Raw genomic sequence first — 231,404 nt, forward strand, 5'->3', positions numbered from 1 at the left:
AGACAGAAACTGCTGCACAGCGACGGAGCAGAGGGGAAGACGGAGGTGGGAGAGTTAGGAACATTTTTTTTTATTTGTTGAAATCTTGTAAGTTCTGTGTCCAGATTTTGAAGCTCTGTCTGGCAAACATTTAGATAGTTAAAAAGAGTCAAAGGTTTTCTCTAGCAGCACACTAATTAATGCAAAAACAATTAATGCACATGTCTGTTCTACTGAAAACTTAACTTAATTAATTCTCAAGATGGAGAATTGTTTTGAATTTATTTGCATAAAACAAATCTGTTCTAGCACTTTATTAATATGTTCTAAAATATATATAACTTAAGTGTATGATTGTGTTTTATAAGCAGAGTTTCTGTATACGTGCTGTGTGATTTGGTTGTAAGCTGGGTTCAGTTGGCACCACTAACTTGGAAGCAAAGTGCTCAAACTAGACTGTCTTCCTCACAGAAGAAATGACAGCAGCTGATTAACTGAAGAGCCGTATTCAAATGAACCAATGATTAATTAGGTCTACATGTCATTACCGTGAGTGTGCTGCGGGGCTCTTGTGGATCTGTGCTTGTTTGCTGCAGTGGATGTGCTGCGGCTGACATGAAGCCTGAGGCTCTTCTGTCGCTCTCTGCCAGGTGTCTGAGCTGGAGCAGCCCATGGAGGAAGGAGACGGAGTGGCGCTGATGGATCCTGACTTCCCCGAGGACACGCTGCCAGAAAAACCCGCTAATGTGGCTCAGGTAGTGGGGCTGAGAGACTGGGACTTCCCAGACAGATATTTAGATCCTCATTAAGGCTGTGCAGGCAATTATCTGCCAGTTGAATATGTAGCAGGATGTGCGTAAGAAAATGTTTTCTTCTGTGTGATATTTTTGTGCCAGAGCAGAAATTAAACTAGCTAACTTTGCTCATGAGCTGAAACATTTGTGTCAACTTGTCACACACTCTAGCCGGTGTTCAACATGGCGGAGTACCACCAGCTGTTTGTGGGGACGGAGCGTCTGAGGTGTCCAGAGATCCTCTTCCAGCCCTCGCTGTCCGGAGAGGACCAGATGGGACTTATGGAGACGCTGCACTACGTCCTGGCCAGGTAATGATACAATCAAGCAAAGTGCACGCAATAAAGACAAAGGTGTACATGCACACATATACATGCACACAATCATGAAATCACACATACTCTCTCTTCTTGCCTTTTTGCTGTCATTACAGAATTATAGCATCTTTTTTAGCATCGTTTAAAGGACCAGTGTGTAAGATTTAGTGGCAGTGAGGTTGCAGATTGCAACAAAATGAATACACCTCCCCTCCAAAAGAGTAGGAGAACCTACAGTGGCCGTGAAACTTGCAACAAATGCAAAAAAGACCCTCTTTAGAGCCAGTGATTGGTTTGTTGGTGATTATGCACTAATTAAAACATACTTATGAATATTATATTCCAATTCTGCCAAGTCCGTTCTGCTAGATGCCACTGAATTCTACACACTGCACCTTTAAGATATTTTGTCTTCAATTAACTTGAGTTAATTCCTTTTTATGAAATGATATAAAGGGTTTCAACTCTTTCCTTTGCACCATGTACAGGTACACTCCAGAGCAGCAGGAGGCGCTGGTGAGCAATGTGTTTCTGACTGGAGGGAACATGCAGTACAGCGGGATGAAGGAGAGAGTGGAGCGAGAACTGCGGGCCATGAGGCCGTTCCAGTCACACTTTAAGGTGCAGCTCACATCCTTTGTAAACCCTCCAGACCAAAGTACCAAACCATGTCGTTCTGAATCACATCCCTCTTCACATGTTTCAGAATTTGTGTGTAAAATGTATATAACATTTTATAAAATGTTCATGTTTGATTATATATGGTTGAGATTTGAATTCTTTATGAGGCCACAAAACGTTTTCCATCTGCAGTTTTTCTAATTCATCACAAACATTTTACTAAACCTGAAAATGGGAAGATCGGATTACATTTTGTTTACATAGAGCATAAATTAAGTGATTCAAGTGACGTCATTTGAGGCACCTTATCAGACTTCAAGCAGCTCCCCCACGAAAGACTTAATTTTTTTCACACATGCAGTAGTTGTCCCCAAGACTTGTAAACACAGGTCTCCTATAAATCTAAATACATTGACACTCAGATAAAAACATGGTTTTAAAGATATAAAAACAATAAAGGAAGTGAGATAAAAATCTGTCTAAAGGTGACAAATATTTAGGAAGAGAAATATTTATGTAACTGTCCAAATACTTTTCAGCTGGGTTGTAAAGATAATCCGGAGGTAACACACTTGTAAATACACATGCCGTCTTGAACCCTGACTTTGAATCCTTCTCAGGTGACCATGGCGTCGAGGCCGGCCCTGGACGCCTGGTACGGGGCCAGAGACTGGGCCTTGGAGCATCTGCCTGCAGGTGGGGGAGGCGGGGCAGCAGAGGGATGGATCAGCAGGCAGGACTACGAGGAGAAAGGAGGCGAATACCTGAGCGAGCACTGTGCCTCTAACCTCTTCATTCCCATGAAGATTGCCAAACCGGTTCCTGCTCGCCCCGCCGAGCCTTCTGTTACCACGCAGACTTCAACAGGAGCCACCGCAGCCGTCACCACGGTTACATCTGCTCCGACTGTCTCCTGTTCTGCTGTTGCTGCTGATGTTGCTATGGTTACCTCCTAAACTGAGAGAATCAGTGAATTCAACATGTAAAGGAAAAATCCACCATCAGGCGTGTTTCTCATCAGACTCTGACGTTCAGTTAATTCCAAGAATTATTTTCTTTTGTTCTTTTGTCTTTTTACTCACTTTTGTTCAACTGCTTCTATTTCAGTAAGCGACTTCTCATGTTTCCCAGAATTCAGAAAGCCCTGGAGAGCAATGTGTCAAGTTATAGCAAAGGGACTGACACAAAAAGTCAGTGTTTACCATTTGATGTTTCAGGCGACTTGAACTGAAAATTTTTGATTGTAACTGGAAATGAAATATCGCAGTGTGACATTACATCGTCTACAATGAAGCAGTTCTCTGTGGAAATTAGAAAATACATCGTTAAACAACAATATAGGCCTGAAATATAAGGTACATTAGCAGTGGGTGTTATGTTGTGGATTTTTCCTTTAATCGTGTTCTTGTTCTGTGAATTTTGCAACTTCCTGTTGCAAATACAGTTTTGATTGTTCATATTGAATGGTCATCAAATGAATTGTCTGCAAAGGTCCAATGAGTTTATTTCATGTTTTATGATGTAAATAGAATTTGTTGTTTGTATGTTTTTTATATTTTCACTGAAGGAAACAGCTGTTTGCATTTGATTGAATGACTGCTTGAGAAGAAAATTTGATTCAGTCTCCAATATTTATCTTTTCTTCACTTATCTTTTTTTTTCTTCTTTCACTATATTTCTCTTTCAAATCAGTTCAAGGTTTGTTTCACACACAGAACAACAAACATATTCATACATAGTGTTATAAAGCTGTACAGATAGTTCTGTTGTCCAGATTTCTGCCACCGACATGTTGCAGGTGAAGGACATGACTTTACAGAAACAATGTCCCTGTTACTCTCCGGTCTATTTTCATTACAGATTAATTTTTTTTTGATTAATTGAGTAAATGTTCAGTTAAAACCTGAAGATTTTCAATTTACAATTTTATAAAACCGACAACATAACATAGGCAAAGATGGGATCAGAAAATGCTTTTGTATTTTTGTATTTTTTCTTCTTAATAAATGACTGAAACTATTAATCAGTTACCAAATTAGGTGATGGTAAGTTTTCTGTCAATCGATTTGTCATTTCAGCTCTACTCTGGATAATCCAAAGAAGAAGAAGCAGTCAAACACTTGTTTCTTCAGCAGGAAGCAGCTCAGAAATCTCAGAGAAAGACAAATGAAACCAAAAATATCTGCATGGACAGAGATCACAAGATCTTAGTGAGAAATGTTTTATGTTTGTTCAGGTGGCTTTAAACACAGAATATATAATAAAAGCTGCAGTACAGCGTTGCACCACTAGATGGCACAGATGAACACAAAATCTAACTCTTCAGTCAGTCGGTGCCAACTGAGCTACTACTTTTTGTTTTTTCTCAGTCAGAATATCTAATAATATTAGACTGGCCTCATTAATAGTCTGTTCCAGTAGATTTAAAGGGTTTTAAAGTTTCTCTGAGGAGCTTATGTGCAGCTTTAAGAAGAGACACATGTAGGTTTTGTTCTGTTCTTTCCTAATAATATTAAAAGCTGATTTTGTGGTTTACTGTAAATGCCAGTCAAACAAAATGTACTTTATCTTTACAAATCCACAAACCTGCGCCATAATAATAATAATAATAATAATAATAATAATAATAATAATAATAATAATTAATAATAATAATAATGTGGAGTCCAGTTCTTAATCTGGACTCTCATCTAACCTACAGGTTTTGCAACCGTCAGGTGTCTTGCAGGTGTGTTGGCTGCACTCTTCTGTTCCTTGTTGGTCCACATTATTAACCCAGACCTTTGCCGTCTAATAGTATTATGTGGTGTTAAACCGTGCCACAGATCAAGGTTCAGACCCTCAGCCAGCTTGTTCTGCTTCTCTTCAAGCACCAGTGGCAACAACACAACACACAGCAGCCTGGTTTCCACAGCGGGGCAGAGCGGCGCTAATCAGAGCCAAAACAGGCCTGTGACTGCAAGGTGGTTGGCTCAAATGCTACAAGAGGGATTAAAAGGGAAACACAAGGCATTCTTTTATGTGTAAAAAGAAAGTAAACGATTTATTTCTATGGTTACGCTACATTTCAACAAGGCTTTCCTAATAGTATTTAAGGGGGAAAAAAAGGATAAAGTGCAGGTGCAGCTCAAAAAAGACAGTGGATAATGGATGTTTTCTACCTTTTCATTTCCATAAATTACTGCTGTGGTGTTGCCCCTCCCCCCCGCCCAAAAAAAAGGAAGACTGATATTTGCGGTACTCTGTGGTTGGAAATGGCCTGGTTCTTCTAAACCCATCTGGTTATACAACACATGTGATGGGTCATCTCTACCATCATTTTTTCCCCGTTACGTGCTCTGCCACAGCACCTTTCCCCTTGCCAGATGTAAGTAATACACAAGTCAAATTCTCTGCTAGGACCCATAAATGTCATCATTAAGTGAGTTTCTAAATAAACTCTCTACCGAACAGCTCAAGGGATACTGTAGGTGCACCATGCAGATCCTGTGTATTTTTAAACAAGCCTCCCCTGTACTGGACACTGTTCGTGTTGTAGTGTTGGCAAGTGTCCAATTAGGAGGATTTCAGTGTGAGCTGCCGTCTTTCAGGTCAGCAGGAACACCAGGCAGGGCTGAGCTCATGTCACACGGTCCTGTGTCGGAGTCTGTGTCTGTGGCAGTGTGACACATGCACAATGACTTTTTAATGGTTTGGGCAACCTTATTTCACTTTATTTTTCCCGTAAGTGTGGAGCCTGTCAGAAATTCTACAGTAATGACAAAAAGTCTGGAGGCAATGACTTCCAACTCTTTTTTCCCTCCTACAGGGAGGCGATGATGGTTACAGGGTTTAAAATAGCCTGTTTGCTGAGTGTCCTGAACACTGCAGGTCTTACACTGAAATACAACAGGACCTTTGTTGCAGACAAACCTCACTATTTCCCTTCGTGCTTTCCTGTCTCTCTTCATTCTGCACAGAGGAAAACTAACTGCAGACGATCGTAAACACTGATGGCTTGTATTGGATGGTGGGAACTCTGTAAGGGATCATGTCCTTGTTGTTAGTGACTCTCAGTTGGCACCTGCACAGTTGGGAGTGGGAATGAAGTTATAGCAGGTGAAGCTCATCATATATGAAAATGTGTGAAAAAACAGTGTTTGGGGTCATTTGTTACTTTCATTCTTAGACAAGCCAGCAGTGTGGCTTTAGGATGGCAGCCCAGACTGAAATATCTCAATGACTACTGGATGGATTATCATGATGTTTGGTAAAAATATTCAAGGTTCCTGAATATCTCATCATCAACAAAGATGCATTGGGACTTAATTTTAGATTTCAATCTAAAAACCATATTGTTCACTTTGGATAACTTATAAATTATAATCAGTTCATCATTTAATGCCTTTACTAGATAGCTCTGAGAGAGAGAGATATAACAAAGGCCTCCACCCAGACGCGAACCAATAACATTGCAGTTCATGGTCGGCATCTTAACCCCTAAGATATGGGGTCACCCTTTGTCTGATAAGTTCGTTTAACGTGTCTATAATATAATAATTATTATATGAACTATAATCATCCAGTTTTATGATCATACATGTAAATGTTCGTCATTTTAAAACCCTGCATGCCCTTCAGTTTGACTTTCTTGACTCCCAAGCTGCAGTTTAGATTAACTGCCAAAGCGCCCGCTCTCACGTCTCACATCTCACGTCTCACGTTGTCCTCAACAGAAACGTTGGCTGCCGTCCAGCTAGAAGAACTTACTGTTGCATCAACATTATGAGCTGAATGACCCTAACAGGCCTGACATTTCCTGCCTCCACTGAGATATTGTGAAGAATTTGTGAGAAGCTGCTGTCTCTGTATCTCTAATGGTCAGTCTTACGTCTTTGGTACTTTTTTTTTTTTTTTTTTTTTGCAGGAGAGTCAAAGCAGCTTAATTGACTGTGTCATAGGAATTCCTGTTGAAGGCATACTCCACTCAAAACCTATCTTTTGAGTATGCAGCACTCTCCCCTGGGAAATCTTGGGAGGTGGTTTTAAGAAGGTTGTAGTTTCCTGCTAAACCATCTCTGCAGAATAATCGACCTCTCTGCTGTCCTCACATACTGTATATCTACCACTGTTTCAAAGGTTTGAGGAAGGAAATGGCTCGATACGGAAGCATCTTGCCATATCTTTTTAAAATTATTTATTTTAAAAATAAATAATATTGGTTTGACAGTGACAAAAGTGACTACATGTTGCAAGAGCAGTTTGAGAACTTTCTGTGAATGTTTTGATATTGAATGTTTCATACTGTATCACTGTATCAAGCTGTGAATCGCTTGTTGAGTGCGCTCTTATTATTGTTGTTATTTGGCCATTCAATAGTCCACCTTGCTACACACACACACACACACACACGCCTCTCCGTGTAAGTGAGACTTGGTAATTAGATTTGGGACTTTACAAGACAGTTCCAGGAGCTTATTTGCAAGATCTTACTGCTACTACTGCACACACGCACACACACACACACACACACACACACACACACACACACACACACACACACACACGCACACACACACACACGCACACACACACACACACACACACACACACACACACACACACACACACGCACACACACACACACACACACACACTGCTCTGACAGGTTGGAGGATCAGGTTAAACTGAAGGCTTATGCTGTCCGTAATATTTATAATTCATAGCTGTCCACGAAATCCATTTCTAACCTGCGGAGGAATTTTAAAAAATGAAAAGGTGTCACCCCGGCGAGAGAGTCACCAGAGAGCTGAGTTAGTGCTGCTTTATTATCTGGGGATGGGTATCTGGCAGGTAATAAAACGTCATACAACATGTTTATCTCTGTTGTCAGATGAACTATGAAACACAACCGTTTATCTTTTGCAACAAAGGAGCATTGTTGCACTGACCTCTGTTGGTTGAAAGTTTAATCTTTGGTTTATATTGTTACTTTTGGGGTTTGAGAGAGAGAGATTGTGCGATTTTGCTTTGGTTTTCAGGTTTGCCTTGGCTGGGTTAAGAGTTGGTAATTGTACAATTCGATCATCATTAAATACCAATATTTTCCAGATTAAATCATGTTTGAAGCATTTCCAGGGAAAGTAGAAAATGTTCCTTACAAAATTAATTGACCACATTATTTTACCGTCAGCTGTATAAAAAGAGCTGAATTGCTGTTTCGTCCACAAGCAGAGATTTCTCAAACCTCTCTCAACGCACCATCTGCTGGTCGACCTTTTGATGAGTCCTTAAAGGGAAGAAACATAGTGATTGTTGTACATAATTATGTTTTGGAGTGTCCTTGGACTTTGGTTGCCAAGGACATCAGCCAGAAGTATCCATCATTGACCAAAAGAAAAATGGACAATTTCCCTGATTGTTTGTGAAGTGGAGGCGACATGGATGCATCATGAAACAACAACATACTGTCAGTGTTAATATTTTCCTCTCGATCTTTTGTATTCCTCTTTCTTATCAGTGTCGTTTGCTGCAACATTCGGTTAACATCATTATTACTGTGATAAACAAAATACCTTAATGCGAGAATCATGCTCCAGTGTTTACAGTAATTCCCGTGTTGGTGTTTTTCTTCTCTTTTACTTGTTGTTGCAGCTTCCACTTGAACTGTGTTTCTTGAGAATTTGCATACACCGTCTTTTTGCATTATTTACTGATATGATATGAGTAGATGAAGAGGTCCATAGATGTTCCCCAGTGGCCATTAGAAGGACACAGTGTTTATATGCCTTTCCGTTTCCTCCAGTTAGCTCCCAAAGGGCCAAAAAGTCTTCAAATTCAATGAAGGAAATGAGGGAGAAAAGCCCCTCAGTTGTGTGAAGGAGCTTATGCAACATCTCCAGATTGAACATCCAGATATAAGCATTAAATGTCTCTGTCCTTGGTATATAATGTACATTTCAAAGGATGAAACCTTATCTTTAAAAAATAAACTAGTGTCCTGCACAGTTTAATCACCCAAACAAGGGAGCAGCAGAAGTGGCTGTAATCAGATGTAAATGACCTCTTTCTCCTCCTCCTCCTCCTCCTCCTCCTCTCTCCACTTGCAGAGAGCAACAGGTTTAAATCCTGTCTGTGCACGGCTGTGCAAGGCTTTTGGTTGCTGATGACAAGGGCCTGAAATATTTGACTCACTTATTTGAATCATTTGTCCCCACATTTTATTTTAAACTGGAACGATGATATTTCGGACAGCGGTAGAGCATGCTAAGAAGCACCCTGGCGTAAGTAATCTTAATTTCTTCCCTGTTTTCCTGCTTTTTAGCACTTTAGTGTCCTGTTTTCATAACCAAAAATGTTTAACCGTACAGCTAAAGTTTGAGTAAGAACTGAGTTTCACATAAACTCTCAACTTGTTTCACTTTCCTGAATTTTGCTTGTAAAATATTTATGTTAAATCACCGACCACCAAACTTAAAACATGAAAATTGCTCAAATGTGGTTGTGCTTTACTTGGTGGAATCAGCATTTGGACAGCTCCAGTGTCTGAACATAAGATTAAAAAGAAGAAAATTGTTAATTTTTAATTTCTGATATTTAATTTACAAGACCAGAGCACATTAGTCAGCATCAACACTACATAAATATCAATGTAAATACAGGCTAGGGACTCACACTGAGTGAGTGTATTGTATTCTGCTACTTTTTATTAATCTATTTGTTTATTTAACAGGGACAATACCGTTCATCATTGTTACATATAGGACAGTGTGGTATATAAGCTACAGGGTATCTAGTTGAAGCTAATTTGCAGCCCTTGCTCCTGGTTAAGCTTTTAAATTCAGGTTAAAATTCATGTTGTTTTTATAGACTCCATTGTAATGTATGTCTGTCATCTATGATGTCATAGATTGTATCAAATCCTCATAAAATGTATGTGTCAGTTTAATGTAGATCTTTCAGAAAACATTGCACTATGGATTCAGTCTAATATGACGTCTATTAAAAGGCTACATTATTGGCCTTCTATTATTCTACTTCTTAATCAATGATATATAGTAGCAGACAAACCTGATGATTGCCTGCACTGTTTTTATATTGTTGGTAAATGAATTGGTCACAGCAGGAGACATGATGGCATGTCTAATTTTGTCTCATCTAATCTTATCTTGACTCTAATTCAGTAAGTTAGTTTGCTCTGTGTAGTAGCTCACTTGAGATCAAGCCAAGCTGTGAGAGGCTTAAGACTTTAAAAACACAACCATGACCTTTACAAACCTCTCTAAATCTAAACTGACAATATCCAAGTGTTTAGAAAATAAATGGACTAACATACATTTAAAAAAAAAAAAAGTGAGTTGCCCCTGCAGGGGACAGGATTATTTCTGCGTTTTAACCAGCGCTGCTGTCAGAGACCAGAGTGACAGGGTTTTTCCTTCTCGTCATCAACCTCCCAGGAGATAGATAGAGAGAGAGAGAGAGAAGCTACAGGGAGGAAATACTTATGAGGCTCCACCAGAACTTCTTGATATGGTCTATCATCCTGACAGACAGACAGGCAGAGAGACAGACAGTGAGCAAGAAGGGGAAGCTGCAGGGAACAAATCCCTGTGAGACTCTATAAGCCCATTTGATCAAGTTACAGACAGATAGTGAGACAGAGACAGGCTGTTAGAGAGAGTTAGAAAGTTTATGAGGCAGATATTCAGCCAGACAAATGGACAGATAGAGAGTCAGACAGACAGATAGAGATGGACAGACACAAAATGGCGACAGAAAGACAGGAGGAGTCAGAATATCGTCCCACTGGTGTTGTCTGAGCTGAGAATGGACTCAAATTATCTCACAATGAAAGATGAAAGTAGTGTAAAATCATTTATGACTAACCAAGTGTTAACTACCTTCATTCATCATGAAGACAGAAAAAATGTGAGATAGACAGACAGACAGACAGATATGATGCGGTGAGACACGTTATCAGAGAAAGTCTGAATGGCCGACAGACAGATAGAGTTAAAGACGTGATGATCGTTCAGTCGTGTTACCGTAAATCTTCAGTCGACAGTAAGAAGCATTGAATTAAAGGATCATCGTCGATTACAAATCAATGGCTTGTTTTCTCTCACACACCGTAGTACTGAGTGTCAGCAGGTTCAATGGGATGACGGAGGATGACGGAGCAAAAGCAGGCCAGTAGTTAATCCTCAGAGCTGTTGTTGGTCAGCTGCTCAGATCAACACTCTTACAGTAACTCTAATCTGTGAGCAGGAAGTGTCACTTCATGTCTGAGACTCTACAGTAGACTGAAAAACATGCCTGAGATATTAGTTATTTCTAATATACCTTGGTCCAATAATACATCTTAATATGTCTCATGAAAGCCTTGTAGATTATAATTTAATATATGTGTACAGAAAAATGGATGCTCACTCATAGCTACAGGTTTATTCCCCAGCAGACAAGAGTTTGTTTTTATAACCAGCAAATCAGAGTTTTCTTAGTTTTTTAAAGTGTGCAGCTGGTGGACCATTACCAAACTTTCAATAAACTTATTCCAAGATACACTGTAGATATTCTCTAAATCAACATTGGGTATGACAGTCCCCAGTGTCTTCTTCTTTCCTCAAGCTGTGCTAAACGTCCAAGTTGATCGATTTCCTTGTCATTAATTAATACATTGTTTATATTGTGTAATACATCATTTTTGAAATATGTCCAACTTTTTTGAGTTTATTGCTTTTTCGAAACATTTTTTTTTAAACTTTCTTGTGTTGTTAAACCAAAAGTAACGCTCCTTGTGAGGCAGCAAAGTGTATTTACTTACTCACTGCAAGCCAAAAACACTATCTGGCCGTTTACATGAGTATTTCCATTTTTTGACACCTGATCATTTTGCTCTACTACATGTATCAATTGGTCTTTAGTAGTAACTTCAAAGGAATAATTTGACATTTTGATAAATAAACTTATTCACTTGAGCACTATCATGTCTTTAAACTATGAAGCTACAACCAGCAGATGGTGAATAACCTTGCATTAAAACTGAGAACATTCAGAAATAGCTGGCCTGAAGGTCCTCCTACTGGCACGTCTCAGCTGGCCTGACCAAGAAATAGTTTCAGTGTTGAACTACAGCAGCAGTCAACACTTTAGACACACTCTCTCATTCAAGGGAATGGGAAGGTATTTCCAAACTTTGAATTGGCAGTGTATGTGTCAATTAGTTAAACATGGAGGTGCTGGTAGATGTCTTTTTTAAAGCTGTTCTCCCTGCATCCAGTCAAAACTGAAATAATTGCCTGCTGGCTGTAGCTTAATGTGATATGAAGTAATTTAGACAACTTACGACATTAAAACATGTCTTAAAACATAATGAATCAATAATTAAATACAAATGCCTAAGTAAATACTGACAACACTTCTTCTTCTATACAACTTGTCAAATTTTGAGTGCTGAGCATATTAGAGGACTTGACTATTCTTCCACCTCTGGCTGTAAGTCACAGCTGTCTCTCCCTCTGATCATGTGGGCTCTAATCAGTTAGGCAAATGTCAATCACACAAAGTCAGAGATGACTGTTTTAGCTTCTTTAACTTTAAACTGAGCACCAAACACGCTTGTAATTTGCTTTGGATGAAAGTGTCTGCCAGATGATAAAATGTAAATGCAAACAGCATCTGTATATACCGCTGATTGTAAGATCACACTTTGTTGGCTCAGAGACTTATTGTAAAAGGTTCAGGTCATGTTGTCATTTAAGTTCATTCAACTAACATTATATTAAGTAAAATCTTATCATTTTCTTATCTCTCTCTATGTCCAGCTTATCCCCCAGTTCTTCTTCATCTGTTTGGGAATGGGCGGGGCATTTATGTATCTGGTCCGGCTGGCCAAAGGACCCCATGTCACGTAAGGATCTTCATATTTCATTGTGACTTCTGATAACAGAAATAACGTAAAATGTTAGTATGACTATTGACTTGGTTGTTATGAAACAATAGCAGCACATTAGATGATTTAAACAACTTTAGTTTCTAAATATTGAAGAGTGAGCATCATTGTCTGAGTCAAATGCCTCACAATTCACTAGAAATAAATAAAACAGCTTGATCCGAGGAGTGTTTTCCCTGGTTTAGACATCTTTTTATTTCTGTTTTCACTTAACTGATGCCCCCCTACAGAACAGGAGGGAGTACACCACAATACATGTGGATTTTAGACTAATTAAACTCAAACTTTCTTCTTCTTGTAAGTTATAATTCCCCCCTGCAGTGCAGATTTCTTAACATTAACAAGGCATATGGATGGAAAATGAATACTTTTCCCTCTTTAATTAAGCAGTGGGATTTGTTTCTAATGATTGTTACTGACAACGGGCGTCCCCACTCGCTTTCATCTCCCCCTCTAACTGCCTCTTGCTCGGGTTTCCTCTCCTCCTGCTGCTATCCAAACTGCTGATTTACACTTCCAATAACCACAGCCAAAGCTAAGTGCTTTCAACAAGAGCTCACAGGATGGCGCGCTGTCTTGTCTCGTCTCTGCACATCTTTCATCCATTGTTTGCTGCAGAGATTGTTTACATGCTTGATTAAAATATTAGGAAGGGTGTCCTGGTGGTGGCAGAGGGGGCTTTAAGTATGTACTAACTGATGAGTTTGAATCTCATCCTCAACTTTTGGTTGTCTTTTGCTACTTTTTATTCATTATCTGACAAAACAAGGATGACATAAAGGAGCTCTCAGGGGTATCAGGGTCACTTGTGAATGAATAATGGTGTGCTAATTCTGAAACAAGAGCTTGATTCATGTGTATCAGATTCCTATTGAGTCTAATGCGATGCCAACTTATTACAATTCTCTGTTTGTATCTGTGTGTGTGTTTAGCTGGAACAAGACCAATAACCCAGAGCCTTGGAATAAACTTGACCCCACATACCAGTACAAGGTAATGCAGCAGACACACACATGCAAGTATTCAGTGCTGGGAAACTGGGATAGCACAATAGCATCAAACCTCCGTTGAAATGAGTCTTCTTCTTCCCCAGTTTGTGGCCATCAGCACAGACTACAAAAACCTGAAGAAGGAAGGACCTGAGTTCTGACTTTCCCACTGGCCCCCTCTCACAAACCAGAGTGGAAAAATCCCAGAAAATCCTGATCTAGGGTCAGATTCACTCCCCCTCCCCTCCTGACGTCCTGATTGTAGGTGGAAGGTGAAATGGATCCTAGATCAGGATCCATAATGTTTTAGTGTCTCTGCGGTGTTTGCAAAGCAGCTGATATGACTAGGATTGTTGGTGAATGGATCCAGAGGGCACATATGAATATTGAACAAGATAAATATGTGGCATTTCTGCATACTTTTACACAATTTCACGGGGAAGATATGACACACATGTGCACATACATCCTTTATGTCTAAACTTTCCTGGCCTGTTTCTCTCATATATCATGAACTGAGGAGTAAGTAATAAGATTTGCTGACATTTTACTTGCTGTATTTATGTATATTTTTAGAAAATTTACAAACATCACAGCTAACCTGCAGTGTTTTAGAAATCTAAATGTTTTATTCTGAATGTTTCAGTCATCTGTTTTTTTCCATTCACTTCTGTGCGATATGAAAATTCAATAGAAGACTCCTGAAACCTGCGGTGATGGATTACATAAACAAGAGACTGCTAATTGAGTTTAATTCTGCACATAAATTAATGGAGATGATAGATGTCTGAAATAGCAGGAAAAATACATCCAGAACTCTAATCAGTGTGTGGCATGCATCCAAAATGGTCAGCATAAATGTAAAATATGCATGATTTGTAATTAGGGAGCTAAAACCTACAAACAAAGTGGTTTGCTTCTTTAAGATTTCATTTCAGTGTCTGAAAGTTAAAAATCCTCTGCAGCTGAAAAACGTTTCCTCATATATTCCGCAAGCGTGAAACTTTAATAATTATACCAACCTTTGAGGAAATCAGTCTGGCCTGCTGCATTGTGCTGATGTCACTGGACTGCAGATGTTTCTTCATAACTGGCACATGATTGTAGGTTTAGCAGCCACTAAATTCAGCAATGACTGTGTTAGTTATGAAAAAAGGCAAAAATGCATAAACTGGCATCAATTCTTTCAATAAATAAATGGTCTGATTCATGTTTGGATAGGAGTTTTTTTTCTTCTCAGACACACACAAACACATACATACACTAAAACACACACACACACACACACAAACACATACACACACTAAAACACACAAACACACACACACACACACACACACACACACACACACACAAACACACAAACACACACACACAAACACACACACACACACAGAGACAGGTGAGTTTATTCAAACACCTCCATGGAACTGAATCTGATATGAATCTTTTTCCACATCCCAAGATAAAAATACACAATCAGCGATAGAACAGATCCATCTGTTAGCAGTGCAGCTGTCACTCTGCAGCCTGATTGGTGCTTCTATGACCACATCTAGTGTGTGTGACAGCGGTACTGTGTCTTTGATCAGCAACAGGGGTGGCAGGATGCTCAACAGTCCCCCAGCATGGCGTTGATATATGACAGCAGAGCACACTGACTACAGCACACAGAGACACATGCACACACACACGTACGCACCCAGCCACCCACCCACACACACGCACACACACACACAAAGGTACCACTGTCTCTCCACACTGCAGACACATGCATATACACTGTGTGCACAGAGCAGGATGAAACTGCAACAAACTGATTAAGTGAATCCAGGTGAAATCTCTTTCTCCGATTTAAACATCTAAATCATTAAAAAGAAATGCAGATAAAGAGAAGGAAATGGTTTGACAGTTCAGTTTTTAAGCCTGGAGACTAAAATAACGTGAACACTTCATTAATTAAGATTTCACAGTAAAACACTGCTGCTGGTCTTTTACTAACAAAGACCACGCCAACAAAGATATGAGATTGAAATGATTTCTTAGATAGAATTGGAGGGGAGCTGGGAAGATGTAGGAGAGATGGATTGAGGGTCCAGCGGAAGGGATGAAGGGTTGAAGGGATGAAGGGATGAGGGTAGTGTCAAGGGATGGAGGGATGATGGTGAGAATCGTGGATGGAGCCCCCAAAAAATCTTCAAGTGGAAAGATGCATGTGGGTGTTTCTGATGTCATTCATATCATGGTGGATATAGGTGAGGTATGTGGGAGAAGACCAGCAGCCAAGAATTTTAATGGTGTGGTGGAGTGAGGAACAAATGTCCAGAGTATAGCTCAGGGGTATTCTGGATCTGGATAGTACTGAATGTGGTGCTGGAACCAAAGCATGTGGCCACTTTGCCTGTCTCTGTGATGAACAGAGGATCTTGGGGGAAGCTTGACTGGCTTGTCTTAAGTTTATGTGGTCGAGTATGAGTTCATAAGGACTTAAGTATGAATTTAATTGAATAGGTAGATGGGTTGGGGTAGACCAGATTGGTTGGTCTTGCTTTGTTTGAGGTGGTAGGTGAGAGTGTTGGATGAATGAATGGAAATGTCGGACATTGTTGCGTGTTGAGATAGATTATGGTTGGGGGAAGAAGTGGTGAACTCAGAGCAGTGCAAGGAGCTGATTAATGCCAGTAGGAATATGGATTCCAAGACTTTGTCGATGTAAGGGGACAGATAACCTGTGCGGAGAGTTCTGATGCAGCGAGCAATGAGGTCTGAAGTGAGAGGCAAACGTTTTGGCATGGGATGCAGTTTGGCCTTATGGAGATGTTTGATCAACATGTTGATGTGTGAGTGGGACAAGGCAGGACATGGTGCTCCTGAAGACAGTTTTACGAAGAAGTTGATCTGTATGGTGCAAGATTTAGTCTTAAGAATAGTCTTTAGTCTTTAGTCTTTTTCTGAGCTGAAACCGGGGTGAGCTTCCACATGAACTCCATTATGTTCAAACAATGCAACCAACCTTTATTAATAATGTCTACGACAGCGCTGTTGTTGGAGTAGATGGCAATGTTCTTCTTGGACCATTCATGCCCCCAAAGAATTACTGCTATGATTATTGGGTACATTTTGCAGTTGGTGGAGGAAGGGGTGAGAGATGAGGATTCGGGTGGCCATTTGAAAAGCCAACAGAAGGGGCTACGTCAATGGACAGCTTGATGTCCTCTGGCTTGGAAATGTAGTCGTCGTAAAAGAAGGAGATAACGTTCCATGATGAGAGGAACTGGTGCAACAGTTTTAGTTCCATCTTACATGCATCTTCCAACATGGAGAGATGGAGCAGAGGCAGCTATAGAGAGGAGACGTGACAAGAAGGATCAACCTTGAAGATTGATGTGGATGGTATAGTTGAGGTGGCCTAGCAGCGAAAGTAGTTGCCGTTTAGTGCATCTGTGAGCCAAAAGGAAATTAGAAATAAGTAATGAGATCTGGTGGATTTTCTCGATGGACTAGGATGCCTGGATTGAGACGAAGCCAAGGATGATGCTGAGAAACTCCAGGGATGTGCTGGGACCTTCCGTTTTCTCTGATTAGAGTGGAAATCCAAGTTTGCAGAATGTCAGTGTTGAGACCGTATGTTAGGGGTTAAGATGGTGACGTGATGGTGAGAAAGTCATCCAGGAGATGGATAATATTCGGGAGTTGAGTTTGTAGTTGTTTGTCAGGATCCAGCAAAGTGGTTCTGATAAAGAGTTGAATATTTTTGGGCTACTCTTGCACCCGAAGGTCAGACGCACTGTGAAATAGTATGCGCCCTTCCAGAGGATGCTGAAAAGATGCCAGTAGTCGAGGTGGATGGGAAGGACTTTGAAGGCACTGGTAACAACCAGGTACCGTGGCCCACCTTGGATGAGGAAGTTAACGAATTGGCGGTCTGGGTGGTTCTTTAAGACATAGAGCATGGATTTTGATTGGAGTATGAGATATTTACATAAACCATGCTTAATGGGATTATTAGGACAAGTTGGTCTGGAATGTGCTCTGCTGCAGAAGGGTTCCTGGATCTTGAGCGAGTTGGAGAGGGGCGCCGAAAACAGGTTCTTCCCCTGGAGCTGCTGGAAGGCAAAGGCCCGACAACGCTGACGTTATTAGAAGATGAAGGCTGAGAGCTCTGGAGAATATGAATAGCTGAGTGCAACCAAGGACTACGGGAGCTTGCTGATCCACATCGAACAGATTGTCATCTGAGGCATTGAGAGGGATCTCCTGATCCATATTTAAGGTAGGTTTAAGCAAATCGTTTAAGTGATGTGACTGTCACAGGTCATGTGAAAACTGAGACAAAGGGGAAAGAAACGGATAAGGTGTGCCTACTTACTCCTTGTGCGGAAATAGGGAAGGTATGAGCAGTCGTCTTTGTTCCCAAAGTTAGTTATAAAACTTAATTTTGAGGAAGATGTTGGCTTCATAGTCAGCTTTGCTTCATCCATTCTTGCTTTTTTCTTTTAAAGATGATGCTCTGAGCAGTAAACATTTCTGGGAACTCTGCGGGAGACCTCAGTCATTTGTCAATCCCTAACTTGTGTCTATTGATCTTCTTTGAATGGTATTTTTTGTCATGACTTTGTCATATTAAATATTGACATCTTAATTCCTCCCTTTCTTTTCTTCTTTATTAACTTCCTCAGTTACTCCCCTTGCTACTGCCGAAGGCTACATTAAAAACAGATTCTCACAGGAGCTTCGCTTTGTTCAGTGAAGGTGAGACTCTTGTTTCATCCTCTTAGGAAACTTCCGACCTCTCCCTTGGCTCTCTGTGCTCTGAGCTCATATTCGTCTGAGTGTTGGCAGTGTTTTCCTCCCTGTAATACAACAAAAAGAGGGAATGAAGAGAGAAGAAAGAGCAGCGAACATCAAAAAATGATCCAGCTTTTGAACACTACGGGGATCATGGGCAATAAAGAAAGGGCTAGTGACCTAGAACGATGGAACATGAGGGATCGAACAGTTTCCCTATAGGATTTGTAAAAGCCTTAAATTTCACACAGACACACAGACACACACACACACATACTGCGTCAAAGGAGCTGTCAGGTCATGAGAAACAGGCACAGAGATGAAGCGGATGAGACGTTATTTGTTTTGTGATGCTGCTCTTGTGTCTCTGTGGACGTGCGTCCTTATGTTTGTTTATGTGTGTGTTCTGACAACAGATCTGAAAGCTTCCCTGACCTTTGACCTGTGACTCAGCTGGCCAGTCTCTATGGAGGGGACACATTCCTCTGGCAGAAACTGTAGCAATAAACCTCAACAGAGAAACTGGAAACGCCGAGCAGGACACAAAGAAGTCTCACACAAAACAAAAGTCCATTCAGTTCTTCAGTGAAATAAATATTTAGCGCTCCAATTGGCAGCAGTAGCTCTTGTTGTTGCAAAGCTCGTTTATATAAAAGACTTTGTGTCTCAGAGGAAACTTTCCTTTTAGAATAAGAAATAAATACATTGAAATAAAATAACAACAAAGTCCAGAGTGAAATAAAGAGGAGGCCAGCTCTTGTTATCTATCTGGGAGTATAAAGATCTGACTGAAGCCATTTGAGAAACAGTGGGAGAAGTGTTTGAATAAATAGAAATGCAATATCTGAAGGTTTTGTGAGAACAGTGAAAGACTCTAGTGTTACATAATGCTCCCATCTTCTCATGTATATAATGAATTGTCTATATTTATTAGCATTATGTAATCTTGGATGGTAGGATGACATAAAGAGACAGTATCTGTTATGGTTCGGTCCCAGTCTGGCTCTTTGTCCCTCCACCAGTCCTCCAGGTGCCCTCAGACTTGTTCCATGTTTGTTAAGACTGAACTGTGGGGGAGTCGTACAGATAAAATGTTTCAAGTTATATTTAAGGAATACTTGAGATACTGTTGCTTGCTTTATTGACTCTTGTAGAAACTAAGTGCAAAAGTGAACTGAAATTCAGAGCAACAGTTATCTTTCTTTATGCTGTTACATGTGTTTACTCAGTATGACTTGTGCACTTTAAATTATGTTTATGTGATTCTGAGACAGTTTGATTTATGAGGGTTTATATATTAAGAGGATTGTGCATGATTATATTGTAGACTTATTTTACTCATGGATGAAGTTCTGTTTTTGATTTGTCCTCAGCACAGAGCAGCTGTTGCCTTTTGTCTTTTTTCTTGTTTTCTTCAGCCTGCTTTTCCCTCCACACCGCCCTGTATTCAGTCTCGTTAGCCCTGCCCTGCTCCCTGTGTCTTCCCCAGCCTATCAACTCCCAGCCTGCCCTTGTGGCTTGCCACCTGTTCCTTGTTGTTTCATTAGTTCAGTTTGTATTTAAGTCCTGGTTTTCAGTTCAGTCTGGTTGGATCCTTTGTTCTACTCTGTTTGTTCTGCGTTCTGTTTGTGTTTTGCTCTGATCTGCCAGCTTTGTTTTGGCCTGCACGAACCTTGAATAAAGAAGTTATTCTTTAGCGTCGCTGCAGCCTGCAGTCTCCTGCGTTTGGGTCCACCTGCTCCACTCTGCATAACAGTATCACAAAAATAAAAATGACATTGAAGGACACAGGAGCTGCTGCAAACGGCTGTGTGAAGATGGACTCATTTACCTCAACATCCTGCGTGTTTTTGTTTTTTTATAACATATAAACAACGTGATATAGATATCAGGTACAGGCTGGTTATTAGTGTTCATTCAAAGAACAATTTAATTTTAATTGAGGTTATGAAACAATTTATTCACATAGAAAACAATGCCAGCTGCCCAGTGGAGATAAAAAGTCTAAATTGGACAAATCAGGTGTCTAAAGCTCCTTAAAAATATATGAAATGTTTATTTTTACATCCAGTTTTTTTTCAGGATGTGAATCTCTGGCTCCAGCTATCTCCCTGTCAGATCTCGTCAATGTCTAGAGATCAGCTTTTATTTTCTTTTTCTGGACTGTTCCCTGAAGTTGATGGTGACAGGAAATGGCCAGAGGAAATGCCAGCAGCTTAACACAACTCAGTGTTTATAAACTCAGAAGAGTCTCCTCCCTCCTTCGGCTGTACGCATTAATCATCTGCCTCTCTATAAAGTGAATGCATTACATACAGTAGCTGCAGGGCTTCACAGCACAGCGAGACCAATGTGAAGTGAAAACAGGGAGCATCTGAAATATCACAAAATTCAACAAACTTCTAAATGTTCTGGATCAGTTTTTTTATTGCAATTAAGATCTACTGTATATACATTGTACATTCTTCACAAATCCTTTAAAATAACAAATCAAAGAGAATATATAGGAGAAAGCCTAAAGAGAATAGTTAGAAAATGTTTAAGTGCTTCTGCTTTTTATTGTGTGGTTCACACAAGTGTTCAAAACACAGCTGCTGTGAGTTTCCCAGGGCCTGCGACAAAGCCTGATGTTGATAAGAGCTCTACAAAGGGCTTAGTGACAAAAAGCCAAATACTTAAAAACACTTATGTTCCTTCTCGGCTGAGGACAACCAACAAAAGTTGTGTGTGTGTGTGACGCGCAAACTGTATTAGAGAAAGCAGCAGCAGCTGTTGATGCTGACAGATAACGTACATTACAATGAGAAACTAATAGGTCGCTCTGGAAATTGTCCGATCATAAACAAAGCATTTCATTAAATATGTCCAGTACGTTCAAACCTAATTTCCCAAAATGGCCAATAAGACTTTTGCACAGAAATATGTTGCCAAATGTCATAAGTTGTTCTAATGTGTTGGTGATACAATAAAACCTGCTGATGTGATCAAATGCTGTAAATCTGACAACTCATTACTGTGTTATCCAATTATTACCCATTTGTAACTCATAAGGTAATCATTTTAATGACTAATACTACTGTTGCCTCCTAAATTATTATTTTCAGGCATTAAAAAGTAATAAATGTGTGGCATCAGAGTTATTTTTTAATTTCTGAACCTGAACCTGACAGCATTTTGAAACAGCGCTTGTATACATTGCAAAATTATTGAAAACAATCTAAATTGGGAAGAATTCAAAAGGATATGTCCATGATGTGACGGGGAAACTACATTCTAACTGTGGTGGGGTTGACGTTGTTAGTGGTCAGTTAGTGGTCATTGAATCCCGGCATGGGGAAGGGCCTGGCGAATAGCTCCACCCGCTGGCGGAGCTCTGCGATGCGCGACACTGTCTCTGGATCCTCCAGAAGGAAGGACTTGAAGCTGGCCAGATTACCTGTTGGGAAAAAGTAGAAGCAGGTTTTTGTTTTTTTAAACATGTCTTGTACACTGATCTTACTAAAAAAAAACAAAGGTCAAACAGTATATGAAACCCCCGACTCTACCATCTTCACTGGATAAGAGTCAGTTGAATGCAACATCAGAACTTTACAGAAAACAGAGAAACTTCTTCTCTCACCAGTCTTCTTCTTCACATCCAGTGCAATCTGAATTCCTTCATCAATAAACTCCACAACCTTCTGAAAGTCTGCCTCCTTGAACTGTCGGGAGGTCAGAGCCGGAGCTCCTGTGAGAAATCAACCACAGATAAAAGGTTAGAATAAATAAAAAAAGAAGAGATACGTCAATATTAGGGTGAGCTCTGTCAAAGTTGATAAAGAAGTTAAGACTGGTGTGGTTGAGAGACAGGCGGTTGTGGTTGACAGGCTGACGGACACACAGACAAATATACGGACAGACAAAAGGAAACAGAGACACATCAGAGACAGACACACAGAAAGAAAACAAAGGGTCCAGTATCATACAGTCAGAGAGACTGACACCACCTGTATGATACTGGGCAGATTCTGCCCGAGCATCCTCCATCCCTGCAGCTCTTTACCAAGAATAATCAGTTAACCAACATGTTCTGCACAAACTTTACTCATTTAAGTACCGAGTCTGAGTCCTCCTGGGGTGAGGGCGCTCTTGTCTCCGGGACAGGTGTTCTTGTTAGCGGTGATGGACACCAGCTCCAGGACCCTCTCAGCTCGAGCCCCATCCATCCCGCGAGGTCGAAGGTCAACCAAAACCAGGTGGTTGTCTGTTCCACCTGTGAGGAGGAGGAGGAGGGATTTACAGTTTTTCTTTGCTTCATGGTAAAAATTTTATTCAGCTCAATTCAGCTCAGGGGCAAATGTGTCTGATGGCGACAAATTATTATTTCCCTTCACTCTCCACTCAAACCTTCGTGCAGACAGTGATAAAATTATCATCACTTCTTAAAAAATATTCCTTCTTATATTTTGGCTTTTCCCCATTGAACTGTGAAGCGAAGGTTAGTTGAATTTCTCCAAAGTCTTAAAATGAAACAGAATGCAAACAAGGTCTTTTTCCATCCACTAGGTTGACGTAAATAAAGAAGTCATCCAAAAGCAGTTGCGTCAGTTGCTTCAGGTGGTAGTAATGCACTATGGCTTTGTATGCTAAAACTAATTCCATAATCGGTGAGAAAACACAAAAACATAAACAAACTTTGTATGAATATGGTTTTTTTTTAAAGTAAAAAGTCTTATGAAGTGTATGTTTATCATAAAAAACACTCCTCAGTTCCTTCAGTACCTGACACCAGGGTGTAGCCTTTCTTCAGCAGAGCGTTAGCCATGGTCTTGGCGTTCAGCAGCACTTGAGCGATGTACTGTTTGAACATGGGAGTGGAAGCCTGCAGGGATTGAAATGATGCTGTGTGAGAGAGAGAGATCATATCAAGACGCTCCACATGACAAGCAGGACTTGCATGTTTTATACATAAGCTACTGGAATTAAGCTGGTGTTCAAAACGTTCTTTTACCAAAAGGATTTTCTCTCCTTTTTAGATTTTGCAGGCTACTGTTGAGTATTAATAAATAAAACTGATATCTGGACCTGTTTGAGGGCGACTGCCACCCCTGCGATAGCATGGTTGTGAGGTCCACCCTGAAGTGACGGGAACACAGCAAAGTTCACCCTGTCCTGGAGGTCATACATCACCTCCCGACCTTTCTTATCCACAGACCGGACACCTTTTCGGTAGAAGATCAGACCAGCCCTGCAGGGTGGAGAGAAAAAGTAAAATGCAAACTCAACCTGAAATGTCCCTTTAACGTTTGTCACTTGACAACACACAGTACAGAGGCACATAGAACATACTGGACAGTAAAACCCCACGCTATTTTAATAACCTGACCTGACTTCCACCAACACATTTATGTGATAAATGAAATGTCCAGACCCTTACCTTGCTCCACGCAGGGACTTATGGGTAGTGGAGGTGACCAGGTCGGCATGCTGAAAAGGAGAAGGAACAGCTCCTGCTGCCACCAGGCCGCTAATATGAGCCATATCCGCCAGCAGATAGGCATTCAGCTCCACACACAACTGAAAAACACACAGTCAGACACAGTAAGTGATAAAACCATCTCCCATGTTCAGTCTTCTCGACACTCGATCATCATCCCTTTAACTTGTTTTCTCTTGTTTGTGTTTCCTTTTTTGTTGCACTTAAAGTGTTAAAAGTATAAATGTGTTTTCTAAAGTACCACTACTACTTTAGAATATAACATGGTGGACATAATTCCTGTCATAAGAGGTACCTTCTTCATGCGAGAGTAGTCGATGAGGCGGGCGTAGGCGCTGGTTCCTGCTATGATCAGTCTGGGTCTGAAGAGGCGGGCCGTCTTCTCCAGCTGGTCATAATCTATCAGACCTGTTTTGGGCTAAGATGATGCAGGAGGACGAGGACGGAGAGATGATTCACACACAATTGAAAGTGAGAAAATTGTTACTTCAAGGTCATTTTGTTTTTATAGTCTGATACCTTTTCGGCTTCACAGAAGAAAAACGGTTGGACTTTGATTGATGAATTGATATATTTGGTTTGAACTTTTATTTCTATTAACAAAAAGTCACCAAAGTTACTCACATCCAGTTTGTAAGGCATAGATTCAAAGTAGATGGAGGTGGCTGAGATTCTCTTGGCATCTGTCATGTAGCCGTGGGTAAGGCTGAAATGTGGTGGAGTAGAGAGAAGTAGAGACATAACTTAGATTATAGTAGAGTGTGCATCGCAGAGTCTCAGCAGGACCTTTGCTGCATGTCGTTCCCCATCTCTCTCTCTCCTCTCATTCCCTTTCATCTCTCAACTGTGGCTATCTAATAAAGGAATAAAATGCTCTGCCTTCATCCTGCCTCTTTCCTCTCATCCACAGCTCCTCTTTAGTGGCTTGTACATGAATTAATTAAGACTAGGCCTTCATATATTATATTGATGGTCCTATCAGAAGAAAACTGCTGTCATGTATTGTTAAATTGTGCCACTGGGTGTATTGTTTCCCTATCTGTTGTTGTCAAATATTTGTCTAAAATGCATCTCTTTCTGTAAGTTGTCAAGATTTTGATGACTCATCCTCCACTTGTTGGCCTACATCGCAAATTGCAATAAAATGTTGAATAGTAGTATAGATTTTGGGAACCCTGCCAGCTCCCAGCCATCCATAATATAAGTTTTATATGATATAAAAGTTGCATGTCTGCATTCATCTTAAAGCTAACTAGCACGTGCAGCAGCGATATGACTCAGAAATGAGTATTTGGGTGTCAGTTTGGGAAAAATATTTACATTTCCCACAGTTCTGTGGTTGTAGTTCAAGTGTTAAAAATAAATTCATTTCAAAGAGGGTGGTATAATATGACAACTCCAGGCTGTGTGACTAACATTTTGTCATTTATATTAATTCCTTTTGACGTTAAGTCCCATAAAAACATCCAGTTTCATGAGGGAAAATGTCAAAACCACAGAGGACAAATCCAAACTGTTTCATGGCATATTTAAAAAAACCCATAATGTAACAACTGTCAGATAATGACGGACATGGAATAGAATTAGAAATATAAGATTTTGTAATTATTGATTGTTATGAGTTCCCAGTGATGGCATAATATCACATTATTATTTATTATATATTTAGCAAATATTATTTATTTTTATTTTAAGTTTTTATTTAATATCTTGCAAGAATGAAACATTATATCACTAGTCAGTGTTTGGCCAATCATAAAGTACCTGTTGATTTATTTACTGTAGAAAAAGGATTAAAACCAATAATAATAATAAAAAAAAATAATCACACTGAAATATCAACCTTTTGTAAAAAAAAAAAAAAAAAAAAAAAAAAAGTGTTTGTTCTGGCATGGATTTATTTTGTCTTGGTAACTTAGTAACACATTTTTATTTGCTTTATTTGAGCTGTTACATTATCAGTTGCTATAAAGATGAAAAAATAAACTATATATTTGTGCCTCTCGTGCTTAAACAGACAGTAAAACATGCACTCACTGTCCTCCGTCAGGCAGATCGAGGCCCATGATGCGGTCATGAGGCTGCAGTACAGATGTGTAGGCTGCAAAGTTAGCGGGAGATCCAGAGTACGGCTGGACATTGATGCCCCACAGATTTGGGTCCAGACCGAAGGTGGTGAGTGCCCGCTTCTGACACAGCAGCTCAATCTGATCTACGATCTCTGCACCTCCATAGTACCTTAGACAGACAAAAGACAGCGATTAAAATTTGATAGGAAAAATATTAATTTAATAAAAATTTTCTGAAAAATAAAAAATTTGTAAAAATATTTCCAGATGTGTTGTCAATATATACATCCAGCTTCAGACTCACACATGGAAGCTGACAGTGCCTTAACTGCCTCTCAAGTACTTTGCTAAAGGGAACCTTAACATCGATGGTCAAGCAAGTGTTATTCATTCACTTCCCTCTCACACCTCCTCATCATATTGTATTGTAACGTATTGTATCATACTGTAATGTATCATATCATAACGTGCTGTATCATATCGTATCGTACAGTGTCGTATCATATCATATGGTGTTGTACTGTAACATATAACATTGTATTGTAACATATCAGGTCAGAGTCTGGGAGTTAAACGTTCTGGTCTCTAACATTTTCATGATGAAATTTCACACAATTGTTTGCTTGGGTTTCTGAAAATCTTCTAATGTAAAGTTTTGTAATCGTTGTAACAATATATTTTGGGAAGTACATTAATAGTGTAGTTACCTTTGTCCCGGGTATCCTTCAGAATATTTGTTGTTCAGACAAGAGCCTTGGGCCTCAAGTGCTGCACGACTGCAGAAGTTCTGACAGGACAAGCAACCACAGTGTCAAGATCCAGAGCCATACACACACTACATTTATTATTATCCTTATATATTCAAAACACTGTCACCATCCAAATATAACCTTTATTTACCTGGAGAAGGCTGACTCAATACCACCCCTGCTCTTTTTCAGCGAGACCCATTTAGACAGTGCAACCACAGTCTAAATTTGAGTTATACAGAGGTATCCAGTATGCAGTTTAGTTCAACTATAGACATCTGTCTTGCAAATACCAATTATAAAAACAATAGAATATTATATATATTTAAAACTGTCGCATAAATCTTACAAAAGGCACGACACAGCCTTTTCTGGAAGCTGCCAAAATGAATTAAATTGGCTTATCTAAAAATATTAAAGTATTAGAGGTACTACAATCAAATTAAGGGATGAATATTGAGGACTCGTGCTAATACAGAAACCCTGTGGGGTTCAGCACAGTGTCAAGCCTCTGAAAGACACTTGAGAGTCAGAGGAAGAGATGGAACTGCAGAAAAGGAAATGAATGTAAATGAAATTTTCTCCCTGTCTCAGTCTTTTTTTCTCTCTCCCACTCTCACTTCTGCTCATCTCTCTCTTTCTCTCTCTCTCTCTGTCCTCCTCAGCCGCCCCCTCTGCCTTGTTATTATACTAAACCTGTCACTGTTCAGGGATCCCTCAATCATTCCAGGGGGATTTAAAACTAGTCCCTTATGTGACATAAAACTCTCTCTATGACATTTCAAAACACTATCTCAACACACACATACACCCCCCCCCCCCCAACCCCCACCCTTTGTCTTAACTAAAAATCTGAAGATCAATGGCAGAAATCAGTGAGGGAACCTAATGGGATCATTTGACTGTGTTCCTGAAGAAAAAAACTAGGGCTCTCCATTGGGAGTCAGCCTGCAGCGACGACTGACTGACAGCACATGCACAAGAAGATGAAAATTTTTCAGATGTCATTGTGACTGATAGTGCTGTGGATTTATAATTGCTGGAGAATAAAAGAATGAAAGCTCCTTTCTTTTCCCACAGCTTCCACTCAGATGAAATCAGTGATTTGCAAGAGGAAAAATGTGAAGGAAATGTCGGTGAAATCTCTGAAGAAAACAGTTAAATTCTAGAAACATCAACTCCAGTGACTTGTGGTTACACTGCTGAAGGAGGCTGCTCTACACTTTGAGTTGTTTTTCTTTCTATCTGTCTCACATACTGCATATTAAACACTTCTGTCCACAGTAAAGCATAAAGGATAATTAGCAACATCCCCTGTATTCACAGTATGAACAGCTGCTATCCTGCAGAAGACACAAAGCCACAATTTGAACTTAACATCCTTCACGCCAAACTCAGTGCAGGTAATGAACTCAACCTTGCAAGTTCACCATTTTATTAATTTGCACATACAATACTGTGATTATTGAAAATATTGGACAGATGATTTGCATATTTTAATATGTGAATTTATACTGAATTATCTGTGTTACATAGTGTGTGTTGCATTATTATAAATCTGCGTGGGTGTGAAAGTTTTCCATGAATTTTGCACACAGGAGCAACCTACACAAATTTACACCATGGCTGACAATTAATCAAATGTAATATACTGGTAGTGATATGATCATCTTACTGTCTGTTTTTTGGTTGAAATTATATTCTGGCATCATTTTACCAAAAAACTGAATGGAGTAAGTGTTGTATATCAGTCCTTCTTAGAGTTTATGTGTTAAAACACATCTGTTTTTCCAGAACAAATTTCACAAACTCTGTGTGATGTAAGATACTGAACAAACATTCAAGTCACTTTGGATCACTGTCACTGGGTAGTTATGGGTCATCACAGTTTACATCAGCCTAGGCCTGAATGTTGTGTTTACACACAAGATAGTACATGGAAGAAGCTTTTCACAAAGCTTACTAAGTAATGTTTTCAATAATGAATAATAAATATCATAAACAGTCAAGAAAAATTGTAAGGAAAAATGGATCAAACTGATAATAAAACACAAAACAGGATGGTTCTGTGTCCCTCCTCTTAATATTTGGGGCTCACCTCTGATGCGATGAGCTCCAGTCCCCGACATTGCCGGTCCTTCTCCTGCTGCAGGAGACTCCACATCTCTGGGTCATCCTGGGCCAAGCTCTCCTGTCCCGTCCACTCGCTGCCACTGCAGAGGCCTCGCCTGCACGGCTCCGCCATGACCTGCCCCTCTCGGCCCAAACATCCTGAAACCCTGAAGAAGAGGGGCTGCATGGAGTGGTGGATGAAGAAGAAGAATTTCAGACAAACTTAGTTAAGTTACCGCTGATGCAAACCCAACATTTCCTGCTTTACTGCTTTGTATGAAAAGCTTTTCAATTACCAAATAATGGGAGACTTTAATTGTGAAGAATTTACAGAAAATTAAACCTATTCCTCACTGAATTAGCAGAACTTCATTAGCGGTGCTAAAAAACGGCTGACACAACAACATATGGAGATATTTGGAGCACTTGGTGCAGTGGATCAGTTAGAACTAATGCAGAAAGGAACAGTATGAGCAGAAACAGCCATAGTGATGATGTTTGAAGAGCTGCAGATGACCAGCACACCTCCAACAGGTAAACTAATTATTTTAATTGACTACCTCCAAAATAATGGAAAAAACATAATGTTAGAGGAGCAGAGCAGTGAACTCGCCCGCTGTGCATGGAGCAGATGACCATATAAAGAAATCCATCATGAGCTGACATCAACTTGGGCTGAAAGTAGAAAAAAACATTGGAAACTGAGCGTTCAGAGCAGTCTGAAGCTGGTGCTTTTTACTCACAGTGATTACCTCTACATACCTTTGACTCATTATTTTGACACTTTGGCCACGTTTAATATGAACATCCGTCATTGTTACATTATATATAAAAAAATAAGGAAAAGCATAAAAGGTCCCCTATAATGAGGAGAGAAATACCAAGTCACGGGATCTGATGCAACTCTCCATTGTGCAATAAACTGTCTGTTCAGAGTAAAAAAGTTTCCGAGGGGTTCTTTTTTGTTGTTGTCCAAGATTGCTCCTTTGTTGTCTTTTGAAAACGTTATGAAGAGTGAGCCTGTGCAAAAACACTTTCATCACTCGAAATTATAATACTTTGCACCGGGGGTTTGGAAACAAGGGAGTTGGAATAATGTGTCTTTTGATGTTCTAAACAATCCATTAAATGAAAGGCAGTGAAAAACCAAACGTGTTATTCAGTGGAGCGGTTATGGAAAGCCTTGGACATGAAAAGTGTAATGTGGGCTGGGCAGACACGCAGTGACTTAGTTATCAGGGTCTTGTTTGTTGAAGCCAGCTTGTAGCTGCATGATAGTTGCGTAACTATGTGTTACTTTGGCCAAATAGACAGATTACTGTTCAAGCATAAACATATGTTGAAGCAAGCCTCCTTTCATCTTTTTGTGTTCATTATGTTTTCTAAGCCTTGAGTATATTAAGCCTTGCATAAAACGCAGACTGCACAGTCAACTCTCCTTCAACAACAAAAAATGTTCTGGGACAAACAGTAGCCGTCTTTTCTCTTTTGACTACCTGAGATAATCACAATTATCAGACAAACACTAGCACTTATGCAACTGGTCTGACAATCTGAAAATACAATAAAACACCCTGCACATCTTCAAACAAGACATTTCTGTCAGGGTTGAGATGACCTGGGGTGACAAGCTGACCTAGTTTGCAGTTATAAGTGATTTTAGGAGTGGGGGGGGGAGATCTTTTAAGACAGATATGAGGGGATCTGTGCCTATATTTCAAAAAGCTCTAAAATGAATACATCATCAAAGAAATGTACTCACCCGTAGTGTTTGCCGTAAAGACAAAGAAAGCATTTCTGTGACAGCTGACGGCTGAGAAAACAGAAAACTTTTCAAGGTACAAAGGTTGAAAGTAAAATCAGTACTGGAAAGGAGCCAAGGACATGCGTACTCACTGTGTCACTGATAATAGTGACTGCTAGAGTAAATCATCTGTTTTATCTCACTCCATACCACTTCTTTGAAGAGGAAATACCTAATAAATCATACATCAACAAGAGATTAATCAATCTTAGAGTCACTCTGTATTTCAAAAACTACAGATGATTCTGTCCGTAAAGATCTGTCTATTTTGTTTTATTAATGAGCTAAGAAATCACATTTTTCAAATAGTAAATATTTAATTCTGAATTAAAGGTCTTCACTTCTGTTAATGAATATTCAGATAACAAAATTCATCAAACACTACACACAAAGTTTCAGTATAGTTTCAGACAACACAAAGCTCACGTTTTAAAACTCATGATAAACGAATGCTGCTACTAACACATTAACACAAACTCGCCCAAACTGCATTCACTGACATGAAAATTAGTTTTTAACTGCGTATAAAAACAGTTACAAGTCAATCTCAGACCCATTTTGAAAACTGAACACATGATTTTGAAGGATGTATGACAGGTCAGTGTTTAATATTTCAGTTGCAGCATCTCAGAATCCGTCATCCAAAGTGCTGCTGGTTCTGCTCTGTCTGAAAGTTGTGGTCCGGACAAACTTTCTGCACCAGCCTGTAGTCGGTGCCAGTGAAGGCGATGAAGATGCATATAACCTTAAAGGGTTTGGCACAGATCCAGGCTGCCTGGGATTGGGTGTTTTCTGAGTAACAGGTCTGACCCGGGTCATACATGCAGGGCTTGGTCTTCTTGGACCGGTTGGTTCTCTGGTACTCGATCCGGCAGTTGAGTTCAGTCACCATCACCATGTCCTGCTGCTGCTTCTGCTGGTCTGGAGGAGTGGAGCTGGTGGACTGAGGGGGGCTCTGGAAATGGGACGTCAGATCTGGAATCAGGACTGAGTTTTTGCTGTGAGCGCTCTGAGCCCCGGGATCCAGAACCTCCCATCCGACAGCTTTGGAAGGGGGGACGATGCTGACAGATATGTTCCCCAGACGGGACGAGTTGTGACGGAAGTAGACGCTGAACGTCCCGTTGATGTGGTCAACAATTTTGCCTGTCACCAGGAGGCTGAACTTCACTGTTTTCACATTGAAATAAAAATCGCCCCAGCCCAGGATCTTCTTGGCCTTTGGGGAGGTTTTTGCGGGAGGTTTGGATTTGGGAGGAGCGCGGTACAGATACTGATCCAGGGCTTGGGAGAAGTTCTGAGGCCAACCGTAAGGGCCAAGTGAGCCGTAAGCAGGTGTTTTGTGTTTGGTGGAGATGATCTGTAAATACTTGGAGATATGTTTAATCTTCAACGGAGCTCCTACAGCATCTCCTCTTCCTCTTTCCTCTTCCCGCCATTGTGGGATCTGAAAGTCAAAGGGTTTGGCTGTCTCTTGGACCTGTAGAGAACAAAACATAAATGAAGGGCAGATAAATATTTGTAACCCTTTTCTTTCCATTTAAAGGGTCATTTACACAAATCACACACAAAAACACATCCAGGTCCAAAACGTCCAGGTTTTGAGTTATCAGTCTCTGAGATTTTGACTTCCACATTAATACACTGGAGGTGAATGAAATTGAGTTTGTGGTGCTCACAGCATTTAAAAATGACAATTAAAAAAAAAAAAAAAATTATATAAACTTTAATTTCCAGAAACATTCCCCCTGTCACACTCGATAATCCACAGACGTCAGTTTTCATTGGAACATCTTTTGACCAAAGAAATAGTCCATATGAAAACTGCTGACAGTGAGTTCTGTGGATTATCTAGGGTAACGGTGACACTATTTCTGGAAAGAAATTTAATTCACCTATATTGTATGTGTTATTTGGGTGAGCCAACTCTTCAAAGCACAGAATATCTGTGTGTACCAAATGTTTTGGCTAATGAGTCCATTTTTTTAATTAGATCTTTTCAAATTATCTTTTAAAAATGTGTCTTTTTGTTGTTGTTCCATTTCATTTCAACAGAGGGCAAAGTTGGTTATCAACATCACATAAGAAATAAATAAACTGATCTACAGTTTAAAGTTTTTCCATTTCATACTGGACATTTCAAGATCTCCAGTCCACAGCATTCCTTCTGTGCAAAAACACACTCTAAACTTTAGCAGAAGCCAGTCTTAGTTAGACACATCATGCAGGTATCTTCCAAAGTCACAGGCTTTCAGGTACAAAAGTCCCTTTTTGTTTTACTATCGTTCCGCTCCACAGCTCAGCACAGAACCGCTTTCTGCAGAAACACAAAGAGGAATTTTTGTACTACAAAGGCTGTAACTCTGGATTATACCCACTTCATTAGACTAACCCAGACTGCTGAAGCCTCATATTAGGTTAAACCTTGGAATACAGTTTGTCCCCCATCTTTTCCATTGGAAGCCTGTTAGGAAGAGATCTCTTAATGGCCAGTATGGACAGGAGGAGTGATAACATCAAGCAAAAACTGTTTCCATGTACAAATTGAACCCTTCTTTTAATGTCTGACAGACCTCATTAAAATCATCGTCACACATATTTTTTCTTCATCATTCGTCTTAAACAATGTACCAAGTTTGTGTTGGTTTGATGCATCTTGTTTCTCAAAGAGTGCTAGTTAAAGTTTCAAGGAGACTAAAGTAAACAACTTTCCAATATACTTCTCTTGCATATTTCTGACATGACTCTGAGAGTCCCTCTGAGAGCAACATTATACCTGTGTTTATATAATTCCATATTACATAGAGGCACTTGTAAACAACTCCTCAGCCAACAAACACAGTAAATACAGTATCACATGTTTGGGTTGGATGTACAGAAAGTGACAAGAAAGATAAGAGAAATGAAGGCCTCTGGACCACCAGGACAGAAGCAAATGAAGGACAGTTTGACTGTAGCAACGTTACAAGGTAGCAGATAATCGTTTAAAATAATTATGCTTTGATGTGTCAGATCCTTGGTATGAGAACAACTTGATATTGACTGTGATCAATAGGTCATCTCCTTCAGGCAAGGACTACAGTAATGATGAGCATGCCCACACACACACATACTGTAGTCACATTCATATTTCTATTAACACATTTTAATTTGGCTGTCCTCCCTCATCCGCTCTCTCTCACTGCCTGGTAATAACTCTCAGTCTTTTTTTTTCTGCAGGCTTTTCAACGCGACCTTGATGATGGGCTGAATCTATGAGCTTATTAATCAATATGCCTGGAAGAGAGAGGAACATGGGCAACATACAGGTCACTGTTGATACTGCAGGGACTAAAATAAAATAATATACATTTGTAGTATATATAATGTATGAACTGGGTAAAAATCTGCAAACTGTTAGCAGCATCCTTTTCATGCTGAGCTCCTACTGTGCCAAATATGTCTCAGCTGTCTCAAAAAGCCCAAAAAATCCCTCTTTAACCTTTCTCCTCTCCTTCATCCCCTTAAATACCCCAGTTTCCATTCTTGAATTGATTTGGATTACATACTTGAAATTAGTGAGGGATTGTGCTTTCATCTGGATTCACCTTGTCAGGTTATTATTTCAAATGAAGAGCAGTTCATGATTTATTCACTAACTGTATCGCTACGTTCTCCTTCCTATTACTGTCCTTCACATTCAAGTATCTCAAACATACTGTATAAATAAGCTCACTTTCCTTGGTCTTTCTGTAAAATCATAGATGAGATTGTGTACAATGCAGCTTATTTTGCAAAGAAATACTGAATGTAGAGAAACAAACTCCTAATAGGTTTGTAGAAAGTATGTCATTTATTGTAACTTAATGCTTAAACTGTTTTATTATGATAAAATATTTTGATTAGTGCAAGTAACAGATGTCACAGTGGTGTCAGCAGTGGTTGGTTCTTTGTAGCTCAAACAGAGAGGAATACATCACTGACATACAGATAGATGGCTAATACCAGACTGTCCCTCTCTGTAAAAAATAGCACTGTGCAAAAAAATAGAAAAAGAAGTGAGATTGTGAAAATATGCATGTTCAGATTGATGAAGCCGCTTATTATAAACCAGGCAGCCACCTGCTGTTGTGTCTATTAGAATACACAAATCCCAATAAATCCAGTCATTAGTGAGGATGTTTATGTGACTGATATTTCTGGGATTCACTGCACAGCTGATATGCAGGGCTGTGATATGTTTCAATATAACATAAAACACGATGTTAACAAAATGCACTGCGTTATGGATGCAAACTAATTGGGCCACCTTACTGATCGGGTGAGTCCAGGTGTCAGACTTTATTTTCTCTTGTTAAAAACACTTCAGTTTTTTAATGTAAGTGTGGATGCAGTGTGGGAGACGGGTCAAACTTTTTTTTATGCCTCTAGAGAATTGAGACAGAGTTGTGCAAAAAGTTCTGCGCACTTGTTGTTTATGACTTAATTTCTATTTTCATCATAATGTGTCAACGGCAGATGCAGGTTTAGGGTTATTCTCCTCCAGATTTCTGAATAAATAGCTCCCAGGGATATCATTATTTCTTACCGACATGTGGGATTCACATCACCCCTAACCACCCCAGCCATGTGTGCCAATCTCTGCCTTCTCCTGTAACCAAGTGAGCTCCAGCTGTGCCTATTGTTACAAGCCTAAATCTCCAGCTATGTGCTGTTCTCACCTACCCTAATTGGAGCCCACTGTGTGACAGCCATGTCATTGGCTCTGTGTCAAGATACCAGCACAGTGACTGCAACTGAGCAACAGCGGTGGAGTAGAAGCAAGCACAACACCTGTGCAAAAGCACCTGCAGAAACCAGACAAAAAGAAAAACCTGACAAATCTGAGAGCGGTATGCATTTTAAGGACAGAGAGAACATTCTTGCCATTGGCTAAAAAGATCCTTAAATGTGTCAGTTTTTCACTACTTCACAAAAAAATGAAGTGACAGTGTTTCTTAAGCCCTTGGGTCATAAAACTTTTTCAAACAGATAAAGGCTGTGCACTCATTTAGTTCAAGATATAAAACACAAAATTAGTTTGGCTTTGAGGTTTTCACCTGACAACTTCAAGTTAGAGATGTTGCAGCAGGCTGCTCATGCAGCAGGCAAAGTTAAGAAAGAAGATTAAATCACAATTATGCCTGAAAGAGAATTACAGACCACAAGAGTGGAACAAATTAAAAATTTGAGGATGGTATATATGATTTCCCTTTTGGGTGAGCTTCACCATCTAATAAAAGAGTCAACTTTGGTCAAGTCCCAAGACTTTCTCAAATTGTGAGATACAAGTCTTCAGTTAAGTTTGAATATAGAAAACCAAATAATATCAGAACATGATACTAGTACTAATTTAATTCCTTTAAATAAAATATATATCAAACTTTTCAATAGAATAACAATATTAAAATCCATGTGGCGTCTCAAGTCAGTAGAAACCAAGTCATCATACTTTATGACAAGTCTCGAGTCAATAAAATTCTCAGTGGAGTCTCACTCATGTCATTTCACTCGACTCCTCACCTGTCTAATAATTCTTAAATTAAATTTGGAGAATTCACTCTGTAACCATTAATACATCATCAATTTATTAATGCATCATCAAGGTCCCTGTTACACATTAAAACCACTGTAAAGCTAGTCCTGTTATGAGCTGTGAATAATGTCTAAGAGCATACAAAACATTTGTTCACTCTGCAGAAATCTCATTTTTGTAACAGAACAGTCACAAATATCTTAATAAATTATTGACACTGATTGATTCTCTTCACATAATCCTTCCACTAAGAAAAGAAGAAAAACCCAGTTGACACAGGAACAAAAAACACTGATTGATTGCAACAATGCAGCACTATGATGAACAGTGGCAAAACCAGAACAGGAGGCAATCTGAGATGAATGAAATCATAATGTATTTATTTCACTGTACTAGCAGTACATATGAAGTAAATCCTTTACAGGGAAACAACTACAACAACACTTTGTGTTAGTAATGAGTAACACACCCTCAGGAGCAGAGCAAAGAGCGGCTGTTTGCTGATTTTACTCACCGCTGAAGGGAGAAGCCACAGACAGGTGATGGCAAAGTTCAAACACAGCGCCCTCATTTTGCAGCAACAGCAGCAACGATTATCCATCCAGAGAGTCGAAGAGTCTAAGAAGCAATCTGCCCGACTGAACAAGTGATGATTTACTGAGTTAAAGCCTACACTCACTTGAGAGACTTAAAAACCCTCAAGATCTGGAGTGAATATATGACTGAGTGCTCCTTCTCCCTCCCTCTCTCCCCCTCCCTCCCTCTCTCTCTCTCTCTCCCTCCCTCTCTCTCTCTCTCTCTCCCTCTCTCTCTCTCTCTCTCTCTCTCTCTCTCTCCATCTTTGCAGGGGAATGTATTAAAAGGACAACTGTTCTCCAAACCAGTTTTCTGCTGTATTAGAGGGACGCCCCTTTCCACTTGTTCCACAAAGATGTGAAGATGTGATGAATATCAAAAAATCTATTATGAGCTATACTACACAAATCTTACTTCAAAAACTGATGACACAAAAAACAACAGAAAATGTAACAACCCGAGAATATGAAAGTAATTGTAAGGACAGTAAATAATTAGGTGCATAAGCCTCGCCTATGACAAAAATGGAAATTATAAGGACTAATTCAATTTATAAGGACAGCAGTTATACAACACACAAACATGTCACTGAAGTGACTTGAAGAGTCTAACATGACTTAATAGAATATGGCTTAACATAAACACTAAAATGAAGGCAATGTACATTAAAAGGACACACCTGATGTATGAGTACAAATAGTTTTACACAACAGGTATGCCTTTTCCTTTTACAGTAGTGATCTGTGAGGACCATTTTATAACAAAGGGCTCAGACTGGCATTGTAAACACATAATGCTACAGCCTTGTAATGATAAATGATAAGAACATTCAACCAGATGCAGAAGTCAGTGAACAAAGACTCAAGTTTAATTGTATTTTTTTGTCACAACATGACAATTCTATGTCTCAGATATAAACTTTTAGCTTGAACTATAAGGAGATCTTGAAGAATCTTAAAATCATCCTGCAACAACAAAAAAAAACTTCACCAATGAAAACAAAAATGGCGACTGTTCAGTTTCCACTTTCCTTCCTTATGCCATGATTTCTGACAAAGTCTCTTATGGTTTGAACTGAGCAATTGGCTAGAGCAGGATGCTCAGTAGTCTTGCACTGCAGACACTGAATCATTGTTGCTAGTTTCCCCTTGTTGATGAGATCTTTGAAATGTCTCATCACTGCTGCAACCTCAGCTGGAGGCCATTGCTGCTTTTGTTTCCTCCGAGGATCAAGCCCTTCATCTGCATTTTTGAGAAACGCTAGGAAAAAAAAACAGATTGTAAATGGAAACCCAAACTGTAGGTAAACTAATCATTTTCTTCACATTTATTATGTGATTTATTACATCTTCAACCCATGTTCAGTGTGGCTGCACTGATTTGATGGTTTCCTCTCCTGATACCGAATCTGGTGTCAATATGTAACTGTTATGCCACTTACAGCTTATAAATCTACAACTCCAAAGAAATGTAAATTAATTTTCAATGGCTTCAGAGAATTCTACAGCAAGTGGCCATAAGTCATCCTGAAAGGGACATCGGAAAAGTGGTGGCAATTTCAAGTTGAATGTGTGTGTAAAGGACAATTATTTGACCAAATATAAGTTTAAATCGAAAAAGTGGTTAAGATGAGATGAGAAAGCACAGACTGATGGGTTTAGTTTGGGGACAAGCACCAGCAGATCTTCTTTAATTCAATATCAGGGCTTACATTTGAAACAGTATTACTACTCTGGAGACTGATTTTAGTTTTAAACATTGGTGTTGCTATTGATTAGCATAGAATTACTTTTATAATGATATTCCTAATCATACGCCTAATAATCCCCTCATCTTTGGAGTCATCTGTGAATAGAATATTAAAAATGTTAAAAAGTTAAGAAAAACCCACAACATTCAGTAACATTGATTGGCCCAAAATGCTGTGAATCAAACAATGATTGAGCCACTGGTGGACTGGGATAAAGGGTCGTACCATCTGAGGCCCCTGGAGGTTCCTCAAAGGGTTGCCAGGCTCTCTCCATTCCTGTAGAATGAATTGCATAGCTCACTGTAGGTCATGTACTATATGCAGGTTAGTGTTTATTCAAATCTTTTATAAACTAAACAAAAAAAATCTCCATATGGGCGTAGAACTCTTTATATTTAGCAAGGACTTTTCAGCAGCAAAACAAAACTGCCTGTTTAAGTTATCAATACACAGTGGTGAAACCATTCTCTCACCTTCAAATTGCCTTTCAATCTCACTCTCATTTACTCTCATCTTACTCTTACTCTCAAACAAAGAGCAGATACTCTGCAGCTTGACTTGGCCTTATATCTATACTGTACTGGAACCACTGGCTTGATTAGCAGTATAATCTTCCATGACTAGCTCAGTTGTCCAATCACCATCACTGTTCCCTGTTAACTATTCACTAATTAGCAACCCCTCTGGTACGAGAAACTTTTCTTGAATTATGAATGACTTGTCTTGCTAAATAAAAGAACATGGTGTCTGTATGAATTTGTGCTGCTATTACTGGCTGCATCCTTCCCAACGCACCAGGCAACATCCAACTCACCACTAAAAATACTAATAGTAGGAGAGACAAAATTAATAAATATTAACTTTTTTCATGCTGCACAATCAATGTCTTAAGGACATTACTAATACACAATCTTATAATGCTTGAACTCGAAACTCTACGAATTTTCTGACGAGAAATTTAAAACTGTGGAGCACAGGGGCAAATAAAGGGAAAAAAGTTATGTTTTGCTAAACATCCTTAAGCAATGCTTGTAATCCTAACTTTGATACTAAGCTACAAAATGCATGAAATGACAATCTAACCTAAACTTTTAACAGCAATATATATACCTTCAATCTCTTCAAGTGTTTTTCCTTGAAGATTTTTAAGGGACCCTTTCTCCATAGCAAGAAGTAGTTTTGATATTTTGGCCAGCTGGGTTGTAGCCTCTGGAAGCCTGTAATATTCTCTGTGGACATGAATATCATGGCCAAAGAAGTCGGCAACTTGGTCTGTCACAGCCCGGCTCTAGACTGTGGCAAAAAAGGGAAGTCACACGGGTATCAATAATACAAAAGTAAATTTATTTAACACAAAGTACTCAAAACAAACAAAAGATAACAAGAGGTAGGGTTAGTCTGTAAAATCAGTCATGTAGGGAGTGGATGAGTGAATGTATGCTGTGTGGGTGTTGTGTGGTGAAACAAGAGAAACAGAACCAAAAGCAACACAGGAGTGTGTGGAGGAGAGAAGAGAGGATCTGAACTGGCCGCTTCTGACTTTAGATATGGGGCACCCTGGGCCCAGGTGTGTCCCATCCTGCTAATTGGCGTGCTCAGGAACCTGCCCCTGCAAACAAAGCACAGCAGCAACGAGCACAAAGCAGAGGGGCCGTCACAGGTCCAACTCATGGTTTTTGAGGTTCAGGACCTGGAATAAGGTTGCAACATGTTTGCGTAATGGTTTTGACCTGAGGTGATGTGGATTCTGAGCACCACACTCGTTTGCATATCTCCTTAAACAACAGCGGGGTCTTGTGAATAAAAATGTATTCTCCTCTGGAACCACACATTCTTTTCTTTTGCTTATGAGGTGTGTCAATGAGTCAACCATTTTTCGCCCTCTTTTACCCCTAATTTCCACATGGCTGAAATGTTTACAGAGTTTTTGTTCAAACTTTGTCTGGCCAACAGCAACATCTTTATGGAGGCCAGCTGTGTCCCCTTCGAGGAAGCCCTTTAGTTACATTTGCAACTTCTCCTTCACGTCGTCGGTTGAACAGTATTTTTGCCAAAATTGCTCTGTAAAGTTCACCATCGACTTGTGGTGACGTCATCTTTCCCAGGTTCTCAGACGCTAAACCTGCAGTCTTTTGAAGATGTTGGTGGACACGTTGCATGTCTTCTGTGAAAGGCAGGGTAGATGGTTTGTTAAAGCGCTCCTCACTCAAGGTGGTCAAAGCTGTGTGAGAGACAAGTTCAGACCACTTTGAGGTATACAGTGTTTTAAAAGTCTGGGTTGACTTTTACAGCTCACTGTCTGCCATTAGAGCTCTGCAGTGTATGATGTCACATATCTTTTGCACTGAGTGACCCAACTGCAGTGCGAGGCTTGGCGTTTTGCAGCAGTGCTTTTTTTCATCAAACCAAGACACCTTCTTGACAGCTTGGATCACCAAATGAAAATTTCCCAGTCTTACAGCATAGTGAGTATCTGCCTCTGTTGAAATCTGTTGAAAAAGGGAGAAAATACCATTAAATAACCAGTAAGGCACAACAAGACTGTACCTGTTGATATTTATTGAGTTAACAAAACAATTATCTTTAGAGGAGAATGGTAAAGCTAAACTATTGAAGTACAACATTTATTTTATATTTCAGTAACAAAAGCATGTAGAAGAAAAATATTTGCTTCGTACTGGCGAGTCATCTGACGTTTCTATGTTTTCATGTGACACACCACAAAGCAAAACTATACAATGAGTGTGTTTACATGGACATGAGTATTTGTTGTGATCAGGTTTTTGAAATATCCCGTTTTTCTGTTTGTGCGTGTAAACATCATATCCCGATTTCAGAGTTGAATGTGTTCATCTTATCCAGCCTCTTGAACGGATCAACTGTGCTACACAGCCGGTCGAAGGAAACCCTTCTCATGTGGAAATGTTCCCTCCACTCTGAATCATTGAACTCCATCATGACAACCCTCTCACACCAGTCACAGCTACATATCTTCGCCCACTGCTCCTCTTGTCCTAAGCGTTGGAAAATGTGACAGCCTGACACCGGTCAAAAGACATGTTGAATATTTCTTGTCGCTCTCGTCTCCCATTACTAGTGATAAGGTGGAGATCCATGATGCAATGCTGCTGTGTAATAGTGTTAAGGCTGCTCTAAGACAGAGTGGGCTTGTTTTCAACAGCCACAGAGAAATTAATTTAAGGTTAATGATTACAGGAATGTTGGATTAACGGTTTCAGAATTGCTGCTTTGTGTTTGTAAACATATTACAGGCGCATACGCAAACAGAACACAGTAATCAGTAACTGGATCATGTATACATCAGTGACCAGGATACTAGTATTTATCATGTGTACTGGGATATGCATAATCACATTTCCTTGTGTTCCATGTAAACATCATACACCGAATATGATCAAAACCAGGAAAAGCCTCATAATTGAGATACTTGTGTCCATGTAAACGCGCTCAGTGACTGAACAAAGCTGACTATTCAATATTACTTTACATGGCACACTTGTTGTTTTTGTGTGAGAATACTGTTAAAATTATGGTAAAATCACACAGCAATGTGTTAACTCTTTGTGAAAACCAAGTTTTAATGGTGTTTAATCTCAGTGGCCAGTCAAGAGTCTCCATAGTTGTAGGTTATCTCTTCCCTTGGTCTGATATCCTTGATAGTTAATAAACAGCGATGAGGCTGTCCATCCACAATGATCGTCCTCATTCTGCTGTTTGAGTTTACATGATCATCATTGACGAGTCTCCCTGTGGAGTCAACGTCTTTAGCTGCTTCAACACTGGAATGGCAAAAAATTATGATTACAAAATGTAAAAGTGTAACGACAGAAGCACACTATGCTGAATGAATGAATAAATCACGACAACTGTTAAGACTATTACTATTACTAGTACTACTACTGCTACCACTACTGCTACTGCTACAACTGCTACTAACATTGAGTTGGTGCAAAATAGCAGAGTTTGTTTTTCTAGGTGAAATTAAACTTGCAAACGATGCTGTGAATTAATTATGGCAATACACATACCATATTTTTTCCCATTGCAATGAATTTCCAACATGAAAACCTTCAGGGCATCACGTTACACTCTTAGCCAGTTTTCATATTCCTGTTTGCTTATGACTTCCCCTCAATATTCGATAAGGAAGTCTCCTTTCTGAAAGTGGCGGCAACTAAACACTCCACGACCTAATAAAGAACAGCGGATGTGTCAGAAAAAGTGATGAGATTAAAAAATAATTAAAAGTAGGCCTTTGCTAAAGAATCTTTAACAAATACCTTGGCAACTCACCTTTGAATGAATTAATATTATAATATTTTATATTGAATCCATCCTTGTCCTTATCCAAGGATGAAAAATATGCTGCCTTTTCTTTAGGTTTAATCTTGACTCTCTGTGGCCTCATGGCCGACATCTCATGCTAAAGATGATGATGACTGCAGTAAAGATATAGAAAAAAAAATATGATCAGTTTAACTGTCACAGTTATGTGACAATGTCAATGTCTCCATAAATCTCTCTCTCTCTCTCTCTCTCTCTCTCTCTCACACACACACACACACACACACACACACTCATTTTCACCACCTGGCTGGCCCTTATTATGACTCATCAACCCGGGGAAAGGAGCTCTCAGGCGGGCACAGTTTGACAGCCCTCTGTGCTGTCCCTGCATACTTTAGCCACAGGGAGGCTGACAAAATGACAAGAGCTCTCCAGGAAATATATAAAATTACAGACAAGTCTGCTGAGATTCTGCTGCACCGTCTCACACTATCAGTGGATTTTCAAGCCAACAAATCACTGCAAGTATCAACCAACCAGACAAGTTGTTTTAAAGTGAAACATAATAAGAGCCTGTGGACATACACAGCAAGTCGAGTTTAGTTCAGGTACCTCGAGAAAGCTACTTGGTTAGTTTATTATTTAATCATTTATGATTATTAAAGCACTAATATTGAATGTTTTCCAATTGTACCTCTGTTTTAAAGAGATTTCTGCTAAAATATGCCCCTTGGATAAAATTTTGTTTTTCAATGTGCAATTAAATTGACATTTAAGCGAACCTGTTCTACAGCAAATATGGTAACTGTTACAGCAGCCATTTTTGTTTTGGTCGATAAATGTTGAGGCGGTTAAGACGCAGTAATCATTCCTCCTGTTCATACTGGCTAGTAAGGCTCCAGAAGTTTGAGTTAGTCATATCAAGTGGATATCTGCCACATTTACAGTCCTTTTAGCATCAAATTCCCTTTTTGTGTTTGTGACTGAAGCTTCATATTAGCTTCAGATAAACTTTTAAATACATTTTTGCACAGAAGGAGAACTGTGGATCGTGTCCCCATCACTCACACTGTAAGTGCATTATGAAGGGATCTTCTAATGGTCAGTATGAACAGAAGGAATTATTACAAGAAAAACTTATTTTAATGTTCATTTGGGTTCCTGACTGTTGTTTTAAGACAGACTTGGAAAATTGTGAACCTTAAGTAACGTTCTCCAAGCCAAGGCTGCTGCCATCTTGATTATGGTTCTCAAAAGCAAAGGTTTATATTGCTCACATTTATAAGTATAAATATATGTTACTATTTCAATGCATTTACTTTGGGCAATCATAATTGTGGTGTTGGTAGATTTATATGGCATGATGTGGTTCATACGAAATATTAGAAGACCAACATTATTACGCTACCTGCAGGCCGCCGGCAGAGAAGACTATTTACATCTGATATACCATCGTAACAGAGGAGTCATATAACGAGAATCATTCTGGATGTTGACTGTTTTGGTTTTTTTGTTTTTTCCATCGTTCAGGGCAGGGTTTATATTTATTTGAATTGGCTTCATATGGCCATATGACAATTTATTAATGTCTCGACCATATAATATCATTTTCATCAAGTTTGATAGCAGGCCGTGTTTAGATTGTCGCTGTGCTTTAAAGTCATCGTGTCTTCGTTTCTTTGGTTAAAATGCTGATTTTGTTTAAGATAAACAGAGGGAACATGGACGAGGTACGCTTAGAAATTCTTGTGAAAATGTTAATTTGTTAGGACAGGTTGTCATACAGTGTATAGCCAGCTATAAATGGATAAGAGTACCTGAAAGTAGCCGATAATGAAGTAGAGTACTCGCTTGACTCACTGTGCTGTCGCTATTTTGTTTGCGCATGCGCACGAGTAAATGTCTGTAAACAGGATCGGTAACACTTTCCAACTTGTGTGAAAACACATCACTGTATCGCTGTTTCAGATTCACCTAGTCTTAATGGCGAAAGAAAAAAGTACGTTTCTTAAAATGTTGAAATGATTTTTTCAAAAAACATAGGCGTGGTTAAGGTCACCATATTACCCACAATGCATAGCGCGCGGATGGCAGTTTTAACTTAAACTGCTTTTACTCTTTACTTTATTCGTCACCGACAGCGTTTTGTTACGATTATTGGAGGTTTTTCTATGTGAAGTTTAATCCCACTGAACATTAACCATAGTATTTGTATATATAATGCAACGTAAGTGAGGACGTTAAGGCGGAGAACCGGGTGGGCTGTTTGATAATAGATTATTCAGTACACTCTTGTTTCTCTTCAGATCGTATAAATCTTTCGCCTTTTACTAAAGATTTCCGTGGAGAGGAACAATAAGAGTTTCATCCAATTTTTTGATGCCCTGCGTTTGTGGGGCTTTCTATCTTTGTGAAAAATAAATAAAAAGTGAGTCATTGATCTCCTCTCTTAGAGATACTATAGTGACCGTTTTAATGTCACTACGAAACACATGAGACTTTCCTTCACGATGAGGTGGCGTGTTTGGCTAGTTGTAAATATCGCGTAATTGTTGTATTTTATCAGATTACCAGATTTCATTTAAAAAAAACATCATTTAGACATTTGTGACTAGTCTATCTCGTCACTGCTTTTAAAACAAAACATCAAACAAATATTTTAAAACATAAATTAGTAATAAAAGAATCTACATTACAGAAAGTAAAAATGTAAACAGCCCTCGAAGTTTTCAAGCGCTAAATTAGTTGTATTAAGCATAATTGACCACTAGACGGCAAACTCAAACTACATCACCTCACATTGTACAACATAAAGAACCACATTTAATAAACATATGTCTTGGCTCCTTAAATCCAGTCATGGATGATTTATTTAACACCCTGCTATTATGTGCTGAACTGTCACAGGAGCATCTTTGCACAGCCTGCACCTGGGGTCCTGTCTGGTGTGGTAGATCCTCGCCTCCATTGATCTTTTACTAAGTGTCTGTTCTTGTGCTGCCATGATTAGTGCTTCTGTGCTGTCCTTCAGTCCAGCCTTTTCCAGCCACTAGCAGGATTTCTTGATATCAGCCACTTCTTCTATCTGTTGGTGATACATACCGTATAGGGGCTTGTCCCTCCATGGGGGGGCCTTCTTCCTGATGTGTGTATATATATATGAAGACTATTCTTTGTCTAACTTGTTAACTTTTATTATCTGCCTGTATTGTTTTACTTTTTTATTATTGATTTTGTCTTCACTGTGGGACAGCAGGCAACCTGCTGGAAAAACAGTTTGTAAACTGAGTCAGGCCAACAGCTGGTAATGGTTTTACATTGCCACATGTTATTGCTAAAAATAAAAGAAAAATGAGGGGGGAAAAAGAAAGAAAAATAAGTCATGAATTCTTGCAGACTTTAACTTCAAATTTGAGTACTGATTTTGAGTTTCAGTGATACAAAGGTTGATTCTTCTTTTGTTTAACCATGTTGAAATATCCTGCACAGAACAGTGAGTTTGACATTTTAAATGACAAATTTAAATGTGACATTTCAATTGACAATTTTATATCATATAAATGTTCACATCACCATACCAAGAAAGAATTAAAACATACAAACCCCCCACTATATCAACTTTTTAGTTTCTGCAGCAGCCTGACATACATGTATCTCACTGAGGTCCCTTTTTTCACTAGATGAACCATTTTAAGTTGTTGCCATGGGTTACATTATATTATTACATAGTATATCAATTTGATTGCATATCGATTACATATCGACATAAAAATATTGCTTAAAGGAACTTGAAACTAATTCAAAATGTAAAAAATGGCATGCATGACTATGACGTGTGGATGGGGTTGAAAGTGAGTAGCTGCATTTCACCAAATCGCCTATAGGGGGCAGAAAGACCCGGCGGTGTAAAGTCAGCAGGAAAGAGGAAGAATACTTTCGGGAAAAGAAGAAGCAAAACAGTATTAATTTAATTTTGTTCTCATTTGCTTCCTTTATAATTATGTAATCATGACTATCGTATTTATTGTTTTGATTATAATCCTTTGTTTGATAGAAGTTTTGGAGGGAGGCTTTAGTCCGCACTCCAGATCAGTGGGCGGCGGTAATGCGCCCGGAAGCTGTTTGCCAACCGCCAATAAAACCAAAAGAAGAAGAAGAAAGCAAAACAAAATGTCGAATTTCATCTGAAACAGGAGAGCGCTCGTCCTCTGGCACAATCAGGCTGTAGCAGGGTGTTTTTCTCATTCTTGGATTTACAGTAAACATCTCTGACAGTCAGAGTCGTTCGTCCTGAGAGAAGGAGCCCTCACAGAAACAATAAACTCTGAATTATCACACGTTTTGAGACCCGTGGACTCCTGGACCAGAAAGGAGAAGTCGACCAGATGAGATAGATCCACGTCTAAAATCTTATGATCGTGTAAGGTGCAGATCATTATTGTAGTTAGAAGAAGGCTACTAGTATCTGTCCTCAGTTGAGACCAGTCATGGATGCTGATGATGTCGTAAAGACTGAAGACTTAACAGAGTTTGACAGTAGTACTGCTGCTGCTGCTGCTACTGCTGCTGCCGATGAGGATGATGATCAACAACACATGGCTGGCACACCACCGACGAAAAAGCAAAGGAGGAATAAGAGTGTTATCTGGAAATATTTTACCATCTGTGATAATGATTTCACCAAGGTGGTGTGCAACTTATGCAAGAGAGTTGTGAGCAGAGGCAAGGATTTAGCACATCTCACCACCAGTGCCATGCACAATCATATGCACTACAAACATCGCAATGTGGTAGGCATCCGTACCATCCAGAGTGGCAAGAGATCACAGCCAAACCCTTCCTATCCCGCCTTACCAACAAATCACTCAATAAACCAGGAAATCACTGAAAGTGTGGGCGAGATGATCTGCATGGATCTTTTGCCATATTCATTTGTGGAGAACAAAGGTTTCTGTAAACTCATGACTGTGGTGGCTCCTCATTACACACTTCCTAAAGGCATTCACTTCAGCCACAAAGTTGTACCACAACTGCACCAAAGAATGAAAGCTAAAGTTAAAGACAGCCTTGAGAATATTGAGGGCAATGTTGTGCATTGCACAGCTGACATTTGGAGCAGAAAGTTCTCAACCAGCTCGTACCTGTCTCTTACAGGACATTGGATTGTACAGAATACATCAGGGTTTGTGGCTGTGACACACAAACGCGTCAGCGCATTGCTGAATATGAAAGTCATCGATACAGAGCACACTGCAGCACATATCTTGCAGCACCTCCAGGAGCTTGTTGAAGACTGGCAAACTATGGTACCACACAGATTTACTGTTGGCTTCTTTGTCACTAACAACACATGCAACATGGTGAAAGCCATGTCAGAAAGCGGCTTTGAGCACGTTAGATGCATGGCTCACTCCCTACACTTGATTGTAACAGCCGCTATTGAAGAGTGCCATGGTGTAGTTAGTGTAATTAACACAGCGAGACAAATCACCAACACTGTGCATATGTCAAATAAAGCCTTAGCTAAGCTGCATGAGATGCAGGAGCAACTTGGCCTCACTGTGGCTGCCTTAATTCATGACATGCCAACCAGGTGGAACACTGCGTTGTTCATGCTGCAGCGCCTGCTGGAGCAGAAGGAGGCACTGATTGCCATGGCCAAAGTGATGAACCTTGGTGGGTCTGTTTCAGAGCATCAGTGGACTTTGATGGAGGCCATAGTGACAGTGCTGGAGCCATTTGAAGAAGCAACACGCACAGTGTGCCAAGATGAGACATCTATCTCCTCTGTGATCCCCTGCATCCAGGCCCTCAGAGCCTCACTGACTGAACTTTTAGCAAATAAGGACGTGAGCGATCTATTAGAGACTCGCAAACTAGTTGTCTCACTGCAGACCCACCTTGAGGAACACTTTCAACATGTCTTTGATATGCCCATCAACACCTATTTCAAAGCCACTCTCTTAGACCCCAGATTTAAGATCATGCCCATGGCGCTGCTCAGCAAGCTGGATTATGACAGGCTGAAAGGTGCTGTGGCGCTGGAGGTTGAGGAGGTGTTAGACCAGGACGGCATGCTTTCAGCAGGTGAGGCGGGTCCTTCATCAGGTGGGCTGCTAGAATCAGACGGCACCAGCAGCAAGCCAGCGAGCCTTTTCTGGGGTGCAATGCAGAGTCTTACCGCAAATAACACAGCATCACTGTCAAAGACAGTGACAGCATCATGTTTAGTGGAGAACTACCTAGCAGAGGGCAGCACCCAGTCACTCTCCTCAGACCCAGTGATTTCCTACTGGTCAGCAAAGATGGCACAATGTCCCGCACTGGCTCGGGTGGCCATCAAATATTTGGCCTGCCCACCGACAAGCGTCTCCTCCGAGAGGCTCTTGAACACAGCGAGAGATGTTGTTGGTGCTGATTACAGACTTCTCCCTGTCCACGTGCCGCAGCTGGTTTTCACCAAGTACAATTTGGGGAAATTTGAATAACTGTGTTCTCATGTCTGAAATATGCTGTACTTTGTCTTATAGATGCTCCTCTGTTTGACATGTTATCGCTGAAACCTTGAATTAAGAGTGCATAAAGATAGAAACTCGTATGCGTAGAGAGAAAATATATGAATAAAGCTGGATTTACAGTCTTAAGTTCACTTTGGGATGCAAAAGAGCTGGTTCTGATACTAGAGTAAGCCGTTTTAAACTCTGGAGAGATGTATGCAACCTTTCCAAGCTAGACTTCTTGTGTTATTTATGTTTCATGCTTGTTGTCTCCATGAATGAGGTGAAAATAATCTTCTGCATGCTCCATAGAAACTTTTCACCAACCCTTTTTGGGCACCTTGTCATCAGACACTGGATCTTTCACAGAGAATTTTTTTATTTTATTTTTTGTATTTTTAATTTGTAAGCCTTGGTTGTATTTTATCACTTAGTGTTTTTTACTCATAACACTATGTGGCATATTATATTTTGTTAGATGTGTTGCAATAAAAAATAAAAAAAAACAACATGAGATTTTGTGTTTGTTTGAACTGTTCCCTGTATTTCTTTAAAGTCGTGGCCATCATAAGATTAGGGGAAAACTGAAGGAGGAAGGAGATATCAGTAAAAGTATGGAGAAAAAAATGTAAATAGATGCAAATTATATTTCATTAATAAGGATATTTGCAGCTGGGTAACATGATTTTGTCCAGAGTTAATAATCACACACTAAATCCAACCTGGATCTGATACAACTGGAGTTGAGCTTCTAGTCTAAACACAGTAAATGATGTGAGCTCAAACTCCAGTGCAGGTTAGGTTATATACTTCAGTGACCTGGATTACTTCAATGTCAAGTGGCACTATAAGCTACTGCACATATTGCATGACTGTGTAATGTTAGGCCCATCTCGACCAGCCCAGTTTAGCCAATTTGCAGATAAGAGTTAGAGAAAGTCAAAGGTCCAGATCTGAAAAAAAAAATAATTGTAAGGAAAGTGCAACCACTTCTGATAAGGAAACATTTGTTCCAGCAAATTGACAGCAAATTCCATCAAGAGAGGTTCCTCTGCATCTCACTCTTTTAAAATAAAATCTCCCCTTTTGGGGAACATTTTAAATAAAGTTTCATAGACAGCTTTTAAGTGCACTTCAGGTTTAATAGAAAGATTTATACTCTAAGCATGCAGCTAATTTTATCAGCAGCAATTAGTGCAAACATTTGAAACCATTTTGAGAAGTATTGCAGGGTTTCTTTGTCATACAGTTTTTCTTCAGTTCTTCAAGATCACATGTGGAATTATGTACAAACCAAATCTAGGAAATGTTCTCTGCACTTTGTCAATATAAAGTTGTGTACATGTTCAAACGGCTTGGCTTGGAAGCTTCTACAGTATTGATCAATTAATCAGTATTAATCTAACTGTAAAGGATAAAGGAGCCTTGCAAATGGTAACCAACACACCATTAAATATTTTATTAGACAACACATTATACTATACTTACATTTTTTCATACACTCATTAGTTTCCAATTTGCTGTCTTATTTATCAGAGTTTTCTTTTTGGTCAAGCTTTACTGCTTCAAGATATAACAGAAGCTCTCATTGTCCACTTCTTTTAAATGATGTATTGTCAAACTAATGCAGAAATTTACTGATGCATTTCTCAAATCTTGCAGTAAGCCTCTGTAAATTGTCACCTTCATATCCATTTACAAACTGCTTCACAACCTTTTACAAGACTCTCCAGGTTCTCTCTACCTCTTCTCAGTCCTAGCTATTATCAGCAAGTAGTAACTGATCCTTTGTATTACTATGCTAGTCACAACAAAGCCAATACATCTCCTGATTGTCTCTTATCAACTTACAAATGTACGTATTAATGAAAAGGTTTTCAAGCTATGAAATCATCTCTTTTCTAATGCTCCACTTTTTATCAAAGGCACAAATACAGCAAATCCACCTCTGCTGTGACGGACACCATAAGAGCAAATCTAGATACTTTTGAGGGTAACATATATAGAAAATTGTTGAAAGAGGATCTCTCAAACAGTGAGATCTCTGATATTTGTGCTGATATTTAAAGTGTTTTTTCTGGCCCTTTCACTGTGTATCATGGTTTTTATGTCACAGTGATCTCCTCTAGCAGGTCAGCAGGGAAGTAGCCCAGCTTGCGTCCAGTGCTGACCTTCAAGTAGCCGCCTTTTTCATCTCCTTTCTTCACCACAATCTGAAACACAGAGTGACACAGCACACCCCAACAGGTCAGTATCAGTATTATGTTGAAACACTCTCGCAAAGACCCCTGCAGATTGATAAATGCACCATTTGTGTGTGCTGAACTTGAGGGTACAACAGTTATTTTGTTAGTAAAACACTGAAGAGATTAGCAATGTTCTTGGACAGCAGGACGTTGTGCTAAGTATGTTACAACTCCATTAGTGAGCTCTAAAGACAAAAACATTGTACAGTGTTTGTGCAAAATCCGATGAGAGATTGTTGCCTGTTCAGTTATGCACACGCTAATAAATATAAACTACACACAAGTGCAATTACCTGATCTTTCTTCAGTGTGATTTGTCCCATCTCTCTGTTCCCTACAAAAGAGCGAGTCACCTTGAAAACTCTTTCCGATGCGCGCACTTTTATGAGGTAGTTGGTGGGGAAATAGCCCGTCTTCTCCCCCATCTTTCCCTGAAAATAGAGCGAGCAGACTCTGAGTTCATCCTCAGCAGAAACTTTAAAGAACTAGAACAAGGAAGGATTGGGTCGAACATGGTTTACTGAAGACTAAAAGAACAAAGTTAAATGTTCAGATGAAGGCTAAAAGTTTGACTCACCCTCCACCACTCTTCATTGGAGTCATCCAGCACTGTGATCCGATCACCAGGGCTAACACACAAACACAAATTAAATGTCTTTTACTGCTGCTTTTTGTTTAATGATTACAAAAATCAAAATGAAAAAAATGTAGTGGTGTGTTATGAAAGTAAATTTAATTGAATAAATATAATAATTAATACTTATACTGTATGTAATTACTGCATGTGGGGACGTGTTTGTGTCTTTCAAACGTACTGGAAGTCAAGGTCGTCTTTCTCTATGGCCTTGAAGCGGTAGAGAGCCAGGTAATAGTGGGACTGTGAGAATGTGCCTTTACTCTGTTGACGAAACAGCACAGATTCTGCTGTAAATGATGACTGATTTATAACAAAAATATGTGCACATCCAGTATTACAGCTGGTAGATCAGGGCCTTTGTCCTCTGGAGCTGCTTAAGAGTAAAACTGAACACTTTTTCTCACCTTGTCATCTGCTTTGTCTCCTCCTTTCTCCTTCTTATCATCAGGCTTCCCTGTATGAACATCAGACATCAGAGTCATCAATAAAGTCTGTGCCTTGTGATGAAGGATTTAAATCCAGTAACTTAGAAATGAATAACAAATCATTTCATGTTTTTTTCTCACTTTTTGGGTAGGTAATTTTCTCTTTTTCTCTGAACTTTAAAGCATTTTCACGACATAAAATATCTTCTGAAATTATTTTATTTAACCACATAGTAATATGTTCGAATTGTGTAATTATTATGAGCCCAACTAGCAGAGTAACCATCATATTTCTCTGTACCTTCTCCTCCCTCTTCATTCTCTTTGGGCTGATGGTTCTCCTCTTCCTCTTCCTCCATCATCACCATCATCTTGAGGATACACATTGTAAACATCAGCATCATACACAAGTATATTTTTTGACTATGTATTAACATAATACTTCAAACCCTTTTAAGAGATTGTATTTGCTTTAATAGTCAGGATTCATTCACTGGTGTCAGTGAATCAATTTTAGTTTACATGATGTCATTAAAAATATATTGTTCGCTCACATTTTTCTTGTCATTTTCATTCTTTTTGCGCTCCTTATTTGCCATGATGACTCCGACCCGCAGGGTGTCAAAGACTGGGTCGTGAAGGTTTGGGTTGTCTGGTGGAGGATAGAATAGTTAGACAGATCATTAAATAATAGTACAAATAATTAAAGTGTACACTTTCACACATAGACTTTACTCTTTCACGAACAATAAATGAACAGATTAAAAGGTTAAGAAACTTAGATATACAGGACACATTTTCATTCAGCATTCGGTGGACTCACTTGGATCTGGTTGGTCACTGCCATACAAGGGGGAGCTGTAGGCCCTTCTGAAGCCAGGCGGCTATAGGGAACAAATAGAGAACACAATGTTTCAATGTTTCAGGACATTTTTAGTCATGAATATCACCAGGGGTAAAATAATATGGACTCTTCATACATATAGTGGCTATTGCACTGCAAATAGGACTCACAATTTTGCCAAAGCATCTCTGGAACTCAACATAGGACTGACATGAATGGTGGATGTTGGTCTTGCAGTTTTTACACCTCAGAGCAAACTTGTTGTTCACTGAAAATTAGGCAAAGGAACAGCAACGGGGCCTATCAGAAACCAAGACTGAAGCGTATAAATAGCTCATTTATAAGAAAGAATCGTGTGATGTTGTTGATGTAATTTCCAATACATACAGACTATCATGCGAGCGCAGACGTCACAGAACTTGGGTTTCTTGCAGTAGTGGTCCTTGAACTTGTGGGGTTTGTCGTTGACACGGACAATGGGCTCTTCTGGTTCTGGTTCCTTCTCTTCCACCTCCACCTCCTCTTCATATATGAAATAGACCTGGAGACACAACAAGACATATCTCAGCCATTTCAAAAACACAATCCATGATCATCGTTTTGATGCTTTGCAGGAAGCTGCCTGCAGAGGGGAAGAAATTTTATAATGTGGATTAAGTCCATGTGAATAATATTGTATGTATGGAAAATTGCATTGTTTAAACAAAACAATGCAATCATCAGAAAGGGACAGTAATAAATCATTTTTTGACTATTTGTCTATTTTGATATCCCTGTCATGTAAAATCAGTGTGTAAATTCAACATTGTGAGTTTTGTTGTATAAAATTTGTTGTGCTAAAACATTGATACACCAGAAAAAATGACCATTCCAGAGTCTATAATTTATGTATAGTTTGCACATTTTCTTCTTGCAGAAAGACCATACAACCAAAATCATACATGAGCACTATCATTAAAGTGTTGTTTAACGTATTTTTAAGTATAACTGTGGTGTACTATTCTAAGGATGTGGCCATACAGGTTTTTTTATACCATATGATGTTTGAAAAGATTTGCATTGTTCAGCCTTATATTCCACTTTATAGCGTCTAAATAGTCACATGTAGTTCATCAGCCAGCAGTGTTATGTTAACCCACAGGGGGGAATAAAAGACAGAAACACTTAAGTCAGGGCTCGTGTTTTTCCGATCAATGCCGCACTGCGTTCCTGTGCCAGCTGGTGGCTATTTTAAACTGCCCGGGAATGGCACCTCTAACAGTGGGGGTTTGACATGGTCCTGTCACTCACAGTGTCTCCATCCTCCCTCACTACGTTGTCAGGAACTGGAGGGTTGTCATGGATATCCACAGAGTTTTTGTCATCCTCTCTAACACACGCACACACATATAAAGAAAAGAACACAAAGCCACAAGTGAGATCAGGTCACGCAGCTACACGTCATCACTTTCATGTGAAAAGTTGTAACTTGTTTTTTTTCATTTGAAATCTTATTTTCTGTAGGTGAACACTTAAAACTTTAACGATGTTAAAAACACAACATGTCAACATGAATATTATAAAAGCTGGAGTTACAAGGTTTCCATCGGACATGATGTGACTGACAGGCTTTGTGCCAGTGTCAAATTGCCATTCCACCTTAAAATAGTTGAGTGTTGATTATTTACTCTGGGAGACTCATGTGATACAGTTTGTCAAAAGAACATGGAGTTGCTTCATCATCATTGTATCTGACGATAGAAAAACTCAGAAAATTAAAGTGTTTTCTGAGGTTTTTGTGCTTTTCAGCCTCAGCTGATGCAAAATTTAGTTCACTTCAAGAGACTTGCGGAGATGTTGAGGAGGTGCATGCAGGCAAACTAGGACAAACAATATATGTTTTATTGCACATGTAATTTAACTAATTTAAGGAATTATACTCACTGGTCCATGATGTTGGGTGGACAATATCAGCACTGCCCCACCTACAAAGACAGATGTATTTAGTTTTCTCTCAAGCTAATTATTGTGAAAAGTTTTGCAACAATTAATAAAAATTAATGATATCATGGTTAAATTAAGGGTTAAAGGATTTTGTCTCATGTGTTTTTGAAGCAGCACAGTTGCCCAAAAAAACAAACAAAAAAAACAACAGTAAATTGTGTAGGTCATGCTCCTAGAAAAGACTGTGAATCAAGAACTAAACCTCTGTCTTCCTCAAATAACAAATACAATATAAAAATATTTTTCTTATACTGTGTCTTTTCTCATATAAACTGTCATGTGCCAGTACTGGTAAAAATCAACAAGCACCACAAGCCATTTGTGCATCTTTCATACAAACACAAATAGACAGCAAATTACAGTAGGTGATATTTAGCATTTGCTATTTATTTGTCATGTATAGAGGTTGGCCTTCACATGGCAGCCAGTCAAAATGTATTAAATTGATTTTGGCTCAGTATTTATCATCCTTTACATCTATAAGAGGATAATAATAATAAAAAAAAACTTACAGAAGAATTACATATGATATTTGTGATTTGGAAACTAGATTGGTTCAAACATTGCTGTTTCAGCGACACAAACGTGTTCTGTGAACGCACAACAGATGGATGTATTCTTGTGTCTGTATGAACACGACATAAAAAGTTACATGTAGCTATGCACTTGCAAACACACACACACACACACACACACACAGTGCACTTGTCCACTTGACCCAAACTATTCTAGGTTTGTGAAATTCAATCTCATCACAGCTAAATGTGGCTGCCTTTGCCAGTCAGGGAAAGAAGAGAAAAGTTTCAGAAAGTGTAACAGAAGTAAAAATCAATCTTCATGAATCGGTACAAACATTCTCAATATGGAAATTGTTCAACTAATATTCCAAAGCTGATGCAACTTACCGTAACCCACTAAAAGTAAATTGAATAAAGTGACTGACTTTAACACTTTTACGGCGCTGCAACATTTTGCAACAGAATAACATAAACTGAAAACTTAAAATGTGACATACCTGTTGTCAAAATCCACACAGATAGCAGAAGAAATCCAGTGGGTGGGTAAATCTCTGAATGAGTTCTTCACCCGCTGGCGATGACTGAAGCGCTGTATGGTCAGTGGATCTGAGTCTAACAAACCAGCTGTCCTCACTTTAGGCCCTCAGGATTCTGTGTCCAGCACAGTCTGGGCCCCTTTCTTTATTCCCTCTACAGTCCCTTTTAGGTGATTTTCCAAAGTGATTTCAGGCTCAGCGTGTGAGCATATGTCTGTAATTGTGTACTTATCTGTGATTTTGTATGTGTATTTGTATGTGTGTTTATGTGCGTGCCAAGCTGAGCACTCATGTGTCAAGATGACTGTTTTGGACAGCTGGCGGACGTCGGACTGAGCACCGATGACGAGGGGAAATCAGATACTTTCTCTCCCTGTCTTCTTCACACACATACAGTATACACACCTCTTTCCCCTTGTCCCACTTTTTCACAGACAACAGGGACACACACAGAGATACACACAGGCATTGCTGCTCATTGTCCTTTTATCCCTTGGATACCAAACAGAAACAATAACAATGCACAAACCTGTGTGTCACCTTATCATTAAACATCTCATCAGATAATTTTAGTTCAGGACTGCAGATACAATTCAAAACAATAAGGTCATGTCCTCAGCAATAAATCTGGTCATTTGGGGGCTTGAATGAGCTGCGGTTTATATTCTACAGTTACACACATACGTATGTTGTTTCCTTAAGGCTGCTTCTGATATTTTTTCAACTAAATATAAAAAAATGATTTACACCATCATGAATTGAGATAGAATTTATGGAAATCGAAAAGGTAAACAAGTAAATAAAATGCAAAATGCTTTTGAATTCTTTGGTGACTGGTCAAAGAATTCACAGAGTGACTTTTTATACTTGACTTCTTTTTTTTCTAAAATCATGGCTACTGCCCTGTTTATGGGATATGCTATATTGTGCTGTGCACTTAGACTTGACCAAGACCTGTTTCATTTTTCTGTCTACACCTAAAATACCTCATAAATGGAGTGTGAGTGTTGTATTAACTCATCTTCATCATATCTTTAAAACTCTTAAAGACTCTTAACTCTTAAAGCCTTACAACATGAGTCATGGGGTCACTAAAATCAAAAGGTTATTTTTTTTCATGTAAGGAGCATGAATTTGCAAATTCTAAATATGTTGTGTGTTCACAACTAATGGCTCACCTGAAAACTGAAGGTTTGTTCTTGCAGTGACATAAAAGGTAAGGCATCAGGTCACCAAATGAACTGTCAAGGGGTCCTGCAGGGGCAAAAATGATCTGTGGGCCCCTCCTGAACTCCCTGTCTCCCTCTGTTTGTGCATTGTTTATATATTAGTTAGTAATTAGTGATTACCTTATTGGTTTCTTAATATATACGGACCATGCAAGCAACATACAAACTGAATTAATAACAGCATTAAACAATATTTTATGTCATGGCCTCAAGATTATGTAGGCCTAATAATGCAGCTGTCACCTTAAGGCCCTTATCATTTCAGTTTATATTTTAGCTGCTTTAATTGTGCATACAGTATTACCACACAAATGTTCAATTTTACAAATTACCACAGACTAATTCCCACACAATAAACCTGGAGCCCTAGGGCCCTCTGAGGGTCTGGGGCCCCAGGGTAGTTGGTCTAATTCAGCAAAAATCATGGTATTTGCTCTCTGACATATCATAGACAACGTTAAACACACACAAGCCAGTCAATTACCTAACTTCCATAACAGACATTTCTTTATACAATGTAACATTAAGGTATGTATGGAAGGATTATTTGAGGCACACAGAGAATAAAAGAGTGCCCTGAGCAGCAGTATGAATGTAATATGCAATAATACATTTTACACTTTATTTTAAACATATATAAGTGGATATGTCTTACAATTCTTTTTGTTTTATCATTTAACAGTTTCTTCCCATCTGCCTCATCAGTAATGCCTGAGACCCCACTGACACGGACTCTGTTCCACCCATGGACACTACACTTCATACTAAGGTGAAATCCCATAATCTTATACTTGCACATTTGTGATCTTTGATCTGAATATGATATGTTACATTAACGCAACTTTTTATCATTACAACTGTACTATTATTGTTATTATTAATATTATTAATTGCACACTGCATGTACTGTTTACTCCTGGTCAATATTTTGTACATTTCATTTCATTCTGTTCAGTTTAAAATTTAAACCTTTAGCAGCTCTTCTTGCTTAGAATATCTTACATATTCTTACATGTATTTGATGGTAAATTTCTTTCTTTCTTTTTTATATGATCAGGATTACTTAATTTTGTGTATATCTTTTGACTGTTATGCATCACAACACCAAGGCAAATTCCTTGTATGTGCAAACCTACTTGACAATAAACCTGATTCTGATTTATCTCTGTATCTTGATAACAATGTGTTATTCAGCATAGGTGAAGGAGGACTGCAAACAGACTTGTTTGTTTCATCAACCTCTTCATTACACCAAACTAGACTTAACATTGTACATTGCATTCAACCTCCACTGTTACATAATTTAATTATTTATTGCACATGTCACATTTAATTTTTGCAACATTTCTTTGTCCACAGCACGGTCCATATTTCCTTTGTGCAGTCAATATTTCATTTCAAGTTTTAAATCCCATTTCAAAACTATTATTATTCCATTCTGTACATAGATTTTCATTTTAGTACTACTTTGTTTATTTTATTATTTCATTATTATTATTACCTTACTCTTGTTATATTTATCTATGTTGCGTTTGTGGGAGCAAACGCCAAGACTAGTTCTTTGTATGCTTGCATACTTGACCAATAAACGGATTCTGATTCTGATTTAAACAGCATTGTGCTGAATCGAAGCCCAACGTTTTCGACTTGCGCCGTCATCAGGGGCCAAACAGGAATACTGGGTTGAAAACCACTTTTTAAAATACATTTCCAGACATCACAAGGCATCCTATAAGATAATCACATCATTTGGTAATCAAGCCATCATCTGTTTGCTTTACACATAATGGCAATGGCTAACATTCAGCACACACAGATGCACGAGTCCATTATTCTGTCATTATCATGTCCTCTATCAAGCAGCTTTATTGAAACAAATATACTAGTTCACAACACCTTGTGTATACAACTTGAGTCCACAATCACAAAGACGCCAGGGGGACTAAAATATCTTGTAAAGCTCACAGTGGTTATATGTTTTAACAGCTTTTTTTGTTTCTACATTCAAATATTGAAGAAATATATTGTTTTATATGGACAGTCAGCTCTGAAAAGTTTGGCTTTTTGCTTTAGAAGAAGTTTGGTTTGTGAATATAGAATTTGGCCAAAATATTAAGCAAATTAGTCAAAGGGAACTGCGAACAGAGACTCCTGCCATATTCAGTAAACGTCTATCAAGATGCTCTGCTCCGTACTGATGTCTGTCTGGAACACTACAAAGGTCCCGTTGCATGTCGGGTACACTACTCCCTGGGAGCTGACTGCGCATGCCCGACAGAAAACTCCATTATTTTTTTTGCTCGGAATCTGTAAGAAAAAAAAACACAGTGGGCAACTGTGAATTCGGGATTACATGGGTCGTTATGGTTGTCGGGATATATTTGAATATAAACGGGTTTAACAGAGCACAGGCCAAAGCAGCGGCTGGATAAGTGCGCAGGCAGCGGGGCGTCCTGCAGCCTGGCCGGGACGCTGTTAGCTCTGATAGCCTAGCTGGTTGCTCCGACAGCCAGGGCGCAGTAAAATGAAGCGTTACTGCCCTTTGTTTTTAACTCGGACTGGCAGACGGTGTACAAACGCTGACCGCCGGTCGCGCTAATACGCTATTTGAAAGAGAGAGAGATTTATTTCATGGTTATTTATTAACGTATGAACCGTTTTCAAAACATTATTTGGCTAGTCCGTTAGCCAGCCAGCTAGCTAGCTAGCTAGCTCACTCTTGATTATCCCGCGAGCAGAGAAAAGCGAAGAGTCCAAAAACTTCGCCAACACGGAGAGAGAGAGAGAGAGAGAGCCTGACGCAGAGAAAGGTTTATAGGTCCTGCTGCTGACACTAACGTTAGCTCACGGCTGTCAATAAGTAAGTGCAAGCTTTGTTATCTGATGCATAGTATTGTGCATGGCTCGTTTTGTCGTAAGAGTTTTGCAGCGGAGTGTTTTGTGCGCCTGACAGCTGTCACGACAACATAGTACAAAGTAGGGTGAGCTTAGCTGCTAGCCTAGCTGTTAGCCTGCCGTCTATCAGTCGTGTAGTTTGAGAGATTTTCTTCCATGACAGACTTTTACCTCAACTACGAATTCTTTTAAGATCTTATTTCAAGCTCCTTTCATGTCGCTGCCTTGTTGGCTTGCAAGTTGGTTAGTGTTGTATAAGGCAGCTGCTTATATTGTAGCAGAACATCCAGTAAACCACGGGCCTATCCAAACACACCCTCCCACTTCAAAGTAGCCGCAGCTTCTTCTGAACTTGTGTTCTTTCTATGAGAGAGATGCATCTGTGATTTGGTTTCTGAAGTGCCTTTTGGATCACATCATTTGCAGGAAATGGTTTATTTGATGACTTGTTTAACCCCCGAGATCTCATTGTCATGTTACATAATCCACCTCCACTTTTCTTCGCAGGCTCTCCATCTTCATCTAAGTCCCTTACTCTGATGTGAACTTAGCAAATACATCTGCAGGAGTCATCCTCTGAGTTGAGGATCTGCCTCCTAGCTTGGGCAGTTCAGGTGTTTTGGGGCATCAAGTCAGGTTTTACTGGCAGTCTGTGTGCTTCTAACCCACCAGCATGTACATTGGACAGTGGATACCCTAGCCAAAACAGGTCCTGGCTTCCCAAAGATGACAAGGTATGCAACATTTTATTTTTTTAAATTATTACTTTACCTTGACAGTGAGTTTATTTTTTTGCCATGGCCACACCCAGTGATTTGTGTTCATAATGTTGAAGACAACTTTCTGTTGAGGCTTGAATTGTCAGGAGCACAGATGTAAGGGAAGTAAATGTTAGTAACTTTGTCAGACCTTTTTGGGCATGTGGAGGACACCTGGATAATATAGTCTCATTGAACTGGCATTGAAATAATCCAAAACATGTAATGAACAGCCTGTATTTCGTGTATCCTTAATGATTCTGGCAGATTTCAGCATTTTACCAAGGCTAGATTTAGTAATATTTGGTATTTGACGTTGACACTGGGTGTTATGTAATCAGATGAACATGGGCCTCACATTTGGCATGCAGGTTGCTTTAATTAGAACATTGATATCCTGAAGAGCTGCAGCTGCAGAGACATTAGTTCGTCCATTTATGCATGTATTTATTTACTTATTTAGTGCCTCACACTGAGCCGCAGCAAACTATACTGATACATGCAACAATCTATATTTGCATGTATGCACATTTTCAAAAGAAGTTGAGTTGTTGACATGGGGCAATAAAAATAAACTTGACTTGACTATTGCAAAGCTCTTTGTAACAGAGTTGCATGTTATAAGCACATGCAGAGTGTAATTCCAAAATGACGTTCAAATGTGATGCGTATTGAGCACTACTGAAGCTGTAAGACATCTTTAACTTATAACTTGAACATGAACAATTTGCAACAACAAATGAATAGATTTTAGACAATGACATTGACTCTCCAGATAGTGAACAATGTAATATTCCAGCAAAAGGAATATATCCTGTGGCTTCTTGGATAAATGAAACTTCATTTGAAGGGATTGAAGAATAGATATGTTAATACCTTGCTGCTTCTTATTACTTTTTAAGGTGCTGGCAGGCCGCAGTTACAAAATGATGGGAGGCAGTGACACTGTCAGTGGGGACAAGGATGGGGTCCACACCGCTGCAATACACATCCCCATCGGCTGGCAGAGGAGAGTGGAGGGTGGGCAGGTGATCTATGTCAGGTGCGTTGGTTCAGTTGAACAGAAAGCACGTGCAGATGTATTGTTGATGTATATAAATGTCTGAACAAATGATCTTGATTTTTAACATTTATGAATATATACATATATGAATGTGTACCTGTGTGAGCCACATATTTCATTGTGATGAAGAGAAAGTGCTTAGTGATATTTTTTCCAACATATTTGGTGGATATTACCAGGAAAGATAACTGTAGCCTCTGCGACTTAAGTTTTAGAAATTTGCTCAAAGTAGTTTTTGCTTTACCCCCAAAAATCAGACTTTTTCCTTGTTTCCTTCGGGCAACATCAGGGCAGAAGAGGTTACATACTTATTGTTTTCTAGTATGGACACGTATTTCCTTGAATAGTGACTTAGGTCTAGCAAAAAAATAATATTAGTAAAAGTATAAAGTATGTAAAATATGTAATTTTAATCATGCCATTGCTTAGGATCTATGCTCCACTCTGTCTCAGGAGAAAGATTTTTTTAAAAGAAGAATTTAAAAAAAATTATGCAGCAATGATATTGTTAATATAATGTAACTGCAGCTTATTTGTATGAAGACTGTAACCTTGATTTGCTATCATATAAGTCACTAATGTGAAATAAATAAATATAGACATTTTGGAAAATACACTCAATTGCTTTCTTGCCCAGAGATAGATAAGACGATAATAGTGGCAGATCTCGTGGGTGTTTGGGAACTCAGGCACCCACGAGTTAATTGCGATGACAATTGTCATCTCCCACAGGGAAATCATACTGTGAGGTGACCGTATCAGGAGAATAGAGCATAGCAGAGTTTCAACTGTGTGCTAAACCTGTGTCCATTCATATGTTAAACTGCCTTAGTATCCAATAACTTTCAAGCTGAGATTGTTGCAACCTGAAAAACACACCCATTCATTAACTACTAAACCTTAAAAAAAACAGATAAGTGTTTAATACAAGGAAGTTACCTATGTTGGATACCCCCTGGGCAATGATAAATCCAGTGCCTATAAAGAAGATTGATATCTCTCTAATGTCAGTACAGTAAATATGAAGCAACAGCCAGCAGCTGGTTAGCTTAGCATAAAGACTGGAAACAGGGAGAAACAGCTAGCCTGGCTCTGTCCAAAGGTGACAAAATCCACTACTGTCATCAGGGCAAATCCTCAAATCTCAATGACATTTAAGATATGTAAATTCTGAGGTGTGTTGGCAGCTCTGCAACTTAGAACTTCACTGTGCTTTGAATATATTTTTGTTCATATCATTTTCAATTTGCCTTGAGTGTGCTTTTACATTTTGTTACTGTCTTCTTCTTGTAGTCCTAGTGGCACTCCCCTTTCCTCTCTGGACGAGGTCAAGACGTATCTGTTGACTGATGGCACCTGCAAATGTGGTCTGGAGTGTCCACTCGTCATCCAAAAGGTACACTTGGTCTATAAGTTTAAAATCTGTTGTGTGTGTGGTAAGGGTGGTGACCTTTTTGAATGCACTTACACAGTTTTAATCTAAATGTGGTATATATTTGGTACTTTTTATTTTTTTTAAAATCAGTTTGAAACAGTGCAAGGAGAATTTAAATTGCGTGTTATCTCCACTCCTCTACTCAGTCTACACAACAGACTGTACGTCAAACTCAGTCTGTCAAAATCATAAAATTTGCTGACAACACTACTGATCTCAGGCACTGATGAGTCAGTATACAGAAGGGAGGTGGGAGCCCTTGTCAAATGGTGCTCTGAAAACAATCTTGAGCTAAATGTAAGTAAAACCAAAGAGATAGTTATAGACTTTTGGAAAAACAGCAACAAGCTCAATCCGATGGAGATAAACAGGGAAGTGGTTGAAAAGGTGGAGAACTTTAAATTCTTGGGCACAACAATCTCAAACACCCTGAAATGAGAAATTAATATGGACACTATAATTGTGAAATGTCACCAGAGATTGTACTCTTTGTGACAACTGAAGAAGTTCAGGGTTTCTCATGGGGCATTGGTATGTGAATACAACAGCACAGGACAGGGCACAGTTGGGGAGGACAGTGCGCACTGCGGCCAGGTTAGTTGTCTTTGATGTCCCCTCTGTGTCCTCTATCTTTTACTCCTGTATTCAAGGCAAGGCCCTCAGTGTCCTCTGAGCCCTCTCACCCAGCAAATTGTCTTTTTAACTCACTCCTATCAGAGAGAAGATGGCGGTACATTGGTACTAAAACCAGTAGATTTAAAAACGGTACATACCCACCTTGTGGCAATTTGTATACTGAACTCTTAACGATCTTGTGCCCCCCTCCGTTCAGGGTCGTCCATTTAAGTTGTGCACTTTGTATTTGCACAACACAACTGTCCTTTTTAATCTATGTCTGTGATTAGGTTGGTATGTAATGACTGAGATCAGGACGGGGAAAAGGAATATTCTACTCTTTTATTCTTTTTACCTTTTACTTGTGTACTTTTTATCATTATTGGGTATGGAAGAAATTATATGTGTGCATTGTATTGTATTTTGAGCTGCACTGCACCAAAATCCAATCAACTTGTTGAAAGGGCAGCAAAGTATTGATTTCAATTGAAATGAACTAAGCAAAAGAGAGAAAAGTTGTTCAAGGGGTCTTATATTTATATTTAAATAGGCATCTTATTAAAAACTGTAATCTAGGAATTGAACAAAACTCTGCCCATCTCTGCGTGGAATCATGGGTAACATGTCCTTATTAAAACCATGTGTGCTCACAGTCTGTAGTGATTAGCAGTGGTGCTTGAGTGACTGTGAATACATGAGTGTAAAATACCAAAACAGATGCCCTTAACTGTCTTAAATTTGATAAAATTTTATGCGAAGGGTTTACTCTGAATTCTGTCTAATCCTCTTTTATCTTGTATCCTGCAGGTTTTCAACTTCACTGTGGGAGTGAAGGTAGAACAGCACAGCCAGCCGTTAGGCAAAGCAGAGCAGGACATGACCAAACTGTGTAACCACCGCAGGAAAGTGGTAGCAATGGCTGCTCTGTGTCGGAGTATGCAGGCCTCACAGCTGCCCTTTGCCAACCTTCATCATCCAGGTAAATTCTGACACACTACAGATGAGACACGCCACTCTTGTACCCTGCTACTATCAAACATAATCTAACTACATAACAACAAATTAAAATAGCTGTTATATACTGATTCTACATGTTTGCTAAACAGATGCTGATCAGCATATGTATGAAATGTTTTTTTTACATCAGTGTCTCTGTAAGGTGTCTCCAGTTTATTTTTCTACCAAATCTGTTGCTCTTGAGGTTGAGTGTGCTGTGTGCATCGGAGTAATCTCTCACATGATCTCACAAATTTACTCTATGTGGGCGGGAAACGGGAAAGTCAGTATCATCATTGTGGTGGAATGAATTATAGATTAAATTTTAGTTTATGAAAGTATGGGAGGCTGTTATTACTGGGCTTAATCATCCAACCTTGCAGTAAACCATATGCCTCCAACTAGTCTTGCTCTCCCCTCTTTGCCCTCTCCCTATTAAACTTGTTTTGTAGTTTAATAAATGAATTTAATTTAAACGTAAATAACATCAAACAAATGGACGTCCCTAATCCAAATCTGTTCTGTAAACAAAACCATCACTGCTACTCTGAAGCCTGAAGTCATTTTGCTGTCTGGTATGTGTCTGTTGATAAGTCAACTTGAGCTATCAGAGAAATGGTGACATGATTCATAACGTTCAACTAAAGTCCATAAAAGAGCAAGATGGGGTGGGGGTGGGATCTGCTGGAGCAGGCAGATGGTCGGAAATCCTCCAGGAGCAGGTGGGTGTGTGATTGAAAAAACAAGTCCCGTGTAAACTTTTTTTTTTTTCTGATGTGTTGGTCTGTGCTGCAGCTGTCAGCAACACAGAATTGAAACCACTCTACTGCACTCTAAAATGTTCTGGCTCTGTTGATATTTGATATTTTTCATATTCAGCAAAACTTAAGATGTGTGGTTGCTACAATGCTACAGTGTGATGTCTCACAGCTGTTTGTATTTATCAATATATTTTAAATATGAGTCAAAAGTCTTTCAGTTTGCAGAATAGTTCCATCATCTCTTTTGTCTTAATATGTCTGTTTATATTTTGACAATATATGTCAAGACACGACTCCATTTAACTTATTTGGTTCTTTTGTGTGATTTATTTCCTGCTTTCTTGCTAATGGTCACTCAGATAATGCAGATCCACTGTAGTGCACAGACTGTATAGTGTCGGTATAATAACATTAAAATGAACATGATCACTTTGTATATGTGAGGTTAGAAGGAGTTATGAATAATTAAAGTGAAACTAAATTGACTTTTATCAAGTGTTGTTAGATCTCACTCTCCTACTGATTTACACATCACACAGAAATGCATTAAGTGCCCCATAACAGACCCAAAAAACAACCCTTATGACCATGTACAAGGTTTATATGAACACATAAGGTATGCAGGATATATTACCCAAAAAGTACACAGGCTTTTGCAGAGAGTGTTTTGTTTTTGTGTTGCATACTTTGACACCTACACTGCTTGCACATCAACATTTCTAAAACTAAGAGTGGAATGTTTTTCTGCTCATGTTTGGCAGTATCTCTAAGGAAGGGTTCTTAGGAAAAGACATTTTATGAATGTAGAGAAAATGACTTTGGCAGAGCCTGTATTTAAACACTGTCATATTGGAGTAAAAACTGATTAGTAAATGCTTGTTGCGTGTGTCCGTTTCCAGAGGCGAGCAGTGGAGTGGACAGCCGCAATCCAAAGAGGGCCGATGTGGAGCGGGAAGAAGACGACCGTGGCATCTACCATCCCAAACTCCATCCAGTTCCAGCTCGACCTCAAAACAGCCTCCACTCGAACCCCTGCGCCAGCCCTAAATCCTCCCACCAGTTTATTTACCCTTACAATGGTTCCTCCCCGGTCCTTCACACAGGCACAAACTCTCACCATCCCCTAGATGCTTTGAGAAGGCATCACCATCCTCCTCCTCTCCCTATGTCCTCCGCCGCTTCCTCCAGCTCCTCATTCCCAGCTTACAGTGCTGCCCAGAGGTCACCCCGCACTCCCACACCTCAGAATGTCAGTCAAGGTCAAAGAACTCCCAAAACCCCAGAGACTCCGGGTTCTCCTCGGTTAGGGCCCCTCTCTTCACCTCCTCCTTCTTCCCCTATGAACCTGGGTGGAGGAGGAAGAGGAGCACAGACTCACGCTCATCATCCTCATGGTGTCATTGTGGGAGGCTCCCCCCTCTCTCCATCTTCTTCCCTCTCTCCCTCTGTCCTTAACATGAACTGTGTGTCTCCTCACCAGCGGTCCCGCCACCCTTCGGCCTCTCCCTCCCCTCTCTATGAGCAGGGAGGAGGCTCAACAGCAGCAGAAGGAGGAGGACTGATGGGAAGTAACTTGCCTCAGAGGAGGAAATCCAGCTCTTCCTCTCCACACTCCCCTCTCCCCTGTGGCTCCCCAAACCCCAGTCCCCACTTCCCCAAGTACAAGCTGGAAGACATCTTGGAGCAGTTTAAGAACTCAGGCAACAGCAGCACTAATAACCATCACATCCTAATCCCTACTAACCCCTCTTTACTGACCAACCAAAGCAGTAGCAACCCTCATGCTCTCTCCATGAAACCCTCAAAGAGTGCCATGAGTCCGACTCCCAGCACAGGACCACCAGCTTTTGGGTTGAACTCCACAGGGCCCTCTAGTTTACCTCTGGGGCCATATCTGAACCATCACCACAGCCACCAGGGCAAGATGCCACACCCAGCTTCTTTCCCTGCAAGTAGCCTGCTCTCTGCAGCTGCTAAGGCTCAACTGGCTAACCAGATAACCCAGGGCCAGAGCTCAAATGTGGCCAGCAGCCAGGTGAGCTTGCCGTCTTCTCTGGAGGTCTTGAAAGAGGCGCAGCAGCAACAGTCATCAAAGGTAACAAACAGCACTTTACATAACAGCCACCCTCCCTCCTCCATCGCTTCTACTAGGCCGCCCCAGCTCTCCCTTGCAGCAGCCTCCTCCGTCCTCTTTCCTCCATCCCACCCTCTGGCCCAATCCCTGGCTTCCTCCTTGCCCCACACGCCTCCCACAGCAGAGCGCAATGCGTCGCACAGGAAGAGGCAACGGCGATCTCCCACAGTACTCAGCATGCTAAGAGACACGCAGCATTTGGCTAATGGGCCGCGGAAGACCCCACCAGGAGACGCCGCTTCCGCTACCGTTATCAACCTATCCTCCTCTTCCTTCCCTTCCTCCCCGCACTCTTCCTCTACCTCACCTGTGCAGAACCAGAACGCTGTCATGTTAGAAAACCATCATCATCTCCTCCCTGGGCAGACACCCAGGCTCCCTGCTCCTCGTCAGACAGCACACCTTTCCAGGCCTCCTCGACAAAGCGAGGCTCTGGATTTCACTACAGGCCTGACACCTGCACCTCTTGGCTTGGATCCTCCAAACCAGCCTCTGTCTGCTCTGTTACATCTGCTCAGTGTGCAGAGCGCACAGGCCTCAGCATCCAACTCCGCTTCAACTCAGCCAGGATCTGTGCCTGTTGAAGAAGGTGGACACACTAATAAAAGGAGCCCCAGACTCTCACCCTCTTCTCCTCATTCTAATGTCAGGCACCCACAGACTCTGTCACCGTGCCGAACCACTAACACTAATGCTCTACCCCTGGTGCCACAGCCGCTTTCTCCTCCCACCTCCTCTCAGTTCATATCAGTGCAGTCTCAATCACAGCCTCAGTCTGCTAAATCAAGTCCTCTACAGAGACATTCTCCTGCTTCAACAGTGCTGCCAAACTCAAATTTAGCTTTACACAACAGCAGCAGCCCTTTTCAGGGTATGTCCCCGACTCCATCAGACAAGCATCAACCAACTGAGAACCACATTCCTAAAATTGACTCTGTTTCTCAGGCACCTTTGCGGGAAGCATCACCACAGGGCATTGTAGCAACAGAGATTGGCATTAACAGCATGGCTACATCTGAGGACCTGAGTCATCCTCAAAGCAGTGTCTCTATGGCGATATCCACCTCCCCGAAGCCACTTGATCTTAGCAACCATGTCCTGGCCCTTCTTGCAGCATCCTCCACTGTGCCCCAGGGGGAGGGCAGCTCCTCCGACCGTACAGCTGATGTTGTGTTGTCTTCCCAAGGAAACCACAATGCAGGTGCGAATATTTTTCAGTTTTGAAGTGCTGTGATTTTAGTGAACTTTTGAATGCATATTAAAGTCATTTGGTTTGGAGAGATTGGCAATATACTCAAAATGCAGCCATATATACATCAAGATCAGGCTTTACAGATGGCTTTATTTTGTAGGATAGTTAAGGATAAGGGGTACACATTTTTCTCTCATGTTTGCACCTTCTATGTGTGTTGCTCTGGATCAAGTGAGTATATGTGTTTATTTTATTGATGTGTCATTGCTAGCTTGGGAATCTTATGCTGTTTTGTAGCTGACTGCCAGTGTTTAAAGTGTAACAGTCCTAGGTCTGAGCCTAACTCCACCCACTGCATAATTTTGAAAAATGCTAAAAAGTGGGTGAGGAGCTGAGAGGGCGGTGGGAGGGGCTGAGGAGAGGAGAGGGGAAGGGAGGGGAGGAGGGCAGCATGGCTGTGTGAGGCAGTAGGGCAGGAGTTGCTCAGTGACATAATAATAATGAGAGGAAGACAAACAGTGCAACGACATTTAAATGAGCCACAAGTCATTTCGCATTTCGTCCTGTAGCTCTTGAATTCTCCGGCTGTCTGTCCCTGCGGTTATCAGCTGGTAAAATCTTGTTTTAAAACGTTAAATCACAGTGTAACCAGAGCTGTTACTGAACCTGTCCAACCACAGCTCTGCAGCTGTGCTCCGCTGCTGCTCCAGCAGCAGACCTGTCAGCTGAACCTGACAGGACAGACAGTTTCAGCGGAGCTTCAGTTACACCACGATTTAACATTTTAAAACAAGATTTTACCAGCTGATAACCGAAGGAATAGACGATCAGAGAGTTGAAGAGCTGCAGGGCGAGATGTGAGGAGGATTTCTGTTGTGTTGTAGCTGCCAGCAGCTCTTCCTCCCGCAGAAAGTCACAGACGGAGAGACCCCCTCCAACAGGCCAGCCCCACTGTAGCTGCTGTAGCTGCTGTTAGCTCCTGAAGCTAAAACTGTCTCTCTCGATCAGTATATCTTTGAAAATGAGTGCGGGGCTGGGGGAGGTTGATGTTAACGTTCTACCATTTATATAATTTCATGACACAGAGAATTCCCAAACAGTCGACTCTGTCCGCATTGGCTCCGCCTTTTCAGGGCTGATTGTAAACAGCAGTTGAGCCATTTTCAACCTATGAAATGCTGATTCTTACAAATTTGGTGTTAATGTCGATATTAACACCAGTATTGATGTGTTTCATCACAGTAGTCATAATTTAGTTTACAGCTAAAAAGAAAAACAGTTTTAGTTTGCAGTACCTCTTAAATGCTGCCCCAGAGTCAAACACCAAAGAGCTGCAAACCACCCAACTCAAAATCCTTTTATAAAATTGATTAACAAGTCAGATTGAACAGAGGTGAAACATTCATATATCTCTCCCTCCACAGGGCCAGAGGAGCCTGGATGTGTGGACCAGAAGGTCTCCACAGTGACCAAACCTCCAGCAGCCACCAGCCCTGGACCTGCCATCTCCTCTCATCTTGGGGATAATCAGAGTCCTCCTACACCTTCATCTGTGGGCGACTCAACTGCTCCCTTACCTCTGGCAGAGGCCTTCCCCTTCATGAACCAAGAGCAGCTGCTTCAGCTGCTGTCATCCACAGGAGGTCTACCATCCCTCCTGGACCCTACAGTCCTGGCTTTGCACCTGGGGGGGCTGTGGTTGGGTGGGCAACATGCACAGATACCTCCTGCCAATGCTACACCACAACCACCACAGAATCTTGCAGAGCAGCAGCAATCGGAGCAGCAACAGTTACTGATACAACAGCAAGAGACACATCAGCAAAACCAGGATCAGCAACAGAAGCAACAACAAATAAACAACAATCCTCTCTTTCCTTTGTTGCCCTTGTTGAGTGGTGCCCAAGGGGAGTTGCCTCTGAACCTTTTGGGCCTGCTGAACCCACTTCCACCTCCAGCCTCAACCCCTACTCAAGGACAGGAAGCTGATTTGGGGTTAACAGAAAAACCTAGCCTTCAGGCTCTGCTTATGGCCTCCTTGTTGCTTGGGCAACAGCAGGCGCATTTGTTACCCCTATCTGGGCTGAGTCAGTTGAGTCAGGTCAGCTTGGAAGTTCCTCTCCAGCAGCCACAGCAGATCCCCACCACATTGGAGGGCCTCACCCTGGATAAGACCTCTGGCCTCCTGGATCCATCAACCCTACATGGCTCGGGGCTCTTGGAGGTCTCCCAGGGCCTTCTCCCCCTTCCTCCAGGAGCTGAGGGCTCTCTCCAAGCTCTGCAGTCTTTGCTCCTTCCTGCCGCTCTTCCTCCTCCCCATGCAGCCTTTCTGCCCCTCAGCCCCGCCCTACTCACTGCTGCCCTGAGCTCAGCTGAGCTCCACCCACCTCCCCACACCCAATTAGCTCCCACACAGCAAACCCAACATACCCAACCTCAGGTAGGCTCCCCTGTCTCCTTCAGCTCCTTCCTCTGAGCTTCTCCTAGTTTCCACAGAAAAACCTATGAGCTCATTTCCTTAACTGCTCCATTGTTTCCCTCTCTGTTAGTTGCAAACAAAAAACATTTTCCTTTACTACTAAAACTTGTTTTTCTCTAACCCATTTTAAAATGGAGCCCTCACTACATTTTGAAACAATTTTGCATGAAAAAATGTTAACAATTCTCACATCCAAGTCATCTGACTGTTGTCTCTACATTTCTTTTCTCTGATTCACCATAATTTATTCATGTGAAACTCTAATACTCTACTCAACATGTGTGCAGGTACCTACTGATGCTGGTGTTGACACCCTCATCCCCCTATCTCTACAAGGCAAGGACAACCCCATCCTCCAACAGTTACTACCCACTTTGCTTAACCCTGCTGTATTAGGTGAGTTAGTGCCCACCCTCCGTAACACTTAAGATTACATTCAGGCCATATAATAGTTTTCAGTACTATGTTAGGAATTAAAGACATGACATTAACGAAGACCAACTGTTCTCACTGTTAATGCTTGAAACATTGAGGACATACTGTAGCAATAACCAGTGCTTCTACGAACTTTGTCTTTTGTAGGAGATCTTTCTGGCATCGCAGGCCTCCATAACATGGTGGGACTTGGAGCAGGTTCCATCCTCCTACCCCCAGTCCAGACCTCTGCTTTGGGCATGCCTCTGCTGCAGGGTCCTGATGGAGCCATCAACTTGCTCAACAATATACAGGTTGGTAATTGACATGTAGCTTAGTGGATGTAGTACATCAAAAGTTAATAAATGGGGATAATTTGCTTTATGGTTGTTTTGCGTTGTTTGATCCAAACAATTCTTTTGGGATCTTTTGACTTTTACTGATTGCTTCAACTTTTTTCCTCCAGCTTAACCTTGCACCTCCCTCAGAAGGAGAGAAGCCAGTCCTGTTGCAGGAAACACAAAGCCCCGCCCCACAGGAAGACATTCCAGCCAGTCAGATCGCTCCCGAAGTGGTCCCCAGTCCTGTTCCACCTCCTGCCCCTGCCCAAGAACCTTCCCCACCCCCACAGCGAGGATCTGAGGGCAGGTCTGTTATCGATCCTTACACCTCTTTCATGGACACGATTTATACCTCCTTCCTTCAAGTCAATGCTAAAGAGCAGGAGGACGGGGCCCACTTGGGGCCATCTGACCCTACTTCACCCTTCTGTGCCTTACCGCCGGTTTCTTTCCCTGTGGAGCACCATACCCCGTCCACCTCTGTCCCAACTCTGCCCCAGGCAAGTGCCCCAGTCTCCCTCAGCCCACGTCGGGCTTGTTCCCTCCGCAACCCTGACTTATCCCGACTCAGCCTGGAAGCAGCTGCCCATTCGCCAGCCCAGGGGACGCCCAAACCCACTGAGGACGGGGCTACGTCACCCTTACAAAGGAAACCGGTCATGGTAGAGGGACATACCCATCCAGAGCCTCCTCTGCCACCCATATACTTGGAGGAGGCTAAGACAGACTGTACTGGGCCAGCTGCAGCTGTGTGCCCCTATGTGGAGGCAGGGGTGGATAGGCAGGGACATATTCCACAGGCGGGGTACCTTAGTCCCAGGGATGGTTGCAGTGGGAGGCCCAATGAGGAGACAGCTGGGACATTGCTGCACACCGAACAGGGAAGGGTGAGTGTCTGGATGTTCTGTTTCCTTCAAACTCAAAGGCAACATTTTATATCACAAAGTTGGGACTGTATTAGAGAAGTACACATTGATTGCATGGGAATAAACGGGGGTTAATAGACACCTAGCAGGTTAATCCGACCATTAGTAGAGGGACGTTGCATTGTGATCGACTTGAATGGCTGCATTTTTAAGCCACTGATAGATGACTTTATGTCTGATTGTACCTTCCTAGGATCAAGCAGGAGCAGTGGGGGGAGCCAGAAGAGGAAGGAAAAGGAAACAAACGTAAGTTGTCTTATCAGTGGTTCATTTCTCAGACATTATATGAGCAGTGAATCACCTGGATAAATCCATATCTGGTTGCACTGTAATCTATCAATGCATGATCATAATCTGTTATTTTGTGTGTCAGGCTACAGAATGTGTTAGAAGACTTCAGAGACATGGATGCTACAGCACTAGAGGAAACCAAGGCTACGGTAAGACCCTACCCCCCCCTCACAGATCTACAGTACTGGTTTAACTCTCAGCAGTACTGGTTGTTGATTACTCTCACTGGTGTCATTGACCTGTTTTGAGTCAGACTCCTTCCACCATAGTCTGTTTTCTGTCTTAAATGTTTCTGTCTCTTGTTCCAGACAGCACTGCTGAAGCCTGAGAGGTCAGTCCGTGGCAGGAGGAGACGAGGCGCAAGGTCTCAGAGGCAGTGATTGGTGGAGGGAGCTGTCAGTCAGAGCTGTTCACCAATCAAAGGCGGCCAGACGCCTCTCTTTTCCCCTCCATTTCTCCATCATCACCACTGTTATGACCTTTTCTTAAAAATTCAACTGCACTAATATTATGCCGTTGTCATGTCAACCATTGTTATGGCAACCACTATGGAAAAAAAAAAACATAGGAGAGATCTAGTCTGAAAAATTAATTTATAAAAAGTGAAAAAAATTTGAAGAGAAATGTGGATACTTTTTCACTTAGGTCTTCTCATAGGTCTAGTTCACAGAATAATGGTTGCTTGACGTGATCAGAGATCTGTTAATTATGGTTGATGTTAGAATTATATCAATGAGAAAACACAAAAAATAACAAGTACTGTTTTCTTCTCATCAGTGTGTTACTGTGAGTCAGGATAAAGCCCATCTACTTGAACGATGCTCTCTGTTGAAAGTGTGTGTGTATGTGTGTGTCTTTTAATGTGTCTGAGTGTGTGTTGGACAACAGTGCTATTACTGAGCCCCTCACTGTCCGACCGTGGTTTAGTTGAATTTATTATAATTTAATGAACGAGACCGTCTGTTAGTAAGGTAAAGGGCTCTTTGCAGAGACACACAGCGGTTGTATTTCAAAAAAACAAAAAAAATGTTCCTAATGTTTTCAGAAGGTGCTGAAAGAGAACATTAGACGATCAGACTTGAGTTTCTTTTTTTTCTTTCACAGTATGAAATAGTCAAGAAAATCAAGAAAATAATTCGGTTCACCCCAGCAGGTTTCTGAAATTCCTTAAGCCAGTTTACATCAACCACTGGTCACACTTAAAGAAAATAACTGTTATCATGACTCCACATGTCCTGCCAGATGCCCTTAATATTTTGTTCATCGCTAATAATTTTATGAACTGAGAAAACATTTAATGTTTGTACAACTTTTAATCATGTCGGTAGTCGCCATGGTAACCCAACAGCTCACAAGTAAATTTGACAACATCCAGTTTGTGACATTTGCAAAGTCCACCGTCTCAATACACATCATCTGTCACACCTCAGCAGCCCGCTGACATTTCACATGCTGTTATTCGTTGCTGTGAAGAACCGTGTGACAGAAGATTAATAAATATCTGTTGACTTAACTCCCGCCCCGACTTCACTCTCCGGCAAAATGTTGAATTTTTAAATGAAACATTTGCAGGAACCCCAAGTTTAAAGACAGTACAGTATGTCCTTTTGATTGGTTGAACGAATGGAGGGAAAACGTAAACGCAGAGAGCGATGATGTCTTAACGTGGATCTGTTGAGTCCGTGTGTTACTGTGGATGTGGAGTAATATCCTCCCTCTGTCTCCTCATATCACTGTTTGAGCTCTCCTCCACACACTGCCCTGCCCCAAGAGTACTGGCATCTCTAGCTGTATTTAAAAGAAAAAAAAAAAGAATAAAGAAAAGTGAAAAAGAAAGCAGATTATGCAATTTCTACACTTGGAAATTTGTACATATGTACAGTTAATGTGTTTTATTTTGATTTTATATTGTTAGAGAAAGAGACAAGAGAGAAAACAATGAATTGTGAATTTTTCTGGGAATTGTAATTAAGTATTTTTCTCATTCTACCCCTTGCTTTCAATACTTATGTTTAAAAAGACGATTAAATTGTGGACTGTAGCTTTCTTTTTTATATGGGAGTCTTTTTTATTTAATATTAAACTATTTACAGAAAATGCACCTTGTGTTGATTTGTGTTGTGAAAAGGATGTGAGAAACAAACAAGAGCAGACAAAACAAATATCAAGAACTGTAATATTTGGTACCTTTTTTAAAAGGAAAAGAAGTTTCATCTGCAAAAATGTCAAAAGTCCAGACCAGCCCACTTGAAAATAAGAGTTTTGGTTTGTTAGGTTGAGACTGTTACTCTACGAACAAAATCCAGGTGCAACAGTGTTAAAGCTTTCAGTCATTAGTGCAGAGTCATTGACCTGCAGGAACCCACAAATCCCAGTTTATCATGATGATTTTAATCATGGATCCAGTTTGGATTTTTTGGGTCTCTCTGCAATGCAGGATTGGGCATTTTTAAAAATCCATATGAACAAATTCCTTTAAAAAATTAAATTTACTTAAATTTATAAATCTGGCACAGTCAACTGCAGTTGTTTATATGTATGTTTGGATGCAGATAAACCAATAAGTCGGTCAGACTGTGAAGCCCTGGTAATATATGTGCTGCTCAGTGACTGTTTTTTAGATTGTATTTGTAATGTTCACCGTAAACAAGTATGACAAACATCTTTTTTTTAATGATAAGGTATTTCAGTCTTGACATTGTGCTGCATCATTGCTGCCTGCTCAGACACTAATGCTCCATCAAGGTGAGGCTCCTCTGTAAATCAATAACATCCACTGCCTTCCTATAATGGCTTCATAGGGCCTTCCAAGAAATATAGTCAGGCATCGGAAAAGAGCCAAAGTATGGCTGTGATGATTAGTCACTGCATCAATGGGCCTGGAGGCTGCTTCATGGACAGTAATGAAGTTATCGTCCGCTGCTGTGTTTGGATGTGGCTGCAGCATGTGAGGATGCTGAGCTGATGATGCTCGAGGTGGGTACCACTTTAAACGGGATGCAGACCACGCCCTTCCCAGACCCGCCGATAGAGGACGCTGTGGCGACCAAAGCAGGCCGATCAAGCAGCAGCTTTTACCTCACTGCCCTTCCAGCAGCATCTCACCTTCAACCGGCCAGACGCCCACCGCCGCACCCGAAAAACACAGAAAAGAAAACACCCGAGAGAGAAACGGGCAGCGTCAAATTCACCATCAAGAGGAGCCGAGCATCATCACAGTCGTTTGTTTTAATGATGTAGGGGATCGTCTTTACGATTTGACATCTAATTCAGCCAGCCCGCCTCACTGCGACACGGAAACACCGTCCAGCTGCGCATAAATAAATCGCAGTCTCTCTCAGCTTGTCAACATAAAGACGCCCAACCTCTTCACAATCCTCACAGTCCTCCGGACGGAGAAGGACGAAGCCTCACCGCATCCCTCCTCCTTTATTTTGACGGTCAGATCAGGCCCCGACCAGCATCTGATCGCCTCCAGCCTCAGCAGCATCCCTCCTCCCAGCAGAAACCAGCATCCTTCCTCCTCCTTCAGCCTGCAGCGATGGCCGATATCCCGTCGGAGTGCAACATTAAAGTGTTGTGTCGCTTTCGACCTCTCAACCAGGCCGAGATATTACGCGGGGACCTGTTTCTTCCCAAATTTACAGGAGATGACACTGTGGTCGTCGGGGTGAGTTAAAGGGAGGCGCTTTGTTGTGCATGCAGGCCCCTCATCCATAAATCATTAGCTGCTCGACCCATCTGTTTGGGTTGTAAATTGGCCGGAAACACCCCAGAAAATCTGTCTTTTCTATAACATGACAAAGCAGAAACACATGTAATGTTGCTAAAATGCGCCAGCTGGCCTCTTGCATCAGCTGACTGAGGTCTGCACTGCCAATGAATGATACATAGCCTGTCTTATTATATTTAAAACATTATTGACATTAATACATACAGCTCTTTCAACCGTGTTACAGTGAAACAGATCATCAACATCTAATATTTTAAATTTTAAGATTTTTTAAGATTTTTCTGCAGGCCTACAGGCATCAGTCAGTCATGGCCCTAAATGAGTAATCCTGATTCATAACACACAGCTAATACAGCCTTCAATGGTAAATGGAAATGAATGTAAATGATGGAGCCATTCATTCACTCTGGGTGTTTAAGTTAATTAGCCGCTCCCTAATTGGCTTGTGCTTAATGCTCCCATGAAACTAATTTCTAGAAAAGTCTTGAAAGAAGCTGACTTTCACTGGAAAAAAGATTTAAATAATCCAGCTGCACTGGCATTATTTTGTCACTTGTTTTGTTTTTGTTTTTGTTTTTGTAAAGTTATATAGTTTTAATATTTCAATTCTAAATGAAAAATGGTGATTTTGCTGCACTGATTTCACTGATAGAGACTCACAGATGAAATTGAACTGGTGGCCAAAAACCTTTCCAAATATCTTTACTTTAAATGAGACCAAATGTCTCATGTTATTATAGTAAAAACAACGAAAACAGCTGTTCAGATCAAATGTGGCTCCCCAGAATTTTCACTCCTATATGTTGAAAGAAATGACAAATAGAGTACACGAGTGAAGAAGAGAAATAGTTACACGTTGAAACAATAATGGAAACATCTCAGCCTGACCTTCCTCTCTCCTCTCAACGTGATGCTGGCCAGTTGAGTCAGAAACTGATCTCTCTAATTGCCTACAGAGAGGATCAATAATCATCCAGCGAGCTCATGCATCACTGACTGACCTGCTTTCTCTTCTCTCTGGCTCCATCTGTCTGCCTCTCTGTCTGTCTCTAATATTTCTCAGTTTCCTGCCTCATTCTGTTGTTTCTCTGTCTCTCTTTTCTCTTGTGTCTCTGCCTCTTTGACTCTTAACCTTGTCTCTCCCTCGCTCATCCATCTGCGTTTAGTCCCAGGACTAAATGTCTCCCTCTCCGGTAAATCACTCTGTCATGGGGGCGGCCTGCCGATGAGTCAATCTGTTAATGACATTTAATACGACTCATCTTCTGGCAGCTCTCCTCATTGTGTTGCATTGTGGCCTCGGTATCAGATGGGACGCTCTTATTCAGGGGTTTAATAGGCTGGTTTCTGCAGCGAGGCTTGTCGGGGCTGAGTCACTCATCAGCGTGTCACACAATGGCTGTTTGTATTTTTTATATGGAGCTGCTTTATTCTGGGGACACGTTTTGAAATAAACATTATATGTGTCTTTGTATATTCCAGCCTGCTATGAAATGTTTCTGTTCTGAAGAATAATTTGTTTTAAATAGTAAGTAAGCAAAGATAGAGCTTTCACAAACTTTACTACAGAGCTGCACATCTGCTGTATTGATTGCATTTTAGTTTGTTTCTATAATTGTTGATCTACTCACTTGTATTGTGTGCACAAGTAGGAATTTTATTTATATATTAAATGCTGAAATTCAAAGAAATTAGAGAAACACTGAGGTCCTGCCCACTCTCTTACTGTAGCTGTCTGTTCAACTAGCGTCTGTAAGTCAATGTATTTTCTTGTAGATGGTTTATTTCATCCATTTTTATAAAAAGCAGAAACGTGTCTTCTGTTCATAATCTAAACAGCGTAGCTTAGCATGAAGACTGGAAGCGGGGGGAAACAGCTAGCCTGCCTCTGTTCAAAGGTAAAAAATATTGTTGCCTGGCAACCAACGGAGCCTAGAAATAGTCTTTAAATATGTTTGTATATATAACTCCTGTAAACCACAACGTGACATTTTCACACTTTGTTTTTTGGACGGATTAAGCAAACAAGATACAACGTGTTAATTAGTGAGCTTTAGAAGTGCTGGTAGGAAGATGTTTGTCCCTGTTTCCAGTCTTAGAGCAAAAAGTCTATGAACTAAATGTCTCCAGGCTGTAGCTTCATATTTAACAGATATAAGAGTAGCATCAGTCTTCTTATCTAATCTTATCTCGGCAAGAAAACTAATAAGCATATTTTCCAAAACGTTGAGCTAAAACCAAATAATCGTTTAAATTTAAAATGGAGCCCTGCGGTAGATACTCATTTATCCTCACATATGCACAGAAAACGTGTTTTAGCCTGAGACCAGTGAAAGAAAACCTCTGTGAGTAAACACAAGAGTCACAGATGGTCCAGTAACAGAGGTTCGGCCCTGCAGAAAAGCAGTGGAAAGGAATAACACCTCGCTTGATACACAGCTGTTAATGAAAGGCCTGTATTGTCTTTCCTATGACTTTGGTACTGTGTTAGATTTAAAGCCAGCAATGGAGAAAGAGCTTTTTTTTTAACTGTCTTGGTAGGGTTATCTGAAGTTGTCAGGTCCTGGAGGAAATATGGCTCTGAGTAGCTGGGAGATGGAAACACTGCAGAGCACTGATATCATCTTTTGTTGTTTACTTACAGCAGGGGAGATAAAACATCCACAAAACAACATTGACTTTATAAAACCTCACAGCTTCTCACTGACATGTTTTCACCTCAGTTAATGAATTCTACTAAAAAGTGTCATTGAACCAAAATCTGGGCCGCTTGATTAATTTAAATCCGGCAACAAAACATAAATAACAGCAAACCTTTGTGTCAGTTTGTGATGTTAATCATCCCTGTCATGTGGAAACCATCTAGACTTAAAAAAATCTACACAGTAACTCAAAAACAGTCTTGTTTTTAGCTTCTTCATCCCCAGAAATTATAGCCTTAAAGAAAAGATTTTATTTTTTCGTGTGTGATTGCATATCATCAGAATTGTTGTTTTGAGGTTTTCTCATGATAACAGCAACACTTTGTGCTGCACAGTAACATAAATGTATGTTTTCCAAAGAGAGATGATATTTGAAAGTTGAAAAATGAAACACTTATTTTATGTGAGTGTGTATCTTATTCTTTCATGGTCTGGATCCCTTAGACCTTAGAACTGTTTACTGAGACATCCATCAGAGTGACATTTGAAGCTACATGCTCTACTGTGTATACATATATATATATATATATATAAATGTGTGTGTGTGTGTGTGTGTGCGTACACTTTTGGATGGTCTGGCACGGACAAACAGAGGATGAGTCAGACCACCTCATGGGGATGACATCATTTCCTATAACTTAAATTGATGACTAGCTGCTGGAAAAGAGGTTAAAGTCTTTTGTGGATGTTTTTAAACGGAGTGCGTGTCAGATAATACTTTTACTGTACAGCATCAGGACATTATTTGATGGATTGTCAATATTGTGTCCTGTCATGTAATAGCAAAACACGCTTTCTGTGGGAGAAATATAACGTCACGTCTCTTGTGTTCTGCACAGGGGAAGTCCTACGTGTTTGATCGAGTATTTCCGACCAACACCACCCAGGAGCAGGTGTACAACACCTGCGCCAAGCAGATTGTCAAAGGTACGAATGAAGAGCCGCACGCAGAATACTTGAAATTATTGAAATGCTCATGCTGTGTGTGGTCTCATTTGTTGTTCTGTCCTTCTCATAGATGTGTTGGGTGGATACAACGGCACTATCTTCGCATATGGACAAACCTCCTCCGGAAAGACTCACACCATGGAGGTACAGCTTTCAGAGAAATTAAAGAAAACCAGCTGTACAATAAAAAATGATTAAGTGTGCTATAACCAGTATAAACAATATCTGCAGCTTTTGTTTCAGAGGTCATGTTTTCCCTTGACTAATAAACTTTTTGATGTATTTTTGGCAATCTTGGTAATAATTTTTGTAGAAATCATACATTTGCACTTAATGAGTTTGACCTTTGCTCTGACTGCTGGTGGCAGGTCTATGTATATTATTATTATTATTATCATGGAATTGTTTTTATGACGCTCATCTAAGTTTTGGTGATTTTTTTGTTTTGCTATTTTCTAATATTTAAAAAAAGTGCTTATAATTCCCACAAGCCTGATTCCCTCTGTAGCTTTGATTTCATATACATTTTAAGGAAATTTAAAAGGAATTATTGAATTCAGTATTAATTAACCTTTGACCCTAGAAAAGTATCACAATCTCATACCTGGATGTACCTTCATCTGTCACTTCCTGTTTCAGGGCAAGCTGCATGACCCTCACCAGATGGGTATCATTCCTCGCATCGCTGAGGACATTTTCAACCACATCTTTGCCATGGACGAGAACCTCGAATTCCACATCAAGGTGTCTGCTGACTTACCTGAGTTTGTGACTCGGTGTTATGTTGGATGTTTTTTATGTAACACTGTGTTGCTGTATTTGACTTTTTCTGTTATCTTTATATTTTTTTCTGTTCTTTTGTCTGCAAACATGCAGTTATGCGTCAGACCAGTAAATAATAATAAATTTACTTGTTTGCTTCATGTTATGATACATTTAAATCTCAACTTATTTCCTTCTCCTCTAACAGGTTTCATACTTTGAAATCTACATGGACAAAATCCGTGACCTTCTGGATGGTTAGTGATGCCTGCTGATTGTATTTTGATTCATAACATATGCATATTTTAAGTACTTCATTCTAAAATGTATTTCTATATTTTCAGTGACAAAGACCAACCTGTCTGTCCACGAGGATAAGAACAGGGTCCCATATGTAAAGGTTGGTGGAAACTGTGCTTTGTACTTCATCTTTTTAGGTAAAAATCTATTACTGAGCTGCATCAGAGCCATGATGTTAAATCTCTCTCCTCTCCTCTCCTCTCCTCAGGGATGCACCGAGCGTTTCGTCTCCAGCCCTGATGAGGTTATGGATGTGATCGACGAGGGCAAATCTAACCGCCATGTTGCTGTGACCAGTGAGTCTTTATCTTACAAATGCTAATAGAGAAATATTTTTAGCTCTCCATCTCAAGAACAAAGTCAGCTCTTTTGTCTCTGTACTTCCTGTCAGAGCACCAGATCCAGTGTTGGTTTGTCTTTTGTTCGAGCACTCGTGACTCGTTACTGACGCGTGAAGTGACAGCTGAGTGCATGCAGCCTGTTATTGTGTCTTGTTATGTAATCTCCGTGTTAAAGCCCACTATAATTTTCAAGCTTCATTCATTCTCATGAAAAGAAATAAGATCCTGTCACATGGACTTAACTGGACATTAGTGATTGTGGATTTGGAGAAAGTAACAAAGCAGAGTGCTGTCTCTGCCCGCAGCCATTATCACAATAAAGTCACTGCTAGTAACAAACAGAAACAGCTCTTGCTCTTTTAAGTTACAAAACTAGAAATAAAATCCCCCTGATCTGTATTTCCTGCAACTTGTTTTGGCCTCTGTGCTGCTGACTCACTCCTCTGTCGTCCAGTAATAATACTAATGGCTCCAATACTGCAGGTTTGCAGGTCAGAGTGATGCTTTACCTCCGTTCTACAACATTCATCACAGTGTAAGAAAGCAGCTCAAAATAACATGTGGCCTAATTACTGGTAAACCCAAAGATTACTTAATAAAATCATTAAAAATAGTGCATTAGTGTAAACCTTTGTCTTATATTGTCAGAGGGATGCAAAACTAAATCAAAATAGGAACAGAAAGAACAACAAGTTTCTTCTCTTTTTCAATATTCTAAAGAGATTCGTCAGAGATCGTATCATGATTAGAAACAGGCAAAATAATCAAACTCCACTGACAGATTTCTTTCCACTTTGTTTTAAGCAAATAGGATTTTCTTTCACTAAATAAGTTTCAGTCACCACTGTTGAGACAGATTTTGTGTTGCACTGGAGGTATTTCAAAAGGCAAAAAAAAATAGAAGCTCCTCTGAGAGCTACATCAGCAACAAGCCAGCACAGTGTATTAATTCATTTTATTAGTCTTGTGCTGACTCACAGCTCTGAAGTCGACTGCAGGCTGAAGTAAAATGAGCAAATCAGATGAGCTTTGGGATTCAGCGTTCAGCAAAAACACCAGGACTGCTTCACTGTTATAAATCTCATTTCCACAGTTAATGCATTTTGTGCCTCAGCACTGAGCGCGTTGGCTCGTCTTCACATTAGACTGTGACATTTTCAAGAAATCAGTCATTTCAGTTCAGCCTTTTTCTGCCTTTGTTGTCGACCATCGTCTGTGCTGCAGGACTAGAAATGAGTGCGTACTTATCCAAAAAGATCAATTTGATCTATAATGCCAAGTGCCAAGTAGATTTAATGGCCTACAATGTGTTATAATGAAAGTGGGCTGCAACTAACAATTATTTTCATTATTGGTTAATCTACTGATAATTTTCTTGATTAATCGATTAATCTTTTGGTCTATAAAATGTCCATCACAATTTCCCAAGGTGACATCTTCAGATGTCTTGTTTGTCCAACCAAGTGTCCAAAATACAATAATAGTTTGATTCAAATTGTTGCAGCTCTATAGTGATATAAACCGTAATTAATTTAATATTTAAACAGTTATTTAAGTTGATTACCTTCAAAAGCTCTCTTTAAATGAAATGTATTATTATTTTTACATGAAATTAAACACTCTGTTAATGCAAATAGATAACTAATAGATAATTGCTGTAAAAGTGACATGAACAAAAAAAGGCAGATATTAAACAAGTAAATTTCCCCCAAAAAACAAGCATAACCAACATAAACTTACATAACATTAATGAATCCCCACAAACACATAAATCAACACAGACAATCATGAGTAACTAAACCTGTAAAGTAATCAAATACTGTTTATATCCATTTATCTGCTGCAGTTCATTTGTCATATATAATATATTGGAAATTTTGTAAATTATTTTATGTATGTTAATACCTTAACATTCAAGATGTAACATCAAAGCAAGTCTTTAATCACCGTAAACTGAATCACTGCGGTCTGGCGTCCTGACAGTGATAATCTGATGCTCTCAGCATGCTGGTAATGAACCAGTGAGATGAATCACAGGTCAGAGTGCAGCTCACATTCAAAATAAAGCAAATGAAATACACCATCTGTTGTCTAAATGGCAAAAATATTAACCCCACCATCACAATTAAAAACACTATCACTTATATTGATTAACATTGATGATTAACAGATCAGATCAGATTATAGACCAACAACAAAGTCTAAGTTATTGTTTTCAGTGCTGTTCAAATTCTAACAGTAACATTTGTAAACATATAACAGGCATATATATTCAGTTATGATGAGCTGAAAAGCACAAAAATACATAATCTTCATCTAGAAATCAAATTCTTCATGAAGTCCTCTCAAAAGCTTTTTGTGTCTTATGTAAAGAAGATAAAACTGAAATGTTTATAACTAACAATCACGGATATTTTTGTCAAGCAGAGTTTGAATGAAATATTTTACTGTGACAGACACAGACACTGACGTAGCCTCAGACTTTTTTTTATTGGCTGTGAGAATTCTGCATCGTGTTGCAGCTTGTCTGTAAAGATAAAAGCTTAGATTTCTCATCTGGTACAGACCTCTTATTAAAGAAGCATGTGCGTTATGAATCATCCGTCCACTGAGCTGATCTCTGAGCAGTCTCCAACCAGACAGGTCAGTAAAAATACTGTCTGACCCAGCTTATACTCTCCATTTTAGTAAGCTGCAGCTTTTGCTTGCTGGCAGGAAAAAGTCCCCTGGTGCATGCTAAATATTCATGTCTGCCCGTGTGTGATGCAACTTTTAGTAAATAGTGTCATCATAATGAAGCTGCACAACAACCATGTGTAGATACTATGAACTAGAGGACTGTGTGGGCTTTGCATTTTATAGATTTTATGTGCTTGTGGAGGAGATGGTAGATATGTTTATGTTGATTGGATGTCAACACAAATGTCTCCATGGGGACAAATGAAATAGATCTTATATCCATTTTAAAAAGGAATTTAGAAATCACCCATAGTGACATCAATCCGACACCTTTCCAGTCTTAAAAACCATTTAGCAGCAGTGGATCAGATCTGCTGAAAGCTGCTTTCCCAGGCAGCACTCTGCTCCGTTTCCTGTTGTGGTTGATACCTGCTGACTCACGGTGCTGCAGAACGGTGTGCTGATAGCAGAATAATGGGGCGACACTCTGCAGACATTGAGCTGATGCCCACAGATATCATCTGCATGGAAACCTGAACTTTCTGTTTGTGAGGAGGTCTGATGGAGAGAGGCGTTTAGATGAGTGTGTTCTGTTATCTGCATGACATCACTCTGCTGCAGTTCTGGTTGACAAAAAAGACTCGGAAGATTTCAAAAGCACCCATAAATGACTTATTTTCAGTACATTAAGGTAAAATTATCGGCTGATCCTACAGACTGGTGGTGCTAGATTGTGTGAAATGAGGTTTACATATATAACAGCAGTCATGTATGATTATAGATAGGTTAGTTTCTTTCTTTTATTCTGATTTCTGTCGTAAAGATGATGAAAGAAATGTAGATTAAAACATTTAGCTGACATTTTTTCACTCTTATTGTTGTTCCTTAAAGGCTTTGTGTGTATGTATTCATCATCCCTGTGAGACACTTTTTCCCCAGATGTGTTGTTTTTAAACTAGTTTAAAATGACACTTTCAGTCAACCTTTGCTCATTCTTTTTTATAAACTTAATAACTGTATTAAGCAGAGTAACCTCTTTGCCTTTTGCCCTCTCCTGACTGCTGCGTTGCTTCTGTCTTTGTGCAGACATGAACGAGCACAGCTCTCGCAGTCACAGCATCTTCCTGATCAACATCAAGCAGGAGCATGTGGAGACTGAGCAGAAGCTGTGTGGAAAACTCTACCTGGTGGATCTGGCTGGCAGCGAGAAGGTAGGAGACACTCCTGCTGAAAGACTGTTTGTAAAATGAGCGACTCCCAACCTGAGATTCAGCTGCATGACTTTGTAATGTTTGTTTTTTATTTGATCGCGTTATTTAGTAAAACATGCAGGCAGAGAAGATTTTCCATTTGACTTCATCGGTGTTTCTGTGGTTGTCTTCATCTGTTATCTCTCATCTTTGACTTGACTCGCTCTGTCTGTGTCTTTATTTCAGGTCAGTAAGACTGGGGCTGCAGGAGCCGTCCTGGATGAGGCTAAAAACATCAATAAGTCTCTTTCTGCTCTGGGAAACGTCATCTCTGCCTTGGCTGAGGGCACGGTGAGCCAGTTTCACTCATCTTCTTTGTGTTCATGTATAGACACTAGACTAACAACTGAGACTGTTTGCCTCTAAAATAAATAGATTTGGATTTTAAATACAGCAAAATACTGACAAAGTGGTTGCATTTATACTTTGGTCTTCGTTTGGTCTACATTTTACTGATACAGAAGAGTGAGTATGTGAGTGTTTGAATATTTTTGTGGCATTCAAGGAGCTGATATACAGTAAAGTAGTTGATATATTTCTTCTCGTTTAAATTAACATTTTTACCTTTTCAACACCTGAAGCTTAATTTTTATTTTAGAATTTTGGGATTTAAATGAATTAAAACAACTGTGAGTCTCCCGTTTATCTCCAGGTTCATACATGAAATAATCCTCTCTCATTTCTAACACTTGTGTCCCTCCTGTTGACCTGTTAATGAAATGCATCCTGCCCGTACCTCTTTCCTTTCTGCCAACTCAACTGGTTTGGCCGTCAAAGGCCAAAACTATGCCTGCCAATTATGTGATTAGTTGGATGCAGCGCAATCAGTCTGCCACTTTTTGACAGTACTTTTGGGGTTTGTAAGGATCAAAAGAGAGAGATCAACAGGATTAGCAAAGTGTAAATGTTTGCTGTATCATATTTTCTGTTGATTAATCAGTGCAGGAGTGCAATATCTGGAGGCAAATGAAAGATACCTCTGACTTTTACAGTTTTTTCTCTTTCATCTCTGTCTTCCTTTCCTCCTCCTCCTGTCTTATCTTTGTCCCTTCTTTCTGCTTGTTTTTAATCTCTCTGCTTCTTTTCTGACCTCCCTCCTTTTCCTCCCCTCTTCCATCTCCCACTCTTCCTGTCTCTCTCCTGCAGAAAACTCACGTGCCGTATCGTGACAGTAAAATGACCCGCATCCTGCAGGACTCGCTGGGTGGAAACTGTCGCACCACCATGTTCATCTGCTGCTCTCCCTCCAGCTACAACGATGCTGAAACCAAGTCCACTCTGATGTTTGGACAACGGTAGATACATCTGTGGATACAGTCGATGCAGCTTTTTCACGTGCTGCTGAATCTGATTATATTTACTTCCCAAAAGCAGGGCAGTGATCTATTTTGGGTGTGACCTACTAAAATCCAAACAAGGCAGATGCAGATGCTCACTTGACTACATTACACTCATTACATATTTATTTTGCTCTTTCACTGGGGAAGAATTAATCTTAGTTTAAAAAAAGTCTTAGGGTCATTATAATTGTGACAAAATCATCTTTCTTTAGTACTTGCCTCTAAAACTTAAATTTCAGGTGACCTTGGAAATATATCAGCAACATAAAGGTTCATTTTGGGCTTATTGACATTGTTAAGGCCTTTACACGTACACAGTGATGCAAATAAACAACACGAAATTGCGAAATAATCGCCTGCGAATAGTACGCATCAAAACTATTCACACCGGCATGGATGCGAATTTGCGACAGACACACAGAAACACGAATTTGCGAAAGAATTTGCGACAGCTCATTCTGCTGTCAGTCAGCCTGGTGAAAGCAGTTTGTCCAGCGGCTGCTTCTGTGCTGAACACAGGTCGGAGCCGGTGTGGATCGAAAGGATATAACACTCTCCTCTTCTTTTGTCGAGTGAGGAGAAGAAGGACAAGATCATCATCATCACTGGAGGATGTTGACATCATCCTCCAGTGATGATGATGATCTCTCTGTCCACAGAGCCAGCCGTCTGTCAGCTGCAGCTCCTGAGAGGACAAACTGCCTTCACCAGGCTGACTGACAGCAGGAAGTTACTGAACCAAAACAGTTTGCATGTCGGCTCCACGGGAAGAAATCCACAGTGTTTGTATTTGTAAATACATGGTGATGATGCATATGATACATGATACATCAATGTATTGATACACTGGCTGTATGTCTCCGCCCACTGTAGTGAGTGAACCTACCTGCTGTCTGCCTACAGTGCTCACAGACAGACCTGGAGCTGATCAATCAATATAGATACGGTAAATAAGTTCAAAACACGTCCAGCAGGATACTCAACACCCCACGTGGGCCGTTGCAAGAAACAGCTGTCTGTGCAGATTACGCTTTTTGATTGGTTGATGCTTTTATTCGTTGTGTGAAAACTCAGAAAAATCGACCTCGTTCCGAAAAAAAATCACGTCGCTTTTTCGCCTCGTATTATTTTTGTTCTCTGTGAAAATATTCATGACACAATTTATCACACGAAAAAATCACCCAATCGTGTGTGAAGGCCTTTACTCTGTGTCCCCCCGTCACAGTGCCAAGACCATCAGGAACACCGCTTCCATCAACCTGGAGCTGACAGCGGAGCAGTGGAAGAGGAAGTACGAGAAGGAGAAGGAAAAGAACAAGACTCTGAAGGACACCATCCAGAAGCTGGAGGCCGAGCTCAACCGCTGGAGAAATGGTGAGACGCATTAAACCTTTTCTGTTTGTGCTTACTTAAACCAGGACTAAATTGACTCCCAGGAAATACCTTGTTTCAGCTGCACAACTGCAATTATAAACAAACTTCTGTGCTGAGATTGTAAACAAAACTGCGTTATTTTCACGTCTTTGTTCCTCTGTTCTTATTGTCTCGTCATCAATCCCCTCAGGAGAGGACGTGCCTGAGACTGAGCGGACCGAGCCGGAGATTGTGACCCGTTTCGAGTCCGTGGAGGAGCGCCCCATTTTGGACAACGACACCTCCTCCATTGTGGTCCGCATTTCTGAGGAGGAGCGTCAGAAATATGAAGAGGAAATCCGCAAGCTGTACAAGCAGCTGGATGACAAGGTAAACTAATTAGAGCCACTTCTTACCTGTACGTTAGTGAGTGAGTGTAGGTGATAGTGAGGTTGGTATTTACGATGATATCATTTTTATGTAGGATGATGAGATCAACCTGCAGTGCCAGCTGGTGGAGAAACTGAAGCAGCAAATGCTGGACCAGGACGAGGTGGGTACACACAAACTCACGCCTCATGCAAAAATTTCAAACTGAAGGTCTTCCTCTTCTGATAACACCATATTTACCTCCCTCCAGCTCCTGGCCTCGTCCCGTGGCGACGGGGACAAGGTCCAGGCTGAACTCGGCAGGCTGCAGGTGGAGAGCGACTGCGCCAAGGCTGAGGTGAAGGAGGTGCTGCAGGCTCTGGAGGAGCTAGCCATCAACTATGACCAGAAGAGCCAAGAGGTGGAGGAGAAAGGCCTGCAGAACCAGTTGCTGGCCGACCAGCTGGCCCAGAAAATGGTAAGTTAAAGAGGAGTGGTGTGAACGGTGGACTGAGAGAGACAGAATGAGAGTGAAAATCAGAGACAGGAGGTGGAACAGATGGATCTGCTTGCTCACTGGCTGCATTATGGAGACAAACACCTGCTGTAATGGTGCAGTTTCCCTGTTGGTCAAGACAAGTTTGAAAAAATACTGTATATAAAAAGTGTTGCAGCCTTTTAAAATGAGGCTTTTCTTTATTGTCTCATCATGTTTTTCAGTTTGCTGTATGTCTGTTGTAGATCTTTACTGTGCTTAAATATTAGGACTGAAAAAAACATATTATTGTGTAATTTTTTCTAGCTAACGCCAAACTGAATTTGGCGTAATATAAACAGCCATAACACTGAATAGCATTGTGCAGTTGCAATCAGGTATAAAAAACAGGTATAAAATGAGCAAAGTTTGATGGCCATGACTCATTGGTGAGTTATGAGTTTTATTTAGTTGAAATCTTGCAAAGTTCATCGTTGTAAAAAGCCCTAATGTTCCTGGACAGGACAGGATCTGGATCTAATGATGATTTTAGTAAAACTGAAAGCTTAAAACTGCAACAATGCCTTTATCCTTTTTAATATTAACTTCACTCTTATGAGTTGTAAATATTAGTGGATCTCCTGGTTTCTGGATCTAGATGCACATTAAACATTTGTAAGCATTTTGTTGTGGGAGTACAGTTTGTGGTCTGTGAGTGCTTTCTAGTGGGGAAAGGTAATGCTTCTCTAATCCTTAATGCCTTTCTCTCCCTCTCTCTTTCTCTGTGACAGGCCAGTCTGATGGAGCTGGAGGCAGAGCTGTCTCGTATGCAGGAAGTGAGTGGTCAGCAGAGGAAGCGCATCGCTGACGTCCTCAACGGGCTGATGAGGGATCTCAGCGAGTTCAGCACCATTGTGGGCAACGGAGAGATCAAGCTGGTAAGTTGGATCGCAGTATGAGGAGGGGAAAATGTAAATATAGGTAGACTGAACAACACATTTCCTGTAAGTCCTGTTCTGTTGCATATGACTGATGGAAAAATCCTGAATGCGAAAAATAATCCTAATCTTTCCTCCAATCCTCAGCCGGTGGAGATCAGTGGTGCGATCGAGGAGGAGTTCACGGTGGCTCGCCTCTACATCAGTAAGATCAAATCGGAGGTGAAGAGCATGGTGAAGCGCTGCCGCCAGCTGGAGAACATGCAGCTGGAGTGCCACCGCAAGATGGAGGAGACCGGGAGGGAGCTCTCCTCCTGCCAGCTCCTCATCTCTCAGGTGAGGGCAGAGGGAGAAGGACTGAAAGAGAGGGGCCTTCTGAGACAATGTGAAAGGAGGGAATGGATGAAAGACTGTGTGAATTAATCATTAATTGGAGTTTGTCATAGTTGTGTTTTAATGGCATTTTAAATACTTGATGTGGGTGTGGGTTTACGTATGTACAGCATGAGGCAAAGATCCGCTCTCTAACCGAGTACATGCAGAGCGTGGAGCAGAAGAAGAGGCAGCTGGAGGAAAGCCACGACTCCCTGAGCGAAGAGCTGGCCAAGCTGCAAGACCAGGGTAACACACAACACACATGCTAAAACAACATACGTACATGCACACTAACATACCCTCTATTTCTGAATTCAAGGGAATTTTACTTCAAGATCTTGTTGAGTTTTAACTCTGATGCGTCTCTTCTTCTCCTACCAGATAACTCCCTGCTTGAGGAGAAGGAAGGAGAGAAGGGTGAGACTGAGGAGGGAAATGTCAAGGTAAGAAACCTTATAAGGCCTTTTTTTCCATCCTGAAATCTTGAGTTCAGTGAGTGTCTCCCCAGCATAATGTTACTATGTCAGTACCTGCATAAACCTTCTTTTACAAGGAGTTGTGCATTTGCTCTTTTCATTTCCAGAAGGTTCCTCGCCAGCAGGGGGAGTCTCACCGCGGCCTCCATCACAAGCAACTGGCCCGCCTGCGGGATGAGATCAATGAGAAGCAGAGGATCATCGACGAACTCACTGAGTCCGTAATTTATTCTTACTATTAACACAAAGATAATATAGATGTTGTTATTTCTTAGTATTAACTATTATATGCAGTTACAATATTATTTTTGACAATATATTGCTTTTTATACCACGTAAACAGAACTTTACTACTATTGAGATAAAAAAACAGGTTTTTTGGACATAAATTTTAACCAAAACTCCTCCCTTCCTCCTGAACATGTGTTATTATTTCACATCTCCAGTCGCAACTCCAAGCTGGAGCTGGAGCTGGCTCAGGTTCGTGCTGACTTTGAGCGCCTGAAGAGTCAGGACAGCACCAAGAGCGAGCGCCTGGAGGAGCTCTCGTAAGTGTTGGGCACATTCATTTTAATACAGAACACTATGTGATATAGTCCAGTCTCCCTCTTCGTAAACTCCAGCAGAGGGCAGTCAAAACATACCTGCCAGCAACACGTGTAAACTATCACCATGTGCTATAACACACAGAAATATTGTCCTATTTATAATGATGCTTTTGCTGCTTCTGTCAGATTCCTGCACGAGCGCCATGAGCAGACAAAACAGGACTTGAAGGGTCTGGAGGAGACCGTCGTGAGTAAAATATACACTACTATCCATCTACTTCTGCACTATCACAGTATCCAGTGTTGTCTTCCTAACCTCATCTCCATCTGTCCGTCCGCCAGGCCCGCGAACTCCAGACCCTCCACAACCTGCGCAAGCTGTTCGTTCAAGACCTCACGTCGCGGGTTAAAAAAGTAAGCAGCTGAAAAATGACAAGAGAAAGCAGTTATATAATGGAAAAGTAACACACACCAAGGGTTGTAGATTGATCTTGAAGGCCGGAGGGCTGAAATGTCATCCAAATAAAAGAGAAATGCATATGGAGCAAGATTGTGCGACACTACTACTCTCAAGATAAAGAAGTTACTCATGACTCAGTTTGTATTAATGAATCAGTGACTTAAATTACCTCCTGATCAACCTCAGTAGAAATGGCAACAACATCCTCCCTCCTTCTAATCCCCTTGATTTATCATATCATGTATATGACACAAGAAATTCACTTTTTGTGGAGACTTTTTGTGTGTTGTAAAATGTCCACAACTGTGGCTGAAAATATCTTGTGATGCTGTTCATCACTGAGCTGTTGAGAAACTGTTTAGGTTTCGGGAGAGGGATGTAGATGGTCAAGATTAGAGAATTATGTCTTGAATCTCCAATAATGTGGAAGGTTTTGTTCCACAATGAATCAAAAGCGATTTTGAAAGTCTAATCACAAAGTAATCAGTGAGTCACTGGTATTTATGAACACTTCTGTCAGGTATTACAGTCAGTAGAAATCTTCTTTGTTATCTTTACTCTTTATTTTCTTTCTCCGCAGAGTTCCGAAATGGAACCTGATGATAGCGGGGGGTCTTGCACCCAGAAGCAGAAGATTTCCTTTCTTGAGAATAACTTGGACCAACTTACAAAGGTTCACAAACAGGTAAGAAACATGCATGACAGTGCTGAGATACAGCGATGTTGGGGGGGTAATTTGACTCCTACTTTAACCAACTAAACACTAAATAAACACCCGTGTCACCAAGCTCAGTGGGTGCATAACAGAAAAAAGATTCGCTGTCATATTTAATACACTAATACACTAGAAGAAAGTAACTACAGTATGTCCAAAAGCCATGAATCGTTTGTGATTCAAGTAATTACAGTAAATGTATTTTTCTTAGTGACTGGTGCAGGTGAAGTGCAAGTTGGAAGTGACTTACTGACTAAATAACAGTTGGCAATATAAGTATTTTTTAAACAGTAATTCAACTTAGCTACTTCACCTGTAAGTGTTATACTCAGCTAAATATTTTAACTCCTTGCTTGTCCTCTGTCTTCCTCTCCTTTCCTCAGATTGACTCTTTTTCATTTTTATTCCAATTTTCCCTCCCTGTTTCATCTCTCATCTCCGTTCTCTCTCTCCCTCCCTCTCTCTTTCTCTTCCCCTCCAGCTGGTTCGTGACAATGCAGATCTGCGTTGTGAGCTTCCAAAGCTGGAGAAACGTCTTCGGTCTACTGCTGAGAGAGTTAAGGCCCTGGAGACTGCACTGAGGGATGCCAAGGAGGGCGCCATGATGGACCGCCGCCGCTACCAGCAGGAGGTCGACCGCATCAAGGACGCCATGAGGGCAAAGAATTCCCAGAGGCGTTCCCATGCAGCACAGATTGGTACGGCCCTAATAATTAACTAACTATTGATACTTTTGTTTGTGTCAGCAAGTTTTGCACTGTTTTTCTTTTATTAAACCATTATGGTCTGCAATAACAATGACCCAGTTTCATTGCAGTTGTTCCTCTATTTTATCATCCCGACAGCCAAGCCAGTGAGACCGAAGCAGCTGAGCGGCGTCTGCTCTCCCACCAACCCGTTCTACACCGTCATCCGCGCCTCTGAACAAGCCAACACCTACAGCAATGCCCTCTTCCAGAGCAACGGGTCACTGCAGAGCTCCATCAACTGTAACCCCAACTCTGTCCAGAGCAACACGTGAGTTTAAATCCTTTCTTACACGTTTTCTTTGCCAGATGGTTTAAAGACAGCTGTGGCCATAATAATGACTGGTCTGCAAAAAACAGAGCAGGCCGCGATAAATCTGATACTGTGGTGTTCAGGGGGGTTAGAGGACAAATCTGACATTACTGCAAAAGATCCATTAAAAAGACACATGGAGTAGCTGTATGAAGTGGGTATTGACACTGTTACTGTCTACTCAGACTACCTTTTGATTTTGTAAATCAGAATCTGACAACTGTCCTTCACCTGTCACATGATGTTTTACAGAGTTTCCACAGCACTGGGCTACAGAGCAGGCAGATATAATGGAGACATACTGGAGTCCTACCCACTCAACATTGACAACGGTAAGCACAAGAACACACAAACATACTTGTATACAAACTAATATCCATATATATATATATATATATATATATATGTTAATATTTCAGCATCAAATCTGTGTTTATGATGGATCCTTAAATGTTGATATTTATTGTCAGGAGCTCAGTATTCCTTGTTTTTTTTGTATCGATACATATATTGTTTATTATATCGTAGTATTCACCAATTAATAGTGATTAGTATAAGTGAAGCAGTAATAGTATTGATAGTTTTTATTTTTGTTTCCAACAGGTAACACCATCAGTGAAACGAGAGACATCAATGACAACAGGTGAGGATGTCAATTTAAGTAAGTTAGACGTAAACAGAAAGCCTGAGATGCTTTTTGTGTATTAAACATTAAACTTTAAACATTAAACAGGGTAATTTAGTTGTTTAAGTAAGTAAGAATAAGTGGGTTTGTTGGAGGCTTTGAATTGAGATTAAATGAAAATTCACATTCTAGATATTTACCAGATAACAATTTATTTGTGAATTTGGCTCCTGTATTTCATGTTTGAAACAACAACTGTCTGACTGGAGTTACAGGAGACAAATTCACTCCTGATGTGTCCAGTAGAAGTGACATGTGGTGAATGATGATTATGTACTTGTACTGTTGTGTACTGAATGGTGTGTTTGTTTTATCTGCATTAACAGAAGTGATGTTCACTGTGGCAGCGAGGTGGATGATTCAAACAGGCACTACATCATTCAGCAGGAGACCGCTGCGAGTTAATACCATGGTAACTAGCAAAGTATAATTTGTCATACACACACACACACACACACGCACTTATTGGTTTTGTGCATTATTTACAGATAATCTGTATTCTTCTAAAGCACACCAGTAAAAGTTATGATGTTTTTGCACCGTATTGCAGTTTTGAGCAAAAGCCTATTTTGAAAACTCTTGGTTGTTACATTAATGGACATTTTGATATCTGAAGCTGTCAAATAGCTTCCTTGTCCACTAAATACAGAAACCCACCAAATCACATGATCTTTTTTACTAGGTTGATGTTATCTCATTTTCATTTTAGCTCATTGTTTTATAGACTCAGATTTTGAACCACAGAACTCATCAGTACATTTTTTGAGTAAATCTTTGTTTTCGGATGTGCACCACCAATGAAAGTTTTGGAAAGGTTTCTTTGCAACTACAGAGACAAAGTGAGAAACAACTAAAACAGAAAACATGTTTGCTGTGATGATGTACTGTAGCTACAATATCTCAAGCGAGTTTTAAGTCTCTGCAAGTTGATTTTCCGAACAAGCTGTTATGAAAAGTGCAGAATCTGTCAAAAAATCAATGTTATGCTTTGAGTAGAGAAAAGTGTTTAATAACAATAATTTAAACAAATTAATAATCACACATTCGATATAACTTAAAGCACATTTCTGTGTTATTATAATGACTTCCTTTTCTTATGTCTCTCCAGATAAGACCAGACACTGTACCCGTCCAACGACCGTCCCCTCTCATCTGCATGCAGCCCGTCTCCCTGTCCCTCCACTGCATCACTGATGAAGATGACGATGAAGATCTGTAGCCCTTTAGTCCTCTAACTATATGAAGCCCCTCCTGCTCCTGTGGTGACCACTCTCACCTTCAGGTTTGGGGTCCAGCGTCCTCCAATTCAATCAGCACAGGAAATAAATCAGAATTAGTTTTTTTTAAAATATAGAACTTTACTTAATTAATTGATCTTTCAGCCAATCAGTTTGTCACCAGATATCACTGATGCTGATTTCCTCCTAAGGTGGTTGAATTGAAACGGGACTGACTCCATCTCTGATTACTTAGTACACACATGTTGTAAATAATAGTGCTGTATACTCCAGTAGAGGTTTTTGACCAGCAACTGTTTGTGTGAATGCACAGCCTCCACCGTCCCCTGCACACATCTTCTTAAGGGCATCATGTGGATGACATACTGTAGGCAGACATGACCTTTTTCTCTGTCGTAAATAAGAGTATAGTGTGTTAACGCCAGCTTGTAACAGAAGACCCACGCCCTGCATGCATGTCGCTTAGCGGGTTAGCTTTCAAATCTTTGCATGTGTCATGATTCCAGTCAGGAGCTGGTATGCTGCGCGTGAAGCGTCTGATCGACTTTGACAGATGTCAAAGAGAGAGCGAGAGAGAGCTGGTTTCCCTTAATCCTGGTCCTGGTGTCAGTGCTTTAGGTTTTCTATTTTAAAGTAGATTTGAGTCCGAGACTGGGTCGTTATGTTAATGTGGCGTAAACACAGAAAAATCGACAAAAACATCATCTGAGTTTAGTTTTAATTTAACAGAAGAGGACATCAGATGCAAAGTGCGTCGGGGAAACTCAGCCCAGGCTTGCAGTCTGTAATGACAACAACTTTTGTAATAGCTTTGATACTGTGATGTTTGCAGCTGTATTATGTGCATTTCAGGTAATGCTGCCCACATCCATTTAATGTGGCTCCTTCCCTGCATCGCACCCACACCTTGTGAGTCTTCTTACCGAGCCTTAAAAAGAGCTGATCTCTCGTGATCAAACTAACACGCTGTCATGTGCATACATTTGTAATTACTACCTCTAGAGCTACTTATTATACACTTATTACAGTATACTAAGATATCATCCTTTCAACTGCTGAATAAGAGCTAATCTTAGAGTTTCTAGAGAAAGTTGTGACTTTAGTACGCCAGTCGCTGTAAGTATAGAGCAGTAGTTATTTTCTCTTGAAAATCTCTTCATACACATTTTCCTTCTCCATCATGTAGCAGGATCAGAGCTGGATTAAATGTAAAGTTACACAGTTGACATACTTCCCCTGCGTTATCTTGATTTTGATTTGTGCGGTAACATCTAAGAACCTTTTAAGACTGCACGGATGTGGTTCAGTGATTCAGTCCCCAGCTGAGCAGCCACCAGTCTTGGATGGACACAGACACTTTGACAGAAGCTTGTTGTTTGAAGCTTGTTTTGAGGTTGTGCTGTAATTCTTCTCTTAGAAATCCTGACCAGCCAATCAGGATAAGAAGAAAGCAGCATGTCTCAGGTGTGCGATGAGGAGATGAATGCATTTGAACTGTGCTGACTCACTGAATTACTGAAGGACAGATCAGCGCTGAAGTGTCTCACTGTTATCGGAAACATGCAAAAGAACCAAACAGCTTTTTTGCATAAGTGACAGGGGTGCTGAAAGATAAGTTTCACCAGATACATTTAATCTCCATTTAAGTTTACTCTGATCAGATTCCTCAGAGTTTGTTGAGCATCTATCTCTATTTGCATAACAAAATCTTCAAATTTTATACTCAAAATTGTTTCTCTATGTTCAGTGTATGACATCGCATGACTGGACTTGTTCTACGTGTCACTAAGCCCAAATACTGCAGGAAAGTGTGATCCCCTGCAGTCTTCTGATCCTTAACAGCCTCAACCATGACAGCGCCGCTCGGTCTCATGCTCTTACTGGCATTAACAACATCTCAGGGCTTCACATTCACAGTCATAACCACCACGGGCCATCACCACTGTCTTCCTCATAGGCTTAAAACTATGTGATTGCCGATAATCAAGTCAGCGTGTCCAATACAGAAATAACCATCATTTTCCCAAATACTCATCATTTTCTACATGTACAACACCTTCATTCTAGCACATGACATCCAAAATAATCCCTCAGCCACACCCTGGTCAGACCCTACTGTACGTGTCCAAGCAGACCCTCTATTTGACATGTTTTAAGTGTAATAAATTTGAAGGGGGGAGGGGGGTGAATGTGTGCTATATTGTCATCTGCTATTCCACTGTCTGATTTTAACATATCTAAAATACATGTGCTATATATTGTTAATCTTGTAAGAAAAAGAGCGTGCCGCGGCATAGAAAAAATGCAAAAGAGAGGTACACGCAAACTCTGTTCAGAGAAAAATCCCAAATGTTTGTTTTATTTATTATACTGTAGCGTCGACATGATTATGTGAATCACCGTGCAAAACTTCTGTATATATAGACACATCACTATGCTGTATTGTACGTGAACCATTGTGTTGTAGTAAAAAGTTCAATAAACTTGTAGAAAGGAGTTTGTTTGAGGAAATCATTTTGGATCCAAATGATTGTTTGAATCTAATGTTTGATGTGAGAAGAAGAGTGTGGAAGAGAGAGGATGTCACACACTGTCAGGTGCAAATGGCTCCATCTAGTGACGGATGTTGATATAGATCTGAGTGAATGAAAAGACACTTAATTGGCTGACTGTCCAGTCTTTTCCAGCACATCTTCTCTGAGCAGAAACAGCTGCCTTCAACTCAACCTGCAGATGGAATAAAAAGTTCAATTATACATGAAAAAAGTAAATATTCTCCTCCCTTTCAACGCCATTTACAGTGGAGGAGAGGTAAATTTAAAATACCTATATCAACATGCTCCTATGTGAATCTTAATTTAGTCCAGCTGTTGGTTTCCCAGCTTTTTCTCTGTTAACTGCGAAGCTCCACTGGAAACAGATTTGATGGCTATCAGTGGCTGCTAATAGTGGTTTGCATGTGTGTGTTGAGGGCTCTCTGTTGTTATTACAACCTCTGACCCAAACAGGAAACTGTGGGCTATATAATGAAAAGGACCTTTGCCAAAAAATTATGACATGAAAGCCACTCAAAGGGAAGTTAGCTTTTGATGCAGTTAAAGTAGAAAGGCATTCGAGAACAAAATGAATCAGAGAGCTCGTATTTGCCCACAGACACCAACCTGTATGGAAATGTCATGGTGGTGCCATAGTGACTTGACTTAAAATAAACCCGTTGAGTCATTAATCACCCAGTAGCTTCCTCTGTGTGGCCTAACTGGATAATGGACACCTAATATTAAGATTTACAGCAGCAGACCAATAAAGCCTGCAAAGATGTTTCTATATTTCTATATTTCTGTGTCTAAATTAATAGACAGTTTGGTTAATAAGTCAATGCTACATGCTCTAAAGGCCTTTCAGGTGAAACATCTGCATTTTTGTCATCATATTAATGTTTTCAATGTAGAAAACCATCTTTAAAATCAAGATTTTCCACTTTTCTTCATCATTTTATTACATAAAACCTTCAAAATCTGTTTAATTAAACACAATAATCTGTTGCAACTGTTCTGTTGTATTAAATAATCATATTAATAGTAATTATTCTCTGTATGAACATAATCGTCCCTCACATTTCTCAGATTCTGTTTAAATGATGAAACCACCGCCCTCATCTTTTATAATAAGCTGCTCCTCATGTTTCCCACGAGAAAGGAAGCAGTGATGTAAACAGCAGTGGCATGTGAAGCATCATCCTACAGTACTGTGGGTGTGTGGTGTGATGCTGCATATCCTTAGAATAACAAATTCACAGGAAATCATCAGATTGGCTTGAGCCAGACATATACACTTTCAACATATACACTGTTGCCATAGACTTATAGAACAGATAGAAAATTAAAATTATAAACAATATATGTGAGAGAAAGAAGTAAAAATGTTAAGATTTTAATAGATTTAAGCTACAGTACAAAACAAAACTGAGTACTCGCCTGGTCAATATCACTAAAATGTTAAATAAAACAAATCATTTCCATTTAATACATTTTTATTTGTTTTTAGAGAAAACCCAAGAAGAATTAAGCCAATTCACTTAAAAACAGAAGGTTTAACTAATTAAACTACAATGAAAGCTCCATATTTAAAAACTGCATGCTGTCATTTTTCGAGGATGGCACCTTCTGTTATTGATAGTTTGGGTCCTCCTGTACCTCCTAACCACTGCTGCAGCTGTGTTTTGGCTTCTGATCAGTAGCCTACTGATAATCTTGTACCCTTCTCCCATTTTTGTGAAATCTCACAATCTGGTTTCTTACTTGTTCAGGCAATTCCTCACCATGTGGAGCCATGTTGCATTAGACACAACCCAGACCAAAAGTGAGAAAGTTGTGGTGTTCACAGGTTCTTTAATAACCTTGTTTAGGCAATTAGTCTTAACTGGAGTTTGACGTCTGTATTTTCAATTTAGTTTATCTAACCTGTTTGTTTTTAATTACAAATAAGATCAAGTAATAAGTAGCCTACAAATACCCAACACTTCACCCGAAAAATACTACAATGATACAATTAACATTTCAGTGATATTGCACAGGGGTGTACCCAGTTTTGTTAGATACACATTCAGTATTCTGAACTGATGAACTTCAACTTAATGAGCAGATGTTTCTGCTTTATTCCTACATCTGACACCTTTGAAGTCTGTATAGCTTCTCCAAGAGAGTTTGAATTATTAGAAATTATTATCTTTCGTTTGTTGTTTACTTGCTTTTAATATATCACCCTCTTGGATATGAATGTGGTATAAATACTTTCATTTTAGTTTCATTTTTATTTACAATTTGACACAGTAGAAAACATCAGGCTATCAGTTCAGGATCAATATTCAGATACAGCACATATATAGAAACAATGATCTTGGATAAATGTTTGCATTTTATTTTTATTTTTATCGGTATCAAACTTATTTGTGTTAATGGTGCAATGGCGTAAATGTGTATACTGACTTTTATGGTCTTAAATGGTCTTTTAGGTTTATATCGAATGGACACGTGATGGACAGTATGCTCAGACAGTGTTTTTCAGTTCTCCCCCCCACTGGTTGGTTTCATTAACTCTCCACGCGCTGCTTCACTGTATCTCTCCTCCCATTGATTTCCACTCACTCAGCGCGCGCAACCCCGCTGCGCGCTCCCGTCTCTCTGTGGATCAGACTCTGGAGACTCTGCGGCACCAGGAGAACGCTGCACCGCCGATCCGAACAACAAGGGACCCTCCACACCTCCAGGTGGACACACAGACAGACAGACGGAGCTGCTGCAGCATGTTCCTGCTGTAACTCCAACACTCTCAGGCTGGACATGAGGAGCGACACGCAAGGTAGAGAGCACCCACACTCATTAAGTTTGGTAATGATGTCATGGTGATGGATGAGGACTTAATCGACAAGAGAGCCCAACTGATCATTTATGTATTTTATTTCATTTTAAAACGTTAAACCACTGAAATAGTTAATAAACTAACGCTACAATGACATGCTTTGAGTTTAGATTCAGCACCGGAGCGTATAATTGACTTGTCGGCATGATGGTGTCAAACTGAACCAACACTGTTTGCCCTTTGGCGAGTTGCATGAATTAAGACTTCATTGTACAACAAACCCGACTTTAATTAGCAGGTCACAGTTGGTGGATTTTAATGTCATGTGTAGACTTGAGGCACTTTGGAAATGCGCAGTGCTGCGTGTAAATGCAGAACAGTGGAAAAAAGTGACCTGTTTAGTATTTTTGTCTCAGTTCTGAAGTTCAGTTCAGTTCGTCCACACAAATATCTGCATTTGTCTGATTATATCTGCATGTGCTGCTGTATGTTAATGCTGGGAATGACAGATGTAGCCTGATTATGAACTAGGTTTATCTATCACCAAATATCAAGCAGACGGTTCATTTGATTTTAATAATTATTTTAATCAATATTCAGATCACATATTAAGCTTGTGCTGTACGGCCAAATGTTATCAGTATGTTACATTACATAACACTGCCACTATTACAATGTGTCATCAACAAATATGGACGCCAGAAGGTTAATAATGGCTAATTTGTGTCTTATTTGCAAGCTCACATCAGCACCCAGAGGATTGTGTTTCACTCCAGTAAAATTAGTATCAAGAGGATTGGATTAATCCATGCTGATATTATTTTAATCAGAAGCCAAGGAGAGGGTGATAATCTACCCAACTCTTCGCTCTGCTGGCGGTCAGTTACATAAACTTATGACTGATGATGTGATGACACACACGCATGCAAGACAGTGTGCTTAAGTGTCACTAGCCTGAATCAAAATTAGCTTGATTGAAGATTTGAGTCCTCATCAAAGGGCTGATATCTGATATTCACAGTTGCAGCTCATGTTATTCCACATGGAGAGTTTTGGCACTGAAGGAGATATTTGTGAAAAAGCCATTGACCTGTACTCTTGCAAAATGCACAAACCCCCGCAGACTGGATTGTTTCATATTTCAGACATGAATGCACAATTAATTGGATAGTTGTTGTTTTTTTTGTAAATGGGCTCATTACTTCCTGTCATTATGTGTCCTTTTTACCATAATTTGGTTTGAGAGGACATTGTGATTTGTATAAAGAGCAATTTAACCCTCATCTTAGAAATGACTACTTACGTAACCTGCAGTTAAACCTATATATATATATATATATATATATATATATATATATATATATATACACACACACACACACACATATATATATATATATATATATATATATATATAGTTCTTAATATATCCCTTTGACCCTTGAAATGATGGGAATAAATAGTCGTGCAACTATCAGTCAATCAATAGAGGAACTGACTGACCGAAGGTTATTTTACTCCAGTTTTGGCCATCAGTTATAGCTGATTATCAGTGTAATATGAGATTTGTTAATCGCTTCACTCACATTTCAGTTGAGGACACCAAATAATTGTTTATTTCAACTTCACACATGTGAAGAATTGATTTGACTACGTTTGCCATTTGAAATCATCACTTTGGGCTCTGGAAACTTGCGGAGGACATTTGTGATGTTATAAATCAACAGATTAATTGGTAGAAAATCAGTAATGAAAAAAGAAATATCCACTGCAGCCTTAAACCGCTCTCTGTGTGTTGTTTCAAACATAACATTCCTCCTGTGTGACCTGAACTCTGTGGCTTCACTCCTGTAACCAGCTGTTACTGTCTGTCTGTGCGGCTGCCTGCGTCTTCTCCACTCTGGGGCTTCTTCTCTGCTGTGTGGGCGAGGTTATAAATAAGAGGCAGGAGGTTTTTGCGTGTGTGTGTGTTGTTTAACCAGCTGCTGAGAGGGTTTGTTTGTCTCCTCTGAGTGCAGGTGTACTCGCTGGCCTCTAGATGCTGTTCTCGGGCCTGTGTTAAGGTTTTGCCCCAGCCGGCGCTTACCACTCGACTTTTTTTTACCTCAAGGGTTTCATGCTACTTGTGTTTGATCAGCATCACCTGTCTGCTGTGTTTTAGCTGTGTGTGTGTGTGTGTGTGTGTGTGTGTGTGTGTGAGGTAGAGAGACTTTTTGTGAAAAAGTTATATGACAAAATGTTTTTTTTTAATTCTATGAAGATGTACAGTATATATACAGTATAGATGCAGGAAACACTGATCGGCAGGATACAGAAGGAGTGATCTTATGTGGTTTTGATTTTTCTTGTTCCTAAAAGACTCAAGAGTCATTAAGATGACCTCCAGTAATCTCTGGTAATTTTAGAGTTCGGGAGAATTTCCTTTTTCGTGAGCGCCAGTTCTAGTGAACAAAACAGAACAAAAAAAATCTTACAAATACTTACAGCAGAGGAAAGTTTAAGAACCCATATGTTTAAGTTTTTATGCTATTTCTGATCTTTGAACAGCTCCCCAAAATTACACTCTTAAGGTGTGTGTGTGTGTGTGTGTGTGTGTGTCTGTGTGTGTGTGTGTGTTCTTGTCTAGACAGAGTGGAGCATGGGAAAGTGGCCCCGACTTTTCAGGGACAGACCACCAGCAGTGACAGTCACATACAGAGATCTAAATATTGGCAGCTTGGTATCCACAGTATCTAACAGGACCTAGTCTCCATATTCAATCATGTACAGTACACGTTATGTTTCAGATGAAGATAATAGTGATCGTGTTCACAGTGGATTTCATCCAGACTGCTTTCTGTTATATCAGGTCATGGCAAAAACACGCTTGATCACTGTCACCAATGTTTTTGCAACTCTCTTTTTTTAGTTTTAAGCTCTTTTAAAAAAGAGAGAACAAACTAGATCCATAGGTCAGTATAAAATCACTCAATTACATGTCGAAAAAAAGGGTATACAAACCTCCACACAGTGCAGATACATGACCATACATATATATTTATATGTATACCCATATCATTTTTATCATATGTTCCTTATTTGTGTCTTTTGATGCCTTGGTTCTTTTATTTATTTTTTTTACTTGGTTACATTGTAAATGAGGTCTTTACCTCAATGTATTTCTGAGCTGAAATAAGGGTTATGATACAGAGAGACAGAAACCAAACAATCTAAAAGAAAAAATAATTTACTATAAAATTGACAGTAGTGTTTATATGGATCCCAGATTTTAGCAAAGACATGAAGTTTCCCTTTAAGAGTTTGATTTTCTCCAGAAAAAAATAGATCCCTCTGTGGAGCAATAAAGACTATTGGCTGGGATCCAGACAGAGGAGAGTCCACTGTCACACCAGTTTTACCAGCTTGCAAGGGTCTAACATTTTGACTGAGACTTAGATGAGACGATCGATACCACTCTCATGTCTGTACTAAATATTAAGCTGGACACAGCAGCCATTTATCTGAGCATAGCATAAATATTGGAAACAGTCAGCCTGGCTCTGTCCAAAGGTTGAAAAAAATCAGATTAGCAGCACCTGTAAATCATCAGAGGTGCTAGTAGGTGGATTAATCAATCCTCTTGATATCATCCCAGAATGTCAAACTATTCCTTTTAGTCAAGTCAAGTGTGTGTGATTAAAGCTCCTGGTGTCTTTTAGAAGTGCTTTTTATTTACAGAAACAGTAGGAAAATGTTCATCTACACACAGTCCTGCTGCAGTTTGTTGCTGATGTGATCAACGACTTTTTCTCCAGGCCTACTGTGACTTGACATTCAAGTCCAACCAGGGTTGCATATGAATCATAGGAGTCATGGCATTATAACCAGCCTAAAGAACATGTACTGCATGAGTCAAACATAAAGGTCCATAAGACAGCAGGTCCAAACTGGGTCAAGGCTAATAATTTACCATAACATGCTGTAGGAATACTAGTAGGAACAGGAACATCTTTGACTTGTCCCCTTTACTTGTGCTCATTCTCTGTGGTTAATGTCCTAGTTTCCTGTCATGCCTGCCTGTCTATTTTGTTTGTCTATCTGGCTACTGTAGGCGTCATATTTCAGACACACACACACCACTGTGAGAACAATGTGTTTTAAAAAAAAACCCAGTCAGCCCCACAGTTCATGGTGATTTATGACCAGCAGGGTCAGCTCCAGAGGAGGCAGTGAGGGGTCACACAGTCAGTTGGACGGCCAAAATAGATGCCTCTCCTTCACTCCCCCACTGGGTTGATTTGTCTCTCTCAACCTAGAGCCGTCGCTGCAGAGCAAGTGTTGAATCACGCTGCCTAGATCTCCTGGGTCAGTCTGTTAGAGTTTTTCTGTTGCTCAGTGTTCTGCCCATACCGGGTTTAGCATTGGTGTGGTGTAATATTAGCATCCAATGGAATACTGAAGTTTTGCATGTCACATGGGTGTCACGACTATAATGATGACATTCCTGCCAAGCTGTCTGCACCTTTGCAAAGTGGGTCAGGAATGCATGTGTAGGTTCCTTACCAGCAAACCATTTACTTCTCACTGCCACTTTTTCTTGTTTGGAGCTAGAAAATACACTGTAAGGCTACAGCTTGGAGTCTGGGTGGTGTTGAGGTGGAAACAAGCAGGTGGTGATCAACACAGCTGAGGGTTGATGGGCTCAGACACCTGTCGGTCAAGGTATCACACCCCAAAATATCCCCATGTCGAAGCTTTAATGGCACAGTTATTTTGAAATTACAAACATAAAAGTGAATTTAGCTACTGAAATGTCAGCTCATATTGACTCCTAGAAAGAGGTTGGAGAGTTTCCCTTTGACCTTCACATAGAGATCTTGTTTGGAGCCAGCATCTAGTGGTTATGACAGGTACTGCATCTTAAGGTTTTTTGCACAGTGGATACAAGAGTCAGCTGTGGTGGCTGCTGCTTGGGTGAAAACTAATGTGGATACAGCTAAATGTACTTATGCAGAGAAAGCACAGGATGGTCTCCAGTTTTGACATTGTCCTCTGATTACAGATCGAGAGACAGATAAGGAGTCAGGAATGAAAAGCCTGTGGTTAGTTTTTTTCAGACCAAGTTAGAGCCAAATTCTTTTGATATCATATCTTTTCCATTTTCTTTTGTTATCTCCTCTCCAGATGGTTTTATAATCACTGCATTCAGCCTCTCTTGAGTGTGTTTACATGTGCAGGAGTATCCTGGTTACAATCAGGTTTTTGGAGGTTGTGTTACGCATATAAACTCCATATCCTGGTTTCAGAAACCTGGTTAGGCCCTTATCCTGATTTTAAGAGACCTGGATATGCTGCTCGGAGTAGAAACCAGGATACTGTTGCTATTGTTCAACACTGTTTAGCCTCAGTTTGGGCAGAAATTAAACTGATTGCTGCAAAAACAAAACATAAAGACACCATGAACCAGAAAAGCTGGTGTTTGGGTCACAGCTTTGACTTCTGATTTCAAGTTTTATCAAGTAACGTATAATATTATAATAGTCTTATGAAAGCTTTTTATTCAGTTCCTCGGAGGCTGGTTAGTCTTTATTTACTGGTTCTTATTAGTTAAATTCTTAAAACTATTTCAGATAATAAAAAAGTATAAGATAAATATTGTATCTACTTATTCAAAAGTCTTAAAAATTTCAAGTCATGACCATTAATAGTTGACAGGAGCCACATCTGGTACTGCTGGATGGTAACTAAGTACATTTACTCAAATGTCATAGTATGAGGTTTCTATACTTTACTGAAATTATTTCCATTTTATGCCACTTTATACTTCTACTTAACTACTTTTCAGAGGCACTGAAAGCACTGGAAAACATCCTATGCTTTCTCTGCAAAAGTGGACAATAGTTCAAAATATGATGCATTGTTTTAGATTGAAGTACCAAACAGTATAAACAGTGAAGTAGTTAACAGTACCCCCACTTCCACCAGCTACAACATTAAAATGCTTAAATGCTACAAACGCTTCAGTGATAATATAATAATATGATATGTATATATAAGAATAAAACACCCTTGAAGGGGCTGTTCTTCATAATTAGTTCATTTTACTTTAAGTACATTTTAAATACACTTAGCTAATAATATTTCTGTACTTTTCTCTCTGCCAAATATCATCTAGCTTTCCTTCAGTAGACTTGAGTTGCCTCTACTGTTGGCGTTCAGTTCACTCTTTCATCACACAAACACATGACTGACATTGACCACATGTTGCAATATAGAGGGAATATAGAGTTTCACTTGAATTATATGAAAGAAATGAAAAATGTAGAAGAGACTGATATGTGAAAAGGACAATGATTGAATCTTTTTTATGAAATTGACAATAATGGCTTGAATAATGGAGGAAGTCTACCTTTCACTGGCTTGTGGGTGAAAACACCTCTGATATGAGCCTCAGCTATCAAAAATATAAACATAGACTTGATTCAGTAGCCTCCTGAAATCTACCACAGCTATTTATGTGTCATCTCATGCAGGATTCATGCTCTTGTTTACCACCAGAAACATGCCTGCATCCCAATGACTCCATAAAAAGTTCAAATAACACTAAAACAGTCAATTGCTCATAAAACTGTCGATGATGTGAACTTCCTGTGCTTCTCAGCTCTGACCCCTGGTAGCTCACTGGAGGAAATGCATCTCCAGCTATGTTAACTACTTTACAGAATGGTAATGAGGTGCTAGCTGCCTAAGCCAGAGCTTGGGACGACACATGCTTGAAGTTCTGAGGATGCTGGAGGCAAAAATAGATGGGCAAGGATCGAGGTGCGTTTGTTTCCCTCACCCGTTGGGATTAGTAGCTGCTAAACACGTTCCATTAAAGCTGTTGTAACAAAGCACATTGACTCATGAACACAAACACACCTTTGTGAATCCGCTCTGACATAGTCTAACATTGAGAGCACTGCTCCCAAATACAGTAAAGTCAGTGTTACATTCAGAGCAGCAGGCTCGTTTTACTGGCTGTTTTAATATGTCTGGAGCGTAAATGTTGCACAGACATTCATAGTGAAGATAAATAGAGAGATGACGAGTGCAGATGCTTCTGCAAATATGGATATTTTACCCCACAGACAATTAGCCTTGAAAATCCAGGCTACATTTTCCATGAAAAAAAGAGTATAAAATATAAGATTTAAATCAGGAAAATGTCCAATGAGAACTGACTCACCATAGGGAGTGTTACGATAATCATGATGACCTACTACCTCTCAAAGTTTCTGAACCATCTTAACAAGTATTAAAATTGTTATAGAAGTAGATTCTGCAACTGCATGATCTTACATCAAATTTATTCAGAAACTACTTTGATGGATAGTTTGGGAAACTCTTAGTTTTCAGTCTGAAGATCAAAAGCAAAGACCAGCAAGGGCTGCATTTGTCCAGTCAGATGTAGGAAAAGTTTGCGTTGCAAAGAGAGAACTGACAGTTATGTAATGACAGTCTACTTAAATTTACATCTGTCTCAAGCTAGTTTAGTCCTGTCCAGACTACTGCGGCAACAATTATTTTCATTACTGATGAATCTGCCGATGATTCAGCAAATCTTCACATTTACAGACTAATCATTTCAGCTCCAGACCACAATAAGAAAGAAACTGCATTTTTGTCTTGCAGTGAGTGCCGTACATTTGTGACACCCAGATCAAATTTTTTAAAACTCATTTCTTTTAAATTATGACCATTTGAAAAAATATTCCCTAAGTTGCTTGTAATTTGCAGATATGACTATTATGTCATAGTTTGTCCTGTTCTCATCTGGCAACTGCAGCTACAGAGCAGTTAGCTTGTAAAACTGTGATTTTGGGAGAACTTTGGAACCCTGCATTAATGATAAATGGACATTAAAATGCAGCAGCAACACGAGAAAGCGACACACAGAGGTGACTTCATTTTTATTTCATCAGTGTTCATTGTCTGAACATCACATAGCCCATGTCCACCCTGAATGTGTGTGTCACAAAGAAGTCATCCTCTACTTACACACACACATGATTTCATGGATTTGTTTTTTGTTAAACATTTATTTTTAACCAGACATGTTGTATCTGTGCAGATTGTAATTCACAATGACGACCTGAAAAAGAAGCAGAGGAGGAGGGGCAGAGATTTGGGATTAAGTAAAATGTCCCGTTTATAATATGTATGAGTGAAATGGAGAGAGGGGGTGAGAGAGCGAGTCTGAGTAAGAAAGGGATTTTGAGAGAGAGAGAGAGACAGAGAGATGAGGACAAGGGCGACAAGGCCTTGGCTGCAACCAGTTGAATCAACAGCTTCTCTCCTCTGGCTAGGACACGCTCGCTCTGCTCAAGCTTAATACCATAAACGTGCTGTCACACGCACACACACAACTAAAAACCCTCTCTCCATCATTCCCCCTCCCTGCTGCTTTTTACCCTCGTTCTCCCTCTCCCTCGCTCTTTCTGTGTCCCTTTGTGACTTCTGCACATTTGCCTTGACATCCATTGGAGTCAGTGCATTAACAGAGCCTGGAGGAGGACCAGAGAGAGAGAGAGAGGAACATGAGGACAACAATGATAGCTCCAATATATGACAACAACAACAACAACAACAACAACAACAACAACACACATGTTTGTCCTCAGGCTTGTTCTCAACTGCAGAAGTCGAGGCAGAGGGCACGCTACTCTCAGATACATTATGATGAATACTGTAGCTTATTCTGTTGTCAGGTAAGAAACAGCTGATATTTCCATCTATTCTTATTGATCCGTCACATTAGCCATCACTCATATACATATAGCGCCAATATGACAATATAATATCATACAATAGACACACAATACCTGAGTGTCAGTGTATTTCTTTCAAATACATCAATGCATGTAAGAAAAACTTTGCCTAAATAAAACATGTCCTAAAAATGTTTTGATTTACATCAGGAAATATCTGATCATGGTGATGTATAAGCAAGCAAGACTAAAGCTGTGTCCCAGTGTCAGACTAAATGCTAATTCTAACCAGTTTTTGAATATGAGTGTTCATGTCAAATATGAGTAGGCCTTCTATATGAAACTCATGTGAATCTCGTCCCACCATGTAATGTAGAAAGGACACGAAGGAGCTGCTCTCATCTGTAAAACGGTTGAGGATGGTGGTGAAGCAGCTCCAGACAATCTCAGAAAAAAGTGTTTTATAAAACATTTTCCTTCTTTTTCTTAAATGTAAATGTCAGTGTCTTGAAAGTCACAATTTGTGCAAGGATTGGTACACATGTTGTGTCATTTTCTGTTCAAACAAAATGGATTTTTTGTCTCTAATAACTTCAAAAACAGTATACTATGAGCACATATATATAATATAGCACATACTGTATAATATTAGTATGTAGAATAGAATTCAGAAACAGGAACCATAATCTGACCAAGCATTTGATTCAGACTTTTGGTGAGAGTTTTTGATACTATACATACATTTTAATCAATACTCAGATCGTTGAGGTTCGATACTCAGTCATAGTCCATGCCTGTCATGTAGTCCACAGTCATAAACCTACTTTCACTCACACACACACGCACACTGACAAATGCATGTGTCACACTCATACACAGGTTTTTGCCTGTTGATGAACTGAGCAGAGTGCTGAAAAAGCTCCGGAGGAATGTGCTGCACGGATTCTGTCTCTGGTTCAGAGAGAGAGAGAGACCTCACTATCTCTCTGTCACTCTTTGTCTCCTTTTGACATGACCAGGTCAAACATACAGAGATGAGATATTCTTGATACTATTTCACAACAGCTGCCGTCAGTATGATGTTTCATGCCTCTTCCGTTTGAACACTTCTTCTTCCCCTCTCACGTCTTCACCTCTTCACCTCTCCTCCTCCAGTCATGCTCTTCTCTGCCTCTGCTCTAGTTTCAACTCCCCTCAACAAAATATCTTAAAACTGTAACCAGGATGATGATCTTCAGGTCTCCACAACAAATATAATCAGATAGTGTAGCTGCCCTTTGATCCATGTCTCTATGGCTGAACTGATGTTTTTGCTTTACTTGTGTTGTGTTTGTATGTAAACAGTTAAAGTGAGAATAATAAGTTTGTGTTATTATAATTCATGAAGCCTATTTCTCTTCTCTTCTTTCAGTTTGTCCTCAAGAGTGTCTTGTGACATGACATGAGGCGGTGGTGGATGGGGGTTTTGCTGCCACAGTATTGAGCGTATCAAACAATTTGGAACTGTGCTGTTGTAGCTTTGATCGTGTTCGCCAGCTTGTTAGCCCTCTGGGACGTTAACTGATTCACTCCTAATTTAAGAGTTGGTACAGGATGGTGAAATGTTTTTTAAATTATTGTTGTTTTTTTATCATTCTTAGTCAACACCTAATAGTTGCCTAATATGTGCTCTGGTGATATTAAGAAATATGAATTTAGCCCAAAAAGAAGAAGTTAAAGGAAGTGTGATTATACAGTATATTTTATGTAGTATGTTTTAAAAAAGATATATTTTAATGTCCAATCTGAATATTGTGATTCCCCAAAGAACATGTTTGAAGCGCCTTCACTGACAATCTCAGTCAGTTTCCATTCTACAGTATCTGTCTGTATCTACCAGTCTGTTAACATAAACAGATATTGCAATGTTAAGTGTCAAAACGATTGGGGACTAGCAACTAGTGCATTCACATATTTTTCAATTCATGCTTCTAGTTGGCTTCTTAATCATCTAAACAGAGAAAACTGTTTAGTTTTTAGTGTTTTCAACAAATTCATCATTGTTCTTGTCATTGGTGCAATTTTAAAACACATAATAGAAAGAAGATGTCAATTTGCCGTCTAAATCTCCCCTGTCTCGCCTTCATCTCTTTCACCTGATCCCAACACACACACATTTTTGTCACCTTTGTCACAGCATCAGCTTACATGAATTCCCTGGAGACCTTAACCGATAAGCACTACATGCCTAACCTCAGCCCTTACCCCTAAATTTAATGGTTTACCATTACCAGCTTTTTGTCTCTAAATAGGAGGTGAGGTGAGCATCCATAATATGACTGTGTGACCAGATTTATGAGTAATACAAGTCTGATCTGACAGATCATTTGTTTTTGGCTGGCAGCGCCTTGTTGGCATCAATGATCGGGTTTCTTGTTGGCATCACAGGTTAATTATGAATGTGTTATTGAGCCTGTGTGTGTGTGCATAGTGTAAGAAGATCCCACAGAGAAAAAACTAAACTTAGAATTTGTGGTTGCATGTACTTGGATTTACTGTAAAGCCTGTTTCTCCTCATCATCTAATCTCTCTCTCTCTCTCTCTCTCTCTGTCTCTCTCTCTCTCTCCTGCTCTCTCTCCCTCCTCCTCTCACCTCTCCTCATGTTTGGTCACGCTGCCCCTTTCAGACAAACATAGCGCCCAGCACTCGATGTGCTGCAAGAGGGAGAGCAAACACAGAGAGAGACAGAGAAGCTGAGACAGAAAGCAGAGAGAGCACAGTAAATCACAGACACAGAGAGAGAGGGAGAGGGAGAGAGAGAGGGAGAGAGAGAGAGAGAGAGAGAGAGAGAGGGGGAGAGATGGGGGGCAAACAAGAGAAATTACAGGCTAAGTGAGGCTGAGGACCTGACGAATGCTCATCCAGCTGGCTTAAGGTTGTCCTCGCTCACTCAGCTGTGAGCGAGTGTCTGAGCAGAATGGATTTCATTTTAGTCCAGCAGCCACCACACAGGAGAAGCAGCTCTGCAGACGATTATCGCTCCTTTTGGATTATTTCAGAAACGGACACTGTTGTGATGAATGGGAATGGAAACACGCAGAAAGGAAGATGGTAATGTGACAATCTGCTCTGTTCACTGTGAGACACTTTGACTTCCATCTTGTTCGTTCTGAACACAGGTCTGTAGCGGTTATTAGAATATATTTAAACTTTAAAGTGACCTTCAAGTTTACCGTTTACCAAACGAAAATGTGCATTTATCAAGTAAAGTAACAGAACTGAATCTTAAATGATATGTTTCCTTTTCTCTACTCACGTTACTAACAGGCTTAGACCTGTTAGACACTTGGTATTGATTTAATTTTCTAATATAAAGCTTTGGCATACATCTGTCAAATCCTATATGAAGACAAACCTGTGAGAGGGAGTTGGATGTCCTGTAGAGTTTCAGCTTCCTGATTTTGATGTCATTTCTCTGAGATGACAGGGCAGAGTGAGGTGCTTTATGCTTCTCCGACCTACAGTAAGAATCTTAAGTGGTGAAACGAGTTGATTAATGGGTTAGTCGATCAATCATATTGATAAATGAACATTTGCGAGTTCAGGATTCTCAAATGTGAGGAGTCGCAGCTTCTCTCTGCTTTGTGTCACACTAAATTGAATATCTAGAGGTTTTGAACTGTTAAGACAGAACAAACCATTTGAAGACGTCACTTTGCACTCGTAGGAAATGTAATGGGCATGTTTTACTATTTTCTTCATCTTATTATACACACCGTTCCCTTTTTAACGTCTGAAATTATCCATTCGTGTAGAATTTCCTCACAACACATAAGTCATGACAGTTACAGCGCTGTCTCCTTTGAAACAGTACTGCAGAGTCATTTATTTATTGCGTCTTGACAAGTAGCCTTTTATGTTGAAACATGTATGTACACTGACTGTGCACTACGCAGCATAGCTCCCATAGCTCGCTCTGGCTGCTGCTCTCTGCTGGAGTGTTTTGACTCAAGGTAAAGGTTTCAGGTTACCAAGCATTAAGGCAGATTTCACAAACCAGCCACTGTATCTGCCCCCTTCCTGGATCCCCACTTACTGGCATGTGAGTCATACAAGAGCTAGAACAGGTCTGCTGTGAAGAAACTATCCCTGAGCATCTCGGTTGAGTTGATGTTGGAAATCAATGCTGTGTAATGTATTGGTCTGACGTTTGGAAAGTCAAACATTTTCTTCGTTTTCTTTTATTTCGGACTGTTGAGAATCTCAGCCTGCACATGCTGGCGAGGAAATTCGTGAATGAATGTATTTTCTATGTTGTTACACCTACCTCGGTTGCAGAGAGGGTGTGCCCGGCCTGTACATAAAGTTGATTTTGTTTGGCACTGACTGACTGGGAGGATGTGAATTTTAAAATGCCCGCCCAGCTCTCCTGTAGGTTTGATTTGGCAGGACGTTGTGTGTATATGTGTGTGTGTGTGTGTGCTGCTGTGATTTTCCCGCCCTATTTCCTGCATATTTGCCATGTCTTTGAAACCAGAATCCATTAACCCGACTATTCCTGTTTTGGGAGTGACCTCAATGTTTGGGAATTTGTTTCTGTGTTGACCAGGTTACACAGAGCATCTTTTTTCTCTCAGCAGAAAGACGTCTTGTCCCGTCCTGGTGATTCAATGGAAACACACAACAGTCAGCTCAACAGCTCTGTTTGCCAAACTACAAACCATCACATCGCCTTTACCTGGAGCCACTCGTTTATGTTGCTTTGGCGGAGAGTACACAGCGACACTTCTGATGATACTAAAAGATCTTTTCAGTGACAGTAACTTTGAGTTGACATGTAGACTGAGCTGATACGGCTCTGAGGCAGCTGTTCAGCGTTAAACTCTGATGGGTGTGGACAACTGCAAAGTGATCATTTTTGCACTCCGAGCAAAACATATACTGATCATTTCCCTCTAGTTTTGAGATTCAGAGCATCAAAAGATGTTCGCAGAGCTGCACATCAAATGAATACATTCAAACATCAGATGAAGCCTTGTATGATTCATAAGTCTCAATTAGTCTGTATGTCTCTGTGCTATTTTAGGATTCAGTGTGACACATTTAAAAGATTTGATCTCATGTATTTTAATGTCAGGACTGAGTGAAGTTCATCTGTGTTTTAATTGTTTAATTGTTTCTGGTTTGTTATGAAATCTGCTGATGTGAGTTACATTAAAGCTGAAGTGCAGCACTTTTACATTTAAATGAAAGTCTGGTACATTCAAGCCCTCGCCAAACGAGTTCACACAATGCTGATTAAGCCAATCGCCACCAGATAAATCTCTCTGTATTTTGCAGTATATGGAGTTTTTTAATGGTGTCTGTGGCAACTTTCCAGTAGTGATGTGTTGTACATTGACCAGCAATGATTGATTTGCAACTATCAACCAGGGTGGACTGTCCTCATTGTTCGAGAAGGGTCTATCTACAGTCAGACCTACATGACACGACCACTTTACTACATGACACACCCCCCTGACCCCTGACCCTAACCATCCCCATACTCATACCTAAAACTAATCAAGTGGGTGTGTTGTGTAGATACTGTGAGTCTGCAGAGAGACCAACTTGCAGTGTGCCCCAACTGCGTTGTATCGCCAGGGCTAGGACCGGCTCATGTAAGAAGCGTCAGGGGTCTGTGGCGGCCTCGTTTTTTCCCACCCACATTCCGCAAAGACCCGCCCTACTCTGCCTCTGATTGGCTAGTACTCGTTGCCTTTGTTAGTTAGGTTGGTTAGGTCTAGGCAAGGGGAGTGAGATGGTTAGGGTAAGAATATCAGGGTCAGAACCAATCAGAGGCAGAGTAGGGGCAGGTCTTCACAGAATGCAGATGGGAAAAAAAAATAACGCTCTGCAGCGATGACATCAACAGTGTTTGTATAATTACTCTCACTGCCAGAAGGGGGAAACTAAAGTTCCGCACTGCAGGTTTAAGCACAGCTGTGGGCTAATTACAGATGAGATGAGTATGTCAGTGAAAGCTAAGCTACACTTTGATATAATAACACGCCTCTCACACACAGCGTAGACACGTCAACTCACTCATGATGCCTTTAAAGACGTGCTTAAGGTCTCGGCTCATTCATAACTCCCTGACGTGTTTTTAATGACTTAAACACATGCCTCTCTGCCTCCTGACTGCTACTTTACAGCCACCTTCAAACCGTCCTGCTGATCAAGGCTGTCATGATTAGTGTTTGCCTTCCGCAAGCTCAGATTTGCTGATCCCTGTGAAGCTACTAAATATACCGTCTGGCCGACTCGGTGCCTGAGTGGTCATGTACAGTAGTTCTACTCAGCCTGTGTTTACGTCCAACCCCAGTGTAATTTGGCTTGTGCCTGTGCTCGGGTGTCACTGGGTGTGTTGAGGTAGAGTGCCATGGGATGTTGCACTCAGAAAAAGAAAACTTTTGTGATTCTCTTTGTACCTATTAGTCCAGAGTGCAGCTTTTAGGGCTAAAAGGTACAACGCCATATCTATTAGGTACATCCATTTACTCCAAAAAAGCCCCTCTGACAAAACCCTTTACTGCGAGTAATCCCTTTCGTTTCAAAGCTGTGAATAGCAGGGAATGGTAAATTATTTACACACAAAATGCCCAAAAAAGATATCAGATGTTTTTGGGCAGCCTGAAAAGATCTAATATGGTGTGTATCTTGATCTTAAATCTCAACTTGAGCTGTTGTGTAAAGCAGAACATCCTCCAGGAAGCCAATAGAGTAGCATGAACAACAAACAAAACTGAGTAATGATGCTCATTAGTTATTTAAGTTAGTTTGTCATTGCTAATAATAATTATTGAGGGTTGGATATCACAGATTTGTGGATGTGTTTCATTGCTGAAGGAAAAGTTTTGGAAAATGTGATGCATAGTTTTGACATGCTGCTTCCTCACTTTTAAAGAATTTCAATATTTACAGGCATTTGTTTAAACAGGGAGACTCTTCATCACGACAGATCATGTGTAATGTCTGTTGCGAAGCACATCTGTGTTCGACTGATTGTTCTATGTGTTCTGCTTCAGGGCTAATCCGTTTACTGCACAATTGAATTTTCCTCCAAATTACAAAATAGTTCAGATAGTCTGTCACTATCGGTGTTCCCTGGTCAGGACACGTGTTGCTGTCATTCAGAAAGTTGTCATTTTCAGTGAATGGCTCAACAGAGCAGCAGGCTGAAAACACACCTAGCTCACCAGAGCACGCATGTGCGAGTAGAGAAGCCCTTTCTGCTGAAAAGAGGAGCCTGGATTCAAAAAGTCTCTCTATGATGAAAATGTTTTGTTTGTTTTGCACAGTGTTAAAATCCTACCCTTAGCGAAGCAAATAACAACTTCCTCTAAACAAACAGTGCTGTTTTTTTCGCTCTCTCTATATATTTTTCTTTTGCATTAGTCAGTTGCCAAAATAGATGAATTTTAGCCTCAGATTCACAATATTCTGAAAATACTTATTACTTAATAGAGAAGCTATCTGTACCGATACGATGTCCTCAGTGTCTTTTGCTAAAAACCTGTATCCTTTAGTTAAATGGCTTCATATTGTAAGAAATAATCATATTTAACTGCTTGCCAAGTATAAAGTTTTAATCTAGTGGGGAATGTGGAGCAGTAGCAAACAACTTTTAGTGTAGTAGAGATTTGATTTTTAAGTTTTGTAATAGTTTGGTCAAAAGAAGATATACTTATTTAACATTTCCACTAACAGTTTGAGTGCAAAAACGTTAACCTGTGTTTTGGAGAGATGCAATCACTGGATGGTTCATAGTGACAAAGTCTTCTGATCTTCTGATCAATAGTACAATATAATTAGTTCTGACAAAGATGTTGTTCTCTACAGGTCAGAGGTTACATACAGAACAGTACGCCTGGAGCATGAAGGACCTTTGCCGATGCATTTCATTCAGCCAAAATTGATCCTCCTTCCTCCAAACTTGACTCCTTACTGAACTCAGCATCTAAAAATCATCCACCATCATTTAAAAATGTTGTTATAAGTCACATTAAGGAACTTTTATACGTCCTCACCTTTGTCTTCTAATGAGCCACAGCAGGTGTGCACACTGCAGAAACCCCCATCAAGATCTCTGACCTTGTCTCTATACAGTCATAAATTCATAAGTCTGAGGTTGTGAGTAGCCCAAAAGAGTAGACCTAATGAGATTTTAATGATTTTTAATTAAGTGCTACAGGATGGGAAACATGCCTGTGTTGATAACTCTGTTTGAGTTGTGTGTTAATTAACGTTGTCACTGTATTCATGATTAACTGAGCTGTAAAGCTCTTGAATGTGATTAAAATGAGACCTGTCAGTTGATAAATCTTCACTTTTAAGAGACACAGACACAATGAAATGCTGACAGAAATGCTTCTGTGTTCTTTGCCAGTGTAATGTCAGAGATATCTTACACCATCACTGCTTACAGCTGAAATCTGTAATGTTTCTTAATTAATATAACACTATTATGTCACATCATCATACATCTGCAGTGATGTGAAACATTAAATTTTTGCATTTCTCATGATCGGAGATGCAGCCGAGAGACAATTTTATAACCATAAAATTTCATCACTAAAATAAACCAGGGAACACTCACGTACATATGTGTACATGTGATTTCCAATATTTTTATGACCAGATCGACATCACATGTACACAATCACCTGAGTAGCCATTTTAAAACTCCTTTGAATAAAATATTTTATCATCAAGCTAAAAACAAGAGTGATTAAGCCCTTGAAAAGTCTAATGTTTAAGGAACTAATGATGGCAGAAGCTGTAATAATGAATTGGGATGGAAGAAGTCCCTCCTGTAAGAGAGCTGACACAGAACCACATCGGTCCCTCGGCTCCTCTATGAGTGGGCAGCAGGAAGAAAAAACATTTTAAATAGTTTGTGTAATCCAGTAGGGAATCTGTGTACATCAGCTCGTTTTTCTTAAAGATGAAAAACCACAGACGTAAACACAGGAAATGGATTCTTTTCATGCTTATTTAGAGGCTCTATCAGTGTCTGTAGAGGCTCTGAAGTTTGGCCAAATCACATCATTTGTGCTTATTGTGCTTCACATATTTCTCAGGCATTTTGTATACAAATTACACAAACTGAATATTTTAGAGGATACTTCATTTGACTCATAAACTGAGGGGAGTTACAGTAGTTAATATAATAGTATAAATAATAAGAAGTAAACACAACATAGATTAGCCATTGAAGTCAAGGACAATAGCAGTCGTGAAAACTACCATTTCTGGAGCCAAATACTTTCAATATTTTCCAGTTTCCATTTCTAAGATTTTAAAAACACTGAATTCAGGATTAATTTCTCTCTTTTGAAGTTTGATGCATGTCATTTCTTTCCCCTCTCCCTACATTACCCGTCACTCTCTACTAGATACAATCAAATAAAATAGTCAAAATTCCCCTAAAAGTAATGTCACTGTTAAAAACATACTGTATAAAGGGATAAACATCCCACAGGAATGTATTAAGTCACCATAAATGCTTTTCTTTTTTCATTGTTAAATATTTTGTTCTTGTCCAGGCAGCAACCTGCTTGACATCTGGAATGTGCAAAGACTATTTCTGTTTCATAATGATACTGGACAAAGATATTCAGACTGTCCTCAGCCCCCACACTGGGACATGCTATCCACAGTAATGTGAGTGCCATCATTTATTTCAGTGGCCGAGTGAGAGAGATCTGGGTGTTTATATAGAGCCGTGTGAATCTCCAGCAACAGAATGCTGGCCAGGGCAGATAGACAGGTCCAAACAGCCTGTTCATACACCACATACTGGACACAGACACTCAAATACACACTTTCACTAAAAAACACACACTCGACAATGCATTTATACTCTAAATGGTGTTACAGTGTCAGTGTGTATCCTTGTAAGCAGACGTACAGTAACATGGTGATTGCTTCTCACAGCTGACTCATATTACCAGCAGTGTTAATACACTCCAAGTTCTCATTTTGTAAGCACTCGAAAGGCTTCCGGGCCAGGGGGCCCCAACCCAACACCACTGGTTAGTTCCCTTGTTAAGGTCACATTCATTAAAATGTCTGCAATTTCCAAGCTGCCTTTTGCCAAGAATCTGTGGACCGATCCCAGACCTCCCTCACTGACATTATTTAAGAGTTGATGAAGCAGGTGCTCATTGTCCTCAAGATGGGAAAACATTTAATTTAAAATTCATGAGCTGTGAACTGAATTTGCTTACAGTACATAATGTGCTTCTGAGCCAGCCACCATCCTCATCCTCATCTGTCAACCACCACCATTGCAATCCTTCACCTCCTCCTCCTCCTCTTCCTTCTCATCTGTTATCATGATGATATCGCCGTGTTTTTTTTTCACAGCGGGGTGTGGCAGGACTGACCCACAGTGAGTCACAGTGCTGTCTCTGGAGCTGTGGGGGTTGTGAACTGGCTGAGAGTTCAGCGTTTTTAGATGATAATGTAAGGGGATGAGACGGTGAGGGTGGGGATGAGCAAGCGTTGCATGAGAGAGAAAAAACAGAAACATAAGAAACAGCAAAGATACAAGGATATACAGAATGGACAGAGTAGGACAGAATTCAATGAGAAAGTCTGCTTGTTATGCAGAGCAGATGGTGCGAGTCAAGTATTACTTTGAGTTGGACAAGTATTGAGCCAATATTGTCTTAGGGGACAGATTTCATCACACCCTAACACACCCTCCTCTGTTTCATCTCCCTATAGTACATCCAGGTCTGCCTCTCTTCATAACTACAGCTGGAAACCCTTTAATTCTGTGGGATGATTTATCCAAAACAAATTCTCAATGAGAAGATAAAAAACATGACTGGAGCAAAGTTTGATGTTGAAAATGTTATGATGACAGCGACTGACCTGGTTGTTGTTTTTATCTAAATGAATCTAAAATGATTAATTCAACCGAGGACGAAGATTTTTAAAAGTGAAGAAGAATTTTTGTGTCCCTTTGCTGTTTCTTACTCCCACACATACTTTGATGTAATCTTATACAGTAAATGACATGGAACACGTACCTGAAGGGAAAAAATGCAGCAACATTCATGCTATGCGTCGAAATTCACACATCATCTCCCCGCAGAGCCTCAGCCATGCATGTACGTACATTAACCCCCGAGGTCTGCTGCTGTGGCCTTTGCCGAGCTAAATAAAGCAGGTCCTAAAAGTGGGTAGCGGGCCATGAGTTCAGGTCAAAGAGAATGTGAAACCATAAACCAAGAGGCTAGCTAGCCTTGAGACCAGCCATCACACACTCTGTTTACTTGGATGTTTGCTGTCAGGCTGGCTGACTATATGTTTAATGATGAGTGTTTGTGTTTGTTGAGCTATTTTCTCAGAAGGTCATGAGGTTGAGGACAGACCTGTGTAATTTCACGTGAGAATTTAATTCTAAAAGCAAACTACTTTAGTAATAGTGGTGCTTCACCATGTGCTTTTTTTTTTAACTGAGGATGAGATATATGACTGAAACAGCTTGTTTATATCATTGTCTTCCATTGTTGAGCAGTTGACCTTGTGAATATGTGGGAGGACAGCAGAGAATATGTTTTACAGCATGTGGCAAAGGATTCCTGAAATTACAGTTATTGACTGTATCCATGTGGACTAAGCTGTCGTCCAAGTAGTGCACGTCCACATATCATCCACAGAACGTGACCTGCCTACGTTGTACTTGATGTTATGGGATCCATCATAAACCAGTAGGACACAAAGCAATGTTTTTTCTTTAGCCTCAGTTTTTTCTCTCTTGTGTTTTCAGAACCTTGATTCTCTGGAGGGGTCCATCCAGAACCTGCTGTCGGTGCTGTATCCGCCCTTTGAGGCCACCGCCCCCACTGTTCTCAGCCAGCTCTTCCAAATCATCGACAGTCGTTATCAGGGAGACGCTCTGCGGTGTCTCCTGGACTTTCTGGTCCCGGCCAAGCACATCTTAGACACCGTGCAGCAGGCTGCATGTGTAAGTCACTGTCTTATACACTACAGCGGTGTTGGACTACGCTTGTGTGAGCATCTGAAGACACATATGTTCAAAACATTTGTTAATTATGGAACAGAATTACCCTGAGGTCTTTCTATAACACTTAACATAATGTTAATTTAGAGATAAAAGTAGGTTAATTTCTGTTGAAATTCTTTACAGTCCATGTCCCTGTCTGCTTTAGGCTCAGTACACGGATGCACTCTTCCTCTGTGAGGGCTGGCCTCTGTGTTTGCGTGACCAAGTTGTCATCCAACTTGCTCCCATCGACCCCCTGCTTCTTCAGCCTGGCGACTTTTACCTCCAAGTGACGCCGTTCTGTGACCAATCAGCTCGCATTGTGGTGTGCAGCTTACTGGAAGAGGAGGGGCTTAGAGTGGAACTAGTCGAGGAGACCCCGGTCCCTGAAACTTCCTATCTGTGTATATTCAGCCGTGACTGGTTAGAGGAGATCAACCAGGGCCGCCATGGAACGCCTCTCAGCCGATGCCTGCTTGCCACTGAGCATGGCGTGGTGAGGTTACCATGGGAACGGGTGGCCGTGCCTGATTTTGTGGATGTACCACAGTGTGCTGGGAGTAGTATGGCCTCTGTTCCTCCTTCGTATCTTCCTTTACCACCTCCGCTTCCTCTTCCTCCACCTCCTCCTCATTTTCCTGAGAATTCTACATCAAATACTTCATTTCTTCTTTCTCCTTCAAAGGAAACTGCTCCAGAACAGTGTCCTGTAACCATTCAGAATTCAATTTTAACATCTTCTTCACATCCCTCTGCTTTCTCCGTGGAGACCAGAATATGTCCAGCAAAGCACGGCATTGCTGTGTCACTCCGCCTCGTAGATACTAGCAGTGCTTCTTCATCCAGGCTGGTCAAAGTGAAAGAGACTGAATCAGAGCCAAAGCCTATAGGCTGGGTGTCCCCAAACACATGGGACAGCCGTGTTACTGGGACAGATCCGAATACAGAATCAAAAACAAGCACTGTCTCAGGTACATGCACCCCTGCAAGCACTTGTAAAAACACAAATACATGCAAGAGTGCAGATAAGGGTGTGATTGTTCTTGAAAATATAGCACAAGATAAACATAAAGACACAACTCTACAAGATATGAACAGAAGTGAGCCAGCAGGCCAAGCTTCTACAGAAGGGGAATATATTGATGTTCTGCAGGCAACTAAGCTTTTTGGCAGAGCTCAGTCAGCAGGAGAGGAACAACAGGATTCAGAGGTGCAGATGCAACCACACACACAAATCGAAGCACAAATGCAAAGATATCCACACAGACAAGCACAAATGCAACCACGTGCACAAATGGAGTCATATATGCAAATACAAAGACAGCCAAAGACACAGATATCACCTCAAGCACATGCACATGTGCAATTACCTACAAAACCACAAACGCAGAATCATTCTAGATCAGAGGCTGCTATATCATTAAGGCCTAACATGTCTGGGGAAACCGGACCCTCATCCACTCTCCACCATTCCCAACCCCATCAGCCTCACCCTGGCTCCTTTGAACCCTCTCAATGTGTCCGCACTGTCCGCTTCTCAGAGAAACCCTGTACCCCGTGTATGAGGAGGAGACAAGGCGGACAGGTTTCCAGAGCTCAGGAGCTGAGGTGTCGCTACAGGGAATCCTACCAGGCTGCAATACAAAACCCTGTCGCCTTTGGACAGGAGAGAGAGAGCGGGAATATGTTAGCTGTGGTGGAGGAGGATGGGGATTTCTCACAGTGTGATGACAGACAGAGGCCACCAGAGACTGAAACAGTGGATCCATGGTGTAATGCCCAAGGAATGTGGTGTGATCCTGGGATGCAAAACCAGTCCCCTTGCTCTGTCAGTGGAGCCATCTATAAGGAGTCAGGAGACAAGAACACTGTTCCATATTGGAAACCAGGAGATACAAACACTGCCCCATGTATGGATTACAGAGGCACAAATGTTTCAAAATTTGGTGGACAGCTGGAGCAGACAACTGAAAGGACCACTGTGCCATTCAGGGAACCAAGGGATGTTCTCTCTGCCAAACCTTATGGCAATTTACAAAATGTGAATGGAACAAACTTATCAGCAGGAACAAGGATAAACACTAGAACTTTGTCAAGCTCAAATGATCCTAAAGAGGCAGATGTGACCTCCACTAGACATCATGGATCACCATTTAATTCCAGTGAAATTCAAGCGATGAACACGAGCACCCTCAAGCCTCGTCAAAGGCTGCAAAACAGAACCGATTCCATGGGAGGGAGTCCAAACTTTTCTAAATGTCTTACAGCACCACTGAACAGACGAGAATCACTGTTAGATGGAAGATGTTCCTCCCTCTCCACAGCAGTCGTGGACACCTCAGAGAAGTGCGAGGTGGTCATTGTTGAAGGTCAAAATGTCAGGAGAAGAGAAAATGCTGGCTCCTGTGCAGAGATTCCCCAGCTACATGTGGTCAAGTGTAAAAAAAGCACAGCCTTTGGACTGGTTTCACCCAAGATCAACAGGAGGAAGATGGTCATTCCAGGTACAGAGTCATGTTGTTCTTGTTACGTGTTGTACTCTTTTATTACAAAATGAAAATGAGTCTTCATCAGCTTCCCTACAACAAGATGTTTTCACTTTCTATAGATGGTGTTCAGCCTGTCAGTGGATCCATAACCAGTAGAAATGGTCTTCAGATGGAGAACATGTCACAGATAGTTCTACCTCCAGCAGCAGAGACACAGAAGAAACCCCAGCCTTCCTCTGCTCGTCCTAGACCTGACCACCTCCCCCTGGGATCCCCGGACCCCAGAGCCCACCCCCTCTATTTAGGAGTAGCATCTCTCACAGGTAAGTTAGTAACATTGACAACCACAATAATCAAAATAATCCGCATACGTTGTTTGGCGGCTTTTAAAATGAGTTATAAAGTTCTTCACAGTACAGAGAGGTACAACATGTAAAAATAAGATTGCATAAAAATTCGGCATTAGATGAATCCTTTATTGCCTACGTAAGAGCAGATAGAGATAATATAACATTTGTCAGTTATACATAAAAAGAGCAAGAAGAAGGTTTTTACAGGGTCATCATAAAATTAAGTGATGTTGAGACATGGAGGAATCACTTTTGTGGCTATTTAATTGTCTTCTCTAATATCTTTGGTATTTCTTTTTTTCTGAAAGGGTAGTAAAACTCACCTATGTACCAACAATTGTTCTGACTCTCTCTGTCTTTCTTTTAGCTCTTTTGTCCTGAATGATTTCCTTTCATGTGCTAGTATCAGTTAGTGTGCCTGCTCTGTCTTTGTCTATCAGGCCTTTGCTGCTTTTGCACTTTTGATTTTATGAGCCTTTTGCTCTTCTTCCATCAAAACTAATCTAATTCTCAATATACAGAGTAACTTTTTTTATTATTTAATATTGTAACTGAACCCTCGGTACTTTCACTGGGGAGTAGAAGGTGTCACAGTTACCTCCACATGCAAAGTTACTACCTTCACTATTGAAATGGAAAGAAGTCTCTCTCGACTCTCAATCAATATGATCACAGAAGTGATAACCTGACATGCCAGATTGCTTGTTACACAGAACCATCTGAGAAGTCGTCTTGGAAACTGTTTGGAAAAGGGCAGGCACTTGCAAAAAATACTTGGCAGGTGATTGGATGAACTATCTGTCTCTCACTGTCTTACCTTGCGAGGCAGCTGGATTAGTGAGATCACAAGATCACACGAGAATCCTTAAAGGACACTGATTGGTCCAAACCACCGGTGGTTCGGACACAAGCACATAACTTGAAACCTGACAAGATGAATGCTCGTGTGATCTCATGATGTCGAGATCTTGTGAAAAAACTTGTGGAGATGCATCAGGTAATTTCTCTGCAGCATACCCTGATCTTTACTCTCTCCCACCCCTTCAGGCGGCAGAGACAGGACAGGAAGGGCAATAGTTGAGCTCTATGGAGACCACCAGGGATGGAGATCAAATGTAACAAGTCAGGAGCTCTTTCATATGCTGCTCTACTTCCACTCTATCATCAGGTAAGATGTAATATTCCTGTGCCAGTAAATCAATGAATAAACAAATCAATTAACCAATCAATCTACCAAAAAGTTGAAACACATCAATTGTACATTTAAAGTCATACTGGAAGGCAGTTTTGGCATCGCTGTGGTACCATCTGTTTTATTGTGTACTAATTTACCTTTTTATCTCTGTATCTAAAGGAGAGAGATCAGAGAAGCTGGGATGACTCTCATTTTTGATGCGAGGAAGACAAATCCTCAACCACAGCTTTATAAAGCCTTGATGACACTTCAGGTAAGAAGCACACAAACCTCTGTGTCACAGCTGACTACAGCAGGTCAGAGTTTATTGTTGTTTGGATGTTAAAGCCTGGCTGAAGTGCTGTTGTTTACAGGCACAATGAGTTCTGAGTGAAATGTCAGTGCTGAATAATGTATCAGCTCCTGAGCCGAGACAACATATCCAGACTTCCTTCAGTTTATTAAATAGTTATGAGAGATGAGACAAAATATTTTTTCCGGCTCTTTTATCAACATTACAATTCATTGCATTGTGAAACACGTGATGACTCAGTTCATAATTACAAGAGTTACACAGTATTCCTGCATTCATATCAGCTCCATTTACTTCATAAAACAGAAAGAGAAATAATCTATCCATTGATATCCACATATTTTTGACTTTTAAAATGCACTCTAATGTATTCAGCAATATCAATTAAAGGGTGTTACGCAAAATCAAGATGCATGACTGTAGTTAAGTAAGATTGAATGTTTAACTGTTGCAGGAGCAGACCCCTCAGGTGGTGAACAGTTTGGTGATACTGGTGGACAAAGAGAGCAGCCTCCGGCCAGAGAGGTGTCCCGGCATCCAGGTCAGATTTTTAATTTATTATAATTTAGTGGAAGACACTGCACAAATTACCGCTGTTTGTTTTCCTATAAAGGATAATTAATCTGAATAATCTATGAGCTTGGATTGCCCTGAATTTTTGTGACATTCATCTTCATGATATTTTGAGTGAAATATGAAATATACTGTATATATTGGATGGATTACTATAAAGTTTGTCATAAAACTTCTTATGTAGTGCCAGCAGCAGGTCAAAGTTTTCACGTATCAAACAAAATATCTCAACATTAAAGTGACCCTTTGGGCTAGGTCAACTAAAATAATAATGAATGATGATGGTCTGGAGTCTTCCTCTTATTCATTTATCGCTGTAGCTATAATAACCTGTTGATGTTACTTCTCCATTTTTTTCCATTTTACCTCAAAGCAGACTGAAGTGGTGACATCGATGAAAGCTTTGTTCAAGCTGGTGGAGGTGAATCACCTGAGCTCCCGCCTGGATGGGACTCTGTCTCACAGCTACTGTGACTGGATGGAGCTGCATCAGGTGAGTCAGTCACCTCAATAAACTATATGTATCTCTCTCTCTCTCTTTCTCTCCCTCTGCTCTGTCTAATCATGTGGTGCACTAGTTGGGTCTTCACTGCTCATGATCGCTCTTGTCCACATCTTTTATGCTCTAGAAACTCTTCCCATTTGTATCTGATCTTCATGAGGCGTCGAGTCTGCTTCTGAGAGCCATCAGTACATTAGAGGAGCCCCGGAGGACAGACACTGCACAGGTACTTCAATGCGTCATATAGTGCTTTCTGATGTTATGTGTTGGGGTTATCATTTGCTGATCTCGATATGTTTTTTGTTTAACAGACTGTGCAGCAATGTATGATGGACCAGAGGACTCTGATGAGCGATGTACTGGAGGACAGCCGATTGGTCAGCCTGCAGAGGGAGGGTGGGGCCATCCTGGCTAGGCTGAGGAAGGAGAGTGACCTCAAATACCCCCACTGCGAGGACCTCAGGTAAACGTTGTAAATGTAAATGTCCTGCTCTTACTCACTATATTTAAATGTACAGAGCACCTCTGTTTGAGTTTTGTGTTTACTCTGCAGTGTGATTCGGGTTTAGCTGTTTTCATGGCCTGTGATATCCTGTGATTGAATATTCATGCTGCTATGAATTAAACCACAAGACTAAAAAAATAGAGTATTTCTGCCAGTGGAAGACACTACACCAGCAAACATTATGAAAAAGTCCGCAATTTAAAGATGAGACACAGAAAAACAATAATATGCATTAGGACTCAATGAAACCACTACTGAAGTATTTCTTTTTCCTACGTCCAGTGATGCAGTGGACTCGGTGACCAGCCTTTACAACCATGTGGAAGAGCAGGCTCACGTCCTCGTGCACAGGTCCAACATATCTCTGGAGCACCTGGAGTATCTGCTGCAACTCAGAGAGATGGAGGGACACTTCACACAGGTACATTATTCCAGATGTTCATCAAATCTGCCGACTGATCTTCAGATGGATGCAACTTACTTTCAAAATACAGTATGTTAGGTTTGGTCATTGTGGTAATGGACCCGTAATGGATCAACCAAGAAGAGATAAACACATTCAAAACTGAAGGAAAACAACAATAATAACAAATGTACCCACCCCAATATGGACAGCTAAGGTCACTAAAATACATGTCATGTGCTCAAGTATAGAGTATACAAAATTAAGATATACATTCAAACTTATAAGTGCAAGCACACCTGTACATGTTCACACACCCTCTATAAAATATCAAGGGTAGTGGACCTGTATGTAAAATAGTAACCAAAATAAGTCACTTTAGATAAAGCACTTTAAAAAGAAATATCCTTGTGTATGTACATGTTCTTACTGAACCCAATATTGTTGTATTGTGTTGCATCTTCATTCCCTACAGATGCAACAGTGGTTTAATGCAGAGGGAGAGCGCCACCTGCTGGAAGCTGAATCAGTCGACGACTCTGGAGACAGAATGGAGCAGATTCTCAACAGCTTCACTGGTTTCCTTATTGAAGCTAATGTGAGTCTAAGTTTGCTCATGGCTGTCATCGTGTCACTGTCTGTTCACTTGTCTTACTCTCTATCTCTCTGTCTCCTTTCTGCAGGACCGTAGACACCATGCCATGTCGTTAGCATCAGACGCAGAGCGGCTCCAGCAGAGTGGGATGTCCTATCCAGAGACGGAGGCGTTCAGGACTCTAGTCTGCACCTTCAAAGCAGGCCTGGAGGACTTCCTGTGCAGGGCAGAGGCGTGCGGCAGGGAGCTGCAGATCATGGTCAACGTGTGTGATTTTTGTGAGCAGGTTGGTGTCAGATAAGAATTCAAGATTCAAGTTCAAGTTCAGTACACATGTAGTACTTTTACTCTGTAGAAACAGACATCTGGCCCAGTCTGACTTTGTTTGTTTTAATTTATGTGTTATTTCATGTTTCTCTTTTGCATATATAGTTTTAGGAAGGAAAGCAGTTATATAGCTATATACTATATAGCTACAGTATATAGGTATATATTCAAATATATAGCCGTAATGTAAAATGATGCAGGGTTGTAATTGACAAATCACACACTAATGTAACTGAGCACCATAGCATAGCAGACCACAGTTATGTTGTTATGGAACAATCAGGAAGATTTAGCATTTAAAATAGCTTTGATACAATTTTTTAATGGTCATTACTTTAGACAGAGATTCATTGGTAAGGTGTGTTCCCATTGAAACAAACACCGTAGTGATGTCACTTTTGCTCTTGCTTTTACTGAGACCATGGAAGTAATTGTCTGTCATGTTTTAAAAGAGTTACTTTTGTATGTGTTTCTTTTATGTAATTTAGTAAAAAAGGCATCACTCCAGCAGTAATCAAAAGTCAGCTCACGTCTTAATTATTTGCTAATCATTTTATTTACTGTACAACTAAAGAACTGACACATCTGCTGATGATTCTGGTGTCAAACAGTATATGGAATTAATGATTTTTCTTTTTAAACAGCAGAAAAACAATTTCACCTGTGCTACTTTTATACTTCAGTAGTTTCAGCTAAGTATAGCATACACAAGTAACATTTCAGTCAAGTAACAGAACATCTGCCTGAGAAATTAAGCTTGGTTTTTAAAAAGAATATTCAGCTTTGTTCTTTTATTAAAAATAAAATCATCTTAATCTCCGAACAGGCTACAGCTCTGGCCAGTGAATGCATTGAGTACCTGGAAGAGAGTCAATCCAGAATCCACACAATTCAAGACCATGATCAAAGTGCAACATCTATCAATCAAACAAACAGTCAGCCAGTACAACACCAAAACCAAGATCCAGGACCAAGCAGTATCTCCCTTTGCTCTGGCACAACCATCACCAGTGTGTTCCAGCCAGGCAATGACAGCTTCATTCTCCAGACTTTCCAAGACAAGTTCCTCCAGTTCAGCCCAGAGAGATTCCAGGAGATGAAGGCCCAGGCCAGCGCCCTGCAGGGCTCCAGGGGTATGCGGGTCTGGAACGTAGCCTGGCTGAGATGCCAGGAGGCCCGGCAGCAGCTTCAGGAGAGGATACAGGAAATAGATGAGGTCTCCCGCCAACAACCACATTCTAGCAGCTGGTGTGAACGTCACTATGTTGATGTGATGAGCACTAATGTTCAGACAGCGTCACCCGGTGGTCAGAGTCTGGTGGTACAATCGACTCCTGGGCCACGGCACCCGCAGTGGGAGGGCATCGTGTCAGGGGCAGTGGATTTAGGGAAGAGAAAGCCGATGCTAGGCAACAACAGCACTAACTCAACAACTATGGCCTCTATCAGCGTCAAACCTGACGATCACAGTGATGCCGGGACCAGCCAGGGGTCAAAGGTCACTCCACAGTCACCTCACAGGTAATTCAACTGCTTTGTTGGTCCGTTCATTTCATTAGACTGTGATCTAACCTGAGAAGTTCATTCACTGTGATTTCTAAAAAGTGCTGAAATATTGCTGTTGGAGAGTAGTGCTTTGATGATGATGCTGATGAATTTGTGATTAGAACAAAATAAATCTACAATTTTATTTCTGCATTTTTTTTTTAGATATTGGATGTAACGCAGTGCCATTTATTCTTATTTTGAGTAACTGAGTATTGTAATATAGATGCATTGTTCCCAGTCACACAAAACCCAGTTTTATTCATTTTTAATGATGTGGCACATAATATCACCAAGTGATTTACAATAAACAAAAACAAATACAACAATCCAAACTATTACAAAAATAAATTCAAGTCAGTCAATCAGTCCTATTCCACATTGTCTGATATGACAGTATCAGATATTTTCTGTATCAACTTTATCCAGCTCTGCATTGATAGTTTCAAGTCTGTTTTTTATGGCTACACCATTTCATCAAATAGAAATGTTTTGACCTTCATTTTATCACTTCACTTTTATACAAAATTCAGCTTGACATATTTGGTATCCTTACAAATTATGTACTGACTGTGCGTCAGCGGTGTTGAAGAGGTTAAGGGCCCTAGCAGCAACCTTGAGCTTCATTATCTTACATCTAATTCTTGAAACACACTAAAGGGCCCCGCTGGAGGAAAGCTCATTAGGTCTGGACTCAGTATTAGTGCTTCTGTGTCATTTTCTAATAGGTCATCAAAGAGAACAGAAAGAGAGACGAGGAGGAGACAAACAAGCAGAGCGAGGAGTGAGAGAGATGCCGCTGCTCTGTCTCAGTCCCACACTGTTGGCTGCCAGTGGTTTCCATGGGGACGAGGTCTTGGAGCGAGGTCGGTGAGCCAAGACTCGTGCGCCACAGGAGTAGCGACAGTGGGGTCGTCCACTCCTCCAGAGCAGCGTGTTCGATCCCCGTCATCCTGCTCCCACCATGGTCAGCCATCTTGTCGGATCCTCCAGGAGGCTCAGAAGTTTCAGATCTCCCGCCATGGCAGCTTCTGCTCAGAGGACTCTTGTATGAGCGACCGGGGCGCCGCTGGGGGTAATGGGACTTTATCCTGCAAACACTCGAGCCTGCCTATTGGGAGATATGAAGGGGCGTTTAGTTTGGCAAGTCCAAAGGAGAGTGCCAGCAATGCCCTGTAAGTTACCATATGTGGGTGAAATTGTATTACTGATAAAAAAAGATCTGATCTTATCAGACATTTGCTTTGCAGTGTAATATTCTGTGAATCAAGTGTCATGTTTTTAATTGTACTAATGTAGTTTTGTGAGTCTTAATGAGATTTCATGCGCTCTTTTCTGTCTCTAAGCTTACACTGAAGTACTACAGGTATTGTTTCTTCTGATTCTCCTCTTGTTCATTTGGTATCATGGATGGATTACTGAACGGGCCTACGGGCACAAACCCTCAATTTTAAGTGACTGCAGTTCCCAACCTTTTTGGCCTGTGACCCTTTTAAATAAAGCAAAGTCTACCTGGGATCCCTTGTCACACATTGCATTGTAAACCAGTTGAACAAAAGAGGACTTATTTTGTTTTATTTGAATGAATTATTTGAATAAATTTGAACTTTTAGGGGATTAGAGGAGATAAAATAGAGTAATTCACAAGGAAAGCTTGAAAAAAAGACAATTTTTGTGCGTCAGAAATATGTTTTTTTTCTTTGTCCTGTCCTGTTCTGTCACCTTGTGACCCCTTAGATTAATTCAACAACCCCTTGCCGGGTGTCCTGATCCCTAGTTGTGAACCACTGATCTAAAGTCAGTGGGCTCAGTCAAAAGTAGGAATATCCAAATCACATCTTTTGGCTCCTTTTAGTGACCCGAGTCCTTTTTGGTTGTGAATACTGTCTCATTTTTGTTTTTATGATTTTGTTCATCGTATGTCACTAATACAGCTGCCCAGCCTATGCTTACACTATGGTAAACCTACAGGAAAGTAAGCAATGTAAATATTGGTAGAAGAGGAGCTGCTACATACAGAAGGTTAGGAGTCATGTTATGTGTCCATGTCCAGCTCGATGCCCTTTCTGATAATCTGTCCATGCCTGGCATGCTTCTTTACTATCACAGTGCATTTAGAAAGAGTAAAATGAAAGCATGTCGCTGTGTCACCAGCTGCAATTTAAAAGAAAATTGGTGATAATAATGCATAACTTAAAATAAGTAAATATCATCAGGGTGAAATTGTATTTATGAAGAATGTACAGTTTTCATTTTGCTCATTTAGGGAACAGATGGCAGTGAAATAATGAATAATTCTAAAATGATTAAGTTAATTTATCAAAATATAACTAATCAATAATCAATTACAGTACAGAAGAAAATAAAATAATGCATTGTGAGAAAATAAAACAAAGTGCTTGAAAACAAACACAAAGTAACAACACAAAAGAGATGTTGTAAAAACCTTAGACTTAAAAATCCCTCCAAAAACTTTCCTAATATTCACTGGATTGTGTTGATGCAGAAAAACCATCATTGGGTATTCAAAGGATGAAGAGATTAAATTAGTTATTTGTAAATACTATTAAAATAGATGTGTCATTAAATACATTGTTAAACTGTGTTTATGTGCTGCAGTATGCTGATTGTCATTCTGTTAGTCTATGTTTGAAATTAGCAGGTATTTGTCTCTTTGTGTTTCCAGGAGGCTGCAGCGTGTCCTGGAGGAGCTGGTGTTCACAGAGAGGGAGTACGTCCGCTCGCTGGGCTACATCCTCACCCACTACCTCCCTCTGCTGGACACACCAGACATCCCCCAGGACCTCAGGGGCAAGCGAGGCGTCATTTTTGGTAACCTGGAGAAGCTCTACGACTTCCACAGCCACTACTTTCTACCAGAGCTGGAGGCCTGCCAAAGGGAGCCCGCCATGGTGGCCCGCTGCTTTCTCAGACATGTGAGTAATAACTGAATAACTTAATAAATGTTTTTATACAATGCCTTAGATTTATTTATAGAGCTCTCATTTGTTGCCGTAGCTTAGTTTTAATCAGATAATGTTCACTTTATTTAGATTATTATTGTGTAATTGAAGTAAATGAAAAAGTTATTTAGTAAACTGGTGGAAAAATATCTAATTGTGATACACTAAACTGAACAGAACTTTAAATAATCGCATCCTTCTATGCAGACGTGCACAGTGACAGGATGATAATGGCAGATAAATATAAAAGCAACAAGTTTAAGTAATCATTCATAACATACATTTTCTAATAATGGTTTAATTTGGCTTCTTTCCACAGAGCGAGAGTTTTGGCCTTTATGCTCTGTACAGCAAGAACAAACCTCAGTCAGACGCCCTGATCCTACACCGTCGCCATGACATCTTCAAGGTCCGTTTATATGTCCTGTCTCTCTCTCAACTGAAACATATCAGTGGTAGAGTTTTCCCACTGTACATGTTTTTGTTGTTGCAGTAAGCTCCACCTTCCTTAGCAAATAGTATCTGTACACCTGCTGACAGATTCAGTTCTCGTCATCAAACCATCCCCTTGAAAACATTTGCCTTTCAGGTAAAACAGTAACTCATACAACACAAGAAAAACCCGACCATCTGATCTGTGCAGTCAACACAGGGAGAGCAACTCATATTTTCTATTATATCTTTAACAGTTTCTAGTCTTGATTTGTTATTACCTGAACACTTGAACCTTAACATTCTCCTCATTTTTTGTTGTGTTGATTTTATACAGTTCAACATTTTTATAGTTTTGTTTTTTCAGAATTACACTGAAGCTACTGTATTTGAAACTACAGTATAGAATGGCTGCACAAAACAAATAGTTTACAAATGTTGCATGTCATATTTGTGCCTATAATTCTACCTGGCATATGTGATGCCCCTGAGACTTTTGGAGTCCTGAGTTCTATTTAAAATGAAGTTCTGTGGTGTTTGAAATAGGTTTTTACACATTAACCTGTTTGGTGTACAGTTGACACAGCGTTGCACAAGGACATATATTTTCAGCTCTGGCTGCAGTGGTCATCCCACTCCTCATCCCCTCACAGAAAAAGCAGCAGGAGCTCGGGGACATGATGGACCTTTCATCGTATCTGCTGAGGCCCATCCAGAGGATCAGCAAGTACAGCCTCCTGCTGCAGGACATGCTGGCTCTGGCTGGCTCATACAGGCCAAAAGACATGATCCAGGATCCACTGCACACATCTAGTGTGTGCGCACAAACTGTATGTGGCCCCAGTGTGTATGTGCCTGATCTGACTAGCAGTGAGAGGGAACGGGAGAGGGCTGAGATCCAGGCTGCTGCAGAGCTGGTTCGGTTTCAGATGCGGCACGGTAATGATTTGCTCACCATGGATGCCATCCAGGACTGTGATGTAAGCTATTTAAATGGTAGATAAGATTAACTTAAAGCAATAATTTGATGAAGTTAAAAGTCTTCTTTTCTTTCCTGCTCTGCTGAACTTTTCTCTGCTCTCAGGTGAATTTGAAAGAGCAGGGCCAGCTGATTCGCCAGGACGAGTTCACAGTTTTCTTTAGAAAGAAGAAATGTATCCGCCGCATCTTTCTCTTTGAAGATCTCATCCTCTTCAGCAAGACCAAGAGGACAGAAATTGGAAACGATGTTTATGTCTACAAGCAGTCATTCAAGGTCTGCTTACACCCCTGTTTTTCAAAAGGCTGTTGGAACCTTAATATGCAACCTTTAATTTTGCTTTTTAAAGTACATGTTCTACAAGCAACTTCACAGGTGTTTTAGTTTAGGGCTACCCATCACAGCATACAAAGTTGCCTAGTGAAGCTTATAAATGTGTGCCTCCTAACCATATATAATAATTTCTACTGGTGTCTCTTTGTGTTTTCTTGCAGACGAGCGACATTGGGATGACCCATAACTCTGGTGTGAGTGGTCTGTGTTTTGAGATCTGGTTCCGCAGGAGGAAGAGTGAGGACACCTACACTCTGAAGGCCTCCAGCATGGAGCTGAAGAAAGCGTGGACCACCGACCTGGAGAGGATTCTGTGGGATCAGGCCACTCATAGTAGAGGTAGCAGCAACACAACAACATAACTTTTTTATATAATACTTAAGAGATTCCACAGTGCTTTACAGGTTTAAAATATATATTGTGAATACACTTTATGTTCCAGAGCTGCGTATGCAGGAGAGGGTGTTCATGGGAATGGGCCGCAAACCTTTCATGGACATTCAGCCCAGTGATGCTGCCATCTGTGACCGAGCCATCAGCTGTGCCTTGCCTGGGAGAAGTAAGGAACCGCACACATCACATTTATCATTACCCAACAGGGCTTCAGATCTTTGTTGAAATGTCTCTGGTAAATTACGATATTAATTTGAAAAAAGTGCTTTAAGTCACGCCAGCAGAGTGGCTCCTGGGATGGATGGATTGCCATGAAATTCTGAACATTCATGGTCCCCAAAAGGATGAATCTTATTGACTGCTGATATGCTGACTTTTTCTATAGCATCACCATAAGGTTGACATTTTCAGATTGAGTGAGACATCTAAACAACTACTGGAATGATTGCCATAAAAAAAATTATACACACATTCATGTCCCCCTCAGGATGAATTGAAAAAACTGGTGATCCTCTGACTTTTCATCTAGTGACATCATCAGGTCAAAATTTTAATTTGTCCAATACCTCAGTTTTTGACCAAATACCTGCAAAACTAATGACATTCACATCAGCTTCAGCTGTATTTTGTGTTTAGAGCAAATCAGCAAATGTTAGCATGCTAACATGCTATACTAAAATGGTGAACATGGTAAACATCATACCGGCTAAACATCAGCATGTTAGCATTGTAAGCTTGTTAGCATGCTGACGTTGGCATTTAGCTTGAAGCACTGCTGTGCCTAAATATAGGCTCTCTGGGGCACTAGTGTGGCTGTAGACTTATTGTGTCCTTGACATTGTTACATAGATTTTACTTTTTAAAAAGATATTTTACTATTTTTAATATCTTTTGCATTTTGTTGTTACTTTTAACTAAACAAGTTAGCTAACAAAGTGACTAAATGTGACAAAACTAAACTGTAGTCCAGAAATAACTCCAACAGTCATGCTCGTGCGCTCATTGCTCACTGATCCAGCTAATAATCTATTTATGTGTGTTGTCAGTCCCTGTGGCGTGTTGTTCACACAGAGGCTTAGAATATACACGACCACACTCTATTGGTTCTGGCAGCACCACCTCCACCACCCTCAGCCAATCATCTTCCTCCTCGGGCCGGGGCTCACTGCCTCCTGCTGGTTATCCTGGGAACCAGTCACAGGGAGTGGAGACCAGTGCTGCTGTCTGCTCCTCCCCTGAGGCTGTCACTGACAATGAACTCAACAACCATCACCTTCATCAGCATCATCTTCACCATGACTGTGAACGCTGGAAAACAATCCATCACCCTCTGAGTCAGTGTATTTTAGGTGTAAATCACATTTTTGAAGTTGACTCCTTAGCTCAATGGATCAGATCTTAAATAAATACCAACATCTGGTGGTAGCATTAAGAATGACACTGTGACAGATTCGCACCATATCTTAACATTTTTTCCTCAATGAACTATTCGTTTTTGCTGCCATTTTGGATTTGTGGACTTAAACTGACTTATAAATTTAAATAAGTAATTACTCCGTAGTTACAGTCTAATCTTTTGTACTTATGGTGTAACAGTGCAGTATGTATATGTAGGTACAGGGGAACAAGAAATTATGGAATGAGGTAACAATTTGAGAACTTACAAAGAACTTATACTGTGGTTATTTTTAATTACCAAGTAGCTATTCTTTTATTACAGCGTATGTATGACCTATTGAGCAATAATCTGGAAGTTTAGGAACAATTTAGCGAGAATTTATACTGTAGTTATTATTTAACTACTTGGTACCTATTCTATTATTACAGGGAACAGTATGACCATGAAACTGAGAAACATCTGGACGTTTCAGGGAATGGAATGATGACTTCTGCAGCACGTAATAAATACTATATGATTTTATTTCAAAATGACCTTAGTACCAACATATTACCAACAAATAGGCAAACCACATTGTTCCTTTATAATTTTGGGGTACTTAAAATAACTACAGGGTACATCTGTGCATTTACTTCAGAACAAAGGTCCAGGGTACAGTGTCTTGTTATGCATACTGTTGGACTCTGAAGACTGTCTCAACTGTTCACCTCACCATTAAACTTCACTACTGGATGCTGGTTTATGGCCTGGTGGTTCTGCCTGCCATCGAATTCACCCACCCTAGATGTCACTGACTTGTGTTTTGGTGTAAACACATGTTGACAATTTTGAGGTCCTTAAAATGTTGAAAGTCTTCTCCCTGGTAAATAAATACAAATATAGCAAGATAAAACATTAGGTATGAATCACAACATATATATTTGTAATATGCTCTTCTGACAGCAAACTGGAGTTAATTTAGTTTGTTCTTCCATGTTCTCACATTGTTCTCTGTAGTTACAGAGTAAATTATATATATGTGGTGGTGATTCACCCCTTGTTACATGTAGTTACAGATAAAGTGCAGGGTATGTGGACTGTAATCTAAAGCACTGTTAGTGTTCTTGCATTGCTTTGTCATTTTGTTCTTCTTTTTCATCTTCCTTCCTACTTCTGATGAAGATGACAGGGTTGAGGTTGATGGGAAAGAAGCTGGTGCACTGTGGCCATATGTTGACCTTAGAGAGAAAAAATGTTAGTGTCAGTCTCTTGACCGTGATTTATAGTGTTAGATATCTGAATTTTTGACAGTTATGATCTCTCTGACTTGGTGAGAAGCCATAAGAATCAAACTGTTGGCCACACAGCCAGAAAGCCATCATGGCTACCATTCTAGATTTGAATAAATATTATAACAATATTAATGGGCTATGTAAGGCTATACAAGAAATATAACTAACTAAAATCAGAGTGTTGTCTCCAGTTAGCCAACAAAACATTACAAATATGTGGGACAATAATAATGGAAAAGTTTAAGCTCATTTCCAACTATCTGGTGGGACATGCTTGTGACAACAGTAGTCATCTGGCAATAAAGCATAAAATCAGAAGCATGGGCAGTTTTCCCTTTTATTTTATTTGACAAAGCCTAAATGCAGCATAGGACATGTTTGATATGTTGATAATTGCCAGCAAAGTAATCTCAAATTAATATAAACTCCAATGAGTATGTGTTGAAAGTTTAGCCAGTGCAGTAGCAGATTAGCTTAGTGTAGGTTGCTGTGTGAATAAAATCACCCGAACATGTTTTAGCTTCTGTAAGACACAAACCCACAAGTAATGTATTGTATTGAATGTAATGACATCACTTTTAGAGGAATTATTAGTATTAGCTTGTAAAAACTGCAGGGTAGCACTTTGTTCCTTTGGCGGAGCGCACAGCATTAGCTTGGATGTGAACGTCTGGTAGCTAACAAATAATTGTCAAGCTAACAGTCCAACAGCACTATATATTCAGATTATTACTCACGGTATGTTTGCTGTAAAGTAGGTTAGCAGGGAACAGATTGGGTGTGTTCCTTCATCTCACCAGCATACGCCTGAAGGGTGAAGGGTGAAGGGTGGGTGAGCGGAGAACCTTTTCCATTTCTTTATAGAAAACACTCCGTCGCTCCCTGCTGTGATCTGATGTGAATGAAGCGTATCCATTCAAATCACAATGAACTTTGATGACACTAATGTAAAAGGTTACAGATCTCAACTGTGATAAAAAAATAACAGTACTCTTGCATTGTTATTGTCTTTATGGCATTTAATTTTTTTCCTATCCAAATCTTTGTCACTTATTTGATTTATACTTTGTAGTTTGCCTGTTACTGCAGAAATCATCACTCCATCTTCCCTGAAACGTCAAGATATTTGCTCAGTTTTATGATCATGGTACCCCATAGTATAAAATATAACTACAGTATAAATTCTTCCCAAACCTCCAGATTATTGCTGAGTAGATTGTACATACTTTGTAATAAAAGAAAAGGTACATGGTTGTTACACAATAACTACAGTATACGTTCTGTGTAAGTTCCTGATCTGTTACCCCCTTATTCCATAACTTCACATCTTGTTCCCCTGTACCTACATATATGTATTGTAGTAATTACACTGTACATTACAGGCTGTAATCTAAAGCATTACAGATATTCTTAATGTGTAAAGTAATATACAAATCTCAACTTTCAAGGTCTCTCAAATGTGTTTCTGCTTTAGTTGACAGCTCTGAATCATCTGGAGAATGCATCAACCCTTTCAGCAGCTCAGACCATAGCTGTCTGTCTGCCCTGGGTGGAGAGGTAGTGGACGACTCCTCTTCGTTCAAATCCCAGAGTTCAAAGCCCTGCCCGCCACTTCGTCGGACCCCCAGCTTGAGGAGAAACGGCTCACCAGTGGTTACCAGAAAGAAACTAGGTGTTGCCCCCAAACCTCCACATCAGGCTGATGCTCAGGTACAGGTGAGGGTGTAATGATGTAACCTGGTGATTTACTGTATGTATGAACTTTACGCAATGGGTCAGGATTCAAAATGTTGTCAATCAGATGTTGTTTGTCTAGCAGCTTTAAAGGTTTGAATGTGTGTTAGTGCCAAGAAGAAAGCCTAAATAGTACGTTCTGTTCCTGAAAAAGAAAACTTTTCTTATAGCACACTGAAGGCATTTTTCATTTCCCAAAACAGATGAATTAGCATTATTTACTACAAGCTACAAGCCTATGCTATTGGGTTGTTCTGGACCATTTTACTGAAGTATAATGAAAACATTTTGTTAATTGCAGGGTGATGAAATTATAATCGGAAAATCAACAGAAGTTTGACCCTGGATTCTCTGGAGGAGGTAAGCATGTCATGTTCTTTTATTGTTGCCATTTACTACTTGTTGCTATCAGACAAAAATCGCTCCAATATTTTTTTGCTTGAGGAAATTATCATTTTTTAAATATTATTCAAAGTTGAAATGCAAAGAAGAAAACATACAGGTAAAGTGGAGGTATAAGAGTCAACACAACTGAAGACAAAACAGTTACAGGTAGTTAGTTAAATAAAACAGTTACTTTGCTTAGAAAGGTTTAGATAAAATCAAACAAATTCACAATTCTTGCCATCAAGCAACCCTCTTCATTTTAAAAAATACATCAGAGTTCCTATTTTACAAAGAATTTCTCTCAATTTTGTAAAGTAGCAGCAAACTCAGCTTATCTTGTGTTGATGGAAGGATGGGAGGATCTCTAGTTCATGAGGATCAGTCTTTTTGTTGCTACTGTTCACAGCTTCAGGAAGCTTTGATCCATCACTGACAAACACCGGGAATTCAGAACAGCAACATTGATTCAGCAATGATTTGTGTTTTTTTTAGAATATCATAATTAAAGATCTCTACCAGTAGCTGTAATGGGACAAGATGATAATTTATTCTAGGATCTACTTTCTTCAGCATCAGTATCATCATCAATGGCCTCTGGTGCCTTAAATATTATTGCAGATTATCGTTGCACTGAAGCTGTTCAGTCCTGTCGGAGGTCTTCTGGTAATCCTGCAGACGGAGGAGTGAAAAAAGTTACTTTTTGCAGCTACACAGTCACAAGGCTCTGTGTGCACCTCAGTCAGAGACTGCTACATGGAAAGATGGATCAGTGATATGGGGGACAGATTCGTCATGGCCCAGACCACCAACAGTTCAAAATGCATGGAAATGAACTTGTGTACAAAACACACAAAAAACTTTAAGAAAAAAAATGAATCTGTTTTTCTGATTGTTTTCAGTAAACTATATGTGTTTTCATATGGGGAACTCTGTTTCCTGTCAAGTTCACCTACATATTGTGAGTGACTAAATGACTATATTGTTTATTGGCGTATAGTATGTTTATTTATATAGAAATTTAGTCATGAGCAGCATGTGTTTGTGCCACTCCACAACAACATAGGATCATGAGGTCTGGGGATATATTTTTGGGGATTCTCTGTGCTGTGCAATACAGTTACTGATATGCAGGGATCAATGTTGTATTTCATCTTGTCGTGGAAACAAACAGCTTGTTTAGAACAAACACAAAGGTCCAGAATCTGAATTTGTGGGAGACCACATCAGTCCAGAGATGGAAGTAAAGTGTCTCTTTTTGTGTCTCATGCTAGCAGGCAAAGCTTGAGAAGTGATAATGTATCATCATCCTCTTGACAGCTGAATTACATTGTATTGGTTACAAAATAACAAGGAAAACTTAATGGAGTCCAGGATGAAGTTCAAATATCTCCAGCAGGCATCCACTGGCCATAAGCCCAGGACTAGCAGAAGACCATGACTTAATGTTGATGACCATAAATGGAAACAAACATGTACATGTGTACAGATACAGAAATTTGATAGTGTAGTGATTAATATATAGTCATTCATAGATAAAAGTATTTTTATTTCTCCTACCTTTTAATGTGTTTTTGTTTATTTCTTTCTGGCCAATTTTTTTTTTTTACCTCTGCTGCAAGAACATTTACATCTACATCTTGTATTTAATAATTTATCAGAAGGGATAGACCACTTTCTAACTGCAAAACCCATTTACATGTCTAAAACAGCACATCACATTGGGATTTGAAGTACTCTGTAATTATTACAGTTATTGCAGGGATAAAAAAATCTTCAGAGACTTCTATATAATTATAATTGTGTACTAACAAACAGTATATGACTACATACTAGCAGTCAAAAAAACACTTAACTGTTATTTAGGGTCCATTATTGTTTCCAAACTGATCAATGTATCAGCTTCACCCTCATGAAAAAGACCATTACATAAAATGAAGTATCTTATAATCCTTCTTAATGTATTTTTTTATGTTTTCTTTACAAACATTTGATGAAAAGTGATTTTTGTAAGCTCTGTGATTTTATGTGTGTGTGCAAAATTTACAGTAAACAGATTGTAATTGGATCTTGGAAAAACTGAGGCCATGATGTTGATTTCTGTTTGTTTTCTTGTAAAGCCACTAACTTTTTACAATATGGCAGATACATGTTTTGTTTTCTATCACTTTCTTTATTGCTGACTTGGTTTTTCGAATGTGGGGTCAGTGCGGTCATTTTATTTCTTTATTTTTTAGAGAGAGATGGTTTAATTTTGTGTGGTTTCTGCTGCTGAACTCTGTGCTGCCGTTGGAAAGTGACCAGACAGAATTTACTCCCTTATTTCACAGAAACAGTGTTTCCACATAAGGCGTAGACACTCATTGCAAAACATTTCATTTCCAGTGTAAGCAGGTTTAGTTTAGTGATAACACTATTGCCCAAAGTAGAAATTAGAGGTTCCTTATTTTATGTTTCAGAGTTGCTCTTCTTGCTGGGATATTTCATTAATACATTTCGTAGTCAAATTTTAAGAAATTAGAATTTCTTTTTTTGTTCAGTCTATACTGAATTGTTTTCTTCCTTTGATCTTTAAACCAAATAAGAAAAACTGCGCAATTAGGTCGTAGCTTCATAACCTTTTCTCAATGTCTTCTAGTAACATTGAAAACTAAAAGTGGAAGTCTCATCATTCTGACCTGAGAAAAATGTCAGAAGTTTTTACTGAAGTAAAAGTTACATAAAAATGAAAGTTTATGGTGTGTTCATGTTTTGCATTATAAATGATAATTTATCAGTTTTTAATTCATTTTGAATTATAACATTTTGTTTATGTTGAATCATACAGTAATATATGCTGCAGCTACAAAAAATTGCATAAATAATTTATTAAAAAAACTTTTTTGTTGTCTGCTTTATTTTATATTTGCAGAAGAAAATTTGCTTTAAAGCATCTAGTGCATGTAAACATTGTGTTAGTATTGCGTTACATTGTGGTGTAATTTGTGACGCAAAACGAATTCAACAGAAAAATGACTAAGATTTTGTTAACGTATGAAAAATGACTTGCTTTTTGTATAGAAAGCTTTTGTTTTCAGTAAAGATATTTCACAATAGCTTTAAGGTCATGGTGAAATTGAAGAATTTAAAGGAAGAAATCGTAGGATGGGGGCGTTCTGATCAGATTTCACAGGCTACAAATATCCCTCCGGAGCTGTTACACTGCAGGGTCATTGATCAATGAGCACAGGCTGCAACTCAAGTGTCTTTGAAGACTTTGCACACAGACATCGAGGGACAAGAACTTCACTGCAGACATGAGTCAAGGTAAGGAGAAAGGAAAAAAAACTATTTCCCTTGTATGAAAGGTGTTCAGATGGTATTAGTGGACTGAATTATCTACAACTGAAGATGTAGTTTCTCTGTGTTACTTCACAGTGTCAGAGTGCTTTGACTATGTAGCAGATTGAGAGTCGTGTGAAATGTGATGAGCAGGATGACATTAGATATCTCAGATCCAGAACATGGTGTAACACTATATCAACACTGAACAATGTCTTGCTGATGATTTCTTGTGATTTATCATCTGTGAGGAAACTTCGAACAGGTGATCAAATCTATTAGTCATCAAATTATCAGGTCATTAATCTGTCTTTCCATCTCTACAGTCTTGGACATCGAGCGCTATGATCTGAACATTAAGAGCAACAACAGCAGCCATCATACGGAGCTGTGTAAAGAGGAGCGTTTGATTGTCAGAAGGGGACAGCCCTTCAACATCAGTTTACATCTGAAAGCTGGAAGCAAAAAGTTCAAACCAAGTGAAACAAGCTTCACACTCACTGTTGAAACTGGTATGTTTCCTGTTAACCAGTGATTAGGTTCACAAATATGTACAGTATGTGGTTGAGAAAGAAGATCTTTCCAGCAGCATGGATGCATGACTAAATCACCAGTGTGTGCACAAAGATTAGTTTCTCTAGTTTCGACAGAGGTGGACGAAGTATGCAGGTCCTTAAGTAAAAGTACTAATACCACACTGTGAAAATACTCCACTACAAATAAATGTCCTGTATTCAAAACCTTACTTAAGTAAAAGTATTTAAGTATTATCGACAAAATTTACTAAAGTATCAAAAGTAAAAGTAGACACTATGCAGAAATTGCTCCGTCAGTGTTTTACTATTATATATGATGTTTTTGCATTCATGTACATATTACTGCTATAGTTATCTAAGATTGTGCTAATTGTAGCTACTTTATATACTGTTGGTTAGTTTAATCTACAGTAATGCATCATATTCTACAAGACAATGTTTGTAATGTTGCTGTCCTATGATAACCACGTATCTCTAAAAAGTCAACAAGCTCAGAAAAACAACTGTTTTCCAGCTAATCCAAGTGGGGTTTAAAATAGTTTATTTAGCTGAAGAAGTAGGATAATTTTCTCAACCAATAAATGAACATTTAATAATTAAAAATTCTAATTCAGAATCACCAAATTTGGATATACATGGTTTTCACTGGACAGGAAGGATATGAAAAACTAATATGAAGAATAACTAAAGCTGTCAAATATTCAAGTAAAGTACAAGTACCTCAAAATTGTACTTAAGTACAGTACTTGAGTAAATGTACTTAATTACTTTCCACTACTGAGTTTTGATTTAGATTCAGTGCTCATACATGTCTTTCTCTCTCCAGGTCCACGACCCAGAAAAGAATCTGGCACGAAGGTTTGCTTTGGACTCCATGACTCCACGGTGGACACTGAGTGGAGCGCCTCTGCCACTAATGACCCCTCTGGAAACACAGTGTCTGTGACTATCAATTCCTCCCCCAATGCCCCAATAGGGCTCTATTCTCTGACTGTGGACCAGGGGGGGCAGAAGACCAGTTTAGGACGATTCACCCTGCTTTTTAATGCTTGGTGCCCCAGTGAGTACAGAATATATCATTTTTTTTATGTTTTATTTGTGTTTTGGGTTGAACTGGAATTTCACTTTGTGTTAAACTTGTTGTGCTCTGCCTGCAGCTTGTATTCCTTTCTTCTTCATGATCATTGTGTTTAATTTGCAAAACTAAATACCTAAAACATCTGCCAAATGCTGTCAGATGTGAGGTATTAATGCAGTATGCTATTACACTGGTCTGAACACATTGTTGCTTTGACTCTACTGACTCACAGGAGATGCTGTTTACATGCGCAATGAGAAAGAGAGGACGGAGTATGTCTTAGCACAACATGGGCAGGTCTTCAGAGGAACGTATAAATACATCAAAGGGACACCCTGGAACTTCGGACAGGTACACAAATTTAAAAAGTACATTAATTCAATAAAGTTCAGTGAACTGTAGACATAATCTCTAAAAGGTTCTCCACTGTAACCTGAAAAGAGCAATAAACATGACACTATTTTAATATCCAGTTACATTTATTAACCCATTAAGTTAATTCAGTTAATAATTGACCTTCTGTTTTAAGTTTGGACCAGGAATATTGGATATCTGTCTGAAGATCCTGGATAAAAACCCTAAATTTGTGTCTGATGCTGACCAGGACTGCTCTGCCAGGAGAAATCCCATCTATGTGACCAGAGTGCTGAGTGCCATGGTAGGTCTGTGCATTTAATCACCCTGTGATGAGCCCTTTTTTGGCAATACAGGCAGAAATTACTATGGTGCCCCAGAAATCTGTTTGCTCAATGTGTGATTGCTTTCAACAATCACACATTGTTCTTCTCACTCTTTATTCTTATTCCGTCGTTTCAACTGCTGCATACTTTGTGCTAAAAACCATTCAACTGTCAATCTGTGCAACTCATTCAGCAGATGTGTGCTTGTATTTTTCTGAAATGTAACATGTTCCAGCGATTTTATATAATTTTTTAAAACATTAAAATTTATAATGGCAGTCTATGGGATGAACTGTCCAACTGATTTGGAACCTTGGTCACTTTGACACTCAACTACAAGTCTCTTATTAAGAGAACTTTGAACTTTCAAAGTTATCAGATTGTTTAGTGATATCTTTTGTAGTTTTTCAGCAATTTAAGCCCAAAGTCAGGGGTTTTGCAGACTTTTTCAGGTCTCACCAGTGTGTCATGTGATCAGGCACAGTGGAGAGCACAGATATTTTTAGGCCAGAAATGTTTTTCTAAACTGCTGTCACTCCCACAATTTTAACTCCTCACGCACATATCTTGCCTCAGTATGTTGCCACAAGCTTCCTCTCTCTCACAATGTAAATACATTTCACATAGGACTTATAGTTTTTGAGATCTGAACCTTAATTGATAGAGAGTCCCTGTCATGTTCTCATTGACTGCAATACAGTCTGCAGGATGTGTGTCTCCTCTCACTCCGATTTCTTAAACTTACAGATTCTCTCTTCCTTCAAACACTTTTTACACATATTATTCATCCTCATGTTAAACTAGTCTTGCTTTCACTAATGATGTACAAATCTCTGGGCCTCAAGCTCTAGTTTGAGACAAATACATTTTCATCATCAAAATGGAGATTTTTTCCTCAAATTTTTGTGAATGTCTGTTGGCTCAGCGGTTTAGAACACTGTTCTCTGATCAGCTTCACCTTTGATGACAAGGTTGTGTGTTTGATACCTGCTCACTGCAGTGCTCCACATAATATTGCTCTCATGTACAAAGTTGCATTACATAAGTCAATTCCTCTTTAGCTTACATTAACATTATTACCTAAAATGTGGATTGCTATTCTTATTAAATACACCTTTTCCATTTCTACAGATCATGTTTGAGTAGTCCAGTGGTTTAAGTTAATGTCACCACTCAAGTCCTTTTAGATCCAAAGACTGAGTTTGAGTCCCGCTTAGGGCAGAGCTCAGTAGAGTTGAAGGATGCAATGATGTCAATCTGCTTGCTGAGCTGAATTGAACTGCTTTTTTGTCAATTTTATGCAATTGACAGAGTAAACACCAGAATCTGGCCTGGCATTGCTGTGTGACATGTTAGCTCAGTACATAGCATGTCTGTCTTTTTCCAATGAGAATTTCTACAGAAATTGCATTTTCTAGTTTATATTCAGAGTATTTTATTGTCCTGCAGGGTAACCTCTCTCCTTTTTTTAAAACTAATTGTGTGGCCCTCATTCCAAGCTAAAACTTGACCAGTTATGCAAATATTTCTATTCAACACCAACACCACATAAGTTATTGTCATGATTAAATTTCCCGTGAGTGTCATTAGACGTAGTAATAAATGAATTGTTAGACCATCTGAGAGTCTTGTATTGTACCAGCCTTGTACCAAATGCATTCACGCCCAAAAATACAAAGGATGTGTCTGAAATAAGTATTTGTAAAGGTTTTATATAGTATTTTGCCTTTAAACAAGGTAATCTACAAACTATGTTGTATCTAGTTATTAGCTTTAGTTATTATGACCCTATAAGCAGACTAATAAACAAATAATTTAAAGTTTGTCAGCATGTTATTCCTGCTGCAAGTCAAAAATAGCTTAAAGAGAAATTCAGGGCTATTTCCACTGGGTGTCATGATTCAGTGCCACTATACAATAAATCAAAGCCAGGTATGTTCCCAGACAATGTTGATAACAAGGACAGGATCATGCACTATGTTTATGTTTAGGGATATTCGACATATTTGGAAAAGCACTCACACAAAGCCAACATGACAAACATGTTATCTTCCTTCACTTTCTCTCACAATTTCACACACTGATTATAAACTATAACATCTAAGGTGCTTTGACCTATCTTTACTAATTAATATCCTTTAAGGAAACCTATTCTATCCATGATAGACTCTTTCATTGTTCACATTTTAAAGAAAACTGTTTGAAACAGTCCTTCTTTTTAGTTTCCCCTCCATTTGAAGAAATATATGTAGTTCATCAGGGAAATTTTACAGTCTCTGTCTCCCGTAATCTTCTCAATCCCTGTTTTATATTACTGTATATTTCTCCACATGCACTTTTCATAGTCACAACTTTAGTCCCTTTTTTACTTTCCTGACATCAACTGCTGGTCTTGATACTGTTAACTACTCAGTTCTCCTTCTACGTATTCATAATCTGACTTGGCTAGGCTTGTGTCTTGTAATACTGATGGATGTCTGGAGCAAATCTGATTTGGAAAATAAGGATAATGAGCCATTAAGAGATGTTGAGGTATATTATAGAAGAATAGCAAAAACAACAGCTCAGTGTTTCCCCATTATATTTCTAACCAAATCTTGTTCTTTCATTTTTCCTGTACCTCCGAGAGCTTGATGAAAGTGAGGTCTGACTTTATACAGTTTATTCAATATAAATGTGTTTAAAATGTCAGCATCATTTAGAAGACTTTTGACTTAACAGCCCTGTGGAGTTTAGAACATTCAATGAAAAAACACTTAACACAAACCATGCACACATTGATTTAATATGTGCATATCACTCAGCAGACTGTGGCAAAATGAAAATGAACATCATCCGCTTCCCTGTTTATGCCGTCTATCTCTCTTGTCTGGTCTCTGTCTGTGCCCTCAGATCAACAGTAATGATGACCACGGTGTGGTGGTTGGAAATTGGGGAAAGGTTACAGACGGGGTTCGTCCAGGCCAGTGGATCGGCAGCAGGGACATTCTGCGCCAGTGGGCAGAAAGTGGCCCCGTCCGCTACGGCCAGTGTTGGGTCTTTGCTGCTGTTGGGTGCACAGGTAGGACCACAGTATGAGAGAGTCTTGCTTTGATTCAGACAGCAATTTCATTTTATTCTTAAATTATTGACTAAATTATTAATCCATACATTTTGAGGGTTTTTTTTGATGCACATGTTGGAGTGCAGTGAGTTATTGTGTCTTATAGAATTCACATGGTATATTGTCGTATTACAATGTGTTTGTTAAACTTTAAAAGGATTCAATAAACCAGCTCCTGAGGTAACATAGAAGCAATTTCTTAAATAAATGCACCCCTTTGGTACCATACAATACCAACAGTCCTGATTTCTGCTGCATTTCCTCCATTCCACCTCCACTGTTACACAATCCAGCCTTTTTATCAAAACTCTAAATTTAGAATTTAATCTCACAGCTTTGTAGCCATCTACCTAGCCACCTCGTGACATTTTTATGTGGTGTCTTTATTGTTTATCTTTGATGAAAGACGTTATCTCAAACATATGCTTTAGTAAGCTGGTGTGCTGAAGAGTTGCTCTCCTCCCTCCTCCAGTGTCCCGTGCCCTGGGCATCCCGTGTCGAGTGGTTAGTAACTTTGAATCAGCTCACGATACTAACGCCAACCTGGTGATAGAAAACCTGTATGATGAAGATGGTGAGAGAATTCGTGGAGGTGAATCGATATGGTGAGTGTATGGTAGGGATTATTATCTGGTAGATACATGTGCAAACACAGTACAATACATTCTCTCTTTTCTCTTTTTTACATTCTCTCTCACTATATCTTCCACTATTGATGCATGATCGAATGAACATTGTTTTTTTTTTTACATTAATTTGCAGATTGAAGCAAAATGGTCATGTTGTTGTTTATTATTATTATTATTATTATTATTATTATTATTATTATTATTATTATTATTATTATTGTCATTATTATTTATTTTACTCATTTTTTTTCCAGGAACTTCCATGTTTGGTTGGATAGCTGGATGACTCGTCCAGACTTAGGAAAGGAATTTGATGGTTGGCAGACCAATGACCCAACCCCACAAGAGAAAAGTGAAGGTGAACTTTGATTTTAATGTAGTTTGTCCTTTATTCTTTCAGTGGGTATGTCCTAAATGGTCTGTGAGATGAGTTTTTTCATGCTGCCAAGGCAGAACAGCTACAGAAGCCAGACAAAATAATCTAAACACCTCATGAAACACAACTCTAATGCCAAGGCACACTGTTTAACCACACTGGTTAGATTCTATGGAGGGTAAAGCTGTAAGCACAAGAGAGCAAATCCGTCATTAAAATTTCTAAATGTGTCCCATCTTAGGAAAATGGGGAAAAATGTGAAAGTCGCCAGCTGCAAAGGGTACGCAGTCCTTGACAATACGTACCACTCCCATTGACTTTGAATGGGAGTTTGAAAGGTCAGCTAGTAATGACCAATTACTAGCTGACCTTACGAAAATGTATAGGTTAGGGCCCGGGAAGGGCACAGTACCCCCATTTGAAGCCCCGGTGGCGCTATTGTGCAAAAGTGAGAAATCTTGTAATTACGTTCCTACAAGATTTTTAATTCTTACTTTTCTGTCATCCTTTGGCTGGGACCTTTCCATTCTGTCCAGTGAGTTTTGGCTTAGGGTAAATCTTGTAATTTCAGCTTTGATAGTTTATGCCTATGTTAATTATGACTTAAGACATCCTTTCCCAGCAACCTTAACCCTAAACCTAACCATTCCGTCTGGTGAGTTTTTACCTAACCTTAACCTTGTAACTTTGTACTGACCAATAGTACTTGTGCCACCGCTTAAAACTGGTACTGTCCCATCTGGTGTATTTTGCGCCTAACCCCTCAACCTTGTAATGACATACTGACCACTAGTACTTATGTACATAGATTTGATTTATTGAACAGGACAGTGTGCAGTATTAAGCATAAATGATGCACTGCACCGGAGTTAGCTTGAAGCTAATTTGCATCCGTAGTCCATTATAATCAAAACATACAACAGCACAACAACAAACAGTACAAAGCAAAAAAAACCAAAAACAAAACCCCAAAGAACACACCATACAAAATACAAAGCTACACACAACAGCACATCACATACACCCACAATGTCAATTAAAAAATTAATAATGTAAACTAGGCTCAGAAGTCACACAGCTGATTCATCTTTAGTTGATTTTTTAATTTGGCCTTGAATGCATTGATAGAACTACAGTTCTTCATATAATCAGGCAGGGCATTCCACTGAGTGGTGGCTTTTACGCTGAAAGCTGACTGCCCAAATGCAGTGCGATGAAATGGTATGATACAATCTTGTATAGAGGATATTCTGGAGGATCTAATAGAAGTTACTGAACGAGTGTACACAAAAATATATAGTGGAGGAGGGGCCAAACCATTTAATTTTATAAACTAGGCACAAATTTGAGAATAATCTAAAATTGTCAAAGCTCAGTAAATTGTATTTCTCAAGTACCCTACAGTGGTGGAAATGCATTGGCTTTTTGTCCAGAGTTTTTAGAGTTTGTTTTAATAAGGACTCAAGAGGTTTTATGGTTGTTTCTCCAGCCTGCCCCCAACATGTGATGCAGCTAACTCAGCTGTTTTTGCATGTGTGTACACAACGGTGTCATCTGCATACATTTGTAGCTCTGCATCATGACACTGTTGAGGGAGATCATTAATATATAGGTTAAATAATAGGGGACCTAACACTGACCCTTGTGGAACACCCATTGTGCACTTCATGTTACTAGACATTGTGTCACCAACTCTAACACATTGTATCCTATTAGATAAATATGAAGACATCCATGCCAGTGCTCTAGATGAGAAGTTAAATTTAGGGAGTTTTGATATTAAAAGATCATGATTGACTGTGTCGAATGCTTTGCGCAGATCTAAAAATACAGCACCAACTACTCCTCCTTTATCAAGTCTTGATTTGATTTTCTCTATTAAGTGCAAGGTAGCTGTTTCAGTGGAATAAAGCCAAATTGCATACAATGTAGACCAAAATTGCTTGTATTAAGAAATGTTGTCAGTTGTTTAATGACAACTTTCTCAGCAACCTTGAGAGTACTGGCAGTATACTTATTGGTCTGTAGTTACTGGCTTCAAGGCGGTCTCCAGATTTAAAAATAGGCGTGACAATGACACGTTTCCAGTCATCAGGAAAGGAGCTGTGTTTAAAAGACAAGTTAATTAAATGAGCAATAGGGGGAGTTAAAATATCTTTGTGTGATTTGACAAACGTGTCAAATTGGAGAGCATCTCTACTTTTGGAGCTTTTTAAGGAGCTGATGATTTTATTTACTTGTAACTCATTAGTTTCTACCAGCTCGAAAACCTGGCGTGTAGCATCCAAAGGAACAATATCCAGTTTCCTTTTCGTAAATTTTTTTCCTAACTCATTTACAGACTCAAGAAAAAAAAATATTAAAAGACAGAAGCAACAGTAAGATGATCTTCAATTAACTTTCCCTGTACTTTGAGTTTAAAATCTCCTAAAAATTTTGGGTCCCTCCTTGTGAGATTATTGATATTTTTCCAGATCAATTTACTGTTGCCTTCTGCCTCATTCAAAATATTGAGATAAAAACGAGATTTAGCTTCTCTTAGCTCATGGATAACTTTGTTCCTTAAACCTTTATAAATCAGCATGTCGGTGTCTCTTCTAGTTTTAATTGCCTTCCTTAGTGCAGCATCTCTAGATTTCATTAGTTTCCACAAATTTTCATTAAACCACAGTAAATTGTTTTTATTTTTAGATTTCATCTGTATCCTCACAGTAAATCTTTCCCTCACAGAGTTGATTCTGTGAGTAAAAGTATCATAGCCGTAGTTTTGATCATCAGAGGAAAGTACATCATCCCAGTTCAAGCTGTTAATTTCATTGGTAAATTCTTCTTGCTTAGCTCTGGGTATGGATTGAAGGATCATTGTTTTAGTTGCGGTGGTCTTAAATCTACTTTTAGTCAGTTTTCTTGCACACAGGGTAAGGTTATGATCTGATAAGCCAGTGATTCAATTATAACTTTTAGTTATTCTTTCTGGTTTGTTAGTAAATATCAGATCTATTTGTGTACTAGAGCATTTTGCAGTCCTAGTTGGGCCTTTTACTAGTTGTTCTAGTTGGAATTTCTCTGTGATCATTTTTAGTTTTTTCCTCTTAGTTTTATCCTCCCAGTTCACATTAAAATCACCCATAAACAATAATTCTTTGTTGAGATTGCACTCTTTCAAGACTTCTGTGAGTTGATCATAGAAAGTGTCATCTGCAGAAGGGAGCCTATAGATACCTATGATGTTAAAAGACATTTGTTGGGATAATATTATCTTTATCCCAACATATTCTAACGTGTTACTTGCATTATAGACCACACGTTCACATTTGATGTCTCTCACATAAAGAAGCACCCCTCCTCCTCTTTCATCAGGTCTATCTCTTCTGAAACATTGGTGTCCGGGCACCGTGAACACACTTGCCGGAGTTGTTTGTTTCAACCATGTTTCAGTCAGACAGAGAAAGTCCAGATTTGAGTCAGACACAGGATGAGTTAGCTGATTGCTCTTTGCAGTAATGCTTCTGACTGGAGCTCTGTAAATTTACCAAGGAAAGGGTGCTCATTCCTGGGTACAAAACCTCCAGTAGTGTCCCTGGTTCTTGGAGGTCTCCAGGTAGGACTTAGGATCCCAGCCCCTGGTTCCCTGGAGCTCCAGGAGGGCTCCCAAGGTTTGTCTGGTGCTCCTGGAGCTCTCAGGGGACCTTGGTCTGTTTTTTTACCCAGGGCGGAGTTCTTAAGTCTGGGGTACCAAGGCTTCAGTGGGTTCCTGGAGGCCTCCAGTGGGACTTAGGCTCCCAGCCCCTGGTTCCTGGAGGTCTCCAAGGGACCTTGGTCTGGTTCTTCACCCAGGGATGGGGTGCTCATTTCTGTGTACCAAGGCTCCAGCAGTGCCCCTGGTTCCTGGTGGTCTCCAGGGGACTTTGACTGGTTCTTTACCCAGGGGTTACTTTCAACTTCTGACAGTAGTCACAGGTTTGGTGTATGGTTATGCATGTGACATCTTGCGTTTGGTATATTCATGACTCCTCTTGATTCCATGACACAGTATTAAGCAACTGTTTTATTTTTACTACAAACTGTTAGTCCTGTCCATGCTCTCTTGAAGTGTTATAAAGTGTTATACCAAACACCAAAAATAATTGGAAGGGGCGGTTTAGTTAAGTTCAGTTCAGTTGTGGCCTGAATCCAGATGTTGTGTGTCTGAAACTCAATGAAATTCACTGTTTCTGGGTGTGTGATGCTGTCAGGTGTTTACTGTTGTGGACCGGCCTCACTGAGGGCTATCAAGGAAGGGGACCTGACCAAGAAGTACGATGCTCCCTTTATTTTCGCTGAGGTGGGTTTTTGCTTGATCTTTTAGTGTGAAAAAATGCACAAATGTAAGCTGGACTTCATAAACTCCATAGAAGTTGCATTTATTGACAAGACCTGATCCAAGCTAATCCACAGAGACTGATCAATTTTGTGTTCTGAGACGTAATTTAAGAGATACTGCGTTTGTTCATGTACTGTATGTATATAAAAATACTTCTATCATATATATTTGTATAGTTGTCATAATATATGTGTCTAGTGTTATCTGATGTTATGTCATGTCGTGTGTGGATTCAGGTTAATGCAGATGTTGTGGACTTGGTGCGCCTGTCAAATGGACAATTGGTCAAAATCAGAGGATCAACAAAGTCTGTCGGACAGTTCATCAGCACCAAAGCTGTGGGCTCAAATGAGAGGCTCGACATCACACACGAGTACAAGTACCCTGAAGGTACTGCCATGCACACACACACACACACACACATACACTGTCTGTTACACATCACTGTAAACATTATACACAGATGACCTCAGCTAACACAATTTTTAAAATGTAATCACACAAGTTCCATGTCTGTTCAATCTAAATGATGATGGTTTTGAAGGAGTCTGTCTCAGGAGGTTTATAATGCTGAAGAACTTACCAGTAATCCTGATGGTTTTCAGGTTCAAAGGAGGAGAGGCAGGTGTATGAGAAGGCAAAGCACCACAACAAGCTACGCTCGCAAGGAGAAGAGCCAGAGCTCCGTCTCAAGGTTTTTCTGTTCATATATAGATATACAGGGGATACAGCAAATAATGTAAATATATAGAAAGAAACTAAAACTCTGAAGTAACTTAATTAAAACATTGCTGCAGAGTTGGGTCAGTTAAAGATATTAAACAGATCTGGCAATGAGCAAAATGATCTAAGTTTTCAAAGCAACATGAGACAACATCACAGCTCCTAAGAGGTGAAATCATCTATTTTGCAGGTTCACTGGTCAAAAAAAACAGAACAAATATTTAATATATCAAATAATTCCAACATATGCAAAACAGACAAAAGAAAGACAAACAACTGTCACAAGCTGAAATAACCATCATGGGTATGACAGACATACAGCACACACAAGGTTGTCAAATACTGCTAAGTTGTGTGTAACATAACGGTATGTTTTCTTTGTTTATGTTGAGGATAAATGTTTCATTAAATGTCCCCTTTACATAGATGGTTGGATGGACAGAGGCTCAATTAATCTTTTATCACTTTATATGTTGAATTAGCTAAAACCTTTTATGAGCATATTCTGATTATTATTATTTTTTGCCAAATTTTGCCAATTCTACAACAGAGTTGAGATATACTGTTCCTAAAATCACAGAATCATCCTTTTCAACAAACTTAAGAACTAAATGCTCATTATTAGAAATACAATACAATGTATTTCTGTTATTGTATTCTCCATAAATTAAATGAATCATCTCATGATTCTCATTTCAGATCAAGCTTGCTGATAACATGATTGTGGGCTCAGACTTTGAGGTTTGTGCTGTCCTCACAAACAGCAGCAAGCAGACAAAGACCTGCAACTTCCTGTTTGTTGCCAAAGCTGTAGGCTACAACGGAAAACTAGGAGAGAAATGTGGATCCGCTTCAGACAAAGTGAAGGTGCCCCCTGGAGAAGGTTAGCTCTGATCTTATCACAGACACCACAGTGTCTGAGCTTTGAATTTGATGCTCGCACAGAAATTACCCCCACATTGTTTGCAAGTGGATATAATCATGAAGGTACCTCTATGAAACAAGACTTTTATCTGCATCTTACAAAAGATTCAAAGTCAGTAATTCAAGTTCATTCAAATGTAACAGAGAAATATTTCTATAAATTTAGTTATGCAACTGTCTTACAATGTTTGCTGGTTGAAACCTGGTTCACAACCTTCCAAAAATCATTTTCTCATGCAGAAATTGCATTGAAATAGTTGTCATAACCTAATTAATGTGATTTATAATATGTGTGTTTTTTCAGAGAGGCGTCTGTGCCTCAGACTGAAGTATGACAGTTATATGTCAGTGATCACCTCTGACAGGCTGATCAATCTGTCAGCCATCACCGTCGACAAGCAGAGCAATGACTACCACAAGGCTGAGAAGACCATTGTGTTGGATGAGCCAGTCATAAAAATCAAGGTATGGACGGAGAGGTGGAACAAATGTGTTCATGAGCGATAAAAACTCTCTATTATTACACTGTAGGACAACAAACTGAGTGAATAAATCAGTAAATTGTATTTAATGAGTTTTTATATTCTGTGCAAAACAGAACTTAAGTAACAAGTCAGCCTTCGCACACACAATCACACTCATAACCTCAGAGCAAAATACACTCTTATTCATCACATTTAAAAATACTTTCTGATGACTTTAATGGATCAAAAACCTGCTTTTCTGTATCAACATAGTACAGACATACAAAATCACATTAGTGAGATCAAATATTCTGTCAAATCATTTCCTTCCTCCTTGTGTTCAAGTTATTGTTCACCTGTGAGTATTTTAATCTTTTTTATTAAAGTGCTCCAGACTCTGTGAAATTTACATTTACTCCGCCATCAGAGCAAAATAACCACAGGGCAAAAAAGGGAGAGGAAAAAAGAAAAAAACAATGAACAATAAATAAATAAAAACAAAAAGGGCAACCAGAGTACCAAACCAATTCCCCTCCCAATCCTACAAGAGATAAGAGGACTGTACACACATTACAATGAAAGGACAAGCTTAACACAAAGTATACATAATCACATCTTTAACACACAGTCAAGATAGTCTTAATGGGCATTTAATCCAGATGTCAGCTATGAGTGACAGGAAACCAACACATTGTGGTTTGAGATCTACTGTGCTCACAAGTCATCGCATGGTAATTCAGTAATTACTTCCTCCAGCGCTTTAAGTATGACTGTTATCGTGTCTATTAGGTTCTTTCACTTCCCCTGAAGAACATAATTTGGCTGAAATGCATTGGTCACTTTAAGGTAAAGTCCATAGACTAAAATAAAATAGAAGCTTGTTTAACCGGTGCTGTAGACTCATCTTTGTAAATCTGGTATCAGAATCCTTGCGGGTCCATAAATCATCTTATTTCTTTCTCTTTTCAGGCCTATTCCTCAGTTCTTAAATAAATGTTGATCTCTTCAGTGTATTCCTATAGAGTCATCTAGAGCCTTTAATGTCCAGCGTTAATGGATGAATATTTTGAACCTTGAACCACGAGTGAGGTAGCATCGCAGAAAAGTTTGGATTCAACTAGAAATCATTGAATTTTCCTCTATTTTTTATTGCTCACTCAGGCATATATATTATGTTAAAACAAACTGTGTTAGTATTTGTAATGTTCACATTATTTGATTATTGTAATCTATTATTTATTATTATTTATTAAATTGTCCAGGACATAATCAATCAATAATCATATGATACCACCTCTTACATGAAACCTGTCTACCTGACCCCCTCTCTGCAGCTGGTGGGAGAAGCCACAATACACAAGTCTATGAAGGCAGAGCTGAGCTTGTTGAACCCTTTACCAGAGCCACTGCAGGACTGCAGCTTCACCATGGAGGGGGACGGCTTCACTGACTGGGAGCCCATAATACTGAGGTATGTCAACTCTGTTGATGCAGGAGATATGAGTGGACAAGTGTATTATGTGTTTTAGCTTTTATACATGACTGTGTTTTGTCTGTCTTCTTTTATATACACATTAATTCATGGTGAACTGTCCCTTACAGCTGTCTCTCATGATTTCTGTTTTTCAAATAAAAAATGTTACTCACTGCTAAACCCAAAATCACAGTAAAGAATGTCTTAAAAATGGCATTTATACAATAATGTCAGCACATGTGCACAAACTGAAACATTTTACAGTGGAAACCACTTATAGAGATCACAGTTACAGTGATCAACAGCTTATATGGATCAAAAAGCTCGGGACATAATCATTCCTATACAGATGTTGTTTAAATAATTTGCTTATGGTAATCAAGTAGTCCGCTTACAGTGTTCATTTTGGGTCTTTTCATACATGAAAACATATGGGGGAAAAAATAAAACTACGGTGATTATATTTTCCTTACTCCCATAATACACATATGATGTGTATTTAGCGGCTGCGGCACCATTATCAGTCGTTGCAGCGCAACTCTGCAGGTGTGTGAAGGTTCAGTGACGTGATTGTGGGCATATTTATTTGTAACCGCCATGAAACAACCAGAAAATAACGTTTTATTCCTCTCATTCACCAGCTTTCTCGCCACCACCACTCGCTCTCCTCGTGCACTCTCTAGCTCGCTCGACCAGTGCCTCTCTCTCTCTCTCTTGACTTTTTTAAAATAAGTCAGGAAGCCGTCAGCAAAGCCTAACATTACTTTTAACGTTATCAAACGAAGAAAGATGTCCTCCCCTTTTCTTAGAATTATTTTTGTCTTCCCTCATGGCAGGGTTTTACAGCGTTACAGGTTGCTTTTCTTCAAAAGTTTATTCTGGTTCAACTTTTTCGCTGAGGTGCCCCTGCAGCCCCCTCTCCCGCAGCCTAAATGCACAACGCACAACCCGCCAATCTGCCAACTGGTGACCTGAGGCTGTTTGTGCGTGCACAGTGAAATCATGACGGGTGTAATGGAGGATGATAGCTCAAACTGTAACTGTAGCTAGTTAGGGGGAAGGTGACCACTGGGGTGCATCGGCAAGAATGCAGGGATGATAAGATGCTCTCTTCAATGGTTTATTAATACCAACAGGTAGGTATATACAGGTGTGTGTGGTTCCACAAATAAGAATAAACGAACAACATTAGCTCACAGGCAGCAACACTGCAGAGAGGAATCATTAAGCAGTGCTAATGCTAATAAATCCTAACAGCACCTCTCATAACTCTACTTAACCTAGAGGTAAACTGCTGATTAGTAAGTCACTTGTATTACAAAGCCACGTACACTTTAGCATGAGACCACCGCCGTCATAAGGCACTTCAATAATAATCATGACATCACTGTTAATCCTAACATGCACAGCAGTACAGCCAGAGTACGAATATCTGAACATGTGAGCAATTACATTTCCACCATGGCAGTAACAGCCACTGATTACAATCACTATAGCAAGTGTTAGCATGTGGCTAGCGGACTTTATGCTAATAGCTTTGATCTGAACGGAACATCTTTACATCGCTAATATAAACTCAAAGGCACAGAAAGTTACGTTACACGATCCACTTTTTTCCACATGTTTCTGAACGCACACATTCGAGGATAGCTCGTGAGTGGCCACTATTTACAATATACGTTCGACGGCGGTCTCTCTCTCGTCCGCTCTCCATGGCAACTATGACCAAAAAAAAAAAAACATAGCAACCGGCAATGTTTGCATTGCTTATAACAAGGGCGCTGATTGGCCGATCCCTGCTACCCACTACAACAAGGGAGTTGATTGGCTGATCCTACTACCCAACTGATTGACTAAACTGCTATTATACACAATCAAACAAGTCCTTCATCACAACGGGAGAAAAAGTTGTTTTCTCTCAATAAAAATCGTAGTCTACTTGAAATTTATGACAAACTGTCAAAAACGAGTCAGCGAGATGCAGCAGCGAAACGAGCATTTGAAACAGCTGTACTGTATTCTGAAACAGTCAATAAAATTCAATAAATAGCGAAGCTGTCCGGTTCATTACTTTATATTCATGTAATAAATATAAAAACGTCAATTAGATGGTAATCTGCATGAGAAATTAAGAAAAAGAAACAAAATCAATTACAAAATCATCCGCTTATAGTGATCAATTTGACCCAGACAAAAGTGATCAATATAAGCGGTTTCCACTGTATATCTGTATACGTAAGAATAGAGATAAGCATAAAACAGAAACCTCCTCTCTGACTGTTGGGTATCATTTTTGCAGGATTGGAACAGTGGGCCCAAAACAGGAGGCCAAGGCCACTGCTGAGCTCAGTCCCAGCATTACTGGCCCCAGCGAGCTCCTGGTGAACTTTGATAGCGACAAACTGAGGGACGTCCAGAGCTTCGTCAATGTTATGGTGAACGAATGAGCCAGTACAGAAATCTAATAGCACTGAAAGCTTTTTTACATTGTTGTTCTTTGGACTAGCAGGTACTGAATTTCTTTTAAATGCGCTTACTATTTTTATACTGCCTCTGTAGTAGGCTACAAAAGGAGTAATAGCTGCAATATAATAAGATAATGTCATAAACACATTTAATTTGGTTCATTCTAAATGTGACAATAAAGCCATTGCTACTAAAGCTGCCAGTAGATTGTTTAAGGGAGCAGCGCTTCCTCGCCTCCTTTTAGGAAACATTTTGTTGTTGGTGATGCAGAAAAAATCCAGTGTGCTAATTGAAAATAAAATTTTGGAGAAAACATTTTAAGGCTGGGTGTTAATTTGTTGTCTTGTGGGCCAAAGAGCGATGCAGAGTCAGAATAAACTCAGTGGATGAATATTGACACCTACTGGTCACATCACATCATGGCTGGTACAGTGTCTCCCATTAGCAGCTGATATTACTGACATTTGTGTTTATGATTTTAAGTGATATTAGAGACAGTGGTGGAATGTAACTGAGTACATTTACTCAACTACTGTACTTAAGTACAATTTTAAGGTACTTGTACTTTGCTTGAGTAGTTTCATGTTATGCTAATCGATACTTATACTCCGCTACATTTCAGATTAAAATTTTAAATGAAGTAATGATAAGCTTATAAATTATACTGCATTGTTTAAGATAAACCAGTGGTTCCTAAACTTGTTGGCTTGGGAGCCTTTACAAAGAAGCTTCGTGTATTTGTGTCTCGTCATTTTTCAGATGTCTATGATTTGTAGGCAGTTCCACCAAAGACACATTTCCCCTCACATGGTTTCAAATAAATAACTGTTTTAGACCCAAAGAGGTAAAACTCTTCAATATTTCACAAAAATGCAAATATGAAAGAAAAATTATTTCAAATCTATCATCTCAAGACCCCCCAGATTTATCTCATGACCCTTACAAAGCAGTTCAAACTAGCTCTACCTTGAGCAGCTATAACAATAAACTGCTGCTGATGCATTGACTCATCAGTATTAACAATGTACTTTGTTAAAGTTATGTCACATCAGTCACAGCCTGATTTTCTGCTAAATGAGTACTTAGTAGGTGTCGACAGTGTCGTCATAGACGTGCACAGTAAGGCAGTTGTCTGTATCACTGTATTTCTCTACAGTGAGCTGAAATGAAACAAGTGTACATAAATAATGTACCCTCATGGATGACAGATAGACCAGTGAGTCTCCATCTTAAAAACAAATCTGGATTCTCACACCATCTATATGGTCCTTAATATAGATCAATGTTTGTAATATAACAAAATAACAAAACTGACTTATGAGGAAGTAATTTGCTAAAACCAAATCAAGACAATCAAGACAACAGTTTGACTTAGCTGAATCAGATGAATAATGAATCAGCATTTTGTGTTTCCTAATAACTGAAACTGTCTGTTTTAGTGCTGAGTTTACAAATTACTGAGGTCAACAACCTTCTAAGAGCTGAAGAAAACATCATGTTAATAGAGTTGTTGTGTAGTGTAAGTGCCTGTATTCAAAGATCTGTAAATCCTTTTATAGCAGATTTTAAGGTCCAGGTATGCTCGGATAATTCGTAATTCATTTGTAATTCAAAAACCCAAAAACGGTAAATCAGTCTGTTTCAAAACAAAAAAACGTTTTTGGTGTCAGAAACAAATAATGAAAAACCAATCAAACCTGGCGCGTTTTTGGTTTTTGCCGATTCGTTTTATCGTTATTCCTTTTTGGATTGAATATCGAGCAGGTCTGCGGACATCAAGCCAATTCATTTTTGCGTTTGAAACCAAACACGGAAGTCACGTGATTTTTTCCTTTTTTTCATTTTAAACCAAAAACGTGATCTATTCCTTTTTTGCTTCCCAACAAAAATCCAGAAATCAAGTATTTTTGTCAGTTTTGTACGGTAGCAGAAGCGACTACATTAGCCTACCCATGATCCTCAGCGACCGTTGCTATGGTGAAGCGGCAGCACCTGATGAACTGGACGGTTGAAACATTAATGTCAATTTAAAAAACTTAAGCTTCATTGAAGAGCTTTTCTAGCTACTTGCTCTGTTGTCTTTTGTTAACGTCATATATGATCCTCTAAGCTCTGATTCATTTAACTGTCTCATGAAAGCGGCTCCAGTCTGCCTGCTAGCTTCAGCGCAGAGAATTTGTTTGTTTTAAACACCCGCATAGCAGGAGCTGTTGGTGGTTTGTTGGTCCATGTTAACAACAACAGATGTCTCCATGTCTCATACAAGGATACAATGTTCAAACGGAAAACAAAACAAGCGCTCCTAGAGGCTACAACAAACTACAGTAGGAAGCTAGTCTGAGCTAACATCTTTAAAGTGATGGAAAGTTTGCGTAAATGCTATTTCCGAATTTGACAGGCGGCATATCGACATTTATGTGCGTTTAGTGCTCCTGCTGTCCTGCTAGTATAAGTTACATTTGTTTTTTATTTGTTTCTTTCAGGAGGGGCAGGAGGTCAGGTAGTGGTAGGAAAAACATTGCACATAACGTGAAGCCACGTTTTTTTTAATGACTTAATTTGTCCGGTGGGGCAAATTAATTTCTCTTCCACTTTCTCTTCCACGTCCTATTAAAAATCCACTTATCCTGGACATGCGGACAAGCCTTAATGTCAAGCCCTGAATACTATACAATAACTATACAATATCTGCACTTGTTTATCAGATACCTATTGCCTCTACATAGAAGTGCTGCTTGTGCTATTGTAGACATTGCACTGCTCTTTCATCTATTTTTCTGTAATCTCTGATTAACCATTAACAAGGCATCATTTCCTTACTGCATCAGTCATAGAACTTGATATCATCCCCAAATCATACTGTACATTGACTTATCATAATAATCATAATTATTTTTCCTGTTCTTATTTAATCTGTACAATAATGTGTACCACACTTTTCTTGCAAGCTTATTTCATTATAGCAGAGGTAGAGCTGTCATGAATTCAGCTTACTATTTTTATTTCAAAGTACCCTACCTTTTGGTAAAATGCATCATCAGCTCTTTGAATGGCTTTTTATATATCCATGACCACAAATACTTGCACAGGTTTAGTTACAGGTCAGAGCATTATTTATTATAATAAAATAACCTGAAGATGGTAATACACATTGTTGGTTTGTCCAAAAATCACATTCACAGTAACGCTGTAATGATACATGTTACTTATCCAGTCACTTCATGCTAGTCTCCTCAGATTAGAACAAGCCTATTGGTGTTATGTTGGCAGGGATTGTCTGAACTGTCAGGCGGGGAAGCAGGAGTGGACCCAAATGCAGAGGCCAGAATGCAGATTTGACGACAATCTCCTTTAATCATGGATGGTCAAGTACAGGCAAACAGAGCTGAACAGAACTGGTAGACAAGATAACACAAATGATCCAACAAAGACTCTACTCAAAACCAGACCTTAAATACAGACTAAACTAATCAGGGAATGGGGAACAGGTGACGAGACACAAGGGCAGGCTGGGAGTGATTGGCTGAGGGAAACACAGGAAGCAGGGCAGGTGTGGGGAAGACACAGAGCAGAGCAGGGCTAACGAGGGTGAAGCAGGGCAGGTGAGGAGGAGTACATGAACACACAAGGGAAACACAGTAACAAAACCAAAACCCAAAAAACACAATACTCTACAACCCACACCAACCTGTCCAAGAACCATCATGAACCCAAACTAACGTACACAACACACCAGGCTAAACAACAAAAGGCAGTCCAAACCCACCACCCAAATATAACAAGAAAACCCATATGACCCCAAGGACTAAACAGAAGTGCAAACCAGGAGACCCCAAAGAACACAAGAACATAAAAAGACCAAAAAACACACAAAGTCCAGGCAGGGTGTGACATTAACACCTTGCAGTTTGTTCTGCAGAACAAAGTCTATGACTTTAATGACATTAAAATGGTCAGAATCTGTTTTATATTCTTTATCCAAAAAATATCCAGGCTAATTGTCTCATTACATTAGTATATGCTATAATGTATGGTGTACTGTATAATTCAGACTAGTCATTTTGAGTTAATTTACAGGAAGACAGAACCCAGGGTTTACTTAATGCATTTTTGTTTGATGGTTTACTTAGAGTTTGTAAATGAGGTCAGAAAAAGGTCCTATTTATTTGTCATTGTTAATGTTAGCCTACTTGACCATAAAGGTTCTGCAAAATAGGAGACTGACCATCAGGAGTTATGTGTATGCATGTAGCCTATTAATTTATGTTTTAGCCTATTATTAGCCTATTATTAGTAGAATATTAATGCATAGAAAAATTCTGCCCGTTGTGTGCACACATTAACACATTGCAGCCACCTCTAGACATCCCTTTGCTACCCCTGGGCTAATCCAGTTAACAATTCCTAGAACTATCCCAGGTCTTGGTAGGAACAAATGTGCTGACCAAACACCTGCCCCAAAGCAAGGTGGAAGCCAATGAGGTGGTAGAAATTTTGGGTTGGCCAGTCAAATTGTAGGGGTGGCACTGGCCACCCGTTTTAAACTGTGCATGGTTCTTTTATTGTTGTGTTGCTTTAGCCAATTGGCCATTTATTACTTGTTGCTGTCAGAAAAAATCGTTCCAATTTTTTTTGCTTAAGGAAATTATCATTTTTTAAATGTTATTCAAAGTTCAAAATGCAAAGAAGAAGAAAACATACAGGTAAAGTGGAGGTATAAGAGTCAACACAACTGCAGACAAATCAGTTACAAGCAGTTAGTTAAATAAAACACTTACTTTGCTTAGAAAGGTTTAGATAAAATTAAACAAATTCATAATTCTTGCCATCAAGCAACCCTCTTCATTTTAAAAAGTACATCAGAGTTCCTATTTTACAAAGAATTTCTCTCCATTTTGTTTCAGAACAGCAACACTGATTCAGGAGTGATTTGTGTTTGTAAATTTTAGAATATCATAATCAAAGATCTCTGCCAGTAACTGTAATGGGACAAGATGAAAAAGTTAGTGATAAACTTTTATTGTAAAAATATATTTTATGATCTACTTTCTTGACCATCACTAGCATCATCATCAGTGGCCTCTGTATTAAGTAAAATGGTGCTTTAACAGAAATACAGACAGCACCACACTGTTGCCATTGCAACTACATTGTGGTCAGAGGGGGTATTATCCTAAAATCCTGTTCCTGTTAGCATCATTCAAGGACTGTGCTGCCACCTCTAATCTACAATTATCTGGTGCAGCTCCTGTTACTGCTGCGGCAGCACCGTGGAAACACAGCGGTCAAGCAGACAAACAAAATGAGTAATATATGTATTGTTAAGTACCACCACTACTACTATTAGGCTACTTGCACGCTGTTGAGTAGACATCAGTGTCGATAACAAACGAACATATGTTCTCTTTTCTCAGTCACCTTCTGGTTAAACTGAAATGGCTTCCTGTTCACCACAAATGCCTTCCGTTTTAACTGACATCTTCTCATACAACATCCCAATGTTGTAGTCGAGTCACTAAGTCTCGAGTCCAAGTGTTCAACACCCAGTCCTGGACTCGAGTACTACAACACTGCAACATACTGAAATCCTCTCATACAACATACTGAAATGCCATCATACAAAATTATATTTTTTCAACAGTAACTGTGAACGCTTTTCAATAGTTTATGTAAAAGAATTTGACAACACATGTGAGAGCATTTTAATTGTGTATATGAGCACGTTTTACTAGTATGTGTGAAAGCTTTTCTGTGGTTTTTATGAGAGCATTTCAGTTGTGTATGTAAGCGTATAATTTTTCAGTTGTTTGTGTGAAAATGTTTCAGTCGTGTATGTAAAGGCATTTCATTTGTATGTGAGTGTGGTTAGCACATTTTACTCGTATGTGTGAAAGCTTCTCAGTGTTTTTTATGAGTTTCATATCCTGCCTGAACTTGTGTGAACGTGTGTTTTTTGGTCTCTTTGTGTTCTTGTGTTCTCCACCCATCTCCCCACCTGCACCTCATCCTCTCGTTAGTTCAGTTACTATTTAAGTCCTGGCTTTTTGTTCAGTCTTTGTTGGATCATTTGTTCTGGTTTGCTCTGTTCTGTTCGGTTCTGTCTTGCCCTGTTCTGTCCTGATCAGTGCAAGATTAAAGAAGGTTTTCGTCTACCCTGCAATCTCTGCATGCCAGTCTCTGCATTTGCGTCCATTCCTGCTACTCATCCTGACAATGAGAGCTTTTCAGTTGTGTATGTATGCATATAATTTTTCAGTTGTTTGTGTGAGAATGTTTCAGTTGTGTATGTAAAAACTTTTCACTTGTATGTGTGTGAGGTTTTCAGTATAGTATGTGAATGACTTTGGTTTCATATGTGTATGTGAGAGGAAAAGTATATGTTTATGCATGGTAATTCTGAATAATGTCCCTAACAGCCCCTCAAAGAACTCTCTCTCCTGTCAAATTCACCTACATATTGTGAGTGACTAAATGACTATATTGTTTATTGGCGTATAGTATGTTTATTTATATAGAAATTTAGTAATGAGCAGCATGTGTTTGTGCCACTCCACAACAACACAGGATCATGTGGTCTGGGGATATATTTTTGGGGATTCTCTGTGCTGTGCAATACAGTTACTGATATGCAGGGATCAATGTTGTATTTCATCTTGTCGTGGAAACAAACAGCTTGTTTAGAACAAACACAAAGGTCCAGAATCTGAATTTGTGGGAGACCACATCAGTCCAGAGATGGAAGTAAAGTGTCTCTTTTTGTGTCTCATGCTAGCAGGCAAAGCTTGAGAAGTGATAAGGTATCATCATCCTCTTGACAGCTGAATTACATTGTATTGGTTACAAAATAACAAGGAAAACTTAATGGAGTCCAGGATGAAGTTCAAATATCTCCAGCAGGCATCCACTGGCCATAATCCCAGGACTAGCAGAAGACCATGACTAAATGTTGATGACCATAAATGGAAACAAACGTGTACATGTGTACAGATACAGAAATTTGATAGTGTAGTGATTAATATATATTATACTTTTAATGAATTAATTTTGTGTGGTTTCTGCTGCTGAACTGGAAAGTGACCAGACAGAATTTACCTTCTTATTTCACAGAAACAATGTTTCCACATACGTACAGTCAAGATATTTACTGTAAAACCTTTAATTTCCAATGTATGTATCTATACTGAATTGTTTTCTTCCTTTGATCTTTAAACCAAATAAGGAAAACTGCGCAATAAGTTCGTAGCTTCATAACCTTTTCTCAATGTCTTCTAGTAATATTGAAAACTAAAAATGGAAGTCTCATCATTCTGACCTGAGAAAAATGTCAGTTTTTACTGAAGTAAAAGTTACATAAAAACGAAAGTATATGGTGTGTTCCTGTTTTGCATTATAAATGATCATTTATCAGTTTTGTTTATGTTGAATTATACAGTAATATATGCTGCTTTTTTATATTTAAAGAAGAAAATTTGCTTTAAAGCATCTGGTGCATGTAAACATTGTGTTAGTATTGCGTTACATTGTGGTATAATTTGTGACACAAAACGAATTCAACAGAGAAATGTGATTTGCTGACTAAGGACCAGTTTTGTTAATGCATGAAAAATGAGTTGCTGTTTGAATAGAAAGCTTTTGTTTTCAGTAAAGATATTTCACAATAGCTTTAAGATCATGGTCACACTGAAGAATTAAAAAGGAGTTTAGTAAGTCTGTCTGCCCTTACTGGCTAAAAACAGAATTACTAATGTGTTGATCAGACGGATGGGGGCGTTCTGATGAGGATTCACAGGCTACAAATATCCCTCCTGAGCTGTTACACTGCAGGGTCATTGATCAATGAGCACAGGCTGCAACTCAAGTGTCTTTGAAGACTTTGCACACAGACATCGAGGGACAAGAACTTCACTGCAGACATGAGTCAAGGTAAGGAGAAAGGAAAAAAAACTATTTCCCTTGTATGAAAGGTGTTCAGATGGTATTAGTGGACTGAATTATCTACAACTGAAGATGTAGTTTCTCTGTGTTACTTCACAGTGTCAGAGTGCTTTGACTATGTAGCAGATTGAGAGTCGTGTGAAATGTGATGAGCAGGATGACATTAGATATCTCAGATCCAGAACATGGAGTAACACTATATCAACACTGAACAATGTCTTGCTGATGATTTCTTGTGATTTATCATCTGTGAGGAAACTTTGAGCAGGTGATCAAATTTATTAGTCATCAAATTATCAGGTCATCAATCTGTCTTTCCATCTCTACACAGTCTTGGACATCGAGCGCTATGATCTGAACATTAAGAGCAACAACAGCAGCCATCATACGGAGCTGTGTAAAGAGGAGCGTTTGATTGTCAGAAGGGGACAGCCCTTCAACGTCAGTTTACATCTGAAAGCTGGAAGCAAAAAGTTCAAACCAAGTGAAACAAGCTTCACACTCACTGTTGAAACTGGTATGTTTCCTGTTAACCAGTGATTAGGTTCACAAATATGTACAGTATGTGGTTGAGAGAGAAGATCTTTCCAGCAGCATGTATGCATGACTAAATCACCAGTGTGTGCACAAAGATTAGTTTCTCTAGTTTTGATTTAGATTCAGTGCTCATACATGTCTTTCTCTCTCCAGGTCCACGACCCAGAAAAGAATCTGGCACAAAGGTTTGCTTTGGACTCCATGACTCCACGGTGGACACTGAGTGGAGCGCCTCTGCCACTAATGATCCCTCTGGAAACACAGTGTCTGTGACTATCAATTCCTCCCCCAATGCCCCAATAGGGCTCTATTCTCTGACTGTGGACCAGGAGGGGCAGAAGACCACTTTAGGACGATTCACCCTGCTTTTTAATGCTTGGTGCCCCAGTGAGTACAGTATACAGTTGTGCTCATAAGTTTACATACTCTGGTAGAATTTGTGAAATATCGGCCATATTTTGGAAAAAATGACTGATCATGCTGTAAACTTTTGTTTTATTTAATGATAGTGGTCAGGTGAAGCCATTTATTTTCACATAAGTATGTTTGCCCTTTTTACATCATAATTATAACTGAAATCACCAAAATGGCCCTGATCAAAAGTTTACATACCCTTTAATGTTTGACCTGATAATATACACACAAGTTGACACACACAGGTTTAAATGGCTATGAAGGGTAAGTTTCCACACCTGTGACTTGTTTGATTGTAATTAGTATCTGTGTATAAATAGTCAATGAGTTTCTCAGCTCTTGAGAGACCCATGCACATTTCATCCAGGGCTGCTCTGACTTTACTGGATACTGAGCCATGAGGAAAGCAAAAGAACTGTCAAAGGACCTGCGAGAAAAGAGAGTTGAACTTTATAAACCAGTAAAAGGATATAAAAAGATATCCAAAGATTTGAAAATGCCAATCAGTAGTGTTTAAGCTCTGATAAAGAAGCGGAAAATGACCAAAATATGTCAAAATATGACCGATATTTCACAAATTCTACCAGGGTATGTAAACTTATGAGCACAACTGTATATCGTTTTTATGATGTTTTATTTGTGTTTTGGGTTGAACTTGAATTTCACTTTATGTGCTCTGCCTGCAGCTTGTATTCCTGTCTTCTTCATGATCATTGTGTTTAATTTGCAAAACTAAATATCTAAAACATCTGCCAAATGCTGTCAGATGTGAGGTATTAATGCAGTATGCTATTACACTGGTCTGAACACATTGTTGCTTTGACTCTACTGACTCACAGGAGATGCTGTTTACATGCGCAGTGAGATGAAGAGGCAGGAGTATGTCTTAGCACAACATGGGCAGGTCTTCAGAGGAACGTATAAACGAATCAAAGGGACACCCTGGAACTTCGGACAGGTACACAAATTTTAAAAAGTACATTAATTCAATAAAGTTCAGTGAACTGTAGACATAATCTCTAAAAGGTTCTTCACTGTAACCTGAAAAGAGCAATAAACATGACACTATTTTAATATCCAGTTACATTTATTAACCCATTAAGTTAATTCAGTTAATAATTGACCTTCTGTTTTAAGTTTGGACCAGGAATATTGGATATCTGTCTGAAGATCCTGGATAAAAACCCCAAATTTGTGTCTGATGCTGACCAGGACTGCTCTGCCAGGAGAAATCCCATCTATGTGACCAGAGTGCTGAGTGCCATGGTAGGTCTGTGCATTTAATCACCCTGTGATGAGCCCTTTTTTGGCAATGCAGGCAGAGATTACTATGGTGCCCCAGAAAACTGTTTGCTCATTTATGTTCAGTGTTTTATTGTCCTGCAGGGTAACCTCTCTCCTTCTTTTAAAACTTAATGTGTGGCCCTCATTCCAAGCTAAAATGTAGCTATAAGCAGAGTAATAAACAAATAATTTAAAGTTTGTCAGCATGTTATTCCTGCTGCAAGTCAAAAATAGCTTAAAGAGAAATTCAGGGCTATTTCCACTGGGTGTCATGATTCAGTGCCACTACACAATAAATCAAAGCCAGGTATGTTTCCAGACAATGTTGATAACAAGAACAGGATCATGCACTATGTTTATGTTTAGGGATATTCAACATATTTGGAAAAGCACTCATACAAAGCCAACATGACAAACATGTTATCTTCCTTCACTTTCTCTCACAAATACACACACTGAAAACTATAGCATAATCCCTGTTTTATATTACTGTATATTTCTACACATGGACTTTTCATAGTCACAACTTTAGTACCTTTTTTTACTTTCCTGACATCAACTGCTGGTCTTGATACTGTTAACTACTCAGTTCTTCTTCTACGTATTCATAATCTGACATAGCTAGATTTGTGTCTTGTAATACTGATGGATGTCTGAAGCAAATCTGATTTGGAAAATAAGGATAATGAGCCATTAAGAGATCTTGAGATATATTATAGAAGAATAGCAAAAACAACAGCTCAGTGTTTCCCCATTATATTTCTAACCAAATCTTGTTCTTTCATTTTTGCTGTACCTCAGTGAGCTTGATGAAAGTGAGGTCTGACTTTATACAGTTTATTTGGTATAAGTGTCTTAAAAGTTTCAGCATCATTTAGAAGACTTTTGACTGAACAGTCCTTAATAGAAGCTAATGAAAAACACTTAACACAAACCATGTACGTATTGATTTGATATGTGCATACCACCCAGCAGACTGTGGCAAAATGAAAATGAACATCATCCGCTTCCCTGTTTATGCTGTCTTTCTCTCTTGTCTGGTCTCTGTCTGTGCCCTCAGATCAACAGTAATGATGACCACGGTGTGCTGGTGGGAAATTGGGGAAAGGTTACAGACGGGGTTCGTCCAGGCCAGTGGATCGGCAGCGGGGACATTCTGCGCCAGTGGGCAGAAAGTGGCCCTGTCCGCTACGGCCAGTGTTGGGTCTTTGCTGCTGTTGCATGCACAGGTAGGACCACAGTATGAGAGAGTCTTGCTTTGTTTCAGACAGCAATTTCATTTGATTCTTAAATTATTGATTAATCTATCAACCCATACGTTTTGAGGGGTTTTGATGCACATGTTGGAGTGCAGTGAGTTATTGTGTCTTATAGAATTCACATGGTATATTGTCATATTACAATGTGTTTGTTAAACTTTAAAAAGATTCAATAAACCAGCTCCTGAGGTAACATAGAAGCAATTTCTTAAATAAATGCACCCCTTTAGTACCATACAATACCAACAGTCCTGATTTCTGCTGCATTTTCTCCATCCCACCTCCACTGTTACACAATCCAGCCTTTTTATCAAAACTCTCAATTTAGAATTTAATCTCACAGCTTTGTAGCCATCTACCTAGCCACCTCGTGACATTTTTATGTGGTGTCTTTATTGTTTATCTTTGATGAAAGACGTTATCTCAAACATATGCTTTAGTAAGCTGGTGTGCTGAAGAGTTGCTCTCCTCCCTCCTCCAGTGTCCCGTGGTTAGTGGTTACTAACTTTGGATCAGCTCACGATTCTAACGCCAACCTGATGATAGAAAACCTGTATGATGAAGATGGTGAGAGAATTCCTGGACGTGATTCGATATGGTGAGTGTATGGTAGGGATTATTATCTGGTCGATACATGTGCAAACACAGTACAATACATGTTTTTTTACATTCTCTCTCACTATATCTTCCACTATTGATGCATGATCGAATGAACATTGTTTTTTTTTACATTAATTTGCAGATTGAAGCAAAATGGTCATGTTGTTTATTATTATTATTATTATTATTATTATTATTATTATTATTATTATTGTCATTATTATTTATTTTACTCATTTTTTTTCCAGGAACTTCCATGTTTGGGTGGATAGCTGGATGACTCGTCCAGACTTAGGAGAGGAATTTGATGGTTGGCAGACCAGTGACCCAACCCCGCAAGAGAAAAGTGAAGGTGAATTTTGATTTAAATGTAGTTTATCCTTTATTTTTTCAATGGGTATGTCCTAAATGTAGGTCTGTGAGCTGACTTTTTTTGCACGCTGCCAAGGCAGAACAGCTACAGAAGCCAGACAGAATAATCTAAACACCTCATGAAACACGACTCTAATGCCAAGGCACAGTGTTTAACACACCGGTAAGATTCAACTTCTGACAGTAGTCACAGGTTTGGTGTATGGTTATGCATGTGACATCTTACGTTTGGCATGTTCACATGACTCTTCTCGATTCCATGACACAGTATTAAGCAACTGTTTTATTTTTTACTACAAACTCTTAGACCTGTGCATGCTCTCTTGAAGTGTCATAAAGTGTTATACCAAACGCCAAAAATAATAGTTTAGTTTAGTTTAGTTTAGTTTAGTTTAGTTCAGTTCAGTTGTGGCCTGAATCCAGATGTTGTGTGTCTGAAACTCTCTGAAATTCACTGTTTCTGGGTGTGTGATGCTGTCAGGTGTTTACTGTTGTGGACCGGCCTCACTGAGGGCTATCAAGGAAGGGGAGCTGACCAAGAAGTACGATGCTCCCTTTATTTTCGCTGAGGTGGGTTTTTGCTTGATTTTTTAGTGTGAAAAAATGCACAAATGTAAGCTGGACTTCATAAACTCCATAGAAGTTGCATTTATTGACAAGACCTGATCCAAGCTAATCCACAGAGACTGATCAATTTTGTGATCTGAGACATAATTTAAGAGATACTGTGTTTGTTCATGTACTGTATGTGTACAAAATATTTCTATCATATATATTGGTATAGTTGTAATAATATATGTGTCTAGTGTTATCTGATGTTATGTCATGTCGTGTGTGGATTCAGGTTAATGCAGATGTTGTGGACTTGGTGCGCAAGTCAAATGGACAATTGGTCAAAATCGGTGGATCACCAAAGTCTGTCGGACAGTTCATCAGCACCAAAGCTGTGGGCTCAAATGAGAGGCTCGACATCACACACGAGTACAAGTACCCTGAAGGTACTGCCATGCACACACACACACACATACACTGTCTGTTACACATCACTGTAAACATTATACACAGATGACCTCAGCTAACACAATTTTTAAAATGTAATCACACAAGTTCCATGTCTGTTAAATCTAAATGATGATGGTTTTGAAGGAGTCTGTCTCAGGAGGTTTATAATGCTGAAGAACTTACCAGTAATCCTGATGGTTTTCAGGTTCAAAGGAGGAGAGGCAGGTGTATGAGAAGGCTCAGCACCACAACAAGCTACAGCAGCGAGGAGAAGAGCCAGAGCTCCGTCTCAAGGTTTTTCTGTTCATATATAGATATACAGGGGATACAGCAAATAATGTAAATATATAGAAAGAAACTAAAACTCTGAAGTAACTTAATTAAAACATTGCTGCAGAGTTGGGTCAGTTAAAGATATTAAACAGATCTGGCAATGAGCAAAATGATCTACGTTTTCAAAGCAACATGAGACAACATCACAGCTCCTAAGAGGTGAAATCATCTATTTTGCAGGTTCATTGGTCAAAAAAAACAGAACAAATATTTAATATACCAAATAATTCCAACATATGCAAAACAGACAAAAGAAAGACAAACAACTGTCACAAGCTGAAATAACCATCATGGGTATGACAGACATACAGCACACACAAGGTTGTCAAATACTGCTAAGTTGTGTGTAACATAACGGTATGTTTTCTTTGTTTATGTTGAGGATAAATGTTTCATTAAATGTCCCCTTTACATAGATGGTTGGATGGACAGAGGCTCAATTAATCTTTTATCACTTTATATGTTGCATTAGCTAAAATATTTTATGAGCATATTCTGATTATTATTTTTTGCCAAATTTTGCCAATTCTACAACAGAGTTGAGATATACTGTTCCTAAAATCACAGAATCATCCTTTTCAACAAACTTAAGAACTAAATGCTCATTATTAGAAATACAATATAATGTATTTCTGTTATTGTATTCTCCATAAATTAAATGAATCATCTCATGATTCTCATTTCAGATCAAGCTTGCTGATAACATGATTGTGGGCTCAGACTTTGAGGTTTGTGCTGTCTTCACAAACAGCAGCAAGCAGACAAAGACCTGCAACTTCCTGTTTGTTGCCAAAGCTGTCGACTACAACGGAAAACTAGGAGAGAAATGTGGATCCGCTTCAGACAAAGTGGAGGTGCCCTCTGGAGAAGGTTAGCTCTGATCTTATCACAGACACCACAGTGTCTGAGCTTTGAATTTGATGCTCGCACAGAAATCACTCCCACATTGTTTGCAAGTGGAAATAATCATGAAGGTACCTCTATGAAACAAGACTTTTATCTGCATCTTACAAAAGATTCAAAGTCAGTGACTCAAGTTCATTCAACTGTAACACAGAAATATTTCTATAAATTTAGTTATGCAACTGTCTTACAATGTTTGCTGGTTGAAACCTGGTTCACAACCTTCCAAAAATCATTTTCTCATGCAGAAATTGCATTGAAATAGTTGTCATAACCTAATTAATGTGATTTATAATATGTGTGTTTTTTCAGAGAGGCGTCTGTGCCTCAGACTGAAGTATGACAGTTATATGTCAGTGATCACCTCTGACAGGCTGATCAATCTGTCAGCCGTCACTGTCGACAAGCAGAGCAATGACTACCACAAGGCTGAAAAGACCATTGTGTTGGATGAGCCAGTCATAAAAATCAAGGTATGGACGGAACAAATGTGTTCATGAGCGATAAAAACTCTCTCTTATTACACTGTAGGACAACAAACTGAGTGAATAAATCAGTAAATTGTATTTAAGGAGTTTTTATATTCTGGACAAAACAGAACTTAAGTAGCAAGTCAGCCTTCGCACACACAATCACACTCATAACCTCAGAGCAAAATACACTCTTATTCATCACATTTAAAAATACTTTCTGATGACTTTAATGGATCAAAAACCTGCTTTTCTGAGTCAACATAGTACAGACATAGAAAATCACATTAGTGTGATCAAATATTCTGTCAAATCATTTCCTTCCTCCTTGTGTTCAAGTTATTGTTCACCTGTGAGTATTTTAATCTTTTTTATTAAAGTGCTCCAGACTCTGTGAAATTTACATTTACTCTGCCATCTGAGCAAAATAACCACAGGGCAAAAAAGGGAGAGGAAAAGAAAAAAACAATGAACAATAAATAAATAGAAACAAAAAGGGCAACCAGAGTACCAAACCCATTCCCCTCCCAATCCTACAAGAGATAAGAGGACTGTACACACATTACAATGAAAGGACAAGCTTAACACAAAGCATACAATGTAAGTTTTATAAATATAGTGAATTAAAGCACTTCACAAAATGTTAGATCACATTGTATCTTCAGTCTTTTCTAAGTGTTGTATAAAAGACTGTTAAATCATATTAGGCATTCTGGTCTTTCCCCCAAAAATTGGATTCCTTCAACCATTGAGGTTCAGCTGTGAGTGACAGGAAACCAACACATTGTGGTTTGAGATCTACTGTGCTCACAAGTCATCACATGGTAGAGTAGTTACTTCCACCAGTGCTTTAAGTATGACTGTAATCGTGTCTATTAGGTTCTTTCACTTCCCCTGAAGAACATAATTTGGCTGAAATGCATTGGTCACTTTAAGGTAAAGTCCGTAGAAAAATAAAATAGAAGCTTGTTTAACCGGTGCTGTAGACTCATCTTTGTAAATCTGGTATCAGAATCCTTGTCCTTTTCAATCAATCAATTTTTATTTATATAGCGCCAAATCACAACAAAAGTCATCTCAGGGCACTTTTCACATAGAGCAGGTCAAGACCATACTCTTTAAATTACAGAGACCCAACAATTCCCCCATGAGCAAGCACTTAGCGACAGCAGTAACGCCTTGGCCACACTGGATGCGTGAGCAGCGCGTGTGCGTCGCGGAACCTCTTGCTTTTCATTTCGGCTCCCATGTTAACAGGTTGCAGCGTCCACACTGGAAGCGTGTCTGCTGCGGTGCTTCTGCCACTGGCAGCCCTATCTTTCTCGTTTTCCCTGTCTATTTCTGCTGAAAACCGCGCGCGTCACGTGGAGAAAATAGGTGAGACCTCAAATCTCTAGATGAAGCGACGCAGCAGCCTCGCGTGAGGCCGCTCTAACCTGTTAACATGGGCCCCGAAATGAAAAGCAAGAGGTTACGCGATGGACACGCACTGCTCACGCATCCAGTGTGGCCCAGGGGTTAGGAAAAACTCCACTTTAACAGGTAGAAACCTCAAGCAGAACCCGGCTCTTGGTGGGTGGCCATCTGCTTTGACTGGTTGGGTTGAGAGAGAGAAAGAAAGAGGGAAAGGGGGAGAAAGGGGGGGAGGCAGAATAACAACAATCATAACAATAACAATAACAATAAGTAGCAATAGCCAGGGGTGGGTCCGTAAATCATCTTATTTCTTTCTCTTTTCGGGCCTATTCCTCAGTTCTTAAATAAATGTTGATCTCTTAAGTGTATTCCTATAGAGTCATCTAGAGCTTTTAATGTCCAGAATTAATGGATGAATATATTTAACCTTGAACCACGAGTGAGGTAACGTCGCAGAACTTTTTATTGCTCACTCAGGCATATATATATATATATTAGGTTAAAACAAACTGTGTTAAGTATTTGTAATGTTTGCATTATTTGATCATTGTAACCCATTATAAGTTTGTACAGGACATAATCAATCAATAATCATATTATATCAGCTCTTACCAAGAGGCAACCTCCGGGGCTGATGCGCAAGTGCCATTGCAGTTCCTTGAATGGCCACTTGAGGTTGGGTCCAAAAGCAAGTCAATCCCCATAGACCCCCATGTTAAAATGCCCAACTTTACAGCAGAAATAAACATGTTTACAGCCTGGTACAAAAAATGGTTTTGGTCTCTAAAGTTAATTTCCCCTTTCATGACAACTGTACGGGGGGGGGGGGGGGGTGAATTTTTTTATAACTCATCCATTTAAATTTTATTAAGCCGTAAAGTTATGCATAATGAAGGACATGGCTGCTTTGAGTGACAGGTCCACCAGCCGCTAGGTGGCTTGTTTCAGCCATTCGGCGCGCCTCTTTGTCCATTTTTGATTGGCTGGGAGTTAGGCAGCGTGACGTACTGCCAAGATGGCGACGGCCGGAGCGGCTCACTTTGAGCTTCTAAACCGCTCTTCAGAGACCATTGGGTGACGTCACGGTAACTACATCCATATTTTTATACAGTCTATGGCTCTTACATGATGAAACCTGTTTACTTGACCCCCTCTCTGCAGCTGGTGAGAGAAGCCAAAGTAAACCAGTCTGGGATGGCAGAGCTGAGCTTGTTGAACCCTTTACCAGAGCTACTGCAGGACTGCAGCTTCACCATAGATGGGGTCGGCCTCACTGACGGAAAGCCCATAACACTGAGGTATGTCAACCCTGTCCCATCTGTTTTGTCTGTCTTCTTTTATGTACACATTAATTCACAGTGAACTGTTCTTTACAGTGGTGATTTGTGGTGATATACCCAAAATCACAACTAAGAATGTCTTTAAAAAATGATACCAGCACATGTGCACAAACTGAAACATTTTATATCTGTATACATAAGAATAGAGATAAGCATAAAACAGAAACCACCTCTCTGACTGTTGAGTATCATTTTTGCAGGATTGGAACAGTGGGCCCAAAACGGGAGGCCAAGGCCAGTGTTGAGCTCAGTCCCAGCATTACTGGCCCCAGCGTGCTCCTGGTGAACTTTGATAGTGACAAACTGAGGAACATCAAGAGCTTCATCAATGTTATGGTGAACGAATGAGCCAGTACAGAAATCTAATAGCACTGAAAGCTTTTTTACATTGTTGTTCTTTGGACTAGCAGGCACTGAATTTTTTTTAAATGCGCTTACTATTTTTATACTGCCTCTGTAGTAGGCTACCAAAGGAGTAATAGCTGCAATATAATAAGATAATGTCATAAACACATTTAATTTGGTTCATTCTAAATGTGACAATAAAGCCATTGCTACTAAAGCTGCCAGTAGATTGTTTAAGGGAGCAGCGCTTCCTCGCCTCCTTTTAGGAAACAGTTTGTTGTTGGTGATGCAGAAAAAATCCAGTGTGCTAATTGAAAATAAAATTTTGGAGAAAACATTTTAAGGCTGGGTGTTAATTTGTTGTCTTGTGGGCCAAAGAGCGATGCAGAGTCAGAATAAACTCAGTGGATGAATATTGACACCTACTGGTCACATCACATCATGGCTGGTACAGTGTCTCCCATTAGCAGCTGATATTACTGACATTTGTGTTTATGATTTTAAGTGATATTAGAGACAGTGGTGGAATGTAACTGAGTACATTTACTCAACTACTGTACTTAAGTACAATTTTAAGGTACTTGTACTTTGCTTGAGTAGTTTCATGTTATGCTAATCGATACTTATACTCCGCTACATTTCAGATTAAAATTTTAAATGAAGTAATGATAAGCTTATAAATTACACTGCATTGTTTAAGATAAACCAGTGGTTCCTAAACTTGTTGGCTTGGGAGCCTTTACAAAGAAGCTTCGTGTATTTGTATCTCGTCATTTTTCAGATGTCTATGATTTGTATGCAGTTCCACCAAAGACACATTTCCCCTCACATGGTTTCAAATAAATAACTGTTTTAGACCCAAAGAGGTAAAACTCTTCAATATTTCACAAAAATGCAAATATGAAAGAAAAAATATTTCAAATCTATCATCTCAAGACCCCCCAGTTTTATCTCATGACCCTTACAAAGCAGTTCAAACTAGCTCTACCTTGAGCAGCTATAACAATAAACTGCTGCTGATGCATTGACTCATCAGTATTAACAATGTACTTTGTTAAAGTTATGTAACATCAGTCACAGCCTGATTTTCTGCTAAATGAGTACTTAGTAGGATTACATTGTGGTATTGATACTTTTACTTAAGTAAAGGATCTGAGTGAGTGATGAGGACAACAACCACCATGATGTTGATTAGGAGGGTATCAAATTTATGTAATCCATGTTATTATGTTACTTTATTTATCAAATTCATTGTTTTTTATTTCTATTTATTTTAATAACAGTGTGTTCATCACTGCCATGTAGGGCAGGTGTGGTCTTGCCATGTAAATAGTAGTCTACAAATGCATGTATCTGTAAGTGGAACAGAGTAGTCCTTGAGTGTAGAGCTGCCCAGGCCAAATTCTCTCATTGCAAATATATCGGTATTGACATCTATGGCCAATGAGTAACAAGAAATTGCAGAATTGAAATGCCATAATCAACCAACACAGGTGGAGTTAATTACAGATGTCCACAACTGCCACAATAGCTTGTAAAAGTAATGAAAGACAAAAGGATTGGTTTATCATTTTAATATAAAAATGTGAGGTGAGATCATTACATTTTCTCTGTGACTCTGTTTGTCTTTGGACAGAAATGTTCTTTTGTTATTATTGAGAGTCTCCATTGGCCTTCTCCATCCTGTTGCAGAATACGTCAAGGGGTCCAGAGCCACATCTGGTTTGGGGTTCTCTGGGTTCCTATGTCTTAAGAATGTACAACTCCATATATGTGACATGCATGAGGTGAATGCATGACCAGATCATGTAACATCTCATGGCCTTATGCCAATTGGTTGAAAGTTTTTAAGATAATATACATTGACCAATCACAGATCATTTCTTTGTTCCTTCAGGAACTATAATAGATTAAGTTTGCTCTTTGTTTGTTGAGATGAACTGATGCAAATCTTTGTGTGTTCTGTCTCCTTGTTGTACAATAATATTTTTTTAATCTTCAACCCAGCAGTGTTTTGTGTATTATTTCATATGTGTGTTTAGTGTTTTCAGACAATTTCCACAACAAGGTCCATCCCAGCAGAGGGAGCTACAAACATATAATGTAGGTTCTTGACATATAACAATTTATAGAGAATAATAAATAGAAGGAAAAAACACAAATTATGTTCAGTTCATAAGAAACAAGCAAATGAGATCTCCTCATTCAACCCATTGGGAATGAGGATGTTCAGGTGCGGTGTTAAGGGAGTGTATCCAATGCACCTCCGTCTGAAGAAGGATTCTGCCCCTGTTGCCACCTCCCCATGACATATTCACTGCATTAATGTCCATGTAATGTAGTTCACTCAAGATGTGGTTATGACTGTTAAAATGCCTAACCACTGATGATTTATCTTCATGATGGCGAAGGGAACACTTATGTTCACAGATCCTGGTTTTTAACTCTTGTTCTGTTTTCCCAACATAGTATAAATTACATGAGTATTTTAACAGGTAAACCACATATTTAGTGTTGCATGTGATTCTGCACCTAACTTTAATGTCAACACCACACTTTGGATGGGTGACTTGATTAATTAATCATAATTAATCATAGAATAACAGTGTATACAGCTATGACAAGGAAATTTTCCACTGGGGATCTGAAACAGAAAGTGAGTTGGCCTCTTAGGCAAATTTGACTTCACTAGGAGATCATGTAAGTTGGAAGACTTCTTAAAAAAATATTTAGGTGGAGTTTGAAATGTACTTGCAATTTGAGGGTCACTTTCCATTTCATGTTCTCTTTCCCCTCACGGCTGCTGCGGGAGCAGCTCTGCTGCTCAGCTCTCTGGTCTCTTGTGTGGCCTGCTCACAGCGGTCTGCCTAAGACTCAGTGACTAAATTAAGTCTAGTGCCAGCAGCTACCACACAAGTCTGCTTGCTGATTTAACAAGCACAGGAGCCACAAAGAAGAGTTAGCCTGCCATTAACTCCACACAAAGAAGTGACTCGGGCCCTCCGGCCTGCACGGTTGGATCACCGACAGTCAGCAAAGCCTGTGCTATTCAGCCTCGGAGCCAAACTCCTCTTAGCCTGACTCATCCATGGATTCACCAGCTAAGAAGCAGAACACCACAAAGCATCTCTTTATCCATGGACTTGGTAACAACTGGTCATAGCCTAGCAGAATATATCATAGCATAGCATGGCTAAGCATAAACTGTTAACCTTGTTGATGTATATGTACTGATTTTGGTTTAACGTTTTCAACTGAGTTTTATTGTTGTGATGCATTTCCATTGTTAAGCTATTGAATAGCCATATTGCTAAGCTAAGGTTAGTTTATGCTTCACACATGTTGCATCCAGTAACCAGGTCTTGCATGCACACACACACACACACACACACACACACACACACACACACACACACACACACACACACTTGTATATATGTTTAGCTAGATTAATAATATTGTGTGTTTTGCTCTTTTACCCTTTTTTAATAAATGCTTTTGGATATACATGCTGTCTGTGTAATGTTGCACAAGAGTGAATTTTGCCAACCTCTGCTCTGCAAAGAACTCCAAAATCCTTCAACTATAACTAGCTATTGATATGGTGATTTTGTTTATAGTTATTAAGTTAATTATTGATCAAAGTTCCAAATTGATAGCTTAGTAAATTTTAAGACTGAATTTGGCCATCTTTTTCCCTGACCCCAGGGTGGTACCCCGTTATTATGAATTCTTATTAATAATTTCTATTGATTTTAATAATAATTATCTAATCATTAATTATTTCTGATAGCCAAACCTGTAGCCAAGGCCCAACACATGTGACTCAAAAGAATCATCAGAGTTACAAATGCATCTAATCCTCAGTAGCTGGCTGTATGGATGACTTCTTTTTAATGCTGGTCAATGAAAACTGCTAAATTGTAGAAACATATTTCTGTCAGCTTTCTTTTTATATACTTCAGTGTGTAAAGAGGTTCCCACTTTTTTCACCAAAACATCCACACAAAAAAAACGTTCCAGATCATGACACAATGTGAATTTGATGGATTCCTTTCTTGAATTCATGAAAGCATGAAATTCTTTTACATCATTAGCATTGCCGCTCCAAATAAAAAATAAGTCATCTATATACCTCCAATAACATTTAATTGGGATTATTATAGTAAATCAAATCTAACTCTAAAAATTTTGGAGATAATATTGATCTTGAAACTTAAAATAATTCTTCGTCAATACTTCTTTGGTTAAAGATAACAAAAACTCAGTAGAGGGGTGCAAGTTCTTTGATTCAAAATAGTTCAAAGGCTCAAGACCATCTTTGTAAGGTATACTGGTGTACAAGCTGGAGACATCCATAGTACATAAAAGATCATCAGAATCCACATGATAGTCCTTCAACTTGTTCAAAAAGTCTGTAGTGTCTTTGAGATATGAGGGCAAAGTATACAGATGTGGCAGAAATTATTGGTACCCTTGCTTTTTTTTTTTAAATAATGCACAATTCACCCTGAACAATGTTTAAATTAAAAGGTATTTTATTATCAGTGCATGTCTATGTTTGGTTTGCAGTGGAACAAAACAAAAAAGTTGTGAAAATAGCCTGGACAAAATTATTGATACCCTTTAGAAGTTGTAGGAAATAACTGATTTGTAGTAATACTTTAAGCAGACTATTCTGTTTTAATAAGTATCAGTCATGCACGGTTTTAAAGGGGTGTTAGGTGCAGCCAGTGCCACCTCTACGATGTGATTGGCCATCCCAGATGTCACCCGAAAATTTCTGCCACCTCATTGGCTTCCACCTTACTGTGGGCCGGGTGTTTGGCCAGCACATTTGTTCCTACCGAGACGCTGTGCCTGTATAGTTGACGGAGGCATGAGGGGGCCCCCGAGAGCTGACTCAGTCAACATCAGTAACGTGCATATTAATGACCGTTTTCCAAAATAAACGGTAACATACACAACAGTGGCAGGAGCAGTCAGAATAATATCAGCTTGCACAGTGGCCGTTATTTGATATTAAAAACTTACCCTTTGATGATCGCATTAACAAAAGTTACTTGAAAACAAAATCTTGGAGTTGAAAAAAGCCTTGGTTTTCTGCACCAAATCAGCTCTGGTGAAGGTCTTCCTTTGTAGATTAACTCCAATTTTTCATTAAAATTAATCATGAAAAAGGCATGGATAATCCTCACTAGCCATGGTTACTTCCAACTTGTTTATCTGTGTTTTTCTCACTAGCTTGTAATTGTGTCTGCTCCATGTCAGTGCGCCGGTGCACCGCCTCATCTAATAGCATCTAACAGAAAACTGTTCAAATGGAGTGTAATCTGTCAGCCAGCGGCAGCAACCACATGACTGTCAGCTGATAAAGCAAACAACAATGTGTTCCTACAGGACCAAAGCCATGGTAGCTTTCCTAGCTGACAAATGATTGCGAGCATGGACAATAATGTTCACAATATGATTTTATGTAAGCCTGAACGACATTCATCAGATCTCTGTTTTATAAATCTCCCTTGTTTGTGTATGTGTAGGCTAGTATGCTAATGGTGTAGACCCATTCACAGCGCACAGCTGGCTGAACTTGTCATAAAGTAGCGACAACAAAGCCGCCCATTTAGAGATAAGATATGGTTATGATTGGTCAATGTTACTGTTATTTGAATTACTCAGCCCTCTGTAAAAATTATAGCTGGACCACCAATCACAGAGCTTAAAGCAGACACCATTTGGCAGATGTTTTAGGGCTGTTGTAGATATTTAGCTTCACAAATTAACTTTGTCGCACCTGGTTCAATAAACCTCATGCTTTCACCACACGTACACTAGGCTACATCTTGGCTGATATCAGTCTCAGCCAATCAACTATGGCCAAAATATGCTAAAAAAAACAACAAAAAACGGCTCCAACAAAGCAAATCACATCGAGATTTGAAGTAGTCTGTAATTGTTGCAGTTAACCCAGGGATACAAAAATCTTCAGGGACTTCTATATAATTATAATTGCGTACTAACAAACAGTATATGACTACATACGAGTCGCCAAAAAACACTTAACTGTTATTTAGAGTCCATTATTGTTTCCAAACTGATCAATGTATCAGCTTCACCCTCATGTTGAAGACCATTACATAATATTAATTATCTTACAATCCTTCTTAATATATTTTTTTATGTTTTCTTTACAAACATTTGATGAAAAGTGTCTTTTGTAAGCTCTGTGATTTTATATGTTTGTGCAAAATTTACAGTAAACAGATTGTAATTGGATCTTGGAAAAACTGAGGCCATGATGTTGATTTCTGTTTGTTTTCTTGTAAAGCCACTAACTTTTTACAATATGGCAGATACATGTTTTGTTTTCTATCACTTTCTTTATTGCTGACTTGGTTTTTCGAATGTGGGGTCAGTGCTTTCATTTTGTGTGGTTTCCTGCTGCTGAACTGGAAAGTGACCGACAGAATTTACTTCCTTATTTCACAGAAACAATGTTTGCACATAAGGAGTAGACACTCATTGCAAAACATTTCATTTCCAATGTAAGCAGGATAACACTATTGCCCAAAGTTTCAGAGTTGCTCTTCTTGCTGGGATATTTCATTAATACATTTTGTAGTCAAATTTTAAGACTAGAATTTCTTTTTTTGTTCAGTTTATACTGAATTATTTTGTTCCTTTGATCTTTAAACCAAATACGGAAAACTGCGCAATTAGGTTTGTAATCTTTTCTCAATGTCTTCTAGTAACATTGAAAACTAAAAGTGGAAGTCTCATCATTCTGACCTGAGAAAAATGTCAGAAGTTTTTACTGAAGTAAAAGTTACATAAAATTGAAAGTATATGGTGTGTTCATGTTTTGCATTATAAATGATAATTTATCAGTTTTTAATTCATTTTGAATTATAACATTTTGTTTATGTTGAATCATACAGTAATATATGCTGCAGCTACAAAAAATGGCATAAATAATTTATTAAAAAAACTTTTTTGTTGTCTGCTTTATTTTATATTTGCAGAAGAAAATTTGCTTTAAAGCATCTAGTGCATGTAAACATTGTGTTAGTATTGCGTTACATTGTGGTATAATTTGTAAAAAAAAATTTGTAAAAAAACAGAAAAATGACTAAGATTTTGTTAATGTATGAAAAATGAGTTGCTGTTTGAATAGAAAGCTTTTGTTTTCAGTAAAGATATTTCACAATAGTTTTGAGATCATGGTCACACTGAAGAATTAAAAAGGAGTTTAGTAAGTCTGTCTGCCCTTGCTGGCTAAAAACAGAATTACTGATGTGTTGAGTGGGCGGATGGGGGCGTTCTGATCAGATTTCACAGGCTACAAATATCCCTCCGGAGTTGTTACACTGCAGGGTCATTGACCAATGAGCACAGGCTGCAACTCAAGTGTCTTTGAAGACTTTACACACAGACATCGAGGGACAAGAACTTCACTGCAGACATGAGTCAAGGTAAGGAGAAAGAAAAAACACTATTTCCCTTGTATGAAAGGTGTTCAGATGGTATTAGTGGACTGAATTATCTACAACTGAAAATGTAGTTTCTCTGTGTTACTTCACAGTGTCAGAGTGCTTTGACTATGTAGCAGATTGAGAATCGTGTGAAATGTGATGAGCAGGATGACATTAGATATCTCAGATCCAGAACATGGAGTAACACTATATCAACACTGAACAATGTCTTGCTGATGATTTCTTGTGATTTATCATCTGTGAGGAAACTTTGAACAGGTGATCAAATTTAATAGTCATCAAATTATCAGGTCAAATTTTGACAGTTCTCAACTTTGTTTGCACATTATACTTTTTAATTCATGTTAGAATTAATCTGTCTTTCCATCTCTACAGTCTTGGACATTGAGCGCTGTGATCTGAACATTAAGAGCAACAACAGCAGCCATCATACGGAGCTGTGTAAAGAGGAGCGTTTGATTGTCAGAAGGGGACAGCCCTTCAACGTCAGTTTACATCTAAAAGCTGAAAGCAAAGAGTTCAAACCAAGTGAAACAAGCTTCACACTAATTGTTGAAACTGGTATGTTTCCTGTTAACCAGTGATTAGGTTCACAATGTATGTGGTTGAGAGAGAAATGCTGCAGATCTTTTCAGCAGCATGCATGCATGAGTGAATCACCAGTGTGAGCACAAAGACTTGTGTTTCCCTAGTTTCCATTTAGATTCAGTTCCCGTCTTTGTCTCTCCAGGTCCGCTACCCAGAAAAGAATCTGGCACGAAGGTTTGCTTTGGACTCCATGACTCCACGGTGGACACTGAGTGGAGCGCCTCTGCCACTAATGATCCCTCTGGAAACACAGTGTCTGTGACTATCAATTCCTCCCCCAATGCCCCAATAGGGCTCTATTCTCTGACTGTGGACCAGGAGGGGCAGAAGACCAGTTTAGGACAATTCACCCTGCTTTTTAATGCTTGGTGCCCCAGTGAGTACAGAATATATCGTTTTTTTTATGTTTTATTTGTGTTTTGGGTTGAACTGGAATTTCACTTTGTGTTAAACTTGTTGTGCTCTGCCTGCAGCTTGTATTCCTTTCTTCTTCATGATCATTGTGTTTAATTTGCAAAACTAAATATCTAAAACATCTGCCAAATGCTGTCAGATGTGAGGTATTAATGCAGTATGCTATTACACTGGTCTGAACACATTGTTGCTTTGACTCTACTGACTCACAGGAGATGCTGTTTACATGCGCAGTGAGATGAAGAGGCAGGAGTATGTCTTAGCACAACATGGGCAGGTCTACAGAGGAACGTTTAAACGAATCAAAGGGACACCCTGGAACTTCGGACAGGTACACAAATTTAAAAAGAACATCAATTCAATGAAGTTCAGTGAACTGTAGACAGAAAAATGTATAATCTCTTCTTCACTGTAACCTGAAAAGAGCAATAAACATGACACTATTTTAATATCCAGTTACATTTATCAACCCATTAAGTTAATTCAGTTAATAATTGACCTTCTGTTTTAAGTTTGAAGTAGGAATATTGGATATCTGTCTGAAGATCCTGGATGACAATCCCAAATTTGTGTCTGATGCTGACCAGGACTGCTCTGCCAGGAGAAATCCCATCTATGTGACCAGAGTGCTGAGTGCCATGGTAGGTCTGTGCCTTTAATCACCCTGTGATGAGCCCTTTTTTGGCAATGCAGGCAGAGATTACTATGGTGCCCCAGAAAACTGTTTGCTCATTTATATTCAGAGTATTTTATTGTCCTGCAGGGTAACCTCTCTCCTTCTTTTAAAACTTAATGTGTGGCCCTCGTTCCAAGCTAAAATGTAGCTATAAGCAGAGTAATAAACAAATAATTTAAAGTCTGTCAGCATGTTATTCCTGCTGCAAGTCAAAAATAGCTTAAAGAGAAATTCAGGGCTATTTCCACTGGGTGTCATGATTCAGTGCCACTATACAATAAATCAAAGCCAGGTATGTTCTCAGACAATGTTGATAACAAGGACAGGATCATGCACTATGTTTAGGGATATTTGACATAGTTGTGTGCAAGCTCTTTATATATTTATTATATAGTATTTCACCATTTTTTTTGCATCTAACTACTTCTGTATGATTTTTCGAGCAAACATTGTTTATACGTCAAAATGTAAATCACCTTAAGATCTATGCTCTTACTTTACTTTTACTGTAAAATGTTTCAGTGACTTTATATAATTTTTTTAATTATTAAAATGTATAATGGAGAGTCTACGGGAGAAATATTTGAAAGTACATATCTCAAAAAGTGAAAGTGCTTGAGTATTCACCTAATGAACAGGTGTCCCATGTGGAAATACTCAACATATTAAAACATGGGACCAACAGTACCACCATGTGGTCAGTTATTACATGTTTAAATTTTGGCTAATAACTCATGAACCATGAGGCATATACAAACAATATTTGCACAGTGTGTTCCTTAGATGATGTCAAGTAGACTGATGCAGGTCACGCCCATTTCCACTTAAAAAAAATTCCACATTGTTGGATTTTTTGGTAAACAAATTTTTTGCTTCTATTGGCACATATTTCATCCAATCTTAATCAAACTTGGTACATACCATAATTAGATGACCCAGAATAAAGCTTATGTGTTTGTTTTTTGGAATCACTTACCATTTGACTTCAATGGGTTACCAAACTTTTGAAGGCGTGGCCTGATGCACTTAACAGGCTATAACTCTTCAATGCTTGATTGGATTGACACCAAATTTAGGAATGTTGTACATACAGCCACACTACACAAGTGTGTAACCTCTGATACAATTCTACCTACAGTGGATGCTACTGTAATATTATAACATGATATTTCTATAATTCTGTTGTCTTTAATGAAATTAAACTTGGTACACAAGTGTTCCATGCGAATGTGCACAACATATTGAATCATGGCACGAATAGTCTCACCTTGTGGCCATTAGTGAACCACCATCATACTGTTTATTGAGTATAATATCCCTTAAATATAATATTCCATGGTAACTAATTCAGCAAGTTGTACAGATGGGGATGCTGAACAAGTCCGTAGTAGTTTATACAATTTCACCTGTAGGTGGTGTTACGAACTTGCAACGGCAACAGCTGGCAGCTTGCAGCTCTCACACGCAACTTCTTCAGAAATTGCAGAATTTTCTAGTTGAAAATACACTGACACAAAGCCAACATTACAAACATGTTATCCTCCTTCACGTTCTATCACTAAATTCACACACTGATAATAAATTATAACATCTAGGGTACTTTGACCTATCATTACTAATTAATATCCTTTACGGAAACCTTTTCTTCCCATAATGGACTCTTTCATTGTTCACATTTTAAAGAAATTTTACAGTCTCTGTCTCCCATAATCTTCACAATCCTTTTTTTATATTATTGTATATCACTTTTCATAGTCACAACTTTAATACATGTTTTACTTTCCTGACATCAACTACTGGTCTTGATACTGTTAACTACTCAGTTCTTCTTCTACGTATTCATAATCTGACTTGGCTAGACTTCTGTCTTGTAATGCTGATGGATGTCTGAAGCAAATCTTATGTGGAAAATAAGGATAATGAGCCATTAAGAGATCTTGAGATATATTATAGAAGAATAGCAAAAACAACAGCTCAGTGTTTCCCCATTATATTTCTAACCAAATCTTGTGCTTGAATTTTTCCTGTACCTCTGTGAGCTTGATGAAAGTGAGGTCTGACTTTATACAGTTTATTTGGTATAAGTGTGTTAAAAGTTTCAGCATCATTTAGAAGACTTTTGACTGAACAGTCCTTAATAGAAGCTAATGAAAAACATTTAAAATAAACCATGTACGTATTGATTTGATATGTGCATACCACCCAGCAGTCTGTGGCTAAATGAAAGTGAACATCCTCCACTTCCCTGTTTATGTGTTTTTTCTCCCTTGTCTTTTATGTGATTATGGAAAACAACAAAATATGTTACCGCAGTTATGCAGATGACACACAAATTTACATAGGCATATCACTAGGGGACTATGGTGCAATACAGGCATTCAGTAAGTGCATTGGACAAATTAATGATTGGATGTGCCAGAATTTTCTTCAATTAAACAAAGATAAAACTGAAGTAATTGTTTTTGGAGACAAGGAGAAATGAATAAAAGTCAGCACTCAGCTTCAATCGATAATGTTAAAACCACAAACCAAAATCTCAGAAGGATTTGGAAAAACTCGTCCATGCATTTATCTTTAGTAGACTTGACTACTGTAACAAAATCTTTACTGGTCTTCCAAAAAAATCGATGAGGCAGCTGCAGCTGATTCAGAGCGCTGCTGCTCGAGTCCTCATTAAGACCAAGAAAGTGGATCACATCACTCCAGTTCTCAAATATTTTCACTGACTTCCTGTCTGTCAAAGAATTGATATGAAAATACTGCTGTTGGTTCATAAAGCACTGAATGGTTTAGGGCCAAAATACATTTCTGATCTGCTGATACGTTATGAACCATCTAGACGTCTGGGACAGGTCTGTTTTCTGTCCCCAGAGTAAAAACTAAACATGAAGAAGCAGCGTTGCTTCAGTATGCTCCAGTATGCTCCACATATCTGGAACAAACTCCCAGAAAACTGCAGGACTGCTACAATATTCAGTTCTTTTAAATCATAGCTGAAGACTTTTATTCTCCTGTTTTAGCTGTCTTATCCTATTTTAGCTTTTTATTTCCAAATTTAACACTTTTTAATTGTATTTAAATGTCTTTTTACATTGCCTTGTGTTGCTTTTATATTCTGTCTTGCACTTTGAATTGCCTTTTTGTTGAAATGTGCTATGCAAATAAACTTGCCTTGTCTTGTCTGGTCTCTGTCTGTGCCCTCAGATCAACAGTTACGATGACAGCGGTGTGCTGGTGGGAAATTGGGGAGAGATTACAGATGGAGTTCATCCAGGCCAGTGGATCGGCAGCGGGGACATTCTGCGTCAGTGGGCAGAAAGTGGCCCCGTCCGCTACGGCCAGTGTTGGGTCTTTGCTGCTGTTGCATGCACAGGTTGGACCACAGTATGAGTCTTGCTTTGATTCAGACAGCAATTTCATTTGATTCTTAAATTATTGATTAATCTATCAACCCATACGTTTTGAGGGGTTTTGATGCACATGTTGGAGTGCAGTGAGTTATTGTGTCTTATAGAATTCACATGGTATATTGTCATATTACAATGTGTTTGTTAAACTTTAAAAGGATTCAATAAACCAACTCCTGAGGTAACATAGAAGCAATTTCTTGAATAAATGCACCCCTTTGGTACCATACAATACCAACAGTCCTGATTTCTGCTGCATTTCCTCCATCCCACCTCCACTGTTACACAATCCAGCCTTTTTATCAAAACTCTAAATTTAGAATTTAATCTCACAGCTTTGTAGCCATCTACCTAGCCACCTCGTGACATTTTTATGTGGTGTCTTTATTGTTTATCTTTGATGACAGACGTTATCTCAAGCATGTGCTTCAGTAAGCTGGTGTGATGAAGAGTTGCTCTCCTCCCTCCTCCAGTGTCCCGTGCCCTGGGTATCCCGTGTCGAGTGGTTACTAACTTTGGATCAGCTCACGATACTGACGCCAACCTGGTGATAGAAAACCTGTATGATGAAGATGGTGAGAGTATTTCTGATGATTCAATATGGTGAGTGTATGGTAGGGATTATTATCTGGTCGAAACGTGCAAACACAGTATAATCCATGTTTTTTTACATATATATTTTTACATACACACACACACACACACACACATATATATATATATATATATATATATATATATATATATATATATATATATATATATATACACATACATATATATACATATACATATATATCTTCCATTATTGCTGCATGATTGAATGAACATTGTTTGTTTGTTTGTTTTTTTACATTATTTTACAGATTGAAGCAAAACGGTCATGTTATTGTTCTTTATTTTACTAATTTTTTTCCAGGAACTTCCATGTTTGGGTCGATAGCTGGATGACTCGTCCAGACTTAGGAGAGGAATTTGATGGTTGGCAGACCAGTGACCCAACCCCGCAAGAGAAAAGTGAAGGTGAATTTTGATTTAAATGTAGTTTATCCTTTATTTTTTCAATGGGTATGTCCTAAATGTAGGTCTGTGAGCTGACTTTTTTTGCACGCTGCCAAGGCAGAACAGCTACAGAAGACAGACAGAATAATCTAAACACCTCATGAAACACGACTCTAATGCCAAGGCACAGTGTTTAACACACCGGTAAGATTCAACTTCTGACAGTAGTCACAGGTTTGGTGTATGGTTATGCATGTGACATCTTACGTTTGGCATGTTCACATGACTCTTCTCGATTCCATGACACAGTATTAAGCAACTGTTTTATTTTTTACTACAAACTCTTAGACCTGTGCATGCTCTCTTGAAGTGTCATAAAGTGTTATACCAAACGCCAAAAATAATAGTTTAGTTTAGTTTAGTTTAGTTTAGTTTAGTTTAGTTTAGTTTAGTTTAGTTTAGTTCAGTTCAGTTCAGTTCAGTTCAGTTCAGTTCAGTTTAGTTCAGTTGTGGCCTGAATCCAAATGTTGTGTGTCTGAAACTCAATGAAATTCACTGTGTTTCTGGGTGTGTGATGCTGTCAGGTGTTTTCTGTTGTGGACCGGCCTCACTGAGGGCTATCAGGGAAGGAGAGCTGACCAAGAAGTACGATGCTCCCTTTATTTTCGCTGAGGTGGGTTTTTGCTTGATCTTTTAGCGTCAAACTTTATAAAAAAAAATGCACAAATGTAAGCTGGACTTCATAAACTCCATAGAAGTTGCATTTATTGACAAGACCTGATCCAAGCTAATCCACCTCACAATTTTGTGATCTGAGACATAATTTAAGAGATACTGTGTTTGTTCATGTACTGTATGTATACAAAATATTTCTATCATATATATTGGTATAGTTGTCATAATATATGTGTCTAGTGTTATCTGATGTTATGTCATGTCGTGTGTGGATTCAGGTTAATGCAGATGTTGTGGACTTGGTGCGCCTGTCAAATGGACAATTGGTCAAAATTGGTGGATCAACAAAGTCTGTTGGACGGTTCATCAGCACTAAAGCTGTGGGCTCAGATGAGAGGCATGACATCACACACCAGTACAAGTATCCTGAAGGTACTGCAAAGTTTGTTACATGTCACTGTAAACATACACAGACTAGTGCAGTGCCCCTTCAAAATGTGCCTGTTCGGAACAGGCCAATTGCTTATTATTTCTTGAGAACTGCATATATGTGTATAAATTGACAAATGTATCAACCAACACGATAAGGATTCAATAAATTAAATGGTTTTAATCCAAGTAGAAACTTCACAAGTGAGACTAAACTGAGGTTGAACCGTAGAAGCAACCACATATACAGATGGGTGACAAATTAAAGGAAAAACTGGTACAGGTCTGAATGCTTGACCCCTACAGTGAGGGGATCTGGTGGCTTTCTTATGCTGTGGGGGGCATTTTGCTGGCATGGTTTGGGTCCACTTGTCCCCTTAGATGGAAGGGTCACTGCAAATCAGTACAAAGTTGTCCTGAGTCATCACCTTTATCCTATGATGAAACATTTCTATCCTGATGGGAGTGGTCTCTTCCAGGATGACAATGCCCCAATTCAAAGGGCACGAGGGGTCACTGAATGGTTTGATGAGTATGAAAATGATGTGAATCATATGCTATGGCCTTCACTGTCACCAGATATCAACCCAATTGAACACTTATGGGAGTTTTGGACTGACATGTTAAACAGTGCTCTCCACCACCATCATCAAAACACCAGATGAGGGAATGTGTTTTTGAAGAATGGTGTTCCTCAGCTTTGGCATTGATTCTACAAGTTACTGAACTCTACTGGAGGAATGAACACTATTCTTCAAAAAGATATTCCCTCATTTGGTGTTTTGATGATTGTGGTGGAGAGCACTTTGGGCAATGTTGTTTGAGGTATTTTTAAATATCTCTGAATGTGCCTGAGACATTGAGCACTAAGTTTTGAATGTACATGCCAAGTTTCCTTCACAGTAACATTACACAGTTCAATAGTAGAGCTTAAGTCTCCGAAACGTTTTCTAACACTATGGATGTAATCCCACCTCTGACCACAATGTGGGTTGCAATGGCAGTGTGGTGCTGTCCATATTTCCATTCATTGACTACGCTGGCAGAAGAAGAAGCAAATCAATGTTATTTATGAGGTGTTTTTATATTTTTCTCAAGAACCACTCATCCAAACAACTTCACACATTGACATTGCACTTTCTCAGTTCCCCAGCAATCCACCTGCCAGGTATGAAGTAGATTGGATGAACGGTTCTGGAGATATATGAAGGACAAACTTACATACATACAGACAGACAGAGATTCCTTGCTTTATATAGAGAGATAGAGAGATGACCTCAGCCAACACAATTTTAAAAATGTAATCACACAAGTTCCATGTCTGTTAAATCTAAATGATGATGGTTTTGAAGGAGTCTGTCTCAGGAGGTTTATAATACTGAAGAACTTACCAGTAATCCTGATGGTTTTCAGGTTCAAAGGAGGAGAGGCAGATGTATGAGAAGGCTCAGCACCACAACAAGCTACAGCAGCGAGGAGAAGAGCCAGAGCTCCGTCTCAAGGTTTTTCTGTTCATATATAGATATACAGGGGATACAGCAAATAATGTAAATATATAGAAAGAAACTAAAACTCTGAAGTAACTTAATTAAAACATTGCTGCAGAGTTGGGTCAGTTAAAGATATTAAACAGATCTGGCAATGAGCAAAATGATCTAAGTTTTCAAAGCAACATGAGACAACATCACAGCTCCTAAGAGGTGAAATCATCTATTTTGCAGGTTCATTGGTCAAAAAAACAGAACAAATATTTAATATATCAAATCATTCATATGCATAACATATGCAAAACAGACAAAAGTTGAAATAACCATCATGGGTATGACAGACATACAGCACACACAAGGTTGTCAAATACTGCTAAGTTGTGTGTAACATAACGGTATGTTTTCTTTGTTTACGTTGAAGATAAATGTTTCATTAAATGTCCCCTTTACATAGATGGTTGGATGGACAGAGGCTCAATTAATCTTTTATCACTTTATATGTTGCATTAGCTAAAATCTTTTATGAGCATATTCTGATTATTATTATTTTTTGCCAAATTTTGCCAATTCTACAACAGAGTTGAGATATACTGTTCCTAAAATCACAGAATCATCCTTTTCAACAAACTTAAGAACTAAATGCTCATTATTAGAAATACAATACAATGTATTTCTGTTATTGTATTCTCCATAAATTAAATTAAATGAATCATCTCATGATTCTCATTTCAGATCAAGCTTGCTGATAACATGATTGTGGGCTCAGACTTTGAGGTTTGTGCTGTCCTCACTAACAACTGCATGGAGGCAAAGACCTGCATTTTCCTGTTTGTTGCCAAAGCTGTAGGCTACAACGGAAAACTAGGAGGGAGCTGTGGATTTGCTTCAGACAAAGTGGAGGTGCCCTCTGGAGAAGGTTAGCTCTGATCTTATCACAGACACCACAGTGTCTGAGCTTTTTTCATGATTGCGCAGAAATCACTCCCACATTGTTTGCAAGTGGAAATAATCATGAAGGTACCTCTATGAAACAAGACTTTTATCTGCATCTTACAAAAGATTCAAAGTCAGTAATTCAAGTTCATTCAAATGTAACAGAGAAATATTTCTATAAATTTAGTTATACAACTGTCTTACAATGTTTGCTGGTTGAAACCTGGTTCACAACCTTCCAAAAATCATTTTATCATGCAGAAATTGCATTGAAATAGTTGTCATAACCTAATTAATGTGATTTATAATATGTGTGTTTTTTCAGAGAGGCGTCTGTACCTCAGACTGATGTATGACAGTTATGGATCAGTGATCACCTCTGACAGGCTGATCCATCTGTCAGCCATCACCGTCGACAAGCAGACCATTGACTACCACAAGGCTGAAAAGACCATTGTGTTGGATGAGCCAGTCATAGAAATCAAGGTATGGATAGACAGGTGGAACAAATGTGTTCATGAGCGATAAAAACTCTCTATTATTACACTGTAGGACAACAAACTGAGTGAATAAATCAGTAAATTGTATTTAAGGAGTTTTTACATTCTGTGCAAAACAGAACTTAAGTAACAAGTCAGCCTTCGCACACACAATCACACTCATAACCTCAGAGCAAAATACACTCTTATTTATCACATTTAAAAATACTTTCTGATGATTTTAATGGATCAAAAACCTGCTTTTCTGAGTCAACATAGTACAGACATAGAAAATCACATTAGTGTGATCAAATATTCTGTCAAATCATTTCCTTCCTCCTTGTGTTCAAGTTATTGTTCACCTGTGAGTATTTTAATCTTTTTTATTAAAGTGCTCCAGACTCTGTGAAATTTACATTTACTCTGCCATCAGAGCAAAATAACCACAGGGCAAAAAAGGGAGAGGAAAAGAAAACAAACAATGAACAATAAATAAATAAAAACAAAAAAGAGAGTACCAAACCAATTCCCCTCCCAATCCTACAAGAGATAAGAGGACTGTACACACATTACAATGAAAGGACAAGCTTAACACAAAGCATACAATGTAAGTTTTATAAATATAGTGAATTAAAGCACTTCACAAAATGTTGTTGATCACTACTGCATAGGACTACCATTGAAAGACAAGGACATAAAAACGCCTGACAACAGACCTCGAGCTGAGCAGCACCTTACAAGTCTAAAAAGGAAGTTTCCCAGGAATCTTGACTTTCACGAGGAGTACAATGGGTTCATGAGAGAGCTGCTAGAGAAGGGATATGACACCAGAGTACCTGAAGAGCGGCTAGACTGCAGAAATAAGATCATGGAGTATATGATCCCAAAAAGAAGAAATTAAGAGTTGTTTTTGACTGTACCACATCATATCAGGTAGTATCACGAAACAATAAGCTCCTTTAAGGCCCCAACCTCATAAACACTCTTACTGGAGTGCTGACAAGGTTCAGGAAGGAAATGGTAGGCATGATGGCAGACATGTAATCCATGTTTTACCTGAAGAGGATTCAGATTTGGTGTGGCTCCGATTTTGGCCAGATGGCGACCTGAAGGCAGTGCCAGCAGATTACAGAATATGTGTACACTTGTTCAGAGCAACTTCTTCTCCCAGTTGCGCCTCTTACTCACTAAGAAGAACAGCTGAAGATGGAAAAGAGAGGGCTGCACCTGAAGCTGTTGAGACAATCTAACACAACTTTTATGTTGACGACTGTCTAAGCTCAGCATGCTGTTGCTCTTGCTAAGGACTTGAGAACATTATGCCTCAGTGGAGGATTTTGTTTGACCAAAATGACGAGCAATTCAAGAGCATTGCTAATGTCAATCCCAGAAGAAGACAGAGCTTCAGAGGTTAAAGATCTCAACCTTGACAATGATCAGCTACCCACAGAGAGGGCATTAGGTGTCCAGTGGTGCAGTGGACACTTTTAAGCTCAAAATTGAAGTACAGGAAAAGCCTTGTACTAGGGGAGAAATCCTATCAGTTAGGAGTTCAGCTTATGACCCTCTGGGCTTCCTGGCACTTTTCATCCTACCTGCCAAGCTCCTTCTAAGAGAACTTTGCAAAGAGAAAAGAGCATGAGATGATGAACTGTCTGAAGAACAGACAAAAAGATGGAAAAAGTGGTTGGAAGACTTGCCAAAACTGTCTTCTTTCAGCGGGATAGGGTTAGGGTCAGCAGATGCATCAAGCCCACAGGATTTGGTCTCATCAAGTCAGCACAACTACACCACTTTTCTGACACCAGCAACAATGGTTATGGCACAGTATCTTACCTCCTGTTGGCCAACGAAAAAGGACCAGAAACTCACTTCATTCCTGATGGGAAAGTCAACAGTGGTACCACTCAAGCTTGTCATCATTCCCAGGATGGAATTGACAGCAGCTGTGATGGCTGTGAAAATGGACAAAATGCTGCAACATGAGCTGCAATTACAGTTGGATGAATCAATCTTCTGGACAGACAGTGTCACAGTACTTAAGTATATCGAAAACAATGCAGCTTGATATGAAACATTTGTAGCTAACAGAGTCTCATTCATTAAAGAGGATACAAAGCTTTCTCAGTGGAAGTATGTGAACACAGCAGACAACCCTGCAGATCAGGCTTCAAGAGTCTGCTACAGAGCAAAAACTGGATACAGGGACCAGAATTCCTGTTTAGACCGCAGTTTGAATGGCCAGAATGACCAGACCAGTCCATTCACTCAAAGGAAAAAGACTCAGAGCTCAAAGCCAAAGTGTCCCTATACAAGTGGATGAGAAATTGGATACAATGACTTGGTTTTTAAACCAATTCTCAAGCTGGTATAAACTCAAGAAAGCGACGGCTTGGCTCATGTGCCTAAAGGAGATTTTGCTAAACATGAGGCAGAAAACAAAGGAGCTTCAAGAAGCAATCTATAAATGTGAAACAACTCATCTAAGGCAGAGTCTTTACTTCAGTCAAAGATGCTCAAGTACAAACAAAGCTTTGAAAAATAAGTGCTTACCACAGAAGACCTTTCCAAGGTGGAATTGGAGTTAATTCACCTATGTCAGAAACAGAAAGATGCAGAAGACCTTAAAGCCCTGCAAGAAGAAAAAATGTCATGTAAGGAAAGAAAGTCATATCTTTAAGTTGGATCCATACTTGGAAGGTGGAGTGCTGAGAGTAGGAGGGCAGTTGAGCCGATCTGCCATGCCGCTAGAAGCCAGGCATCCAGCTATCTTGCATAAGGATCACTGGACTGCCAAACTCATCTTCCGTCACATCCATGAAGAAACCAGCCACTTAGGCAGAAATTACATTCTCACAAGACTGAGGCAGAAGTACTGGATACTAAAAGCCTGCTCAGCAATACAAAGGATGATCCCAGAGTGTAGCACATGCAGAAGACTACATGCCAAGGCAGGTGAAGAAAAAATGTCAAACTTACCAGAGGACTGGTTATTGCCACCCTTCACAAACACTGGTGTGGACTATTTTGGCCCATCGAGGTCAGTAGAGGTCATGACAGAGTGAAGAGATATGGTGTGCTTTTCACATGTTTAACCAGGAAAGCAGTTCACTTAGAAGTAGCACACTCACTCAACACCAGTTCATGTATTAATGCACTATGCCACTTCCTAAGCGGAAGAGGTCAAGTGTCTGTTCTTCATTCAGACAATGGCACTAATAAACCTGGACCAGTCTACAATTCAGGAATCCATGTTGAAAAGAGGAGTTAAGTGGATATTTAACCACTTCCCACCACGGAGGTGTCTGGGAATGCCTGGGACTACAGACACTCTTATGTGAAGTGGAAAGCATTATCAATGACCCATAACAACGACCTCAAACGACACCAACGATCTGGAGGCTTTGACCCCAAATCACTTACTACTGATGAAGACACAGCCAAATATGCCCCCAGGTGCCTTTTCAAAAGAAGATCTCTATGTGTGTTGCCACTAGAGGCAAATTCAATATATGGCAGACCTATTCTGGCGCAGATGGACTCAGGAGTACCTGCCTCTCTTGCAGGAAAGACAAAAATGGAGCACAACAAGACGGAATTTCAACCTTGGAGATGTTGTCCTCATTGTAGACTCCTCTGCACCAAGAAATTCCTGGATAATAGGAAAAATTGTCAAGATAATGCCAGACTCAAAAGGGACAGTTTGGCGCATCTGTGTTTGGACAAAGACAAGCACATTAGAGAGACCCATTACTAACATATGCATCTTAGAGGAGGCATTGTAAAGATCAAAAAAGACTGAATAAGACATTAATCTGTTTTGAATGAGACAAATATGTATCCTTAAAACCTGGAAGATAGGTTTATAATTTGGTGTAGAGAAGTCAGTGGCTCTGCGTGTTTGTATTTGGTAATTGATATGTTATCAGCCTAGTCAACTAGGGGCAGGCTATGTCAGAGCCATTTATACAATAGAAACATAATTGTAAATAATTTTTATCTTGCTGTACTTAAATTGCTAAGAATGATAAGCAGTTCCGTAGTTTCATCGCAGCATGCTTAATGAGGACCAATAATGATCTCAGTCAGCCCTGGCTTGTGATTGGTTAAAATGTATAACATGCAATATGTGTGTGTTAGATAGTTTAGTTTCAAGCGATGGAGCCTTGAGAGCACACCAGTCTTTGACTGTGTTTGCCGATTACGTGCTTATTGTTCTTGCCTTGATAATTATACTTATCATGCTTGTGTAGCATGTTTTTTATTTTGTATGTAAAGAAGAAAGTGCTCAGTAAACTACATGCTTAGACTCTACAGTTTAAGTGGGCATCTTCAAGAAATAGACAGAGCCAAAGTAACATTAAGTATGACTGTAATCTTGTCTATTAGGTTCTTTCTCTTCCCCTGAAGAATATAATTTGGCTGAAATGCATTGGTCACTTTAACCAATGAATCATCATCTTATTTCTTTCTCTTTTCAGGCCTATTCCTCAGTTCTTAAATAAATGTTGATCTCTTCAGTGTATTCCTATAGAGTCATCTAGAGCATTTAATGTCCAGCGTTAATGGATGAATATATTGAACCTTGAACCACGAGTGAGGTAGCATCACAGAAAAGTTTGGATTCAACTAGAAATCATTGAATTTTCCTCTATTTTTTATTGCTCACTCAGGCATATATATTATGTTAAAACAAACTGTGTTAGTATTTGTAATGTTCACATTATTTGATTATTGTAATCTATAATAAAACTGTACAGGACATATTCAATCAATAATCATATGATACCACCTCTTACATGATGAAACCTGTCTATCTGACCCCCTCTCTGCAGCTGGTGGGAGAAGCCACACTATATGAGTCTATGACGGCAGAGCTGAGCTTGTTGAACCCTTTACCAGAGCCACTGCAGGACTGCAGCTTCACCATGGAGGGGGTCGGCCTCACTGACGGCAAGCCCATAATACTGAGGTATGTCAACTCTGTTGATGCAGGAGATATGAGTGGACAAGTGTATTATGTCTTTTAGCTTTTATACATGACCTGTTTTGTCTGTCTTCTTTTATGTACACATTAATTCACGGTGAACTGTTCTTTACAGCTGTCGCTCATGATTTCTATTTTTCGAATAAAAAATGTTACTCACTGCTAAACCCAAAATCACAGTAAAGAATGTCCTAAAAAATGGCTTTTATACAATGATACCAGCACATGTGCACAAACTGAAACATTTTATATCTGTATACGTAAGAATAGAGATAAGCATAAAACAGAAACCTCCTCTCTGACTGTTGAGTATCATTCTTGCAGGATTGGAACAGTGGGCCCAAAACAGGAGGCCAAGGCCACTGCTGAGCTCAGTCCCAGCATTACTGGACCCAGCATGCTCCTGGTGAACTTTGATAGCGACAAACTGAGGAACATCAAGAGCTTCATCAATGTTATGGTGAACGAATGTGCCAGTACAGAAATCTAATAGCAAAAGCTGAAAGCTTTTTTACATTGTTGTTCTTTGGACTAGCAGGTACTGATTTTCTTTTAAATTTACTTGTTATTCTTATTCTTTTATATGCTCGAATATACCATACTAATATATACTTTACTATATACTATCCATAAGAATAAGTTTTTCCTGGGTAACTTTATTAAGAAACACAATGATCCACATTCACTAACATCATGTACAGTGGCTCTGTAGTAGGCTACAATAAGATTAATAGATGCAATATAATAAGATACTGACCTAAACACATTTACTTTACTTGTATTTTGATTTGGTTCAATCTAAATGTGACAATAAAGCCATTGCTACTAAAGCTGCCAGTAGATTGTTTAAGGGAGCAGCGCTTCCTCGCCTCCTTTTAGGAAACATTTTGTTGTTGGTGATGCAGAAAAAATCCAGTGCGCTAATTGAAAATAAAATTTTGGAGAAAACATTTTAAGGCTGGGTGTTAATTTGTTGTCTTGTGGGCCAAAGAGCGATGCAGAGTCAGAATAAACTCTCAGTGGATGAATATTGACACCTACTGGTCACATCACATCATGGCTGGTACAGTGTCTCCCATTAGCAGCTGATATTACTGACATTTGTGTTTATGATTTTAAGTGATATTAGAGACAGTGGTGGAATGTAACTGAGTACATTTACTCAACTACTGTACTTAAGTACAATTTTAAGGTACTTGTACTTTGCTTGAGTAGTTTCATGTTATGCTAATCGATACTTATACTCCGCTACATTTCAGATTAAAATTTTAAATGAAGTAATGATAAGCTTATAAATTACACTGCATTGTTTAAGATAAACCAGTGGTTCCTAAACTTGTTGGCTTGGGAGCCTTTACAAAGAAGCTTCGTGTATTTGTGTCTCGTCATTTTTCAGATGTCTATGATTTGTAGGCAGTTCCACCAAAGACACATTTCCCCTCACATGGTTTCAAATAAATAACTGGTTTAGACCAAAAGAGGTAAAACTCTTCAATATTTCACAAAAATGCAAATATGAAAGAAAAATTATTTCAAATCTATCATCTCAAGACCCCCCAGTTTTATCTCATGACCCTTACAAAGCAGTTCAAACTAGCTCTACCTTGAGCAGCTATAACAATAAACTGCTGCTGATGCATTGACTCATCAGTATTAACAATGTACTTTGTTAAAGTTATGTAACATCAGTCACAGCCTGATTTTCTGCTAAATGAGTACTTTTATTTGAGTATTTAAGTAGGATTTTTACTGATAATTAAGTATTTTTACATTGTGGTATTGGTACTTTTACTTAAATAAAGGATCTGAGTATTTCTTTCACCACTGCATAATTTTCAGGAGATGCATTAGGCTACTGTACAACACACAAGTAATGAGGACAACAACCACCATGATGTTGTTTCTGAAAACCTTCTATTACTACAGTCAGGGACATTATCCATTATGTAGCCTATGTAAGTATGTTACTTTGTTTATTAAATTAATTGTTATTTATTTCTATTTATTTACACTATAACGATAAATAATAACAGTGTGTTCGTCACTGCCATGAAGTGCAGGTGCAGTCTACAAATGTATGTATCTATAGGTGGAATAGAGTAGCCCATGAGTGTAGAGCTTGATAAATTGCCCATTAAGTAAAAAGAAATTGCAATATTGAAATGCCGGTGATATGTTTGAGGTAGTTTACCATTGCTAAGTTTGTCGACCAGAGAGGACTGACAAGTTAATTTTTGTTTGTAAAATATCAGTACATAATTTGGTCACAATTCTTTAATAACCAAATTTATTGGATCCTTGTCAAATGTGTTTATAGGAGTTATGTGTTCATGTTTTGAAAAAAAAAAAGCAATTCTGGCTGATGTATCATTATGAAACTTTTTATCAGCGTCAAAAATCCAATATGCGTCAGGCTTTTCTATCAGTTGGTGTGTCTGATGAAGTAAAAAAGAGAAAGTATGATCTCAGAGCTCATGATGAGGATCCACAAAGCACGTGAGCTGGTATGTGAGATGAAAGGGAAACTTCCATCACCTCTCCAACCAGGATCCCTGCATGAGAAAAAACTTTTCTGTTGTTCCACAATCAGGACAGAATTTGCTTTGCTCCTCCTGAAACTTGACAGTCTTTGTGTTATGAGGACTTTAAAATTTCGTCTTGAATAGCTGGTTACTCAGATTGTGATCACTAGTAAGAATGCACATGGACCTGGTTCTCATCCCACCAATGAATCTTTATTGCAATTCCAAATATAAATTATCTTGGTAAACATACCACAAATCCATTCAACTCCCACAATACATTTAAAAAACCCAAAACTTGTGAAAGTAAGGTGTGTGCTGCCATTGCACAGGCAGTTGATCTCCTGATCTGACTGGCTGTTGTTTAATTAGCTAATTAAACTCCTACTTCACTGAAAAGTTCCTTATGTGCTTCAATGTGTGTTGAAGTTTCCGCATCACATCTGTGTAAGTTGCATATTAGACTGAATGATTAGTTGTGATGTCACATATGCCCATAGGTACACACCTCAAAGTCAGATTTAAAGGATAGCTTTTGTTTTTTTTCTAGTCTGTCTCAATAAAATACTGATGTGCCATAATGTACATGGAAATGGGTCTTATTCACAGTAATAAATCCCACTCTCCATACTGACCCTGAAGCGCAGAGCGCCACTACACTGTAATGGTGCAGACACACCAAATCCAGCGACAAAACATGTGGACGCACGCAGCATGAGCAGAGAGAAACTTTCCTCCTTCCCTTCACTACTCAACAAGAGGTCAAAGGTCACGGGGGCTTGTACACAGTCTTGTTAAGTGGTCATACAAGCTGATAATCTTTGCAATCACTTGATTAACAATAGCACAGCTGTGATTTGATGTGTAGAGAAATTTATTTACAGAACAATATAACTCATGGTCAGATGGATCTTCATCAATGCGCTGCTTCCTCCTCCTCCTCATCAGAGAATTGCATTTGGTAACGAGGGGCAGCGTACTCGGCCATGTCGGGGAATCCGTGCACCACGCAGCAGCTCAGAGCACTGCGAGAGATCTCCATGTCACGGACAGCAGACCACTCACCAGCTTCGACATCGTAGCACTCAACGTCAAAGGTGGTGGTGAAGCCGTTGAAGCCCCCGACCACAAAGAGGCGGTCGTCGATCACTGCGATGCCAAAGTTACTGCGTGTGCCCAGCATGGATGGCACAGAGTGCCAGGTGTTGGTGTGAGGGTTGTAGGCCTCAGCAGTGCGCAGACGGCTGGTTCCATTGAAACCACCAACCTTATACATAAAAGATGAAATGTGAAGACGAGACTGCTTCTACTATTTTTCTGTCTGTTTGTGTTTTATACTCCACACCTTGAGACAAACGGCACCTGACCTCAACGTGTGCCTGAGTTTCAATAGATTAAGTGATCTACTCTGTAGGGTAAAGCATAGGAGGCAACTGATAATATTTTTGAGTAAAACTGTTGATATTTTCTGACAATATGTTTTTAAATGTGACAACTTTTCTACCAGAATATTACAAGAATTTCTGTTTTGCACAAGATTTTATTCAAAGCACCAAGTCTCACAAGAGACAACATGTAGACGATAAGATACTGAAACTGTCAATTGAAACTCAGACAAAAAAGGTCTTATGAGGTTTTAAAGACACACTGCATCTATTCTGTTCATTACTGTATTTAGAGCTGCTACTAACAATTATTCTCATTATTTATTAGTCTGCTTATTATTTTTTTAATTCATCATTTGGTCTATAAAATAGTGAATAACATTTCAGAAGCTGGAAAAGTGAATATTCATAATTTTTGCTTAAACAATAATGACTTGAATGATGACTCCATTATAAAAATTGTTGCCCATTTATATTCAATTCATTGACTAATCGTTTCATCTTTAATTGTATTACATTATCAGTACATTACTGCCTTTAATGTGAAAGTTTTTAGGGACATCATATCCGAGGTGTGCTATATAATATTGGCAAACTAAAATATCAGATTTACAGTAGTCCTATTTGAAACTCTGCTAAGTACATCTTCAGCACCTCTGTGTTAGAGTGTTCAGTTTGCTTACTGCAAAGACTCGGTCTGCGTAGGTGATGACCCCAATTCCACTGCGTCTGCTGCCCATGGAGGAGATGACTGTCCACTCGTCGGTCTCTGGGTTGTAACATTCAGCTGTGGACAGGCACTCGTTCCCATTGAAGCCACCACAAATGTACACCTGAAGTGAATTAAAGAGGTAATAAGTAAACTTTTGTAGACTTCAACTGAAGACATGTACTGTAAAACATTAACTTGGTATCTGGTAAAATCTGTTTTCTACTGTAAACACCATTGATAGACTTTTTAAAGGAAACATCTCGTGAACTGGTAATACTGCATTTTGAAATACTTATTACACTGAGGGATAATGCTGCTTGGGCATTTGTTTTGTAATGACAGTCATTTGCTGGTTGCTCCATCTACCATTTAAATAATCTAGTTAAATTTGTCCACGTCAACGTCCTGTGTTTCTTTAGAGATGTGCAACCTCTGTGCCCTCGCTGCCCCAACATAGAGTTGTTATTCTCAGCTGCTCACCTTGTTGTGGAGGGTTGTGCAACTGGCGTCACTCCTCTTCTCGTGCATGGGTGCAATTACAGTCCACTGGTTGGTGTTGGGCTGATAGCGCTCAGCAGTTTCGAGTCGATCATGTCCATCAAAACCTCCCATGGCGTAAATGCACCCGTCCATCACAGTAACACTGACATAGCAGCGGCTGGAATGCATCGGTGCCACCTCCTGCCAGGTTTGCATGCTCAGATCGAACTTATGCACATTGCTGAACTGTTCGACACTGTCAAAGCCGCCGACACAGTAAACTGATCCATTGAGGAAAGCAGCACCATGGTAGGCCCTTGGACCCTCCTCATTGTTAGTTACATTGACCCAGCGGTCAGCACGGACATCATACGCCTCAATGCCATTGGTGGGATTGCCACCACTCCAGCCTCCAATGGCCAACAGGATGGCAGGAGGCAGACGTGGACGGGCCAAAGGGTTAAAGAAAACAGAGTCAGAGAAAATTTTTGTTCTGAGGTCGAGCATGGCCTGCATGGTCTTGAGGAGAATCGGTCGACACTCTTCACTGGCCTTCACCACTTCGTTGTTGCTCACATTGTCTGTGATATATGCTGGACTCATTAAAGCCAGCCTGACCTGCACAGAGACATGAAGGAAGAAGTTGAAATTAGATTGTGTAAAACAGAACCTGACTGATACATCAGCATCACTCATATTACCAGCTGATTTTATCTTGAAGTATTGTATCAGCATATACACTGGCCTTTAAAGGTGCAGTGTGTATAATTTAGTGGCATCTAGCGGAACGGACTTGGCAGAAATGGAATATAACATTCATAAATACTTTGTAATTAGTGTATAATCACCTGAAAATAAGTATCCGTTGTATTTTCATTAGCTTAGAGTGAGCCCTTTATATCTACATAGTGAGTGGGTCCTCTTCCACAGAGCCTGCCTTGTTGCACCGCCATGTTTCTACAGTAGCCCAGAACGGACAAACCATACACTGGCTCTAAAGAGGGCCTTTCGCATTGGGGAGGGGTATTTAGTTGGCAATCTGTGACCTCACCACTAGATGCCACTAAATCCTACACACTGGTCCTTTAAGAGACCTCTGGCGCTCTCAAACTTCAAAAGAAGTTTGATAAATAGTTTTTATTCTTAAGTTTGTGAGCAGGAGTGAAAGGGAAGGATTGTTATTTTTATCTTTCACTTAAATCCAAATTTTTACTTTTAGTAGTTTGATAAATAAGGGCACGTGAATGATTGTGATCACACTTGGAAGTGTAAATGTATATTTATGTCTTGTGTATCTGAATGTATCTATGTTTCATGTTAGCAGACACCATCCTACGATATGTACATATGATTTTATATATGAAGGTGTTAGTATTTATCTTATTTAGCAAGGGATTGTGAGCAAAGCCCCATTGGCGAAAGATACCCCCAAGATATGTTTTTAAGACATCTAAAAATCCTCTGCTTGGAATAATAATTAGTGACATGGTTTTTCAATAATAAAAAAGTTCATAACATCGCTAAAAAGCCTTAAAATTATGTTCAAATTACATGAAAAATCCACAATCTATGCATATGCAAATATTTTTCATTTCAAAAGTTTAACTGCTGGATACAAGATGTCTCCTACTTCACTGTAAAACCTATTCTCAGTGTATTTAAGCTGGAGGCTTCAAGTTTCCATATTGTGTAAACTGCATACTGGACCACGCTCTGAGCTGCTTGTGATGTCACAAACACTAGCAGGCCTACCCCTTCAAATCAGATTTTCAATGACCACAGAAAAACTTTCGACTTTGAGCAGACAAATGTAAAAACAGTCTTGTGGCGTCAAATTCTGCACTTACATCATTCTGAACGGTGAAGCTCAAACATCCACGTTAAGTAACAATAAGCAAAATACATTTTTAACTGGAGGGGGTATTTAAAAAAAAAACATTAGAGTAAAAAAGAGAAATAGGGGCCCTGGTCTCTGTTTTGAGTTTGTCCTCTCGTCCAAACATCCGGCCTTGATTTAATATCACGTGTTCTCAGACTTTTCTAAGGTAGTCTTGAGTACAGTCCTGATAATTTGTTCATGAGCACACCATTAGCTGGATGTAAAAAATGCAAATCAAAAGTAAATGTAGTTGTGGTTGAGAAATTATTCATCCTTCACTTACATTAGACAAAAGCAGAGAGATGTAATCTGTGCGTTCTTCAGGCGCATATGCAATCCAGTGGAGGATAGCCTCAAACACCATCTTCTCCTGCTTTACATTGAGCAGGTCATTCTCAATGATTTTAACAAGTTCCTCCACAGAGAGCTGCAGGAAGTCTTCTGAGGTGGCAACAACCTCCTCAAAGTGATATAGTGTGAAGAGGAAGGCCTTGTGTTTCATTTCGGGGTAGTAATAGACGTCTGTGAACCACCAGATGCCGATGCAGTTCTCTGGGGTCAGATGATCCTCCAGGAAGTCACAGCATGCCTGTGTGATGCCCGTTACATTGAACCGATCTGCTGCTATAAAAAGTTCTTGTACATTCTCGTTGGTCACAGAAACAGAGTTATTGTAGGCAAACTCGATGATGATCTTCATCATGTCAGGCGTCACATTGTGAATTTCAAAAACCCGACTGTCCGGACTCGACCAGTGAGTGAAGAGAGCTCTGTGGGTCAGAAACAAGACAAAAACAAGGGACTGAAAATATCAGCACTTTTTACAGTTACACTTCACAAAATAATAACATAAATATACATATCATTATTCTCATTATAAATTCTGCAGAATCTCTGTGATAGCCAACTCACCTGAAGTACGAACTGCAATTACAGAGGATGATTTTGTGCGCTTGAAATTCTTCGTTGTCCACTCTGATCAACGCATCGCAAAGCTGTTGTTCCAGACGGAGCTCATTATACACCGAGCTGATCTCACTCATCTTTGCTTTTTAGTTTGAGAACTTGTACTCTTTGTATTTGTATTTTGTGTTTCTCAGTGAGTTTCTCTTGTTGTGTGAGACTTGTGCTCTCTCAGAACACAGATCATGACGGACTTCTAGAACGGACCGTCATTGTGTCATAAACAGCAACATCACAATGACTTATTCTCTTGTTATGACTGTTTACACAAAATAGTAATTAAAAAATACATTCATAAGGCTGCGAAAGTGCTGTGACACGATGTGGAAAAGGTTTAAAGTTTCAGAACTACTCACAAAAAAAATCCAAAAGCATCAAGACGTCCCTGAAAGGTTTTGCTTAGGAAACCAAATACCAAATATTAAATGAGCAGAGTCTATTGCCCTGGACGAAGCCTCAAATTAGTTGACTTTAAAGAATACGTTCACAATTTTTCAAGACTGTCTTAAAACAGTCGTCAGGTGTCCATATGAACACTGAAAGCGGTTTTCCTCGCTGTAATCATTCCTCCTTTTCATAAAAGATCCCCTTCAAATGTGCTTTTAATGTAAGTGATGGTGGACAAAATCCACAAGCCTCATTTTGTGTAAAAGTGTATTTCAAAGTTAAGCTAATACAAAGCTAATATAAGACTTCAGCCAACCAAATTAATCAAATAAGGTGGATATCTTCCAAGTTAATGTGTTTTTATTAGAAGATTCCTGCTGTGTTTCCCTGTTGAGCTGTGGGAGGATACTAATGAAAAGGTTGAAACTAAGATATCCACTTGCCATTACTAATTTGGATGGCTGAAGCATCATATTAGCCTCAGATAAACTTTGACATACATTTTTTACACAGAATGAGGACTGTAGATATTCCCATCATTCACAGTGAAAGCTGAATATGAAGGGATCTTACAATGGGCCAGTATGAACAGGAGAAATGATTACAGCAAGCAAAAGCTCTTTAAATGTTCATCTGGGTACCTCGGGACAGCTTAAACTTGGAAAATTGTGAACATAGCCTTTAATGTCAAGTTTGGAGGTTAAATTGAGAATAGACATACAGTACTGTGCAAAGGTTTTGGTGCTAAGAGTAAAGTGAGGATGCTCACAAAAATAATGCTATAAATTGTTTTTCTTTATCAATTAAATTCATACAAAGTTCAGTAAAGAGAAAAAACCTTAATCAAATCAAAATTTGCTGGGACCAAGCTTTTCCTTTCAAATAGTGCCAGTTCTCAGTGTACCTGCACACAGTTTTTCAAGATACTTGGCAGGTGGGTTGTTCCAAGCATTTTGGAGAATTTGCCACAGATCTTCTGTGGATTTAAGACGTCTCATTTCTTCTTTCTCTTCATGTTAATCCCAGACTGACTCCATGATGTTGAGATTAGGGCTCTGTTGGGGCCATACCATCTGTTGCAGGACTCCTTGTTCTTCTTGTCACTGAAAATAGTTCTTCATGTCTCTGGCTGTATGTTTGGGGGTTGTTGCCATGCTGCAGAATGAATTTGGAACCGTTCAGACACCTCTCTGATGGTATTGCGTTATGGATATGAATATAAACCTCTAAAGTGCCTAGAACTTTTACACAGCACTGTATATTAAGGCAACACCCCCACCTTGTTAAGTAGCCTGAGCAACACAGGCCTTAGTATAGTCTTGTATCGTATATGACCTGAATCGTTCTATTTTCAGTCAAAAAACCTACAAGCAACACATTTAACAGTGTGGGTTTCTGTTGTGTGTGTGTGTGTGTTCTATAAGTTTATTTATCTTGCAATGACTTAATACGAGAGCACAGATTTGTTCAAATGGTTCCAGTTTATTGGCATCCACTGAATCACTTTCATTACAGAAAACACTACCCCTACTGGTAGAGTCCTGCTAGTACAGTACGATTCTGCAGAGAGAAACGCCGTACCGTACCACACAGCAAGTAGGTAAGAAAATATCTAACTAATATCTAACATGTGAAGCACACCGGGGTCAAAATGTTGCTGAAATCCTTCCTGGTGTACAACGGTTGTATTGGACATATTTTGTATGCATTGTTAAGTTTACCACTGAATTACATTTGAATCGAAACTGCACCAAATAACGGATCACGATTTCTACACTCTGTTCTTTTTCTTTATAATGTAACATCCAAACCAACAGAAACTTTCTCTGATATTAGGGGTCAAAAACAGGCCCGAATACCTATTATGGGTCCCTGTCAGTGACTGTAATGAAAACATTTACATCCTTTGGTTTAACAAACACTGCTGAAGTTGCTGCGATTCACATTTTAACCTGTTGTTTGAAACATTTTTTTGGTCACAGTCGGCCAGGAGACACCAAACAATCAAGAGTTTTCTGAAAGGATTTGCAGCAGCATTTCTCGCCTGAGCCTGTTGCATCAGCAGGAAGTTACAGCTACTGTAACACCGTCTGCTCTTTAACTGTAGAAAACACTCATCTCACCAGCAGCAGGAGCTGCGATCGGCTTCTGAAAGCTTTAATAAAATGAGTAGTTTGTCTAGGTAAACATCTGTGACCTTTTATCATCAAACATAATCGATGAAGATTTCTCTCTGTATACAAATAACTGAAAATCAAATACAAGCTAAACAAATGGTCCATGTTATTCTGGCCTTCACAGATGATGTTCACAAAATCATCACAAACTTGTACCTAAACTTATTTGGGGAACAACTCTCTCTTCCTGACCTTAATATCTAAATTTAAAAATAAAAATACTTGAGAAAGGGACTGCAGTGGTGAATCTGCTGTTATTTCTTTTAGTAAAATATTTAATCGTTGGATGTCTACACACAAGTAGGGCTGAGCAATATGTATTCATTATTATTTATCATTTTAATCATGCCAGGGGGGGTTTAACATTGTAGATCATTTATACACAATTTTCTTAAAAACTTGAGAATGCAGCTGAGAATAAATGACAGCTCCAGTCCATTTCACATTACCATCTAATGAAATGAATGTGATATATATAACTATATCAGAGAAAGGTCTTCTTCTGACCTATTTATCTTTACACTTCTTGACATCCATATTGCCCAACCCTACACACACTAAAACCTTAAGATATTTAACACTTTTCTTCTGTTTTATCTCCTTTGTTGCCCTCTCAGAACATATATTTTTGAGTTTTGGGGTTTCATAATTTTTTTAAACAAGTAAGCCACAAGTAAGGCCAGACAGTTTCTTGAAAAGCAAACTTTGTTTTTTTCAAACTACCAGTATTTGTTCTCAAAACCTTGTCTAGTACACACTTGTGAACATAATTAGCCTTATCCTATTTCAAGCATAAACGTCCAAATTAAAGCATGAAAACAAACAAGCTTAGACGTACGGGTGCTTTATAAATGAGAATGAACAAATGCTAAACGGGGTGTGAAAACAAAGGCTTGTGGAACACAAATCCTGTTTAATCACCATCTTGTCAAGTGTTACTAAAATGAGTGTGTTATGTCACAGCTGTCGACCAATGAGCAACTCATCATGAAACAACCACGAAACAACGTACACTGAACCCGATCTGAACTGTATACCTACATCAAATACACCTACATGTATCAAATCAACAACTGAAGGCCGACTGAAACTAATGAATGATACATTCTCTTCACAGTGTAGTCACAACCAATCTGAGAATTGGGAGAGCAAACCTTTGCTCGCTGCATTCAAAATATACCACACAGAAAGACACATGACACGTCCTGACAACCAACATTTCTGTCTGTCTAAACTTTGTCTCTTTAACCCCGCCACCTCCTCCTAAATCACTGACATTTCCAGCGTAAAAAAAAAAATTAAAACTAAAAGGAAACTAACTCGTTCCAAGCTGGTGGAGTGGAATCCTTGACGGTCGAGCGGGAAAAATTCAGGCTGACAGAGTCTCTGTTCTCTGTAGAGCGTTTCACCAAACCTTCCTTCTAATGTCCCTTCCCCCCTCTTGTCCTGCAGGTTTGGAGTTAGCAGGTGTGCTGGCTACTCTGCTGGGGAGAGGTTTGACCACGTGTGCCTCCTTGCTGGAAATATTTTGTGAATCAAACATGGGGCTGGGTTTGGGTAGGGCGGGGCACGGGGGAGTAGTTTGTCCGAGCAAAGACCTCTCAGTCGGTGGAGAAGAGGTCTCCGGCCGAGGGGAGCGGGGCCAGACCCCCGGTCACGTTGGGCAGGAGGGAGAGGTCAGGGAGACTCTGGATGTGCGACTTGAGCTCTTTCCTCACCTGGGTCACCCTCGCTAGTTTCTGTTTATATTCCTGCAGAGAAGAATCAAGAAAACACAGCACAGTATGAGCTGAGAGAATATCACTCACTCGTGAATAACAGTTATCACAAGGTTGTAAACTGGCTTAAGACTAAAACTACAAAAATAGTGAATATGTTACTATGGGAAAACTTAAAATCAGGTTGGCTGTTCAACTTTCTTTCCATTGTTTCCTTGTCCTCCATGCTAAAGCTAGCTCAGCCAAGCTGCAGTCTGAGCCAAAATAGTTACAATAAGGCAAAAGCTGTTGGATTTATGGTTTATAATGACAAGTGTTGAGAAATTGTGATGTGTGTTTAAGTACAAGCTCTGGACTGTACTTTCCATTGTGCATCATGTACTATAGATCTCAACTGGGATCATCACATGGACAGTTAATTAAAAACATTTTAAGTGCCTTTTCTGGATGTGAAGATGTTCTCTTATCTGATTTAACACTTATCAATAAGTGATTGAAAACACTCAGATCTCTAGTGTGTTGTCAATAAGCTGTTGACTGTTGTGTTTGTGCATGCGCCGCCTTGCCTCTAGTTTCTTCTCTCTCTCCGTGAGCGCCTCCTTCTGGCTGCTGATGTATTCAGTCAGCATGCGAGCCAGCTGCCTCCGGTCCTCCAACTCTGCGGCCAGTCGACCGTTGTACTCCGCCAGCAGCAAACAGGCTTCATCCACCGTCTTCGACAGCTTGTCTGCTGCCTCTTTGTCTAGATTGGGACCAAAGTGGGTAATAACGGTTACAGAATGACGTTTCTTTGAAGAGGTTATTACTGTACAAAGCAGTAAACTTAGGACATGTTAATCTCTTTGAAAAACTTTTTTTTTACTGTACTTTCACTAAAATCCTTTATTCTACTGTAATTGTGCCTTGATTTAATATATTTTGTTTTATTTTAAAAGGAGCATATTTTTGTATCATGTAGAGTTATTGCTGTAAAGTGATTGCTAGTAACACCTGATTTTAACAACTGGTAGTTTAGGCAACACCTGTAACTTAACTTCATACCTCCTGTATAATTGTTTACATTTTACTTTCAACATTATTGCATTTGCTTTATATTTGTTTCCTCAGCTAAATTACTTTTGTTCTTGTCACAACATCTTTCATCTCATTGTAAATCCATCAGACAAAACTTCAACACAAACCCTGGAAAATTCAACAGACAGTCCCACTATGATACAGAAACCAAGACAGCTATGAGGAATTTTCAATTACAACGAATACATTTCAGAAGCATGTTTCAAAAATGAGGAAAAAATGAAAATAGTGCAAATCCATGCTAAAAAAAAAATCTAAAAGACATTCCAAGTGAAGTAATTTCTGATCGAGCTAAGCTGTAAAGTCGTACCAGTGATTTTCTCCAGCAGAGAAACATCCTGGACTTCCTGCGGCAGCGAGGCGATCTTCTGACGAACAGCAGCGTCACCCGATGCAGCGTTCTCCAAGTCCTGCAGGGCCTTCACCAGCTCTTCTGTCTGAACGTGTGTTTAAAGGGAATAGAGGGAGCAAGTTAAAAGGAGAAGCCATGTCACAGAGTAAACAAAGTAAAGTGGAGGAATATAAAAGAGGTACAAAGGTGAGAAACGAGAGCAGGAAGAAGAGAGACAGCAGTGCAAGAAGAAAAAAAAAATGCAAGAGAAACAAGCATCATCTTTACATTAACTAGGATGGATTTTATTCCTGCATTTTCTTCTGTTGAAGCAAAGTGTTGGCCTCCTACCAGCTGAGTTGCGGTGGCGTCTGTGTTGCGAGGGGAGTTGTGGCTCCTGTAGTCGTCGTCCTCATCGTCTTCATCTTCCTGGATCTTCTGATAGCTTCGTTTGACAGCCTTCTTCTCTTCTTCAGAATTAAGTTTAGAACCACAGAACAGTAAAACACTCATGTGAAACCAAATTAGGTAGTTAATTATCTCTGACAGGCGTAATATTAGCCTCATACTTTTTGTGCACATTTATGACCGTGTGCTCAAAGATTTCTCGTGGTTGCAACGATTCACAATTTTTTAAAAACGTATTTTATAACGTGATTCCTTATGAACCTACAGTAACCTGACATCCATAGTAGAGTTTGGTCTCATCTTGAACCAGAGCATCTGCAGATTAATTTCATACCCGATACGTTATGATCCACTAAAGTTGACATGATACAAGATGAATAAACCCCTGTTTTTTTTAGCTTTGCTGCCATCTTGACTGTAAGGGAGCTGGGAGGGACAACTGGATGAGATTCAACTCGTCTTTGTTTAGAGGGGAGAATGAGGGGTTTTATTTTGTGTGGTGTTTTCCAACAAAAAGTTATAAATAAATAACGATGTTTAAATTGAGAAGTTTGGACTTATCGTCCAATTTATTGTTTCCTTATTAAGCTCATACAGTCAGGTGAAGCCAGGACGCTCGGTTACATTACCATTACACTATTCTATGCATCTTAAAGAAATCTGAGACTTTGCATACATCTATATAAGAAAACTTACACTATACGATACAAAATAAACTAGTTGTAGTTTGATGTATTTAATTTGCTAAAGATAAGCAGCTCTTTAGTTTCCTTGCAGTGTGCTTAATAAGGACCAATAACGACTGCAGACAGCTTTGACTTGTGATTGGTTAAAATGTTCAGTTTTTTCCATCATGTTTCATTTTTGTATTTGAAGAAGAAAGTTTTTCAGTAAACAGTTGAAACAAAGAACATGGACTACAGAGGTTTACTGAAGCATGTGTCAACCATCTGCTTTCACTCGCTTAAATGGGTATCTTCAAGAAATAGACGGAGCCACACTTATACCACCAGTGATACTAAGTCTTGTTTTAACTATCAATACTAGCATCAATAGAAGCTTCTCTCTCACATTAGATCACATTCACATGAACAGACTTGTTTAGTGCCACATTTTCTGCTTCTCTGCTGCTGTTGTGTGTTTGCACGCAGAAAGCGCCTCATTATTTCAAAACATTCACGAAATAAACGTTATTTGACAGAATATGTGCCACGTTTTAACATGCATGTGCTTAAGTAACTAACAGTGAATTGTAATAAGAAATGTTTAATGTTTGGCAGAAATTCTGTGGTAATTAAAATATATTCAGAAGTAGCCTATTGATGATGCATTCACCTCATAAATCAGGATACACTGCTCTCCCCTACATATTACTCTTTATACTTATGTGTAGGTGTTACAAAGAGATCATCTAACCTGAAGGTCTGGGGCTGTTGGAGTCTTCGATGGCCAGCTTGAGTTGCTGAATGAAGTCGCCTCTGTAGAGACTCCTCTCCTTCCAGATGTTCAGCAGTCTCTCCATGTGCTTTTTACAGTTCTCATCTGCATCACTGCAGGCAGGAAAGAGGACAGAAGAGTCCAGTAGAAGAACAGCGAGGAGTAAAGAACAGTTCAGCAGAAAAAATGATTAAATACATTTCTCAACACAGCTTATATAAACTATATTTGAACCAGTTGAATGAAACATCTGTTAATTACCCCATTATCTCTTGTATATTTTTCACTGTTAATATTCTTGACATAAAAGGCTTCACTTGGAGCTGAAAAAGTCGGCCCCGTTTTAGTTTGAGAAAACTATAAATGCTAAGTCAACATGTGTTTTGGTGGTCCAGCTTTGATAGAAAACCGGAAATGAAAAAGAAATACAACAAACTTCAGCTGTTAGAGACAGTTTATATCAAGAACTATATTTAAATACTGAACTTCCCAAAAACCTTCAGGCTGTGAGCGTTCCACCTATCTACACACACACACACACACACACACACACACACACACACACACACACACACACACACACACACACACACACACACACACACACACACACACACACACACACACACACACACACACACACACACACACACACAGAGCGTCTGAAAGCATACAGTGGTCAGGTCACATCTACCTGGCAACATGAGAGCAGGCGTCGACGAGAACAGACTCAAAGTCTTTGGTGAACTCTGGTCCTTTCTTCTTGCTGTTCTGGATGACATCGTTGGCCAGATAGAGAAACGTCAGCTTCCTGGTGCTTTTAGCTGGAGGACATATGAATGTGATATTTCAAGATTAACAGAAAAAGATCAGCTCTCACACTAACACCTTCTAAATTATTTTGCAATTAAATGTAATTTACTCTGTTATAAACATACGTGTCTACTTCAGTAACTTATTTCCCAGTAAGGTTCGTCTTTGTAGCGACGGAAACAGTGGACTGATTTTTAGAAGAACTCATGTCTCTTCACTTAAAGAGCAGCAGGTTTTCCAGGTGTCCTGCATTCTGGACTATCCTGGTTCAAAACCTCTCAAACATCTTGTTCAGTGATTCAAATAGAACAAAGTTTAATAAAATGGTGATTCAGTCTGAAGGGTTATTTTGGTCTGTTCTGTGCTTCCGTCTGTGGTCTCTCTGCGTCTTGTTCAACAGATTTCACCCTGTGTGAATGTTGAATGTCAGAACAAAATGGTGAGTCTAAAAATAAGCCGCAGCTCTTTGATTCTGACGGACATAAAAACCTTTTACTGCTGATGTGTTAGATAACGTCTATTAAACGCCACTGCAGCTTGTGGAGAACTACAATATGACAACATGATGTCTAGGTACGTTTAATTATCTGCAGGAAGAAGAACAAACCAGCAACGGGACACATCATCTGTCTTTACTATGTTTTCATGGTGCATTTCCTTACTCCATACGGAATAGTTTCAGTCATAATAGTTTTGCATCCTCATTTTCTTTTTAATCATGTAAAAAATACCAAATATTTGCTGATCACAGCTTCTCACATGTTGAGATCTGATTGCTTGATTTTCTCAATTTCAAGTCCTTGTAAACTGAAAACTTTTTGCGGGTTAATGGAAAGATAAAATTATCAATTTGAGGACTTTATTCTAAACTCTTCTAACTCATGAAATTGTGCATTTCTGGCCATCTGAATTAGTGCTGGGTAACATAGATATTATATCGATATCATGATATGAGACCAGATATCGTCTTAGATTCTGGATATCGTAATATCGTAATATGACGTAAGTGTCAAGTGATGTACTTTTCTGAACTTGCCAGACTGTTCCAGCTGTTCTACTATTTGTCTTTACCCACTTAGTCATTATATCCACATTACTGATGATTATTTATCAAAAATCTCATTGTGTAAATATTTTGTGAAAGTACCAACAGTTATCCCTACCATACTGTCACCATATCAATATCGATAGAGGTATTTGGTCAAAAGTATAATGATATGTTGTCCATATCGCCCAGTCCTAATCTGAAAAGCCTGTCTTATCACATTCAGGTTAGAAAACAGCATCTTGAATCAGAGACAACATCAGTAACTCTGTTGTCCTCTAAATGTCATATTGTTGACTCTCTTCTCATCTCTGTAGTTTTAACGTTATCAGTCTCGTGTTTTACTACCCAAACATTGCAACATATATGTGTGTACTTTGCAGGAACAGTCTTACAGTACCTTTCTTCAGCTCTCTGTGCCACACTTTGACGATGAGGCCGGAGTGTTTGCGGTGGTGGATGATCCACAGAGACAGAGTCTGGACGCTCTGCTGAGAGCTGCTCAGCTCCGACAGCTTCTTCTCCAGGGCGGACTCAGAGAAAGACGACATGTCTGTGTATGTGTCTGTGTGTGTATATGTGTGTTTCTGACCTGCTCCAAAGCGACTGAGCTTCGAGCTAGAGTGAAGAAACTCGCACTGTCATCAAAACTGAAGTTGTGTCGCTAACTTACAGACATGCTCCTCCTCACCTACTGCTTCTACCGTCGTGTTGGCTCTTCACAAGCCCGAGATTATTGACCTAAATATCCTGAGTAACTCACAAACCTGCAGGTTGTGCGCTCCGTTTATCAGCAGCTACTCCTTTACTGTCTCAAGTGTTTGTTTACAGCCGCAGCTAACGTTAGCCAGCCGAGCTAAGCAGCCATCTGCAGCCTGCAGCTGCGAGCTAACCTTCGCTTCAACCCGAGTTTAAATAAACAAAGCTTCGCTAATATTCGTGCAGAATGAGGATTCACTGCGCCAACAGGTCCAACAAAACTGCTAAAGAGTGACGGCGGAAGAAACTCACAGTTTGTCTTTGCTTTGCCTGAACTAATCACGTTTATGTTTTTCGAAAAAATGGCAGCTTGCACTTTCACCTCATCTCGACATGTGCGTCGCACTGTAGTGACGTAGCAGAGTCCGGCGTTACACCGTATTTAGTGACCCATCAGATTCTGTGACCTGCAGTTTTGGAAGAAGTACCCAGATCCTCAATACCACAATGTAAAAATACTTCATTACAAGTAAAAAATACTGCATTTAAAATCCTACTTAAAGTACTAAAATAAAACTTACTTAAAGTATTTTAGTACTTTAAATACATTTAGCTGGTATTCCTTCTATACGTTTACTTAAGTAGGATTTTAAATGCAGGATTTTTACTTGTAATGAAGTATTTTTACAATGTGGTATTGATACTTTTACTTAAATAAAGGATCTGAGTACTTACTAATACTAATACTTCTTCCAAAAGTGCAGGTCACAGAATCTGAGGGGTCACCAAATACGGTGTAACACCTGTTATCGTCCTCTTTATCCAGAGATGTCATGCTTGGCCATGAAGTTGATAACTTGGTAAAATTGCTGTGTCTTTCAAACAAATGGGTGCGTGCTTGCAATTATTATTTTTTAAATGCCGTTACCTCGAGATAACAAGATAGTTATTTCGTTATCTCAAGATAATGAGCTTTGTTATCTCGAAATAACAAGATAATTAATGCATGTCATTCCTTCATGTGTTGTCCATTATGTTGAACCAATGCTACATCTATAATAGTGCACTCATAATAATTATAACAACGATGCTGTCACAAAAGAGCACTCGTGGAAGAAGTCTGTAGAGATATGAACTCAGATCTCACTAACTACACTGTCCTGTAGCCAGAAGTCAGACTACAAAGCAAAATCTCTGATACTAACGTAGACTAATGTGTTTCTCTTTCACTAAATAATATGCATTGTTATATTTTCATTAGTTTTATTATTATTGACATGATAAAAGCATCTAAAGTGTTAGTGGTGTAAACTGAACCATCATGATAGTACACTATGCAGTGAATGGTTACGGTTATGTTTATTTGTTTAATGTCCTGCGGTTTTGAATTATTGTTCACATGAAGTGGATGATTCATTCAGGTATTCTCATTTCTGTTGTCAAGTAGACAGAACACATCCATGTATGGATATGGCTTGAAAATAATGAAAACATAGTGTTAGACATCCAGGAAAATATGACTCTCAGCCTGGTAGTCCGAGCAGTGCAAAGGTCAGACCTTTTGTTTTCTCATGGTAACAGGTTGGTTATCTTGTTATCTCAAGGTAACAAAGCTCGTTTTCTGGAAATAATGAAATAATTAAGTCTTGATCTTGAGATAATGGCATTAAAAAAATAATTGTAAGCATGTTCGCTCTCGGCTACAACCATCAAATTCACAAAGTCAGATCTCTTCAGTTGCTTCCAAACAAAAACTTGTTTTATGTTGAACTTCAGTCAGTCTGTGATTCTGTCTGTAGAGTATCGAAAAACAGAAAAAGCTTTTAAGACATCTCACCTCTTGAGAAACATTGACAGATGAATTTAAATTTTTTTGTTGACATTGTCAGAAAGGTGATAAATATACTTTATGTTTATTATTGAGGTTGTAGTGGTTGGTGGTTTAATGGAGTGCATTATATTGAAAAGTGTTCCTAATATTTTGCTGCCCTCATGTATGTTAATAAAGGAGACAAAAACTAAGAATGTTTCAGTGTGTAAAAATAGAATTTGTGGCAGAGCTGCTGTATTGGATCACATTAGATTGCACAGGTGTTCCTAATAAAGTGCTCAGTGAGTGTATAATCAATGGATGTATCAATACAGCATCTCTGCTTTATTTCTTGTCTCTTTCTTTATTAGGTTTTGGTTTCTTCTTCTTTTTTTACTACTTGGAAAAAAGCTCTTAATGTCCACTTATGGCTTTCTTTATTTAATGTTGATTTTATTCTATTTTTTTTTGAATGAATGCTACAATGTTTATATGACATTTGGCTATTATTTACTTCATTTTTAAACTGCTGTAATGTTATTATTAATGATGATGATGATAGTAATGTTATTACTAAACAAGCCAGCTAACAAATTAAGTAAGTAATGAATTCAGTCATTAAATTTGAAATAATGTTGTAGCTTGTAAAAACACTGATATAAATTGGTATGATACAACGATTTAGAGTAAAAACTGTCAGCAGCACATTAAGACTGTCTGTAAGAGCTGATGACTACACATAATTTTTCATAAATTAACTAATTAACTAATAATCCTGATCAGTGTATCATATAGAGGCATATAAACACAGTATTTTAATATGAAATCCTTTATAAACAATAAAGTCTGACAGTGGTGGTAAAATTCATTAGTTACCACATGTTTCCATCCTTAAACATCACTCATATTAACATATGACATATTAATACATGAATTTGTATCTATGTAAATAGTCCATTCAATAAAATGGTAAATGATACTCACATAGTAAAGACCACAATAAACAAATCACATTTCAAATTTAAAAAAGACATAACTGGAGTAGCCGTTTGTAACATATCATCCCAAGAGCAGGTGAACGGCAGAATTAATTCAAAAGAAAAAGAGAAAAAATAATCACAGAGTCTTTAAGTTTGTTTTTTTTTTAAATCCTCCAGAAATTGCAGAAAAGTTGGTCAAAGTCTGTCAGAATCAATTCTTTTGTAATAGTGGGTCATTGAACACTTGTGTTATTGTTTAGAAATGGTGTGCGCTATGATTTTCTAACTTTGCTATATTTCTTTATATCAGTGTTCCTTATTTATTGTTTCAACAATCAGTTGTTACTGTTTTTCAGCTCTGACTGAATAACTACTGCAGATGTGCAGTTAATGAATGGACCTCATGTTTGAACAGAAATGATCATAAGAGCTATTGGTAAATATTTTTTTCTTTTAAAATTTGAAAGCTTACACAATGCAAATATGTTCACTCAAATGTTTGTGTTTGTACAAACATGGACATTTACATGTCAATTTGCCTCCATAATACTGTGGTTGACAAAATGCACAATTTTCCTGTCAGAACAATGGGTTGGGGTCCTGGACGCAGGTGGGTGTCAGGCAAATAGTTTGTCAGTGCAACAGGTGTACTTAACAAAACGAGCCTCAAATACCAACCAGAATGCAAATTCAGCCCCACATGTACAAGCCTGTTTCATGACAAACATTTTAACTATGCAGCAAAGACACAAGTATAACTAATAACATTAATTAATGAAGACCAGTCCAGGTAAACCAGGAGTGATCCAGCACTGCTCGTGACTATTACTGCGTTACTGCATCTGTTCCTTTCATGCTAAGACAAGTGAAAATGTCTGATGTGAAAAAGCCTGTTAGTGGGAAAACTGATTTTATTTTACTTTTCTTTTCTCTGGTTACGATCAATCAAAATGTGAAATTGGGAAATGATATTGTCGCAGAAATAATGAGCTGGATACAGCAGGTTATAGATCATCCAATGCTGCTCAGGTGAATGACCATTTGCTAGAGTGTTTTCTGTATGTAAATTACTTAGTTTTATCATGTCCAACAAAGCAAAACATCATAGTCAAATGCCCTAGACAGCTATGAGTGAAGAGTAAAAACAGTTTTCTGATCAGAGGACATTTTGTATATCAAAACTTTTTTCCTATGAATTGACTTCAGGTGTGAGACGAGATAATTGACTTTCATTATAGCGAAAGCCAGTGTTTGAAATTGCTATTTCTATATAGGCCCTGAGTTAAACATAAGCTATTAATGAAAAAACAAAAACAAAAATTCTTAGGAGGAAAAACTTCACATTTGCATGTAAAATCTGATCAGAAATGCCAGTAAGGTCAACTAATATATCTTACAAGAGAGCACTTTTGACAAACATGCCCTGATGAAGGTCTAAAGACAGAAAGCGTATCTTTGTGATTAATATTTGCATTGAACCTAAGTATGTAGAACCTTCCTTTCACAAAATGTGATATTTTGTTTTTTTAGCATCGTGTACTGAGTGCTGTGAACTTCTCAAAATTAAAACTAAAAACTAAACTAAATTAAAGAGACATCAGAACAGATGATCCAGTTAAGGTGTTTACAGATATTTGAAACCTCAAGTGACAACAACACAAACAAGGACCAAGAGTATTATGTACAAAGTCCTTTAAAACTGACGTGAATCAGAGTTTCTGTTAAAACTTTATTTTTTAAATGAAACTTTTTGAGAGATGAGTTAACTCGTCTTAACCCAGTGCCGACACTGCAGCAGCAGCTTTATGGCTGATAGATCTGCACTGAGCCATAAAGTGTCTGTTATTCTTCTGGTTAACAGTTGCATGTCACTTGTCCGAGATTAATGGAAAAACACCGGTCTCCTTTTGCATGGCTTATTACATTTATGCAGTTCAGTTTAATGGGAATGAAACTCTACAGTCACAAAAACAAATCCGACATGCAAATAACCTTCAGTGAACCAACACCTCCTGGAAAGATGCAAAAGTGATCCTCCCAACAACATGGGGAACAATCCACACTTTGAAAAACAGCCCCTGATCCGTTTTGCAAGCCACACTGAGCACCCACAGCAGCCGTGTGCAGGTCGAGGTAAATGGATCTGAGCGGTGCTTTGTTTCTTTCCTTAGGCTGGCTGATGCTGCAGTTAGCTGATGGGGAACTGGATTACGTCTCTCAGGGACGGGGAATGCAGCTGCAAGGCGACTTTCTCATCGCTGGACTCTTCCCTCTGCACTACACAGATGGACCAAGTGATGGTTTGCCTGCTCTTGGTCCATGCAAGAAGTAAGTTTACTGGACAGCAAACTCCACTGATCAATTGCAACCCAAATACATTTACTTTGTATTATCTGGAGCGTTATTGTATGTCAAAGGACTCAAGGATTCACAGGTTTTATTTGTCACACTCACACAAGCAAATACTGTTTTTGGATACTTTACAAGTCTGTCTTAAAACAATAATCAGGAGCCTAAATTAACATTGAAACAGGTTTTTCTTGCTGTAATCATTCCTCCTGTTCATACTGACCTTTAGAGGATCTCCTCCAAATGTGCTTATAATGTAAGTGATGGGGGACAAAATCCACAGACCTCATTTTGAGAAAAAATATATTTAAAAGTTTAAAAGTAGGGTAATATGAGGCTAAATTAAGTGGATATCTTCCATGGTTACAGTCTTTTTAGTAAAGAAAATTTCCCTCTTTGTGTCTCGATGGACAGTGTTTTCCTGTTCAGCTGCAAAGTGACAAAAAGAGGGAATTTTGCACTAAAAAGACAATAACTTTGAAAGATATTGACTTGATTTGACTAATTTGGGCGGCTGAAGCTTCATATTAGCTTTAAATGAACTTTTAAATACTTTTTTCATGGAAGGACTGTGGATTTTGTCCCCCATCACTTACATTGAAAGTTCATTATAAAGGCATCTCTTGATGGCCAGTATGAACAGGAGGAATGATTACAGCAAGAAAAATATGTCGATGTTCATTTGAGCACCTCACTTGTTTTAGGACAGACTTGAAAAATTGTGAACCTGTCCTTTAAATGTTACCTTGTCTAGAGGTAGAAACAACAAACATGGGTTTCACCTGATGCAAGCCATGAGATTTGCTGTGGAGGAAATCAATAACAGCACCGGACCTCAGACTCTGTTACCAGGAATCAAGCTGGGCTACCAGCTGTATGACATCTGCTCGATACCGGCCAGTATCCTGGCCACCCTGGACCTGCTGCAGCAGCACCACAGGACCTCTACACCTGGGACAGAAGGAAACACAGACCCAAACTATAACAACAGTCAAAGGGCCGTGGCTGTGATTGGGCCGGACAGCAGCAGCAAATCTATAACCCCCGCTGCTTTACTGGGGGCTTATCTCATACCACAAGTAAGTTTTACTCATGGCTCTTGAAATATTACCCATTCCACCTGTCATACACAACTGGATTATTCCCTACATCCTCTTTGCTCCATTGTAGATCTCTTATGAAGCATCAAATGAAAAGCTGAGCAACAAGTACCTCTATCCAGCCTTTTTCCGCACAATTCCTAGTGACAAGAACCAGGTGGCAGCTATGATCCAGCTCCTGGTTCGTTTCAACTGGACCTGGATTGCACTGTTAGGCAGTGACAATGACTACGGCCTGGATGGCATGAAGAGCTTGTCCGAGCAAGCACCACACCACGGCATCTGCATCGCCTACAAAGGAATCATCCCCTCGCACAGCAAAGACACAATCCCGACCATGAGGAGCTTGGTGGAAGGCATACTGAAGACCAAAGTCAACACCATCGTGCTCTTCTCCAGCAAGTCAAAACTCAGTAAATTCTTCCCGTATGTTATTGAGCGTAACGTTACAGAGAAGGTGTGGATTGGGACGGAGGACTGGTCAGTGGCTACTCTTATATCAGAGATACCTGGGATCCATGTCATCGGCACTGTGCTCGGCATGTCCGTCAAAAATGCATCCCTATCTGGTTTTCAGGAGTTTGAGAGAAAGGTTGTTGAGGCTTCAATGAAACACAGTAACACACAGGACGTTTCTGACGGCAACGACTGTCTACAGAGCACAGACCTGTACACCCTCGCCAAGAAGAAGTTCTCATTGGAGAACTATGACATCACGTCTTCCGTCAATGTGTATAAAGCAGTGTATGCTGTGGCGCATGCTCTGCACCAAGCACTGAGATGTGATTCTGGACAGTGCCAAAGGAGTAATATGTACCCATGGCAGGTGAGCAGACGTGAACTGTGTTTTTACCAAAGAGGAAAATCTCTCAGAACCACTTTCTTGTTGTTCGGCACTGATTTTTCCTCATTTCTCTCTTTCTCAGCTTCTGCCGTGGCTCAAGCAAGTGAGATTCTCTCTGGACAACACCTCTGTGTACTTTGATATGAATGGTGACCCACCCACAGGATATGACATTGTGACCTGGGTTTGGACGGGGAAGGACTGGTCTCTCAGAGTGGTTGGCTCCTTTAGCCCAGATCCCATTACATTGAGAATTGATGAAGATCAAATTGAGTGGCACAACAGTGGAGCTTCAAGATCAGTAAGACCAGTATGGAGTGTTTTGGAATACAGTGTTGTGCTTGTAAACTGTTGTTCACTGTACTAATGAGTGCATTTTAATATTTTTGTAAGATGTTCTCTGTTCAAATTCTCATTTGGTGCAGATATGGTCCAACCATAAGTGAGAAATCTGCAAAGGGGCTATGAAATGATAACACAATTGTGAATATATAGGAAAAAACTGTGCAGATGTCAAAAAGATCCAAACAAATTTCTGGAGTAAATTGCTTGTTCAGCTGCCTTCTCAATGTATTTTGGAGGGAAAATAATCCAAAAGCACCAAATTATAATAAACAATTGCAATTGAAAATGCATATTCCAGTGGACTGAGTTTTTATTACAAACCTACTGCATGTAGTCATGAATTGTTAATCTGTAACTGCTCTAATTTTAAATGCAGTCTCCTCCCTGTTGCCTGCGTCTATAGGTGCCGCTGTCCATCTGCACTCCTCCCTGCAAGAAAGGCCACAAGAAGCTGCTGACTGGGCACCATACGTGCTGCTTTGAATGCGAGGAATGTCCCTCCGCCACATTCCTCAATATAAGTGGTAACATAAAGACACACCAAAAAAAAAACAATTAAAAGAAAAAAAACTGGACAGGTGTGAAGAAGATGAAGATGAGATGAAATTAGAAACAAAACAGATAACAAAATAGATATTTGGGGGCTGGCCAGGCAAAGTTTCAGCAATTTATAGAACAAAATTATTTGTGAAAGGGGAAAAAAATATGTGAATACGTGCAGGACAGAAATCATCAATGGTGATCGACAGATATATCACTCCACCAGTCAGGACAGAGATCACACTGATGGACAAACACAGGAGACGGTTATTCTACTGATTTTACTAAAACACCTTCAAGTAATTTAGTCATTTTTTTACAATTTATTTATTTAAGATTGTTTTTCTATTGAGTTCCACTTACAATTTAGGAAGAAAGTGACCAAAATATCATCCCTCCAACAGAGCAGTATTTTCAGTTGTTGTGTGTGAGTTTGACCTGCAGGTGGTGCAGAGGACTCACACTAGGAGCCAAACAGACTCAAGAGCTTAAATAAAATGTGTCACTGTGCCTAACAACATGTATTTTAAAACTTCTAACAAATGCTGCTGTGTTTTCTCTTCTAGAAGACATTTTATCTTGTGATGCCTTACCAGTGTTCATTTTGAACAAATTTTAACCCAGTTTTTACATCCCAGTGTATTTCTGTGTTGTTTCTCTTCCTCAGAGTCCACTACATGCCAGAAGTGTCTGCCAGAGCAGTGGTCTCCTCCAGGCAGCGAGCAATGTCTGAACAGGACCGTCCTGCTGCTCGCCTGGGACGACCCCCTCTCCATCGCCCTGCTCGTTTTTCTGGCCGCCTGTGTTCTCATGACCTCCAGCACTGCACTAATCCTCCTACTCAACCTGAACACGCCCGTGGCCAAGTCTGCTGGAGGCCGCACCTGCCTCCTGATGCTGGCAGCCCTGACTGCCGCTGCCATGAGCTCTTTGTGCCATTTTGGCCAGCCGTCTCCTCTGGCCTGCCTCCTCAAGCAACCTCTATTCAATTTCAGCTTCACTGTGTGTCTGGCCTGCATCACTGTGCGCTCCCTCCAGGTGGTCTGCATTTTTAAATTTGCATCCAAGCTGCCGCCGGCCTATGACAAATGGGCCAAAAAACACGGCCCACAGTTTACCATTTTCCTGGTGTCTGTCATCATCTTGTTTATTTCTGTGGTCCGTGTGGCCCTCAACCCTCCACAGCCATCCCAGGATCTTGACTTCTACACGGACAGCATTGTCCTGGAGTGCAGTAACACCCTATCCCCTGGTGCAGGTCTCGAGGCCACCTATGTAGCACTGCTCAGCATCCTCTGCTTCTATTTCAGCTACATGGGCAAAGACCTTCCAGCCAACTATAACGAGGCCAAGTGTGTCACCTTCAGCCTCATGGTGTACATGATCTCCTGGATAAGCTTCTTCACCGTCTACTTCATCAGCAGAGGCCCGTTCACCATAGCCACACATGTTTTTGCCATACTCTTCAGCGTTCTGGCCGTGCTTTGGGGCTACTTCCTGCCCAAGATTTATATTATTGTCCTGAGGCCGCAAATGAACACCACTGCCCATTTCCAGAACTGCATTCAGATGTATACCATGAGTAAAAAATGAAGTTGTAATTATTCAATTTGATAAAAAGTAGCAACAAACAGTGAAGGCCTACCAGGAAAAATAATGGGAACAGAGTTTCCCTTTTATTTTTCTCTGACAACAGAGTTTAAAATGTGTATTGTGAGTACAAATTAAGTTCTATTACACTAGACCTCTGCTAGAAAGGTCAGAGGTCATGCTCACCTACAGATCAGCAACTCTGGTGCTTGGAGAGACACTTGCTCAGGGACAGATAATCATTTTAACTTACAGCTTAGGAATTAATGCAGACTGAAAAGATCTCCATGTACGTGATGTAATTGTTAATATACTGCCTGCTAGTGAGTGATGGTGGTCAGAAGGCAGAAAGAGAAGTTATTATTATGAAATGATTTTGTTTTTCAGTTGCTGGCAACTTAACCAACTATTTTAGTCTTATCAGATTATCATAAATATGCAACAAGAGGTAGTTTAACTAATATTATTTAGACATAATACTGTTTCAAGAGTTCCACAAGCAAAATTAAAGACAGTTGATGAAAAGTCAATTAAAGGTTTGATTTGCTTGTTTGTATAACTCAAGTTTGTTTGTGTGTGTTTTGTTATTGCATATGTTTAACTTGCCTGACTTGAAGATCAGCTCTCTATCCCATGTTGTCCTTTTAAGCTTTTAGCTTTATAATTAATTAATAGTTGAATTATATGCCATTGTATCTATCTATCTATCTATCTATCTATCTATCTATCTCAGATCCTTTGATATAACACTACGCTATAACAGACCAGCCGATTTAAATAAAGGAGTCAATGGAAGATTATCAACATAAATTTCAGTTATATATAGTTATATCCCATGGAAGAAGAAGAAGAAGAAGAAAACCAAGCGGGCAGTCGACTAATGGACACAAAATAAATGTATGTGTGAGTTTGCTTTTGAAGAGAATCAACAGGTATTGTGCTTTTATCCTTTATAGCGCCCCCTGCCAGCTGCATGAGGGACTGTCACACTGATAATTACCATTAATTAAATAATACTAAATACTATAGTCTATCTCCTTTAATTTCTTCTCCATTTTGATGTACTAAAGCCAACTGTAATGTGGGTTGGGTTGCTGCCAGGGGTGGGGGTTAATTGTTGTGTAATTGTTTGTATATGTTGTTTGTTATCCTTGTTAAACAATAAAAAAAGTTGACAACAAAACAAGTGGTATGATCATATTTTCAGGGATTCATCAACAAGTGGGAGCTGGTTACCAAAAAAAAGTTTCAGAATTGCAAAACATTGGGGTAAAATCTTGTTGCATATTAAATAAATGCACAATTGACCTGTCTTGTGTCTGTGTGAAAC

The 231,404-nt window shown here is 39.4% G+C and overlaps 15 protein-coding genes, 2 long non-coding RNA genes and 1 other non-coding gene across 23 annotated transcripts in view; 11 read left to right on the forward strand and 7 right to left on the reverse strand.

Annotated features, from left to right (window-relative positions):
* The window catches only part of actr5 (actin related protein 5), a 6,854-nt gene extending 3,512 nt beyond the window's left edge, over positions 1–3,342 (forward strand). The window contains exons 5-9 of the mRNA XM_067591734.1: positions 1–45; positions 630–734; positions 945–1,084; positions 1,579–1,711; positions 2,332–3,342. The exon at positions 1–45 is cut by the window's left edge and continues 120 nt beyond it. Of these exons, the coding sequence (XP_067447835.1) occupies positions 1–45; positions 630–734; positions 945–1,084; positions 1,579–1,711; positions 2,332–2,667 (759 nt within the window). The 3' untranslated portion in view covers positions 2,668–3,342. The remainder of the gene's footprint in view (positions 46–629; positions 735–944; positions 1,085–1,578; positions 1,712–2,331) is intronic.
* Positions 3,343–8,789: 5,447 nt separating this feature from the next.
* ndufa4l2a (NDUFA4 mitochondrial complex associated like 2a) lies at positions 8,790–14,840 on the forward strand. The gene is made up of 4 exons (XM_067591735.1): positions 8,790–8,973; positions 12,514–12,599; positions 13,574–13,634; positions 13,735–14,840. The coding sequence occupies exons 1-4, from the start codon at positions 8,929–8,931 to the stop codon at positions 13,789–13,791; spliced, it is 249 nt and encodes an 82-aa protein (XP_067447836.1). The 5' UTR covers positions 8,790–8,928; the 3' UTR covers positions 13,792–14,840.
* Positions 14,841–20,997: 6,157 nt separating this feature from the next.
* Positions 20,998–30,697, reverse strand: LOC137184259 (serine hydroxymethyltransferase, mitochondrial-like). The gene is made up of 12 exons (XM_067591736.1): positions 30,587–30,697; positions 28,811–29,005; positions 26,671–26,750; positions 25,932–26,132; positions 24,519–24,600; positions 24,190–24,312; positions 23,835–23,974; positions 23,483–23,645; positions 23,180–23,279; positions 22,515–22,670; positions 22,038–22,145; positions 20,998–21,854 (listed from the first exon to the last, which is right to left on the reverse strand). Exons 1-12 carry the CDS (start codon positions 30,617–30,619, stop codon positions 21,727–21,729), a joined length of 1,509 nt encoding a protein of 502 aa, XP_067447837.1. The 5' UTR covers positions 30,620–30,697; the 3' UTR covers positions 20,998–21,726.
* A 209-nt stretch (positions 30,698–30,906) lies between these two features.
* LOC137185330 (neurexophilin-2-like) lies at positions 30,907–36,901 on the reverse strand. Its single transcript, XM_067593669.1, has 2 exons — positions 36,697–36,901; positions 30,907–32,108 (listed from the first exon to the last, which is right to left on the reverse strand). The coding sequence occupies exons 1-2, from the start codon at positions 36,781–36,783 to the stop codon at positions 31,266–31,268; spliced, it is 930 nt and encodes a 309-aa protein (XP_067449770.1). The 5' UTR covers positions 36,784–36,901; the 3' UTR covers positions 30,907–31,265.
* Positions 36,902–37,618: 717 nt separating this feature from the next.
* LOC137184260 (uncharacterized) lies at positions 37,619–45,052 on the reverse strand. The gene is made up of 6 exons (XR_010928642.1): positions 44,634–45,052; positions 42,823–42,968; positions 42,558–42,719; positions 39,619–42,308; positions 38,734–38,784; positions 37,619–38,018 (listed from the first exon to the last, which is right to left on the reverse strand). It is a non-coding gene; the product is annotated as an uncharacterized lncRNA (long non-coding RNA).
* A 50-nt stretch (positions 45,053–45,102) lies between these two features.
* On the forward strand, positions 45,103–45,216 carry LOC137185431 (U5 spliceosomal RNA). The gene has a single exon (XR_010928878.1). It is a non-coding gene; the product is annotated as a U5 spliceosomal RNA (small nuclear RNA).
* A 2,087-nt stretch (positions 45,217–47,303) lies between these two features.
* LOC137185254 (zinc finger BED domain-containing protein 4-like) lies at positions 47,304–49,304 on the forward strand. Its single transcript, XM_067593603.1, has one exon. The coding sequence runs from the start codon at positions 47,304–47,306 to the stop codon at positions 49,302–49,304; it is 2,001 nt and encodes a 666-aa protein (XP_067449704.1).
* Positions 49,305–50,745: 1,441 nt separating this feature from the next.
* On the reverse strand, positions 50,746–56,796 carry LOC137184261 (SH3 and cysteine-rich domain-containing protein 3-like). The gene is made up of 13 exons (XM_067591737.1): positions 56,464–56,796; positions 55,389–55,429; positions 54,756–54,834; positions 53,853–54,006; positions 53,636–53,733; positions 53,445–53,505; positions 53,176–53,273; positions 52,923–52,992; positions 52,601–52,650; positions 52,375–52,457; positions 52,137–52,188; positions 51,853–51,990; positions 50,746–51,526 (listed from the first exon to the last, which is right to left on the reverse strand). The coding sequence occupies exons 2-13, from the start codon at positions 55,394–55,396 to the stop codon at positions 51,419–51,421; spliced, it is 999 nt and encodes a 332-aa protein (XP_067447838.1). The 5' UTR covers positions 55,397–55,429; positions 56,464–56,796; the 3' UTR covers positions 50,746–51,418.
* Positions 56,797–59,975: 3,179 nt separating this feature from the next.
* mbd6 (methyl-CpG binding domain protein 6) lies at positions 59,976–76,077 on the forward strand. The gene is made up of 13 exons (XM_067591739.1): positions 59,976–60,591; positions 61,134–61,360; positions 62,287–62,426; positions 63,741–63,843; positions 65,305–65,476; positions 67,154–69,589; positions 71,005–72,020; positions 72,347–72,455; positions 72,642–72,787; positions 72,940–73,701; positions 73,934–73,986; positions 74,114–74,180; positions 74,340–76,077. The coding sequence occupies exons 3-13, from the start codon at positions 62,311–62,313 to the stop codon at positions 74,409–74,411; spliced, it is 5,052 nt and encodes a 1,683-aa protein (XP_067447840.1). The 5' UTR covers positions 59,976–60,591; positions 61,134–61,360; positions 62,287–62,310; the 3' UTR covers positions 74,412–76,077.
* Positions 76,078–76,803: 726 nt separating this feature from the next.
* Positions 76,804–99,273, forward strand: kif5aa (kinesin family member 5A, a). 2 transcript variants are annotated; one of them, XM_067591741.1, is made up of 29 exons: positions 76,804–77,701; positions 81,306–81,393; positions 81,485–81,558; positions 82,054–82,158; positions 82,385–82,433; positions 82,521–82,576; positions 82,685–82,772; positions 86,583–86,707; positions 86,933–87,037; positions 87,893–88,041; positions 89,312–89,460; positions 89,651–89,829; positions 89,924–89,992; positions 90,080–90,286; positions 91,075–91,221; positions 91,369–91,557; positions 91,725–91,842; positions 91,978–92,039; positions 92,180–92,289; positions 92,519–92,620; positions 92,807–92,867; positions 92,963–93,034; positions 93,661–93,753; positions 94,277–94,493; positions 94,641–94,812; positions 95,107–95,186; positions 95,458–95,497; positions 95,866–95,951; positions 96,648–99,273. In XM_067591741.1, the coding sequence occupies exons 1-28, from the start codon at positions 77,573–77,575 to the stop codon at positions 95,942–95,944; spliced, it is 3,114 nt and encodes a 1,037-aa protein (XP_067447842.1). In that variant the 5' UTR covers positions 76,804–77,572; the 3' UTR covers positions 95,945–95,951; positions 96,648–99,273. The 2 variants fall into 2 exon arrangements, with proteins under 2 accessions (XP_067447842.1, XP_067447841.1); XM_067591740.1 differs by having other exon boundaries at positions 76,806–77,701; positions 93,661–93,765.
* A 14,271-nt stretch (positions 99,274–113,544) lies between these two features.
* Positions 113,545–143,278, forward strand: LOC137184264 (pleckstrin homology domain-containing family G member 4B-like). Of its 5 annotated transcripts, none has more exons than XM_067591742.1 (25): positions 113,545–113,955; positions 122,669–122,866; positions 123,072–125,409; positions 125,514–125,717; positions 126,792–126,912; positions 127,099–127,192; positions 127,686–127,772; positions 128,178–128,297; positions 128,434–128,532; positions 128,618–128,769; positions 129,094–129,232; positions 129,690–129,812; positions 129,898–130,095; positions 130,963–131,657; positions 132,410–132,856; positions 134,368–134,617; positions 134,964–135,053; positions 135,730–136,056; positions 136,161–136,331; positions 136,550–136,727; positions 136,831–136,947; positions 137,828–138,130; positions 140,926–141,167; positions 141,487–141,545; positions 142,191–143,278. In XM_067591742.1, exons 1-24 carry the CDS (start codon positions 113,953–113,955, stop codon positions 141,523–141,525), a joined length of 6,735 nt encoding a protein of 2,244 aa, XP_067447843.1. In that variant the 5' UTR covers positions 113,545–113,952; the 3' UTR covers positions 141,526–141,545; positions 142,191–143,278. The 5 variants fall into 5 exon arrangements, with proteins under 5 accessions (XP_067447843.1, XP_067447845.1, XP_067447844.1 ...); XM_067591744.1 differs by having other exon boundaries at positions 140,926–141,161; XM_067591743.1 differs by having other exon boundaries at positions 128,181–128,297.
* Positions 138,958–140,358, reverse strand: LOC137184268 (uncharacterized). Its single transcript, XR_010928643.1, has 3 exons — positions 140,189–140,358; positions 139,331–139,397; positions 138,958–139,039 (listed from the first exon to the last, which is right to left on the reverse strand). It is a non-coding gene; the product is annotated as an uncharacterized lncRNA (long non-coding RNA).
* A 1,409-nt stretch (positions 143,279–144,687) lies between the features above and the next one.
* Positions 144,688–162,021, forward strand: LOC137184267 (protein-glutamine gamma-glutamyltransferase 2-like). Its single transcript, XM_067591748.1, has 15 exons — positions 144,688–144,875; positions 145,217–145,402; positions 146,253–146,486; positions 146,737–146,855; positions 147,034–147,162; positions 150,077–150,245; positions 150,760–150,892; positions 151,171–151,274; positions 155,528–155,616; positions 155,892–156,045; positions 156,261–156,349; positions 157,078–157,261; positions 157,607–157,767; positions 159,101–159,237; positions 161,540–162,021. The coding sequence occupies exons 1-15, from the start codon at positions 144,866–144,868 to the stop codon at positions 161,685–161,687; spliced, it is 2,046 nt and encodes a 681-aa protein (XP_067447849.1). The 5' UTR covers positions 144,688–144,865; the 3' UTR covers positions 161,688–162,021.
* A 5,682-nt stretch (positions 162,022–167,703) lies between these two features.
* LOC137185255 (protein-glutamine gamma-glutamyltransferase 2-like) lies at positions 167,704–180,253 on the forward strand. Its single transcript, XM_067593604.1, has 16 exons — positions 167,704–167,938; positions 169,464–169,629; positions 169,973–170,158; positions 170,332–170,565; positions 171,432–171,550; positions 171,730–171,858; positions 172,937–173,116; positions 173,594–173,733; positions 173,984–174,087; positions 174,589–174,677; positions 174,952–175,105; positions 175,315–175,403; positions 176,129–176,312; positions 176,658–176,818; positions 179,393–179,529; positions 179,772–180,253. The coding sequence occupies exons 2-16, from the start codon at positions 169,620–169,622 to the stop codon at positions 179,917–179,919; spliced, it is 2,064 nt and encodes a 687-aa protein (XP_067449705.1). The 5' UTR covers positions 167,704–167,938; positions 169,464–169,619; the 3' UTR covers positions 179,920–180,253.
* Positions 180,254–187,259: 7,006 nt separating this feature from the next.
* Positions 187,260–203,436, forward strand: LOC137184265 (protein-glutamine gamma-glutamyltransferase 2-like). The gene is made up of 15 exons (XM_067591747.1): positions 187,260–187,388; positions 187,785–187,970; positions 188,140–188,373; positions 188,624–188,742; positions 188,924–189,052; positions 192,292–192,460; positions 192,968–193,097; positions 193,414–193,517; positions 194,081–194,169; positions 194,450–194,603; positions 196,014–196,102; positions 196,820–197,003; positions 197,346–197,506; positions 202,335–202,471; positions 202,811–203,436. The coding sequence occupies exons 1-15, from the start codon at positions 187,379–187,381 to the stop codon at positions 202,974–202,976; spliced, it is 2,061 nt and encodes a 686-aa protein (XP_067447848.1). The 5' UTR covers positions 187,260–187,378; the 3' UTR covers positions 202,977–203,436.
* Positions 203,437–204,723: 1,287 nt separating this feature from the next.
* On the reverse strand, positions 204,724–211,143 carry LOC137184269 (kelch-like protein 10). Its single transcript, XM_067591749.1, has 5 exons — positions 210,377–211,143; positions 209,748–210,234; positions 207,586–208,203; positions 207,077–207,226; positions 204,724–206,275 (listed from the first exon to the last, which is right to left on the reverse strand). The coding sequence occupies exons 1-5, from the start codon at positions 210,505–210,507 to the stop codon at positions 205,925–205,927; spliced, it is 1,737 nt and encodes a 578-aa protein (XP_067447850.1). The 5' UTR covers positions 210,508–211,143; the 3' UTR covers positions 204,724–205,924.
* A 1,133-nt stretch (positions 211,144–212,276) lies between these two features.
* rprd1b (regulation of nuclear pre-mRNA domain containing 1B) lies at positions 212,277–220,932 on the reverse strand. The gene is made up of 7 exons (XM_067591751.1): positions 220,218–220,932; positions 218,654–218,783; positions 217,939–218,072; positions 216,466–216,584; positions 216,094–216,220; positions 215,276–215,451; positions 212,277–214,742 (listed from the first exon to the last, which is right to left on the reverse strand). The coding sequence occupies exons 1-7, from the start codon at positions 220,366–220,368 to the stop codon at positions 214,593–214,595; spliced, it is 987 nt and encodes a 328-aa protein (XP_067447852.1). The 5' UTR covers positions 220,369–220,932; the 3' UTR covers positions 212,277–214,592.
* Positions 220,933–225,334: 4,402 nt separating this feature from the next.
* Positions 225,335–230,579, forward strand: tas1r1 (taste receptor, type 1, member 1). Its single transcript, XM_067591752.1, has 6 exons — positions 225,335–225,634; positions 226,410–226,734; positions 226,826–227,581; positions 227,682–227,900; positions 228,348–228,468; positions 229,152–230,579. Exons 1-6 carry the CDS (start codon positions 225,444–225,446, stop codon positions 230,075–230,077), a joined length of 2,538 nt encoding a protein of 845 aa, XP_067447853.1. The 5' UTR covers positions 225,335–225,443; the 3' UTR covers positions 230,078–230,579.
* The last annotated feature ends 825 nt before the right edge of the window (positions 230,580–231,404 follow it).

The sequence above is a fragment of the Thunnus thynnus genome, chromosome 6, assembly GCF_963924715.1.
Source record: "Thunnus thynnus chromosome 6, fThuThy2.1, whole genome shotgun sequence".
Classification (NCBI taxonomy): Eukaryota; Metazoa; Chordata; class Actinopteri; order Scombriformes; family Scombridae; genus Thunnus; species Thunnus thynnus.

Bases quoted from the DNA above. Each gene is read 5' to 3' on its own strand.
- ndufa4l2a (XM_067591735.1), top strand. From the start codon at position 8,929: ATGATATTTCGGACAGCGGTAGAGCATGCTAAGAAGCACCCTGGC. The intron at 12,600-13,573 runs GTAAGGATCTTC...GTGTGTGTTTAG, and splicing joins GCCAAAGGACCCCATGTCAC to CTGGAACAAGACCAATAACC. The intron at 13,635-13,734 runs GTAATGCAGCAG...CTTCTTCCCCAG, and splicing joins ACCCCACATACCAGTACAAG to TTTGTGGCCATCAGCACAGA.
- LOC137184259 (XM_067591736.1), bottom strand. From the start codon at position 30,619: ATGCTTTCTTTGTCTTTACGGCAAACACTACGG. The intron at 29,006-30,586 runs GTGAGTACATTT...CACTCCATGCAG, and splicing joins CTTTACGGCAAACACTACGG to CCCCTCTTCTTCAGGGTTTC. The intron at 23,975-24,189 runs GTACCTCTTATG...TGTGTTTTTCAG, and splicing joins ACTACTCTCGCATGAAGAAG to TTGTGTGTGGAGCTGAATGC.
- LOC137185330 (XM_067593669.1), bottom strand. From the start codon at position 36,783: ATGGATAATCGTTGCTGCTGTTGCTGCAAAATGAGGGCGCTGTGTTTG. The intron at 32,109-36,696 runs GTGAGTAAAATC...TGTTCTCTACAG, and splicing joins TGTGGCTTCTCCCTTCAGCG to GTCCAAGAGACAGCCAAACC.
- LOC137185254 (XM_067593603.1), top strand. From the start codon at position 47,304: ATGGATGCTGATGATGTCGTAAAGACTGAAGACTTAACAGAGTTTGAC.
- LOC137184261 (XM_067591737.1), bottom strand. The intron at 53,506-53,635 runs GTGAGTCCTATT...TGTTCCCTATAG, and splicing joins AGAGATGCTTTGGCAAAATT to CCGCCTGGCTTCAGAAGGGC. The intron at 51,527-51,852 runs GTAATTGCACTT...TCTGTGTTTCAG, and splicing joins TCACACTGAAGAAAGATCAG to ATTGTGGTGAAGAAAGGAGA.
- mbd6 (XM_067591739.1), top strand. From the start codon at position 62,311: ATGATGGGAGGCAGTGACACTGTCAGTGGGGACAAGGATGGGGTCCAC. The intron at 62,427-63,740 runs GTGCGTTGGTTC...TTCTTCTTGTAG, and splicing joins GGGCAGGTGATCTATGTCAG to TCCTAGTGGCACTCCCCTTT. The intron at 65,477-67,153 runs GTAAATTCTGAC...GTCCGTTTCCAG, and splicing joins TGCCAACCTTCATCATCCAG to AGGCGAGCAGTGGAGTGGAC.
- kif5aa (XM_067591740.1), top strand. From the start codon at position 77,573: ATGGCCGATATCCCGTCGGAGTGCAACATTAAAGTGTTGTGTCGCTTT. The intron at 90,287-91,074 runs GTAAGTTAAAGA...TCTCTGTGACAG, and splicing joins ACCAGCTGGCCCAGAAAATG to GCCAGTCTGATGGAGCTGGA. The intron at 93,766-94,276 runs GTAAGAAACATG...CTTCCCCTCCAG, and splicing joins TTACAAAGGTTCACAAACAG to CTGGTTCGTGACAATGCAGA.
- LOC137184264 (XM_067591742.1), top strand. The intron at 125,718-126,791 runs GTAAGTTAGTAA...CCACCCCTTCAG, and splicing joins AGGAGTAGCATCTCTCACAG to GCGGCAGAGACAGGACAGGA. The intron at 131,658-132,409 runs GTAATTCAACTG...ATTTTCTAATAG, and splicing joins ACTCCACAGTCACCTCACAG to GTCATCAAAGAGAACAGAAA.
- LOC137184267 (XM_067591748.1), top strand. The intron at 150,246-150,759 runs GTAGGACCACAG...TCCCTCCTCCAG, and splicing joins TGCTGCTGTTGGGTGCACAG to TGTCCCGTGCCCTGGGCATC. The intron at 156,350-157,077 runs GTTTTTCTGTTC...TTCTCATTTCAG, and splicing joins AGCCAGAGCTCCGTCTCAAG to ATCAAGCTTGCTGATAACAT.
- LOC137185255 (XM_067593604.1), top strand. The intron at 171,551-171,729 runs GTACACAAATTT...TTCTGTTTTAAG, and splicing joins CACCCTGGAACTTCGGACAG to TTTGGACCAGGAATATTGGA. The intron at 175,106-175,314 runs GTACTGCCATGC...GATGGTTTTCAG, and splicing joins CGAGTACAAGTACCCTGAAG to GTTCAAAGGAGGAGAGGCAG.
- LOC137184265 (XM_067591747.1), top strand. The intron at 192,461-192,967 runs GTTGGACCACAG...TCCCTCCTCCAG, and splicing joins TGCTGCTGTTGCATGCACAG to TGTCCCGTGCCCTGGGTATC. The intron at 194,604-196,013 runs GTACTGCAAAGT...GATGGTTTTCAG, and splicing joins CCAGTACAAGTATCCTGAAG to GTTCAAAGGAGGAGAGGCAG.
- LOC137184269 (XM_067591749.1), bottom strand. From the start codon at position 210,507: ATGAGTGAGATCAGCTCGGTGTATAATGAGCTCCGTCTGGAACAACAG. The intron at 210,235-210,376 runs GTGAGTTGGCTA...TCTGACCCACAG, and splicing joins AATTGCAGTTCGTACTTCAG to AGCTCTCTTCACTCACTGGT. The intron at 208,204-209,747 runs GTAAGTGAAGGA...GTCTCTGTGCAG, and splicing joins TCTCTCTGCTTTTGTCTAAT to GTCAGGCTGGCTTTAATGAG.
- rprd1b (XM_067591751.1), bottom strand. From the start codon at position 220,368: ATGTCGTCTTTCTCTGAGTCCGCCCTGGAGAAGAAGCTGTCGGAGCTG. The intron at 216,585-217,938 runs GTTAGATGATCT...TTAATTCTGAAG, and splicing joins CAACAGCCCCAGACCTTCAG to AAGAGAAGAAGGCTGTCAAA. The intron at 214,743-215,275 runs GCAAGGCGGCGC...TCTTCTCTGCAG, and splicing joins AGAGAGAGAAGAAACTAGAG to GAATATAAACAGAAACTAGC.
- tas1r1 (XM_067591752.1), top strand. From the start codon at position 225,444: ATGGATCTGAGCGGTGCTTTGTTTCTTTCCTTAGGCTGGCTGATGCTG. The intron at 227,901-228,347 runs GTAAGACCAGTA...CTGCGTCTATAG, and splicing joins ACAGTGGAGCTTCAAGATCA to GTGCCGCTGTCCATCTGCAC. The intron at 228,469-229,151 runs GTAACATAAAGA...TCTCTTCCTCAG, and splicing joins CACATTCCTCAATATAAGTG to AGTCCACTACATGCCAGAAG.